Source organism: Meles meles, chromosome 14, assembly GCF_922984935.1.
Source record: "Meles meles chromosome 14, mMelMel3.1 paternal haplotype, whole genome shotgun sequence".
Lineage (NCBI taxonomy): Eukaryota > Metazoa > Chordata > Mammalia > Carnivora > Mustelidae > Meles > Meles meles.
The window spans coordinates 29,081,918-29,370,275 of record NC_060079.1 but is presented as its reverse complement, the minus strand read 5'-3'; the positions used below and the strand labels follow the sequence as shown (position 1 = coordinate 29,370,275).

The 288,358-nt window shown below is 40.8% G+C and overlaps 3 protein-coding genes and 1 long non-coding RNA gene across 12 annotated transcripts; 3 read left to right on the top strand and 1 right to left on the bottom strand.

Moving 5' to 3' along the window:
• The first annotated feature begins 10,262 nt into the window (after positions 1–10,262).
• On the top strand, positions 10,263–31,416 carry SERP2 (stress associated endoplasmic reticulum protein family member 2). The gene is made up of 4 exons (XM_045978416.1): positions 10,263–10,394; positions 10,616–10,733; positions 15,612–15,684; positions 30,976–31,416. The coding sequence occupies exons 2-4, from the start codon at positions 10,650–10,652 to the stop codon at positions 31,014–31,016; spliced, it is 198 nt and encodes a 65-aa protein (XP_045834372.1). The 5' UTR covers positions 10,263–10,394; positions 10,616–10,649; the 3' UTR covers positions 31,017–31,416.
• A 31,223-nt stretch (positions 31,417–62,639) lies between these two features.
• TSC22D1 (TSC22 domain family member 1) lies at positions 62,640–208,364 on the bottom strand. Of its 9 annotated transcripts, XM_045978380.1 has the most exons (4): positions 208,238–208,364; positions 204,770–207,801; positions 65,157–65,208; positions 62,640–64,021 (listed from the first exon to the last, which is right to left on the bottom strand). In XM_045978380.1, exons 2-4 carry the CDS (start codon positions 207,619–207,621, stop codon positions 63,764–63,766), a joined length of 3,162 nt encoding a protein of 1,053 aa, XP_045834336.1. In that variant the 5' UTR covers positions 207,622–207,801; positions 208,238–208,364; the 3' UTR covers positions 62,640–63,763. The 9 variants fall into 9 exon arrangements, 7 of the variants coding, with proteins under 7 accessions (XP_045834336.1, XP_045834342.1, XP_045834341.1 ...); XM_045978386.1 differs by lacking the exons at positions 204,770–207,801; positions 208,238–208,364 and adding an exon at positions 118,010–118,176; XM_045978385.1 differs by lacking the exons at positions 204,770–207,801; positions 208,238–208,364 and adding an exon at positions 66,311–66,387.
• Positions 207,817–210,646, top strand: LOC123956045 (translation initiation factor IF-2-like). The gene is made up of 3 exons (XM_046028312.1): positions 207,817–207,930; positions 208,026–208,764; positions 209,431–210,646. Exons 1-3 carry the CDS (start codon positions 207,817–207,819, stop codon positions 209,649–209,651), a joined length of 1,074 nt encoding a protein of 357 aa, XP_045884268.1. The 3' UTR covers positions 209,652–210,646.
• An 11,586-nt stretch (positions 210,647–222,232) lies between these two features.
• On the top strand, positions 222,233–227,058 carry LOC123925198. Its single transcript, XR_006814930.1, has 2 exons — positions 222,233–222,329; positions 226,915–227,058. It is a non-coding gene; the product is annotated as an uncharacterized LOC123925198 (long non-coding RNA).
• Positions 227,059–288,358: the final 61,300 nt, after the last annotated feature.

Here is a 288,358-nt window from a genome sequence, read left to right as displayed (position 1 = left end):
CCTTTCCAAGAAAGAAAAAGTGCATCCTAAGGAAAAAGACTAATAAAGAATTGGTAGTTGGTAGACAATAGGAGGAAAGAAATCTGCATTTCACAAGAGGACTTCTATGGGCATGAGACAGCACTTGGCCAATCTACTCTGCAGACATCTACCAAGGACCTCGTCATACATATATTTATACAGCAAGGCCCTGTTCAGCCAAAAGTTTTCCAAGTGGCCCAGTCCATCTTTCTCTGTCCTCCTGTCCCCTTCCTCCCCCTCCTAGACTATTCAGAGCCCTACCCGGTCATTTTCTTTCTTTTAAATTGGCAACCACCCACACTGGATAAACAAGATACACAGGACGTAGGGGGTGGTGAGGCGGAAGCACATTTCAGAGCCAGGAAAACAAACAGCCAATGAAGCAGAAGAAACCACAATTTGACTTAGACAAGTTCAGCTCTGGAAAGAAGTGTTAGACGAGTCAATTATTTCCAGATCCCTACAGGCCAGGGACAGAGAAGCCAACCATACCATTTGCCGGAGTGAGTTCCTATGGGGTGGAGTCCAAGTCAAAGGAATGGATGGAGAGAAACAAGAAGGGGAGTTAAGGTCCCTTTTCATTAAGTTGTCATGGAGAAAGCCAAGTCTGTAATAAAGCTTGTTAGGTACTGATTAGACGCTGTGGGTTTGGGCAGGGGAGGAAAAAGGATAAAATAGCAGTCGTGACATGACATCTTCTCGCCCTGACTCTCACTAGGGCAAAGCAGGAGGATGTGGACCATACCATGCAGAGGCCACAAAGCCACACGGCCACACACAGAGAGGTTCCCAGGAGCATCTCAGGAAGGTGAGAGAAGCAGCACGAGCAGAGAGATCCCAGGCAGGTGAACAGGCATTCCTAGCCATTGGGAGATACACCAGGACTGACCTTGCCCTTCCATGAGCTCTTCACGGAGCCATGAGCACAAAGGCAAATTAAAGCCATAAAAAAAAAAAAAAAAAATCAGTTGTGGTTTACTGTAGATAGAGTTGAGTAGGGTCCTACTTCTCGATTCACAGAGCTGCATCAGGAACTAGACAAATTGTTCTTTAAGTCCAACTTGCCCTTTAGGCAGAGAGCAATATAAACACACAGTTATATTGTGTGGACCCAAATGTGGGCAGCACATTCAGGCAATGCTATTTTTAACATAGGCCAACTTTGCTGATCTGAAGTCCGCTGCCTGCTGGTCAGTGCCTTTAAAACGTCGACTGTGCGGAATGCTGTGAACAGCGGTGCAGGAAAGGTAACCAGAGAAAGAGAACACAGATCATGCAAAATCGGACTGTGTGGATACACTCGCAGAATATCAATTATGACAAAAGATAATCCACGAAAGGGGCACCTAGGTATTGAGTGACCAGGGAAGACATTTAGGCGGAAAACAATTGTGGGACTTTTCCAGGAGAACCAGGCTTGCTGCTAAAATTGTGAACTTTCATTATTAAAGCAGAAACGCCAAGGTTAACTGCAGTTGATCTGAAACAAGCATATTTTTGTTCCTTCAGAACAAAGGAACAACAAAGCTCTCAGCCGATCCGTCACATTTTCTTCCTTCTGGACTTTGATCCTTTTGTAGCCAAACTCTGTTTATGGCTTATACTAAGGAATGATGACTGATGGTATTTAAATGAAGTAGTTTATTTCTACTACGTGCCTTACGTGTTATCTAATGAACAGAAATGAGCCCCAACCTCACCCCCACCCAACACACACTCATGCTCTAATTCTTTGGGTACAGTTTTTGGATATGAAAATGACCTCACAGGGCACCCATCATGATGAATTTTCCTTTTTTGACGTCTGCATTGCATATCTGTTAAGTGGGGAGTTGGACTCGATAATCTCCAAGGCCCTTTTCAACCCCAGCGTCCCACGAGTCTATGCAGCAGGTGGGATCGTGGGCTATGTAATGAGGACCTCTGACAAAGAGTGGAGAGGCGGGGCCACCCGAACCCCGACCCAATGCCACCACTGGTGTACCTGGGAGAACCCCACTGACAAAGTCACGGCCATCCCTGTGGCCAATGGGAGTGCTAGCGGTGCGGGTCGGGCATGTCTTGGGTTTTCTCAATTGTCTATAAAATGTTTGGCAAACAGGACTTCAGGACACATTCCTACCACCATCCACCATCCCCCTTCTGACCAAATTGTTGCCCCTAAGGCCCTCCCGGAGAGAGATTCTGTAGTGATCACCATCTGTGCGCTGGTTTCTCAGCTGTGAACCTGGAATAATAACATTGACATATCGCCCCATAGTGGTGTGGGGATTGACTAATAAGCCCTATAAAACACCTTGCAAACTGGACAATAGAACTCTTGGCCTGTCCATCCGGAGGAATTCACACCATCCCCTCAGCCTGACCCGAGGGTGATGCCGCAGCTCTTGTCACTCTCTGCTGGTGTTTTGTTACACTGGGACAAAGGGCTCTGGACTCAAAGGGCAGCTCAAACCACACACCCAGTATCTTGCTCAGAGGAATTCCTGCGAACCCGCTTAGCGCTGATGATGATTGCCAAATGCTCTGAATCACTTCCTTTCCTCCCCCAGACTGGCTTTTTCTTGATTTCTGCTCCTGGATGAAATGGGTGTGCACAGGGGTGTGGGAGAGAGACGTGCCTGTGGCTCTAGGCTTGCACTTCCAGGTGAGTCGGTGGTTCTAATGCTTCAGTGGAGACCCCAATAGGGATTCCCTGCAAAGCTTCCTCCTCCTTACCCCTCTTTCCTAATCCTGGTTCAGATTTCACTTTGATATTCAACAGCTTGAGGGCTGCCCCTGCCTGGCTTGCATTTCCACCCAGATGAAGCTGAGGACACCAGTGTGGCCCAGGGCCCTCCACAGACAAAATCAGGCAGGGCTGTGCTGGGATTAAAAGCTGCTATAGTTTCTGTGAAAATAGCTCTGTGCAAACATCTGGGCCTTCCGCAGATGGTTTACTAAACCTTACATTTCATTGCCAATGAGCTCTTTGCAAAATCCCTTTAAAGTATATCAGATGTGACAGGTTTCCAGAAGCTGGGATCCTGGGTTTAATGTGCTGACATTCAGAAGAGCCAACAGCATTCCTGATCATTCACAAAGCTCCTTTCAAGTGACTTTGGGATGCAGTTATTGAGAAGGCTGGACTTTTCTTTAAATCAGATAAAATAATAATAACAACAACAATTATAAAAAGGAATAAGTGAATTGGATGAGGAAAACATGAATGTTATTTAAAATGGTAATTTAGGGTGCCTGGATAGTTCAGTTGGTTAAGCGTCTGCCTTTGGCTTAGGTCATGATCCTAGGTTCCTGGGATCAAGTCCTATGTCGGGCTCCCTGCTCAGCAGGAAGCCTGCTTCTCCTTCTGCCTGCCTCTCCCCTTACCTGTGCTGTCTCTCTCTCTTCCCCTCTCTGTCAAATAAATATATAAAAATCTTTTAAAATAAATGCATAAAAATAAAAAACAAAATGGTAATTTAACTTTTAATTTAGATCAAAGAAAAGCAGCAAAGGCAATTAAATGAGGGCATTCATTGTTATCTCTCTAGGACACCAGGGTCACAACTTGGACTATGAACCTATTTTGTGCCTAACCTATTTTATGCAAGTTGACTTGCACTCTGAATGAATGAAATGCAAACTAGATAAAACACTAAATAGATATTTATTATAATTAATATCCAACCTCCCTCCGCCCAAATCCTCCCGGATTTCCACTTCTTTCCATTCTATATCCACTGAATACCTAATGTTTGCCATCTTGACAGTCCCTGGAAATAACATGAAGAACATCCATGGTCTATGTCACAAAGGAGCTAACAGTTTATGAAAAGCAAGCTCTGTGCAGTAACGATTGTTCATAAATGTAAGTCCTCGTTCTCTAAATTGTTTAGAGCATTACACTAAATATAAATGTCTCTCTACAGATAACTAAGCTTAGAAAACAGAACATTATCATTTTTTTAAAATTTAAGTCTTCTGATAATTTACCATGAGAAAGGTACACTCTTTAAATCCAGAAATGGTCAAGAATATTTCCTATCTGTCCATTTTCTCCTCTAGTCCCTATTGGGACTCACAGACCATGGAAAGAACTAACCTTGATTAAAGAGCCAGCAAAGCTCATTAGCTACTTACTGGGCAAATTCACGACCTTGGCCACATTAGCACAGCACACAATCTAACTAGTAAATATAAAGAAGCAACGCTACTTACTGGGATCATTTGCTCAATGCCATACAACTAAGAAATAATGGGCTGAACACAGTCATATGCATTATGGAAAGAGTATACATTCATCCAGCTTCTCTGGAGAGTAATTAAGCAGTTTCCATTACACATTTAGGCACAACTTTGGGTCCCGTAATTACACTTCTAGGAAGTTCTCCAACAAATATATGCAAGCGTATTTGCAAAAACACATATAGAAGACTGTTCAAAAACAAAACAAAACTAAACTAAACATAATCTAAGTATCCATTAATAAAAGGCTGGTCAGATCAATTATCATATCTCCATACCGTGCAATGTCATGCCACCATTTTAAATGAATACAATAGATCTAGATATAATGATGTACTTCAGCCTCCATGACACACTTTCAAGTGAAAAAAAACAAAAACAAGGTACAGATCATATTGAATAGCATGGTACTATTTGAGGTGTTTAAAGGGGGATTAAAAGGATTTTGTGAAGAGCTTAAATATATTATACATAAATAAGCATATATGTATGTGTATGTATAAAATGCATTATGCATACATGCTTGAATTTACAAAGAAAGACACAAAGTGGTTGCTTTGAACTTAGGTCAGGAATTAAAAAACCAACTCTTCTCTATATGCCTTTGCTATGGTAATACTTGAATTTTTTTTCAGATTTTAAAATAATTAAAAAGAAAAAAAATGACATGGAAAGATCGTCCACATGTCCTCTCAATTCAATGGCTTCTTGTGTTCATCCAGACTTACCACGTTCAGCAGCAGTATTTAAGTACCTGGAGAAGACTCCAAACTAACTGAAGACAGGGACTATTTGCTCATCATCTTGACCTTCCCTGGGCAAGTTACTTAACTTTTGTAAAAACTGTTGCCTTGATGGCGTTTGGAGATATATTGGTAGACAGATGACCATGGGTCCCGTGCTTTTAACATGGGTTGTATCATCTCATCTCCAAACAGTCATGTCTGATAAACATTACTGCTATTCCCATTTGGTAGATTAGAAAAGAGACAGATCACTAAAGTAGTTAAGTGAAGGGCCCGGGATTTGTCCGTTCCCAGGGTCCATGTAGTTATGGGCTTGTGTAAGAAGTGAGAAAGTGTAGGGAAAATACTTGGCAAGGTCTGGCTCTTCGGGAAGTGCATAGGAAATGTTAGATATTATCACTAACGTTGTTTCTTCCCTGCCAGGAAACTTTTCCAGCCATTAAAAACATGCACCCAATTGGACTGAAACAAGGTCGCTTTGTCCTGAAAGCGCTGTGGCCAGCCATCTTAGCAAGGGCACGGTCACGAGCAAGGCACAGCCAGCACCGGGGCTCGAACATGTGGAAGCAGTTCACATCTCTTCAGCTGGGAGTGGATTGCCATGGGAAGTCATTAGGGAAAGTACTGGATACAGGTTATGTGTTTTCCCCTTGGGATACGAGGGTTTGACAGCTATTAATAACAGATGTGGCCAGCCAATTACAGAGTGGAGATGGTTAATCACAACTTGCGTTTTGAAGGCTTAATCTGATCACCTCTGAGGTCAAGGAATTACACAGTTATCATAATGGCTAAAGTCTGTTTGTGCCACCACTCAGGGACCAAAGTTCAAGCCTTGGAGGTCCAAAGTGGAGTTTATCATGCATGTGTGTGCATGAAAGTGTGTATCTTTGTGTGTAATTTATTTTTTGTGCACATATAAGCTGCTCCAAACTTGGCCCTGTCACCCCAGCTCCCTCTTGAGTTTACCTGGTAGATGTTTCTCTTGGGAAAACGGGAAGCCAAGAGGCCTCGATACTGCCTTCAGTTCTGCTACTATTTACTTTGGGATTCCTAGGCTTTCGCTCATTTGTGAAATGAGGGCAGGCTCCCAATGTTTACTTCTTGGTCTCCTCCACACAACTGTGAGCTCCCTGAAGGCAGAAGCTCTTGTATCAATCACCGAATTCTCAGCGTCGAAAATAGTGCCTGGCATACAGTAGACACTCAATAAACACTGAACAAATGACTCTCTGGGTTTCCTTCCAGTGATGATGCGGCATGATTCCGTGAACCCATAATCTAGTGCATTGAGCGGATTCCAACGCGTGCAGCAGATAACGCTGGCTGTCAGCTCTCTTCTTATTTTCCCTCTGCCTACTGTTGAGACACCTTCGCGAACATTTGCACCGAATATAACACCTATAAAAGGAGATGATGTTGAGATCCGCCAAATTTTTCTCTTCTCTGGCAGTCCTGGAAATGATTTGGATGAAGAAGAAACTGGAAGTATTGATTTGGAGGGTTGGTGATCAGCTGGCTTTATTCAAGCAGGTGTGTCTGCCAGTGATCCCCATCCATAACTGAGACACTCCACAACACTTGTCACCAAGGCCTCTGGACTCAGTCCCCCTTGGTGAGAAAAGACCACAATGTCTGGAGGCTTCAGAAGGCATGACACTCAGTCTAGATTTGGAAGGGGAAATGACCAAGCAAGACCTGGTTTTTGGTCTGTTTTCATGTACATGAGTCAGGGTTCTTGGACGTCAACACCACAAACTGGTCACTGGAAGCAGAAGAGGAGTTTAAGAATTTCAGGTCCCACAAAGCAGATGGGCTCTGCCACCCCTCCACCACCATCTCTACCATCCCCCTGCATCCACCGCTGAATACTGCTGAATACTGCTTGCCTCTGCCCGCACAAGCGGGAACATCAATTTGTCCTTTTGTTTTTTTACTGCTTATTTAAAATTCCAAGTTCCAAAGGGAGCAGATGATTGACCAAGCTGGGTCACACCCCCAAGCCAAGTCCAGGCATACCTCAGAGATCCCGCACATTTGGTTCCAGACCCCACAATAGAATATCACAACAAAGCAAGTCAAATAAACTTTTTTCCCCAGTGCACATGAAAGTTATGTTTACACGATATTGTAGTCCATGAAGTATGCCACAGCATTCCATCTAAAAAAAAAAATGTATGGAACTTACTTTAAAAATACTTTATGGCTAAAAAATGCTAACCATCATGTGAGTTTTCAGTGAGCTGTACACAATGATTACAGAAAACCGTAACAGATAAAATAATGCAAAAGTCTGAGCATTACAAAAATTGCCAAGTTGCAACCCAGAGACATGAAATAAGCAAATGCCATTAGAAAAAAGGTACCCACAGACTTGCTCGATGCAGGGTGCCCACAAACCTTCAATTTGTAAGAAACATAATATCTGCAACACACAATAAAACAAGGTATGCCGGGGCGCCTGGGTGGCTCAGTGGGTTAAAGCCTCTGCCTCCGGCTCAGGTCATGATCTCAGGGTCCTGGGATCGAGGACAGGGAGCCCGCTTCCCTTCCTCTCTCTCTGCCTGCCTCTCTGCCTACTTGTGATCTCTCTGTCAAATAAATAAATAGAATCTTTAAAAAAAAAAAAAAAGGTATGCCGTATCTGTCCCACTGGGCTCCCACTGTGGAGAGGAAGGTCCTAACTCACACGGTGGGGGAGTCCCCCAAATAGAAAATGCATGCTGCATGCTGGCCAGCCACAGAAAATTGACAGGGGTCTAGTACGTCACAACTCAATCGTGTAGCATCCCTATATTTTGATAATCTGTCATTTGTAAAGATGGGTAAAACCCAGAATCTACAGTCACACACCCAGTACCCTCAGAGGGGCAGACTCATGACGAATGGATGTAGGGCTTGTTAGGATTCTTGCTCTCAAGGTTGAAAAAATGATCAGCCAAGATTAAATTTTAATCATTTAGCAGCTTCCTGCTACTTTACCGAGGGCAATTTTAGAGGTTGTGGTTGAGCATGCTACCAGTATGTTATAAAACTCCTACTCCCGACACAAATTAACTCAAGGGAACTTGCAATTCTTGATGGAGTTTCCATTCCTCCCCTAGGTCTTCCCACCTCCACAAAGCAAGAAGGTCCCAGGCCTCACTCTTTCTTAGCCCTATGGTTCCTCTGGAACTCCCCAGGGACATGGCTTCTGACCTTGGCCCCAGCTTCCCTGCTGAAGGGCCTCTGGGATGAGTCTGCTCAATGTCTAGCTTATGTCAGGCAGAAGGCTGAGTAGACGAAGGGACAGAATCCAAGGTGGAAGGGAAAATCTCTCTTAGCAAATAATGCTGATGCTCAAGACAATAAACAGGACCAAGATCTGTGTAAGGACAAGAAGAAATGCATCATAAGTGGATGTGATGACATTGTCAATAAAGTCAGAGAGCAGAGCAAGGCGCAGCAGAGTTCGTGATGTATGATTCTATTTGCTTTTCAAAAGGAGCTGTGCCGGCGTGTATGTGTATGAATAAAAAATACTGGAAGGGTAACCTAGGCCCCATGGGAATCAGTGAGAGAAGCAGAGAAAAACCTCTTGGTTTCACTGTATGTCCTCTTTCTGTTTGCACGTCAACGGGGAGTACACAGGCTATGTATAATTAAAATGAACAAATTTAAAATGATGTAAAAGCAAAGCTTAACAAGAGAAAGGAGAAAAATCAGTCACGATCAAGCTGGAATCAGGGGTCAAGAAAGACTTTTTTTCCCCAAATAGGGTGCTCACTTGAGCCTGTGGGAAGGCAGGCTTCTCTCTGCTAAGAACACATTTCTGCTGTCAGGCCCAAAAGGACAATCAAGTCTGGATCTTTTCCTTGCTGTTCCTCAGAGCCAGACCTCTATTCAAATCGGGCAGGAACCCACCTTCTATCTCCTCCCCAGGTATCTGGGCAAGACCTGAGACAGGTGACTCAGGGAAAGGCACTTTCTGGGCCTCACACCAAGGCAAGGCTCAGTACATGTCCGCAAGGAAGGGGTGGACTTCTCTCTTCTCCCCACCAAAAGAGTCCATCATTACTAAAAACACAAGTCTCTTTAATCATGGGCCTGCTTGGTTTGTCGTCCTGTAATAACGGTGGTGATGTTGGTGGAAACTAGTTCGGAAACTTAACTGACCTTTAGAGTAAAACAAGTAATGACCCAGACTTTATTAGATGATGCTAGGTAGGTTCTGTCTTCTTCTGGGTTACCACAAGCAGCCCCCACACTGTCAATATTAGAGTTCGAATTACAGCATACTGGAGGAGGGTGAGAATCAGTTTGATAAAGAACGCTTAAAAAGAAAGAAGGAGCCTCTCTAAATTCCTACTGACATCAGGAAATTCTATCCACACAGAACCCTACAGATGAGGGCAAGGGAAGGCCTGGGGTGTGGGAGCCAGAGGAAGTCTAATACCCCAGGTCTTCCCCACTGATTCCCACTGCCCCAGATCTCCCAGGTTGATGTTTCCCTTTGTCTTCTCAGCCCTTCTGAGCTACTAAGAACAAACTTCAAGTCATGCAGCACAAGGAAAAGTGAGGGACTGAACCCCTCTTCCCCCTGCCCTAGAAGAAGTGATCTGTAGGGTCCTGACACCAGCCGGTAAGATGCATACACTCCAGTCGTTATCTCTCTAGTGCAAGGAAAGGCCAGTTCACATCCCATCCCTCTGGACAAGGGTGGCTGCAGGAGGTTCAAACTGCCCCAGGCCGGTGTGGAGCCAAAGCAGGTCAAGGCCGCCCAACTTAAGGTAGTGAACGCCAAATCCGGCTGGGCTGCAGGCTGCGACCTTCCTCCACCTTTCCCTCAGATGTGTGGCTGGCAGTCCTGCACTTAATCCCCTCAGCTACCATGGCCAAGATGACCTACCCCAACTCCAGCTTCTGCAATACTTAAGAAAGGTCGGACACTGGGCTTCCCTGGAGAGGGCCCTTCCCCAGACACCTGAAGGGGAGTTTCTTCGGCCGGTCCCCCAAGAGCATGGGCCCAGCCTTGCCCTGGTTCTGCTTGTCTCTTGCCCCCCCCCCCCCCCCCCCCCGCCCCACACACACCCCGCCACCCTCCGCCAGCCGCTGCCTCCAGGGCAGCTCTCGGCCAGGGGTCAGCGGTGCGGGGGAGCCCGCCCGACCTGGCTTAGAGCGCGGCCACCCCAGTCTGGGCCCCGTTGGTTCCCCGGTCCCGGAGCCCCCGAGCAGTGGCGCCCCCGCCCCTATGAGCGCACAAGGCCGGGGACCGCCAGAACCCTGGGCCCCGCCGCGTTCGGCCGCTGGCTCCCGACCCGGCGGCAGGGGCCCGGGCCGAGCGGCTCCGCGTGCTGCGATCCGGCCGCCCAGTGCGGGGAGGACGCGCGGCAGCGCCAGCCTCGGGGCCGCGCTGGTTAGGTAGCAGGGGGGACCGGAAGGATGGCGAGGAAGTAGGAAAGGGTTTCCTGAGATGAAAGATTACTTCCGTCCGGGCTCTGGCCTCTCTCTGGAGCCGGCTCGTTGGGGGCAGGGGAGCGGGGTGCGCGGGGCTCGGGGGCCGCGCCTTGCCACCTGCAGCGCCCGCAACGGGCGGACGCGCGCGGCCCTGTCGGGGGGCTAACGCGGGGGGATTCTTGCAGGTAGGAGTCGAGAGCATTTCCTAGCGCCCAAGCCATGGTGGCCAAACAGCGGATCCGGATGGCCAACGAGAAGCACAGCAAAAACATCACCCAGAGGGGGAACGTAGCCAAAACCCTGGTAAGGCGGGGGCGGCGCCGACCCGGCCGAGCGGGGCAGGGCGGGCTGGGGCGGGGCGGGGCCGGCCGGGCGGGTGGCGGGCACCCGGCCCGGCCTCCCTGCTCCTCGCTCCCCGGCCCCGGCGCGCCTCTCCCGCAGGGTCCCGCAGCGTGGGCGCTGAGAGCGCGGCTCTGGGAGGCGAGGACCTCGCGGTGCTCTTGCGGGCGGCGAGGGCCGGGGTGGTGGTGGACCCCTTGGGGAGTGGCTGCTGGGATTACCACCGAGGCTTGCAAGAGCCTCCCCAGGAGAGAATGTGGCCTTTGTCTCTGGAGAAAAACGGAAAGTCACATCCTTAACGAATAGTTAAACCAACTGCGTGACACGAGGCCTGGAAGTAGGTGCTAGAACGTTTGGTGAATGAATGAATGAATGAATGAGTAAATGGAGGCCACTGATCATCACCTCCTTCCAGGCTTTGACCTCTGCCCTCCACCCTCAACAGACACCCACCACAATAAGGTTTTCTCTCCAGCCCCTTTGTAATGGGGCTGTATAAGTTGGAAGGGCTCAAAGTGAGAAATGAGGTTCAGCCCATGTTTCCCTCCACCCTCCTTTCTCTCCTTTGCCCCTTCCCTAGTGAGGCCTCTCACCACCAGAATGAAGTGTAAATGCAACATTATTCCATCTCACCCTGTGAGCTCTGGTGGGTCCTGATGATATGATCCAGAACTATGGAGAATAGACTAAAGGTTTTATCACTGGAGTCTAAAGTAAAAGCTGGGCCTTACACACAGGGGTTTTCTTTTAGCAAAGCAGAAGATCTTCAAGAGAAAATGCCAGGCCCATGATTTTGGATACTCAGAGGCATGCCTGGGATGAGTTGTTGGGCAGTGTTGGTCTCCAAGTCTATGAGCCAAGACGCCTGGAATCTATTATCCTAGACCCTTAAGCAAAGTCCAGCTGAAGCTTGGGGTTTGGCTGGAAAAGCTTGCAGACCTGATGAGGCAATTCCCTTTAGCCAAAGAAATGATGCTAGTTTGTAACTGAGCAAAAAGCCAGAGCTGCAATCATCACAGCAGAATTCCTACAAAACCAAGCAGTGCCATGGCAGAGAAACCTTAGAATCAAACTCAGCTCTGCCCAGAGCTTTATACAAAGCTCTAGACTTAAAGTTATGCTTGAAATTCTCTCTTTGGGTGTTAGATCGTTTAGGTGTGACTGAGCAGTAAAATGCAATTACACCATTGAATCAAAAACACTTTTCACCTGGATCTCTTTTTCCTATTTGTTTTTACTCAAAAAAACAAACCTTGCTGTCCCAATTGACCTTGAAAAACAAATTTTAATTGATGTTAAACCACTTAGGGTTTTATATCCCTAGGAGATCACTTTGTCCTAGATACCATACAGATTAGCTGATGTGTTGAAAAATCTCTGGTTCCATGGTTCTTTTTAATGAACTAAGAAACAAAGAATTAAGAAAGTTATTAACAAAGGTTGACAAGTATGGCCTGCAAAAGTAGCAATTCTGGAACTGGTTTGCAAAGCCAATGTATCCATTAGGCTTCGTAAACTCAACGACCGCTCCATTAGGCTTCGTAAACTCAACGACCGCCACCTCAAGCTTTTCAAGACCATTGGAAAGTGTTTGAGAACTGGGGGAAAGAGAAAGTTACTGTCTTCAAAAGAAGAAGATTTAAAATTGGGGGACAATGTTTAAATATCTAGAAAATGTACTTACCCCCCTTTCCACTGAAGTAAACTTTCAGAGCTACATTCAGATTTCTTTAATCTACGATGTGAATGAATTTTAATAGGTTCTGATAGACCATGGAGTGGGCCCTTCAAAAGTACCTGGCATCTGGGGTGGGGGTGTCCAAACGGCCCTATTACATGTGTAATGAAAGTTTTCTAAACCAAGCCACAATCTCTGTTTCTCTTCAGGTGGTTACAAGGGGGCTCTTTGGTTGCCTTTATTGTAAACAGACCAGCGTCCAAAAAGAAAAATGAAATTTTCTTTCAAAAGGAAATACTCTAAATCCTAAATCTCATTTTCCTAATTGCAGGTCAAACACAATTATTCTTTGAAAGAAGTAACTTGCAAGGGATAACCTGTTCAGGATGTGATTGGGGAACATGTGAACAGATTCTAACTGAAAATTCAGAATCATCATTCAGAAATAAATCCCTTCCGTTGTTTGCAGATGTTTCAGTATTTCCTTAGCTAATAGCTATGGCATGAATATTATTCTCCCAGTTAGCAGATAAATCCAAGAAACAAAGAAATAGAATAATCGTTTTGTGATTACACGGTAGCAACTTCTTCAGAACCAAGGGGGATGTAAATTTCAGAATTGGGAGTTACCCTGCCGGTGTATAAGCACAGGGAAAGCCAGCCCCTGACATTCCAAAGCCTCAGGAAGTTGCAAACTCCTGTTTGAAATGAACCATGTCATTTGCAGGATTCTACTGCTCTTCCTACCTTTCCCAGAGACAGATTGAGCCGTAGGTGCATTGCCCCAGTGGGATTGTGCTGGGTACTGCTTCCAAAAAAGAGGAACTTAAAGCTCTCAGAAAAAGGATATATTGCCGTTCTTGAGCTCTGCAAGTCCCCCAAATAATAGGGATTCACTGGAAAATGTCGTCCAACAGATTTTTATGTTGTGTAGTCCAAGCTCTGCATGTTGATAATTTGTGTTTTTCTGCAAAGGAATAATAATGGACTCCATTTGGTGTCCACGCTAGACCAGTCATTCACTGACAGGCTCCCGAATTCACTTGTTGGTTTTGCTGGAGTTAGAGTGGAATGAACTTTTTATACGGCATCGGTGGGATGACAGCAACAGAGCTGTGGTTTCTGGTCAACTGTGATAGATTGTTAGGGCGTTAGTGAAGATGGTGGGGAGGGGTAAGTGCCACAGTCCATTCAGGTAACTTCAGTTAATATCTTGATTATTTACTTGATACGCCCTTGATCTGGTGTTAAGGGCCAAAGAGTGATACAGTAACAGCTCTGGGTAGCGTTATGCAGCTGAATAAGACTGATTTTTGTCCTTGTGTGGTCAAGAGCAGCTGCCATTCCCTTGCAGCATGTTTCTTTCCTACAAGAACGGTGCTAGATACAAGCTTGTCAAGGACACAAACTGAGGAGTTTTCATCTTTTAGAGCCCACCAGCCATTAGCACTTTAACCTACACTTGTCTAGTAAGAGAGCTGCAGGGACAACCCTATCACCAGTTAGGAAGTATTTATAAAAAACGACAATAGCCTTCCTAGACCCTGTCTCTATTTTATTTGACCTACGAAATCATATTTAATGAAGTTCGTATGCTTATTCATTCTTCAAGGAACACTCCTTGAGTACCTACTATGTTTAAGTCCTGGGCCAGGCATTGCTGTGTGTTGCAACAGGGAAGAGACACGGTGGCTGCCCCCGTGAACTCACAGTCTGGTGGAGAGGCAGATAGTACACACATGATCACGAGAATAAACAGATACGCACTAGACACTGACAAGAAAAAGTGCATGGCGAGTGTAAGTGGTCAGTGAGCCCACTCGAGGTAGAGGACAGGAGGCTCTCAGAATGGAACAGGTAAGCTGGGAACCAAAGGACCGTCACCTTATCTATAATAAAATGAGTTCTCTAACTTTTACTGGTGATAGATTGTTTCTGGCTCACCCATGTGAGGAAACATTCGTGAATTACTCCATTTTTTTCACTCCTTCTCCCTTTTTATTTGAGAAATTCACCACTTTTTGGGATGCTTCTCCCCAAAGACAGCTTTTCCATTGACTGATTTGATTTTAAGAACCAAGCCCTACCTGCCAATAGACCGGGAGGGGTTGTGGTTGGTGGTTCTTTTTTTTTTTTTTTTAAAGATTTTATTTATTTATTTGACAGACAGAGATCACAAGTAGGCAGAGGGGCAGGCAGAGAGAGAGAGGAGGAAGCAGGCTCCCCACAGAGCAGAGAGCCCAATGTGGGGCTCGATCCCAGGACCCTGGGATCATGACCTGAGCCGAAGGCAGAGGCTTTAACCCACTGAGCCACCCAGGCGCCCCTGGTTGGTGGTTCTTATTATGTCTGTGCTGTTGGATGGAGGGGAGCACGAGCTATGCAGGGCTCTGGGTTCGTGTGGGCACCGTGGTGCCCTTCTGCTCCCCAGGAGCAGATTGTGGAGATTTCACCAATGAGAGAGCTTCGCTGAGGTTCGGGAGCTTTATTACAAAATGCGGCTTCCTTCGCATATCTACTCACGGTTGCTGGGGTGCTTCTGCCTTTCCAAGGATTTCCACGGCACCGACTTGCCAACTTTTTTTGGCATGTAGAAGGTTCTGAGAAAATGGCTGTTCTGTGACCTTACTTGGAATCCACAGATGCGGGGAATTAAAGATGACTCCGTTAATGGAAAACACCCAGGTTCTCTAATGGGGCAGACCTAACTCCCAGCCCTTGCTCAAGTTCCCAAACTTCGGGGTCCATTTCCCAACTCCAAATTGGAGATGATAATTTGCCTTGTACCACGTTGTGGGTGGTGGAAACAGGGGTTGTAGTTTGCCTGGGAGAGAGCCTGGCGTAGAGTGTGCCTTCCACACATGGAAGCGATTTGTCGTAGCATCATTTAAGGCTCCTGAATCACTCAGTTGTTTTGTGTATTTTTACCCCATCTGTCCCCAGAATACTGAGTTACAGGAGCATAAGTAAGGTCATGATGAATCTTTTCATACCTATCTGGACTCTTTACAGTTGAATTTCTTCATCTGTGTCTGCCTACTGGGCATTGAGATTGGATTTGTCTCACTCAATTTGAGTCGTCTCAGCCTTTAGTGGTGTCTGGTAATACCCCACAAATGTTTCCTGAATCAACGAACCTAACCTTCCTTTCCATTCCCTTTCAGAGGCCGCAAGAAGAGAAATACCCCGTGGGACCATGGCTGTTGGCACTGTTTGTTTTTGTTGTCTGTGGTTCAGGTATGGGTTTTTCGCTGACCTCACAGCCCATGTTCTGCTCTGTCCTTCAAAAACACACTTCACAAGTAAATAGACAAAAAAGCATATTGGCCTGGGATTCAAGTTAATCACTGACTGAAGCCTTCCTCTCAGTGGGGTTTGATTTGGTCTCTAGTCTAGCAGAGCAAATACGAGTAGAGACAGAATTGATATACTATCAAATCATAATCATAAAATGATTACACTGAGCCATTAAGTTGGCTATAAACACTGTAGAGTTCAGTTAAACCTTTGTGTGGAAGCATAGCCTAAAAAGGGCAGTTAGAACAGGAGCACCTGTCTGCCTGAGATAGATCCAGATTCCAGAGAAAGGGAGAGGCTTTCTCCTTAAGAGGAAATGCCACAGAGCTCGTGAATAGAACTGAGCCTTTGACCTGCGCCTTGATGTACAGTCCCCTTGTACTGGAAGGTGGTTAAGTTCAGAGAACTTTGCTTACACTCATGTGCAAACACACACACACACACACACACACACACACACACAGGAGAGGTTTGAACGAAGGATCATGCATTTGTTTCTAGCTGAATTCTATTATTGGGAGTCTTGTAATTCCTGGTCTCCATGGGTTGGGTCTGGAAAATAGTGCTAAGTGAGGAGAAGTAAGATCCCTTCTAACAAGGCAGGCCTTCGGAGGGTCCCAAGATCTTAAAGAAACAAAATTGTACCCCATTCCCAACGATATGACTCGAAGGGAATCCTTTACCCAACATGAGGGTCCCTCATCTTTAACAGAGGTTACCAACCTCTGCCAGAATACTTGTGAGGGTGGAGGGCTCACCTCTTCAAAAAGCCTGTCCCATTTCTGTATAGCTCTAGTTATTTAGAGACACCTCCCCTCTTTTGAGCTACACTGTGCTGTCTTCTCACCAGTTCAGGTGTGAACTCCTAAAACCACAAGGCATGGCCTCATTGTCTTCTGAACATCTCGAATCTTCAGATATTTTAAAGATGAGTTTAAAGTCTGCAAATGAAGTCCCCTACTTCTCCCAGGCTTGCCTCATAAGATGTGGTTTCTGGACCCTTCTTCTGGATACACGCCATGACTCTCTTACAGAGCTCATACAGAGCATTTGCAGCTGCGGAAGTGGGTCTAGAAATGGTGTGACTGCTACAGAGGCAGGAGAACTGTCACGGCCCTTGATCCCATCACTCCGCTTCTATCAATATGACCCGAGCTTTGGTTCATTTGCAACGGTCACAGCACATCCTAGACTCACATCGAGCTAATGACCCACCCAGCGCCACCAGGCTCTTCTTTACATAAATGTCCTGCAAGCTCAGAAACGCATCTCCACACACCTCCCCGCCCCGATCCAAGTTGTCCCTTATCCCCATCACACATTGCTTTATTGCACTCGTGGCCCTCATCAACATATGAAATTATTTCATCTGCTTACTTGTTATCCATTCTGCTACTGGGACATAAGCTCAGGGAAGGCAGTGTTTTTTTGTCCAGGAAATCATACGTTCTTGTAAGAATCTAGCACACAGTGTGTGCTCAGTGTGGTTGGATGGACTCATGGACATGTGGATGGTGCATGAAGCCAGATATGCCCCATACTGTAGATACCCAGCTGACTTCTCTGAGACCTCATACAGAGCTTCATGAGTATTTCTATTAAAGTTTTATTGTCGGTTGTCAGTTGTCTTTCTACAGAGTAGCCACCAAGTCTAGAAATATAGAAGAACAGATGTCATAAACGGCTTGCTGATCTTACAGTGTATGATTTGGTCAGTGACATTACACGATATGGTCAGTGACCACCTTCATCAGCAACGCGTAGTTCAGAGCAGTGTAGAAAACTGCGAGGAATTCGGCGCATTGATGCCACGTTTCCGTCAGCTGCCTGCCTATTCCTCTGGTACACATCACCTCCCATGATCCGTCTCTGAAGTTCACCCCAAAACGGAACAAACAAAACGTGCCGCACAAATATCAAGAAAAGCAAATCTATATAAAAAGGCAATCTCCATTTTCAGGCTTTATGGCCAGTCTGTACGTTGCTCAATCTTGAACCTTGAGCCTTTTATCTAATCCTCTTTCCTGGCCAGCTTTACAGTCTCTGAAAACATGCTATTCCTCCAAGTCACTGATAAAAGTGTAGACATGGCGAAGCCCACGCACACAGTTAGAGAAAACTCCCTTCAGGTTGACCTTGAGCCTCTGAGCAAAACTCGTGCAAACCGTCACCATGTGGTGGGGGTCCCCTGTGGGCCTGGCACGGTGCCAGGCTCTGGGAACATGGATGCCTCTGGGAGGCTGCAGGCACTGAGCGGGGATGGGGGGAGATAAGGAAGCCGTTTGTTGTACCTGGGGGCTGAGTGTTGTGATAGTGGAGTGCCCAGTGTGCTTGGCGGGCACGGATAAGGGACTGTCTCTGTCTGTGTGGACTGCTGTGACAAAACACCACGGGCTAGGTGGCTGGTAACGAGCAGAACGTAATGCTCACAGTCCAGGAGGTAGGAAGTCAGACCGGGGTGCCCGTGTGGCCGAGTGAGGGTCACTTCTCCTTGTATCTTCCTGTGGGAACCTCGTATGGCAAGAGGGTGAGGGAGCTCTGTGGGGTGTCTTTCATGACAGCACTGATCCCATTCACGAGGCCGCCCCCCTCATGACCCAGTCACCTGCTAAATCCCCTGGCTTTTACGCTGTCCCATTAGACATTAGGATTCCAACTTGTGAGTGCAGGAGAATGCACACAGCCAGACTACAGTGGGGACTTCTAAATCACCCCCCGCAGAGGGGAAAGTTTCCCAGAGGAGGGGCCATTTGTGCTGAGCACTGAAGGCAAAACAGCTTGAGACTGTATTGCCAGGCTCAAAAAGGGCCAAAGTCCAGTCGTAGGGATCCACGAGGCCAGTCATCCCGCAGCCGGGATTCTCAGGGACTAAACCCATCGAGAGCCAATACTGTTTTCTTTTTTGATGTCAAGATACACATTAACTGCTTCAGCCGTTAGCTAGCCTGTGGGGGGCGGGGGGAGGCGATTCAGTCAATAAAGCGATTTGGTCTATTTTTCTCAAACTCATGTTGGTTCTCAATACCCATCCTTTTTGAAGGGCTTAAAAACCTTCTCTAAATTACATTTTCATTACAGTCTTGCCAGGCTCTCGGTCTGTATAGCGGAACCATGTCTTTTCCTCCCCGGGTTAATTGGGACATCTGCCTACAACAATCTTCTGGAGTTCCCCCAGCCTCCATTCGCTTTTCCAGGGATTAAGTACATTGACTCTGTGATCCTTTCTGTGGGTGTGTGCAGGGGCCTGGGATGGGAGCCAGCAGGGCCCGGGGATGCGGATTTCAGGCTACTGAGAGGACACAGCCCCCGCCCACTCCCCTTCAGACCCCTGCTCTCCTAGTCAGGAGTTGGGTCACCTTACTTTCTCTGTGCTCCGTTAACATGCTACCATGATCCCTAAGTCAGGGGCCTCATCTCTTTTTAAATTGTAACTAGGAATCATCCACTACCGCCACCTTTTTTTTTTTTTTTTCTGCAAGCCTTAGCTCAAGCCGGGCACTGTTCTCACAGAAATGTGTCACTCCTCTCAACATGTCCTTGGTACCGTGCCCTTCCTTCTATCTCGGCACGTGCCCTTCGCTAGCCAAACATGTCATGAAAAGCACAATAACTCCTCCAGATCTATCCCTGTGGCCACCTCCCTGGGACGAGTCACGATTCCGTTCATCTTGCAGAACCTCCCGTCCCTCTTGAGTGTCTCCTTCCGCGGGTTCCAGGGCCGGCATGTTCTCTGGAGTGTGCAAAGGAGGGCGGTTTCTGCCCCAAGTCCAGCCAGTCAGCTCCTCTGCCTCGTGTCCTGAGCCGCCTCGGGGATGGGATCATTGCAGCTCCTGGTCACTGCTGTCTCTGAATCCATGTGGCTGGTGGGTCTGTTGCTGGTCAACGTTGCTGGTGTGTCTGTTTTTATGCAGGAAACTTACGGAATCTTCGAAGATTAATGAAGGTGTGGATCATGGATCTGATTCTCTTGAAAGACTCGCTCGCATTACCTCACTCTGTTAACCCATTTTTCTATTAACGATTGGTTGGGCAAAGTGTTCGTTTTAGAAACAGTGTCGGCGTACCTAGGATGGGTAAATATTCGGGTCCGGCGAATCATCAGGAATGCACATCTTCTCTGCTTTCTTAGCTAGATTGTGGGAAAGGATCCAGACTGGGGAAATGTTGGCATTGAAATATATGGTCTCTTATTGGCCACCCTTACTCCATTTTATGTGGAAATACAAGTTCCCAAACCTCCAGGAGGTTACCGGACCCCTTAACTATGGGGAGTCCTGACCCCTTGCTCTCGGCTTCTTTGCTGTGGCCTTCCTCATTCTCCACAAATGCCTTTCGTGCCTGCCATGCTGATAAGAGCAAGATAAGGAAAAGGAAGGGGTGGGGGAGAAGAATCAGTAAAGTGGGGAGGGTACAGAGTGCAGAGGCCCAGAGACCCCTGGCACGAACACGCACCCGGCAAACGCCCACCCCCTCACTAGGAAACCAGATAAGAGCACCAGACCTCCTGGGGCTACCCTGAGCCCAGGCCCCGGGTCGGAAACCCTAACACATTGTCCCACGGACCTGAGTTGGAGGAAGCTCTCTAAATACACCCCCTTCAGAGTAGGTAGATTTGCACTTTCCATGATTGCAAAAGGACTCTTGGGCAAGACACTTCTTTGAAACCTGACCAATTGGCGGTAACAGGCTGAGAGGTTAAGAGGCCTTGGAGAGGGGGGATAGTTCTGGAATGTGCCAGATGTAGGTTCAAAGCCGAGATTCGCTATCAGCTGGACAACCTTGGACACATGATTTACTGTCCCTATCGATTTCCTTTGTGATCAGAGAGGGATGCTAGTAGCCCTCCACCCATAGCAAGCTTGAACCCTGCAGCTTCCATCAGTGCCCTCGCGGAAGCCCTCGCGGAGAACAGCGGTGCTACAGTTAGGACTGGTTATGCCACCAGGGGGCTGGAGGGGGTGGTACTTGGCTTCTATTTGCCTTTGCGCCTTCCAGGCTCAGCCCCTCCCATCGGTCTTGATCTTTCACAAAGCAGCAGGCCCTCCCTCTCCACTCCAAGGATGAGTGTCAGCAATTTAAGTGATAACCCCCCGGGTCCATGAGACTCTCTTCTGATAATAAAGCCTCAGAATCTTTCAGACCTGCCCACACAGGAAAGAGGGAGGAAAGGGGAAGCCCCCCACATGCAGAAATCAATGAATAGGGGTTTGTACTTTAAGTTGCATATCAGAAATAAAATGTAAGTTGCATTTCTTTAACCCAACCTGAATGCACCACTGTTTTGCTCTACGAGTTTTTTTTGTGAGACACAAAAGCTTTGGGAACAGTGTGTTCTTTTGAGACACAGCATTCTCCAGGTTGGACTTCTCATGGACATCTCAGGCCGTTGGTAACTATTGTTATTCATATTATATACATTCTGTCAGAAATCTAAAACCCGTTTCTCAGCCGAATACCTGTTTTGAGTCTCCTCTGAGGGTGATTCCAAATAAGCCAGAAACTTTTCTCGTTTAAATCTTGGCCTGGAACTTGGTTTGGCTTGGGCCTTTCTCACTGGCAACATTTGTCTTTCCTTGATTTCCAAGGACCCCAGATGCACACTGAAGCCCAGAGGATTCAGGCTCCTCCCTCGCTTGGAGACTTCGCTGTGTTTTTCTCTCCCTGGTTTATAAAAACATTATCTTCCATTTCTACAGGCGGTGGGGCTCTTTCCAGATAAGGAGCTCATCCTGGCTGTCCTGGTCCCCAGTGGCCAAACCTGCCTCCTTGAGAACCATGTGATAGCTTCTGAGGAGTGCTTGTTGTTATCTGGAGGCTCGGAGACAAGCGTGACCCAGAATGTCTGTCTGAGGCGGCAGAGATGTAGTCACCCAGACAGGCCAACAGCTATCTCTGGGAGACACTTGCGGTCCTGACGTACTGTCCCAGAGCACTCATGAAGCTAGTCACCTCTGCCTGCGGCCCCCAGCCCAGGCCTCCGGGGTTTTCTTCTCCCCTCTGTCCTCAGCAACTTCAAGAGCCTGACGGGGAAGGCTTGAGAGGCCACAGCCGAGCTCTGGGAAAAGTATGCTGTGAGTGACCAGTCACATCCGCCCTAAACCGGGAGGTGACAGCAGGGTCCCGTGTTCATCTTTGCCATCCCTGGCCAAGGCTTTTGCTGACGTTCGGGCCACAGTGCTGACAGGACAACCCAACCATCTTTGGCATTTTCAGCTTTCCTCTTTGACTAGAATGCCTCCTGGATTCAATGAAATTAGGTCTTTTCCTTAACTTGTTGGCTGTTCAGACAATTTGGTTGGTGAGTCGGCGTATACACGTATCTTGTGATCCTGAGGCATTATTTACCTTTTCCGAGCCCCGGTGTGAAACTGGACATTGACAGCCGCAGTCTGAGGCGGCACTCTGCAACATGGCCTACCCTTCCGCATCCTTTCCCCTCACTGAGGTTTCCGGTGGATTCTTGGAGGCATCATCTCATTCCCATGATCCCTTGATTCCCAGAGGGGAAACTCTTATGTACCAGCCATGCCCCGGTTCCTCCCTCAGACTATTTCTCCCTCACGTATTCCTAATTTCAATTTTATTCCTCTCACTCTGCCCAAGCCTGATATTCGTTTCCTAATTAGAGATTATGAGAATTTTAATGGCTACGGAAGCCTGGGTATTCTCAAAACTGATGCGCTTATATCCCCCATCAGAGGGAAACCTCTCGGGGAATAGGATTAACCAAGGACTGCTATTTCCTTCGGACTTTTCTCTATTTCCCAGTTTTGTCCATGAGCATATATTACTTTTATAATCAGAAAAAATGAAGCGTATTTGAAGAAGAAAACATTTAGACTAGTGGTTTTTAGCCTTTAAAAAAAAAAGGAGCAGCTGAACTCTGTTCAAATGTTAGAGGGAAATAAATGAAAGAGTAGCTGTTCTGGTCGAAGTGGGACCTGTGTGTGTGTGTGTGTGTGTGTGTGTACGGGGTACCTCTTGTGTTGCTGGATATTCTGATTTTTCCACCCCAGGAAGGGAATAGACATCTGGACCCTGTTTGCGTGTCAGCTAGGAAACTGCTCTGGCCCAGAGCTGGCCTCTCATGACAGAGCTAATGCCTCTCAGGAGAGGGCCTGCTAGGTTGATCGGGCACGTGAACTGTGAGTCGCCGCACTGTGTGTGAGCAGAGACATTCCCTTTGTCTGTCACTTAACAGACTACACTCTCCTGAATGCTCCGGGGACTCTGCCTGCTGGGGGCTCAGGGGAGGAGGAGGTGAGAGCGTGTCAGAGACAGGGCCATTTTTCGGGACAGCCTCCTCAAAACAGATGTGAAGAAGTGCTTCCCTGAGATGTTCATGGCTGGGCCTGCACCCCTCCTGTTCCCCAAGCTTCGTGTCCCAGGTGGTCCAGCCATCTCCCTTGACATAAGGCCTCTCTGTTTCCGGAAGACCCAGCACCCCCACCCTCCCTAGAATGGGCGGCTTTTGTTAAGAACAGTGTGGAGGAGGGAAAGGACCAAGCTGTGTGTGTGCGGGCTCCAGGCCAGGCTCCCCGGATTTGAAACCTGGTTCTGCCACCTACAAGCCGTGTGGCCTTGTCCAACTTCCGCCCACGTAAGCCTTGTTTCTCCCATTCTTAAAAGACGTGGGGATGGTCTCTCACTCCTGGGACCTTAGGAGCTTGTTACTATTGTCATTATGTCGATGACCCTTGGTCACACTGTTTCCCCACCTCTCGGCCTCCCAGGCAAGGTTCTGACCAAGATTCTGAATGTTTACAGAGAAAGAGAGCATTTGGAGCTTTCCAGTGACCTTCTTGGGTTATGGTAAGAAAACTCGTATGGGGATAGACAGCTCTGAGGTCCTGAGGAAGCTGTGGCAGAGCCAGCTCCCCCTGGACAGGTGGGGGACAGGTTTGTCAGTCAGAGGTCAGTGGTGTCACCTCTGCTGGGACAGCTCGAGCCTCTTCTCTATTTCTAGAAAGAATCCTTTATAAACTAGTGGATGGGGGTGAGGAGGACCTCTTCGTACAGCTGTTTTGGCTACATTTCCTGAGTACTTATTACAACACAAGGCCTTCCATGTACCTTTTTCTTCTCGTCCCATAATCCCTACAAAAAGGCTATGGAGCTCATTTTTCCAGATCATGAAACTGAGGCTTATGGAGGAAATCAGCCCACATGCCACAGCTAAAGAATGAGGGAGCTGTTACCCAAACCTGAACTCTAAACCCACCCACTTCCTATTACCCTGCCTGCCTTCTCTCTCACCACTTCTCCCCAAGTACTACCAAGTGGAAGTTTTCCACCAACCTTAGAACTCTAGTCTACAACAGCATATTGAAAACAACTCCTGTTAAAACCTGTCCTACTCTCCCTGCCAGAGGTTCCAGACGCACAGCCATCCTGGGTCTGCTCCCAGATGGATAAAACCTTGACCCAGCCACGGGCTGCTTGCTGACTGGGCCACGGGTCACCCGATCACCTTACTCTTTTCTGGACCTTGCTCCAGGACAGACTTGAATTCACCATGTCTGCAGGTCGACCAGTAAACACCAGCCTTTCCTGGAGACCTCCAGAACGATCTCAAAACTGTGATGCCCAAAATGGTTGTCACATCCCCTGAGGCTGGCTAGCCAGCAGAAGGCTTGAGGGACTGAGCAGGCCTGGAGGAGCCCTTCTGTTTCGCCACCAGAGAAGGACCGAGGACATTCCTCTGCTCAGGAACTCCTGCCTCGGGACCTGAGATGGACACTCTGGAAAAGATGTCTCATCTGCCACTGGCTCCCACGAGGTGACCTGCGACCTCCCTCGTTCTGTGCCACTGTCTGCCCTGTGTCCCATGGAGCATTTGGGTCTGTGTATGGTCTGCCTCTCAGAAGAGCATTTCTGCTGTCTGCCATTTTAGTGGGGATAGAGGGCATCCCATTCTTTGCTAATAATATCGCTTCTTTCCATAGTGCCTTTATGCCCTCATGTATCCCAGGCACTTCTCTTTCTTCCCTCTTCTCCATCTCTGGAAAAGCTACTGGGAAAGCAATCGGGAATAGTATCCTACCTTTGACTCTCTTTGTGCTGAATCTTCTTAAGAGCTTAATGACCCACCTTTGCAATGTCTTACTTCTTGACCTTTCTTCTTGTCTCTCACAGAACCTGTCCTTTTTCTTGCCAGCTCTTTTTTTTTTTAATTTTTAAATGAAAAATAATCAGAATTATGTCATTTCTAGAGTTGTCTTATCCTCCTAAATGATATTCCTCTGGGCCATCTCAATCTCTCTTCTCAGTAACTCTTTTGATCTCACTTCTCATCAACCTTATTTTCAATAAAAGTGGCCTTCTGAAGTTTCCACTTGTCGGGAAGGCAGCTTTCAGGCAGTCTCCTCTTGTCTGGCTATCTGATGGTTTCCTGGGGGATCCCTTCCTGTCATCCCCATGTCCTTCTGGCACTCCCAATTACTGGGATAGGTCAGTCCCCAGGATAAGAGAGGGCTGGGATGACATAGTCCCAGGACTTAAGGAGTTTATGGTCTTTCATGATTTTCCTTCTCTTCCAAAGACTAAGGTCTTGCAATGATGGAATTTAAAAGTGGTCATTTGCTGTTGACTCTTGGTCCACAAAATAATTGTTTGGGGATTCTTTTTTTTAAGATTTTATTTATTTGACAGAGAGACACAGCCAGAGAGGAAACACAAGCAGGGAGAGTAGGAGAAGGAGAACAGGCTTCACGTGAAGCAGGGAGCCCGATGTGGGGCTCGATCCTGGGACCCTGGGATCATGACCTGAGCCAAAGGCAGACGCTTAACGACTGAGCCACCCAACACCCCAGGGATTTTTTTTTTCATTTATCATAAAATATCTTTATTCTGTCTTCATTTTTTTTACATTTTTTTTTCAGCGTAACAGTATTCATTGTTTTTGCACAACACCCAGTGCTCCATGCAATACGTGCCCTCCCCATTACCCACCACCTGTTCCCCCAACCTCCCACCCCCGGCCCTTCAAAACCTTCAGGTTGTTTTTCAGAGTCCATAGTCTCTTATGGTTTACCTCCGCTTCCAATTTTTTTTTTTTTTATAAACATATAATGTATTTTTATCCCCACACCCCAGGGATTTTTAATACATGTTTTCCTCCATGCTCTTTGCAATTATTCACCTTTTGTTCCTCCAATAAGTATTTACTGAGGAACTACTATGTGCCCAGAGCTGAGCTAGGCCCAGAGGTATAGTCAGGAGCAAAATCATCCAAGTCCCAGGGTTCCTGGTTGGCTGAGTTGGTTAGGCATCCATCTCTTGGTTTTGGCTCAGGTTGTGATCTCAGGATCGTGGTATTGAGCCCATGTAGGGCTCCACACTCAGCAGGAGTCTGCTTAGATATCCTCTTCCCTCTGCACCTACCTTCCTCACTCACATTCTCTTTCTCTCAAATAAATAACTACACCTTTTAAAAAAAATCAAGGCGCTTATAGCCTAAAGGGAAAGCAAGATGAGTTCATTAAGTAGTCATGCTGAAATATATGAAATTTCAGCCATGACAGTGTTTGAAGGAGAGGCATGTAAGACTGGGAAAGCATCTAACACAAAAGGTATCCTCTGGGCAAATGGTTCTCCAGGTGTGGTCCCTGGACCAGCAGCCTCAGCATCACCTGTGACTGACCTGGCTAGAAATACACATTCTCATTTCCCACTCTGGACCCACTGGATTAAAAACTCGGGGGGGGGGGGGTCCCGCTTCTGTTTTCACACATCCTCAGGAGACTATTGTACACACGCGGGTTTGAGATTTCTTGCTTCTGATGGTCAAAGAAGGCTTCCTGCAGAAATAATTTTTGGATTAGAAGGGGAAACCAGGCCATAGGGCAGGGCAGGAGAAATCTTTCAGACAGAAAAAAATGGCATTTGCAAAGGCCCTGTGGTGAGAGCAGAGGGCTTTTGAAAACACAAGGGATTACCCTGAGAGAGAAGAGTAATACAAGTTGTGCCCAAGCAGGTTGATAGGGCCGGGATACGCAGGTCATGGAAGCCTCATCAAGGATTGGGCAATAGGAAGCTTTGATGTACTTTAAACACAGGGATGACACAATCTTATTTGTTTTCATTTAAAGAATAATTCTAGCTCCAGTATGGAGCAAGGATTGAAGAGGAGCAAGAGTAGACCAGTTAGCATTGCAGGGGTCTGGGGGAAGATGGCAGTAACTTGCACTAGGGTAGTTTCCAGAGGCGCGGAGAGAAAGGTGCATAATTGCAAGATACTTAGGTTAAGTCCATGGATCTTTGGTGATCAGCTGGGGTGTTAAGGAGGAGTCTGGAATTTCGGGTTTACATACAAGATGGAAGATAACGATGTCAAGTCTATTGGTGGGAGGTGAACATGAGAAGGTTCTGTTGCATTTGAAGTGTCTTTGAGCCACCTATGTGTAGATCTCAATTAGATAGTGGGAGGTGTGGGTCTGGAGCTCTGAGAAGTCAGAGCTGGCAGTACAGTACATAGATGAGTCATCCGAAGCTAAGTGCCAAGTAAAATTGTGGGCCAGGGTGAGGTCGCCCAGGGAGAAAGAATGTAACGAACAGAAGAAAGCCAGAATGCTCATTGAGGAACATCATTATTCTCGTTTACTGGTCAGGTGGAGTAAGAATGACCCTTATGAAACCCATGGCACGCGAAGAGCCAGAGAAGGAAGAAAACTAGAAGCCAGGAGAATATAGGGTCACGGAGGCCAAGGGAAGAGAGGGGTGAAGGAGGGAATGGTCAACGATGGCGACTAGGGAAGTAAGACAAGAGGCAGGTGGAAAATGCCCTTTGGATTAAGTGAGGTGGAGGGAGATTTGTGGCTTTAGTAAGAAATATTTCAGTGGACTGAAGAGAGCAGAAGCTACACTTATGTGCACTGAGGTGGAGATTGAACGTCAGGAAAGGGAGTGAGTGTAGACAGCTTTCTCGAAAATGTGGTAGAGTGGAAGAGAGGACACCTGCTGTTGGCAGATGTGGAGTCAGGAGGGTTGTTCTGGTTTGTGTGATCATTGGGTGTCAATGATGCTTGCATTCGAAAGCCTAAGGATTTCATTGCGAGGGGGCTGGTTAAATAAGAGATGGGACTGTCTGAGTTTACTGACGATCAGGAAGCTAAACAGGCTGCAGAGGGCAGAGGCTCTGGGATTCTGCAGCTCCTGTTCCAGCCTGGATTTTTCTGAACCTCAGCGACCTGCCCAAGGCCAGATGCCCTGACCTGGAATGCCTGCCGTCCCTCCTTTTCTTGGCATCTCTCCTCCCTGCTGTCTGGCTTATCCACAGCCCCTTTGCTACAGCCTGCTCAGCTGTTTTCTCAGCTTTGTTCACCCACTGTTAAGTTATTAACTTGTCAGGGTCCAGACTCCCCACTTCCTTTCCCACTTTGAACCCACTGCTGGCTCCCTTCCTGTTCGCTCCCTCGCAAAGTCAGCACTTGGAAGCCCGGGGCTGCTCTGCGGGTCATTACTGGCAGCCACAGACAACTACAATTACCGTAATTGGTATAGAATGCCGAAGGCTTCTTAAAGACATTAATACAACTGAAAAAGGAATAATAAACACAGCCATCTCTCCATTATCTTAGAGGTGGAGGCAAATGGCGAGCTTAAGATAAACTTTATTCAACGTCATTTCTCCAAGCGGGTTCAATTTCAGAGTCACCTGTAACCCTATGAAGGACCATCAGATTCTCACATGTTAATGGATGGATTCAGTAGTCAGGAGTGATCTTTAATAAGTTCTTAAAGCAGATTTAGTCACTGGCAAGTTTTAATACAAGTGTTGAGACTCTGAAACTAGAAGATTTTGTTTGAGAATCTTTAGAGAAATTTGCAGCTGGTCCTTAAACAGAACTGGGTGGTTTTATCATTACCCAGCGCTTTTGAAGTCATGAATTAACTGAATGGGGCATGACGGACTTAAAGCACAGACTGTTTCCTATTCGTCGACCTACATTTCTTGTCTAAGGATAAAATTCAGGGAGAAATAACATTTTCAAGCATTTTAGGGTGGGCAGATTCTTTTGCTTAGGTCATGATATTTATTCCTTGCAATGCTTTGAGATCCGTATTACCTACAGGTGTACAAATAGAGGAATCAGGGCTCAGAACTATTTCGCAAAGCGGGCACCTCTAGAGAGCGGCAGGCAGTCCTGGGCACTCGAGCTCCCGGCTTCCTGCTCACCCATGGAGAAGAAGCAGTCGTTCCTGTAGGAACGGGAATATTAGCAACGACCCCCGTGCACCGAGTCCTTGATGTACTCGGAGACTTCGTCTGTGTCTTATCCTCTAATCCCTAGAACAGAACAGCAAGCACCACGGTCCTCGTTTTGCCCAAGAGGAAACAAACGCCAAAAGGTTAAATTATTCGTCTAGTCACACGGCTCTCCAGTGAAGACCTGGTGCCATCTGAGCCTAACATTCCACTGCACCCTTGCTTGTCAACATTCGGGATGTTTCACTGATCCCAAGAACAAAACATGAGGCATGGTAGATGCAAACTGATGTTGAACTGGAAGATGGAAGAATTTATTTAATGTTTTTTTAAATTAAATTTATTTAATTTTTATTCCCTGTCAGCCTTGGGAGGGGAGGATAGACCTGCCCGCTATGTCCGTAAGGTACTTTCCCACCCAGGTAGCAACTTCTCCCATCAAGACGCGTCCCCAAACCCAGAAGCACCCAAGCAAACCTCTGAGCACAACCAGAACTAAATATTGAAATCCCTCCTTCGCCGTATTTGGAGGAGAGCCCTTCCGACCTTCGCACAGAGCTGGCTCGCTTTAATTTTCCACGTAATTCTAACAGCCTCTGTGTTCCGCTGGGTCTGTAGCAACATCATAATGGAAGAGGGCCCACCGCAGGTTGGTACTGTGACACCAGAGAGGTGAGCAGAGATCGTCACAGTGAAACGAAGAAGGCAGAAGCAGAAATCAGAGTCCAGCGCACAGCCCAGGAAGGCCTCGCTCAGACTCCACGGCACTGTTCCAGTGAAGTCGGATCAATGACTCTTTTTCATTAGGGTCACACGGAGCATTTATGAAAAATTACCATTGTGTCATGTTTGGGGACAATCTAATTTAGGAGAATAGTGATAATGTGTGCAGGGTTTGGGTTTTTTTGTTTTGTTTTTTTAGGAAAAAAAAATGCATTCATGCTTTATCTCTCCTTCAAATCTAGCTGTCCAAGAAAGATTGCCCAAGGCCCTGTGTGCTCGGTCTTTGTACACCCGAAGCACAGTGTACACTCGGCCCACAGTGCTGCTCACTAACGTTAGATGATGAAATGCCAACGACTCGTTTCCTGAGGGCTCCAGAGAGCCAGTTTCCCTGCGGCCTCTCAGCTGCATTCCTGTGTATTCTGGGTTTAGAAAGGATTCAGGGAAAGGATACCCAGCTTCGTCTCAGGAAAAAAAAAATCCTGCCACACAGGGTAGCCACCGTGTCCTTCATTCCCGTTGGCCTCCTCAAGACTGACCGACATTGCCAGCTGGAGAGGGTGTAGAACGGAAGCTGGGCCTGACTTTCCTGGGACGCATGTGACGGCGAGAGCTAGCACCAGGCCGGGGGAGCTGAGGAAGCAGCTCTTAGCAAAATAGGCGAGGGTGCCTGGAGTCCTCTGCGGGCTTTCAGGCTCCCAGCCCCGCAGGATAAAACCAGTGTGGCCTACCTAGGATGGGAGCTCGCTGTCCTGCAGAACGTGTGCAGGCAGCCCCGAGTTCTTGCACTGAGGGCTCCAGGCAGCCAGGGCCCCCCCCCGTGCTTGGCACATCTGCTCCCAGCACCTGGCCGGCATTTCCAGCTCAGGGGCTGCTTGTTTTCCAGGTCGCTGCTGTTTTGAAAAGGCAGCCTCACTGACCTGTAAAATGGTGAAATGAGTGCAGTGCCCGTATGGAAAGCCCTGTCCCCCTCTTCCCAGAGGCCACCAAACCCTTCTAGGGAAGGGGGGGCCATAGCCCTCCATGCCTGAGGGAATTCTGGCCTTTGCTCCTGATGGAATTAGCAGGACTTATCCCTAAATCCCGGAGGCATCCACCAGCTGACCCAGCCAGGCTGCCTTTTTAAAGAAGTTCACTGACCTCTTGTTAACTTAACTCCTTGTTAGGAAACATCTAATCAGCTGTATGCTCCCACATCCAGGGCCAGGGGTCGTCGGCAGGAGCGGGGCTCGCTGTGGGCTGGGGTTTCCGGCTGCGTGCTGCCTGGTACCTGAGCTGTCTGTCTTGTTTTCCTCTTTCAGCTATCTTTCAGATCATTCAGAGCATAAGGATGGGCATGTGAGGAGGCCCGGGGCTTTGACACTGCCCCTCCCTCTGGAGGGCGGAGGACCACTTAAGCTTTTAGCCGGGTATCTGTGGGAAGCAAACAAGCCACACAGAATAGAAAAAAAGTCTCCCTCAGTTGTTCCCTGATCACTTCATCGTGGATGTCAGACCAAATTGCCTTCTCACAGGACATCTTGGTACATCCGTGTTCTGGAGCGGAAAGGACATTTTGCTTTTCTGTTGGTGAGATTGGGAGCTCCCAGGTGTCCACAGCAACACACTGTTTTCTGGTTTGGCCCCTGGTTTCACTGATGTATGCATGTGGTCTCTGAATGATCACCAGTTTACTTTCTATGGATACAACCTCTCCTCCACTGGGAATTGGTTTTACAAATAAATGTCTTTGTTCAAACTTATACCATGTGTGGGCTACCGTGAGAATACCAAAGTGAAGAAAATGCCAGCATAGCTCCAGGTGGGGTTGGGGGAATGTGGGTGGGGGGGGGCACTGGGCTAGAGGATTGGGACAGGGTCAGGAAGCTGTGTCTGGGGAACCAGAGCTAGATTTACCTTTAGGGCTTTTGCCCAGAATGAAGTCCCAGGCAGCTCTAATAACCTTGGATTTTCCACCCATTTTACTTTTTTAAATTTTTTGATCTTTTGGGGTTTTTTATGGGGTTTCTTTGTTCTTTTTTTTCAACACAGAAAAGGCACCTACAAAGTGTGTTAAGGTTCGATTAGCTGTTATCACCTCTTTGTCTGCCTGAGGACTTGGTGGGGAACAGATGTCTGAGGCCTCTTCATGAAAATCAGTCAACCCTTGCCCTAGTGAGGAGCACCGGCGGCCAGGAGTCCCGGAGTGAGTCCCACCTCACTCTGGGTGGCCAGCCCCAAGGCTGGGAGGGTGAGACCCAGGGCTGCTGGGTACAAACCTCCCTCACTGGCCAGCCTCCCTGCACCCTCTCAAAGTGTGGTCTGCCTCTAACTGACATCCCAGCATGAGCGGGGTGGAGGAGGAGTGGAGGACATCTCAAAATGCAGACTCTGGGGTTCCACCTCAATCTGCCAAATTTAAAGTGCTACAGGCGGAACTAAGACCAATGTTTTGTCAAGCTCCCTAGGTGAGGCGTAGGCACTCAAAATTTTGAGGCTCATGATCCTGAGAAAGCCCAGCTAAAGAGGGAGTGAGTTTTGTCCCCCTCCAAGCAGCAAAGGCAGCCCAAGCTTGCTCTTAAGCAGACCAATCCTGGCGGGGCAAGGGGGAGGGAGGTAGGGGCTAGTAGGTGTGCTTTTTTGTTCCACTTCCGATGAAGCCTAAGGAAGTCCTAGTGGCAGCCTCAGAGATCAGCAATGGGATTGGAGATGCTCACCCTGCAACTTGAAACAGGTCTGGGGTGTATTTTAAAATTCCATCTCTGCATTCTTGGCAGTTTTTTTCATTCCTGAATATTGTGAGAGCTTTAAACACAGAAGTGGCCGCAGTGGCCAGGACATCTGGGGGCGGGGTAGGGGGGTGGGTTTGGGTCCACTGGAGTCTTTCACCCCAGACCCTTCAGGGATATTCTTTAAGGCCTGCTTTTCCTCCCATCCTCCTCTCTTCCCGCTGAGAAGGGGGAAGGCTTTGGAGCAGGTTTGCTCCAAAATTAGCAACCCCAGGAAAGCCCCCGTGTGGTCCTCTCACCGCTTCCCCCCCAATCCCCTCCCAAGCCAGCAGAAGACACTTGTCACTACAAGGGTGCACACGAGATGCTCTGCGAGCTGGTCCCCCTCGTCCTGTTGGCACCGCTGCCCGTTCCCTTCTAGGTCACGGCGTAAGACCAGTGCACTGTGAAAGATCAGACCTCAGGGCTCCTGCCAAGAGAATGGAAGAAGAAAGTCCACTTGACGTCAGGTTTACCTGGTCTGTGCTCTCATCTGCGCCATCTCTAACTCCCACAGTGCCCAGACCTGATCTGAGTATGGCCTTGCTCAGCCTGCCCTGAGAACAGCATACCCACCAAACCACTGGCAAAGGCCGTGACTGGGCCCTGTCTTTGGGACACCTCCTTTATTGGATGGGGTCTTCCCCCAATACCAATTTGGTCTTTTCCATAGTAGTAGTAATCCATGAGAGCGATCATCTCTCTTTCAAGGAAAGGGAAACCGAGATTTAGCTAGATTGGGCTCCAGATAAACCCAGAGGTCCCCAGGTGACAGGCGTGGTGGGCTGAGTCAGCAGCTATGGGTAAAACTGCCTGAGATCGATCGATCTCCCCAGGCTATGCGATCATGCACAAATTGGTTTTCTATTACTTTCCAGGTAGCCTCCCGGAAGTACTTGTATATGACAGTCTGCCCTTCCTGGTGACTTCTTCTGTCACCCTTCTGAAAGAGGAGACAAGGGCTGCCCCAAGTAAATCAGGGTCATGGTTGATTTATGCTGTCCAGCCGAGACTTAGGGACATTTTGTGCCATGACACATAGTCAGAAGTACCTGGCAGCCCAAAGTACAACACACCCACCAAAACAGGTTTTCCAGAACCACACTTACCCCTAACATATGTCTCGTGCTCTTCCCAGCCCCCGCACCTTGGACTATTTAATTTCTCTAATACTGACTGCACCCTGCTCAATGGGTCTTATAACTCACGAATAGGTTCCAACCTACAGTTTGAAAATTGCTCCTGGGGCAGAAAATCAAGCCCTTTGCGGGAGACAGATGAGCAGGTCTCACAAGGTAAGAAAGTTTGCATCTCACTTTACATTCTGGGAGAGCCTGAGTCACACCAGTCACAGCCCATCAATACCTTCTATGGCCCATAAGCATTCTCCCTGGGTCTTTAGGGTCCTTCGGCAGATTCCACAAAAAGAACACTAAACCCTTTGAATTCACTGAAATAACGGGAAATAAACACTACATTCCCTTTGTCAACAATCACTTGCCATTCCTCACCATCGCTTGGGGTGGGGATGGCTATTTTTTGTTGTTTTTAATGTGCAGTTAGCCAGCATATAGTACATTATAAATTTTTGATGTAGTGTTCAGCGGATGGCTCTTTTTTTAAAGCTGGAATCTACCGCAGGTTCGGCTGAGACTCGAAGTCTCCAGGGAAGAAGGGCAGAAGCATATGTATTAGTTTTTAGTGTCTACATGATTCTGAAGCTGCCCACCCACCCATTAGCATTTGGAAAACAGTCACCGGTTTAAACTTCGACTTCATTAAAGTCAAAGCGAGGACTCAAAAGCAGTTCCCCCAAACCTAACCATGCAGCAAACCTACACAAGAGTTTTTCCTGCCGCCAACGAAGCATTTGGGCTTCTCTGCAGAGCTCAGTGACAATGAGACGTGATGTCTTATCTGGACCCAGGTCTTGTGTGTCCTTTGTCATCTCAAGTAGATCACAGAGAGGGGTACACGGTGGCTTCATACTTGACTCCGGGAGCTCTGTAGGAGGGAAGCCTGCGTGGTGGGAAGGCTAAGAGCTTCTTCCAGGACTCAACCTCCCAGGGCATACTTCGAGATCAAACACTGTCTCTGGGAAGGCCAGCGCACTGATGAAAGAGCTCGCTGGTCCAGAAGAGAAGGAAGCCGTGCTTTTCTGAAAGGCAGTTCTCACCCTCTGCAGATACAAGAATATTCTTGCTTAAGATCCGGATGCTGACGTGCTGGGGTAACAACTGGAAAGCCCAGTCCCTCAGTTGATGGGTGTTGACCTCTCTCACATGAGTCTGGCCGGAGCGAGCTGGCCAAGCTTTCCTTCACGGAGTGTCCCCGTAGTCCAGATTACGTTGCTGTCACTACCCAGGGTCACTGTGCCACCGAAAGCGAGGTGGTGTAGGGAGAGCGGTCTTCGCTGCCCTGGCCCAGAGGGGACCCTTCACTTCCGCTCACCACGACATTGGCCCCTGCGAGTCCCGTGGCCCAACCTGTCTGCAGGGAAGACAGGGAGACGGCAGCGTGCACACGGGTATTTGCAGAACCGTTTCGGCCATAACGCATCCTGTTTCTCGAGCATGTGGTGAGACTGTGAGACTCCATGTTCTGTTGAGGGCAGTTTTCTAGCCATCACTTTTCCTTTTTCTAAATTTCTAGATCTCACCGCACTCCTTAGGCCGTGAGGGCCTGTCTGTGCCTGGCTCACGGGTGGGAGCTCCAAGAAGGCTCGCTGTGTGCCTGGGCAGGTGACCTTGGCATTCATCCCCCAGCCCGGATATTTGTAAACATGGAAGGGGTTGCTATTGATAGTTATACCAGAAAGAAATAATTATACCAGAAAGAAAGCAGAGAAATGGCCCAAATTTTACCGCAAAGCATTCTTAAGCATTTTACAATCTCCACACATTTCTGGTTTTTTGAGTCTCCCCAAACAGTCGGTAGACTCCCAGTGAGCACCGACGGAAGACTTGCCATGTACAGATACCGCTCAGGGATTTGTTTTCCCCCACGTGGACTCCTCGTAAAACGCCCCTCAGGTAGGTGCCATTGTTATCCCTGACTCACCCAGGAGGAAACTGACACTCAGAAGGTTGGAAAAATGTGCCCAAGAGGATGCTGCTGGTGAAGAACGGAACTGGGATTCAGACCCAGATGGGCCCAGCACCCATGTCTGAGCTCTTTATCATGGCGCTGCCCTTCCCAGGGGCCTGATCCTAATGAACAAAGAGAACTGGTTCTGTTTGTTTCGTGTTAATTTCACGGCTATACATTCCAGACACAGACCAGTGCCTGGAGTTCAATGATTGTTCATGAAATGAATGATCGCAGGAGTCAGCAAATAGTAGTCTCTTGATGAATACACATACTCTTGGCAAGACTGGAGCAGTGGGAGATAGGACCGAATTGCAGAAATGGCCCAGGCCCGGAAGTCAGGCCCCTGGCTTCTTGCCCCGGCGTCTGCCCTTCACTTTGGCTCCCGACCTTGATGTCCACAGCCATACATCTGAAGATATCCTGCCCTCCCACATCACAGGGCTGTTGTGGGAAGCAAATGATATGATGTACGTAACATCGCTTTGAAAAAACTGTAAAATATATACAAATTACATATGTCGGTAATTACATCTATGCAGACAATTATGTATGTGATCATTGCTGGCAACCATATAATAATATAATAATGATTGCTACTCAGGACAGGTGGGGACTCCATAGGAAAAAAAAAGAAAGGAAGGACGGAAGGAAAAGAAAAAACAATTCACATTCAAAATCTTACCCCAACCGGGATGCTGTCTTCGAACAACACGCTCTCAGAGGCAAGAATGCCCAGACAGGAAAGTGTGGATGGGTAAACACAGTCTGTCCAGGTTAATGGAGAGAATTCAAAGTTCGTATAGTACTTCAGTGCTGTGGTGAGCTTTTTTTTTTTTTTTTTTTTTTTTTTTTTTTTTTTACTATGATTTATAGTCATTCCTGAAGGCAGAGTTTTGTTGGGACTGAGATGATCCGGGCTCTGGAGGACCATTGGCGTCTGTTAAGAGGCTGACCGACTGCGAGTTTCACTCTGATTGTATGTTATCTTCAAATGCCCTCACAGGTCAGTCCTGAAGGGAATGGACCCAGGACGTGCAGGACAAGTCACGCAGTGCTGGAGATTCAAAACCGCTGGGGAAGGCGTGTTGGGGGAGAAAAGCAAGAAGGAGAGGAAAGGAAGGAAAGCAGGAGTTGGGGGAGAGGAGGAAGAACCACACAGAGGGAGGGAGGGGACTCCCTGACACTTCAGTGATTTGCCATGTCACCCACTCGGATTCCCTGGACACGCTGTCCTTGGACCAGGCCCTAGGTCCCACGGGCTACACCTCCCACATGCCTCACTCAAGAGCCACAACCCAGAGGGACGTGTTCTCAGGAGGGACGCTAGAAAGCAGCCCAGTTCCCAGACCTGTGTTCTTTCTGTGTAAGGAAAGGGCTCATTTCTTCTCTGTTTCTCATCTGACGTCTTGTTTTGATAAGCATCTTCAGGCTGGATCAAGGCTGGTGGTGGCAGGGGACAGTGAGAACAGAACAGAGATACACTTCTGGGGGGAAGGAGAGACTGGGGTCGTCAGGGAGTAAGATACGGGGAAAGGGCCCTGGTTTCTGTTGACTGGGTATGTCTCCGGAGCTCAGGACACACAGAGAGCAGGGGGCTGGGGGAGACCACTCACCGCTTCCTGGGCTCTCAGGCTCCTTAAAGGCTCCAAGAGCACAAAGTCACGTTGTGGGGCCCACGGCATCTGGCATCCTCGCCCCCACCCCGGCATACTGCTCCTGGGGGCGCACTTGAACTGTCCTTCTGAGGAAGGCAAAGCTGCTGCCAGGCCACAAGACGACCTTCAGTATGACAGTGGCACAAAAGGCATCTATCTGTCTATCAAGCAGATATCCCTTAAACGGGTGTTTGCTGTCTCTTCCGGAAGGTGTTTTGGGAAAATAAAGGACTAGAGGTTGATGGCATTGTTCCACACTCTGTAACTGGGAAAATTCAGGCTTTTTACACAGTAGGAAAACACTCCATTTGTTCCCTGCCTAATACGGGGGAGATCCCAGCTGGGTGTTTCTTTGCTGCAAACAGGCAAAGGATGGGAAAGGAACAGGAGCATTCAGTTCCGTGAATTAAGGTCATTCACTGTCAGAAGTCACCAAACCTGTATTTCAAGGGACGTCTCTCCAGCTCTCAGTCTCCCGGGCTGGCCTGCAGCCCCGAAGGAACTGGGCTTAGCTCCAAACCCTTTCAACCTGAGTGAAACCCATAAGATGTCTCTCCGCATTTTCTACAGCCGGGGCTGCTACCTGAAATCATGGTGTGTTTGTGTTGGAAAAGATTCCTGCTGCTTTCCACCCTGGCCTGGGCTCCCCAGGGGGGCAAGGAGGGGAAAAGTCGCTGATGTAATAACCCAGCATGGGACGTGCCGCCATTTGCCTCCGGGGACAGGAAGAAGCCGGCACACAGCCTCCCTGCACAGCAATGCCACAGGGAGACTGGGCAGGGGAGCCGTTAGAACAGTCTTCAAAGTGAGGGCTCGCGCTCTTCCCTGGTAAGCCACCTTGACAACACATCCCCAGAGGGTGTCCAGGTGCCTCTTGGTGCCTCCATCTTTCTGTCTCAGGCTCTCACCAAGGAGCAGTTCCTGCTAGTCTCTGTCTAACAAGATTGCTTACTCCCTGCCCCAAACTTAGGGGTTCAAGAGCGTGGCCTCTGCGAGCTTCACGAGCCAAGCCCTGCTGGCTGGCCTCCAGCATCCCCCCGCTGTCCCCGGCCGGCTGCACGCTGTCCCCCTTCCCCAGGCCAAGCTCTTGCATCCTCTCACCAGAGAGGCCCGACCCCCTTTCCCCTCTGCCTGGAAGCTTCTTGGTGGTCTCCTCCTCCAGCAGAGAGGGTATGGGACAGATGCCAGCAATGACTTGGTCTGGTGATTTGCCTTTTGCTTGGGACTGAGATAGACAGGTGCGGTCCTTGCAGTCATCACCAGCTTGAGGCCCCAGGACGGCTCGGGGGACAGCGGCATTTCCCAGCCAGCCCTGCTGGGGAAGGAGCCCTCCTTTGGGCCTCTCCTTGGTCTCAACAGAGAGACAAGACCGCATTTTTTAAAAATGTTAACCCAAAAAGACCCCCTGTGAGGGCCTGGGTTAAAAATCAACATAGACATCGTGGGAGTCCCATGCGCCTTGTCCTTTCAGAGCCATCCCCAAGTGGCACAGGATTCAAGATACTGGCAGGGGCGGGACTTCTGCTAGTCTCTGTTGTCAGGGCCTGGAGGGACCAGGGACCCATCTTCATCCCGGGATCCAGGGGCTGTGTGGGATTCACCCTCAAATCGACACATCGAGGAAGTGGTTCCCTCCTGCCAGAGATGTGAGGAGACCCAGAGGGTGCATGGGCGTGCGAGGGCAGGTAGAGAGGGCTCAGGCTCACAGCGGAGACTTTTCCTATTAGGGGTGGGGGTGATACCTGGCCACCAAACCCCATTGTCTCTGTCCGTGGGACCAGCAGACTCCCAATGCACAGTGTGCCGAAGTACTTCAGGGAATCCAGAAAGTCATTTTCCCTTACACAATGGAGGCTGTGTTGTGTAAATTTAAAAATACAATATGGGGGAAAATACAATAGGGGAGGAAGGTGAGCATAGTCAGCTCTGTGGGAGAACAGCCAGGACGAGGGAGGTCTGCCCAGATTCCAGCTTTTGTTACATTGCTGGGGTTTCAAGGACTCGCTCGTCCCACCTCCCCCTTCCCTTCCTCTCTCTCTTCCCAGCCACCACCACTCTCCGGGCCTCTCTGCTGCTATAATAATAAACAGCGTCCGCAGGGCCCTCGCCTGGTGCCAGGTACGGTGCCAAGGGCTTTTCAGGACATTCAGCTCCCAAAACTCTCTGAGGAAGGTTCTGTTCCTTTACATCATAGTCTCCTTCTCTCTTGTTGCCTCTGTCTCTACTCGCACACACACACACACACACACACACACACACACACACACACACGCACACAGAGTACCCAGGGCTTCTCTGACACACATGCATTCACACACACACACCCCACAACTCAGGCCTCTCTCTGTCCCTCACGCGCAGCCGAGGCTCCCGTCCTTCTCTCCCTGGGGAGGAGCAGCTTCAGAGAATGAAGACCTACAGCAGTTTTGCTCTTGCTTGGGCATCGGGAGACCAGCGAAGCCCTGTGCAGGGGTTGCCTGGGGGTGTCTCGGCAGTGCTCAGACTCCCTAACTTGATTCAAGCTTTTGAGAAAGGAAAGCACACCTCCCTGCTTTAGGGAGCCCTGCTGACTCCACACTGGGCTGCCCAGCCTTGGCGGGGGTAGGGGGGGAATGGGGGGTTTCCAGGGTCAAGGCTGAATCTGCTGGCGGCGGGGGGGAGGGGGGGCTGCCCTCTCTTCTGAGGGAGGAGACAGGCGGAGAGCAAGGGGGAGGCTGACAGAAGACAATCTCCTTTCCTGGCAAAGGCCAGGTGGCAGCAGCACCAAATAAAGACTAGGGAGCCCGGATTCGGATCCCGGCCAGACCGCTAGCTGCACCGGGATGCCTGGCAGATCGCCAGCCCTCTGCGGTTTCCGATTCTCCCCCAGGGAATTGGATTATCTTCGTTTTTTATCTTAGGGGCAGCCCTTTCAAACACAGTCAGAGAAGCCCCATCTATAAAAACACACACACGCAGAGGCCAGGGGGTTTCAGCGTCTTTCTCTCAGCCACAGCCCTGGCCAGATTTGTTCCTTTCATCGACTGTCCAGAGAGCGGACTGTGAGCCTTCCCCGGTATCAGGGGGTGGGGTGTCAAACTTGGGTGTGTATTTTACCATAATTAAAAATAATTTTATCTCTCTCTTTAAAAATAATTTTTAAAAACTGCTGAGTCTTTGTGGCCAAAATTGGCAAGGATTGGCATAGGCTGGGGTGGCGAAGGGCAGAGAAGTCCACCTAGCCTGCTACGGTGCCAGGCCGTCGCCCTGCCCCTTCCCTGGGGCATAAGGAGTCCTCTTCGTGGTCTCGAGGTGTTGGCCTGTGCTCCTCCTCTCACCAGATGCTTTTCCCCTGGGTGTCTCCTTGGCTCAAATCACCGGGCTCTCTCCTCAGAGGTCACCACCTCAAAGAGCCCTCAGTCACATCACTAACTAAAATAGCGTTCCCACGTGCACACACACGCACACATGCACGCACACACTCACATGCTAGCCAGCCCCCACCTGAGCGGGAATCACCGCTTTCACAGGACGTACCACCATCCCCTATGCTGGTTTTCAGATACTCCTTTATTTGTTTCTTTTCTGATCCCCCTGCCAGAACGTAAGCTTCGTCAGGACAGAGACCCTGGTTTTTGGTTGCTCTCATCTCCCTCTCCTGTGCCGGGCACATTGTAGGCGCCGATAGGAATGTTTTGAAAGAATGACGATGATGTGTAAACAAGTGAATGACAGCTCCCTGGAGGGCTCAGCAAGCCTCCGCGTTGGAGCATCTGGTCACATGTCTGCCTGTCTGGAATTGTCTCTTTTGTATTTATCTCTCTCGAGAACCTGGCAGGGAGGTGATGTCTGTTGGAGGACGGGGGTTGAGGATTTGATTCCGAATCATAGCTAAAGAATATCTATTACTGTCTTCTACTCTTCTAACTTGGCTTTGCGGTTCAGATACCAGGCGAATGACAGATGGTGAGCTGGGAAGGGAGAGTCAATTTTAGAGAACATAGAACTCAGGGTTTAAAATAGAATCCTACAGTTTTTGAGGTGGAGAGGGCCACAGACTTGGGCTGGGCTTGAAGCAGGGAGACAATATCCAATGGCAAATGGGCTGTGTGGGCCTGGTGACTACCATCCCCCCAACCCTGAACCCCCCTCACACCCCACCCTACCCCCTCACATCCCACCCCCTCACCCCCCACACACCCCAGCTCCTACCTCCAACCCCCACCCTCACACAACCCACCCTCCATTCACAACCACCCCCTCACCCCCTCACAACCACCCCCTCACCCTCTCACACCCCATCCCTCACCACCACACACACCACTCCCTCACTCCCCCACACCCCACCCCCACACCCCACCCCACAGCCTCCCTCACCCCCCTCACCCCGCCCCCCCCATAGACAGGCCCAGGCTGCCCTCTGGGTCAAAGTCCATCCTATAACCAGGGAACTAGGAAATGCTTTTGCTGAGGAAGAGAAAAATCATCTTGTGGGAACAAGGACATGGAGGAGAGGCCCTGGGATCCCTGGTCAGGCCCGCAAGGCAAGCTATCGTCTCCAGGCTCGCTCAGGCCTGGTGGTCCCTCACACTGACCTTGATGAATCGGATGCTCAAAATGGCTCACAGACCTCGGTGTGTTTTAAGAGCTTCAATTTGCCCTCCCCCACCCCACCCCAGATCAGGCCAAACCTAAAAAACAGCCCACTTTGAGTAAGAATTGTACGGAAAACTGAAGATAGAATGGCGATTTTGTTCGACTTTTCGGAGGCCATGAGGCCAGCTCCCATCGGCTGCATCGTCACTGTTCTCACTGATGGTGCCTTAGATCTGCTGGACTGACAGACCGTCCAGAACGGAGGGAAGGCCGAGGGTCACCGGGCCAGTGCTTCTTCAGCGGGGGGTTGCGATGATTTTTCAGGTCATGAAATCAATTTAGCAGACCATCAGGAGAATTTGAACTTGAAACTGAACAGAATTAAATAGAGAATATCAGAGTGTGTTGCTATTCTCCTCATGGAAAAGTACGCACAGCTTCGTGAAACTTCTCGCTCGGATGTATATAAACATGAGTGTGTCTACTGCACTGCAATACAAGCCACGTTTCTTAATATGAGTCCTGGGCCGGAAAATAAAAAATAAAAAAAGAAAGAAAAAAAAATTGAGAGCTACCCACCCGGGTCCATTTTCTGTCCAGGGCTCAATACTCCTGTATCCAGCCAATGTTTAATCATTCCTTAATTCCCAAATTTATTAAGTGCCAGTGGTATGGAAGGCACTGTTCTGGCCCTGGGGAAACAAAGATGAATAGAGAACGCTGTGTTAGGCAGGGTCCTGGCAGGGACCAGGTGGCATGCTCTAATTGGGTAATACGAGGAGAGTTTAATAAAGGAGCTATTTATCTGGTGGGTAGGGTATAGGGAAGCATGAACAGATAGTGCAGCGCCCAGGGCTGTGAACTGCAGGGCGAGGCTGGAAGGGGCAAGGGAAGGGAGGTGTTCCCAGAATCCAGAGCCATGTGGAGAGGATTTTCTCCCAGGATGTGTCGCCAGCCAGTTCACGGTAACCCAGTAACCAGGCAGGGACGGAGCCAGAGGGATCAACATCTCAGCCCCACTCTCTGCTCTGTCCCTCATCTCCTGCAAATGAGCACACACAACCCCACCCCACCCCACCTCCCAGTCCCAGCCCACCAGGCCCAGGGCGCCACGATGCAGTCCATGAGGGAGAGCGGGCTAAAGGGGCAGGAGGATGAACATGGAGTTCAGACAGAAGATGACCCATACAAGCAAAATCCCCGCCCTCCAGAAACTTCTATCCCATGGATGTCTTAGTATATCATCCAAAAAACCCACAGCTACCCCAGGCTGGCAGACAGGTGTTCGTGAGGACCTCTGGAAGCACCTGGGAAGAAGCACTTGCGTCTTCAGGTGGATCAGGGAAGGCTCACAAGGGAGATGACACGATGGTTGTCTGCCCAGCACCCTTTCTTTGGGAACCACCTTCTCTGTCTCCCTCCCTGCAGGGAGGGTCCCAGACATGCTGCAGGGCCCACCCGAGTGAGCTTTCATCCCGCGGCTACAGTGACTGGCTCAGGGAAGCCACAGGCTTTAGCCCCACAGAATCCTCAGTGAAGATCTTCCCCCTATGGACAAAAATTGTCTCTTGCCTCTGAATTCAGGATGCTGGGAGGCTGTGAAATGGGAACTGATGGCTGGCGTCTCTCGCCTTTCCCCACTAAGGGTAAACATTCAACTTAGGGGGTGAAATGGAGGCAGGGCAGAGAGAGAGAATCTTTTTACTGGGAAAGAGTATCTGTTCAGTGCTTCTGAACACTGCCTTCTACTCGGGCATATCCTGCGTGTGCGATCGTTTTTCTTTTAAGTTAGTTGGAGTTGAGCTTCTGTCTTGTGGTCTGGTGCTGGGGAAGGGGCAGAAATTGGATGCAAGACTCCAACAGGAGGCTTGCATCAGATGCTGGATGGCTGAGCATTCACGAAGGGGTTAAGCAGGGAGTGACACAAACAGATGTGTGTGTTAGAAGCCTCACCCAGGAGCCGTGCAGAGCACAGGCGGAGCTGAGCAGGCCTGGAGGAAGGGGGCTGCGTGGGGTGAGCCGGTGAGCATCAGAACTCAGCTGGGGACATGGGGGAAGGAGAGCGGTGCTGGGATCCAGGAGGGAGTGAGGGAAATGGAAGAGTCTAGAATTAGTACCAAGGTTGCAGTTCGGGTGAGAAGGCGGGTGATAGCATAAATGGGAACTTACTTCCCACATCTCACAGCTTTGAGGGCCTTCTCCTTCCAGGTCACTGTCCCCTGAATGCATTCTGGGTTTATCCATCACATATGTGAGAGATGGGGCCCGGAATACAATGTCTTACTTCAGATGTGGTTTGGCCGGTGGAGGGAAGGATCATGGCACTCTTTTATGAAAGCAGCGCATCCATCTGGAGGATCTCCTTTGACATCGTTTCACAGCGATGACGAAATTGAAACACATTATTGTCTAAAACCGCTAAGTCACCTTTCACATAGGTGCCACATAATTTCTGTAATGGGGTGGTGAATATTTTTAAAAGTGAGTAATTCTCTTAACCCATCTGAAATGCTAGCCTATACCATTACGTTTAGCCTGTCTTCCCTACATCTGAAAACTATACCTCTCCAATTCTTTTCACCAAAATGAATTCAACAAGCAAGTGTAAAGTGAAGATTCTGGAATGGACACTAGGGGAAAGGCAAGAAAAGGACATGTTCTTACTGTTTTCAAGAAGCTTACAGTCTGATGACAGATGAGGTATTGACATATGATTCAAGATCTTTGGATCAATCTCTAGTTGTGAAATGCTGGTATGGAGTGTGGACTATGATTTTGAAGGTTCTGGATACATTTACCATGAGGTTGACCATAGCATCTTCCCAGGCCAACACGTCTGACTGTTTTCACCACGTCAACTTCTGATCGCCTCTTATCTGTATCTACATTACAGATCATTCAGATGAGTCACTGGCACTTCCTCTCTGGGAACTTTGCCCTAGAATGAGCCCCAGGAACGGAGTTGGGGGATGAGCCATGGCCGACCCACTGAGCCCCAGTGAAAGGAGAGAGCAGGGCAAATGGCTGGCCCAAGAAAGGGAGGGGTGTGGATTCCCCGTGCCACAGACTGTGTGGGGCTGGAGGGGATACGAGAGGCTGTCAGATGAAGGCACTTGGCTTTTATCCAAGGGCCAGAGGAAACCGCTGGAACATTTTAACCAGAAGCGATATGCTCAGACTTGTCTTATTTCCTTCTTTCTTTGGTAGCCTAGACGCCCAGAACTGAATTTGCAGCCCACTGCTACCAAGTAGAGGGCCATCCAGTGCAATCCAGAGACGAGTTTACGTCTCCTTCATTTTATTATCCCTTAGTCCCCCTGTGCTCACTCATGAACTTCCCTTGTACTCCCTGCATCTCTGCAAGCCCGCGCCCCAGGGAAAGGAACCAACCCGGCAGTGCAGTTATGCCTACAAGGCCACCTGAGTTAAACATTTGCATGCCCATTTCCTACGGAGTGAAAACTAAGCTTGGGAGAAATTCAGCAAATTGCCCTTGGTCTTAGCCTCATTTGGCTCCTTCTGGGAACTTGTTCAGTATCTCGAGTCCCCGACAGATGGCAAATACGAGGAGGCAGAGACCGCATCTGCTGTGGGAGTGGAGTGGGCGGGTGCCCACCTCGGGGCCCAGTGGCTCATGAGAGGGGAGGCCCTAGCCCCGGTCACCCACCATGGCCCAACCCTCCCCGCTGAGGCTGCAGGATTCCTGGGCCTGGGCACCATCCACTCACACTGTCTCCTCCTGCTTCGGCTCCCCACCTGCTGCCCACTTCCTTCACAACTGCCTCCCTCGGCCATCACATCTGTTCATATGGCTTCACTGCCCCCCACTTAAAACCGGGCGGGGGGCGTCCCAGGTAGCCTTGAGCCCGCGCTAACACACATGGGGCCCTTCTGTGCCCCAGACATGTTCTGAGCACAGTGCCCAGGCTATCCCTTTTCATCCTCACCTCTGCCACAACCCCTTAGGGCAGAGGAGCGAACTGAGGCCCTTGGAGGATAAGCGACTTGCCCAAGGTCACAGGTGGAGGGTCTCCTGGGGCCCCTAGCTTCCTGACTGCCGCAGGTCCCCTTTAGCAGGACAGGACTGTCTGTAAAGCTCAGCTCTGGCCCAAGGTCCCCTCTCCTGAGCTCCACATCCCAGCAAACAATGGCCTACTGGGGTCCTCCCCCCACCTACCCCTCACTGCTCCGGACCAACTCCAAACTGAAGCAGCTCCTCACTTCCAAACAGGCAGGTTGTCCGGCGTGGCTCCAGTCATGGCTGGCTCTCCCTCCCTTGGTTTCCTTAGCCACCACCTGCCACCTGTTCACTTTATTCCTAGATACGTTCAGGCCTGCTCCCTCCTCCCAGGGTCCCAGTCCCTGCTCATGGCGGCAGTTTCCCAAGTGGTCTGTGTGCCCAGTGCCAGCCAGGGACCCCTGCCAAACCCTCACCCCCAGCTGGTGGAGGGCCAGCACCGGACTTCTAAGGGCAAATCTGAGTTTCTTCCTGCCAACCTCAGCTCTCAGTGGCCCAAGCATGACCACGATGCTCTCTGTAGCCACACTGCTGGCCTCTGCTGGGGCAGGCAGCCTGGGCTTGGCTGCAAGACCCAGATCCCGGGCCAGACCATCTGGTGTCACCCATCTCTACTCTCACAGCCACTCTTCCTTCCTTGGAACGGCTTCCTCCTCGTCCATCATTGATCAGGAATGGTCATTTCCTCCTTTGCTCCAAGCCTGCCCCTTAGATGTAGGCTCATCCAGCACTTTTTCTGGGTTATAATGACGTACTTTCCCATCTCCCCTCCAGACAGCAGGAGCTATGGTGGGTCATCATAGCTCTGTAGCATAGAAGGGAGTCATGTCCAGAAGATCTCTTTAGATGTAAGTGGCTGGGGGCAGTGAGGAAGGAATGAGGAGCATAAAACTCTGCCCATCGGTGCCGCATATAAACCCTCAGCCCCGCCTGGGTCCCCGTGGGCCCCTGACACCCCGGACCAACTCCACCCTGTTCACACTCTCCCCAATGCCCCCCAGCCTCCGAGCCCCACCCCCACTGAGCCTCCCTCCCACCAGCCCAGGACGTGAGTCCCACCCCTCAGCCACCACATCCTCGCCCCAAGGGCCTCCCTTAACCAAACTGGGAAGAAGAGCTGGAATCCACCAATGGACCGTGTCCAGAGCACCTCCCCACCCCCACCCTCTGCCGTCCTGGAGGGAGCCACCCGACGTCTGCTCTCTCTGACGCGAGCGCTCGGCAAATATTTGGGGACCAAAGGCGTGTGCTATAAATATTCGCTACAGTGGACATGCAATCCATCTCCGAAAGAAAAAGCATGCAAAGCCAAAGCACGGTATCAGGCTTTCCAGACACTTGAAGTTCAATTTCAGAAACCTGTTTTAGTGAGACGTGTTCCTTGCCTGGAGTTGCCTGGGCCCCTGTCTCTTCTAGATGGTTGGGGGGGAAGGAGCCGCTGAGTCCCACGAGCCCCTCACCACCCCAATCCCTGCGTCCTAGCCCCAGTGGCAGCCTCGGCTGTAAGTGGCAGAGCCTGGGGTAGACTCTGTTGAACCACCAGGCCACCAGGCCGGCTGCGGCTGGGTGGCGGGGATGGGGGTGCTGGGGATGGAGCCCCGAAGGCAACGTCAAGATGCTGACTCCCCCCCCAGAGATTCTGGCTTTGGCTTCAGATGAGGAGACCAGCAAACACTTCAAACCTTTCCCTTGGGACACTTTCCTTTTCCTTTTTTTCTTCTTTTTTTTTAAATTGTCCTCATTGAAATCACACTCGCAAGAGAGACATTTGAAATGAACTTTAATTTTCTGGAGAAATGATTTTTTGGAAACAAGTTGATGGTCCTTCTGCGGGACACAAACTTACCAAACCTGTCCTCCGAAGTGAACGTATCTAGCTCAGCTACATCCTCCAGGCTCCCTGCAAGAATTTCAGAGCGCCAGAGGAGCAGGGGGAGGAAACAGCATGCGTGGGTGATCCCACCGTGCTCAGGCGACCGCCGTTCACACCTAGTGTGAGCGCTTCTAGTTATGGTCGGGGTCCACGTTGTTGCTTTCCCAGTCACTGCCCAACTGGGACACTCTTTGAGACCTGGCTGCATTTGGTTTTGTGCTCTTTGCAATATATCACGAATGAGTCCCTCTGGTCTGGTTTGCTTTTTGCTTTTTTTTTTTTTTTTTTTAAATTTTGCTGCTGTTCAAAACATCAACCAAAATTTTGTCCACACCCTTTACAAAAAGCTCATAATTACTAAGAAAAACTTGCAGCCTCAGGATTGCCGGCCCAAAGCCGATGTACACATTTCAGGTTTGGGATCCAGCGCTCTAAAGCGCCCTGCAGAAATGTCAAAACACACGCAGAATGAGTCTTTCCACACCCCTTCCTCAACATGTGTGCCCTTTCTAATTTGAAACACAGCCTGAAAACAAACAAATAAACAAATGAAACCCTTCGTCTGACTCCTGATAACTCAGAGACCTTAATGCAGCCCCCAGGGTCTCCCCAAGTTCTCGTCCTGAGGTGAGAAGGAGGCCTTCTCACCTTCTGAGGTGAGTGGAAGCCTGCTTGAACCCTCTCAAGTCTGGTGCCTTCTCCTCCGTACCCCACAGGATCCTGCATGCTTTGGTCCAGAAGCCGCCTCACCTGTGAAAGCATTGAGCCCACTGACTGTTCTGGAGACAAGCCATTTCCACCTGCATCCAGAGGGCCAAAATTATTCCCAAGCACTGGCCCTGTGCCTGCACTGACTGACCTCAGTGTGGTGGGGTCCAGGACCAGGTGCCCTGGCTCAGGCAAGCCCGTCCCCAGCAACCATGACCTTGGCGGTCGCAGCAGGTGCGCTATAGCTGAGGCGCGATGAACCACAGCTCGGGGCCAGGGAGAGAGGTCAGTGGCTGCATAAACTTGCATTCAGGAGACATGCCTCCTCATTTCGCCGGCCGCTGGTGATCATTTAGCAGTTTCTCCAGGAATAAATGCAGGGAACAAACCACCACCCATAGTGTTTATTACGAGTGGAAATCATAGATATTTTCAAATCTCTTACGGATGTCGCAGATGGTTCAAAATGCCATTAAGGTCGTCACTACTTGGAAATTACAAGAAGTAATAAGACCCGCTACTAGGTTTTAATTATTTAATGTTAATTAATAACATTATGAATGTTACTGTGTATGTATATGTATGAATGTATAATGAATAAGTGTTACATAGTACTTAACACTAATTTATTTTCTAAATATTCTGAGAATTATATTTTAATATAAAAGTTTTTATGACCCTGTATATTTATTTATTTTTAAAGGTTTTGTTTATTTATTTGACAGAGCAAGATCACAAGTAGGCAAAGAGGCAGGCAGAGAGAGAGGAGGAAGCAGGCTCCCTGCCAAGCAGAGAGTCCGATGTGGGGCTCGATCCCAGGACCCTGAGATCATGACCTGAGCCAAAGGCAGAGGCTTAACCCACTGAGCCACTCAGGCGCCCGACCTTGTATATTTAATTTTAGCATGTAAATCTTATTTTTAAAAATGAAAAGAATTGATCTATTCCCTGACAAAGATTGTAAAAAACAAAACAAAAACAAAAACTATGTTCTGAGAAGCGTTCACCATACCCCTAAGAGGTCCAGGGCAGAAAAAGGGATTATGAATCCAGAAGGAGGAAGCTAAGGTCTGGGTCCTGTTACCCACAGGAAACTAAACCCTCTGTTCCGTAATTCTGGAATTACAAAACATTGGGTGAAGGATAGAGACCCTTTTCCGCTCACTCATTCACTCAACAGACATTTATTTGGCACCTGTGAAGCGAGGTATACTAGAAAAACAACACCAAGACAGCCCTGGAAAGAGAACTGCAGGTGAGAGGATGGCAGGCAGGTGAGGGGACAGGCAGACGGAGAGGAGCCAAGGCTCAGAGAAAATGCAGATTCCAACTGCTCATTGCTGGGAAATCAGCGGAAAGGTGGAAATTCCATCAGAATAATTCCTGGCTCCCACGGGATAGCTCTTATCACCGTATGACTCCCCACACACCCTGTCAAAATCCTACCCATTCCTGGAGATGGTAACTCTGCTCCCCCTTCCAAGCTGGAGTTAATCCCTCCCTCCCTCAACACTCTCTCCTGGATTTTAGCACTGTCACTTTTTATTTGCATTATTTATGAGCCTGACTCGCCTCTGGGATCCGAGCCCTCCAGCCCTCGGGTGGTTCCTGGCCACTTGGGATGAGGTGAGCCCAGAGGCCTGGTTTTGAGCTCTGCCTCCTCCAGTTCTTAGCTGAGGGATTTGCACTGACCAAAATCAAAAAGTGATTTCCCGGACGGACGGTGGCTCAGTGGGTTAAGCGTCTCAGCCTGACCCTTCACCTTCAGCTCGGGTCTTGATCTCAGGGTCCTGGGATCGAGTACTCCATCGGGCTCCCTGCTTAGCAGGGAGCCTGCTTCTCCCTCTGGTTGCTGCTCGCCTTGCTTGTGCTCTCTCTCTGAAAAATAAATTAATAAATCTTCCCCCAAAAATGTGATTTCCAAGGAGGAGCACTCACCCTTTAACCTAAGGGCAGCTTCTGCACAGTGTGCTCTCTGGCCTGGCGTCTGCCCCTCAGCCCAGAAGTCCTCTTCCGCCCTGTCTGCCTCATCTTTTAGAAGTCCAGTGCGCTATCCAGTGCGCTACAGAGCCACCTCGCCTGCCTCATCTTTTAAGACTCGGTCCAGTTGCTTCCTCTTGGAAGCTTTTCCTGACATTCTTCATCCACCGGCTCCAGCACCCCAGGCAGAAATGACTCTGCCCCCGCTTGATGCCCCACTGATTCCAGCTTACTTCACTCCAACAGCTATCTCTGTCCCCTCCCTGTCTAGAAGCTCCTTCAAGGCAGGGATGGGTCATGGTCATCTCTGCGGCCCCAGCCTCTAAGAGGCAATGCATCCTCGCTGAATGAAGAATGAAGAAGTGAGTGGAGGAATGAGTGAATGAGTGCCCCCCCCCCCGTCTCCCCACGTCCCCCCACCACTTCTCTTTCCCTGCTGGTCACTTTTAGTTCCAGGGCATCGTGGCCGCTAAGTCTGTGACCACGGAGAAGTGAGTTCATGTCCCCTCTGTATGAGGAGGAAGGAGCAAAACCTGTTTAGGGAACGGTGCACCTCCCAGGTCCTCAGTAATGCGACTCTATTGCTCACCTTGTAGGAGTCAGTACTGCCAGGATGGAAGGACCTTCTGAGGCTGTGCCCGCCGTCCCCAATCCCCGCTCCAGACTGGTGTCCCAACCCTCGTGTCTAGCTGGTCACATAGTCAGTCCTCTGGATCCTATAGCTTTTTGTCTTTAAATCCCACACCCCCTCCTTTTCCCTAAACCAGTGCTGATGGGATTCTCCCAAGGTGTGGTCCTGGTTACCGCCCCAGGGACGGACTCCCCAAACGAGTCCGCCAGGGGCCACCGGATCTGGGGGCAGGGGCTTTGGCGGAGAGCACCAGGGCACCGCGAGGTCCCGTTTTGCTGTCAGAATCAACCAATGTCGATCACTTCCCCCTCACACATCTGCTGTGTGCTTGTCTTTGGTGCTTCTCCCTCAGCCCCTCTCCACTTGCAGCTGGGGGTCCCCAGCTCCCTCCCCAGCCTCAGCCTCTCCTCCTGCACTCGCCTTTTCCTGAGGAGTTTTCACCACCCCCCTCACGGGAATGGCTCAACTCACTTCTCTCACCTGTGTTAGTCAAAGCCGGCCAACTGCTCCAACAAACTCTCCCCGCATGTCTAGGGCTTAGTTGTAGGTCAAGTTCACTCTCCACTTCCTTCATAGTTCCTTCGAGTTGGGAGAGAGTATGGGGAGGAGGTGCCCCGCTCCACACAGTCACTAGAAGAGCCTGGCCCCTCGGTGTGCAGCCCTGCCCTCTGTCCCCTCCCCGCCCCTCAGAGCCCTTCCACTCAGCTCAGCGGAGGTGGGGGTTGCCCATAGGGCACAAGGCCCGGGGCGAAGCCTGCAGCATGTGCACCTGTCAGCTCTGCTCACAGCCCAGGGCCCAGGGAGGTCGGGGAGCTGGTGCGGCCGTGCTCTGGAGGAAGGGAAAGGCACAGGCCAGCTCTCTCCCCTGGGCTCTGGAGCTGCAGGCATCCAGCCACTTGTTAGGAGAGATCCCTACGTGGGTATCTGACTGGTTCCTCACCCCACATATTCAAAATGGAACTTGTGGGAGCTCCCCAACAGGTCCTGCCTTTCTAGTCCTGTCCGGGTCTGCCCCGTCCACACACCCAGTCACCTGAGCTGGAAGGATCCCAGAATTCCCCACTTTACCCCGTCAAGTCTTCTTTCTCGATGTTTCTTAGACTCCTCTCTCACGCCTGATCTATTTCAACAGGTCCCTCATGGATTCCTCTGTAGACCCCTACCACCGTGGAGATTATGGCTGGTCATTTTCCCCTCTGGTCTCAGCCATGATAGCCCACTGAATATGCCATGGAATGCGTCCTTCATGTACGGTGTTAGTAATGCTTTCACACACTAACAGACTCAATTTGAAACTATAGGATGTCGACTCTGGTTATTTCTTTAGTTGTCCTGTACAACTTCAGGAATTCTAAGGCCTCAAGAAAGGCCTTCAAGGCCTTCTGAAATTGAAAGGAGGCCACAGTAACTCCTGTGAAGAGGGGAAAAATAAACAGAATCCCGATCTGCTGACAAGGAAACAGAGAAAGGACGTGTGTAAATGAGGGGTTCTCTACTTCACAAGCCACAGAAAACCCAACTTAGACGAGCTCCAGAGAAAAGGACAATGAGGGCAGATCTGCCTTCGGTCACGGAGCTCCACATCCCAGCCCAGCTTTCTTTAATGGAGCCACATAATGACGCCTGCGGGAGCCGCAGGCTCTCTTCTCACAGCCGTGCCCTTTTAAGAGTTTCACTTTCGGGGCGCCTGGGTGGCTCAGTGGGTTAAAGCCTCTGCCTTCGGCTCAGGTCATGATCCCAGGGTCCTGGGATCGAGCCCCACATGGGGCTTTCTGCTCTGCGGGGAGCCTGCTTCCTCCTCTCTCTCTGCCTGCCTCTCTGCCTAGTTATGATTTCTCTCTGTCAAATAAATAAAATTAAAAAAAAAAAAAAGAGTTTCACTTTCAAGATGCTGATCCCAGCAGGGAGAGCCAGAAAGGCTGGGATGAGTTTCGGAGCCCTTTGTAGGCTAACGCTCACGCTGACGGGACCAGGTTGGGTCACCGTGGCCATCGGAGGGGCAGACGGCGAGCGGGGCCACTTCTGGACCCACATCAGGGCTTCCCAAAGGAAGGAAGGAAGACAAGTGAATGCTGGGCAGCTAACAGCAAGCGGCATCACAACACTTCTTCCCAAGCAAGCATGGAAGGAGACAAAGAATGTCCCCTCTGAAGCGGTGTCTCCTCCGTCCCTCAGTGACCCACTTCCCAGACAGCATTAATTCTTTCTTCCCTATGTTTCGTGACACTTCAGTGTATAATGTTTTTGAAGGAGATAGTCTTTGGCATTATAATAATTCCTAATGTATCTGTCTTTGCCACTGGATTGAGCCCCTTGAAAGCAGAAGCAAAGTGTTTTCATTGTTGTACCCACGGAGCCCAGGTGGACTCCCTAAGCTTGGCATATTGTGGGTGCTCAATAAACAAGGTGGCTCTTGTCAATGAATGACCAGTAGCATCCTCTGCAGGAACATTTCATCCTCCAGCGCTGGCTTGGCTGGGTCATGGGCTGTAATACTGTAGCAGGAAGTGTATCTGTCTCCTCTATGCCATGGATCCACTGGCCGCCATGCTGGACAGGAGAAGGGGAGCTACTTGCCTTTAGGCTGTACAACCACCTATGGATCATCTGACTCAATCCATACCTACTCTTACCTTTGGGGTGTCTTAAAGGACCTAGAATTCCAATGGGCCCTGCTAGCCAAGCGGATTGATGGACAGGGAAGAGTTTGGGGGAAAGGGTGTTTTCTCTTGCTGTTTTCTGGAGGGGAATGGGATTCACACACCCGGACCCATACGGCCACATGCCCCTCACCCTCTTTAAGACAAACACTGAGGGATGGACAGAATGCCAGACACACTCCAGTGGATAGGGCTGCTTGGCTTTGGGAGTGGCCAAAATGGTGGCCAAGACCACAGACCTTGGTGTCAGACACACCTGATTTGCATTCCGCCCCTCAGGCCTTTCCACTTGACTTGGTAAGTTACTTATTCTCTCTGTAATACAGGAGCACACAGTCAGCGCTCAAGCAATAAGTAACTAATAAAATCCATGAATGTGTTCCATTTTCCTCTCCCCAGAAGGAGATGTCAGGTCTTGAGGCTGCGGCCAAGCTCAACCCCTTCACTCCTGTGAAGGAAAGAGCCTTACTGCTCATTTTCAACAGCGTGTTATCAACATAAAATAAAACCCGAGAGATAATAAATCATGTTCTTGTTGTTTTCTTCTTTGAGGACCTATTGAGGTGCATAAGTAACGGGTCGGGGAGGCGCGCTGGCAACCCACGGCATGGGGTCCTCACAGGTGCATCGGGCCAGGAGTCCAGCCGGGCTCACCCCCACAGCAGCTGCCACTCAGCCACAGCTGATTATTGTCATGTAGGAAGTAGACGGACTCGAGGTGGACAGAACTTGGAATGATATCCCTGTTTCGGAAGGGATGTCGCTGATGCGCTTTGTTTTGTCTTTCAAAGGTTGTGTAGGCGAATCAGAGATCCAGCTCTGGTCCCTAGACTTGCTTGGGCCAGCCCAGTGTCACCACACTGGGACCTCTATCTAGCGGACTCCTTGCCTGTGTTGCTTCTCAAAATGAGTTCCACCTTACACGCTCACCAGGCCGGTTCTCACTGCATAGAAGTATTTCTCAAAACTCTTAGGAAGATAATGTACTCGTATCACATGGGAAGGCAATTGCTCTCAATAACTAGATCAAAAATTATTTTTACTCACATGCTGCTTTGCAGGTCCTTCAAAGTCAACCTTGAGATTTACCTCTTTCTGGAACCCCTCTGTGATACATTCTCATCTACTTACTGCTTCTTGGTCCTTGTATGCCCATTGTTTTTTCTTCCTTTGTTTGTTTGTTCTTAGTTTTTATTTTGTTGCACTAGTGTTTTTTAAAATTTTAGTTCTAGTATAATTAATATGAGGTGTTATGTTAGTTTCAGGTGTACAATATAGTGATTCAGCAATTCTATACATTACTCCGTGCTCATGATGATATGTGTGTTCTTAATCCCCTCTACCTGCTTCATCTGTCCCCCTTTAGTAACCATTGGTTCTCTGTTTAAGAGTCTGGTTTTTCATTTGTCTCTTTTTTCTTTGTTTGCTTTGTTTCTTAAGTTCAACATATGAGTGAAGTTGTATAGTGTTTGTCTTTTTCTGATGGACTTTTTTCCCTTAAGATTATACTCTTTAGATCCATCCAGTAGTTGCAAATTACAAGATCTCATTCTTTTTTTATGGCTGAGTAATATTCTGTTACATACATACACCGTATTTTATTTATCCATTCATCAATTGATGGACACTAGGGCTACTTGCATATCTTGACTAGTATAAACAATGCTGCTAGGAACACAGGGATGCATATATCTTTTTGAATTAGTGTTTTTGTACTCTTTGTGTAAATATCCAGTAGTGGAATCACTGGATCATATGATAATTCTATTCTTAATATTTTGAGGGAACTCCACCTTATTTTCCACCGTGGCTGAACAAGGTTGCAATCCCACCAACACTGCATAAGTGTTCCTTTTTCTCCACATCCTTGCTAACACTTGTTGTTTCTTGTGTTTTTGTTTTTGTTTTTAATTTTAGCTATTCTGACAGGTGTGAGGTGATATCTCATTGTGGTTTTGATTTGCATTTCCCCGATGAGTGATATTGAGCATCTTTTCATGTGTCTGCTGGCCATCTGTATGTCTTCTTTGGAGAAATGTCTGTTCATGTCTTCTGCCCATTTTTTAAAAAATATTTTATTTATTTACTTGAGAGAGAGAGAGCAATGAGTGACAGAAAGATGGAGAGGCAGACTTCCCACTGAGCAAGGAGCCTGGGATCATGACCTAAGTCAAAGGCAGATGGTTAACTGACTAAGCCGCCCAGGCCCCTTATCTTCTGCCCATTTTTAATTGGATTATTTGGTTTTTAGTTGTTGAGTTGTGTACGTACTTTATATATTTTGGATATTAACTCTTTATCAGATATACCATTAACAAATATCTTCTCCCATTCAGTAGGTTGTCTTTAAATTCTGTTAGTTGTTCCCTTTGCTGTGCAGAAGCTTTTTATTTTGGTGTAGTCCCAATAGTTTATTTTTGCTTTCATAGTTTCTTTGCCTCAAGAGACATATCTAGAAAGATGTTCCTATGGACGATGTCAAAGAAGGTATTGCCTGTTTTCTCTTCTAGGATTTTTATGGCTCCAGGTCTCCCATGTAGCTGTTTAATCCATTTTGAGTTTATTAGTGCGTGTGGTGTAAAGAAGTGGTCCAGTTTCATTCTTTGGCATGTAACTATCCAATTTCCCCACCATTCATTGAAGAGATTTTCTCTCATTGCATATTTGCCTCCTTTGTTGACAATTAGTTGACCATATAATTGTTGTAGTGGTTTTTTTTTTCTGGGCTCTCTCTTCTGTTCCATTGATCCATGTCCCTTTTTGTGCAAGTACCATACTGTTTTGAATCCTCCAGCTTTGAGGAAGATCCTGAAATCTAGGACTGTGATACCCAGCTTTATTCTTTTTCAAGATTGCTCTGGAGATCCAAGGTCGTATGTGCTTCCATACAAATTTTAGGATTATTTGTTCTAGTTCTGTTGCCCACTGCTTTGTAATACTGCACCAGGCAGTCCTTGTGTTTGGGAACCGGCAAAGGTAATGAACTAGAATACGTATCTGAAACATAATAGAAATGTATTTATTGCCCTCTTGTAACAGTCTTGAGTAGCTCCAGGTTAGAGAGGGGGGAGGCAGGAAAGGGGCTTGGCTCCACTCAGTCACTCAGGGTCCCAGGCTATTAAAGCTGTCCCATCTCCAACCAGTTGGCTGAAAGGGAAAAAGCATGGAGGATTGCCCAAGGGGAAATTTTTATGAATCAGGCCTGGAAATGACAAACCAGCATTTCTGTTCACCTTCTCAATATTGGCTGGGATTCCATCAGGTGGGCTCACCCAGCTGCAAGGGAATCTGGGAAATGCTGTCTGCGAGTCTAGAAAAGGAAGAGGTGTTTTGTTTTGTTTTGTTTTGGTAAACACCTACCAATCTCTGCCATAACCTCTCCCTTTGGATATAAATATACATATCATCTTCTTGTCCTCACACAATACATTCACCCTCCCAAGGGGCAGCAGCTCCAAATCCCATCCAGCTCAAACTCCAAGATCTCTGGGTAAGACACAGGTTTGGATGTGCCTCCTAAAGTCCTAAAAAATGTCTCTATAGACATTGCACAATGGGGGAGCCAGGGCATAAGATTGACCATAAAACCCCCATTGGAAACATACCCAGTCCTTATCAGTTATGATATCCTACTGGTCAAGCATTGAGAAGATGCCCTTTGCCCTGGCAGTGGGAGTAGTTCCCTAATTAGACCCTGTTTCTATCCTCTGGGAAAAGAAGTCTCAGGCCCATCCTTCTCCAAAGTTCCAGTCTCCTTCCTCTGGGAGGTTTCCTTGTCCAGTATCCTCCATGGCCACCTGTGAAGTGGGCGCTGGGGAGAAGGCTCTCCTTGAGCACTTTACAGCTTTAGACATTCATGTCATCCACTTCTAGCTCCCGCGGGTCCCAGGGCCTGAAGGTTATTTGAAGGTTTCAAGGGTGTTTTGTTGTAGTTGTCGTTGGTTAAGCTTGGGCTAGCTTATGTCTCCCTTGGCAATAAAAGTCCCTCAAAACCTTGGTGGGCTTCTGCCCTATTTGTACCTCAGCAAGACCTAGAATATTTGTTCTGGACAAGGTTGCATTACGTAATAGTGCTCTGTCTGGCCCACCTCTATCAGTGGACAGCTCATGTGAGACCAAAGGGGTCTATTGGGAGTGCGGACCGTCTGAAAGGGTGAAACAGTTTGTTTAACTGAAGAGTCTTTCGATGGGCTCTAGAAGCGTATTTAATGTTGTCAATGTCCGGGGCCTCAGGTCTTCTCCTTAGAGGTCAGCAAAAGGGGAAGGAACACAGCAGATTGCTAGGAATGATTTTCTTAAGGCCAAGTCTGAAAGTGTTGGGTCCCTTCAGCTTTCGGTCCATCGATTGAAGCAGGGTCCCCTGGTCACACCTCAGTAACTTCAAGAGGATGGGGGATGTAATTGAGCTGCATGTCCAAGTAGAAGAGGAAACGGGATCTGGGCCAACCAACTTGTCCCCGTTTGCCTGGGACTTTCTTGGCAAGAGTACCGGAAGTCCCACTTCCCGGAAACCCCTAAAGGCCCTGGGAAACCAGTCCAGCTGATCACCCTAAGGTCTCCCTCACATCTTCTCTCTCCTTATGGAGAGAAACTAGGTCTCCTGTTTGTGTGCTGTCCTCGTCTGCAGTGACTACAGATGAGGGCATGCACTCAATGTACTTGAGACAACAGGAAGATTATTATTATTTTTTTAAAGATGTTATTTATTTGAGAGAGAGCGAGCCAGGGGAGGTGCAGAGAAGCAGACTCCCCACTGAGCGAGAGCCCGATGTGGGACTCTATCCCAGGACCCTGGGATCATGACCTGAGCCGAAGGCAGATGCTTCACCGACTGAATCACCCAGATGTCCTGGAAAGATTATTTCAATCAAAATATGGGCCATTCCTGGAAATTTGGAGCATGTGTGGTGTAACCTTGCAGCGCACACAACTGCCAAACACTGTCTTTGTCCCCAAATGAGTCAGTTCTAATATGTAGTTATTATTGAGGGAGTTATGCTACCATGAGCAAATGCCACCAATTTAACAAGAGTTCTTAAAAATATGTTTGCCAAAAGTTTGATCTGAGAAAGAATACGGAAAGAATTCTTCAGGCATTCTATTGCACAAGGCAAATTTCACCAGAAAACAAAGTACCTCATTTATTTTAAAAGAAGCTAGTGGGCTGTCCTTGAAGGCAAGGACTGCGGCTCACTCACTGTACTATCTCTGGCCTTTGGAAGGTCTTCAGTGAATGGTCTCTGAAGCAGTTTACGCAGAGCTTACCAGAAAGCCTCTGTTCAGTGTCTCTAATCAGAAAGAGGTTTTTTTTGTTTTGCTTTGCGCTGAAGGATGAGCTGCTGTTGGGGACGGGAGTCTGGCTCTTGAGACAAACACAGAAAGGGAGTGGAAACTCGCATGGGCCACATCAGCATAGTAGGCGGGCTTTCGTTTGGTGTACTGTGTCCGAAAATCAGGAAATTTCAGACAGAGCCTGGACTTCTGGATCTTGAAAAATTGGAAGACCTGACAACACAGTGTCTGTGTCCCAACGGAGCAACAGGTGGACGGCGCTAAGGAGCAGCCATCCCCATCAGAGGGAGCACGGACTCTCCAAATGCCACCATCACTATCACGTCCCACTGTCTCCCCCTCACTGCAGTCAAGAAACTTCTATCACATCCTATAGACATCTAAAACACCTGGATTTAAAGCATAGATGTACATTATTACAGCAACTTTGCCCATTTTAAAATTGTCACTGAACCTTCCATAGTTATTGATAAAACCTGATTGCTAATCCCAGTGACTTTGAGCCTGGCATTCCATAGCACTGTTTTATACAGGGTTTTATTCCATAGGAAAATTAATATGTATTCTATCTATATCTCCCACCTGTAATTGTGCATTTACTTCCATCAATATTTTTATTATTTTTTAAAGATTTTATTTGACAGAGAGAGACAGAGAGAGAGAAAGGGAACACACGCGGGGGGGGGGGGGGGGAGGGAGAAGCAGGCTTCCTGTGGAGCAGGGAGCCTGATGTAGGTGGGGCTCAATTGCAGGACCCTGGGATCATGACCTGAGCCGAAGGCAGACGTTTAATAACTGAGCTACTCAGGCACCCCAACAATATTATTTTCAAACATGAATAATTCTCAACTAATCCCTTTTCTAACTCACAGAAATGAAACTTGAGGTATTATTTCTGAGATAAAGAAGAAGAAATGGTGCATTTCTGTCCATATTCCAAATGGCCTTTTTAAATTTTTATTTTTAAGTAATCACACCCAACAAGGGCTTGGACCCACAACCCCAAGATCAAGAGTCGCACGCCCCACTGACTGAGCCAGCCAGGCACCCCTAAATGCCATTTTTCATGTGTGTCTTTGTAATAAAATTTTAACAGCCACTACTATTATTAAATGCTAAGTCAGAAGCTATTAGAAAATAAAACTGCCACAGCTTTATTCCTACAAAAAATACAAAATTAAAACATAAAAACAACAGAACGAGTGGCTCAGAAATAACAAAGGCTGGCATTCCTTGGGTACTTGCTCTGATTCCATCTCTGTGCTTACTTTCCAGCATTATCCTTACAAAAACCCTGTGGAGAGAACCTGTCCCATATTGAGCATGAGGTAACAGAGAAAAGCAATTAAAATCTCCTGCCCAAGGTCAGTTAGCTAGTAACCAGTGGAGTTACAATTAAAACCAAATTAATTCTAGCTTATGAAGTTAAATGAACAAATAAAAACAGCGGGCTCTACTGCCACCCCCCCCCTCCAAAGTTAGAATAAAGGAGTCATCTCAAAAAGCAGAGAGTTGTAGCATCTTAGGGCAGACCTGAATCTTTGCGACCTAATCCAACTCATTTTATGGATGCGAAAGCGGGTCTGAGAGGTTCCATCTCATGTCCACAGGCTGGTGACTACGAGGCCGGCCTGGCAGCCGTGAGTGTCCACACTCAGCCCAGGGTCGTTCTCCCCGTGCCCGCACAGGAATCTTACTGCACAACCTGCTTCCAAGTGCCAACACTGTGCACACGTCTCCAGCTGAGGCCACGTCAGCTAATGGGAGTTAACGTCTTCTTCTCTGCCTCCATTTCTAACCCTTGCGCCATTATTGCTGCTGGAATGGATTTGCGGGTGGCGGCTACAAGCAGTCGTGTTGTCAGACTCCTTCCTAGCAGCTGCCACTACTTCCTGTACATACAGCAAGGTCAGAGTCATGTTTCTTAAAATTCATGTTCATTTTCGATTTCCATTATAATGAACTTTTATGCGTTTCATGTGTACATTTAAAATTGATTCTGCCATGGCATATTCATCACATGGTGACAAATTTGTCTTTAATAGAATGACTGAGTGATAAACATTGTTAATTTGAAACAGAAAGCAGTCATTAAAAATCATGTAAAATTCCTTCTGTGTCTCCTTCACTGAACAACGGTCTCTCCTGCTGCAAATGATGTCATCAACACCCAGGGCTGTGCAACACTCCAGTCCTCTTAAAAATCTTGCTTGCTCCACCGAACATGACTGTGATATAATCAATTAAATAATAACCCACAGGCCAACAAAAGCCTGTAAGCAAGTAGGAAAATGCCTTTTTAAATTACCTTAAACATCCCAAAATGTCAATCACTTAAAACATGTTTAGTAATTACTAAAATAAACATGAATGGAAAAACATCTTTTAATAATCCATGATTTCACATACAATATTCAGCTCTCAAATTGTCATGGGAGTCTCACATTTTTAATTGGAAGTCCAAAATTTCATTAAGTAATGGAGAAGGAAGTTCTCCATTATCTTAATGATACAGTGACATGAAATTTCCAAAATTTTCAACAGTTACCACCTTTGGTGTTGAGGATCTTCAATAAAAAGCAAATGACGAAATGGCTACAGATTTCAATTCATTATGATTTTCTTTTTAAAGAAAATGTAATTACTATGTCAGCGTCCCTTTATTTAAGCCAAAGTCATATAACCCTCAAAGTAAAATGACAAAGGCTTTTTTAAGTCCTCTCCAAATCCCCCATCCATCGTCATGGCAATTGCCACCAGCCTGTGGCAGTCCGTAGTTTACTGCTTCAACGAGAGCTCTGTGTCCCCAGACCCATCATGTTGAGCTCTGTAACACATGCTCACTGTCCACTTCTCAGGAAGCCCCGATGTTCCATTCACCTATCAATCTACCAGCTCTACAGCAGACGTTAAGGCCTCGTCCTGCTACGTTTTAAGTAAGCCTTGAAGCTCACAAATGCCCTAACTCCCACTGGGTGGAGGGGGTGTTGCTGAGGCCTTTGGGCATATTAGAGCTGATAAACCCACCCTGTTCACACTGCTTGCTGATATGGCCCCCAGAACATGTCAGGCTCACATCTCAGACGCGAATTTGCCTTAGGATTCCAACATGCTTTAAATTTTGACCTATTTTAGTCATAAGGAATCAACTGGGATGGACTGACCCTCTTGCTCATCTGGTCCCACCTCAAATACAGTAGAGGAAACACTTGGAATCATCTTCTTTTGCTTGGACATTTCGAGGAGCGAGAAACTCAACCCGTGCTATGAACAACATCCCAATCCAGGGTGACAGAGTTTCTAAAGTGGAAATCAGTTTAACTTCCATCTTTTGATTCCAGAGCTGCTGATTGGGATTATACACAGAAATAAGGCTCATGCCCCTCCCAGCTAATAAACATTTGAAAACCAAGGCTTCCATAGACTTCTAGAACTTCAAAGTCACAGAACTGATTCCTCCTTCAGCGCCCACAGAGGCCCTGAGAGGTGAAGCCACTTGTCCAGATGATACTGGGTTAAAGAAATAAGCTCTTGTCTCCTTCACTATGTCTCTCTTCCCCTTACTGGCTTGAAATAATGCACCGTCTATCTGTAATCCAAACCACTAGCACCCCTACTTTGTCCAACCTTCACACTCCCCTTCAAGATTTTGCCAAACTGTTTGAACTTTACCTGGTAATAGTCGCAAAGTAACTGCAGTAATGTTAACACTCTAACATGAAAAGACTTGTTTATCAACATTTTATATGCTTTATTGAAAGTTGACATGTGCAACAGTTAAATACAGTGACACCTTACAACTGCGTAGAGAACATGCACAGAAACGTATGCATAGAACTACTATACAGGTAATATGCAGAAACCCCTACTGCAAAATTCATTTCATTAGCTAGAACGGATCATTTTTCAAAGTATTCAACCAGCTCAATCAAAAGACTTCAGTGAACAGGAATTTACTTCAAGATATTGAGCAACTAGAAGATTTCAGATTACACAAAGTGACCGACGGTGCCAAATTCTTAAAATTTCTTTAGGTGTGGTTTTCTTCTTGTAGCATTTTTTTTAATGTAGATCTCTATATAAAAGACAATCCACACCTCTTCAGACAGCCAATGAAACATCTAAATTTCAATCTGTACAACCTAAATAGTAGTTACAGTCCTCTATTGTACAAAATAGTTACACTACATACACAAATATACAATAAGCAAAACAACCTTCATGTAAGAGCGCCTAGGTCCCAGCTACCTGTCACCGTTTTAGTCACTAAGAGTTTTACGTCATCCACTGTTTCAGAAAGAGGCACAGGACTATTGTTTTTATGGATTTTTGGTGACAGTCGTCAATTGGTTCAATGAACTACGTTTCCCCTCATCTTAGGTGAGACTATGCGTCAGTCTTTACTCTGACCTCCCTTTTAAGGTCCTCCTGGGGGAGAAGAGGAGAGAGGAAAGTCCAGTGGAGCCCCACTGCTTCAGACCCCATGGAGTACACTACGTGCAAGCAGGAGAGAATGCTCGGGAGCGGGGATGGGGAGCAGGGAAGGGGTGGAAAGGCACACAGCTCCTCGGCATGAATGAAACCACTTCTCACGTATCTGCCAAGCTGCATGAGGTCCCAGTATATCCATGCTAATTCTCTGATTAACCTTTAATTCGCCCAACTAAGAAATTTCTTCAAGCCAAAAGCATATGAGTGTTTAATACTGGAAAAAAGAGACAATGGCATATACGTCAGTCTCACTTCTCTTTCGCAGCGAGCAATGAAATGGGTGACTGTGGAGGCGGATTCCCCCTAGTACATCTTCTCTGGTCTGTTCAGTTCAGACGGCAGCAGCCAGTTCTGCGGGGGCATAGGAGGCTATGCGGTGGGTCCTGAGCCCTGGGACGCTGGCTGGGCGGGGGGCTGTGTGGTCCCCTGTGGCTGTGTGGTGGCAGGGGGGGAGCCAGTCTGCAGCTGGGCCTGAAACTGGGCAAGCTGCTCAGGACTGGCCAGTGTCTTCAGCAGATTGTTTTCCTGCTCCAGCTGGGAATTTTTCTCTATTAGTTCTTTGATTTGCTCTTTGAGGACCTCCACTTCCTCTCTAACCGCATACATCAAATGGCTTTTCACCAGATCCTGAAAGGCAGAGGGAAAGAGAGGTTTAACTTAGTATTTCCCAGACTCTGAATTTTTAAAGCATCATTTTGCATGATTCTCCAGGACTATTAACATAACCTGCCTTTATCTTATTTAACCCACCCTTGGAGCCATCTACTGAATACAAGCACAAGTGTATGAAATACTTTAAGTTTAATGTATAAGGGGATCAGGCTTTTTCAAAGCCTGTGCATTTTTCTGCGGCCCTTAGCCAGGGATGCATACACTCGCGTTTTCCTACTCCAGACGGCAAAATGCACTGGGCTTCTGGAAGGCGGGGCAGCAGCCTGGCCGCCTGGATGTCCAGGCCCGCAGCAACGGTAGCCGCTTCCCGCCCCCAAGTCCCTCCCTCCGCCCCCCGGACCGCCTCCCTCAGCACCGGCTGCAGCCAGTTCCTACAGTGCATGTTGCCGCATTTTCCTCCCTCCACCCCCCTCCCCCCTTTCGTGATTAAGCTGACATCACAGAAACCTGGGCAGACGTCGCAGCCAATGGGATCTCGAGATATTTATAGCTCCGAATTAAAGGTTCGGAGTTTGCCTAGCAACAGTGGGCAGAGAATCCCGTGAGAAGAGCCACAGGCGCTGCTCCAATAACAAAGAAAGCCAAGGCGGAAATAAAAAATCGGAGAAATCCAGGCAGAGGCTGAGAAAGGCAAAACTTTTCTCCGATTCTTCTTCATCATGCAGTAGCCTACAGCACTGGGGATCTGTCTGTACAAGGTCTAGAGAGCCCCTGAGATCCCCACTCTGTACCCCCCTCCTGTAAACCTCAAGATTGCTAGTAAAGCCACATCGCTAGAGATGTGCCCGCGACCGACGGACATGCAGGGCAGAGCTTCCCTCGCAATTCCCGAGCAAAAAGGGGACACCTCTGCAAAAATCCCCACGTCGTGAGAAACCCGTCGGGAAGAGACATTTAATACCCTCGGGGTCCCGGGCTCTCCCGCAGCAGCCTTGGGATGTGGCTACATGCCGGCCGAGAGGAGACAGTGCCGGCATTTCTCAATGTACGAAGAGCAGTCATCCTAACTATGGATGCACTGATTCCATCCCGATCTCGCTTTTTGTACTGTGCCCACATGTAGTACAAATGATTTTTAATCAGTACATACCATAGCTTGCTCGATTTTGTTGTCAATAGCTACCACACTTGCACCAGAGGAGCTGGAAGAGAGGGGGGGAAAACCGGTAAGTGGAATTTTTATAACATCCAAGACAAAAAGGACTCCCCAATTCCGTGATGTTACTAGCAGCATTTTTTGAACATTCGACAACGCCATGTAATAGATCACCCTCCAGAAAACACCAGCCACTCTCTTACTAACGAATATCCAGACATTTCCCTATTTTAGTAAGCCACAAAAGGCTAAATTACATAATGTGGTAAAAGCCTGCTCCCCGGCCAGACCTGGGAAAAGGAGGCTATTCTAAACATTTGAAAAAGCAACATCCATGTCACCGTAGTCTCCCGGCAATGGACAAAGGAATTTGCCTGGCTATTTTTTCACCTGCATTATTAGAAGTATCTCACGAGTAAATTTAAAGAAACTATCCCAGTCGACATTTACCTATTGTCAAGTCTCACAGAGGCGTTTTCAGTCCCCAGCAAGGATGACAAGAAAGAAATTGAAAAATGTCTCAGTTGGTAAACTCCTAGATCCATCGCCACTGGTCTACACCATTGGGATTTCATGCAATTGCAGCCAAAAACACCCTCGCGGAAAAAAAAAAAAAAAAAAGGAATACCAGCAGCCTTGTTTGAGCTAGATTAAAAAAAAAAAAAAAATCTTCTAGCTTTCTGCAGCCCAGGAAGAAGCGGAAAACAGGAGCCCTAATTTAAAGAAACCCGGCTTCTGGGGCTTGGCGATCCGGGGAAGATGCTGCTCCCACTGTTGTGCAAAGATGCCTCCCAGGACAACAGCCAGGATCCACTAAGGCTATGGACCAGGACGCCGGCTTGCCGCAGAATATATGGAGGCGAGAGCCACGCCGATTGGCCAGCACCCTATTGGAACCTCCCCTTCTCCCTTCTCCGCCCTCCTCAAGCTTCCCCGCTCTCCCGACTCCCAGCCCCCCCACCCCCATCCCCCCCAACCCCAGCCTCTCGATAGGATCCCGCTCTTTGGGTGGGCTGACCCAGGCCGCGGTAGACCCGCGGAGCTGCGGAGCCACCAAGGCCTCCACAGCCTTGGGCAACCGGACCACTGCTTCTGCAGAATATGTCAAGGGTCCCTGAAAATACAATTGGGGCCCCGCACGTGCTTACGTTTAAGGGAGTCAGACCCCGTCCCAGGAGCTGCCTGTCCCCGCGGCTTCTGAACGGAGAAAGCTTCCTATTTGCAACCAGAACCGTCTGAGCTACTGGGCATGCCCAGTCCCACAGCTAAGACTTGGAGGAGCTCGAGTGTCTCGATTTCAATTATCTAGTTCTTACAGGCAACAGTAATGGGAGGATTTTATGGGCAGGTTAATTTATAAGGATAATAACCGTACTATAATAACACTTTTTAAAGAGGTAGTGAATTTTGGAGGGAAAAATCACATTTGCTTTCTGAGAAATACTACCTTTTCATGGATCTATTACTTGTAGAAACAAAACAAAAAACATTACATATTCTTTGGTAGGCATATATCTATTGAAGCAAAAAGGTACCCATCAGACGAAGAAATCAAGTATTTTAAGGCCCTAAGCCTTAAAATAACATCTCCCTCCTTCCATTTATACCTAGAAAACTCAATCCACAGCCTGAGTCCTATATCAATCTATTTTCAGTAAGTCCCTAAAGCATGTTTTTGAAAGTCGCAATTCCTGTAAGTCTCAACTCTGTGAGTCTTCTTACATTGGAAGGACAGAAGTATTATAAAGTATGTATTCCATGCTGATGGCCATACTGACCAAGTAGAATTCCCTTCCCCAAACGAAAATCAAGAGATCTGGGTGTAAAAATGACTAACCCATTGCTTATTTCCTCTATTAATTTAAAATATTTGCAAGGACACATCAATTGAGGCTACAACTTAATATACTAAAAATCCAAGGCTTTAAATTTGCTTATTATAAATTCTATGGTTTGCAAGTCAATAGTTAAGAAAGCAAACTTAACCACTACAATACTGCCCTCTAATGGCACATGCCTATAAAACCACAAACAAGAAACTACACATAGTAAATAAAGACTTCTCTAATTTATAGGCACAAATAATTTCAATATAAAATTTGACCACAGAATATGATATATGTAAATACTCTACTTACACACACACACACACACACACAGTCTTTTCTCTCTCAAACAGGCATTCTCTCTCAATTTCACACCCTTCAATCCTCAGCATCCTTTAATTTAGGACATTTTAATTACCATCAGAGCCTTTCAGACATCCTTTTAAGTTGACCCAGTACTGCCAGGGAGCATATGGTTCTAGAAATGGTCTAAAGGAATTAGGGGCCAAATCTGGCAAATGATAGATGATGACAAGGACAAACAATTCTCTTTTGGGCTGAAAACCCAAGTGTCACTAAAAATAAAGCAGTAACATTCTTTTTTATTGTAAGGGTCATAATATTTTCCAAATTTTAAGACTTTGCTTTTGAATAAAAATGTTTGTTAGCATATTTGTGATTTACAAAACTTGATGTATATACTATCTCAGATGAAGGAAATGTAGTTGAGGAAGGCACCCATTTTCAGTAAAAAGAAACAGAGTAAGTGGAAGCTTAAAAAATCAGTAATTCGGCAACCAAGGACATGATCCCTCTGTCTGTGAGTGCTAGACAGAGTTATTTACTACACAATAGTTTCTATGTTTTGAAAGTTAAAGTTACCACAAACTGTGGTAGTTAAATCCATTTACATATTTTACCTGAACTGCACATGACAAATTATTAAACATCATCTTAAACTATAAAAAAAAGGGAGCTTAAAAAATAAGACTCTTAAGGTCATACGAAGGAATGAATTTAAAATTCCCAGCTGAAGTTTAGGATTACCGAATTAACTGAATTTTATTTATTCATGATGTTCTTGAACACAGACAGAAAGAAACAGGCTGGTTGTGCTTCCATTTCACTTGTTTCAACAGATCACAACTGGGTTAAGCTACAGAAGCCAATATAAGCCATCACAGTCTGTTTAACCCAAATGTCTGCAGAGGGACATGCTGGTCACCTCCAGGACTTGGCTATTTTAATAAAATTACAAGATATGTCTTGTATGTACATCCTTGACCACTGTGTATAGATTTCTGGAGAATTTGCAGGGCTAGAGGATATAAACCCCTCCACCAATTATTTGAAATATATTGTTTTTGTATACATAAATGTGCTAGATTCCTTTCAAACTAGATTTTTTATATGCAGACTGGAAGACAATTTGAAAAACTGTAGACTGGAAGACAATTTGAAAAAGAAGGTAAGTTAATTGGAAGAAAGCTCCATGGAGGGGACAATCAAGGGTCAGAAATATTTGAGGCACAAAGTCACTAGAATTACTCTCAAAGATACTTCTCTTTGTAAGATGACGCATCTGTGAGTCTGGGGCCTACTCAGGGCTCAACAAAGACTAGCTGATAGGACAGGGAAAACTGTGCAGCCCTAAAGGCATGGATGAAAACAGCCATCGTGAGGCATTGGGCAGAGACCAAGTCTCACTCCAGTGGAGAATCTGGAGCATAGGAAACAGCCTGAACATTAGAGGTTGGTGTGGTTTTGTTTTGTTTTGTTTTTTTCCTGTTTTGTTTTGTTTTGCCTAAGGGCGTTTTACTTGGATTCCAGTTCCATGCCCTCTGCATGCTGGTAGCATGCATGCTAGGATATCAGAAAAGGAGCAGGGGAAGGCCCTGTGTTCCTTAATTCAGCAATGAGTGCTTTTCTTCCAAACTTCATCTGTCTTGGCCAATATAGGTACAGTTGGGGATCCACCACTCAAATAGGATAACCTGTTTCTCCCTCTGTCTAAAGTCCTTGCAAATCTAAAGTGACTGCCAGGGAGGACACTAAAACATATCATCCCATGTCTGACCAAATCTTGTGTCCAGGAACTGTCAGCTCACTTGCCCCTTCCTAATTTATCCTCTCCAGGTCCTGGAAGTAGTGAAACTACAGGACTTCCAATTAAAAGTGAATTGCAGATAAACAACAAATGTTTTGTGTTGGGTCCCATATACTGTTGGAAAAAGAAATAATTCCAAAGAAATCAAAACAAAAGTCAGCCATATTTGAAATATCCTTGATTTCCACAGAAAAGTTGGAAGATAAAGATGAGAAAAAAAACGGGGCACCTGGGTGGGTCAGTGGGTTAAAGCCTCTGCATTCGGCTCGGGTCATGATCTCAGGGTCCTGGGATTGAGCCCCACATCGGGCTCTCTGCTCGACAGGGAGCCTGCTTCCTCCTCTCTCTCCACCTGCCTCTCTGCCTACTTGTGATCTCCGTCTGTCAAATAAATAATCTTAAAAAAAAAAAAAAAGATGAGAAAAATCTTCCAAAAAGTAGAATAAAAGAAAAAGAGATGATTGAGAAATAAAAGAAACTAAAAGGATAAATCTGGGAGGTCCAATATCAGAATGAGATGATTATGAGATGATTCCAAAACCAGAGAACAAAGAAATAATTTAAGAATTTCTCCTGAACTGAGGGACACAAGCCTCCAGACTAACCGAGATGACCAAATGGCCACCACAATAAATGAAAAAAGCCCTGGGATGCCTGGGTGGCTCAGTTGGTTAAGTGTCTGCCTTTGGCTCAGGTCATGATCCCAGCATCCTGGGATCAAGTCCCCCATCAAGCTCCCTGCTCAGCGGAGAGCCTGCTTCTCCCTCTGCCTGCTGCTGCTCCTGCTTATGATCTCTCTCTCTCTCTCTGACAAATAAATGAAATCATAAAAAAAAAAAAAAAGGAAAAGAAAAAAGTCCTACACCAAAGCACATCAGCATGAAAGTAAAGATTACTTGGGACAGAGAAAATCTTAAAAGCTTCCAAACAGAAAAAACAAGTTATAAACAGGAATAAATAATCAGAATGGTTTTTGCTGGCTGCCAGACAGCAATGCAGAAAATTCTGAGAGAAAACATTCCCATTTCTCATTCTCATTTGGCCAAATTATCATTGATTGGCCAAAAAATCATTTTAAGTGTAAAAGTAGAACAAAAACATTTTCGGACACCAAAATGGAGGAAAAAAATCAAGCAAAAGGATGAAGTAAAAAATGCTGTATATTTGAAAAGGAAGGAAAAGAGAGAAAGGGTACAGGAAACATGAACTAGGCACTCAAATGCTAGAGAGAAGGGAGGGAATCAACAGAACGATGAGGAAGGACATCTCAAGATGACAGCTGCTAAGCAAGCCTAAGCAGCAGCTGATCTGTAAGGGGCAGAAAGATGGGAGCCATGGGGAGGGAGTCCTCGGGTGGGAGGGGCTAAGCACAGAACTGATCCAATCCGGCTGAGCATTTGCAGGCGGGGGAGGGGAGCCACAGACAGGTGTCTCACAGATCTAATGGAGCAACCGGAAAAATTCAAAGACTTTTACACAAAACAAAGCAAGGAAAAAACTAGTATGCTTATCAATAAAATTTACATAACTCTATTAATTTTGAATTTTTTTTTTATTGGCTTAACTTTAAAAAGTTAACTGCTTTGGGAAGGTGGAGGGGAAAAAAACCTGAGCCATAAGAATGGTTTATGCTAAACCTGAGTCTATGATAGTTTGATTATAAAATACCCAAAATTATACAAGCAAGGAAATAACAGTATAAATACATAGACATAGGTAGGTAAATATGAGAAAACAATAATTTTTGGCTGCCTCTGAGGAATAGACAGGGGGCTTAAAAAAAAGGAATTTATATTTATATATACTCCTATAGATACATACATATATTTTTTTCTATTCACTCTGTGTGATCTTTAGGAATGTAGAAGTATTTTCTTAAAGTAAAAGAAAGAGAATGGGATGTGCAGAAGATTCCTCTGCTCCCAGGCTGCTGCTGAGTACTTATCAGCACGAGCATGTGAGCAAACTACCAACGATGGGAAAAAGGCACCCCAAAGAATCAGGCAGGGACAATTTTTGGAAATCACACAGGGTCAGGAATAGTTGGTGGTACTACCAGCCAGAGTAAAAACAAAACAAATCAAAAAACAACTTGTAAACATGGGGCACCAGATATTCAGAAGGATACTGCCAAAGTCGTGGGGAAAAATAAGTTCTAGACTAAAGGGTATTTTGGTCTTGCGCAATGCAGTTTTAAAGGAAGGCCTGAAGATCAAACTGTTTCCAAGTAACTTAATTTTGTCCTAAAACAAAGCTCCAGGATATTAAATAAAATACAGTTAGCATCCAATAATTCAGTGTCTGGCATCCAATGAAAAGTAGCAGGCATACAAACGCAGGAAAAATAACTCATAACAAGGAAGAATATCAATTAGAATGACCCAGATACAGCCAAGATGATATAATTTGTAGACAATGACATTAAAACAATTATTATAACCATATTTTATATGTTCAAGAAGGTAGAGGAAAAATTAGCATATAAAGTTGAGGTATGGAAGGTATAAAGAAATTAGATTTCTGAAGATGAAAAATATAACGTTTGAGAAGAAAAATACACTGCATGGATTAATAGTAAATTAGGGCAGAAGAAATATTAGCGATATGTTAGCGATAAAAAGTAGCCAAAATAAAACACAGGGAGGGGGAAAAAAAGAACAAAACAAGAAAAGAGAATCATTGAACTGTGGGCAATTTCAAACAACCAAATATATCTTAGTGAAGTCCCTAAAGAAGAGAAGAGGGAAGGAGAAAGGAAAATATTTGAAGAAATAATGGCAATTTGCCCCAAGTTTTATTAAAATAATAAATCCACAGATCTAAGAAACTAAGCCTCAAGCAAGAGAATTGTGGAGAAAACATCAATAAGGGTGTATGTCATAATTAGATAGCTTAAAACCAGCGATAATGAGAAAATTTAAGAGCAGCCCAAGAAAAGAACTAGATTATACACAAAGCAAAACAAAGATAAAGAATGTAGCTGACCTGTGGGCTGGAAACAGCTAGATAGAAGACAGTGTGGCAATATCTTTAAAGTGCTAAAAGAAAAATTTCAAAGACCTGCCAACCTACAATTCTAGGCCCAGTGAAAATACCTGTCAAAAATAAAGGTGAAATTTGTTCTTTTACAGACATACAAAAGCTGGGAGGATTCATCAAAGGCAGACCTGCACTAGAAGAAATTTTAAAGTTCGCTCTTTGGACCGAAGGAAAATGATACCAGATGGAAATCTAAATCTACACAAAAGAATGAAGAATATCAGAAATGGTAACTATGTGGTTAAATACAAAAAACTGTCCTCTATCTCTTTTAAGAGACAAATAAGTGACTGTTTATTATTGACTCAGAGATATGAGAAACAAAGTTGGTTACCAGAGAGGGAAGGGGTTGTGGGGGTGGGTCAAAATAGATGAATGGGATTAAGAGGTACAAACTTCCAGTTATAAAATAAATAAGTCATGTGGATATAAGGTGCAGCATAGGGAATATAGTCAATATTACTGTAGTAACTTTGTTGGTGACAGATGGTTAGTAGACTTTCACAATGTATAAAAGTATCAAATCACTATGCTCCTCACCTGAAACGAACAGAATTTTGTATGTCAACTGTCCTTTAATTAAAACTAAAATTAGAAAAAGATGATTAACTGTTTAGGGCAGAAATAATAACCATGTATGGGGGGAGGCAACAACACATGTAGAAGTAAAATGTAGGACAAGAAGAGAACACAGGGGGTGCCTGGGTGGTTCAATCGGTTAAGTGTCTGCCTTTGGCTCAGGTCATGATCTCAGGGTCCAGGGATCAAGCCCTGCATCGCGCTCCCTGCTCAGCGGGGAATCTGCTTCTCCCTCTCCCTCTGCTGCTTCCCCTGCTTATGTATGCTCTCTCTTGGTCAAATATATAAATCTTTAAAAAAAAAAAAAAACACAGGCCAGGAGGAGAGAATGGGCATACTGCTCTAAGATTCTTACATTACTTGAAAAGACTATTATGTGTACTGCAAACTCTAAAGCAACGACTGAAATAACTAGAAAGACACATGGCTAATCAGCTAATAAAGAAGATAAAGTGGAATTCTAAGAAAATATACAATCTAAAATAAGAGAAGGGGGATGAAGAACAGAATAAAAAACAAATACCGTAATAGTAAACTTAAACCAAGTACAGCAATAATAAATGGTTCCACTTAAATACCTTTATTAAAAGGTAGAGGTAGTCAGACTGAATTTTTAAAAAAAAAAAAAAAGGACAATTATATGTTGCCTATAAGAAACATACTTTAAGTACAAAGGCACAAATAGGTAAAATAAGAGGATGAAAGAAGATACTGTATGTTAACAATAATCAAAAGAATGCTGAAGTGGCCATATTATTCAGAGTGCACTGAAGAGCAAAAGTCATGTCATAATGAATAAAGGGTCAATTCATCAAGAGGTCATAAAAATCCTAAATGTTTATACAGTGACAACAGAGCTTTAAAACACGTGCAGCAAAAATTGATAGAACTGTAAGGAGTTTTCAATATCTTCTCTCAATAACTGAAAGAAAATATAAACAAAATAAGTAAAGATATAGAACACTTGAATAACACTGCCAACCACGTGACCTAATTTATTTTTGCAGTATATTCCACCCAATAACAAGTGAATATACATTCTTTTCAAGCACATGTGGAATTTTTTCCAAGATAGAGCATATTCTGAGCCATAAATCAAGTTTTAGTTAATTTAAAAGGATTCTCATCATATAAAGTAAATTCTCTGAGCACAATGGAATTAAATAGAAATCAACTACAGAAAATCATCTGGAAAATCTCCAAATATTTGGAAATAAAGTAACACATATCTACGTAACTCATGGGTCAAAAGAATAATCAAAAGGAAAATAAGGAAATATTTTGAACTGAATGAAAATAAAAACATGGCACATCAAATTTATTTCAATAAATTTAATAACTTAAATGAAATGGACCAATTCCTAGAAAGACACTAACTATGGAAACTCACTTGAGGAAAAACAGGTAACATAAATAGCACTATGTCTATTTTAAAAATTAGTTTGTAGCTTAAAATCTTCCGAAACACACACACACACACACACACACACACACACACACACAAAAAACCCTAGGCACAGATAGATTCACTGGTGAATCCTACTAAACATTTAAGGAAGAAATAATGCCAATTCTATATAAACCCTTTCAGAAAACTGAAGAGGAGAAAACACTTCCCAGCTTACTCTATGAGATAAGCATTTTCCTCATACTAAAATCAAAGACATCATAAAAGAAAAAAGAAAAGAAAAACTACAAGCCAATAAACATAGATATAAAAATTCTTAACAAAATTTAAGCAAATTGATCCCTTCCTGATCAAAACTCTTCAAAGTGTAGGGATAGAGGGCACATACACCTCAATATCATCAAAGCCTAGAGGGCACATACACCTCAATATCATCAAAGCCATCTATGAAAAACCCATCGCAAATATCATTCTCAATGGAGAAAAACTGAAAGCTTTTCCGCTAAGGTCAGAAACACAGCAGGGATGTCCATTATCACCACTGCTATTCAACATAGTACTAGAAGTCCTAGCCTCAGCAATCAGACAACAAAAGGAAATTAAAGGCATCCAAATCGGCAAAGAAGAAGTCAAACTATCACTCTTCACAGATGATGTGATACTATATGTGGAAAACCCAAAAGATTCCACTCCAAAACTGCTAGAACTTGTACAGGAATTCAGTAAAGTGTCAGGATATAAAATCAATGCACAGAAATCAGTTGCATTTCTCTACCCCAAAAACAAAACAGAAGAAAGAGAAATTAAGGAGTCAATCCCATTTACAATTGTACCCAAAACTATAAGATACCTAGGAATAAACCTAACCAAAGAGGCTAAGAATCTATACACAGAAAACTATAAAGTACTCATGAAAGAAATTGAGGAAGACACAAAGAAATGGAAAAATGTTCCATGCTCATGGATTGGAAGAATAAATATTGTGAAAATGTCCATGCTACCTAAAGCAATCTACACATTTAATGCAATCCCTATCAAAATACCATCCATTTTTTTCAAAGAAATGGAACAAATAATCCTAAAATTTATATGGAATGAGAAAAGAACTCAAATAGCCAAAGGAATATTGAAAAAGAAAGCCAAAGTTGGTGGCATCACAATTCCGGATTTCAAGCTCTATTACAAAGCAGTCATCATCAAGACAGCATGGTACTGGCACAAAAAGAGACACATAGATCAATGGAACAGAATAGAGAGCCCAGAAATGGACCCTCAACTCTATGGTCAACTAATCTTCGACAAAGCAGGAAAGAATGTCCAATGGAAAAAAGCCTCTTCAATAAATGGTGTTGGGAAAATTGGACAGCCACATGCAGAAAAAGGAAATTGGACCATTTCCTTACACCACACACGAAAATAGACTCAAAATGGATGAAGGACCTCAATGTGAGAAAGGAATCCATCAAAATCCTTGAGAACACAGGCAGCAACCTCTTCGACCTCAGCCGCAGCGTCTTCCTAGGAACATCGCCAAAGGCAAGGGAAGCAAGGGCAAAAATGAACTATTGGGATTTCATCAAGATCAAAAGCTTTTGCACAGCAAAGGAAACAGTTAACAAAACCAAAAGACAATTGACAGAATGGGAGAAGATATTTGCAAATGACATATCAGATAAAGGGCTAGCGTCCAAAATCTATAAAGAACTTAGCAAGCTCAATACCCAAAGAATAAATAATCCAATCAAGAAATGGGCAGAAGACATGAACAGACATTTCTGCAAAGAAGACATCTAGATGGCCAACAGACACATGAAAAAGTGCTCCACATCACTCGGCATCAGGGAAATACAAATCAAAACCACAATGAGATATCACCTCATACCAGTCAGAATGGCTAAAATTAACAAGTCAGGAAATGACAGATGCTGGCGAGGATGCGGAGAAAGCAGAAATCCTCCTACACTGTCGGTGGGAATGCAAGCTGGTGCAGCCACTCTGGAAAACAGCATGGAGGTTCCTCAAAATGTTGAAAATAGAACTACCCTATGACCCACCAATCGCACTACTGGGGTATTTACCCTAAAGATACAAACGTAGTGATCCGAAGGGGCACGTGCACCCGAATGTTTATAGCAGCAATGTCTACAATAGCCAAACTATGGAAAGAACCTAGATGCCCATCAACAGATGAATGGATAAAGAAGATGTGGTATATATACACAATGGAATACTATGCAGCCATCAAAAGAAATGAAATCTTGCCATTTGCAATGACATGGATGGAACTAGAGGGTATCATGCTTAGCAAAGTAAGTCAATCGGAGAAAGACAACTATCATATGATCTCCCTGATATGAGGAAGTGGAGATGCAACATGGGGGGGTTAAGGGGGTAAGAGAAGAATAAATGAAACAAGATGGGATTGGGAGGGAGACAAACCATAAGTGACTCTTAATTTCACAAAACAAACTGAGGGTTGCTGGGGGGAGGGGGGTTGGGAGAGAGGGTGCGGTTATGGACACTGGGGAGGGTATGTGCTATGGTAGGTGCTGTGAAGTGTGTAAAGCTGGCGATTCACAGACATGTACCCCTGGGAATAAAAATACATCATATGTTTATAAAAAAAAATTAATTAAAAAAATTTTTAAGCAAATTGAATCCAACAAGACATACAAAGGATAATAAATTACATCTGATCAAATGGCATTTATCCTGAGAATGCAAGGTAAACATATGAAAATCAATGTGATTCACCATATCAATAGACCAAAGAAAAATTATAGGATCATCTCAATAGAAACAGAAAAAGCAACTAACAAAATTCAACATCCATTCATGAAAAAACTTTCAGCAAAACAGGAACTAAAGGAATTTTCCTCAACCTGATACAGGGCATCTATAAAACACATTCAGCTTACATCTATTACTTCTATCCAACCTGATATTGAACTAATAGCCAGGCAATAAGGCAAAAATAAATAAATACATAAGTACATAAGTAGCATCCAGATTGGAAAGAAATAAATATATCTGTATTCACAGATCACTGTCTATGTACAAATCCCAAAGCACCCACGAATAAATTACTAGAACTAACAAGAAGCATATTTACAAGGGTCACAGAATAGAAGTTCAATATAGAAAAATCAATTGTAGTTCTCTATGTTGGCACCAAAAAAAATTGAAATTTTACAAAGTTCCATTTATAATAACATAAAAAAACACATGAAATAGGTATAAATCTAACAAAATATATACAAGATATTTATGCTGAAAACTATAAAACATTATAAAAGGAACAAAGAGAACCAAATAAAGTGGCAAGACATATCATGTTCATCAATGACTGAAAGACTCAATATCATTCTGTCAATTCCTCTTCCCCTTAAATAAAGTATAGAAGCAGTGTGGTCCCAATCAAAATTCCAGGTAGACCTTTTGTAGAAAATGACAAATTGATTCTAAATTTACATGTAGGGACACCTGGATGGCTCAGTCAGTTACGCATTTATGCATTATGCAGTTATGCAATCAGTTATGGGATCGAGTCCCTCATTGGGCTCCTTGCTCAGCAGGGAGTCTGCTTCTCCCTCTGTCGCTCCCCCTGCTTGTGCTTGTTCTGATAAATAAAGTCTTTTTTAAAAATAACACGTAAAGGCAAAGAAACTGGAATAACCAAAACAATTTTAAAAGACCAAAGCTGAAGGACTTGTACTACCTTACCACAAAACTTTCTGTAAAGTTACTCTAATCAAGATCGTACAGTATTGGTGAAACAACAGATGTATGGGGCAATAGAACAGAAGATAGGGGTCAGAAGTTAACCCCATACATATGTAACAAATTGATTCTCAACAGAGATGTGAAGTTGATTCAATACAGAAAGACAATCTCTTCCAATAGCGTTAAAACAACTAGATAGCCACATAAAAGTAAAATCAAACCAAAAAGCCCAGCTTGATCCATTACTCCCATTGTATGAAACATTAACTTAAAATGGACCATAGACCTAGGGGTGCCTGAGTGGCTCAGTCAGTTCAGCGACTGCCTTCGGCTCAGGTCATAGTTTCAGAGTCCCAGGATCAAGCCCCGAGTTGGGCTCCTGGTCAGTGAGGAGCGTACTTCTTCCTTTCCCTCTGCCCTCTGCTCCACTCATGTTCTCTCTTGCTTGCTCTGCTCTCTTTCTCAAATAAATAATCTTTTAAAAAAGGAAAAAAAAAAAAAAAAGGACCATAGACTGATATGTAAAATCCCAAAGCATAAAACTTCTGTAAGAAAACATAGGAGGTATCTTTGGGACACTGAATCGGTAAAGATTTCTTAGATATAACACCAAAAGTACACACCATGATAGAAAAAGAAAAAAAAAACAACCAATAAACTGGACTTTATCAAAAGGAATTATTTGTTTTTTGAAAGGCATTGCTGTAAAAATGTAAAGACAAACTACAGACTGAAATTAAATACTGCCAAGTCACATATCTGATATAAAGGAACCTATAGCCAGAATATATAAAGAACTCTCGAAACTCAATAGCAAGAAAACAAACAACCCACTTAAAAAAAATAGACAAGAGATGCTTCATCAACGAAGATGTATGAATGGTAAACAGGCACATGGAAAAAATGCTATACATCATTAATCATTACAGAAACACAAATCAAAACCATGAGATACCCGCTCCATGCCTATTAGAATGGCTACATTAAAAAAAAAAAAATTAAACCTACAAATGCCAACTGTTGACAAGAATGCAGTGATTGAAATGCTCATATACTGAGGGTGGGAATGCAAAATCTTACAACTGTGCAAAACAGTTCAGCAGTTACTTATAAAGTTAAACATACTTTCCATAAAACCCAATAATCCCAATCCAAGTTTTTAAGGGAAAGAAAAATTTATGTTCTCACAAAAATCTGCAAATGAATGTTTTGAGTGGTTTTATTATAATCATTCAAAACTGGAAGCAACCCAAATGTCGCTCAAGGGGTTATACAAAGCATGGTGCATCCATATAACAGAACACTATTCAGCAATGAAATGAAATTAACTACTCACAGTGGAATGAAAATACCTCACCAAAGAATCTCAAATATGTTATAGTAAGTAAAAGTAGCCAGATTCAAAAGGCTGCTAAATATATGATTCTATTTATATAATGTTCTAGAAAAGGCAAAACTATAGGGCCAGAAAACAGATCACAGATTGAGAAAGCTAGGGGGTAAAAGAGGGGAGGTTTTTGTGGGTAAAAGAATTGTTTCTGGATGGTGATGGCAGTACACCCACTGTGTTTGTCCAAACTTCTAGAACTATATGCTACACAAAGGGAAACTTTACGTAAATTATCCTCAAAAATGAAAGAAAAAAGTGGCTGTCACCTAGGTAGCACACTGGGAAGAATGGGGGCGGGGGGAAGAAACTGCTTAAACTGTTTGTATTCGTTCTATTTGATCTTTATACACATACATATATTTCCTATTGTAGTAAAAAACATAAAATTTACCAACTTAACCACTTCTAACTGTGCAGTTCAGTAGTGCTAAATATATTCACATCATTGTGAAACAGTAGTTTTCATCTTGCACATCTACAACTATATTAAACAACTCTTCTTTATCCTCTCCCTCCAGCCCCAGTAACACCATTCTACTTTCTGGTTCTATGAATTTGACTTCTTTACAATCATATATATATGTATGTATACATACATATATATGTGTATATATGTATTTTTATTAAAATATTCTAAAATAAAAGCAAAAAAAGATATAATCCAAGGATTTGAACACTTCCACTGAAGAGACACAAAATGCCTATTTTATAACTAATTTCTCTAAAATCATATGAAATATATTATTGGGTTTAAATTTTAAACTATAATTTTACCTTGTTCTTAAAGCTATAATTTTGTTGGTGATTAATCTATATGAGTTCTAATTCAGATGCACTGATACTATTCCTAAATCCCACAGAGTTACATATGCTATACATTTCTACAATCCCATAGTGTTAAAAGACTTTTTAAAAATAAATACTGGGGGACCTGGGTGGCACAATCCGTTAAGCATCCAACTCTTGGTTTCAGCTCAGGTCATGATCTTGGGGTCCTGGCACTGAGCCCTTCCTCGAGCTCCATACTCAGTTATGTGAAGTCTGCTTGAGAATTCTCCCGCCCCTCCCCGCCCCCGCCACTTCCTCTGCCCTTCCCACTTGTGTTCTCTCTCACACTCTCTCTCAAATAAATCTTAAAAATAAAAAATACTTTTTAAGTGTGAGAACATCAAAAACCCTTAAAAAAGGCTAATAAAATTTAAATATAATCTTTTATATTTATTTATATATTTTAAATATATTTTTATATATTGGGGGACCAATAATATTGGAATATGTGACTTTTGATCTTAAGGTTGTGAGCTTGAGCCCTAATGTTGGGTGTAGAAATTACTTAGAAAAATAAAATCTTTTAAAGAAAAATTAAAAAATCATGAGGCACCAGAGTGTCTCAGAGGTTAAGTGACCAACTCTTGATTTCAGCTTAGGTCATGATCTCAGGCTTGTAAAATTGAGCCCCTTGTCAAGCTCTGTGCTCAGCAGAGTCTGAGATTCTCTCTCTGCATCTGCCCCTCCCTCCCGCCCACCCCTCAACGAGCATGCTCGCTAGCGCTCGCTCTCTCTCTCTCAAATAAATAAATCTTTGGGATGCCTGGGTGACTCAGTCAGTTAAGCATCTGCCTCTGGCTCAGTCATAATTCCAGGGTCCTAGGATGGAGTCCCTTATCGGGCTCCTTACTCAGCAGGGAGCCTGCTTCTCCCTCTCCTGCTCCCCCTGCTTGTACTCTCTTTCTTCTTTCTCTCTCTTTGTCAAAGAAAAAATAAGATCTTTTTAAAAAATTAAATAACTAAAAAAATATATATATTATATATTATGTATTATAATTATATATTATATATTAAATAACTAAAAATTATATAACTTAAAATAAAAAATTTTTAAAAATCAATGTCATTAAAAAATAATCTTTTAGTTATATACATATATACACTGTATAAGACCCTCTACAAACATATTTTCTGTATTTTTCTGTATATTCTCTCTAAATATTTATGATAACTTTCAAATTATTGTTACAATTCTAGAAATAATTCTCAGTCTTCCATGCACATACCTCTATTTCCTTGCCTTATTTAACATAACTACAAATTCCAAAAGAATGCTCATATCCTAAAAAGACTCAATGTCTTTAAGCAATAGGATTCAAATGGGCAGCATTCTTTTTTCTTTTTTATCTCTGGGACAATGAGGTCCTCAAAGCCAAATTTCTTAATAAATTATCACTTTTCCTAATAGTGGTAGATTACGAAAATCAGGAGACACAAGGAAAAAGGGCATCTCAGATTTAGAAGCCAAATGATATACTATATAAAACATCTGAAGAAGTAAAAAGTTGTTCTGATTACAATTTTCTATTTCAAGAACCTCATGCACGTCTCCTATCAAAAACGAATACCATTTCTATTTTACTTTTGCACAGCTATGGAAAACAGATACTTCAAGCTCTTCTTTTATTTTTTAAAAATAACTAGCTACTTTAAGCCACATTTTCATGTTAAATTCCAGAAGATATCCACAATCAGCAGTATAGAAAGAAGGGCTAGTAGGAACTGGATTAACCATTATTCTCTGCATACAGAAACACTTTGGGCCCTTAGAGTCAGTCCTTTGGTGATGCTAAAACAATCAGACAAAATTCAACTGAACAGTTCTATTTACAACAGAAACTCAAGGTATTACACGGCTACTGAATTTCTAATACACTACAGACTTCAGTAAGCATTAACAAATTGGAAAGGTGACTCTGTACACTGGAGTATTCTAGAGCTGAAATGGACCTTAGAGATGGTATACTTCTAATTTCCTTTTTCTGTAGGTTTAGAAATGAAACCTCAAAGACATGGTCAGTTTTGTCCAGAGTTTATCTATTTAATTGTAGGATGAGGCATAAACCAACTTTTGATTCAAGATATTGTCTTCTAGATATGTAGGCCAGGAATTCTGAATTCATATATACTTTCATATTTATATATATATTTATTTATTGATATATTATATGTAATATTTATTCATATATATACACATTCTATACATTACACAGTTCATATATATGTTCATGTACATATATATGTTCACACACACACACACACACACACACACACACAGGAATATGAGAGCTGGAATTGTATAGAGATGGCAAACCCCGACTACTGGGTTTCCAGGCCTTCCCCTGAGTAAATATTGGGCTCTTCATGAGAGCCGGACCTCTGAAGCTCTGTTTGTATTATATTATGATACTGGAGAAGCTGACAGGCTTCTGCCAGCTTCTGTCAGAGTACCACAGTCTGTAAAGATGCTCCCCAGTCCCTGGAAAAGCTCCTGGCCACGAGGTGGGGTCATCAGACACACTGACTGACAGCCTACTAACAGGCACATTACATAGTGAGCACACCTAAGAATGATTTTTGAACTGTGCTTTCCTAAAGCCCTGGTAGTTCCATGGAGAATCCTCAAGAGCAGCAAGGGCCAAGGTGAGCCCAGCCGGACCGGAGGGAATGAAGCAGGCTGCGTTCCCCAGGCCTGTGGCCAGCGACAAGAGGAGAAAGTGGTCTTCACAGCGCGTCACTCTGAAAACAGATCTTTACTCTTAGTGGCCTCACCTGGGATCTCCTTCCCATTTCTCACCCAGAACAAGATTCTGACATTAGCATATTTTCCTGTTCACAATTAAGTAAGACAATATAATAAAAATAATAAGTACCGAGTGAACTACAACGGTCAGGGAAGTGGGAAATGTATAATTTGTAATGATTTATAATTTTTTGCAACAGATAGTTATATAAAAAACAATAAAAATTTGTGATTTACAATGATTTACAAATGTACAAGTATTTCAACTTGTTGCCAACTACAGTGAAAGAAGTGGCCACTATGATATATCTTAGCTAAGATACAAGCTAGAATAAAATAATTTTCTATATATTAGCTCTTCAGGTATGCCTTCATTTTTTCATATTTACTCAGCACTAAGCACCCATGAGAGGCGAGAAACTTCATGTTTGGCACTAAAATTATAAGATGAGTAAGTCATAGTCCCTGCTTTCAGTGACCAGGGGGATCGTTGGTGGCAGGGAGAAGGCATGTGATAGCTGTTATCATTTGGGTCTATAAAAAGAATGGTGGTTAGCAGAAGGAACCCAGAGACGTTTCAGAGAGCGGAAGACTGCCTCTGGGCCTTGAAACACAAGTTGGAGTCGTACAGTCAGACCACAAGGTACAAAGAAAATGAGAACACTCCATGTAAAGGGCACGGCCAGGTAAAACCGGGGTCATAAAGCAGCAGGCTGAGTGTGGCACCTATCAGCTGAGTGTGGTGAGGGAGTAGGAAGCTGGGGGTTAGTGGTGGGAGGTGCAGAGAGAAGCAGAAAGTTAACAAGCTAAAGAAAGACAGGGGCCTTACAGGCCACAAGATGGAGACTAGCCTTCAGTCCGAGGGCGTGGGGGTCCACACAAAAGGGTTTCAGTGGGCAAGTGATGCGACGGCAAGGCCCCCCAGACCAAAGCATCCAAGGTGAAAGGAGATGGGACTTGCTGGGAAAGAACGGAAATCGTGAGGGCCAGACCCACTAGGGCAGACAGAGAGAAGAGGGGATGAATGCAAAAGGTATTTGGGAGATGGAATGGACAGGACAGGCGGGCGGGAGGTAAGTGAGGCTGGAGGAGTCCCAGGCTTTTGGATTATGTGAATGGGTGAAAGGTGATGACATTCACCAGGGTGACGACTGTGGCTGGACACTGGTCCTGGAAAATGACACTACAGGCAGTGGACAATATGGCTTTGGAATTTCAGTGAGACCAGGCTGAGAAAAACATTTGGAAGCTGTGTGGGCAGGGGGCAGTAAGGAGCCGTGGGAGTGGATGAGATTACCTCAGGAATGGATATGGGGAAGATGGTGGTGCTGAAAGGCTATACAACACTGGGACAGCCATTTGATTGGACAGCCAAATTTATATATATAAATTTATATAAAGACATTATAGATATATATAATTAAATAATTACATATAATTATATAATTTATATCAAGACACCTGGGTTTTCTGTGGGCCTAGTGGATGGACACTACAGAAGATAATGAGCTTCAGCCATGTGGTAAGACCCTTGTCTGGGAGACCAGGAAGCAAGAGGATGAAGGTGGTTTGATGGTCGAAGAGCTGGGAGTGAAGATATCAGGTCAGTTCTCCAAAGAACCACCAAACGTGTCTCATGAGGGAGCTTGCATGTGAATGGCTGCCTCACAGGAAGAGCCAACAGTCAGTCAGAGGTAGACAGAAAAGCAGCTGCAGCCTCCATAGAGAAGCAGGACCTGGCAACAGCCGGTACAGAGGCTTCTGCCTCTCTGAGCTCACTATCCCCCAAAGCTGGGGCACTACTTACTGAGGAGAGAAGGGAAGCATGTGAAAACCAAACACCCCACCCCGCAAAGGTGCTATGACCCAAGCAATTTTTTTTTTCCTTTTGAGGGTGAGAGTACACAGAGAAGAGAATTCTGATTCTGACATGAGAGTCAAGTTTCCAAAGGTGAAGAACTGAGTTTTTAAAAACTGTAACTACTGGGGAACCTGGGTGGCTCAGTCAGTCAAGTGGCTGACTCTTGATTTCAGCTCAGGTCAGGATCTCAGGATCGTGAGATTAAGGCCCATGTCCAGCTCCACACTGGGTGTGGAACCTGCTTGAAATTCTCCCTCTCCATCTCCCTCTGCCCCTCCCTCTCTCTCTCTCTAAAAAAGTAACTTTTAAAAAACTGTCACTGCTTAACTAACTAACACTTACTGAGAAGTGATGGAAATACATTAAGATGCTGATACGGAAGTCTGCTACCAATGTGAAAGAGAGTTCAACAGACACAATTAGTAGCAGTCATTTGAAGAAAGAAAACCAAACTACACGTTTGTTCTCCCCGGTAACTGAGACACCTCAGTAAATAATTATGGAGCGAGATCCAGAAGAATACAGCATAAAGCTATCAGTGAAGGGGCAACTGGAAGATGAGGTCCTATCTGAAGGGACTGGCAAGAACTAAGTGAGCTATGCCGGGAGAACCCTTACCTGTGGGGCCTGTTGGGGTCATCACAGGTCCATATCATGCCCACAGATCACAAACACGATAGCCATGAAGGCTGACCAAGGAGAGCACTGCAAGGTCTGAGGTAAGGACATCCATCTTCTCCCTTTCCCCAGCCCCACACCAAGGGAGTTTGCTCAGGGAAGGGGGGGAGTGGCAGATAGATATGGGAATGGACCAGGAACCCCATTCTCTAATCCAAACTGCTAGAGACACAAGCTTAGCCTGGCTTGACAGAAGTGGACAGCTTTGAAGCAAATATGATATAAAGTCATTAAATAATAAAACTATGTCTTAAGAATCCAAAGTTCCTTAAACAGTAAGTCAGAAAACTAACTTCAGTTGGAGAACTAAAGTGAGGTACTGTGAAGCAGCCCCATTAAAACAGAAAAAGGAGGAGCTTGCGAAGGGCAAAGATGGTACAATTAGTAGAAAGCTGAAACCACCACATAGTCATACCCTGGAAAATTGAGACTTCTCAATCAGCTAGTTGTATGTGTATTTTCTTTCTTTCTTTTTTTTTTTTTAAGAGAGCCCGATGCGGGACTCGATCCCAGGACCCTGAGATCATGACCTGAGCTGAAGGCAGCGGCTTAACCCACTGAGCCACCCAGGCACCCTGTATGTGTATTTTCTTATTTAATCCTTACAATAACTGAGATAGTAGGTACCCTTATTTTCTTCATTTAAAGAAAAAATAAAAACACTGAGGCTTAGAGTGGCCAAACAATTTGCCCAAGGTAATATTATTCTTAAACAAATTCCAGTCAGTGGAGGCTGGTATACACGAGTCCTCTACCACACAGAACCAAAAGGTAGGCAGTTCCTAGACACCTCAGAAATGCATGGTTAATTTAGTAAAAAAAGCCTGTCCTTAAAGTTGTAAACATTACTCATAGTAATTATTGTTAGACAGTTTAGGATAATTTATATTTTAAATATACTGATTTGTCAGACTGTTAGACTTATGTTTCTAATAAAAAGAAATAGTCTTCATAGGCTTTAACAGTTTTGTAATTGGTTTGAAAGCAAAGTAAAAACACAGAATGACTCCTCTAATTTAGTCTAATGTGGAAAATTCTATTACAAAATTTAAATACTACATATATTTTCAAAATTCAGTGATATTATTTTGAATAAAACAAGATGTTTTGCAAAAGTCATTAAAATGGTGTCAGTGACAAAGTGTAATTCCCATGATTCCCATAATTCCCATCCAAGTCTGGATAATTCTGCATAAATTACATAAAACTAAATATTTCCAAAAGACAGAGCAAAAACAGAGTTATTTAAAACCAATTTTTGCCCTTAATAAATGGAGGGGGTACCAATTAGGTTAATATTAACGAATTTTTAAAAACCAAATATCTAATTAAAATAACTAGGCTAAACAAATAATTGACCTGTTTGAACACTTCAGTATACTTGGAATAGAAAAGATTTTTTTCAGAAGTATTTAAAGCATAAAAAATACATGTAAGACTCAACCGATACCAAAAGACTGACATTATTCCCTGCATATTCTCCAATCACAATGCTTTGAAACTGGAGCTCAATCACAAGGAAAAGTTCAGAAGGAACTCAAACACCTGGAAGCTAAAGACCACCTTGCTTAAGAATGCTTGGATCAACCAGGAGATCAAAGACGAACTTAAACAATTCATGGAAACCAATGAGAATGAAGACACCTCGGTCCAAAACCTATGGGATACAGCAAAGGCGGTTCTAAGGGGGAAATACATAGCCATCCAAGCCTCCCTCAAAAACATTGAAAAATCCAGAATACACCAGCTGTCTCTACACCTTAAAGAACTGGAGAATCAACAACAAATCAAACCAACTCCACATGCAAGAAGGGAAATAATCAAGATTAGAGCAGAGATCAATGAGGTAGAAACAAGAGATACAGTAGAACGTATCAATGAAACTAGAAGCTGGTTTTTTGAAAGAATCAATAAGATCGATAAACCATTGGCCACACTAATCCAAAAGAAAAGAGAGAAAGCCCAAATTAATAAAATTATGAATGAAAAGGGAGAGATCACAACTAACACCAAGGAAATAGAAACAATCATCAGAAATTATTACCAACAGTTATATGCCAATAAGCTAAGCAACCTAGATGAAATGGATGCATTCCTGGAAAGCTACAAACTCCCAAAATTGAACCAGGAAGAAATTGACAACCTGAATAGACCGATATCTAGTAATGAGATTGAAGCAGTGATCAAAAACCTCCCAAAAAACAAGAGCCCAGGACCTGACGGATTCCCTGGGGAATTCTACCAAACTTTCAAAGAAGAAATAACACCAATTCTCCTGAAGCTGTTCCAAAAAATTGAAGCAGAAGGACAACTTCCAGACTCTTTTTATGAAGCCAGCATTACCCTGATCCCCAAACCAGGCAAAGACCCTACCAAAAAGGAGAATTTCAGACCAATATCACTGATGAATATGGATGCAAAGATTCTCAACAAGATCCTAGCAAACAGGAGCCAGCAGCCCATTAAAAAGATTATCCACCATGACCAGGTGGGATTCATCCCTGGGTTGCAAGGTTGGTTCAACATTCGCAAATCAATCAGTGTGATAGAACACATCAATAAGAGAAGAGAGAAGAACCACATGGTCCTCTCAATTGATGCAGAAAAAGCATTTGACAAAATCCAGCATCCGTTCCTGATGAAAACGCTTCAAAGTATAGGGATAGAGGGAACATTCCTGAACTTCATAAAATCTATCTATGAAAGACCCACAGCAAATATCATCTTCAATGGGAAAAAGCTTGCAGCCTTCCCGTTGAGATCAGGAACACGACAAGGATGCCCACTCTCACCACTCTTGTTCAACATAGTATTAGAAGTTCTAGCAACGGCAATCAGACAACAAAGAGAAATAAAAGGTATCCAAATTGGCAAGGAAGAAGTCAAACTCTCTCTCTTCGCAGATGACATGATTCTTTATATGGAAAACCCCAAAGACTCCACCCCCAAACTACTAGAACTCATACAGCAATTCAGTAACGTGGCAGGATACAAAGTCAATGTACAGAAATCAGTGGCTTTCTTATACACCAACAATGAAAATACAGAAAGGGAAATTAGAGAATCGATTCCATTTACTATAGCACCAAGAACCATAAGATACCTGGGCATAAACCTAACCAAAGAAGTAAAGGACCTGTACTCGAGGAACTACAAAACACTCATGAAAGAAATTGAAGAAGACACAAAAAGATGGAAGACTGTTCCATGCTCTTGGATTGGAAGAATAAACATTGTTAAAATGTCTATACTGCCTAGAGCAATCTATACTTTTAATGCCATTCCGATCAAAATTCCACCGATATTTTTCAAAGAGCTGGAGCAAATAATCCTAAAATTTGTATGGAGCCAGAAGAGACCCCGAATTGCTAAGGAAATGTTGAAAAACAAAAACAAATCTGGCGGCATCACGTTACCCAATTTCAAGCTTTACTACAAAGCTGTGATCACCAAGACAGCGTGGTACTGGCATAAAAACAGACACATAGACCAGTGGAACAGAGTGGAGAGCCCAGATATGGACCCTCAACTCTATGGTCAAATAATCTTCGACAAAACAGGAAAAAATATTCAATGGAAAAAAGACAGTCTCTTCAATAAATGGTGCTGGGAAAACTGGACAGCGATATGTAGAAGAATGAAACTCGACCATTCTCTTACACCGCACACAAAGATAAACTCGAAATGGATAAAAGACTTCAACGTGAGACAGGAATCTATCAGAATCCTAGAGGAGAACATAGGCACTAACCTCTTCGATATCAGCCACAGCAACTTCTTTAAAGATATGTCTCCAAAGGCCAAGGAAACAAAAGCAAAAATGAACTTTTGGGACTTCATCAAGATCAAAAGCTTCTGCACAGCAAAGGAAACAGTCAACAAAACAAAGAGGCAACCCACAGAATGGGAGAAGATATTTGCAAATGACAGTACAGACAAAAGGTTGATATCCAGGATCTATAAGAACTTCTCAAACTCAACACACACAAAACAGATAATCATATCAAAAAATGGGCAGAAGATATGAACAGACACTTCTCCAATGAAGACATACAAATGGCTATCAGACACATGAAAAAATGTTCATCATCACTAGCCATCAGGGAGATTCAAATTAAAACAACATTGAGATACCACCTAACACCAGTTAGAATGGCCAAAATTAGCAAGACAGGAAACAACGTGTGTTGGAGAGGATGTGGAGAAAGGGGAACCCTCTTACACTGTTGGTGGGAATGCAAGTTAGTGCAGCCACTTTGGAGAACAGTGTGGAGATTCCTGAAGAAATTAAAAATAGAGCTTCCCTATGACCCTGCAATTGCACTGCTGGGTATTTACCCCAAAGATACAGATGTAGTGAAAAGAAGGGCCATTTGTACCCCAATGTTTATTGCAGCAATGGCTACGATCGCCAAACTGTGGAAAGAACCAAGATGCCCTTCAACGGATGAATGGATAAGGAAGATGTGGTCCATATACACAATGGAGTATTATGCCTCCATCAGAAAGGACGAATACCCAACTTTTGTAGCAACATGGACGGGACTGGAAGAAATTATGCTGAGCGAAATAAGTCAAGCAGAGAGAGTCAAGTATCATATGGTCTCACTTATTTGTGGAGCATAACAAATAACATGGAGGACATGGGGAGATGGAGAGGAGAGGGAGTTGAGGGAAACTGGAAGGGGAGATGAACCATGAGAGACTATGGACTCTGAAAAACAACCAGAGGGTTATGAAGGGGCGGCAGGGGGGTGGGGGAGGTGGGAGGTTGAGGAACCAGGTGGTGGGTAATAGGGAGGGCACGTACTGCATGGAGCACTGGGTGTGATGCCAAAACAATGAACACTGTTATGCTGTAAATAAACAAATAAAAATAAATATAAAAAAAAATAATTAAAAAAAAAGAGTACATATGAATTGAAGAAAAGGAAAGCAAAATAAACACCTAATTTATGTGTTGAAAAAAAAATACATGTAACACGTATGAAGCATAACAGTAGAATAAACACCCACAAACCCACTACCAAACTAAGGTCGTGACCAATGCCACTGAAACTCCTGTGTGTTCCTACTGCCCCAGCCCCACTCAGAGTGCAACACTTCCCGGACCTGAAAGTGTTCAAAGTGTCATTCCCATTTAGTTCCTAGGTTTACCATCTGCCTCCTTGCACTGGAAGGTTGGCGAGGGGAGGGACTTACTGTTTTATTGACCAGCATGTCCCAAGTACCTAGATCAGAACCTAGTATATAATGAGTGCTCAATATGGTGTTATTGAATGAAATGAATGGTAATAACAATCACAACGATGATGATAATAGCAAATACTTAATCACACTTAGAGGACTCTTCATTTCCTAGTCATTCCCTAGTTTGCTGTCTTGTCCTCTTTCCCAGAGTGGAGAATGTTTACTAAAATCGGAATCTCAGGGCACCTGGGTGGCTCAGTGGATTAAAGCCTGTGCCTTAGGCTCAGGTCATGATCTCAGGGTCCTGGGATCCAGCCCCAAATCGGGCTCTCTGCTCAGCAGGGAGCTTGCTTCCCTTCCTCTCTCTGACTGCCTCTCTGCCTACTTGTGATCTCTGTCAAATAAATAAATAAATCTTTAAAAAAAATAAAAAATAAAAAAATAAAATCAGAATCTCCATACACACTGCATTTAAGAAGTCCTGCTGTGAGCTTAATAGCAATACAGTAACAGGTCTTATATTCTACTTTGTATTCCCCTAGTTTCTTCAAAGATTAGTTTGGGGCATTTTTTAACTCTCAATAAAAATTCAACCTTTTCCGTGTGTAAGTATAACTGAATGATGCCCTCTGTAGACTCATCGGCCTACACAATTCAAGCACAAGATAGGCAATGATAGCTCTTTTCTGAGTCTTGGTTTGGATAGTTTCATGAAACCATGAGTATTTACTGAGAATTTACTTTCTTCCACAACAAAGCTGTTTAAAACTACTTCTGAGTAAATGTGGTGGATAAAAGATGCACATTTTATCTATTTCCACCAACATACCACTAAGGAAATAGAGAATACAGTTTAAACACACAAGGGTAGAAAAAAATAGGACAGATGTCAATTTCAACAGTCTGGGCAACTAGAAAAAAAAAAAAGATCGCTTAATTCATTCAGCTGGAAATGAAGCAAGCATTAAAAGAAGTCTAGAAGATAGCTGATATGAATTAAAGAACTCAATACTCTAAACCACATGCTTCTCAAAGTACACCATGCAAGTGAGATGAGAATCTATGAAACACAGACCTTATCCCACCCCAGTCTTACACAGCTGAACAACTGAGCAAAGGTAACCATCCTCTAAAATAACTAACACTCAGAAAAAAGGAACCTGGAGAAAACGGGGCGGAGGGAGGGGGTTGGGGAGTGCAGGGAAATGAGGAAACTTTAAAGATCCTAAAAGGCATGGATCTAATGATAGCAGGAAAACAGGATACCAAAAAGAGCTCTTGGAAGTTGAAAAACGGGTATCAGTGAGAAGACAGTGAAAATTCACTAAAATAAACAGAAAGCAAAATTGAAGAAGTATCTCGGAACTAAAACAAAATACCAAAGAAAGAAAAAGGAAAAGAAAGAATAGCAGTTTAGAAGGGCTTACACCTGAATGACAGGAATTTCAGAAACAGAACAGAGAATACGGAGGGGAGGGAAGTATCATAAAATAATTCAAGAAAATTTCCTAAAACTACAGATCATGCTTTTCTTTTTTTAATTAGAAGAGCCTATCAAGTACAATTTTTTCTGCTTTAAAGCTTGTTGGGAAAACACGAATTTGCTCCAAAACAATTTATATATATATTAAAGAAATACTTGAGTAATGCACACTCAATTCTTGCTTATGCTTGTGTCTTTAAGAAAAACGAGGTGGGAGCTGGAAGCTGCACCAGCTGAACCAAGTTGCCTGGGAAAACACAAACACACACACTCATATGTGTGTATTTCAGATGTGTACCACTAAGTTGGTCCACCACATTTGCTGTGCTACAAGGCTATTATTTTGCAAATGTTAACCTTTCTATATAAAAAAAGCACTCATTCAACATCCAAAACATGTCTAATATCATTCTGCTTCAGAAACCTCAGCAGTGCATGCAAAAGAAAAGCTTTTAAGTAGTGAGGAGAAGGTAGAACGAGGGTGTTTTCAAAGGAAAGAACATGCAATTTCTCTAAAGCAAGAGGCATAAAAGAATCCATGCTGCGGACCACCAAAGATAACCCACAACAATAAAGGAAACTTCTATAGCTAGAGCAAACTCAACTGCTGTGAAGTCAGTAAGAATAAGCTCTAAAGAAACAGAAGAAATGGGAAGACTGTTGAGTAAAGAGACTGAAGAGGAATAAACAGGAACAAGAAAGAAATAAACAGGAACAACCTTCCTCCCAATCAAAGAGAAAGCACTATCTATATACCAAGATTTTAACTGGAAATCTCCAAATCTTGCAGAAGCTGCTTCTTTTAGTGCCAGTAGTGGCTGCCTTGGTAGTTTCAAACACCTTTATAATTTATAAAGACCTCAGCTGTCGGGAGAGGCGAAGAGCGCAGATGAGAGAAGTGCAGAATTTCCAGGAATGGTATGGAAGTGAAGTGAAGAAAGAGGCTCTATATTGGATCAAATTTTCAATTTTGATGACACAGGTTATCTATCTTTTTAAATGTATACATTTGATCTAGGTCTCCCCAAGCTGTCTTGTTTATTGGTGGACTTGGAAAATCACATTTCTGCTCTGTGAATTTCAAGGTCTCCTTATTTTAAAATAGAAAAAGATCTGGGATCTACTTTCACTTTTTAAATAGATTAGTGAAGGTTTTGATTATTTCCAAGTCACTATTTCTGTCACTTTTACTCTCCTAATGTATCTCACTAAGATTCTGGTATCAGCAAAAATTCTCCACATTCTTTTAATAGCAAAATTCTATATGGCCTAAGAGAGGTAACGCCAAAATGATTCTAGCTTTCTCTCTCTCTCTCTTTTTTTTTAAGATTTTATTTTTTATTTGACAGAGAGAGAGAGCACAGGTGGACAGAGTGGTAAGTAGAGGGAGAGGGAGAAGCAGGCTCTCTGCTGAGCAGCGAGCCTAATGAGGGGCTTGATCCCAGGACCTGGGGATCATGACCTGAGTCGAAGGCAGTTGCTTAACGACGGAGCCATCTAGGTACCCCTCCATTTACTTTTTATAGGAGAACATTTCTTGAAAATAGCCTAATATAAACAGTATTGTTACAGATTATATACAAAAGAAAATGTTTCAGCTTTGAGAATCACCTCATATGACTCGATTTATTTTCCCCTAACCATATAATAATAATAATCCTAAGAACAAATCATAATAGTCATCACAAGAACCAATGAAGATTTCATTTTTTTGGTAAAAAGGCAACTCAAGTTTTCTTTAATCTCTGTGATATGATGAATTAGTTTACAGAGTGTTTCTTAATATTTTTGTTTGTATGTTTAAAGAGAATCCCCTCTTTTTCCCTCACCAATCTATTTAATGTCCCAAACTATGTGACAGTTCTGGTAGCCTCCTTCAAAAAAGCTGTTTTTACCAACTTACAGTCTCTTCTCAAGGAAAAGCTAAGGAGGGGAACTCCCCTCCAGCTTCTGTCTTCTTTTCCCGTGACTGTGGTATGCCTGTTCCTCCAGCAAGAAATCAAGTGATTTCCTACCCAGAAAGGAAGGGGAAGACAGTCGTTCTTTCCCACGATAGCTTCCTGCCACAAATACCTACTGCATATCATTCCACAAGTATTTTGTGCCTGGCACTGGGCTAGTCACTGGGCTTCCTTTGGAGAGAAAAGCACCCCTCTTCTAAAAAGCTGGCAGAAATTTGTAAACGATGTTTTTCCTTAGCAGCAGGAGTGGTATAACTCATCATCCAGTTTTACCACAGAGCACTAGAAGGGAGAAATGTTTTTAGATAAAAACTGCATTCTTGCTACAGATTAGACTTCAAAGAGAAAAATAAAAGGCAAGACAAAATTTTAAACAGAATGTAACTAGGAAAACTGAACAACTATGCACAAGGCAATGCACTAAGCCCTCTACATATTCTCTCATTTAATAGCTCACCTCTGCGTATACAGATGAGGAAACGGAGACAAGCCAAGTTAATGTGACCACTGCTGTTAAATGACAGACCTGGAATCTGAACTCAAGTCTGTCTGGTTCAAAAAACCAATTTCTTTCCACTGTACTTAAATTATTTCTCTAGTGACCACCTGTGCTAAGCACTGTGATAGCTCCATAGTCCAGGAAGGGGGGTAGATTTGCAAGCAACAATTAAAGTGCAAAGTAATAAGGAGGATATCTTAGGTGTTCCAAGTACCAAAGAGAGCACAGGCGGAGGTAAACAAGAAGGTCGGGTGGGGTGGGGGTAGTATTTTAAGTGTTGGGTAGTCAGGAAAGGTTTCAAAAAGGAATTTTCTCCTAAATTTCATCTTCATGAATAATCTTTTTTTTTTTTAAGATTTTATTTATTTATTTGACAGAGAGAGATCACAAGTAGGCAGAGAGGCAAGCAGGGGGAGAAGGGGAAGCAGGCTCCCTGCTGAGCAGAGAGCCCAATGTGGGGCTCGATCCCAGGACCCTGGGATCATGACCTGAGCTGAAGGCAGATGCTTCACACACTGAGCCACCCAGGCACCCCTTCATGAATAATCTTAAAATCATTAGACAAAAAAAAAAAAAAAAGAGAGAGAGAGAGAGAGAGAGAGAGATTAGTTCAAGGAAAATGGAGGGCATGTCCAAAACAGGCAGAAAGGCAAAGCATCCTTGTGGAAGATCCCCAAAAAGTAGATCTGAAAAAATTACAGAATGGTGGAAAATGGAGGCAGGAATATTCAGAGATCTTCCAAGTACCCAAAATCTCAAAACACTCCTAAAGAATCTGAAAATTCACCCACAACACATGAGCGCCAGGCAATCAGAATAAATGCTGGTTATATACATTATATGTTAATTTAAAAAAATAGATGCTGGTTGTAAACAGCCAATTCTACCCTTTTAGTGCAAACCAGCCAAATACCAACCCTGCCTCTAGGAAATGAGAGCAAACAGTGAAGGCATTGCTACAGAGGAGTATTCTGGGTTTCAGAAAGCATGAAGATACAGCAGGAAGGCTGAAAGGAAGAAGGACAAAAGCAGAGACTAGGAAGAAATTCTGGTAAACCATTAACCTGTTAAGGCAGTTGGGGAGTGATTTTAAAGGAAGCCAAGTTATCAAAATATAATCATTACTTCAAATGATTCTAGCACTATAAGAAGTATATATATTACACAGAAACCATTATACAACAAAAATAATGCAGTTTGGTGACTCCTAGATTGCTAACCTACATATTCATGACTGTTACTTCAGCAAAATAACAATTGCTATCATTTAACTAAGCACCTTGTTTTGTTCAAGTCATAAAATGTCAAACATCTATTTCACATACAAAGTTTTAGAAAGGCACTGAATAAGAGAAAATATTGCTCTGTAAACTCAACATCACAATGGCCTCCTTTAATCTCTTTTATAGAAAATAAGAGCAGACTTTGAGCAACAAAAGAAAGTAGTAATGATGTGTTTCTAGCAAGCCTTTGGAGTCCTTCTCTGTGATCATTTTATAGCAATGTTCAAGATACACTCTGGCCAATACTACTTTTAGTTAGATGGGTCATCTCCTCCAACAAACCATTTACAAGCCTGCAAATGCAATGAGCACAAGTATGACATAAAAATCCAAATAAAAATAAATCTTACACAATATAAAGATACATAAATGGAATTTAAAAGTCTATTATAAGATATACTAGAAGCTATCCTACTTTTGGTATTTATCTGGGTGCTTAAAGAACTTGATATAGACTCTATTTCCACATTTAAGAAAAAAAAAAAAAAGGATGTAAAGAAGTTAGAGAGAGCCCCAAAAGGACAAAAAATAACTTAAAAAGTTCTAAAACTAGAGTGGAAGAGAGTAAGAAACCAAGGCAATATAATGCAATGCAATATAATGTCCATTAACATGGTAAATGTGTCTGGAAATTTCAGAAGCTCTGTTATCTGTGAAAAGCAAAGCTTATGTATAATATACATAATGCATAAAAAGTTAATGTATAGTTATAAACAAGATTTTAGATGTATGCTGTATTTATTAAAAGCTTAAGAAGTTAAAAAATAATTGCAATCATGTCATTCTTTTCAATAAAAGAGATCCAATTAATAATTTCAGACCTTCTCACATCCTGGGTCACAAATCAGGTCTCAAATGGTACCAAAAGAATAGGATCATTCTCTGCATATTTTCAGACCACAATGCTCTAAAAGCTAGAACTCGATCGCAAGAAGAAATGTGGAAAGAACCCAAATACATGGAGGATAAAGAGCATTCTTCTAAAGAATGAATGGGTCAACCAAGAAATTAAAGAAGAATTGAAAAAATTCATGGAAACAAATGATAATGAAAACACAATGGTTCAAAATCTGTGGGACACAGCAAAGGCAGTCCTGAGAGGATAATATATAGCGATACAAGCCTTTCTCAAGAAATAAGGTCTCAAATACACAACCTAACCCTACATCTAAAGGAGCTGGAGAAAGAACAACAAAGAAAGCCTAAACTCAGCAGGAGAAGAGAAATAATAAAGATCAAAGCAGAAATCAATGAAAATAGAAACCAAAACAAACAAACAAACAAACAAACAAACAAAAAAACATAGAACAAATCAATGAAACTAGGAGCTGGTTCTTTGAAAGAATTAATAAGATTGATAAACCCCTGGCCAGACTTATCAAAAAGAAAAGAGAAAGGACCCAAATACATAAAATCATGAATGAAAGAGGAGAGATCACAACAAATACCAAAGAAATACAAACAACTCTAAGAACATATTATGAGCAACTATACGCCAGCAAATTTGACAATCTGGAAGAAATGGATGAATTCCTAGAGACATATAAACTCCCACAACTGAACCAGGAAGAAACAGAAAACCTGAAAAGACCCATAACCAGTAAGGAGATTGAAGCAGTCATCAAAAATCTCCCAACAAACAAGAGCCCAGGGCCAAATGGCTTCCCAGGGGAATTCTACCAAGCATTTAAAGAAGAATTAATGCCTATTCTCCTGAAACTTCCAAAAAATAGAAATGGAAGGAAACTTCCAAACTCATTTTATGAGCCCAGCATTACCTTGATCCCAAAACCAGACACAGATCCCATCAAAAAAAGAGAATTACGGACCAATATCCTTGATGAACACAGATGCGAAAATTCTCACCAAAATACTAGCCAATAGGATCCAACAGCACGTTAAAAGGATTATTCACCACGACCAAGTGGGATTTATTCCCGGGCTGCAAGGTTGGTTCAACATCCGCAAATCAATCAATGTGATACAATACATTAATAAAAGAAAGAACAAGAACCATATGATCCTCTCAATAGATGCTGAAAAAGCATTTGACAAAGTACAGCATTCTTTCTTGATCAAAACTCTTCAAAGTGTAGGGATAAAGGGTACATACCTCAATATCATCAAAGCCATCTATGAAAAACCCACAGCGAATATCATTCTCAATGGAGAAAAACTGAAAGCTTTTCCACTAAGGTCAGAAACACAGCAGGGATGTCCATTATCACCACTGCTATTCAACATAGTACTAGAAGTCCTAGCCTCAGCAATCAGACAACAAAAAGAAATTAAAGGCATCCAAATTGGCAAAGAAGAAGTCAAACTATCACTCTTTGCAGATGATATGATACTTTAGGTGGAAAACCCAAAAGACACCACTCCAAATCTGCTAGAACTTGTACAGGAATTCAGTAAAGTGTCAGGATATAAAATCAATGCACAGAAATCAGTTGCATTTCTATACACAAACAGCAAGACAGAAGAAAGAGAAATTAAGGAGTCAATCCCATTTACAATTGCACCCAAAACCATAAGATACCTAGGAATAAACCTATCGAAAGAGGCAAAAATCTGTACTCAGAAAACTATAAAGTACTCATGAAAGAAACTGAGAAAGACACAAAGAAATGGAAAAATGTTGCATGCTCATGGATTGGAAGAACAAATATAGTGAAAATGTCTATGCTACCTAAAGCAATCTACACATTTAATGCAATCCCTATCAAAATACCATCCATTATTTTCAAAGAAATGGAACAAATAATCCTAAAATTTATATGCAACCAGAAAAGACCTCGAATAGTCAGAGGAATGTTGAAAAAGAAAGCCAAAGTTGGTGGCATCACAATTCCAGACTTCAAGCTCTATTACAAAGCTACACTCATCAAAACAGTATGGTACTAACACAAAAACAGATGCATAGATCAATGGAACAGAATAGAGAGCCCAGAAATAGACCCTCAACTCTATGGTCAAATCTTCGACAAAGCAGGAAAGAATGTCCAACGGAATAAGGACAGTCTCTTCAACAAACGGTGTTGGGAAAATTGGACAGCCACATGCAGAAAAATAAAACTGGACCATTTCCTTACACCACACATGAAAACAGACTCAAAATGGATGAAGGACCTCAAAGTGAGAAAGGAATCCATCAAAATCCTTGAGGAGAACACAGGCAGCAACCTTTTCGACCTCAGCTGCAGCAAAGGCAAGGGAAGCAAGGGCAAAAATGAACTATTGGGACTTCATCAAGATCAAAAGTTTTTGCACAGCAAAGGAAACAGTTAACAAAACCAAAAGACAATTTGGTCTAAACAGTTAACAAATTTTGGTCTAAACAGTTAACAAAACCAAAAGACAGAATGGGAGAAGATATTTGCAAACGACATATCAGATAAAGGACTAGTATCCAAAATCTAGAAAGAACTTATCAAACTCAACACCCAATGAATAAATAATCCAATCAAGAAATGGGCAGAGGACATGAACAGACATTTCTGCAAAGAAGACATCCAGATGGCCAACAGACACATGAAAAAGTGCTCCACATCACTCGGCATCAGGGAAATACAAATCAAAACCACAGTGAGATACCACCTCACGCCAGTCAGAAGGGCTAAAATTAACAAGTCAGGAAATGACAGATGCTGGCAAGGATGCGGAGAAAGCGGAAATCCTCCTACACTGTTGGTGGGAATGCAAGCTGGTACAATCACTCTGGAAAACAGCACGGAGGTTCCTCAAAAAGTTGAAAATACAGCTATCCTATGACCCACCAATCGCACGACTGGGTATTTACCCTAAAGATACAAACATAGTAATCCGAAGGGGCACGTGCTCCCAAATGTTTATAGCAGCGTGTCTACAATAGCCAAACTATGGAAAGAAGCTTGATGTCCATCAATAGATGAATGGATAAAGAAAATGTGATATATATATACAAAGGAATACTACGCAGCAATCAAAAGAAATGAAACCTTGCCATTTGTGACGACATGGATGGAACTAGAGGGTATTACGCTGAGCGAAATAATTCAATGAGAGAAAGACAATTATCATGTGATCTCCCTGATATAAGGAAGTTGAGAGGCAACATGAGGGGTTTGGCGAATAGGAAAAGAATAAATGAAACAAGATGGGATTGGAGGGAGACAAACCATAAGAGACTCTTCATCTCACAAAACATACTGAGGGTTGCCGGAGGGAGGTGGGTAAGGAGAGGGTGGTTGGGTTATGGACACTGGGGAAGGTATGTACTATGGTGACTGCTGTGAAATGTGTAAAGCGGGTGACTCACAGACCTATACCCCTGAGGCTAATAATACATTATATGTTAATAAAAATATAAAAAAAATTTTTAAGAACTAAATAAACAAGAAAAAAAATAATAATACTTTCAGACCTTCCCCTGACCAATCCTAAAACTGAAGGTGGTCATATAAGAAAATATTGCACATAAATTTCTCAAGTGTTTAACCACAGGGATCAAGTTTACTTGACAAAACTGACTTCACAATCTGTGTATAAGTCTCAGGGAAGAAGTATAAGTGGATATAAAAACTATGGGATCTGGGGCACCTGGGTGGCTCAGTGGGTTAAAGCCTCTGCCTTCAGCTCAGGTCATGATCCCAGGGTCGTGGGATGGAGCCCCGCATCAGGCTCTCTGCTCAGCAGGGAGCCTGCTTCCCCCTCTCTCTCTGCCTGCCTCTCTGCCTACTTGTGATCTCTGTCCATCAAATAAATAAATAAAATCTTAAAAAAAAAAAAACAACAACAACTATGGGATCTCCTAAAATTACATAATTTCAGTTTTAAAGTCCATAAAAATTTCTTTGAAAAGTGGTAATGATCTAACATCTATTACTCAAACTCAACTCATCTGACATATTCACAAACTTCTGACATACCTATATTAATCTTCAGTCTATCCAGAATTATAAAAACAATAGTTCTAGCTAAACTGCAGCTCAGAAACTGGTTGTACTTCAGACTCTAAATAAAAGTTAAGATGACTTAACAGTCCTTGAATTAGAACACCGTACACTTAAAGTCAGACATGGGTCAACGAGAATAAATTCAGATTAACTACTGAATTTCACCAGGAAGTTTATAGAAAGAAAACTGTTCTCTCTTCCAAAATGGCCTTCAAAAGATATGTCTAAATCCTTAAATGTGTGGAATGTGATTAGAGGATTTCATGAAAAAAATCATATTTGCAAATATATATTGATTTGCTCTTAAGATGTAATAAAGAAAAAGTTTAAAAGAATCCTTACCTGAAATCCAATCATAGTAATTGTCAGAGAACAATGCCATGTACAGTAGATTAAATCATGAGAGAAAAAAAATAAAAATCAATCATTTTCTGTATTGCTTACTATACTCATAATTGAGCTATTCTATATGTATGTACATAGCTTACATTTTCATTTATTCAAGAACACACTGGCAAATTTAAAATGCTTAGCTATGTACACAGAGAGTACTCAATGCATGCTAAATTGCATTTTAGAAGAAATTAAGTATAACTATTTTACAATCATGTTTAGATACAAAAGAAACTATGGAGTTATAGTCAATAAAAAATAATAGAAACTAAGCAACAAAGAGAATACTTATATAATGTTAAATCAACAAAAAGATATAGACTATGCATAACCTATGATGACATCTATAAACATGAATGTCTATGTGTGGTAGCCAGCCTTCAAGATGGCTCCCAGTAATCCACCTGTCTTGATTTTCATATTCTTGTAAAGTTCTTTCCCATACCGAATAGTGCTGACCTGAGAATACTACTGCACAAATGATGGTGTATGATTTCGAACACTAAGTAACAAGGATTCTGCCTTACTCTCTCTTTGATCATTCTCTCTGGGAGAAGCCAGCTGCCATGTCATGAAGACCCTCATGCAGCTCTAGGGAGAGTTCCACACAGCAAGGGACTCACGGGCATACTGTCAAGAGCCAACATCACTTGCCGACCATATGAGCAAGCCATCTTAGAAGTGGATCCTCTAGCCCAGTGTCAGGTCTTCAGATGTAGCCCCAGCTGGCATCCTGACTATAAGGTCATGACAGACCCCGAGCCAGGGTCTCTAAGGGTCGCTAAGAGCCAGGGTCACTAAGCTTCTCTCAAATTCCGGACCCTTAGAAATGGAGTAAGATGATGTTTATTGTTGTTTTAAGCCACTCAATTTTAAGATAATTTGTTACAATAAAGAACTAATAGAACATATACTTCAAAAGGCCATGTAGTAATGATAATAATAATAATGATAGTATTAGAATACGACTAAGGAAAGGATCGGGGGTTATTTCCTCCTTTACTTCCTAAACTTTCTGTAAGATTAGGTCACTTTCATTGTTCCATTTTTTAAAAAGCATACTCAATGCTCCTATCTCTAGTTGCTCCCACCACTTTTGTTAGAAAAGTTCTGAGTTGGGGCGCCTGGGTGGCTCAGTGGTTTAAGCCTCTGCCTTTGGCTCGGGTCATGATCTCAGGGTCCTGGGATCGAGCCCCACATCGGGCTCTCTGCTCAGTGGGGAGCCTGTTTCTCCCTCTCTCTCTGCCTGCCTCTCTGCCTACTTGTGACCTCTCTGTCAAATAAATAAAATATTAAAAAAAGAAAAGAAAAGTTCTGAGTCATTCATTCATTCAGCAAATGTTTGCTAGGACCAGTATTCAGAACAATCCCAGTCTCACCTCAGGGAGCTTATATTCTAGAGGGAAAGAAGGCCTAAGTCATGTCACAAATTAGTCCAGGATTACAAATTGTGATATATAGTCCACTTTGCTATAACATGCATGTGTTTCTGGAAGGCAAATTAATTCAGGAGTGATCAGCAAGTGGAAAGTGATGTCAGGATAACACAAAAGTTTTGTTGATTCAAAACTTTTTCCTACCAAGAGGAGCCAGAACAGCGAATTGCAACCTTTAACAAGAAAGGAAAAAGCTCTCAACTCTGTTGCTATAGCAGCAGCAAGAGACCTTTCATTTGTATTTAACAAGACTTAAAAGCAAGTGCTTCAACCCGCAGTCCCCCCCACCAGCTCTGCGCAGCTTTCAGCTCATGCCAGCTTAGCTGCCTCCTACCAGCCTCACCACAGTCCCAACTGGCTTGGAGCTCCATTTCCCTCTGCCTTATCTTAGCACCTGCCGCCTCTGCTCTAATTAAAATATTGCTGGCATTTCACTCTACTTTTTGTGCATGTATTTTTAATATTTACCATGAGAACTTCCAGCTATATTGAGCTGGTACCAATTTTTTTGTTCTCTCACTGCTCTGGTTACAAAGCTGCCTAAGTATGGAACGGTTAGCCCCAGCTCTGTTTTCTCCACACACTGTCTTACTTTTTGCATGCAATTTTGTAAAATGAGGTTTTGAGGAACATATGTATCATGGTGTAGAAGAAATGTCTGCATTATTAAGGAAAACTTCACAGTTCTAGGACAGCATATAACATAGGACCTTGACCTAATATGAGAATGGCGTATGGAAAGGTCTAAAGCACAAAGACAGGGGTACACAAAGAGCCTTGCAATAGCTTTCCCTTTATCAGCCTCAAATACTTTGCCAGGCCAGGGATGCTCTATTATTCACCTCTGATGCCTGAAGCACTCCTTTGTCTGACCTTTGGTGAGGAAGGTGATGACACTGGGTCTAATTCAGCATTTCTCAGCCCGACTGAACCTTAGAGTCAAGACGAAAGCTCTTCACAAACACAGACACTCGGTCCCATCTTGACTTAATTGATCTGAGACCTAAGCATTGGTACAGTTTAAAAGTTCCCCAGGTGGGGGGCACCTGGGTGGCTCGGTGGGTTGAAATCTCTGCCTTCAGCTCAGGTCATGGTCCCAGGGTCCTGGGATCGAGCCCCGAGTCGGGCTCTCAGCTCAGCGGGAAGCCTGCTTCCCCTCTCTCTCTGCCTACTTGTGATCTCTGTCTGTCAAATAAATTCAATAAATACAATCTCAAAAAAAAAAAAAAAGTTCCCCAGGTGATTTCAATATGAAGCCAGGGCTAAGAACACGAAACTAGAGGAAGGCACCAGCAATAATCAAAGAAGAGGAGATCAGGTCTTATAAAGAATTAAAAAAAAAAAGCCCACAGAAAACAAAAACCTGAAATTATCTATGCATTTAAAAACTTTGCAGTTGTCGAACCATAAGAGACTATGGACTCTGAAAAACAACCTGAGGGTTTTGAAGGGTCAGGGGTGGGAGGTTGGGGGAACAGGTGGTGGGTAATGGGGAGGGCACGTTTTGCATGGAGCACTGGGTGTTGTGCAAAAAGAATGAATACTGTTACGCTGAAAAAATAAATAAAATGGAAAAAAAAAACTTTGCAGTTGTAACTGTAAATAAGACTGTATATTCATTATCCCCAATAAATTTTACAGGGATATTTCTGAGGGCACAGGTAGGGCTGGAAACAATCAGAGCTGGAGTGTGAGGTCTAAGACCAAAAGAGCACTGATCTCAGCTTCTGGGAGAGTCAGCATGTGGGGCTGGAACCTAAGAGCTAGGAGCCTCAGTTCCACTGGAGGGACAAAGTGGAGAAAAAGGGGGTGGGGGAGGCTTGGAGGAATTTCCAGAGGAATTTAGGTACACTATTCAAAAGGAGTTCCTGATGGAGCATCCTGAAATACTAGCACATACTATTTAAAAACATGGCCATCTTTGGAACATCAAAATAAAGGATAAAAATGGTTAGAGTAGTTTAAACAGTCCTATTATAGGGAGGTAGAAAAAAGCAGGTTGCAATGAGTTTTTACACATTTAGTGATCAGAGTCACGGAAAGGGATATTTTAAAAATACAGATTCCTAAGCCCAATGTCAAAGGTATGGACTGCAATCTCCAGAGGTAGGAAATGATTAATGAATAGGAATAACAGCTACTACCATTTATTCAGCATTTCTGATGTGCCAGACAATCGTCTATGCACTTTTATATTTTACCTGATTTAGTTCCTGGAAGGACCCTAAGAGTTAACTGGGACACAGATTAAGTAGCTTGCTCATGATAAAGGGAGATCCAGGTTTCAAACCTGCAGACCACATACAGTCTGTGCTCTTAACCATGACATTCTGCAGCCTTTGGAATACCCTCCCCCATCCCCAATAAACCAAGTGATTCTGAGATTAATAGTATCTGAGGACCACTACACCATAATCTTTCAAAGTTAGCCATATCATTCTTCGAAATCAGGCTCAAAATCAATAGTATCTTCCACTGTTGAGCTTTACATCAAGTAGCATTATCTCCTTTATAATGAAGAGTTTGAAATATGCTAAATGTACAGAAATAGTTTTCCTGTAGATGGACGAGCTTATGTCTAAGACTTCTGTCTCTGACAAAAATAGAAATTTTATATAACACTTTTTTCTTAAACATTTAGCAATTTGCTATGTCCTATCAGTTATTCCCTGATAATATTTCTGCCTTTTCTCTATTCCCACTGCCACCCCCTAATCCAGACCCATATAAGACTTCCAGATTATCACCATATCACTTGGTCAATCTGGTCCCAATCTCTATCCAGCCAGATCCAAACAAATTCATCCTGTACACTGCTTCCAGATTAATTTCTTACAATTTTCCTATTTTTTTTTTTTTTTTTTTTTTGCCAGTTGCCTGTTCTGTCAAGTCCTTTAATGATTAGACAGTACCTATAGGATAAAATCCCACTCTTCAGCTTGGCGTTCCAAGTCTGTAACTAACTGCCCCTTAACCAACTCTAACTTCTTTCTTAAAAAATTCAACTACAATGCATTTTTTAACCCAAAATTCCTTCACCAAAGCAAGAACTAAATATATCTTAAAACTACATTTAGAATGAGAAAATGCTTAAACTGTGGGCTAATTCTTTAAATCATTGCAAGGAGAGTCTCGCTATCTCAGAGTTAAATGTTCAAACTTGGTACCATCTCAGGTGAGCTACTTGTTAATACTTATATGTTTCGCAGAGCATGGAAGAAAAGAGGATGTTAACACAGCTGAGGTCTTGCACCTGACCTTTCAGGTAATCTCAAGGCTACTTTAGTTTCAGAGTGTACAATTACACAAAAACTGTCCTAATGCAACAGGTTGGGTTTAGCCTGTTCTTATAAAGTACGAATCTTTTATAAAATCCACAAAAACAATTTGTAAATCTTGAATAAGATTATTTTTACTAAAAAACATAGAGTATCTTGCCAGGAAGAAAACATATACATTCTAAAATTACAAGTTAGGAAAATTTATACATCTATTGAAGTCATGAAACTTATACCACTTCATCTACTAGAAGTAAAAAAAAAAAAAAAGTTGTTACTACCAAGGAGAACTGAGAAGAAAGGATCAAGTGTCTATGCTCTTATATCCATTTCAGATGGAACTACTTCATCAGTCATTCTGTGGCATCTCTGGAGCACTTGTGAGAGGTCTCCAGTTACCCCAGAAGGGCTGAGTGAAAGATGAAGGCAAAACTCAACCCTCTGTGAGCTGATGATCACTATAGAGAGCAGAAAAATGGCAGGCAGGTAGATGAACATTTGCCAAAGCCAGAGAAACATGGGGCTGCTGCTGGAGACCAAGTCCTCTTCCTTTCCCCTTAATCGGTAGAGCTCAACTACTGTTTTCCTGCTGCTTATGTGAGGTCGAATTGATTTGTTCTGATACTCGGTCTAATGAACTCTATACATAGTATCTTAAAAGATTTTTAAAATATGCAAATAATTAATGAAGGAAAGAAATCCAGAAAACCTCTTGATAGTCCAGTTTTTTGCAACAGATATACAGAACAACTCTAAACCTGGAAGTATATGGAAGGGGAGGGAGAAGCTGTGGCCAAAAGCGGCATCTAGAAATAAACTGAGAAGTCCAAGAGACTGAAGATTTTACCCAATGCTTATTGTATCACCAATATAGACACAGATTGCCTTGGAAAAGCTCTTCAATGACTAGATCAGAAAAACAGTCACCAGGGAAATGCACTCACACCCAGACATATCTTTTGTAATCAATATTATCTCATTCATACAAATTATGCACAATTCAGGGTCTAAAATATTATAATAAGATTTCTTGAAGTTGTTATACAAGTAGTTACATCAGTTTCTAATGTTCTACATAACTGCTCTACAGAATCCTGTTCCTCACTGTCTAGAGGGCCCACTGATGACAAAGTTTTAAGGCCCCATAGTTTATCTTCCTTCCCTCCAACAACCCATCAAAAAAAGCCCTGGGAGGGGCGCCTGGGTGGCTCAGTGGGTTAAAGCCTCTGCCTTCGGCTCAGGTCATGATCTCAGGGTCCTGGGATCGAGCCCTGCATCAGGCTCTCTGCTCGGCAGGGAGCCTGCCTCCCCCACTCCCTCTCTGCCTGCCTCTCTGCCTGCTTGTGATCTCTGTCGGTCAAATAAATAAAATCTTTAAAAAAAAAAAAAATGCCCAGGGAGAAGGCAATGTCTGCCTTCATTTGCTATTTAATCTTGCACAAAACAATCATGCTAGAGTCTGGCTCTTGATATTCACTTCACTTTAATAGGAAAAAAATGTTGATAAGCCAAAGGGGGGCTGACGTCAGGCGCAGCTTTTTTTTTTTTTTCTTAAAGATTTTATTTATTTACTAGACAGTCAGAGATCACAAGTAGGCGGAGAGGCAGGCAGAGAGAAAGAGGGGAAGCAGGCTCCTCACTGAGCAGAGAGCCCAATGTGGGGCTCGATCCCAAGACCCGGGGATCATGACCCGAGCCGAAGACAGAGGCTTTAATCCACTGAGCCACCCAGGTGCCCCAGGTACAGCTTTTAAGAGCACAAAACGCAGTCTCTGCTGGGACCAGTCCTCATTCCCTCCACACCACCTTCACCTATCACTTCATCTTAACACAATCCAGTAACTGGTATTCAAATGGCTCCCTGATCAACGGCAACTTAGCCTCATCTTCTGCTTACAAATTCAGGAAAGCATGGAAGGTAGTTTAGCAAGTTTTCCACCAGAAAAGTTAAAAATTTAAAAGTTCTGGTATATAAAATGCTTAACAGTTAATCACATGGAAAACTTCTGACATTAGATAACCAAGCCTTTGCTGTACATCAAAGCAAAAAGAATCTACAAAAATACAATTCTGCCACCTTGTGGTTCCTATTCAAAAGTATTTCACTACTTCGTATTTTAAAACAAAATTTGATTTTTTTAAAAAAGTGCTTATTTCAAAAAATATCAAAGTAATATAGCATTTATTGATGTTAATGTTCCCTGAAATTTATAGGAATTTATCAAATTGCCTATGTTTGACTTAAAGAAATTGTTTCTAAGGTCAAAGCTAAATTCTCTCTTAAAGGATAGAAATGTAGCTGTGAGCACTTGGAACACTCAGTAAATTTTTTGTAGCAATTATGGATCACGCTTTTCTTTCTGTAGTTCAATAACTGTCATGTTATATAAACAGAACTGCAAAACTTTTACTGCCCACGATATAGCTCTGCTTGATCAACTTTAAACTATGAAGACTATATGTAAATTTCCCTTATACTTTACTATGTATATTTCATAATTCTTAAACTGTTCAGACTCAACAAATGTAAATAAAGAATTGTTTCTTAACATGTTGACATAAATAAGGTTAGTTTTAAAATAGTATATAAAAATATAGGACCACTGTCATTTTCAGAGAACCATCTATAACAATTAATTCCTTTTAGAAAACCAAGTCTCTTTTGATGTATAAAGGATTGAAAATTTATTGTGACAATGTGAATACCAATTACAAAAAAAATGATGACAATAATATGACACTGAATCATATGAAATTCTATGTATGTAGGTCAAAAACCTGAATCTTGAGAGTACCTATAACTCTGTGCTTTGTACTTTACCTGATCTATTGTATTTAATAATCCTCCTGTTAACCTTGTGAAGGAGGTACTCTTATTATCCCCAGCTTATCAATAAAGACACTGAGGCTCAGAGGACAGATAACCTGTACTAACCACCATATCCAACAGAATAGAGATTTATATAGATAAAAATAGAATAGCTCCTAAAATGTTTCTGAAAAGATAACCAGATCTTTTGGCTAAATTGCTTTTCTGTTAAGGATGACTTTAAGCAGCATTTACACTGTTAAAACTTTCAGGAAAGAGCACAGGGCAACAACTGCCATTTTTGTATCTAATATCATTTGAATTTACTTCTTTGACAAATGCTGGTTATCTTTTATCTCACAACCTTCTCTTTTTTCATATAAAGCAGAATTTTTACCATGCATGCTGGTATGAATCCCTCAGATATTCATAACCATTAACATATCTGATTTTTCTCTCAATTCTCATCCATTCATCCATTTAAAAGTTACCTCTTTTTGTTCTTATTTGACAAAAACATGAAAACTCATAATCTTTACCCTCAAAATTTTATATTTTAGTAGGAGAGACACAAACAGATGATCTACTGCCAAGTATTTCAAAAGAAGTATGTAAAGAGTGTAAAAGAATTTGGGAAGAAAGGCAGCTAAACTTTGTTTCGAGGTACCTATTTTTGCCCATTCCTTCCATCTTTAAAATCATTCCCCAGAGAAGCTCCACTACAAATACATTTAGCTTTGCTATATAAAGTCTTGTACTACACGGAGTTGAGACTGGCATTAATAAAGGTACAAAACAAAAAATTTTTTATCAAGGATGGTGACACTATCAATTATTAAGCAAATAAATATTTCCACCATCTTTAATCTTTTCTCTCCACAGAAAATAATCTACTAAGTGGCTACAGGAGAAACAAGGATATCAGTATTACCTATAAGTTCCATAAGAAAACGCAAGAAACAAAGATTTGTAAGTTCACTCGCTTTAAATTCCATTTTTGTAACAAATCACCACCTTTTAATGCTCTCTCAAAGCCCTTCCTTTACTCCATTTCCCCCTTTTAGCTTTCCTGATAAAATGAATAGCTCTTCTTAATTTTCTCCATGCATGTCCCTAAAATTGGACATAAACTTCTCTAGATAACCTTCTTCACTCAGACCAGGTCTATGATCAGATTAAACTGCCAATATAAAAAAATATAAAAAAAAAAAACTCAGGGTTGCCATAAATCGTGATCTGCAACACAGTCGGACCACTGCTCTTCGAGCAGGGACCCCACAAGTGGCAGATCCAGGAGGAGCCCCCCTTCCTCCAGCGGGAGGAGTGGGCAGGAACGCACTGCAGGAATCTACTGGGTTTGGAGATTCCAAATGGGGCCAGAGATAGAAACACTTGGTCACAGGCTGGTTTAACAAGGAGTGAGACCGGAGACCAGGGAGACAGGAGTGATTGACTGCTACTCTCTGAGGGCTCACTGAAGAGGGGGATCCCTGAGCTCTCGGTTCCTCCAGGGCCAGAGATTGAGAGGATGCCATTTTCATTCTCATCCTCCAAAGCTGTAGAGAAAGCTTTCATGGAACAAAAGCTCCTGAGAGCAAACCCAAGCAGATTACTTAGCTCAGCCCCTTGGCAAGGGTGGTACAACTCCACCCAGGGCAAAGACATTTGAGAATCACTGCAATAGCCACCTCCCCTAGAAGATCTGCAAGAAGATCCAGCCAAGACCAAGTTTACCGATCAATGAGAACTGTAAAACTCCGGCACTAGGAAAATACTGCACATAGATTTCATGGCTTTTTCCCATGATTCCTTAGTCTTTCAAAGCTAATTTTTAAAATTTTCTTTCTTTTAACTAACATCCTATTTTAGTCAACATCTTATCTTGTCAATACCTTTTTTAAATATTTTTTAATTTTCATTTTTACAGTCATATTCTAGCTCTTCATTTTATTTTACCTTATTTTTTGTATGTATTTAAGTTTTTCTTTCTTTAAAATTTTGAGATAGTTTTTTCTAACAGATCAAAATATACCCTAAATCTAGTGCATGGCTTTGTTCTAGTCTCCCACCTGATCACATTCTCTCCTTTTTAAAATTTTTTTCTTTCTAAAGAATAAATAAATTTTTTCTTTTTCAACTAACTTCTTATCATTTCCTTTTTTAGAATCTTTTTTAGTTTTCATCTTTACAGTTATACTCCATCCTTCATATTTACCCTTATTGGTGTATGTATGTTGTTGTATGTATGTATGTGCATATATACATATGTATATATATGTGTGTATGTGTGTGTGTGTGTATATATATATCTATATATTTTTTTCTTTCTTTAAAATTTTAGGAGGCAGTTTCTTCTAACAGACCAAAATACACCCAAAATTAAGTGTGTAGCTCTGTTCTATTCACTAGCCTGATCATACCTTTTTTAAATTTTTTCCTTTCTTTTCCTCCCAGTTTTGGGTCTCTTCTGATTTGTTTAGCGTATATTTTTCTGGGGCTGTTGTTACCCTTTTAGCATTTTGTTCTCTCATTCATCTATTCTTCTCTGGACAAAATGACAAAACAAAACACTTACCTCTAAAAAAGAACAGGAGGCAGTACTAATGCTAAGGACCTAATAATATGGACATTAGTAAGATGTCGGAACTAGAGTTTAGAATGACGATTATAAAGATACTAGCTGGGCTTGAAAAAAGCACAGAAGATACTGGAGAATCCCAATCTGGAAAAATAAAAGAACTAAAATCTAACCAAGTTGAAATAAAAAAAGCTATTAATGAAGTGCACTCAAAAATGGAGACTCTTACTGCTAGGATAAATGAGGCAAAAGAGAGAATCAGTAATATAGAAGACCAAATGAATTAGTGATATAGAAGACCAAATAATGGAGAAAAAAGAAGCTGAGAAAAAGAAAGCTAAACAACTAATGGATCATGAGGGGAGAATTCAAGAGATGAGTGATACCAAAAGACAAAACTATTAGAATAATTGGGATCCCAGAAGAAGAAGGAGAGAGGGGACAGAAGGTATATTGGAGCAAATTATAGCAGAGAACTTTCCTAATTTGGGGAGGGAAACAGGTATCAAAATCCAGAAGCCTCAGAGAAACCCCCTCAAAATCAATGAAAATAGGTCAACACCCTGTCTTCTAATAATAAAACTTACAAGTCTCAGAGATGAAGAGAAAATCCTGAAAGCAGCTCGGCACAAGAGGTCTGCAACCTACAACAGTAAAAATATTAGACTGGCAGCAGACCTATCCACAGAGATCTGGCAAGCCAGAAAGGACTGGTATATATTCAGAGCACTAAACGAGAAAAATATGCCAAGAATACTATATCCAGCTAGGCTATCATTGAAAATAGAAGGAAAAATAAAAAGCTTCCAGGACAAACAAAAACTAAACAAATTTGCAAACATCAAACCAGTCCTAAAGCAAATATTGAAAGGGGTCCTCTAAGCAAAGAGAGAGCCTAAAAGTAACACAGACCAGAAAGGAACAGAGACAATATACAGTAGCAATCACCTTACAGGCAACACAATGGCACTAAATTCATATCTTTCAATAGTTACCCTGAATGTATATGGGCTAAATGCCTCAATCAAAAGACACAGGGTATCAGAATGGATAAAAAACAAGACCCACTAACAAGACCCATCAATATGCTGTCTACAAGAGACTCATATTTGACCTGAAGACACCTCCAGATTTAAAGTGAGGGGGTGGAAAACCACTTACCATGCTCATGGACATCAAAAGAAAGCTGGGGTGGCAATCCTTATTATCAGACAAATTAGATTTTAAACCAAAGACTATAATAAGTGATGAGGAAGGACACTATACCATACTCAAAGGGTCTGTCCAACAAAAAGATCTAACAATTTTAAATATCTATGCCCCTAACATGGGAGCAGCCAATTATATAAACCAATTAATAACAAAATCAAAGAAACATATTGACAATAATACAATAATAGTAGGCAACTTTAACACTACCCTCACTGAAAAGGACAGATCATCTAAGCAAAAGATCAATAAGGAAATAAAGGCTTTAAATGACACACTAGACCAGATGGACATCACAGATATATTCAGAACATTCCACCCCAAAGGAACAGAATACACATTCTTCTCTAGTGCACAAGGAACATTCTCCAGAATAGATCCTATCCTGGGTCACAAATCAGGTCTCAACTGGTACCAAAAGACTGGGATCATCCCCTGCATATTTTCAGATCACAATGCTTTGAAACTAAAACTCAACCACAAGAGGAAAGTTGGAAAGAACTCAAATACATGAAGGCTAAAGAGTATCCTACTAGAGAATGAATGGGTTAACTAGTAAATTAAAGAAGAATTGAAAAAATTCATGGAAATAAATGAAAATGAAAACACAACTGTTCAAAATCTTTGGGATGCAGCAAAGGTGGTCCTAAGAGGATAGTATATAGCAATACAAGCCTTTCTCAAGAAACAAGAAAGGTCTCAAATACACAACCTAACCCTACATCTAAAGGACGGAGAAAGAACAGCAAATAAAACCTAACCCAGCAGGAGAAGAGAAATAATAAAGATCAGAGCAGAAATCAATGAAATAGAAGCCAAAAGAACACTAGAAGAGATCAACGAAACTAGGAGCTGGTTCTTTGAATTAATAATAAGACTGTAAACCCCTGTCCAGACTTATCAAAAAGAAAAGAGAAAGGACGCAAATTAATAAAATCATGAATGAAAGAGGAGAGATCATAACCAATATCAAAGAAACACAAACAACTAAAGAACATATTATGAGCAACTATATGTCAGAGAATTAGACAATCTGGAAGAAATGGATGCATTCCTAGAGAAGTATAAACTACAAAACTTAAACAGGAAAAAAACAGAAAACCTGAAAAGACCCATAACCAGTAAGGAGATTGAAGCAGTCATCAAAAATCTCCCAACAAACAAGAGCCCAGGGCCAGACGGCTTCCCAGGGGAATTCTACCAAGCATTTAAAGAAGAATTAATACCTATTCTCCTAAAACTGGTCCCAAAAATAGAAATGGAAGGAAAGCTTCCACACTCATTTCATTAGGCCAGCATTACCTTGATCCCAAAACCAGACAAAGACCCCATCAAAAAGGAGAAGTACAGACCAGTATCCCTGATGAATGCAAAAATTCTCACCAAATAGTAGCCAATAGGATCGAACAGTATATTAAAGGGATTATTCACCACAACCAAGGGGGATTTATTCCTGTGCTGCACAGTTGGTTCCACATCCACAAATCAATCAATGTAATACCGTACATTAATAAAAGAAAGAACAAGAACCATATGATACTCTCAATAGATGCAGAAAAAGCATTTGACAAAGTACAGCATCCTTTCTTGTCAAAACTCTTCACAGTGTAGGGATAGAGGGTACACACTTCAATATCATAAAAGTCATCTATGAAAAACCCACAGCAAATATCTTTCTCAATAGTGAAAAACTGAGAGCTTTTCCCTTAAGGTCAGGAACACAGCAGGGACGTCCATTATCACCATCAACACAGTGTGCTATCAACACAGTACTAGAAGTCCTAGCCTCAGCAATCAGGCAACAGAAAGAAAGAAAAGGCATCCAAATCAGCAAAGTCAAATTCTCGGACTTCACAGATGATCTGATACTTCATGTGGAAAACCCAAAAGACCACTCCAAAACTGAACTCATAAGGAATTCAGTAAAGTGTCAGGATATAAAATCAATGACCCCAAAATCAGTTGCATTTCTATGTACCAACAACAAGGCAGAAGAAAGAGAAATTAAGGAGTTGATCCCATTCACTATTGCACCCAAAGCCACAAGATGCCTAGGAATAAATCTAACCAAAGAAAACTAAAGAATACTCATGAAAGAAATTGAGGAAGACACAAAGAAATGGAAAAATGTTCCATGCTCATGGACATCCTAGAGCAATCTACATATCAATCCCTATCAAAATACCATCAACTTCTTTCAAAGAAATGGAATAATCCTAAAATTTATATGCAACCAGAAAGGATTCCAAATTGCCAGAGGAATGTTGAAAAAGAAAACCAAAGCTGGCAGCATCACAATTCCAGACTTCAAGCTCTATTACAAAGCTGCAATCATCAAAACAAATCAAATCATCAAAATGGTACTGGCACAAAAACAGACACATAGATCAATGGAACAGAATAGAGAGCCCAAAAATGGACCCTCAACTCTATGGTCAACTAATCTTCAACAAAGCAGGAAAGAATGTCCAGTGGAAAAAAAGACAGTCTCTTCAACAAATGGTGTTGGGAAAATTGTACAGCCACATGCAGAAGAATGAAACCGGACCATTTCCTTACACCATACACAAAAATAAACTCAAAATGGATGAAAGACCTCAATGTGAGACAGGAATCCATCAAAATCCTTGAGAAGAACACAGGCAGCAACCTCTTCAACCTCAGCTACAGCAACCTCTTAGAAACATCACCAAAGGTAACAGAAGTAAAGGCAAAAATGAACTATTGGGACTTCATCAAGATCAAAAGCTTCTGCACAGCAAAGGAAACAGTCAACAAAACCAAAAGACAACTGACAGAATGAGAGATGATATCTGCAAATAACATATCAGATAAAGGGTTAGAATCCAAAATCTAGAAAGAACTTCTCAAACTCAACACCCAAAGAACAAATAATCCAATCAAGAAATGGGCAGAAGACATAAACAGACATTTCTGCAAAGACATCCAAATGGCCAACAGATACATGAAAATGTACTCCACCTCACTCGGCATCAGGGAAATACAAATCAAAACCACAGTGAGATACCACCTCATACCAGTCAGAATGGCTAAAATTAACCAGTCAGGAAACAACAGGTGTTGGCGAGGATGCAGAGAAAGGGGAACCCTCCTCCACTGCTGGTAGGAATACAAGTTGGTGCAGGTACTCTGGAAAAAAGTAAGGGGGTTCCTCAAAAAGTTGAAAACAGAGCTACCCTACAACCCAGCAATTGCACTACTGGGTATTTATCCTAAAGATACAAATGTAGTGATCTGAAGGGCCACATGAACCCCAATGTTTACAGCAGCAAAATCCACAATAGCCAAACTATGGAAAGAGCCTAGATGTCCATCAACAGCAGAAGGGATAAAGAAGATATGGTATGTGTATATTTATACGCACACACACACAATGGAATATTATGCAGCCATCAAAAAAATCTTGCTATCTGCAATGACATGGATGGAACTCGAGGCTATTATGCTAAGCAAAATAAGTCAGTCAGAGAAAGATAATTATCATATTCACTGATATGAGGAATTTGATAAACAAGACAGAGGATCATAGGGGTATGGAGGGAAAAATGAAACAAGATGAAACCAGAGAGAGAGACAAACCATAAGACTCTTGGTCTCAGGAAACAAATTGAGGGTTGCTGGAGGGGAGGGGAGGGGAGGGATAAGGTGGCTGGGTGATGGACACTGGGGAGGGTAAGTGCTATGGTGAGTGCTGTAAATTGTGTAAGACTGTTGAATCGCAGACCTGTACCCCTGAAATAATGCATTACATGTTAAATAAATAAATAAATAAATATTGCCAATAAAATATTATATTAGTTTTATTAAAGAGATTTCTAGTTAAATCTTCAATGTATATTGCTTTATGATGAAAATTATTTCTGCTAATTCATTTGACAAATATTTACTGAGCATACTTTAAATGTGCTAAATATATACTAAAAAAATAAACACAGGAGCTAAAAGACTGGGACCTATTCTCACTAGCTATATGCTTCCTTAAGTAGCTATCTCTTGAGCTCAATTTCTTCACTTGTAAAATAAGGATAAAAATATTTGCCTTACCTTCCCTCACAAGTTATTCCAAGGATCCAAATGAGACAATACATGTAAAGGCACTTATATTAGAGTATTTGGTTACTTTTAAAGCCAATCATCAGGGAGGCAAGTCATATCCCAAAACAGGTAGGCAAATAAGCTTGCTTAATACTATAACTGAGGTGAAATGTATCCTACATATCCAAAATATTTTCAATTAACCATTCATTTCAGTGGGATATTATTTGTGAATCATAAGTTCTATTTGGTTTAACTAAAGTGTGTCTTTTTAAAATCATCATAAGCCAGCTCTAAAAAAATTACATTTTAAATAATAATTCCTTATTATTTGTCAACAACTAAAATCTAAATTATTTCAACATTTTCTTAAAAAAACAATCTTTCCATCTGCATTTATATTGTTATAAAAATAAATATTATTTGACCATTAGTAATCAGATAGTAAATGATTTCTTAGTCTACTTGGTGCTCTGAAATCATGTGACAACCTTATTAGAAAGTTCGCAAACATTTCCAGAATCCATTAATCAAAATAAATTAGAACTAATAAATGAATTAGTTTTTCATTAAATACAATTAGAAAAATTTGCCATCCTATGCAAGGGATAATTTAGGCAAAAAGCTTATTTCTCCTTTAAGATTCAAGAATTTATCATAAATTTTCATTTATGATAAACAGAAGATTTCCCATTTGCAATGTCAGCTCTAATGAATATCTTTTCTTCAAACTGTTAATATTTGTGAACCTACAGATTTAATTATAAGACTTAAAAGTGTATTTGTCCATTATCCTTTTGAGCCACCTCCCTTTAAAATGAACTTTAATCTATATCTTTTCATACTAAGCTAACTGCAAAATTCCTACACCTATTTGCTCGAATTTTAAGCCAGTTAGCAGCTCATTTTGAAATTTAAATGGTTTTAAAAATGTAATTCTAAGTTAATTTTTAATTTGAAAAATTAACACCAACTTCTCTTAAGTATTTTACATTGATGTAGAAATACAGGAGTGGATGGGTAATTTTTCCAAATTCAAATCAGTGTAAGTTATAGAAACAGTAGATAAGAACACCACAAACATATATACATATATAAATATACATATATCTCTATATACATACTAAACATTAACCTAGAATTTGTCAGCTCTAAAAAGCATTCACAAAAATTTTGAACATTTCATAAGAACCACGCAACTACCGCTTCACAAATAAATTTAAAGTCTATTTTGAAAACATCCCGAAGTACATTCATTCTCAAGCATGAATAAACGAAGGCAATATCTTGGGGCCGAAACGCTCCATGTTAAATTCCGGAAGATCTACAATGTTAAGTCAACTCACAATGGGTGAACCAAATTACAGAGTTGCTCCACAACGGAATTCTTAAAAATCATTCCCTAAAACAGGACTCCATACAACTCCTCTCATCAACACCCAAAGGGGGAAAAAATTCCTCCTTTCACAAACTTCAAGTAATCTTCCAAGTGGTTTCAAAAACAGCTTTTATAATGTCCCGACTAAGAAGGAAAAACAAAAATGACGGAACTAAACCTGATTTCAGCCTCTAGGACGAGGACTGAGGAGCCAACTGCCTTTCGAGGGAATAAACACCTTCCAGGACGCCAGCGGGGCCAAAAACTACAGGGAAGTCCTCACGGCAGGTCCGTCACTAGGCTACAGAAAAGGCTTCTGGATACGCACACCACCTCCGTGCACGCCACCGTCGTTTTCCAGGCGCCTCTCTTCCCACTCGGGCCAACTGACACTCCTGCGGACCCAGCGCAGCAGGAAGGAGTCCCCAGCTCCCAGGGCCCCCCCAAGGCAGTTTCCACTTAAAGGGGCAGTGACCCAATTTATTGACGGTCGATTCACTGCTTCGGAGAGAACAAAAATACTATCAAGAGAGTGATAAAACCTAGGTGACTAGGATTTAAAAGGCTGTAGGGGGGCACCTGGGTGGCTCAGTGGATTAAGCCGCTGCCTTCGGCTCAGGTCATGATCTCAGAGTCCTGGGATCGAGCCCCGCATCAGGCTCTCTGCTCCTTGGGGAGCCTGCTTCCTCCTCCTCTCTCTCTGCCTGCCTCTCTGCCTACTTGTGATCTCTGTCTGTCAAATAAATAAAAAAAAAAAAAAAAAAAAAAAAAAAAAAAATAAAAGGCTGTAGGAATTTTTTTTTTTCTTCAGGTTTTCTGAGCATGTAACAAATCGATAGCATATGGCCTCCGTTGATCATTTCACCTTGATCCAAAAGTCAGAAGTATCTAGCAGGGGATTTTTCAACTTTCGAAACATGTTTGTATGTGGGAGAAAAAACAAAAACAAAACAATGGGGATTCGGGGAGTGGAAGGAAGGGAAAGGATAAAGGAAGGGCTGAAGACAGGAAAGGAGGGAGAGAGGATGGTGAAGTGAGGGAGGCTGGAAAACATCAAGCAGAAAAGCAAAGCAAAACCGAAGCAAGCAGAGAGCCAGGTCTCTGAGAGAAATGGAGAAACCAGCGGCGGGACAGCTCTCCCATTCCCAGGAGGCCTCAGACTTATGGTACTTCCTGCAATTTGTGTCAAGGATATTCTACTCCGGTCCTACAAATACGCCATTTTACTGGAGCAGAGGTGAGAAACACACAGTTCTCCGTTTGTTTTTCTCCTCAACAGTCTACAGTGCTACTGCAGAAGGTAGGAAAAGGCTGATAAAACAACCAAAAGTAAAAGGAACTGACATCTGTAAAAGCAAAATGATATAAATTATGAAACAGAAAATGTATATAAGTAAATGTACAAGTCGGACCTTTTAAGACGAGATTAAACCTTAGAAATTAAAGAAAAATGTGTGATAGAAAAATATAATACAAGAGTATTATAATATATAATACAGAAAGAGACATCTTTTCTGAGATTAAAAATGAACAGTAACAAATACAGTACATATCAAAACTTAGACCCAGTGAGTCCTCCCTGTCAAATGCTCTCATAGATCTAAAGATCCTGGCTTAGTAGAATTTAATTACCCATTTGATTAAAGGTAGGACAGCCTGCCTCCCTTATTACACTGGGGGAACGTGCGCTTTTTTCACTGTTGTATCTCTACGGCGTAACAACTGTCTGGAAGTCAGATGTGTTTAAAAGAGAAAAAAGGGTGAACCATGGAGAATACAGCAAATATTTTGTTCTTACTTTAAAATAAAGTCCTATGTAAGAGGTAAAATAATTTTACCAGATTCCTTGTGAAAACTGGGACAAAACTTAAAAATTTGAACTACTTTGAATTGCTTAAGGCTTAAATAGTTAAAACACAACATTCTTTTGGAGATGCCAGAAGATTCCAGAAGGCCTAAGTGTGAAGGTATATGAAAATTTACTTTCAAATGTTTCTGCAGAAAAAAATATATATACAGAATATTACCACTGTTGAACTCGACACATTATTCTGAGTACTTTACATATATAGTATCTCATGTAATCCCCACAATAATTTTATTTTATCATTTATCACCAGGAAGACCCAGACACAGAGACACTAAGCAACATGCCCAGGTTCTAGGCATAAGTGAGTGACTTTCTGAGTCAGGCTTGGAATCTGGTCACCTGATGCTACAAGAAACAAATACGACAGCTCAAATTTTGAAAAAGTAAAATAATGGGGTATAAGAATTCTTTCACATTTTTAAAAATTTTTTTTAATTTTATTTATTTATTTATTTTATTTTATTTAAAATTTTATTTATTTATTTGACAGACAGAGATCACAAGTAGGCAGAGAGGCAGGCAGAGAGAGAAGGGGAAGCAGGCTCCCCGCTAAGCAGAGAGCCTGATGCGGGGCTTGATCCCAGGACCCTGAGATCATGACCTGAGCCGAAGGCAGAGACTTAACCCACTGAGCCACCCAGGGGCCCCGAATAATTTCCCATTTTTAGTGATAGCAATTCTTTATGTAATTAATATAAGGTACTGATAGAAATTGTATAACACATTCTAAAATATAAGTTAGCATCGAACCCCTTATAGAAAACTCATGTTTACTTTGTTTCCCACACTCCACCACAGTACCTAGTCCTTCCTGCTGTGCACACTTTCCAGCAAGAGAGCCCAGTATGCATGCACAGACACTAATAATCTTGATAAACAGACAGGGGCTCTAGCAGTGAACTAACAGCAAGAAGATTCATGAATATATGCTATGGGTGTAGAAAAATTGGGGGGCAGGCCCTCCATCACCAAGATTAAAGCTCCAAAGCTGTAGCAATCAAACAGTATGGTACTGGCGCCAAAATAGACACATAGATGAATGAAATAGAATAGAAAGCCCAGAAATAAACCCACAACTATATGGTCAATTAATCTTCAACAAAGCAGGAAAGATCGTCCACTGGAAAAAGTCTCTCCAACAATGGGCACTGAGAATACTGGACAGCAACATGTGAAAGAATGAAACTGGACCACTTTCTTAACACCATACAGAAAAATAAATTCCAAAGGCATTAAACACCTAAATGTGAGACCTGAAATCATAAAAATCCTAGAGAACACAGGCAATTACCTCTTTCACATCGGCTGTAGCAGCTTCTTTCTAGATGTCTCCTGAGGCAAGGGAAACAAAAGCAAAAATAAACTACTGGACTACATCAAACTAAAAAGCTTCTGCACAGTGAAGGAAACAATCAATAAAACTAAAAGGCAGCCTACAGAATGGGAGAAGATATTTGCAACTGACATCCAATAAAGGGTTAGTATCCAAAATATATAAAGAGCTTAAAAAACTTAGCACCTAAAAAATGAATAATCCAATTAAAAAATGGACAGAAGACACAAATAGAAATTTTTCCAAAGAAGACATATTGATGACCAACAGACACATGAAAAGATGCTCAACATCACTGATAATCAGGGAAACACAAATCAAAACTACTATGAGGTATCACCTCACACCTGTCAGAATCACTAAAATCAAAAACCCAAGAAACAACAGGTATTGGTGAGGATGTGGAGAAAGGGGAACCCTCTGACACTGTGGTGGGAGTGCAAACTGGTGCAGCCACTCTGGAGAACAGTATGGAGGTTCCTCAAAAAGTTAAAAATAAAACTATCCTACAATGCAGCAACTGCACTACTAGATATTTGCTCAACGAATACAAAAATACTAATTCAAAGGAATACATGCATCCCTATGTTTATAGCAGCATTATTTATAATAACCAAAGTATGGAACAGTTCAAGTGTCCATCAATTGATGAGTGGATAATGAAGATGTGATATATACACACATATGTAATGGAATATTACTCAGCCATGAAAAAGAATGAAATCGTGCCATTTGCAATGACATGGGTGGAGCTAGAGATTATTATGCTACGCAAAATAAGTCAGAGAGAGACAAATACCATATGGTTTCACTCATATGTGAATTTAAGAAACAAAATAAATAAGCAAAGGGGCAAAATAAGAAAGAGAGAGAGATAAACCAAGAAACACTCTTATCTATAGAGAACAAACTGATGGTTACCAGAGGGGAGGTGGGTGGGCAGATGGGTAAAACAGATGATGGGGATTAAGGAGTGTATTTATTGTGATGAGCAGAGGGTGATGTATGGAAGAGCTAAATTACTGTACTGTACATTTGAAACTAATAGAACACTGTTAACTAATGTATTAAAATAAAAGCTTAAAAAAATTAATTCCTCTTGCTCTGCCCCACATGGCTCCATAAGTGATAAAAAGGATATAGCAGTAGATGAACCATAAGTGAATGGGAAATACATCCAGTTATCTAGAATCAGCAACCCTAACCTTCAGGACGTAGTCCAGAAACTCAAATACTAACTGAAAAGGAGATCAGCTCTGAAAAGCATTTAAGACTTGAGACGGTTAGCAAGTCATTGGTAATATCTGCAAAAGAACAATTTCAGAAGCATGAGTGGCAACGTGATGAGGCCACACCCCAGCAGCACAGGTGAACGGGGAGTGAGGAAGGCAGAGGACGGGGGGGGGGGGGGGGGGGGGGGGTTGTTGGCGGCTTACCCAAGAGTCAAAACCTAAACGTAACAAGAGAGGGCATAATCCTGATGAAGCAAGTCCCAGAGGACACAGGAGAGAATTTGGTGTTTATAATTATACGCAGAAATTCATATTAGTACGTGAACAGAACACTAGTTTTAGTTAGCATAACCGATGCAGACTTTCCCGGGTTCATTCACCTATTTGCCAGCATCTCCCGTGATCACGAACGACATTCAGCGTTGATTATTTCCCTCTCATTCTCACTTTGCAGGCTGAATACGCTCACAGCCTCGTTCCATTAAGCTGGTAGATAATGTGTAATCAATAAATATTTCTAATAATCCACGAGTGGATTTTATCTTCTGCATATCCTCCTAGAATGACTTGAATGTTCTATAACCACCATAGCAATAATAATGACAACAGCAGCAACAATAATAGAGTTGGTAAGGGACTGGTAAGCTAGACCCAGTACAGAAAGCATCCCTCCTCTGAGCTCCTAAAAAACATTTTCCAAATAATTTACTTTAAAAATTGCCTACAAATATTATTGCATTATTCAAATTAATTTTTAAAACCTTTCAAATATTTATATCCCATCTCAATTATACTTGAGGTGGTCACAATTTCTTTGTATCCTTCTCAAACTCCAACCAGTCTTTCAAATACAAAAAGTGCTTAATATTTTACTTTAGTATGGGTAACAAAACTACAGAAGTATGAACATGTCTGCAAACTTAGAGTAAGTTGTTACTGAAAGAGAATTACCAGTTATGTTCTGTGAGTCCACTAAAATGTTAAGAACGATGGCTTTATAAATATACTCTATCATTTAATCCTCAAAACAACCCATTTTTGAGATGAAGAAACAGAGCTTTGGGTTTAAAAAGTTGCTGCACATTACACTGCTAGTAACTGACGGATCCAGGACCCAAGAGGCCTGTTCTTTTCACTTCGCCTCTACTCTAAATGATGGGCAGAAACAACATTTTGAACGTTTATATTCTTTTTGATTTTTAAAGATTTTATTTATTTATTTGACAGAGAGAGAGAGAGATCACAAGTAGGCAGAGAGGCAGGTAGAGAGAGAGGGCGAATGATGCAGGGCTCGATCCTAGAACCCTGAGATCACAACCTGAGCCGAAGGCAGAGGCTTGAGACTTAACCCACTGAGCCACCCAGGCGCCCCTGAACGTTTATATTCTTAAGCTACATATTTTATTCCTAAATTCTAGGTTTCAAAAAAGGGATTAGTTACTAAGATTAAAATATATTTATTGAAACATTATATTCACTTTGATTATATAAGCAATAATAAAAGTGGTAATAATGACAATAATTAGCAGCTAACATTCATGAAGTGTTTATTATGTGCCAGAAGCTATGCTAAGTGCTTTAATGCTATTCTGTTTATGCTTCACATACTCCTAAAAGGTAGGTATTACTATTATGATTCCTGCCTACAGATGAGAAAATAGGCTCAGAGAGGTTAGGGTTTATGGTCTCAAGATCACAAATGGAACAAGTGATAAAGCCAACATTTAAATGCAGGGAGTCTAAATTTGAGGCTTAAGTAGTACCTTATATAAGCCTATTTTTGCAATATCCTTTCCATTAACAAATTGAACTCCCAAGAAAGTAATCATATTATTTAGACGAAGACTTTCCTCTAAATTACCAACACACTTAATACTGCACCATGCAGATTTGGACCTTCAATTAATTCAGTAACAAGCAACATATTGAGAGAAATAGTTTTCCATAGCCTTTCAACTACAAATGGAACATTCAGTTTAAATCCCTATTTTAGGGGCGTCTGGGTGGCTCAGTGGGTTAAGCCGCTGCCTTCGGCTCAGGTCATGATCTCAGGGTCCTGGGATCGAGTCCCACATCGGGCTCTCTGCTCAGCAGGGGCCTGCTTCCCTCTCTCTCTCTCTGCCTGCCTCTCTGCCTATGTGTGATCTCTCTCTCTCGCTGTCAAATAAATAAATAAAATCTTTTAAAAAAATAAAAATAAAAAAAATAAATCATCCACCAGGCTTTTTGTAACAATAGTAACTCAATCATCAAATTTTAAAACAAAAGTGCCACATGGAAAGCTAGCATAATTAGCTAGCCTTATTTTTAAAATCTCAAATTGTCAATATTGTAGGAAATTTGCCACTCTTGCTTTGACAAGAATTATGAGGCAAAAATCTCCAAAAACTGGCCAACCATGAACATACACAGGATATCATCTGAGTATACCAAAACATGCAGATTCTACAAAGTGGTCAACTAAGTGAGACCATCCCGAGAAATATGCAGGACTTAGAAACATACAGGCACTGGGAAAAAGCCAAATATACACCAAGAAGTGATTATTCTTACTCAACAGTAGATGGCGCTAACACATCATATCCAGTTTAAAAACAGCCGTCCATACTCTCCTAAAATATTTTTACCTACACAACCCTAGCTATCTTAAATTAAGTAAAATTTTATTTATTTAATAATCTGTATAATTTGACCTCTAAACTAATTTTTTAAAAACCTAAACACATAGGCATCTTCTACACAAATCTGGACCGTTTTTCTGAAAAAAATGTATTACTTAAATACAAAATAAAAAGTCACAAAATGAAAAAGAATATGAATAGGTAAAAAGAAACTGAAGAGAATTACTACCTGAATGTTTTGAGGTTTGAGTAGCTTGTGAGCTTGAAATTTTTTCTACAGCCAAATATAGTAATGTTCAAACATCCCTCTAAAGTTTCTAGTATGTACAATAGTGGAATTTCCATTTCTTTCTATACAATCCTTTAAGAGTATGCAGAATATATTTATTTTCTATGGACAAGCCAGGGAATACAGTCCTTCCCCCTTCCCAAAGTAGTCCCCATTTTATACATTATAAATAATAGTGATTCCCAACCCAGATGTAAATAATCTCTCTGAATGTGGGGCTTTAAAGTACGTATTAGGTTTTTTTAAATTAGTCTGGAAGAGGAAAAATACGCAGTTATTTATTATGACTTGTCATGTTAGTCTAGGACAGGAGCTGGGTACAGGAAGGCTGGTAGTGATAAGGTTTATTAAAAGTAGAAGTGACACGCACGATAAACATATTTAATAATTGCGGCATAAGACAACCATCTCAAATCCTACAAGTAAATCTAATTATAGGTCTTTAAAGCTACACAGAATAAATAGTGCAACGATATTGTTAGTTGGGAGGGGGGCTTTTTTGCACATCTAACATTAAGCTACACAGGTGGTTATTCAGCCCACTTGCTGATCTGTATAAAGAGGACTGATTTACTCTAGGACATCTTAACTTAAATGACACTAGAATTGTAGAATATACACGAGCATTTGTGTTTTGACGCTTAGCTCTAACACTTAAAGGTGCTATAACACCCTGAGAAAGCCACTTAACTATCAAATTCAATTTTTTCCCTTTATACAATAGAAGGTATAATTATAGTTAAGAACTAAAAGAAGAAGATATTTAGGGTATATAGTATGAATGATAGTTAAAGATTCAATGAATAATGGACTCCATTCCCTCCTTTTGCCATATTATAAAAGTAATAAGAAGCAGGCAGAAATAACAGTATAAATCCAGTTAAGCCAATGTAAATCAACACGACAGTTAAAAAAAAAGATTTTAAAAGACAAATACAAACAGAATACCCTCTTAGCACCAAGACTAATAAAGTCGGAGTTTTTGAAAAACGAGTGCTTAGTATAAGCAAACAAAACTCAAGGCCATAAACAGTAACAGGCACTATAAATAGTGACTCTATCCACAAACCCAAGGGCAATTACCACACATGTGTATGGTAAGTTCATCTAATCATATTTCCACTTTTAAATGTATAGCAATTCTACCAGTAACCTAATACAAATTTTGTACAATGTTAAAAGACTTCTTAGTAAGATTATTTTCATTAAGCCTGCACATAATAAATATTAGAATCCTGATTATATTTTTCACTAGAAAGGCATTTCAAAAATGTTCTGCTTTTTCAGGAAAAAAACAATGACCAGGCTGACTTTCAACCTATAACTGGGGTATCCAGACTTTTCAAGAACTAGAGTAAAATAAAGGCAAGTTCAGAAAAGCAGAAAATAAGTTAACCACCATTTAACATTCATCAATGGAACTTCCAAAAAGTATTCTTTAGGAAAAAGGAAAATGTTCCATTCAGACGGTCTGAGTTACAAGAAAGAGAGTAAATAAAGAAGCAGATAAATATGTAATTAAAGCTAAACACTGTCTATAGAAAATAATGTCAAATTTGTGAATTATTTAAAAATGAAGTTAAAATTATGGACAACAATATGTAAATTGTGGGGCGTAGGGAAGGTGACAATTAGTGTTAAGATGTGGTAAGGAGGGTGCCTGGGTGGCTCAGTTGGTTGAGTGTCTGCCTTTGGCTTGGGTCATGATCCTGGGGTCCTGGGTTCAAGTCCACATGAGGCTCCCTGCTCTCTCATAAATGAATGAATGAATGAGTGAATGAATAAATAAGTATCCTTTTAAAAAATAAAATATGGTAAGGATTTTGTACTTTTTCTAGAAATGATGATTTTAAGATATTGATTAACCTTAAATTTTGTTAAGTTGATTAAAAGAACATAAGAAGAATATATAGGTTCCAAATAAGAAAAGGGGATAAAATAGGAATGCCCCTCCTCTGACCCAAATCCTGTTACACATTATTTACAAGAGACATCCTAAAATAAAAGGACATGAAAATGCTAAAAGACAGAAAATGGGAAAAAAGATATCATTAGCAATACCAACTGAAGACAGGTAGAATAACCTTGTTAAAATAAGACAAAAGAGAACCAGGTAAAAGGCATTGCTAGGGTCAAAGAGACTCATGACCTAACAGCTTCAATACACCAGCAATTCTAAACTTGTATGCACTTAATACATATAAATAAATACAGCAAATTTTGATAGAACTATAAGGGAGAAAGTGTTAATCACCTTTCTTTAATATTGTTGGGTCAAGCTGATAAAATGAGTTAGCTACTATAGATCTAAACAAATTTAAAACCTTAATGGACATGAAGAGAATACTCAACTTTAAAGTTAAAGAACAGACACGCTCTACAATCATACATGAAACAACTAAAGTGTTCATGTGCCAAACCATAAAAGAAGAGTAATCAATTTCCAAGAATCAGTATCATATAACCAAGTTAGCAGATCACTATGCAATTCATTAATACAGAATTCACTAAAAAATGATAAAATGTAAAAACACCTATATTTGATGACTTCAAAACACACATTCAAATAATTTGTGGGTCAAAAACAAAATCAAAATGGAAACTTAAAACACCGTAAAATAAAAAGAAAATGCAGACTTGTAAGACATGCTGCCAAAGTAATAACGTGGAAGGAATTTTAGAGCCTTAAATGCTTACAACATTACAGAAGAAAATTTGAAAATTGGTGAGCTAAAATTTCAACTTAATATGACAGGATTGGAACTAGAATGAACCTACAAATGCAAAGAGAAGGAGATAATAAATATAAAAGCAAAAGTTAATGAAATTCAAAACAAGAAAAAAAACTCAAAGCTAAATTTGGCTTTTGAAAAGACAAATAAAATAGGTAGAATCCTGAAAAGATTAATGAAGACAATGGGATGCAATATAAACAATATCCAGAAAGGGAGATCAGAAAAAATTAAAATAATACAGAATACTATTAACCTTAAGGCAACACTTAGAAACACCAGATCTAGGTTTTACATGTAAAGTTCTACCTAACAGCTAAGTAACAGAAGATAACACTCATAAAAATGCTTATAGAGATCTTATATAGATAGATAGGGACATAGAGATATACGTATATAGTCTGAAAGACAAATTCTCTCATGCTCTTTTATGAACAGTGCAAGAATCCATAAAAGCAAACTGACAAAAATAAAATAAATCTAGTTATAAACAAAAAAGCATCAAAACCACCTTAAGTTATCCTAGCAATATAAGAGTGTTTTACCATCAGAAAAATCTTTAAATTTTACTTATCATCTTAACAGATTAAAGGGGAAAAAAATCACCTCAAGAAATATTAAAAAAAAGTTTAACAAAATTCAATATAAATTACTAACTGATAATGAAACTTAGTAAACTAAAAATATAAAAAAATTTCTCTTCCCACATGAAAGACATTTGCCAAAACCTACAGAACACAGCCTTCTTAGCGGTGAAATGTCAGAAGCATGTTTCAAAATTAGGAACAAGATAAATACACCCAGTATTAGCACCCTCCTGGAATTCTAGTCCTGCATTGTCTAATACGGTGGCCACTAGCCACAAGTGGCTATGAGCACTTGAAATATGACTAGTACAAATTGACATGTACTGTAAATGAGAAATGCATACCAGCTTGTGAAGATTTAGTACCAGGAAAAGGTAAAAAAAGGTAAAATATCTCATTAATAATTTTTATACTGATAAACATGCTGAAATAACAATATTGGGTTAAATAAAATAAAGTATATTATTAAAATCAGCCTCATTTGTGTCTTTGTATTTAATAATGACTCTAAAAAATTTTAAATTACATGTTTCTCATGTTTCTACTAAACAAAAACATAGACAAAACAAATATTGACTAAAAAGAAGAAACAAAGCTATCACTAATCTCAGATAATGACTGTCTACACAGAAAAACTATATACAGAAAATTTTAAAGATTTTATTTATTTATTTATTTATTTATTTATTTAGAGAAAGTGTACACAATTGAGGGGGAGGGAAGGAGATGGAGAGAGCAGACTCCCAATCTTAGCACAGAGCCGCCACAGGGCTCTATCTCAGGACCCTGATCATGACCTGAGCTGAAACCAAGAGCTGGATGTTTAACCAAATGACCCACAATATACAGAGAATTTTAGAATCAGTAATAAGTTTTGGCAAGGTGGCTAATATTTCTAAACATATCAACATGTAGAAAACATAATTTTCTTTTTCTTTTTTAAATTTTATTTAGGGTACCTGAGTGGCTCAGGTCATGATCCCAGGGTCCTGGGATAGAGTCCCACCATCAGGCTTCCTGCTCAGCAGAGAGCCTGCCTCTCCCTCTGCCTGTCGCTCTCCCTGCCTGGGCTCTCTGTCAAATAAATAAATAAAACATTTTTTTTAAATATAAATTATTTATTTATTTATTTGAGAGGGAGAGCACAAGTGGGCAGCAGAGGGAAAGGGAGAATCAGACTCCCCACTGAGCAAGAAGCCCAACGTGGGGCTCAATCCCAGGACCCTGGGATCATGCATGACCTGAGCCAAAGGCAGACACTTTGACTGAGCCACTCAGGAACCCCAAAAATACATTAAAAGGATTATACACTATGATCAAGCGGGATTTATTCCAGAGATGCCAGGATGGTTGATTTCCACAAATCAAAGTGATACACCACATTTAAGAAAATAAAGCATAAAAACTATGTTATATCCATTGATGCAGAAAAAGCATTGACAAGATTCAACACCCATTTATGATTAAAAACTCTCAACAAAGTGGGTATCAAAAGAACATACCTTAGCATATTAAAGGCCCACAGCTAACATCATACTCAACAATGAAAAACTGAGAGCTTTTCCTCCAAGATCAGGAAGAAGACAAGGATGCCCACTCTAGCCACTTTTATTCTACATAATATTGGAAGTCCTAGCCAGAACAATAAGTCAAGAAAAAGAAATCCAAATAAGAAAGGAAGAAGTAGGGGCGCCTGAGTGGCTCAGTGGGTTAAGCCTCTCTGCCTTCGGCTCAGGTCAAGATGTCAGGGTCCTGGGGTCAAGCCCTGCATCGGGCTCTCTGTTTGGCAAGTAGCCCGCTTCCCCCTCTCTCTCTGCCTGCCTCTTTGCCTACTTGTGATCTCTCTCTGTCAAATAAATAAATAAAATCTTTTTTTAAAAAAAGGAAGAAGTATTCCATTGTGTATATATACCACATCTTCTTTATCCATTCATCTGTTGATGGACATCTAGGTTCTTTCCATAGTCTGGCTATTGTAGACATTGCTGCTATAAACATTCGGGTACACGTGCCCCTTCGGATCACTATGTTTGTATCTTTAGGGTAAATACCCAGTAGTGCAATTGCTGGGTCACAGGGTAGTTCCATCAAAAGAAATGAAACCTTGCCATTTGCGACGACGTGGATGGAACTAGAGCGTATCATGCTTAGTGAAATAAGTCAATCGGAGAAAGACAACTATCATATGATCTCCCTGATATGAGGACATGGAGAAGCAACATGGGGGGGTAGGGGGATAGGAGAAGAGTAAATGAAACAAGATGGGATTGGGAGGGAGACAAACCATAAATGACTCTTAATCTCACAAAACAAACTGGGGGTTACTGGGGGGAGGAGGGATTGGGAGAGGGGGAGCGGGCTATGGACATTGGGGAGGGGAGGCGAACCATAAGAGACTATGGACTCTGAAAAACAACCTGAGGGTTTTGAAGGGTCAGCGGTGGGAGGTTGGGGCAACCTGAGGGTTTTGAAGGGTCAGGGGTGGGAGGTTGGGGGAACAGGTGGTGGGTAATGGGGAGGGCACGTTTTGCATGGAGCACTGAGTGTTGTGCAAAAAGAATGAATACTGTTACGCTGAAAAAATAAATAAAATGGAAAAAAAAAAGGAAGAAGTAAAATTATCACTATTTTAGATGACATTATATTTTATACAGTAAATCCTAAAGAGGACATCAAAAAACTGTTAAAACTAATCTACAAATTCAGTGAAGTTGGAGAATATAAAATCAATCTATGAAAATCTGTTAAATTTCTATACAAAATAACAAACTATCAAAAAGAGAAAAATACATATATATCAAAAAGAATAAAATACCTAGGAATAAATTTAACCAGGAGGTCAAAGACCTGTACACTTAAAACTATAAGACATTGATGAAAGAAATTGAAGACAACACAAATAAATGAGAAGATAATCAGGCCCATGGGTTAGAAAAATTATTGCTAAAATGTCCATACTACTCAAAGCAATCTATAGATTCAATGCAATACCTATCAAAATTACAATGACATTTTTTTCACAGAAATAGAACGCAAGTCCTAAAATTTTTATGGACCCACAAAAGACCCAGAATAGCTAAAGCAATCTTGAGAACAAAAAAGGTGGAAAAAAAATATGCTTCCTGATTTCAAACTATATTACAAAGCTATAGTGATCAAAACAATTATAGTGAGTAAATTGCAACATATGACATTGGCATAAAAAGAGACATACAGATCAGTGAAACAGAACAGAGAGCCGAAATGGGTGAAAGGGAATGGGAGACACAGGCTTCCATTATAGAATGAATCATGGGAATGAAAGGCACAGTGTAAGGAATACAGTCAATGATATTGTAATAGCATTGTATGGTGACAGATAGTGGCTACACTTGTGGTGAGCATAGCATAAAGTACAAACTTGTGAAATCACTCTGTTATACACCTGAAACTACTATAATATTGTGTGTAAACTACACTCAGATTTTTTTTAATTTAACTAAAAATAAAACAAAAGTGACAAATAAAAAAACAGAGACTCCCAGAAATGAACCATGCATATATGGTCAATTAATTTACAACAAAGGAGCCAAGAATATACAATGGGAAAAGGACAGTCTCTGGACTGGAAAACTGGACAGGCACATGCAAAAGAATGAAACTGGACTACTATTTTACACCAGACACAAAAAGTAACTCAAAATGAATTAGACTTGAAGGTAAAACCTGAAACTATGAAACTCCGGGAAGAAAACACAGACAGTAAACTCCTTAATGTTGGTCTTGGTGATGATCTTCTGGATTTGACACCAGAAGCAAGAGCATTGAAAACAATAAACACAAGTGGGACTCAGCAAACCACAAAGGAAACTTTGATCAAGAAAATGAAAAGGCAGGGGCACCTGGGTGGATCAGTGGGTTAAAACCTCTGCCTTTGGCTCAGGTCATGATCTTAGGGTTCTGGGATCGAGCCCCACATCGGGCTCTCTCCTCAGCAGGGAGCCTGCTTCCTCCTCTCTCTCTCTCTGCCTGCCTCTCTGCCTACTTGTGATCTGTCTGTCAAATAAATATATAAAATCTTAAAAAAAAAAAGAAAGAAAGAAAGAAAAAGGCAACATATAGAATGGGAAAAAATATTTGCAAATCATGTATCTGATAGGGAGTTAACATCCAAAATATATAAAGAACTCATACAACTCAAGAGCAAAAAACCAAATGATCCAATCCAAAAATGGGCAGAGGATCTAAACAGACATTTTTTAAAGACATACAGATGGCCCACAAGTGCATGAAAAGATGCTCAACATCACTAATGACCATGAAAATTCAATCAAAAGCACAATGAGATATCACCTCACACATGTTAGAATGGCTATTATCAAAAAGACAAAAAAAGACAAGAAATAGCAAGTGTTGTTCAGGATGTAGAGAAAGGGAATCCTTGTGTACTGTTGGTAGAAATGTAAATCGATACAGCCAATATGGAAAGCAGTATGGAGATTCCTCAAAAAATTAAAACTAGAACTACCATATGATCCACCAATTTCATTGCTCGGTATTTATCTGAAGAAAATGGAAATACCAACTTGAAAAGATATCTGCACATCCATGTTCATTACAGCATTGTTCATGACAGCCAAAATATGGAAGGAACCTATCTATGCATCTGCTGGTGGATAAACAGGTAAAGAAAATGTGATTTGTTTTCATACACACACACACACACACACACACACACACACACACACACACACACTCAGCCATTTAAAAAAAGAAAGGAAATTCTGCCAACTGCAATAAAATGAATGAAACTTGCAGTCATTATACTAAGTGAAATAAGCCAGAGAGATAAAAACAAATACTGCATGATCTCACTTAATGTGTAATCTAACAAAAAAAATGAAATAAAAACAACTAAACTGATAGATTTAAAAAAAAAAAAAGATTAGTGGTAACCAGAGTCTGGCAGGGAGAGGAGAAAGCATTAGATGGGTGAAGGAGGTCAAAAAGTATAAACTTCCAGTTATAAAATAAGTAAGTCCTGGGGATATAATGTACAGCATGATAACTGTAGTTAATAATATTATATATTTGAAAATTTTCTAAGAGAGTAAATTGTAGAAGTCCTCATCATAGGAAAAAACACTGTAATTATATGTGGTGATGGGTGTTAACTAGACTTATTATAGTGATTATTTTGTACTATATACATATATCAAATCATTATGTTATACACTTAAATTAAAATAACATTATATGTCAATGAGATCCTAACAACAAAAAAAAATTTTTAGCACTACAAAGCATCACAAAGAAGAGACAGGATGGTTTTCTCAAATATTATGCTAAGCCATTAGCTGCCCCTTCAGGGAAAAAAATTATTCCTGATCCCTATTTCACACCATAGGAAAAAAATCAAATCAGATGGACTGTAGCTCTAAATGTGAAAGGTAAAACAATTTCTAGAAAATAACAGGAATATCTTGGAATGGGCAAAAATTTCTTAAACAAGACACAAAAGCATTAACTATAAAAGATTAACAAGATAAAGTACATCAAAATTGGAATTTATGTTCATTAAAAAAGATGAATAAAAGAATGGAAAGATAATCACACTGTGAGAGGCGATATTTGTAACCTATCAAAGAGCTCATTTCAGGAACATTTAAAGAACTCCTAAAACCAATAAGAAAAAGTCAACCCAATAGAAAAGTGGGCAAGAAACATGAACAAGCATTTTACAAAATAATACATCCAAATAACCTATGTTCAATCTCAGTAGTAATAAGGGAAATGCAATATAAAACCACAATGAGGTATACTACACATCCACCAAGATGGCTAAAATTAGAAAGACTGACAAGTGGGTTTAAACATCTAAGTGATGGGTGGGAGGTCTGGGTGGCTCAGTGAGTTAAACGTCGGGCTCTTGATTTCCACTGAGGTCAAGTCTAAGGGCTTAAGTTCTCTCTCTCCTTCTCCCTCTGCTTATCTCCTTCTTCTCCCTCTCTTAAAAAAAAAATCTCAGTGTTGGGTAGGATGTGGGAATATCTACTAAAGATAAACATACACAAACCAACCAGCAGTCTTTTTTTTTAAGCAGTCTTATTTCTAGGAATATACTCAACAGAAATGCAAACATATGTGCATCAAAAGACTTACACAAGAATAGTCACAGCTACATTATTCATAAGAGTCTCCAAAGTGGAAACAACCCAAATGTCTATCAATAGAAAAATATAATGTTCTACATGAAATACTATATAGCTATGAAACTGAACAAACTCCTATTAAACTCAACAACATGAATAAATCTCAAAAATACTGAGCAAAAGAAAAAAAAGAATATAAAATATACATTTTCATTTATACAAAGTTCGGAATGAACAAAAGTGATACTGTTATAAGTCTGTAGAATAAGGTACCTTTAGGGAAAGGAACAAGAGTAGTAATTAAGAGGTAGTTTGAGAGGGGATTCTAGAATGCTAGGAATGTTCTGATTTTTTTTAAAAATCTGGATAAAGGTTACATATCCATTATTTTGTGGTAATTCATCAAGTGACTTACCAACTTTCTCACAATCTGAAGGACTGATAAGGTGCCTGCCTTTCCTTTACCTGACTCAGACTCTCTCAGGGTCGGAGAAGTGTCTGAGCATGGGTCATGCCTTGAGAACACCGAAAGGCAAATGAATCCCCCACTGTCATCTGAAGGTAGAGATTTGCAGAAAACTGGACAGAGAGATTCTTTGGAAAATTAATACATTGAAAAGCTATCATATAAACCAGGGAATTCAGAATGCCTAAGTGTATGCCCAGAGGAGGATGTAAGAAGACCCTAAACTTTCACCCCTGGCTGACTTGAGGCTCAGTACAAGCAGGAAGAGAAGGTTAAGGGAGAACTGTAAATAGCCTTGCTTAAGCATGAAGGAGTGTCCCAACAGAGTCAATATGCAAAGACTGAGGAAACTGGGGTTCTCTGGGGGGGAAAGGTGGGGTGGGGAGTTCCAGGTATTCAAGGAAATCTCTTCCAAAACACTAGCTGACCACAAGCTAAAGAAACAAATGCTTCAGAGATCACCAAGGGCAAAGATCCCAAGATAAACCCATACAACTATGGCCAGTTGATTTCAAAAGGGGTGCCAAGACCACTCAACAGGAAAAGAGTAGTCCCTTCAACAAACGGTGTTGGCACCAGTGGACATCGACATGCAAAAGAAGGACCCAGACTCCTTCTCGCACAATATACAAACTCACAAGAGACCAACGATCAAGATATAAGAGCCAAAACTACAAAATCCTTAGAGCAAAACACAATGTAAATTTTCATGACCTTGGGGTTTCACAGATACAACCCCAAAAGCATAAGCAACAGAAGAAGATAAACTGGACTTCATCAAAATTATAAATTTTATGAATCAAAGGGCATTATCAAGAAAACGAAAAGGGAACCTACAGCCTGAAGAAAATATTTGCAAAACATATATCTGATAATGGTCTAGATATAGCTTATGGACTTCTTGGGTATATACCTAAAAGCGGAATTAAGAAGATACACAAATGGGGCACCTGAGTGGTTCAGTTGGTTCGGAGTCCGCCTTCAGCTCAGGTCATATTCTCAGCCCCGCATCAGTCTCCCTGCTCAGTGGGGAGTCTGCTTCTCCTTTTCCCTCTGTCCCTACCCCTGCTTGTTCTCTCTCTTGCTCTCAAATAAACAAAATCTTTAAAAAAAAAATTCACGGGGCGCCTGGGTGGCTCAGTGGTTTAAGCCGCTGCCTTCGGCTCAGGTCATGATCTCAGGGTCCTGGGATCGAGTCCCGCATCGGGCTCTCTGCTCGGCAGGGAGTCTGCTTTTCTCTCACTCTCTCTGCCTGCCTCTCTATCTACTTGTGATCTCTCTCTGTCAAATAAAGAAATAAAATTAAAAAATAAAAAAATAAAAAAATAAAAAATAAATAAAATTAAAAAAAATAAAAAAAAATTCACAAATAGCTAACAAGCACATCAAAGATGCTTAACATCATTAATCATTAAGCATTAGGGAAATACAAATCAAAACCGCAATAAGATACCACCTCATACCCAGTAGGATGGCTATAATTAAAAACACAGAAAACAAGTATTGGTGAGGATGTGGAGAAATCAGAACCCTCCTACATTGCTTGTGGGAACGTAAAATGGTACAGCCTCTGGGGAACACAGTTTGGTGGTTTCTCAAAAACGTTAAACACGGAATTGCCGTATGATCCAGGAATTCCACTCTTACGAATGTGTCCCAAAGCACAGAAACCGGTAACTCAATGTTTGTACCCAAATATTCATAGCAGCACTCTTCACAAAAGGTGGAAACAACTCAAATGTCCATTAACAGATGAATTAGCAAAATGTACTCAATACACACGCATGGAACATTATTCAGCCGTAAACATGAAGCAAGCTGGGAATCGTTATGCTAAGTAAAAGAAGTCAGACAAAAGAGGTTGGTTACATGTGGTATGTTGCCATGCGTAGGAAATACTCAGAATAGTAAATCCAGAGAAACAGAAAGCAGATTGGTGGTTGGTTGCCAGGGGCTGGGGCAAGGCCAAATGAGGAGTTACTACATAATGGGTATGGAGTTTTCTTTTAGAGTGATGAAAATGTTTTGGAATGTGATAAAAGTGGTGGTTACACAACACTGTGAATGTACTAAATACCACTGAATTGGACCCGTTAAAACGGATAATTTATGTCTGTTTATGTTAAAATGAATTCACCTCAATTTAAAATCAAAACAAAATAAAACCTGTGACCTGAATTAGAGAGTCAAAACTACACTCAATTCCATTTTTTTCCATCACCTCTCACAATCCCATATGGCAATGAGTCAAAGCAGGTTCTGCCTCCATATCAGAGTATGACTCTCTCCTCCTCCTTTTCCTCCTTTTCCACTGTTCCTGCCTTAGTTCAGGTCTGTCACTTCTTACCTGCTAATTACAACAGTGTCCCAGATAATCTAGTTGCCAACAATATTGTTCCCCATTAACCTGTTCACTGAATTGGTGCCAGATCTGTCCTTCCAAAATGCACATCTAATCAATTTTTCTGCTCAAAATCCTTCCATGTCTCCATATGGCTTTTAAGACAAAGTGAAGTACCTTATCCTAGCACAAAAAAGTCCTGTTGAGTCCCCTCCTACCTCTGGTCTCATCGCCTGTCATTCATTCCCTGTCTCTCCTCCAATTACATATAGGACATACTCTTCTACTTCAAAGACCTATATTGTTTAAGGGCTCTGTACCTCTAACTGGGAAATACTTTTCCAAGTGAGTAACTTCTCTCAAAGATTCAACTAAATGTCTCATCCTCTAGAAAGGGTTATTCCCCAGCTCCCAACTGACTACTTTCACATAAAAGAAGCACTTATCAAAGAACTTACCACACTGTAGTGTAATTGGCTTACTTCCCTATAGACTAGATAATCCCCTAGTAGATCCTGACAGCAGGGGCCATGATTTCACCATATTTACACCTCAAGTACCTCTCTCAGCAAATGTTCAATTCAGCCATTTGCTCAAATCAGACATAAAATAATTCATAGATCTGCTCAACCTTTTGATACTTGATCATTATTAGGTCTTCATGGCTGGCCAATATCTGAGAGAATAATTAGCAACTTGTTTGTGCAATATTTCTGTTAAGTAATCCATCCTCAAACTAATTAAACAAGAGTTTCCTGATTAATGCATTTAATGCATGAAAGAATATTTTCTAATCCTTCTTATTAAAAACTTACTCTAAGTCAATTTAAAGAAATGTAAATTTTCTTTTTTTATTAAGTAAAGACTATAGACAAGGTAAAAATCCCTTAGTTTTGAGATGAAAACCTATATATAAAAATTTAGCTAACTGTTCTCTCCCTCACTGGAAATACACAATCAACCTTGGCCTTCTGCTCACTCCTATACCACTTCCTGTCAATTCCCTTAGTCACACTGCCCTGAGTTCTTAGGCTCACCAAAGCATTTGGTTTGGTTGATATTAGATAATGTGCTAGAAACCAGATTCTTTCAGAGTATTTTCAGAGAAAATTGAAATTTGAAAGAATTGTTCAATTGTTCCTGCTGAAAACACCTGATATCAGAGAAAGCGTTGATGATCCAAATTTGAATAGACCCAGGTAAACCCAGGTAAGTGGGAATATATCTCTAGACTGCCTTGATGATTCTGAAATATCTAAAATTTATAAATACTTCCTATAAAATAGTACCTGAATGACAAACTGTAGTCATGTGTTTTTCATTGTTCACAGGGTAATTTTTACTGTTTTAATCCAGTCTAATTCTGCCCACATAATAACATCTATAGATTCCCAACACCTAAAAAAGTGAAGCACCATTATTAACTTACTTATTTTTCTTATAGTCAAGACTGATTTTTCCTAGGGCTATTTCTGCTGACCCAAAGCATGTTCTCCATTTTCATTAAGTTTATAAATTCACAGAAAAGACCTCGGGCAAATATTTTCTCAGTGCCAACAATCCTTGCACTTTGCCTAATTAACTCATTTGTTTTAGGTCTTACAGGGCTGGAATCTGCAATTACTATTTCCATCTCTACACTGGCTGCTAGAAAGTGCTCAGTGAATTTATGGCCCACTCCTAGACTTCCTTAGCAGAGTCTGGGTATTATTCTCATTCTGGGCTCCATCTTACCCATCTCAACCTCTCTCCTTTGCCACAATATATATTTAATTTTATTTTTTCTCACTGGATATATTTTTGTAAGCTATCTTGAACCTCTTCTGGAATATATCCTTAAAAAAACCACATATATGCACTTAATTATTAGCCAGTCTTCTTCTGGGCTCCCAAATGTTACAGAAGCCAAACATAATCAGACTTATTCCACAGCTGTTCAACAATCCTTATGTTCATTCTTGGTTGAAGACATATCCATTCCTCACATAAACCACTATATATATTTTTTTCATTCTCTTAGAGCCATTGTAATTTATCTCACTATCAACAAGTCACATCTCTATCTAAATTTCAGAGATGATGGAGCCAATCGATTAAATTCCTTCACTCCTCCCCACGGCCCATCTTAAAATTTCTAAAATATAATCTCAAGCAAAAGAAAGAAAAGTCTTCCATCTGGGTTCTTAATGCTAAAACTTTGTCAATTTTTTTTCCATGGATTTGCTTTATCTCACATAGTTAATGGTATCCACTCGGCTGGCTCCTTCCTTCACTGCAGACATTTTATAAAGAACATTTGACTCTCTGCCACTGTCATTTTTTGGGCACTGCCAGAGGTTTCTGAGGTGCAACTAGAACAGAGAGGGATTTGGAATTAGAAACTGGAAGGTGGTGAACCAACAGTAGGTGGCATGGAAAATTTAAGGGTAAAGAAAAATGGATAAAACCCTGAGAGGCAACAGGGAACAATTGGGCAAGTGGTTGATATCAGGAAATGTCACCATGCATCAGCAGCTGCCCCAACAGGGCACTGTCAATGGCACACATCAGAAAGACTCAGTGTCTGAGTCCCAGGGACTTAACAAGGCTTAGACTTATCAAAGCAAGCACTCCACAAAGAGAAATAAAATGTTCCAGGCTCCTGAATTAGAGTGTGAGGTGGGGAACCAGTGATTGGAACAAAACAATATACCAATTATAAATACTGAACAATCATCAGATTTGCACTGTCTCTCCTGCTGAATCCCCTGGTATTGAAATGGAACCCTATAAATCCTCCCTATAGTCTGACTTGGTCCCAGAGGCTGAGTTGGGGAAGGGGTGAGTGTACTAGTGGGAGTCAAGTGGAACAGATGACAGAAAATGATCACCCACATGACATGCAGGATAATAGGAACTCTAAATGTAGGAGGACGATTTGGGCGTCTACTGTAGTAAAAACAACAACAAACAACTCCTTAGTAAGCGTATAAACTGTATCAAAGGCATATACATTTACAAATACATCCTGAAACTGTGAGAGAGAACGAGTACTAACACATGCACTGGGGGGTGACGCTTCACTGAGATGGCTCTCTCCCAATATTACCAATGATCCTTATACTCGGCAGCCAATTTTTAGTATTTCACCTACCTAAAATTGTGCTTGCATGGCACTATAGACCAAATGAAGTAAATGTCTCTCTCCAACTTGCCTTTAGAGGCAACAGCTACACAAAACTGTAACCATAAAAAGAGAGATGTGTCAATTTACCTTTTTGGTACATGGTTAATGTCCATTCGCAATCTCTTGCTCACTAAGAATTGTTATGTCTCTCTCATTGTCAATATAGTTGTAAATTTGTATGACTTTGATACAGATATAAGAAGTTTTTTTTTTTGTTTTTTGGGTTTTTTGTTTTGTTTTTTTGTTGTTGTTGTTGTTTTATGTGGAACCATTACTTTCAAATGTTCCATACTTTTCTGATTCCCGACTAAGTTGCAGATTTTCCAGGTCCCATCTTGGTCCTAGAGATACAAAGTAACTGTATACCTATTTGAGATGGAAAACCCTCTCAGATAAACTTTAACTTCTCTCTGCCTGAAAAACTCTTTACCACACTTGTTCAGAGCCCAACAATAACAGCTAACACTTTGCAAGCCCTGCCCTACATGATTTATTATATGTTAACTCATTCAGTCCTCAGTCAGGGTTCTTAACTGGAACCACTGCAGACAGAAAATTATCTTAGTGGCTGTTTTCACAAATCTCCCAAGGATGGTTCATAACTAGGGCCATTCCAGACACACAAAAGAGAAGTCATTACTTCAAATAGATGCCTTAGGTCATAAGGGCTGAGTTTTCTCAAGAAACCCCAGTTAAGAAAGGCCACAGGTCAACAACCCTAGTAGGTAAGTTATATTAGCATCCGCATTTGACATTTGAAGAAACAGACAGAAATGGAGTTACTTGATCAAGTTCACAGAGCTAGTAAGTGGGAGAACCAGGATTCAAATCCAGGGTGTCCAGCTCCAGAGTCCTTACTACTTCACTAAGTCCAACCCTGTTGCTCTGAATCCATTTAGCTCACCCTCCATGTGTAGACCATGCCTATGAACTTATCCTTAAGGATTCACTTTTTTGTAGCTATTTTGTATGCACATATTTTCTTCAAAACAAAACTGCAAGCTATTTTAGATAAGGACCACAACATGGGGCACCTGGGTGGCTCAGTGGGTTAAGCCTCTGCCTTCAGTTCAGGTCATGATCTCAGGGTCCTGGAATCAAGCCCCGCATCAGATTCTCTGCTTAGCGGGGAGCCTGCTTCCCCTTCTCTCTCTGCCTGCCTCTCTGCCTACTTATGATCTCTCTGTCAGATAAATAAATAAAATTAAATAAAAAAAAAATAAGGACCACAACAAACTTTCCTTGTATTCCCATAGCACTAAGCGCACAAACACACACACACAGTTGATCACTGCAATTGATAACAGGCATAAGAAATTAAGAAACAGAGTGAATTTGGGTGAGACCAAATTACTTGATATAAGCCTGGCTGGAGCCAAAACCTATAGTCATCAATCATTACAGACACACTAATATGTGCATATGGAACATAATAAAGTTTGCAGATTAATATATGGACAAGACTGACATAGCATAGACATATCTACAATCAACAATTTTCAACTCTTTATATAATTATGAAGGTTGCTGTTTCAGCAATTCTATTCCTCTTGATAGTTTCTATTCCCAGGCAGATACCCTCAAGTACACAGAAAACAGCAGGGGGCAGAGAGGTGATCTAGTTAACATAAAATCTCTAGTAATCTGCTGGGGCTCTCTTTTGGAATATACAAACCTAAATTAAAGTTCAACATGGCAGAAGAGAAAGGAAAATAAATTATTTCCACCACAACTGAAGGATACCATACATAGGAAAACTTGAATTATCATATTACCATTGCTAATAAATTTGTAAATCATCTACTTGCCCAAGAATTTCCTTCAATTTGGGGGCTGAGGGGAGGAGGGGTGTGTGACCCAGAATATAAAAACCTTCCAGTATTTTCAACTCTAAAGGAGAGAGAATAGAGACGTTCACGGCACCCCCTCCCAGTGTTTCTACCTGAAGGTTATAAAGACAAATGAAACAGAAACAAAGGTAAGACTTGGCAAGTGGATGAGCAGGTCATTCTACAGCTGGTGAATATTTCATTACAATTACTTGATACCTTTCTTCCTTTTACTTAAACACTGATCCATTACAAAACCTAATTTTATAGATCCTTGAACATATTTTATTTTGACTAGCAATACTTAGAATACCTTAATATTTTAAATATTTTAAATAAATTCATGACAAAATCAGGAGACATTAATTAAACAGTATATTTACATAAAAAGATGGAAATTTCATTCTTAACTCTTTGTTAAGTATGCAAGGTAATCTACCTAAGACTTTATTACAAGCAATAATTACTCAGTGGGAACTTGAACTTCTAGTAGTTCTTTGTCCAATGCTTCAAAGTCCCTATAAGCCTACAGAAGAAAATACTACTTCACTTGATATCACCAAATAGAATAAAATATTAAAGTCTGAAAAATACTTTTACTTTCTTAGGGCACTTAGCCAGGCTTCTTTTTACTGGTAAAGATTTCACTTTTCTCCTTGTGAAGCCAGAAAAGTTAAGCCCATATTTAATAGATAGTTCTTCCCTTTTTCCCATCAAAAGCAAACATCACTCTACATTTCACCCGTCTAATTTTAGAGCTATGTTTAAGTGCCTATTAAAAGTCTCAAGCAGTTTGATAAAACTAAATTAAATGTCTACTCAAAAGATAATGTTTACCATTTCTTTAAAACCATATAAATTAAACCACCTGATGGAATGTTAAATATTTAAGCTTAAAACATCATTACCACAATTCCAATGTATTAAAATTTAACATACAAGACCAACAGCAAACATTAGTCCTAGACCTCTCTTATTCAATCCAAGAAGTTACTCCAAAACCCTATTCAGTATTATGTTACAAAAGCCAAATGTAAATATAAGTTAAAAATCCCAGAATGGAGACCAAAACCAGTACTCTTGAAAGAAAACTACACATAACTGATTCTACTCTGGGAGGCTTTCACTTGGAAGGTTGTCTCTATTGCATGCAAACTGTTGCCCAATATAATTCTTCAGTTTTGTGGGTTTTTTTTTTAATTTTGTAAGGTTTTTTTTAATTTAAAACACCAAAGCTTATGTTTTAAGTACTTAAGTGTTCAAAGGTTTGCTATTTCATCATCTTCACATAATTTTGTTTAAAATATATATTTTAAAACTACATAGTTTTTTTTTCCCCCCAAACCATATAATTAGACAAGGAAACCGTATACTCTGCTATTAAATTATCCTGGAAAAACTCTGTGACCTCACTTTATGGCTGCTGAAACTACTCTGTACAAGTTTGAACAGCCTTATTTCAAAACCAAAAGTAGCTGTTATTGGACAACTGGATTTCTCAATAAATTTCAATTTCACTCAGTAAATAATTACTGAATATCTACTAAACATAAGGTACCATGAGAGATTCTGTAAGTCATTCCAAGTGAGAAATCAAGAATTTTCCACCTTTAAGCTTATGGTATAGGATAAATATTTTCTTAACAGCAATGATAACAGCAAACATCTATACAGTACTGGGCACTATGTTAAACATGTATTAACTTACTTATTCAGCAGCCCTGGAAGCTGGTTACTATTACTGCTCACAAGTCACAAATGGGAAAAATGAGGGTCAGAGAAGTCAGGTAATCAGCTCAAAGTGCAAGAGCTGTAACAGATGGAACTGGGTGTGAATTCAGGCAGTGCAACTCCAGAGCCCTTCCTTATAACCACTCTGGCCCTGCTGACCTGAAGAAATGTTTAATGTAGGGCGTGGGTGGGAGGCAAAAAAACTGCCACCAAAAAAAAAAAAAAAGTCTTGAGTTTCCAAAAGCAGATCACGTCTAATCAGGCAGAACTTAAAATGTGGTCCAAGGACAGGTAAGTTTCAGGGGGGAAAATGAAGTGGGACTTCTAGGTAAAGAGGGTATGGAAGAAAGAGCAAGGGGCTATGTTGAAATAGTATTATTAAAAGTATGAGTCAGTAGTTGGCTAGAACAAGAGGAAGCCACTAAAGATTTCTGAACTGAGAGGGAATATCTGCACTAACTGCATGACTGGGAAGGAGGAGGGTAGGCTTGGATGGTGGGTGGTCCATCCATGTGGTGTCTCCCACAAATAGTCCAAAGAAGCAGTAGTCACCTGGGCTGTGGTGGTGATAATGGGAATGGAAGGCAAAAAGGGGGAGGGGGGGGGAAGCAAGACCAGAATCAGAGAATAAGAGATAAGAGAATCAGAGATAAACCCAGTGTCTGCTTGGTCCAGGCAGGGAGACTTGGGGACAAGCATGTGGGAGGCATACAAAAGTGGATGCCAAGGTGACTAATCTTTGGAGCCTTGATGACAGGAACACCAGGGCACTCATGCATAGAAGCTATGCACTTAGGAGGAATTCAAACAAAATCTGAGGCCATTAGTCAGCTCCACTGGCAATGGGAAAGGACCCAAGGTTGAAGATAAGGACTCGGGGTCCTCTGCAGACTGTAGAGTTCAAGAACTGGCAAATTCTTCAGCAGGAAGTTGACAGAAAGAAGCAGAACAAAGGAGATGACTTATATACCCACACCTAGCTCGAGGGAAGGAAGGTAAATAGCAAGAAAGGAGACAAAAACAGCAGAAATAGACCCCTGGAGCAGTGCACTGTCACAGTCAGCAAGGAGCCCGAGAGCAAGCTCAGCCAGTCTAAGAAGGAAAGGAATCAGCATACATGTTGTCCCAAAGAACTAAGGACCTGAATTCCTTTCAACATTTTACATTCCAAATAAATGTATTATTTCTAAAATCTTACAAAGCCTAATCATGTACATACTGAATGTTATTCCCTAAAGTCAACAAAGAAAATGAACCTAAAGTCTACGAAATATTACAGAACTGGAACTCCTCACCCTGGAGAAGGTAATAGGAGGCACCCAGTAGAGGAAGCCACAGCATAAACAACGAGGAGGGCTCCCTGCAATGACAATTGTTCTCAATGCTAGGCAATTTACCATACTATTTCATATTAAAACTCTACTGTGGCATGAAAGAGAAGATTCACAGGACTTCACAGAAGTTTCACACTTGTCTCAAATCTCTCCTACTTTGACTCTCCAATTTCCCCCTGCCTTTGCCTTCCCTGTCCCCAAGATCTCTGTCCTCAGAGCCTTAGGATTCAGCACGGCAAATGCTGATCAGAGAGGGAGGTAGGTGGTACAATCAAAGCACAGAAGAGGAGACTTTCCCCAGGCTTAGGGAATCAGAGGCAGCTTCTCAGAGCAGTGACACAACCTTTAACTTGGGACACAAAAATAATAAATGCCAAAAATGTGCATAAAACTCTCAAATTTCATGTACACCCTCAAGTTGTAACAGATTTGGGAAGGAATTAAACTAAAAGCATGATGGTGACAAAACAGTGCTAGCATTTAAAAGAAGCTGACAGATGTTTTGCTTTTTATTTTGGTACTATTGACTGTACTTCCTGTTCTTCATATATAAGAGGCATACGAGCATCTTCTTGAATTCATTATGTCCTTTATAATTAAAGCACATTTAACCTCACAGAGCTGTTCAAAGATAGTTGACAGTGGGTTCTGGAGACTCACATGCTAACTATATTTAGCCTGGGGTTAGTTAGCTTAGTTACAGTATGATATTAATGACCCCATCACTCTGAAGCTCCTATGCTCTGGTAAGTTTCACTTTTCTGTGGAAGGAAAACTGGCCAGTTATCTTCAGTTGTGCTGCAGATGGTCACAATGTGGATTTAGTCACAAAGAGAGAGAGAGAGAATATCCACGTAACAGTGCCATCCAGATAACGGAAACAGCTTTCCAACACATCACCCCACTTCTACTCTTTTTCCTCTATAATCCAGTTCTCCCCCAACTGCCCCGATGAGCTTTTACAAAACATTTATTAGACTGTATTGCCCCCTTCACCCCATGTCCAATTACGATCCTTTACTAGAGTTCTCATCACAGGGCCATAGGAACTGAACTACCACCAGGCCCTACCGTATCTGACCCCGGCTCACCTCTGAGCTCCTGTCTCATACCTCTGTCCACCTGCCGGCTCGTACCCAGCCACCCTGGCCTCCCTTCTGTTCCTTGAACAAGTCACGCTCCTCCCACTACATTGCATTCGTACTCCCTGTGCCCTCTGCCAGCATGTAGGGATAGACACACAGCCCCCACCCTCGTGGGTAAAAATTTCTGAGTGACATATCCAGTCAAAAGAAAGAACAACCAACCATATAGATATTGCATGAGGCCCTGCGCGATATGTGCGAAGTAACGGATGCACGACGGTCTCCATAGAACGCCGTACTAAGCTTAGGGAAAACTGGCACGTATGCTAATAAGCCGTACCTTTCCATGAGGGACCTTAAATTATTAGTAACAACCCAAAAGCCAACAAACACTGAAATCTCAGGTATTGCATTCAGTGTGCTTCTACGCCTAGACAAACCAACGAATCTTCACAAAACTACCACAGAAATAGTGACCAAAATAAGAATACTAATGTAAGAATAAGAATAAGGTAAGAACTCTCCAAGCAACACCGGTAAATTTCGATGCCAATGGTGTTGTGCCGCAGAACTAATCAAAATGATCAAGAGGGTCAGGTGGCAGTGGAGACGGTTGCCTAATGAAGTGAACGCATTCAGTGCCACTGAACTGTACCCTTAAAACTGGTTACGACGGCAAATGTTATGTGATGGGTAGTTTACCGCAGTCTCAAAGGGGGGCGGGGCAAGAAGGAGGAAAATTTAAAATACACTTTTAAGACTAAAACCTAGACCTCCTTGTTGTGAAAAGCATACAAGCTAAGGACATGATCTAAACTTATTAAATCATGTAAGATATAGTAAGAACGTGCAACTGTTCACTAAATTGGTTACTAGAACTAAAGGGGGAAGAAAGAAAAGGGACCATCAAAAGAAGAAATACAATTAGTTTTAACATGTTTATCTTCATTAAAACCCAAAGATTCACATTAAAATCAGACACTCTTTCCACCCATGAAATCAGAAAATTAGGAAAAGATAATGATGCGAGTACTCGCATATATCATTAGTGCAAATAGTCAAGAACTTTTTCTTCTTCTGAAAAGCAGTTGCCAGTATTTATTACGAGTCTCAGAAATGTTTGTACTCTTTTGCCCAGTAATTTCACATCTGTGAAATAACCTAAGGAAACACTCCTCAATGCATAAAAACATCAATGTACAAATATGAATGTTCATTTAAGCTCTATTTGTAAGAACGAAAAAAAATGAAATGTCTGGCAATGAAAATAAGTAAATTCTGACTCATCCACATGTTTTTATATAGCAGGTAAAAATATTCCTGAAGAACCTGTGATAATGTGGGGAAATGCGATGTTAAAAAATTATGGGAAGTTGTATATACCAGGTATAACTTCAAATATTTTCAAATATGAATAAAAATCTGTTTAGGATTTTTTGCTGCTTTTCTATAGGTGAATTTATGTCACTCTTAAGGTTGGGGGACAAATAAGGTTAACTTGGCAACACATTAGTTCAAATTTATACCTGGGAGGAGAGAATAAAGGAAATTGTGAATTCTGTAAAACATCCACCCAGCTACCCTATTTTCCACATTAAGTTCCTGGTACCCTAGGATCAGGAGCTATGTCAGACTTCTTGATCTCTAACATCTAGCACATAACTAATTGACAGATAGTAGTTGCTCAGTTTGACTAAGAATACCTACCCTTTTAAATGACAGAGTACAAAAATGTACATACACACACACACACACACAATTATTATTTTTCAACCATCAGTCAGTCAAGCCAAAAATCTGGGATTCTATGTAGTATTTGATTGACTAAAAAATAAATGCTACCAACAATAAGTGCCTTTTTTTTCTAAATTCTAAAGATTTTTTTTTAATTTGTTCATTTGACAGACAGAGATCACAAGTAGGCAGAGAGGCAAGCAGAGAGAGAGGAAGGGAAGCAGACTCCCTGCTGAGCAGAGAGCCAGATGCAGGGCTCAATCCCAGGACCCTGAGATCATGACCTGCGCCGACAGCGAAGGCTTTAACCCACTGAGCCACCCAGATGCCCCTTTTCTAAATTCTAGAGAAAGTGGTAGAAATGGTTTCACGATGAAGACAGGTTTTAATTTGACTGCTGAAGGACTGATCAGGTTTGGCTAGGTGAAGAAGCTGGATAGCAGTTCAAGGGAGAAACAGCCCAACCAATGGCCATAATGAGAGTCTCTGCATCCCCTAAATGCTAAGGTTCCCAAAAGTTCTTCCTTCAGCTCTCTGCTCTTCCTTTGCACACACTTCCTGAATCATCACCTCTCCTCTCATATCCTTGTTTTATCAGCATGAGGATAACAGCTTCCCAGTCGGTATCCTCAATTTCAGAATTGTATCCCAGTCCTGAGGCTCAAATGTGAATGCTCACTGGCCACCTCCATTTGGAGATTTGTGTCAAACTCAATATGCTTAAAAGTCATTTAGTCTTCCATCTGAGAACCTGTTCCTCCTGTATTTCCCATTTCTGTGAAACAGAATCACTCTCCACCTAGAAAAACAAGTTATTCTTAATTTATCCCTTGCCTACACCCACATCCATCAATTAACAAGACAGGAATTCCTAAGCCTATCTTAAATCAGTCTCTTCATTCCTATCTCTAAAGCCTCTGCCCTAGTTCAGATCCACATTAGCTCCTGCCTACGTCCTGAAATTGCCTCCTACATGATTATCTTGCCTCCAGTCCTGTCTCATGGATCCACTTCAGAGATCAGCTTAGAAGTTACCTGTTGGGCTGGTCTTGCCTGCTCCTCCACACCACGTTAGATTAAGCTGTGACCCCTCACACCATGATCCCCTACCTCTCCTCTCCTAACAGGTCTGAAATGTTCTATAATGGCTGTCTTTCTTATCAAGTCAGCTCCTGCACGAGAAGAGACTGTCTCTCCTACACCATTCTGCTTAGTTAAAATGATTTAGTGTGCAGGGTCTAGTAAGTGACTGTTAAATAACGACTGCCTGGGCCCTGTATCTTCAAACGTGAACCTATACACTTTTTCAAATGTATGTGGGTGCTTTTTGTGATTGATACTGTATCAACTTTAATCTAACTGCAAGAAATGATACGTTTTTGTCATGTCTTTTCTTAATTACCATATACAAAAATCACAAATATCTGTGAATTTTTTTGGCATTAGGAAAAGGTTTGCATACTTGAAAATATGAAGATAAATAGATTAGGAAAAAAGAAGCCTAACAAGATAGAGTGAAATATTTAACAAGAGAAAGCACTCCTGAAATAATGTGGACTAGAATAGAGATCAGCTTATAAAACCTCCTGGTTCTTTTTATTATTATTCAGAATTTGCAGAAACCATTGGAAATCCTAATAGCTAACAAAGGAGACATATCCAACTATAAATCACTATCAGCAGTGCCGGTCAGTGCTATACTGAACCAGAGTAGAATATCCTATCTCTTCCAACTAAGTTTGCCCTCGAGTTAACTACTTAAGGTCTTCGGGGGAAGAGAATTCAGAAGACTAGTTTCATAAGTAGGCATGAACGACCTCAGACACCAATTAAAAATAATTTTGATAGATGAACCCAGACGATAACCTACACTAAACTCTAGCAAATGTAGTAGAAAAGCTTGGGAAGAATTCCTTTCAACTTGTGGGGACCTAGAGATAATTAAAAGTTTGGTAACTCAACTAAGAATGGAACTAAAAATAGAAAATGTTACCTTTTCTATTACTCATTTTTTCATTTATCACCTCAGATTCAAAACATTAAAGGATAGGGGCGCCTGGGTGGCTCAGTGGGTTAAAGCCTCTGCCTTTGGCTCAGGTCATGATCCCAGGGTCCTGGGATCGAGCCCCACATCGGGCTCTCTGCTCCGCAGGGAGCCTGCTTCCTCCTCTCTCTCTGCCTGCCTCTGCCTAGTTGTGATTTCTCTCTGTCAAATAAATAAAATATTAAAAAAAATTCCAAAACATTAAAGGATATTCTAATTAAACCCATTCTGAGTATGCTCTGATCATCTGGAGAAAATACATTCATTAAATGTTATCAGAACAACAGGAGCTACCTGCAGAAAGGTAAAGTCGGATCTACTCAGTGAACCAAAATAAACTCCAAAGAGGTGGAAAATTCATATATAGAAAAAAATGAAACCAACAACTAAAGAAAATATAACTTCCTTATACCTTGGGAGGAGTAGAGAGGTCTTTCTGACTCAAAATTTTAGTCATAAAAGGAAACTTGGATGAATTTGATTCCATATAAATAAAAAACCTCTGCATGGCAATATACACACACACAGACACATACAAAATCCAAAAACAAATGTCAAACTGGGAAAAATACTGGCTACTCCCTCTTATCACAAAGCTTAACAACAAAACTCAATAGAAATGGGCAAAAAATATGAACTGGTAATACATGGAAATAAAAATAAACATGAAAAGCTTAAAGTTAATCATAAGAAATATGCAAATAAAAACTACTCTGAGATACAATTTTCACCTAACAGATGGACAAAAATCCAGAAATTCATTAGCATACTCTAATGACAAGCCAGTAAGGAAACAGTACTCTCAACCATTGTTAATGGGACCAATAAATTGATACAAACCTCATGTATGGCAATGTGACAATATTCCTCAAAATTACAAATATTCTTTGACACTACAAGACTACTCTTGGGAATTTAAGTTATGAATAAACTTACAAAGATAGGAAATGACATATGTACAAGGTGACTCATCACAGTAACAGCAAAAGACAACAACCAAATATACATTAATTTGAGACTGGGTAAGTAAAAGATGGTATATAAATATAATGCAGAATTATGCAATTGTTAAAAAAAGAATGAGGAAATAGTCTATTTACTATGTGAAAAAAGGAAGGGACAAAACAGTGTTTGTGGTGCGCTACCTTTTGCATAAAATAAGTGAAAAAATAAAAAATATATTCTGAATTGCTTGAATATATAAAATGTCTGAAAGAACAATTAAGAATTTAATTATGCCTGCCCAGAGCTGGGTTAGGAAGGTAGATACTACTGGGTGAATTTGGAACAGAGGTTAACAGCAATACTTTGCAATATATACTAGTTATAAATCTATTAAAAATTTTGAAAATAGCTTTTGGCAACTGCAACGCTAGAAAGATTCCAGCCAGGCAAAGGACATCAGATTTCATCGTCCTCCTCATCTTTGACCTTTCTCTGAAAGCTCCTCAATAAAATAGTTGATTAAAAAAAAATTTTTTTTTAAGTAAACAAAACCTCTTCACTTTAAATAAGCACTAATTTCACAGAGGAGAAAAATAAGGATATCAATATGAATAAAACCCACATACTTCAACATATACTATTTCTGAGAGTAGATACTTTTCCTGCATGTTCAGTTGGCCACTGTATAGTACATAATTAGTCTTTGGTGCAGTGTTCAACAATTCATTAGTTAAGTGTAACATCCAGTGGGCATCACAGCACGTGCCCTCCTCCATACAGGGTGATGGGTATTGAGGGGATAAACACTTTTCATGCAGCCCTCCATAGTGCTTTGAAAGTTAATGGCTGAAACCAAAAGTGAAGCTGATTTTAATATAAACATAATCCCATTTCCAGCAAGTAGTTTCTAAATGATTTGGCTAGCTGTGTTATCCCTAGAGTAATGCATTACTTTGCCTGCAGAACATCAGCATCCACACCTACTAAAAAAAGAGTTTTCTTGTTGAATAACCCAACATGCGCTTGGGACTCTGAGGGCACTAGAAATTGATGCTGAATGAAGAGGGGCACCCCCTCTCTTCCCATTTCCTCTGCACGATGGGTGACCTCTCTCTTAATTCTGACAACTCTACTTAAAAACAAACAAACCCAACTGTCTTAATAGTCTTAGTCACTTTTTTTTTTAACTTTTTTTTTTTAAGATTTTATTTATTTATTTGAGAGCGAGAAAGCAAGAGAAGGGGGAAGGGCAGGTGGACGGAGAAGCAGACTCCATGCTGAGCAGGGAGCCAGACGCCGGGCTGGATCCTGAGACTCCAGGATCATGACCTTAGTCAACGGCAGTTGCTTAACCAACTGAGCCACCCAGGCGCCCCCAGTCTTAGTCTCTTAATAAAAGTTCCTGAAGACTTGGATTTGGGCTCCAAATGGTACCTAATCGCAGCTAATGGAAACTAGCTGTATCATAGCCAGTCGACAGAAAAACCCAGGACATCCCAACACATCAAACACACCTAGGCCAACTTCAAAACACACCCAGTAACTGCACTATGCCAGTAATGAAACATTCTTCCTTAGTTATAATGAGAAAAATTAATATTACAAATGAAATACTATTTGACTTATGTTTGGTAAATGAAGTCAAATGTAGAAAGGGACACTTTAAAAACACCCCATCAAAAATCCACTAAGTAGAAAAGATGAAATCCAGGCACTTGAAATTTCTCCTCTCAAAGACAGGATTTTAAAAGTCAAGTTTTATCTCTATAATTCCCCTTCCCTCTCCCTCCTATTTCCGGAAACAACAACACAGTTAACAACAGGAGCTTCTCAAAGGCAAACATAAGACATTTCAGCAAAAGCAGGTTGTTACTACTAAAATGAAGAAAGGGGTAGCAGTCGTCTCCCCAGACCTATCCAGTCATTAGTCACCCCCTCTTCCTGCCACCTCCTGATCCCTTAGTTCTAGAACACACCACCAACTCTAAAAAAAGCAATCTAGAATTACAGCTGCCTGATCTACCATGTACCCTCTGGTGAGGGATCAAGAAAGTGTTTATACACACATATATACAAATGTGTGTGTGCACATTTTGTGGGTATACACAAATACATGTATACATACAATATATAAATATAATTTGATCCAGACTCTGTGTGAGTATACATATAAAATATACACACACATATACCCTTTTTGATCATCAGAGGTAACAACTGAAATGGAAGCTAATCTTCAAACTTCTTTATTCATCCTGTGCTACAGCCCATTTCAGGAACTAATGTTTATTTTCTTACACAGTGTGTACTTATCTATAACCATTACATCTAAAATACAGGACAGCAATGTAACATCACTGTTAAAAACAAGAATTTTAAAAAATTAAATTATTTCCTCCTAAAATATTAGTAAAAGTTGGAGGAAAGATAAGTGAGCATAAATTAGGAAATTTCCCAGAAGAAATTATTAGCCCCTACAATTTCTAAGACATACCAAGTAACAGAAAGTAATCATTAAATTTTCAAATTTAAACTGTATGGGGACATTATTCCTTTACCTATCAAAACCTGAGCATTTTAAAGTATTTTCCAGCTTAATGCTATTATTTTCCATAACTGTCTACAAATTAAATGTCAAGAATATGTTTGCATGTTCAAAGGTTTCAATGAAAAAGAAGTTAAAAGTCCCCAGAAAAAAACTAATATGTTGCTTCAAAGTAGAGGTAAACAAATTATATATGTTAATTCACAAAGAGTATTTCTTTTTTTTTTTTTTTCTAAGATTTATTTATTTGACAGAGATTACAAGTAGGCAGAGAGGCAGGCAGAGAGAGAGAGAGAGAGAGGAGGAAGCAGGCTCCCAGCCAAGCAGAGAGCCCGATGCGGGGCTTGATCCCAGGACCCTGGGATCATGACCTGAGCCGAATGCAGAGGCTTTAACCCGCTGAGCCACCCAGGCGCCCCAAGAGTATTTCTAATGAACAAATTGTCTCATCCCCCAGAAAAGGGCTAAGTTAAAAACAGATTGTTTATACAGTCCTAATTATAGTACTTAACTATCAAAGTATCATGGATATAGGTTATTACTGTAATCAAACTTTGCTTTAATATTTATAATATCAAAGATTGTATGGTGGTTTAATCCAGAAAGCTCAATATACCCTTGGAAATAAAAAAAAAAGTTGAGGGAATTAAACTGATGGAAAAATTGTGAGCTGTTATGTAAGGCTGGAATTTTAAATAACATCTAAATTACTTTAATTTTCAAGGACTATGAAAGAAAAAAATTTAACCATACTCTAAACCAGTAAATTTCAAAATAGGCTATAAAAGACAATCTATTTGGTGCAGGAAAAAAAATAGCTTATAAAAGTTTTTTTTTAAGCTTGAGAAGAAAGACACTGCACTCTGCTGGTATTTAACATTCAAACTGATACTGCATACTTAGTCTATCCCTGGCTAAGATGGTCTCCATCTGCTATAGTGTTCAAGATGTGTTCCAGTTAAGGCTTCCTCAGAGACAGTGCCACAAAGGTTTTAGGAAGTTCAGTAGCCACTCTTTCTTGTTATTTTCCATGTCTTAAATTCTACTGCAGTTTATGGGCATCTGATTAAATGAGTTATTTTATATTGTTTTAACCAAAATAACCCACACCAAATAGAGAAACGGCTTCAAAATATTCCTGCAAAGGAATACAGAATTAGGATATTAATAACGTAAACACAAGCACATAAACGGAAAATGGTAGAGTTGCACATTGTTCCTAGCACGAGCACCCTATTAGCCACATCAGTTGGTCATGCTAATCAGATGTATGAAAAAACAACCTGCAAAACTACCAAGAATTCATTACGAAATATAGATTTGTGTCTACTACCAAGACCAACAATCACAATCCCAAATATATATTGTGCTGATAATTTATGAGAATATGAAGCCATCACTATTAACATCTAAAACTTAAACATCCAGAACATAAAGGCAAACATCTGTATTTCTTAAAGACCTCTTTAAAGCTACGCAATACTCAATGCAATCCTTCCAACATCTTACAACACCCACTAAATAGTACTAAGTTCTATTACATGGGGAAGACTTACTGTTCCTCCTACGGTAAAAACGGATAAATGATTTTTTTTAAAACCCAGCATGGTGACAAATTAAAACACAATGCTTAATCAGTAAGTACTGTCAAAAGAATTATAGGAAAAATAGCTTAATATATGAAGAAAGAAGTATTAGAGCAAATTACATAGTAGGAAAGGTTGGGGTGAAGATAAAAGAAGACACGTATCTTACGTGTCTCTGCCTATGGTCCTTGCTAGACTCTACTTCCAAAATAAACATTCTGTGTGTATATCTGAAGAATTCAAGATAAGTTTTACTGGAGAACATGAAATCTCCACAGCAAATTTCTTCCTTAATAAATCATGTGTGCAACTTCTAATGGAACAGCTACCCTACCTAGGGAATGGATTCTCAGATAAATTCACAGAAAAAACAACTCAGAAAAATCACTCAGCCAGTCATTCAGTTACCAGCAAGCAACTGCAGCAAAGAAGTTGAAATAAGAAATGTGCAGAAAATGTTCCAGGCTATCATCAATGTGGTTAATTTCTTTTATTTTTTTAAGCCTTTAAAAATAGAAGAATCATTAGGATACTTAATGAGATAGAGAGAAGTTAAAAATTATTTTCCCCTCTACAGTTCTCTAGTTATCTATTGTAAAGAACTTAGGGAGTTGTTAAACTTGAAAGAGGGGCATGCGCTTTTCTTTTACAGAAAGACATTCAAAATTTGCTGATCTTTTCTGTGATGACAAAGCAGAATCTCAACACAATAAACACAATGAACTTGTACATTCAACGTAAAAGGAAGGTTATTAACAGTTCATGAGAGAGTGACTGCTTTTCTCGGGTACTTCCTATGATAAAGGAGTTTTAAAGATGGACGTTTTAGAACATAATTTGTACTGAAATGTTGAGAACACTCTTAAAAAAAAAGCCCTCTCATATCTGCACTCAAAATATGTACTTATATTAGGGATGAGCTTTAAAAAAAACAAGATTTATTAAGGTGAGCAATAAAAAAAACCAATTCATCTAACAAATTTAGTCCTTTCCCTATCAAGAAGCCAAAATTAAATACAAAATAAGATAATGACCCAAAGTATAGCCAATAAATAGTACTCAATTTTTCACTGAAAAATTGTAAGGTTAGAATGTATATATAAGTATCGTCCTTCATTGTAGAATCTCATGTCAAAATTACATTTCCAAGAATGTAGAAGAGGTGATGAATCTTTTAGATAACCGATTCTCCATTACAGGTAATCTGACATTTTTAGTGGACTCAGTGAAAAAGGCAACCTAATTTGCCAAGATTGATATTGGCAATATTGATCTATTAAGAAACTACACTACGGGGGCACCTGGGTGGCTCAGTGGGTTAAAGCCTCTGCCTTCGGCTCAGGTCATGATCCCAGAGTCCTGGGATAAAGCCCCGCATTGGGCTCTCTGCTCCGCGGGGAGCCTGCTTCCTCCTCTCTCTCTCTGCCTGCCTCTCTGACTACTTGTGATCTCTGTCTGTCAAATACATAAAAAATCTTTAAAAAAAAAAAAAAACTACATTACGGTAAAGGGAATTAATACATTTAAACGAAGGTTTGGAATTTAGACTACTTAATCAGAAAATGTGCATAAAATGGGTCCTCATTCAGATTGTCCTATAACCACCACCAGCACAAATAGTTCAGTGGATAAAGGTGACTTCTAAAAGGTGATTATTGGTTTTCGTTCTTAATGTACCGAATTTTGCAGCTAAAATGCCAAGGCTCTGGTTATATGAAAAGTGGAAGTGGAGCTGCTAATTAAAATTTTTAAAAATCTGATAGCCATTACAAAATTATTTTTAATGACTTTCCAAAGACAACAGTGAAAAACGTAAGAATTCATGATTATTAAGTCACATTTTCTGTGAAAAGTCTTATTAGAAAACATAAAAAATGCCACCAACTTGGAAAAAAAAAGACTACATACTTAAAATGTTTGAATAAAAGTTAACCTAGGAAAAAGTTACTAAGTCCTTAAAATTAAAACTTTACAAATTTTAGGAAGTAATTGGTAAGCTCTTATACACAGACATATTTTAGTCGGTGTGATAATAGTGACTAATTTTAACGGTTCAATAAATATGAAAATTCTTATCTGCTTTCAAAGACTACTGCAAATTTAATTAGGAAAATAAAGAAATGCAGTTCTATCTTTAGCAAAGGAACATGTTCATATGTTTTTAAGATGCTGGAGATAATTAGTTCCCTGTTAATTCAAACATATACATTTTCTCCAAATAAGCTTATCATAATAAACTTATCATCAGTACCTCGGCAAGAAGATACTACACTTCAGTGTACCCTTGACCTCTACAAAAGGACAGGTCCTGCCAGTCTGACTGGATGGGAAAACTTTGTTGTCCAGCAATATACTTTGGCAGCATCCAATTTTGAGAATAAAAATGTACACTAAGCTCAAAGCTGCCACAAAGCTGTTCTAAAGAATGTTAGGCTATTCAGGCAAGAAAAACAAAAGGAGCTATAATGTACATTACTTCAAAACAATGACTCACAGTTAATGAGTATTTTAAGTGATTGCAAAAGGCTGAAGTGATTAGTTTATTCCAACTACCAAATGCCAGGCTGCCAGGAGGGTTTATTATTCAGAACCTAGGAAAATAGGATCTAAAATTACAAAAAGGTTTTCTGATACATTTTTGAAACTTTCCTTTGAGAAACATCCAATATTAAATGGCAAACTGAGTCTTTTCATGCTAAACTTCTTTAATATGAAAAATAAACTGGGTCAAGGCAAAATTTTAATCTGTTATAGAAATGACCTTTTCAACCCCCTATGGGAATGGTGCAGAGAATGTCCTAAAATGAGGAATGAAAACGGAAATGCTGACTGTGGGTAATCTTCCTATAAAAAAACAAAAGCATGAGGAAAAAAAGAAAGGATAAATTAATGAAGAGCTAGACAATGATTCACTACACCTCACCCTAAATTTTAAAATTCTTTGTGATGTTCTTAAACTAAAATTATCACTAAGTATCCCTTCCCAGATACCATTACAAGTCAGAATCACTTGAGAGTTCAGAAAGTCATCAAACCTACACTTAAAGCCAAATCAAAACTAACTTGAATATTTATCTGCAAAGTAAGAAACAAATCTAGTGTTTCTGTTTTGGAAGGCCTGAGTCCTGGAACCATTATTAAGGGGCCAATTATTTTCACAAAGTATCAGAATCTACAAATAGACTCCAGAATTTTTTTCTTAAATAACATTTCTTTTACCATCATAGAAACGGAGGGGGCTGGGGAAAAAAAAGTTACACAGTTCAGGTTAATTCAGCTTTTATAAAAAACTCTTTCAATATTGTGAGCTTATTTTTCACAGGATTACTTTATTACTTAGCAAAAGAAAAATAAAACTGGCATCGTAAGAATCACGGAAATGATGGATATAAGCCAGTTACTGTGTGCTAAGTACTGGCAAATGATAAAAGCAAACAAGATCCCTGGCCTCTTGGGGCTTTTTAGCTAGAGGGAAAATGGAAAACCACAACTACAGGCAATGATATAGCATGTTCGTGGCACTGTGAGACCAGAAGGATGCTCACCTAACCTAACGAAGAACATCAGAGGTGTTCCTGAGGAAAGGAAATGACCACCGAGCCGAGACCAGGAAGGATGTTGGGGGGATGGGAGGGAGAAAACCACATGGCTAAAGGTGCAACTGGAGAGAAAAACAGGGACTTGGTCATTTGGGGTTTCACAAATTGTAGTATTTAAGGACTTTGTCTCTATCCTGCCCATGGATCTTAAGAGCAATAGGAAGCCAACTGAGTATTTTAATTAAAGGAATATAACATTACATTCGGGTCTTGAGAAACATCACTCTGGCTGCATTGTGGAGACTGAATTTGGTTAGTGCGAGGGTCTATGGAAGGGTACCAACTAGAACTGTCGTAGCTCACATTAGGAAATAATTAACTGAGCCAAGGTGGTGAAAACAGAGAAACGGGTTATTGAGATATTTTAGACACAAAAATAAGCAAGACTGGATGATGGATTGGGGTAATACTCACTGGAATGAGGAATGGTAAAGGAAGCCCAGATTTAAGAGCAGGGGCAAGTTCATAAATTCATAAAATACGTTTGAAGTGCTCTTGGAGCACACAGAGAGATGCCAAGTAGGTATTTGATCTATAAAGTCAAGTGTTATTAAACTTGAATCCTCATTATCAGGGCACTGAATCTGCACTATGCACCCAGACACGCAATGAAATGACATCATGACCAATGATGCAACCTTAGAAGTCCCAACATATAAAATAAAACCTCGCTAGAGTAAGAATAGTCCGCAAATGAGATTAAGAACCACCAAAAAGCTACAAGGAAATCAGATGTAAAGACCCACGGAACCAAAAATCTGAAGAGAACGACATCAAACATGTTGAACACAGCTGACAAGGTTAAGAGCACTGTCCATTTGATTTGGTGACGAGATCACTGGTAACCTCAATAGTATAATTTTGATGATGTTATTAAGAGGTAGAAACAAGACTGGAGTGGGCTGAAGGGAGCAGTGCTGGAAGAAGTAAATGGAGAGTGTTCTAAGTTTGTGTTTGAGTTTCGGTATGGAGATGAGGAGGGGGGCACTAGAGAGAGTTACTTTTTTTTTTTTTAACTGGAGAGACTTTAGCGTGTTTATAGGCATATGAGAGGGAACGAGGTGACAGGAGGAAGGTATATATGAAAAGAAAGAAGGGATAATAAGATGTTAGGACATCTAAGGAAGCAGAGGTGGTATAATGGAGCACACAGGGGAGAAGAAAGGAGCGGTACAAAGGCGGCACGATTTAGGTCGGCCATGGGAAGAATGAAGTCTTTTCTCTGTAAAGTAGGGAGTGAGGAACCTGTGGAGAGACCTGCCTGTTACTCAATGTAAGTATATCCTAAAGTAATATTATTTTACTTCTATGAGGCCTTTATAACAGAAGTGCTTTCCTTTACTGCAGCACCAGGCACATAGTATATGTGCTATATATGTATTTGCCCAGTTTATCCTCAGAACAATGCTATACGCTTGTTAGCTCCTTCACAGATGGGGAAACTAAGGCACAAGAAAGTGAAATGATCTGCCCGAGGTAAATGGCAGCACTGGGTATTCAAAATCAAACCCTGTCTGAAGAGCCAGTGCCCAATTAGTATGCCATCAGGCCTCTTGGTGGCTTGAGACGGCCCCCACCCTGGTGTACCTCCACTGTCCCCACAGAATGATGGGTTCTCCCAACACTGAAGATCCTAAGTCAGGGATTGCTAGGATGAGAGTTATATTGACCCCCATGGTAGCCAATAATAAAAATATAAATTAATGGCTAAGAAGCCTTGGGAATAAGACTTCATAAACTGACTTTTGTAATCACTGGTTCACACTAGTGAGAAAGAATCCCAAAGGTTTCTTTTCTAATCTTTCAGCTCTTATTTTCTGGGACCACAACTGTCCAATAGCACCAATGTGGCACTGCAATTCATCTACGTATGTGTGGATCTCCTTCACTAGATCTGGGCACTTCAAAGGTTGCCCGAGTCGTTCTTCTCCAGTAATATACGTGTTCAGTGCCTACTATGGGGCAGCTACTGTGCCGGTGGCTAAAAACACTCTAAGTAAGACAACCATGATCTCTGGTCGCAGGAAGTTAGGCAACGAACAAACAATATAAGCTTTTAAATCGAGAAAAATGCTAGGAAGAAATCAAGAGAACAGAGAATGAAAGGCCAGATATAGAACTGGATGATTACTATACTAACTAGAGAAGGCATCATCGAAAACATTTAAGCTGAGACCTAAAAGCGGGGAAAGAGGCATTCCATTATTATGAATCCCCTAAGGTAGAGAATAAATAATTCAAACAATTCAGAGACTCAATAAGCCCAAAGTTGTCGTAGAAGCAAGGGTAAAACTGAGGAAAAGTCAGGGCAAGATCATTTAGGGCCTAACAGGCCATGAAAAAGAATTTGGATTTTATTGTTTTTACCAAAGGAAGCAATTTGTATTAAGCAGAAAACAGACATGATCTTATTTATGCCTTAAAAGTGTACAAAGTCAGGGGCACCTGGGTGGCTCAGTCAGTTAACCATCTGCTTTAAGTTCAGGTCATGATCCCAGGATCCTGGGACCAAGTCTGGCATTGGGCTCCCTGCTCAGGGAAGAGCCTGTTTCTGCCTCTTGCTCTGCCTGCCTCTCCCCCTGCTTGTGCTGCCTGTCAAATAAATTAATCTTAAATAAAAAAAAAAACTGTAGTAAGTCATAGTCTGTGAAGAATGTAGAGTTCAAGAGATAGAGCAAGAAGACCAGTAAAGGCCATTACTGTTCACCTAAGAGGGGATGGCAACTTGGAGGAGAGATTGAAAGATGGAAACAGTAAGATGTACAAGTTTGAGAGAGACTTAGGAGGTAAGTCTGAGCTTTGAAAAAGAAGCAAGAGCAATTCAAAGGAGAAAAGACAGTCTTTTTAAAAATGGTATTAAAACAACTGGACATCCACATGCAAAAAAAAAGTTATTTCAAAAACCATTAATTCAAAACTGATCATAGATCTAAATATAAAACTCAAAACTGTAAAACCTCTGTAAGACAACACAGAAGACCTAGGCAACCATGGATCTGGCAAGAAGTTTTTAGATAGAGCACCAAAAGCATGATCCGCCATAGGAAAAACTGATGAAGTAGATTCCATTAAAATTTAAAACTGCTGCTTTGCAAGAGACACTGTTAAGAGAATGGAAACAAGCCACAGACAAGAGAAGATATTTGGAAAACACTTATCTGGTAAAGGACTGGTATCTAAAATACATAAGTACTCTTACAACACCCTAATAAGAAAAACTAATTTTTTAAATGGGCAAAAGATCTAATCAGGCATCTGGCCAAAGACAACATAGAAATGGACAAGAAGCTTATGAAAAGATCCTTGATAGCATATCACCAGGGAGCTACAAGTTAAAACAACCAAACCACCACACACCTATGAGAGGAGCTACAATCCAAAACACCAACACAAAACACCAAGGAAGATGTGGAGCAACAGGAACTCTCACTGCTGGCGAGAACACAAAATGGTTCAGCCACTGTGGAAGGCAATTTGGCGGTTTCTCACAAAGCTAAGCACAGGCTTACCATAAGACCCAACAATCACACTAACTAGGTATTTTTCTAAATGAGCTGAAAATGTCCACAAAAAACTTTGCACATAAATGCTCAAAAAACTTTATCCATAAGTGCCCAAAACAAGAAGTAACCAAGATGTACTTCAATAGATCAATAAAACTGGGGTAGACCTAGACAGTGATAAAAAGAAATACGTTATGATGTCACAAAGAGATGAGAAGGAATATTAACCGCATATTGCAAAATGAAAGAAGCCACTGGAAAAGACTACATACAGCACAATTCCAACTATATGACATTTTGGAGAAGGCAAAATACCAGCACAGAAAAAGATCAGTAGTTGCCAGGGATTGGGATAATGAAGGATGAAAAGTTGGAACAAGAAGGATTTTTAAGGACAGTGAAACTCTCCTTTAAAATACCCTAGGGGCGCCTGGGTGGCTCAGTGGGTTGAGCCGCTGCCTTCGGCTCAGGTCGTGATCTCAGGGTCCTGGGATCGAGTCCCGCATCGGGCTCTCTGCTCAGCAGGGAGCCTGCTTCCCTCTCTCTCTCTCTCTCTGCCTGCCTCTCTGCCTACTTGTGATCTCTGTCAAATAAATAAATAAAATCTTTAAAAAAATAAAATAAAATACCCTAATGGTGGATATGGGACATTATGCATTTAGCAAAACCCAAAGAACTGCTTGACACAATGAGAGAATCCTAATGTAAACTGTGGACTTTAATATATCAAAACTGGTTCAGCTTCAACAAATGTACAAAATAAATGCCAAGATGTTAGTAGGAAAAGAGGGAAGGGGAATCAATATAGAAACTCTGTACCATTTGGTCAATTTTCCTGTAAACTTAAAACCGCTATAAATAATGTACCTGGCTAGCTCGGCCAGTAGAGCATGTGACTCTTGACTCCAGGGTTGTGAGTCTGAGCCCCACGTGTGGCATAGCCTTTACTTAAAATTAAAAAAAAAAAAAAAAATTAAAAACCCACTGTAAAATAAAGTACATTTTAAAAAGTCCAAAAGCAAACAACTGAATTAATGAATAATGAAGATACTGTATGTGGGAGATGAGGAAGAGATCGCTCCATGGTTTTTCACATAATGAGATAAACAGTGGTGCTCCACTGAGATATGGGAGACTAAGAGAAAAATAATCCAGGATCAAACACTTTACTTTAATTATCCAAGTGAGTATCAAGACTGGAGCTTTGAGGAAGGACTGGGGACAGATTTGGGCAGAGTTAACAAAAGTATTAAGCCATGGTAATGGATAAGCTCATCTAAGGGGACACCTGTTTGGCTCAGTCAGAAAAGCGTGCAACTCTTGATCTTGGGGTTGAGTTCAAGTCCCATGTTGGATATAGAGACCAAATAAATAAATAAAGTGTAAAGGGAGAAGAGGTTAAAAGAAAAGCTCAAGGACTGAGCACTGAACTACTTTCCGAAGTTGGATGAAAGAATGAGAGGAGCGACAGGAACTAAAAAGTAAAGGCAGGAAGGAAAACCAAAAGCATATGCTGTTACGGAAGTTAAGAAAAGGGCATTTCGAAAGGTAGAAGTGTTCAACTACACTGAATTCTGTTAAAAGATCAAATAAAAAGGCACAGGTAAGTGTCTAATGGATTTGGCAACAACGAGGACCTGGGTGACTTTGACAAGAGCAATCCTAGTGGTATTACATGCAAAAGCCAGATAGGAATAGACTGAAAAATAAATAAAACTTGAGAAACTATAACTTACTTACTTACTGAGTAGACAGTAAGAGTGAACAGAGACCGCCGAAGTTAGAGGGTGGGGAAAGAATCAAAGTTCCTTTACTTAAGATGATACAGGACTAAAATAACGATACACTAAGGATCCAAAAGAGAGGGAGATTTGCTCATAAAAAGATAAAGTACTGGGCGCCTGGGTGGCTCAGTGGTTTAAGCCTCTGCCTTCAGCTCAGGTCATGATCTCAGGGTCTGGGATTGAGTCCCGCATCGGGCTCTCTGCTCGGCAGGGAGCCTGCTTCCCTCTCACTCTCTCTGCCTGCCTATCTGCCTACTTGTGATCTCTCTCTGTCAAATAAATAAATAAAATCTTTTAAAAAAAAAAAAAGATAAAGTACTAAAGACACAAAGTCCTTGACAAGATACAAAAGATACATTCAGGATCTGGAGGACAACGATAATAGCAAAAGATTTTGCAAAGAGGTGTACAAGGGTAGAAGCATCTTCATTATCACCAAAGCTTGGGAGATGCATGAAATTTAGTAGGCAGATGATCAATAGGATTAAATGAACCAAATTAAATAAATGTAATACAGCTTAGAAGTCTCCATTACCTGTGAAAAGACACAAACCAATTTGAAGTCAAATTCGAATATTTAAAAATGCTCAGTGACTTCCAGTTTCCAGTCCAACAAGTAAAAGCTGTGCTTTCAGAGCACACAAGAAAAGAGCGAAACTGAAAATCAATATCTCCTCTTCAATCCATCAGAGAACCAAGGTTACAGGACCAACCTCCAGCTCCAAAAGTGAGGTACCAGGCAAATACAAGTATCAGCAGCTTACCAGGAAAAATCACTACTGGAGCCCGCTGGGTAGAAAAATGTAAAAGGAACTGAGAGTCAGAGACAGAGAGCTCATAAGCTTGACAGATTAAAAATTCCTAGGAAATCAACCTTATGAAGTCTCTTACATTTCCATAAATTTTATCCCCAGAAGCCCCACCAGATTTGCAGGGTATTGAACAGAGAAAAAACCCCTCTACTCCTGGAGGCAAGAGAAGGAAATATACCCAAAGCATATGGTTCTCTTTAACAAAGGGCTTCCACAAGGAATATTACTGTACCAAAGCATAACAAAATGGAGAAAGGGAAGTATCCAAATCAGGCCCTTTCTAGCCTTCAGGTCTCATATGGGGAAAGCAGGGCACTTGAGAAGGTGAAAGCCAACAGCAGAGTCTGCTAAAAGACTGAGACCTAATGATAGGACCACAAAGCACTTCCCCTATCCCCACACCTTACCCACTACATCAATAAGGAACTAGCGAAAGAATGGCAAGGCTCGGATTCTGTTTATAAAGAAGTCTCTAAGGAATCCCAAAGAAAACAGATTGGCCCCCCACAAAAAGCACATAGAGGTAATTTCAGCCTCTGACACACACAGATAGAACAAACAGTAAACAGACCAACACCTAGCCAGATCAACATAAAACCTCACTATAGACCTATTTGCCCAAGTTCCTTTTCCAATACAGCATGTCTAGCATTTAACAAAAAATAGTAAAGCACCCTAAAAGATTAAAAAACAAGAACAAAAACACATGCACACACAAAATCTGAGTATCCAAGCAAGCATCAGAACCAGATTCAGATATGGCAGATAGTTTGAACTACTAGACCAAAAATTTCAGATAACTACTAATACACTAAAAGCTCTAATGGAAAAAGGGGATAATATTCAAAAACGGATGGGAAATATAACTCTAAGAAAGAATCAAAAAGAAATGTAAGGACTCAAAATCGAAGTCAGAAATGAAGACTGTACTTAATGGGCTCATAAGTAGGCTGCACATAGTCTAAGAATCGGTGAACTAAAATGACATGTCAACAGAAACTTCCTAAACAGAAAAAAGAAGGGAAAAAAGGAATATCCAAAAGCTACAGGACAATTTTAAAAGAGGTAACATATGCACAATGGGAATACCAGGAGGAGAAGAGAAAAAGGAACTAGAGAAATACTTGAAAAACTAATGCCTGAGAATTTTCCAAAATTTATGAAACCCTAGAGCACAGATCCAGGAAGCTCAGAGAATATGACACAGGATAAATCCAAAATATCTACACTTAGGCATATCACATTCAAACTGTAGAAAATCAAAGACAAAGGAAAAATCTTGAAAGAAGCCACAGGTAGGAGTGGGGAGAAGAAGAAATGTGACCTATAGAGGAATAAGGATAACAATTACATCAGATATTTCTTCAAAAATCATACAAGCAAGAAGACAGAATGAATAAAGTGTTAAAAGAAAAAACAAAAAACAACAACAAAAAAAACAAGCCTACCAATCTAGAATTTTGTATACAGCAAAGGTATCCTTGCAAATAAAAGAAGAAAAAGAAATTTTCTCACACAAAAATGGAGGGAATTTGTCAGTGGACCTGCCTTGAAAGAAATGCTAAAATAAGTTCTCCAGAGAAAAGAAAGTTTACGTAGGTCATGGGTCTAAATAATTTCCTTTTGGAAGAGCATCAGAGAAGTAATTTCAAAAGGCAAAACAAAATTTTTTAAAACTTTTCAAACTTTTTATAAAAATTGATGTTAACACAGTTTGTTCAAAATGAAAGCTACAATATTTTGGTTGATTAGAGCTTAAGGAAAAGTGAAATAAAGGACAGCAATGTTGTTAGCGATAGGAGTGAAAAAGCAGAAATACTCTATTATCAAGATACTTGCACTATCCATGAAGCGGTATGTATTATTTAAAGGTAGATTAGTTATAAATGTATACTGCAAACTCTAAGGCAACAACTAAAAAAAAGTTTTAGAAGTATGCTAAGAGAGCAAATGGAATTATATGCAATACTCAAGATCAGAAAAAATAAAGGAGGGGAAGGCAAAATATATTTTAAAAAAACAAAGACAATGAAAAGTTACAAACAACATTATTAATCCAACTATATCAACAATTGCTTTAAATGTAAATGGCTGAAATAGATCAATTAAAAGACAAAGCCTACCAAGCAGATAAAAAAACAAGACCTACTTTAAAGATACATGTAGATAAAAGGGGTCTATAAGAAACCCACTTTAATTATAAAGATATATGTAGATTAAAGTAAAAGGATAAAGAAATTATACAACAATAACAGTAATCAAAATAGAGCTAGAACAGCTTCATTAATTTCAGGAAATGCAAACTTCATCACAAGTAAAAGTTACCAGGGATAAAGAGAGTCATTACCTAATGAAAGGATCAATTTTCCATGAAGACATCACAAGTCTTAATATACACTGGCCTAACAATAGCACATCAAAATATATGAGGCAAAAAACTGATAGAACTAAAATAAGAAATTGATTAATCAATCTATTATACTTGGCGTGCCTGTGTGGCTCAGTAGTTTAAAGCCTCTGCCTTCGGTTCAGGTCATGATCCCAGGGTCCTGGGATGGAGCCCCGCATCAGGCTCTCTGCTCAGCAGGGAGCCTGCTTCCTCCTCTCTCTCTGCCCGCCTCTCTGCCTACTTGAGATCTCTGTCTGTCAAATAAATAAACAAAATCTTAAAAAAAAAAAATCTTAAAAAAAAAAATCTATTTATTACACTTAAAGACTTCAACACTGTTCTATCCCTATCAGTACCTGAGAGATCCAGCAGGCAGAAAAAATACAGAGTTGAACTGAACAGTACCAATCAACTGGACTTAAGTGACACCCAAAGAAAACTTCATCCAACAACAAACTATGCCTTCTCAAGCTCACACTGAACACTCACCATGATAAAGGGCCATAAAACACATCATAAAAAAAATTTAAAAGAATAGAAGTAACACTAAGTATGCTCTCAAGCCATGGTGGAATTTAAACAAAGTCAATAACAAATAACAAGTATTTACAGGTAGATGGAAATCCCAAAATACCTGGAGAACATATTTCAAGATAACACACTAGTGTAAAAAAATAAATTAAAAATTCTCAAGAGATATTTTAAAATATTTCAAACTATAAGATGAAAATACAACTTACCAAAATACTGGAATAGTACAAAAAAACAATGCTTAGAAAGAAGAGCAATATAAACATAAGGCAAGTTAAAGAAATAAAAATTAGAACAGAAATCAATGAAACTGAAAACTGTAAAATAGGGGGGGGAACTAAACCAAAATCTGACTGTTTTGTCAATGAAACTGATAAATCTCTGGCCACGCTAACAATTAAAAGGAAACAAGGAACAACTAATACTACAAATCAAAGAGGGGTCATTGTAGCCGGTCCCTTGGACTATAAAAGGCTAATAAGGAGTATTATGAACAACTCTATCAACACAAATTTAAAAACTTAGATGAAATGAACCAATTCCCTAAAAGATACAATCTGCCAAAACTTACACAAGAAGAAACAAACTGAATAAGGTTATCTGTATTAAGAAACTGAATCAATAATTAATAACCTTCATAAACAGAAAGCACCAAGCGGGGCGCCTGGGTGGCTCAGTGGGTTAAAGCCTCTGCCTTTCGCTCAGGTCATGATCCCAGGGTCCGGGATCGAGCCCCGCATCGGGCTCCTTGGCGGGGAGCCTGCTTCCTCCTCTCTCTCTCTCTGCCTGCCTCTCTACTTGTGATCTCTATCTGTCAAATAAATAAATAAAATCTTAAAAAAAAAAAAAAAAGAAAGAAAGCACCAAGCGCAGGTGGCTTCACTGGTGAATTCTACCAAATATTTAATGAGATGATACCAACTTCCTGCGATCTCTTTCAGAAAGTAGGAACAAGCTGAACAATTCCTCATTCATTCTGAGGCAAATCTAATATCAAAATCAGACCAAGACATTACAAGAAAGGAAAATTAAAGATCAGTATCTCTCATTAACATTGATAAAAAAATATTCAGCAAGACCCAAAGAACTGTATGACTCAAGAATAAACCCTAATGATGTCTATCAACATTAGTTCATTAAGAGCAACCAATGTGCCACACAAAAGCAAGAGGTTAATAAGGTAAACTATGGGAGGAAAACAGGTTATATGTTACGGGAGGGGAAACAGGGTCTCTGTACTTTCTGGTCAATTTCCCGATAAAACTAAAAATTAGTTTTTTAAAAAGAGTCAACTTAAAAATACATACTAAGTAAAATACCCCTCTTATCTACTTTAAACACCGATGTTCTATAAAAAATGTTCCTGAGAACATGCGTTCTTTCTGGTAAAGATGTTTGGCAATCAATGGTGCAATAGAATTCTTTCCACTTAGATCTTTCAAATGCCATCTTTGTTGCTTATGATTATGTGCCCTTGGGCAGATTCTGAAACCTCTGGGCTTCTGCATCTTTGTGCGTAAACTGAAAAAAAAAAATTACCTTTCCTTTCTCACAGATCAGTTGGATTAAATTGGGTAAATATACATAAAGCAGCTGGCCAAAGCTGCATAGAGCAGGCACGTGTGTGTTCTCTTCTCCCTCATGTGCCCTAGAATTCTAACTCAGGTAGGGTAACATACCCAATTTCAAACCAGTATTTCTCAAACAAAGGTCAACGTGTACCCTGTGAGGTACATGCAACCATTAAACAAACACCTTGTGCCTTACAGGAGCTCAATTTAAAAATCTGGGTGAAAAAAGCTAAATAACTGATAATTTAAAATGCTGTTATGCTAAAACATTGCTCTAGCAGAGTATCCCACTACATTTCAAGAGGCACCATAAGACTATGCCTTCATGAGAACTCAGGCCACATTCTTAGATTTCCAGGGTGGCTACTTCACCATCTTCTGCTGCTTGGGATATATCCCAAACCTTTCCACTGAAGCAGCTTTTTGTTTCTAATTTTAATTATGTTACTAAACCAAAGTTGGTTTTCTTCTCTTTGTCAGTCACGTGTCAACAGTTTAGCTCCAATGGGCCTGGTTACCCTTAAATTAGCAAGGACAACCTGAAAAATAACATTTCACAGTATACAAGTCATTTAAAATGGAACTGATAGTTAATCTGAGTCAGAACTAAGCAAGCAAAAAATGGAAGACCATGTTTTCTAAACTGTGACTTCTCAAGGTCTTAGGTATTAGTTTTTTCTTTCCCACTGAACTGTACATATTTGCCTATACATAAAGACTACTAATCTTTAGATATGAAATATTTTGCATATCACTATGGAACTTAAAATTACGCACCTTACTGGATATGTAAGGATAAACAAAGGGACATGAGTGCTCTAGGGCCCAACAGGCTGAACAAACCTGTACTGTGTTGTCACACCTTAAGAACAACAATAAACAGAAGCATGTTCAGAGAAGATCTAAAAAACCTTTAAGGATTTCAAAACTATGTTACATGAATAAAGGCAGTAAGATGGAGGTGCTTCATCTATTTAGAAATAAAAACAACTACAAAACGGGCTTGAAATTTATACAGTATTACAGTCACCTTAAAACATCTGGAGGCTGGCATAGTTGAAGGAAATCAGATTTGCTTCATGTTGTCCAGAACTAGGAACAACACGAGGAGGCAGCAGAGTACAGATCCCTGAGCTCGCAGTCAAGAGACTCGGGTCCTACAACTGTATACCTATTGTGTGGTATCAGAAATACAGGAGATATTCCTGGATAGTCATTCCTTTGTATATAAAACAAAGGTGCTAAACTAGAGGTCTACAGTAATTTTCAAATAAAATATGACATGGAAGCAAACCCTGGATCAACTTCCACCATTAGGGCATCCTGAACATGAAATCATCTGCCTCATGAAGTAGTGAGTTCTCGCTCGGGTTCACATATCAACATTATCATTTGCTCTACCATAAAGGTGAAAGTGGAACAAATATAGCCAACTATTTTAACTAAACACCAAATGTCCACAAGCTAGTGTTCTTATAAGAATTAAAAGACAGGATGGAAGATTATTGTGGTTTCTATGTTACCATCTATTGAATAGACTATACTAGTATTTCTAGGGGAAAAAAAAAAAACCTAAATCATTTTTCTAGATCATTTGTATTGAATATTGCATTTTCCTTTGATTCTAGATATACTAAATAGTATATACTAACACTTCACTGTGAACCTACTTAATATTCCTCTGAGAATAACAGCGTAACATTTTTCTCTAAATGATCTTATATACTACCTGACATAAGAATTATGTAACAAATTCCCCCAAGTTACAGCATAAATGAATGCTTTTAAAACTCAAATTAGTTTCTCAAGCCAAGATAAACATTATTCAGTACAACTGTTTTCTAGGTTCTAGATATCACGTAACTAAAACAGGCAAAATGAAGCCAGGCAATAATCTCATGGAACATACACTCAACTTTCCATACAAATTACAATATTTTAATAGTGCTCAGAGCTTAAGAAATCCTGAATTGAAAATGGATGATGAACACTAAGAGAGCACAGGTAAAAGATGCCCTGAAATACAGGAGGCTTAAGTACACCAAAGGTACAATGTCTGTGGATATATGTACCTAAATGCACTCCAAAGTCCTACAAAAACATATTTGTGGTTCATCCTTTTTTCTGGGAGAGATTTTTAGGAAAAATTACTTTCCTAATTCTACACCTGTCTGAAAATCTAAGGATATCTGTTGTAGTTGACTTTACCATCAGACATTACATTTAAAACATTTCACATTTTTCTACCTATGCCAGACCTTACCTCTTGAGTAGAGATCCCTTTGATCATAATTCCTGAAAACTCCGAAGCATACTTTGAAGTTCCCTAACATTTACTGCAGTAATCTAATTACCTTAGAGGATACTAGTGGAAAAGAATTTCAGAGCACCTATATGCTCATGTTTGAAAACAAAAATCTTTCACATTTTAGGACTATATTAATATGCAATCTTTTTAATGGGAAATAAAAATACCTGAATAGAAAGCAAGCAATTGCTTAGGACATCTAAGCACTGACATTTTGCTCAGTTGTTTCAATATGGCAAAGTAAAATAAGATCTGAGCTCGTATTTACAATAAACTGTAAGTTCAGTATTTTTGTCAGCCACATTGCTTATGTGACATTCACTTTTTTTAAACAAAAGCTATTTTGTCTCCTCACTAAAGAACAAAACCAAAATTTTATACTAAAGTTAATCCAGTGAATGATGGTGAACAATAAGCCTATGTTCTCATACCTCAAAGATATAAAGGTAAGCCATTTTAACATTCTGTAATGTTTTTATTTTGAAGACAGTGTAGGGAAGAGTCCACATAATGAAAATTAAAGTGTTTAAAACTCTCATTTCACCATTATCTTTACAGTATGTTTGAAGTTTCTGGTACAGAATTTTTATTTTAAACCCCCCACACCCCACTCTTTTATGCATATATAGTTAAGGCTTATAATTTTTTGAATTCAAGTAAAAAAATATAACCTTCCATTGGAATACATCTGTGAAATCTTTTAATGGCTTTAATTCTAAAAACAAAATTTTATCCACAGAATCTTAAATCCTTTTCCAAACTTACCAGAGTAATAAAGCCAAGAATTTTAGCTTCCTTTTACAACCCCCCCCCCAAACACAGTAACTATTCTAAAATCATAATTTCCTTTTTCTTTATTTTTTCAGAGTGATTCTTTGGGGAGCCAAACGGTTTCATTTTAATCCACAAGTTGTCATTAATTCAACTTTTATTTCTTGCCTAGGACCCCATCACAATGGTTTTAATTTTTGGAGTCCACTTCTTACTAATGTTTTCTTCGAATCGAAAGAGAAACCCCTCTTGCTTCTAGCAGACTATGCATAGAAAAGGTAAATTGTTCCAGTGGCTTCAATTAAAGTTTATGTAGCTATAAAGAATCATAAAAAACAAGTTTCATCCTTTTCCATGTTGTCTTGATAAGGTTAAAAGCAAGAGTCAAGTCAAGATTTCTCCTTCTATGATTATCTGTTCAAACAGAACATTAAAATATAAAACATTTTTCTTCTCTTGTTAACAGCTCTTGTGAACTGGGTAGTTCTCTAATCAGCCAATATTTCCAAATGTTCTTTTTCTGGGTCGAGGATTTTTCTTTTATATGCTATTTTGTAAGGAGTTATATTTTGATCAGTCTCACTTTAAAAGATTTGACCATGTTATTCCTGATATTTACAATATTTCCTTGAGTTTTAATGGTTTGCAAAATGAACACACCAAAACAGCATCTAAAGGGAAAAAAAAAAAAGAAAGAAAGAAAGAAACCCACTTCTGGAAACAAAGATGAAGCTAATCAGGAAAATGGAAAAAAAGACTAAATAGATCACCTATTTCAATACATTTGGCACTGGGTGACCCAATAGAGAATCATTTTAATTTAACAGTTGGTTGAAAATTTTTTTTCAAAAAAGATCAACATACACAATAATAGGATATATATTCAGAAATACTTAGAGGAAGACACATAAAATTAAAATACACTTAAAAATAGTTGTTTTCATTGTCTATTCCTGAAACAAAAATAAGCCATTTATCAGTAAGTGCATTTTTTTCATGGAGAAAATATTTATTAGTTTTCAAATGATCACATAATACAAATATTACACAATTAGTCATTCTAGAAAAAAAATTAGCTTATACTAATAATCATAAAATAAACACTGAAAAATATAGGTTGCATAGTGACACGAAATATAAAAAAATCTGAAAGGAAAATATATCAAAATAAAAGTTTAAATAAACAAATCAGTTCACATTAATATACAAAAATGTTCACTTTTAAATAACTTTTAGTGGCATGAGGTGAATGGAAATGCACTTACATTTCTTTTGCACACTTTAAGGAACAGAGCTAAAATTTAATCAAAGCATGAGGTTAAGAGATTAAATCACTTTTCATCTTTAAAGCTGAAACAAAAGGCTAATAATCGCACAGGCCATAAACTGGTTGGTACTGTGGTTCAGAGTTCAACTTAATTTCCAAACAAATTTCACTTTCATTTCCCCTGAGTCTTTCTAAAATGGTTGGTATGTTTTAATTTACGTGTTTGTAAAGACTGTCTTATTCATATTTAACAATAACATATCAAGCATAAAAAGCTATAATCATTCGTGGGAATTCAGAGCTCCCTATGGAAATTTTAGTTCAAATTGTTCTTTTAAACTTTTAAGTACTATACAAAAATTTATAATTAATGAGGAAAAAAACAGGTCTCATGGAAAGAAAGAATAAAGGCCGGGTTATAACTTAGTATATGTGGTTCCTAAGACCATCAAGATCCCTAAAACATTTTAGATGCTTCCTAACTCTACAATTTCTTTTCCTAAAAAGTATACTAAATAAAACAAACTGGCAGCATCAGGTAACTTTTAGAAACTTCTTTAATAGCTTTTGACTGACCAGTTAATAGGTACCAAAGAGAAAAACAGAAATATTTTGATAACTCCTTCCATTTGGGGAACGATTTTGCAACACTTATTCACATGTAGAGGCTTATTCTAATACTACTAATTGCCTTTGCTCAATAAAATACTTCTTCATTTCAGTATCACTCAAACTTTAGTATGCCTTCAATGCAGAACAATACCTCAAATTTAATAGGTATTTACTATTTTAGAAGACTGACCAAGCTACTGTGATCTCAAAAGATGTCTCTTTTACTTCATGCTAGAATCTTTGTTGATTTAACAAATAAGAATTAAGGCTCAAGACCAGAGAAAAGATAAGCTAAAAGACTGTATCCTAATACTAAAAGTAATTTGGGAATCATTAAGAAGTTCACCTTTAATTTACTAGTTCTTTTCAGTGTCAGGCAACAAAAAACAGTTTCAGAAGTTTTTGGGATCTCCTATAATACTTAAAAAAAAGGAGGGGGGGTTGCCTGCATCATTAAGGTGATTTTTCAATCCCACAAATCTTTTAAGTGAAACAGAGAGCTGCTTTTAAAAGAAAGGAGTCTCTCATACTTCCTCTATTTCAGTCTTCTGAATAGAAAGGAATATCTGCATGGCCATGTAAAACTCCAATCTCAAAAAATTATTTCATTATTGAGCCTTTCCATTTCCAGACCAAGAGTACACCAGAGTAAATCTTAAAGTTTATAAATGACAAGATCAGGTGGCTCTCTCATCCTTGTGTCTTCTAGATATATTGCATGGCTCCGTTCACCACTGCCTTCCAAACTGCAGGTGCTGCATGTGTGACAGATATCATCCATGAAGGCTCTGCTAGAAGAGTTCCTTTTGCTGAAGAAGTATGATGTTTACCAGTTGAAAGAAATCTGGGCAATTAAGAGAACAAATAAACCAGTCTCCCATTATCAAGATACCTGGAGTCACAGAAGGAATCCACCAAGGAAAAATGAAAACTTGCCAAAGACACCAAAGTTCATGTTCTACCCACTGTAGATGATAAGAACCTCCTGGAATCAGATCCTACCCCTGGCATCAAAGAAACTAAGAGAAATCCATCTTAATGCCATGGGAAACATCTAGGACAAGGCTCTTTGCCACAAATAACATTATTCCTAGGGACTGGAAAACTACTTATGAGTATATATTTAATATAGCTTTCAGGGATAATACATCCTGAAACTTATAATCATTCACATTTATCTTATTAAAGAATGAAGCCTCAATTTGACAGTTAAACCATAATGGTACTATCATCATATCTTCTAAAAGATCTAATTAATATGAAATCCTAAAGTTTGAGGTAGGAAAAAGACCAAAAAGTTCTAACACATAGGATAACACCTGGACATCAGACCGTGTAAATTAGGAGAGTTCAGATGTCCAGCTTGCCCAAAGATGAAATACAAAAACTTCTTAATTACTGCAATATAAAAGAACATTTAGAAGTCCACTAATACCATTCAAGGTTAAAATGGGCAAATATTCCTTCTTAAAATTCCTGTGGACTACACAGGCAGTCACCAAATCTAGTGCCCCCAAATCATCCACTGCTTTAATTATCTGGAGAGAAAATTAAATAAATTGTAGGTCTCTTTTTTGAATGGGCACTAGTAAGCATTCTTAGAAAAAACAAACAGCTTGCAGCCCCACTTGGTTCTTATCTGAACCCAAGGAGTATACCAATAGAATTAAATGGGCAATGGAAGGACACTCCAATCTATAAATAAACCCAAGTAAATAATGGAAAGCACCCACTTGTTTATTATCCTTTCCCACTCTCTCCAGAAGCTGGATATTCTGCCTCCAAGGGTTCAGTGGAGAAAGTGGACCCCTGACGTCAAAAGCTCTCCGTGGTCTTGGCTGTATCTGTGGTTCTAGGATCACTCCTTGCACCTCTGGTAGGAGAGAAGCACTGAAATAGAGAGCTGAATATAGATTTAAGAAAAAATTCTTATTAAGAAATTACATTCTCTGGTCATTTGAGTTCGTAATGACTTATCCTCAGGACAAAAAGGAGCTACCTTTGGGCATACTTTAGTGCCTTCTTAATTTGAATTTTAGAAATCTGTCACCACAAATGATTAATTCTTCAGTAACTATTAAGAAGGGACCTATCTTGGTGTAAGCCATAACATACTCTGTGACAAACCACCCAACTTCGAGTGGAAGACCGAATCAAAAATGATTAAATTATGACTAGAAACAAGAGCAAAGCTGTCTTAAAGGGACAGGGGAAAGGCACTCGACCTCAGATATATCAAAGGAGGAGTCCCAGTTAGTTCTTCTGTCAAAGAGAAGAAGATGGATTGAAAAGGAGAAACAGAGTAATCAAGCATATTAACAGAACTACTACTAAACTTTGGGAACTGTCTAAGAAGCTGAATTTGTTCTCATTTTTAAGTCTTCAGTAATTTAAAGAATTAATCAGACTACAGTCCCATATTACAGCAATACAAAGCTAAGCCTAAATTTTATCAAGTTACGACTACTGTCTGATAAAGATTTATTCTTCAAGCACTCATATTTAAAAGTGGGAGGGTAGAATAGTGGACATAGGTAATACAATGTAAAAATCTTTTTTAAATGTATGATCATTTGGTTTTGGGTCAAGAAGGACCAGGAAATAAATCATTAAGGGCTACAATGCAGAAATTAAAGCAGTAAGACATACCCAAATAATAGATGATGATAAAGATACTGGAAAATAGTTCATTTTATTATAGGAATAAAGTAAATAAGAGAAGGAAGTTCAAAGCACATAGCATCTGATCAAGGAAAAAGCTGAAAGGAGAATAAGATAGGCAGATATGTATTTAAAGTTATAGGGACTGCAGAATAAATTTTAATAGTGGAAAACAGATCAATTATACTTTGTGGTACAGAGTGATACATCCCTATTAAATTTCAGGTCTTATCCTAAATAGAAAGGTGCTGCACATTTCTGTTGTATAGAACATAGTCACACTATACTATTTCATGGACATGTTATATATGGGGATAAATTAAGAAAAAAAAGCTATCAAATAATTTCTCTCACACCAACTCATTATCAGAAGGGTTCCTTACCTGTTAGTGGAACGAGGATTGTGCTCTCTTGTTCTCTATCAATCAACCAACAAAGGTTATAGTCTCAGCACTAAGAAGGTAGCAACCAACCAAAGTTAGTGTTTTAAGGCCTTCACTTCCTCCTGGCTCTGCCAGCCAGTTTGGAAATATACCAACAGCTGAAAAGGAATTGTTATGCCATTACCTAACAACATTTAGACTCAAATTTTTTTAAAGCCTGAAGAAGAAAGACAATCTAACCCTTCTGCTTTAGGAATATACTCAATTCTGTACAAGTGAGAAATAAAAACAGTTTGGACTAAGAAAAGAACACCTATGAAATTAACCACCAAATCTGTGATTTCCAAAATGTAAAGAAGGGGGAAAAGAAATCTAAAAGACGTCAAGGGGGTGAAAACTGCCACCTAGCAAGAGGTATCAAATAAGTAACTACAGAAGTACTCCACGAGACTGCGTGGCAGCTGATTTTTTACTTTAAGTTTCCAATAGATTTTAAGTCCTAAAGTCTGTTAGTTTTGAAGACTACCCTTTTTGAACAATAGCTTACAACAGTATTTTACAGTGTAACCACACTGAGGAGGTATATGAGGGATGATGAGAGGAAAAGAGTACAAATTAGAAAAAGATCTGAATACTAAATTATCACAAGAACTGTACTCTAGGTATTTTCAAGAGTCAAAAAAAAAAAAATTTTTTTTTTAAATCCCAAATAGATTAACAAAGAATTCCACAACTGGAGTTCTTAAGGGGTGGCTTTTTAACAGATGAGAAAGGCTTAGAATTAGTACATCAGAGCTAGCTTATTTATGTATTCACTGCACCTACAGTATCTTAGGCATACCTACAAAACCCCCCATGACTTTGCTCTCGTGGTTCCAGTTACCCTGTTCAACCACGATCCGGAAGCAGCTGATCCTCTGACACTTCGTCAGGTCAACAGCAGCCTAACTCTATGTCACAATGCATATGCCATTCAACTCACTTCATCTCATCGCTAAGCACCTCATCATCTCACATCATTACAAATGGAGGGGTAAGTACATATAATAAGATTTTGAAAGAGAAACCACATTTTCATAACTTATACTTCCATATATTATCACTGTTCTATTTTATTATTGTTATCTCTTGCTGTATCTAATTTATAAATTAAACTTTACCAGAGGTATGTTATATACAGGCAAAGACACAGTACAAACAGGGCTCAGTATAACCTGATGTTTCAGATATCCACTGGGAGTCTTGGAATGTAACCCATATAGATAAGGAGGGACTACTGTATATTGTGCTAACAAGGTGCTATTCAAGGATTTTTTTAATTATTAAAAAAATCACCCTTTAGTCTTTTCTAATCAACTTCCTTGGCAAAACATTCTTTTTCAGGTTTAATATCTTAATATAAACCATAAGATTAAAGATTTCCAAATCGATGAGATCTAAGTAAACCTTAACTACTTTAAGATACAGTTTGAAAAAATAAATTCAGAGACCATAAAGCTATGATTTTCCAAATTTCCCAGCTCTCCTTCATTTCTTGAATACTATCAGTAGTAACAGTACATCTGATGAAAAAAAGGGAGCATTCCATTTGGGAAGAGGAAATACAACTAGTAAATTGTTTTTTAAGTTACAGGCTCACTTCATTTTGAAAATGAAGAACAACTAAGAAATCATAGCTTGCTCTGATTAACAGTAGGCTAAGTTTATAATTTCTTCTACAGTAGAAGCTCTAAACCCTTGATTTATTTACCATACCCCACGGGGTTCATAACTTAAAAATACAAACACGTTAAAAAGAAAAACAAATGTTCTTAGGATAGGTTATAGGGCTAGAGAAGTATATCCACTCATTAATTTCTCCCAAGTGAGATGACTTTCAGGAAATAACATCTTTACTTTGCCTGATATACTAAAACTTGTGGATTCAACAGATTCATACTCAAAAACTGAATAGACAGATTTCCTTAAATAGAAATTATTTTGAATCACTGAAGAGAGCCAGTATCTCTCTTGCTTCAGGACTTAATTATTTATGAAGAACTGTGGATTTGATAATATATCATTTATAAAGAAAAATGTAAAGGCACTTTCAAAATGAGATAATTATTCAAACAAGAATGAGCAGCCTTTGTGAGACTACTATTGATAAAGGCTCTTAATAATGACACAGTAGGACCTCACTTAATTCTATTTTAATAGGCAGCATTCTCCTATGTGATGTTTAAAGAGATGAAAAGAATTAGCACACCACTAGAGAACTTTTATTTCAACCACTAGAGAATAAATTCCAAAACAAAGCTAACAAAATCAACAGTGTTAAAATGCCATGAAGGAACTCAAATGGATGTTAGGAGGTCTATTAATCCACTACACCTCAATACAATCATTTGAATATTACCAATAATATTTAAATTTTTAAAGACTCTTACTGAAAATCCAGTTATATTCAAATCAGAAATAAATCTAAGTATTTTATATTTAAATATCACTACAACAAATTCTCCCAAAATGTGCAAACTAGACTATTTGCAATATTTCTTCTCAACACTAAATTTATATTAAATGGGCATATACTGCTTATTAGTTTTAAGCATTTCTAATACTGAAGAGAAAAAGGTAAGCCCAATCATTTTTTTTTTTTTAAGATTTTATTTATTTATTTGACAGAGAGAGAGAGATCACATGTAGGCAGAGAGGCAGGCAGAGAGAGAGGAGGAAGCAGGCTCCCTGCGGAACAGAGAGCCTGATGCGGGGCTCGATCCCAGGACCCTGAGATCATGACCTGAGCCGAAGGCAGCAGCTTAATCCACTGAGCCACTCAGGCGCCCCATAAGCCCAATCATTTTTTTTTTTTTAAAGATTTTATTTATTTATGGGACAGACAGAGATCACAGGTAGGCAGAGAGGCAGAGAGAGAGGAAGGGAAGCAGGCTCCCTGCCGAGCAGAGAGCCGGATGCGGTGCTCGATCCCAGGACCCTGGGATCATGACCTGAGCCGAAGGCAGAGGCTTTAACCCACTGAGCCACCCAGGCGCCCCTAGCCCAATCATTTTTAAGCAATGAAATAAAGCAGTATGTTTCTATAAAGACTAATTCTATTCCCTTGTATTATAGTTGACTAAAATTGAACTTGCTAACTTACAGATTTATAAATTACCTATAAAACAAAACATTCCAGGCTAAATTGGACACATGATAGAACATATTCTTCTTACTCATCTTTTATCACTCATTCTTACTGGTTCTAAGGCAAGTCTATAAAGAAAAAGAATTTCTCACAAACCCCTCCAGGTGCCCAGAACAGTCCCAGCTGCATGGCAGTAAGAAGAAAATCAAAGAACAACCGTAACAGAAACCTTGAGTCTCTACTTCCAGATAGAGATATTTAGTGCAGTGAGTTAAGTCAGTAAATGTTTTACAAGTGAATGAGGTCTACTGATCAAGAAACAAAAAGTAAGAAAAGAATAATTTTTGTGAAGTGGCTAATATCTAAAGAAGACACTAAAAAGTTCAACTTTCTAATCTTAAAGAAAATAAAAATTATCTAAAGTTATTACTTTCATGTGTCTCTTGAGGGTCATCAGTTTTCAGGATTAATTTTCCAATATGGTTGGCAGAACCTCATATCCTAGGATGATACAAATTTTAGCTAAATTATAACACCTATTATAGATTCTCTAATGTTCTTTTCCAGATTCAAAATTAGTAAGAAAACAAACCAGATATTGCTAGAACATCCAACTTTAAATATTAAGTTTGAAAAAGTGAGATCTTGCCAAAAGCAAAGGAATGAACAGACAAAACCAGCTACCTTAGAATTAGTTAGCCACAGTATTGTATTGACTCTGAAGGAAAGGATTACTTCTAATCCATAATTCTGTATATACTGTCCAGTAGATACACTTCAAAAACAAGAAAATAAGGCAGACTGAAACCTTAAGGAATGCATAGCATTATGAGAGTAGACACTTATGGAAAGTAATTTCCTAAAAGAGAAAAAAATTGTGATGAGAATGAAAACCCTGATTATTAGACTGCTTCAAGAACTACCAAATTTCAAGATTTACCACTATATTTTCTCTTCACCCTTTGGAAAAGATACTATCCAAAAATGTTATTGGGATTCAAGTTACTCCACTAGGTTTAAAAATCAGGTATTTGTTAACAGATACACAAGAGACAAACAATGTGTCTTCATGATTCACTGATTAAGGTATACAATAAAGTACAACAGATAAAGAAACAATGCACAAGGCATTTTTTTAAAATAGTCAATCCACTACAGAATAAAAGATAAAAGGCAATCATAGAAATATATGTCATATAAAAAAGGCAACTTCAAGGTCAAGAAGATTAAACACAAAAACATTTAAATTTGCCATTGCCTCCTCTGAATGAAAAAGACCCTTCGATTTGACAAGAAAACCTTAGTAGAAGCCTATTTTAAGAAAACGCTCTAAATTGCTCTCATAAATTCCTTTCATAATTAACCCAGCCCATTACTTTCACCTCTTTTTCACCTCTTTATTTTGCTACTGTGCAATATTTGGTTTTGTTCTTATAATGGCCAGCATATACTAAAGTATATACAAGGTACTGGGGAAAAAAAAAAAGGATCATCTTTCTATCTCATTTTTTATTCCAGAATCTTGGGTTGTACTACATCCCTAATGAGTGCATTTAGAAACAGATAAAAAGACTATAGAAAGAAAAACAGTGACGTTTTATGAATTATGCTGCCTTTATATTAATTCCTTCAAGACACTTCTCCATCTATAACAAGAAATACATCAACAACAAAAAGATGTTACAGAATTAAATTCAAAAGTTTCTGATCAAGCAAGATTCATTAATGGATGCTAACATTAATGGAAACTGATGAGAATATGAGAAATTGAAAATATAAGAAACAATATATTTACAGTGTCTCAAAATATCTCCCCACTTCCTATTTCTAAGGAGAAAAAGAGTAATTTTAAGAGTATAAAAACTTGGCAGACACTTCCTTAACCAAATGATCAAGATAATGTCACCAGTAACGGAACAAATCAATAATACCACCTACCTCCTGATATAATGCACTGATAAGGACATAACATTATTTCTGTGGAATCCTTGCCAAAAATGCATTATCCCAATCTGACCATGAGAAACATCAGACACACAAATTAAGGGACATTCTAACTAGCTAGTACCCTTCAAAAGTGTCAAAGTCGTGAAAGGCAAAGAGAGAAGCATCCCAGATTGAAGGAGACTAAGGAGACTGGACAATTAAGGACAAGAGTATGAGATTCTAGATTAGATCTTGGACTGGAAAAAAGGTGATTTAGTGAATAAAAAGTGGTCAAAATCAAATAAAGTTTACAGATTGGTTAGTATGAACTTCTGATTTCTACATTTGTTCTATGGTTATATAAAATACAACCATTAAGGAAAACTGGGTGAATTATATGAAAATTCTGTGAACTAATTTGCAACTTTTTTGGTTAAGTCTAAAATTATTTTAAAATAAAGTAAAAAACAAGTTCTGAATAAGGTACCATATTTGACACATGTATGGAATGTCCACTAAGAAATATAAATCTACACTTTGTACTATGAAAAGTTTATACCAATCTAATCCTAGTGGAAATGCCAGCATTATGTCATGTTCTGTACTAGTAGCAGAAAATTAATCAGATGGTGACAGTCTTGCTTAAGTGTTTTAATTTCTTTGGTAAATTATTCTAATCCTAAATTAGAATAGGATTCTATTTTAGAATAGAATTCTTCTGAAGAAAGTATGTGAGAGATCAAAAGAGAAAATCTTTCACCCACAAACAGAAAAACTAAGTTATATTTATGTTAAATAACTAGTTGTAGAAATTAACTTTGCACTACAGCAAACATATGATAGAACAGGTGGATTAAAAAACCAAAAGGAGGGCGCCTGGGTGGCTCAGTGGGTTAAAGCCTCTGTCTTCGGCTCAGGTCATGATCTCAGGGTCCTGGGATCCAGCCCCACATTGGGCTCTCTGCTCATCAGGGAGTCTGCTTCCCCCTCTCTCTCTGCCTACTTGTGATCTCTGTCTGTCAAATAAATAAATAAAATCTTTTAAAATAAATAAATAAATAATAAAAATAAAAAGCCAAAAGGTCTTCCAATTTAAATTGATAATTTAAATTATCATATATGTTTTTATTGCCATATTATAAAAATGGAAGGAATAAAATATTCTCATTTTTTCTTTAAAAATGTCTATAGGAAACAAAGTTTAGTGCCCTAAATGTTCCACTAGCATTTTTTTTCCACTAAAAATCAAATGATGAAGCTCCCCAATATTTTTTTAATTTAATTAAGTAATCTCTATACCCAATGTGGGGCTCAAACTCAACCTCAAAATCAAGAATCACAAGCTCTTCCCCCTGGGCCAGCCAAATAATTTACTTTCACTTGTAAAATCAGTTAAAAATATTTATGACCTTTTTTTTTTCATTTATTGAGCTTAGTATATAGCAAGTAATATATTATTATGCGTTTTATATATACTACCTCATTCAATCCTCACAACAACTCTGACATATACAATATTAAAATAAAGTTTTACTGATAAGGAAACTAAGGGAAAAAGTAATGAAATAACTACCCTAAGATCATATACCTAGCAGCTGCAGAATAGAAAATTCAAAACCAGTTTCCAGGACCCAGAGTTTTAATGAATTTTATACTTTTTAAGTCATATTATTTTCATTAACTTTTTTTTTCAAATATTAGTATATGACAAACTGCTAAAATAAACACTGTTTTAAGGAGAATTCTGAAATTCTTCCCTTCAATTTCATTTAAACCTGGATCTGTTGAAAGCTACTTGCTTTGTCATTTCTATCAACCAACGGAAGTTTGACAAGGCAATAAAACTTAGAAATAAAGTACAGCAAAACTCTGTATCAGCAAAATAATTTAGAAACAGATGTTTCTATTGAACCTGAGAAGACTGTATCTAAAAGTAAATTGAAATGGTAATCAGAAATCTCTCTTACCTTTTAAAAGTGTCTACAAAAAAGCAAGACACAGAAAGCTTTTTTAAATTTGAATTTCCAGTTTACCTATCCATAGTGACTTGCCTAACAATTAAATCTATAGGATAGTCTTTTAAATGCATAAAAATTTCACAAAGAGTTTAATGAGTTTAATTATTTAATGTAATTTAACATCAAATCTACAACAGAAGTCATCATTTCTGTTATGAGCATGATTAAAATAATATTCTAGCAATACAAATTAGACTTTATTCTACTTCCCAGACATTTTATAGTCACAATCCATGTCTTGAAAAGGAAAATATTGCCAAAAATAGTAAAAAGGGATGAAGGGAAAAGAATATCACCACCTGTTAAGTTAATAATTTAAGAATATATTTGCTGTAATCTAAGAAATACGATTTGATATGAGAGATACATGAAGTTTATTAATCACTGTATAGGCTAGCAGCACAATTTTGTAAAAGCCACAACAGACCTTGGATTAAACCCTTGAAAGTGCCATTACTACTAAATTCTCAATTCATCAAGTGAGACAACTTCACATATGGATGTATCCCCATTAAGAAATGATATTCCTGTATATTCCTTCACATGTTTTAATAAGTCACTCGTTTAAATTTTATTCAGGTGTAATACCAGAGTACAGTACTTCTCTTTTCCACTCTTCCTTCAAAACTGGGGTCAAATTTCTGAAACCATCAAATGCAGCTAGTTTTAAAAATTTTGACTTCCCAGTTTTACAAAGACATTCCCGAAAGAGCCAAAAATTCCTTCCCTGATCTACCAATATATCTTCAGAAACATCTCCAATAACCATTCTTTTCACCCCTTTGATAAATCTTTCAGTCCCCGAAAGACTTCAATTTTCACCTCAGAAGTTGACATCCCCATTTGTATTTTCTTAATCCATTTCTCAAATCCGTGTAACAAAGGGAATGGATAAATGGGAGAGGATAACCTTCAGCTGGCTCCTTTACTTTGTTAGCAATATCAAGCTTTAACTCTAAAACATAAGAAACACAAAGTTAGTAAAAAGTTCTATGTTAATGGTAATCAAAGCATAGAACAAACTGATCAGCTTCCCTATCTCTGAATGTTTACAGTGTTAACTAACTAGTTCTTTCTATCCTATTTACAGATTTCCCCTAGGAATACACTAACTCATATGAAGTCTATCCCTAAGGTCTGTAAACCATTCACAATGACAAAGCCAATTAAATGAGGCTGCAAATATGTCAGGGCTGTAGTTCTCAAAATATGTTCTTAATCTTCTGCCAGATGGCTCACTTGGTATATATATTCATATGACAACAATTTTACTTTTATTTCTAATATAAATCAAATACTTATAAAAACCAGGGTGGTATAGCAGGAAAGGAACTGTTATGGTGGAATAATAATTGTAGAGATGGGATCCAGTTGAAGTCTGCCACCATCACTTAACTACAGGACCCAAGGCATTGCTCATGTATAAAATGAAGGAGATTAACATTTTCCAAAGTGTGTTATGAAGAACTCATTCTACAGGACATTAATAAATGTTAGATGATCAAAAAGGCTGGGAAGGTTAGTGGTCACTAAATAAAACTGTCTCTCTTCTGCAGAATTTCTCAGTCTTTAACACATTAAAATGCAATGTTAACCTCCAAGATGTCTATGACAAAAAGCATTTCCGGGGCGCCTGGGTGGCTCAGTAGTTCAAGGACTGCCTTCGGCTAAGGTCATGAATCCCAGGGTTCTGGGATCAAGCCCCGAACAAGGCTCCCTGCTCAGCGGGAAGTCTGCTTCTCCCTCTCCCACTCCCCCTGCTTGAGTTCCCTCTCTCGCTGTCTCTCTCTCTCTCAATCTCTGTCAAATAAATAAATAAATAAAATCCTTAAAAAAAAAATCCTTACAAAAAAAAAGCATTCCCCAAGACTCCTGGGCTCTAGAAATTTTTTTTCTTTTTTGGCTTGAAGAAGTGGTATATCAAAAACACTAGTTTTGAAACTTTTATACTAGATTTCAAAATCCAGTTCAATGATCTTGATATCTAAAAACCAGGTATTGACTCATTTATCTTATTAAAAACAAACTGATTAATTTCATTCATTCTAAGGAGATAGTGTTCACTAAGTCCCATATGGGAGGGAGTATGGAACAGATGGTCTTTAGGGCACTATGCCCATCTAAAACAATCTTTATAATGAAAAAGTAAAAATCACTTGATTAGGGTAATCATTCTATTTTGGAATATTAACAAACAGCCAAAAGACACTATATTCCTTGTAAGTAGCCCCATCCCCATTAAGAAAGAGAGGAAGGTGTGCTTTCTTAACAACTTTTGTTTCTGTAAATTTAAGAATTTTGAAGCAGTTCTCAAATAGTTGTAACACAGTCCCAGCAGCCCAGGACTCAGAAGAATTAATCCCTGATGCCTCCATTATAAGTAATAAATCCCCTTTGCTCATATGCATCTAGAATGGTGACACCAGATACATGCCATTCTTAGGAGGACTGAGAGAGAGAGAGTAGTCACTCTTTTCCTACAGGGATTAATTCTCTTACGGATCCCCAGGCAAGAAAGGCTATACCAAAAATGTCTCAAAGGTGCAGAATCACTGGTTTGGAAGGCTATCGTATGGAGAAAGTCTCCGACTATGTAGGCAAGCTTTTAATTGTAGTTTACAGTGCTTCTGAAAGGAATCATTTTTACTTGCACAATAATAAAAGCAGATACTATGTACAACAACTACTAAGAACTGAGCTAGGTGCTTGACATCCTTTATCCCCTTAAATCCTCCCAACAACAGTGCAAGGGTAGCTATTACTCCCACTTCACAGGTAAGAAAACTGGGTTTACGCTGACATTTACAAAGGTCACACAGTAAGAGACAGCATAAAGAAGATTAGCTACCAGATCTGATGCCAAAGCTAATGCTCATTCAACCCTACCTCACTGTCTACTATGCTCCTTAATCCACAGCCTAGATTAATCAACTTATTTGAATCAAAAGGCTGTCATGCACATCATATACAGAGCAACTAAGCATAACATAAGCTAATTTGGATAATTTAGAAAATATATCAAGATCTTATGACGCTTTTTCAGAGTACCAGACAAAACTCTTGGAAGACCAAAAGCACTTCTTTTCTTTGCATCCTTAGTACCTTTGTTCAGCGCTAGCATACACAACAAGCATTCAAATATTTCTTAAGTAAATAAATCATCACAATACCAGGAAAGATTAGAAATACTATAAAAAGCTTCAAAGGCTAATAGACAACTGCTTAAACTAGCTTAGGTAGTTTTTCTAAAATATTTTATACTGCTAGATTTAGAGATGCAGGCAAAAAAACTGTTTAATAAGTTATCAATTATCATCAGTTCCTCCTCTTTCCCTTCTATATACAGTAATCGTCTTCTAGACCTTTCTGCTACCTTACTCATTTGTTGAGTCTCTGACTCAGACCACTACATGGCATTTAGGTCACATATTTATAAGCTCAAATACAGTACAACTTGAGTTTTGTTAGGCCAGTGTATCTACTTGTTAAAAGTTTTTGTTTTTGCATATTGGATCCATTTCTTAATAAGAAAATTTAATAAGATATTGGTAGATCCTCATGAGCTAAAAATACAAATACAACTAGAAACTAAACCTTTAAACAAAAGGAAAAAACCCAAAGTGGGTCCGTTTCAGCTTTCTATTTCACAAAAGACAACCTCACTTTTAAACATTGTCCCTTCAGGGGCACCTGGGTGGCTCAGTCAGTTAAGCATCTGCCTTCAGCTCAGGTCCAGATTTTGGAATCCTGGATCTCAGGATCCTGGGACCAACTCTCCCCCGCCCACCCCAATCAGGCTCCCTGCTCAGTGGGAAGCCTGCTTCTCCCTCTCCATCTGCTGCTTAGCCCCCTGTTAGCCCTCTCTCACTTGCACTCTCTCTCTCTCAAATAAATAAGTAAAATCTTAAAAAAAAAAAAAAAAAATTCTCCATTGTGATTGCCTACATGGATGGGGAGAATGGCAAATTTAGGCTGTCAAAAGCATACGAATAAGTAAAATGTCTAGAAATGCAATCAAATTGTACAAGATATGAAAATTATTGGCTTTCAGTAGCTTTTGGCTATTTCATAGTAGTGGAAAGTGGAATTATGGAAAAACTGAGTAAGATTCATACTATATTATTAGTCAGTGATAAATTAAGTTACTATATCCATTAAGATCTTTACTATTAACTACAAGATTTTAGGAAGTTCCAATTGTTTCTTTATATAATTCAATGTTTATAAATCAGGAAACACACAGTGAAAAATGAAACAAAGCAGCTCTACTGTAAAAACTTTGAATTAAAAGAATACCTAAGGCCAAGGGCACCTGGGTGGCTCAGATGGTTAAGCATCTGCCTTCAGCTCAGGTCATGACCCTAACATCCTAGGATGGAGCCCCACATTGGGCTCTCTGCTCAGTAGGAAGCCTGCTTCTCCCCTCCCTCTACTGTTTCCCCTGCTTGTGCTCTCTCGCTCTCTCAGATAGATAGATAGATAGATAGATAAAATAGACTAGAATAGAAGACCTAAGGCAATTGTCTCAAAAAATAAACTCCTTCTAAGATAACAAGCAAAAAGACAATGTAAATCCTGTTCTTCAACTTACTATAAAAGTATTCACATAAATTAGCATTTTATTCTTCCAATAATAAGCATGAAATGCAAACCAAATGCTATAACCATTCAAAATTAAAAGACTGAGTCATAAAATGTGCTATTATGATTCAACTGATTAAAGTGAGTTTTCTACTTTAAGAAGTATCTTACTGTAGCTTGATCATGTTAAGCATTAAAAAATATGTATCCTAAGTATCAATCGCTTATAGTAAAAGCTCACTAAATGAGACCAGCAGAAGGCTACTAACTTGACTTACTGAAAGGTTCATGTCATAAAATCATTTCTACATTCATTTCGTCTTAAAAATTGGATTCCACTTAAGCAAATTGTCCAAATTTAAAGTTTATTCTTTAGCAAAAATTTGGAAAATTTAATCATTTGGGGTAGAAATGTTTTTAAAATTAAGAGTTAATCAGGAGGGGTGCCTGGGTGGCTCGGTGGGTTAAGCCTCTGCCTTCGGCTCAGGTCATGATCTCAGGGTCCTGGGATCCAGCCCTGCATCAGGTTCTCTGCTCAGCAGGGAGCCTGCTTCCCCCTCTCTCTGCCCACCTCTCTGCTTACTTGTGATTTCTCTCTCTGTGTGTCAAATAAATAAATAAAATCTTAAAAAAAAAAAAAAGAGTTAATTAGGAGAAAACAATTTAAGAAAAAATAACAACTAAGACTGAAAGCATCACCCTTAGGAACATCACTCACTGTACAACTCTATAATGAGAATCCAGTGAAATCTACAGGGCTAAATGCCTCCATCCTCATAGGCTAAAGACTGCTTTTGACAGCTGTCAGCTGCCACCTCGTATGGCTCATCAGTGGGCCAGGACAATCTCTAGAATCGTTAAGAGTACAAGCTTTGGGTCAAATCACCTAGTGGAATACTCACTCCATCACCTAGTACTATGTGACCAAGTTATTTAACTTGATAATATTTACCTAAATAATATATCTGCCAATAATACAGTAAAAGAAAAAGAAATTTTAGAATCATCTCTCTGTCATCATATAATCCTCGGGTCCCCTATAAATTCATCATTCATTTTATATAAATTTACCAAAAAAAAAAAAAGCTAAAAAGATCGATAATTCAAACATTCCATTATGTTCCTTCAATAAGCATTAAATATACTTATTCCTAAAAGGACTGGGGTTCAGTATTATGGCTAATTATTATGGGATTCAAGAATGAAAGCAGGAAACATTTTAAGATATCGAATTTGGACTTTACCTATCTCCCCATTTTGGATCAATCCCTCCTCCCTGGAACCTGAAAACAACCAAAATTCCTAATAACAAAATATAACAGTTGTACAAACATATAAATCCTGCTGTCATTTCAGAGAACAACTAGTAAATAATGTTTGGTAGATCCCCGAAGAAGAAAATAACACAATGAAGCTGAAGCTTCACTGTCAGACGAAACTTTATTCCAAAATTCTACAGTAACAGGGAGCATGAACTGAAGAGAAGACATGGCTCCAAGCTTAAGTCTGAAAGGGAAGTAAACTACAGTAATAAAGCCTAAAAAGAGGAAGAAAAGGAGAAAGCCAGATATTTGATGGGTTATCAGCACCTGACTAGTGGACAGCACTACGGTCAAAACCCATATTTTTTCAATCCACCTCACACCACCTTGCACGCAAAGCAATACACTTGGAGAAACAAAAATCAAGCAAAAAATAACTTATAAGCAGCATTTTTCTAAAATAAATTTGCTACTATAAGTTTTATTGACTATCATCTTTAAAAAGTAATTTCTAAAACATGAGTTTTTCCCCCAAGCAGAAAGAGAATCCTCATCATTGTTGAAAATACCACAATAAAATGCAATCAAGAAAATAAAATTAATTTACTATGAAGTATAAACAAAAACTTCCTTAGCATGTAAGTGGGTTAGGTTTATCTATTTCATTTTTTTTTTAAGATTGTATTTATTTATTTATTTGACAGAGAGAGAGAGATCATAAGTAGGCAGACGGCAGGCAGAGAGAGGGGGAAGCAGGCTCCCCACTCAGCAGAGAGCCTGATGCAGGGCTTGATCCCAGGACCCTGAGATCATAACCTGAGCCGAAAGCAAAGGCCTAACCCACTGGGCCACCGAGGCGCCCCAGGTTTATCTATTTCATAATCTCACTTTCAACTAGTGAATCATTCACTGTATCACATCTCTTTGGGGTAATCTTAAAATTTCTAATTCCTAGTTTGCTTTCAGGCTATATGCTACTACTTGCCTAATGTCACCCCTGCCTTAGAATCCCATTTCTTTTCTTTCCCCTCCCTCATCTGCTTTAACGTGATAAAGATGGCAAACATAACACTTAAAAAGTCTTAAAAAATAACCTAAAATAGCCCTGGGGGAAGAGGGTGGTACCCACATGGCTTTATTTTGTGATAGCAATTTCAAGCAGTTTGGAGGCCTTCACATTCCAGAGGTTGTATCCAAAAGATTAAATTACCAGTGTTCAACCTCTGGATTAGTAGAGTGTTACCATATGTGGACTGGGTCCTTGCCTCCTTAGCTTTCCTAACGAGGCCAAGGTCACTGACTCAAACCATTATCTCAGACTTTAACCACAAAGACAATATGCCTCCATTTCCACCACTGAAAGCAAAAGGAATACTGAGTTCCTCATACCCTATTAGGGAAGGAAGCAACTAGACATCCGAAATAAAGTCAGCAGTTCCCTAAAACCCAACACTGCGACCAGGCCACTACACAGCACAAAAACTAAAAAGGGCCCTCCATTTCATGTCCAATTAAGTCAAGACTCCTCAATCCTGTCTTCAATGCTTTTCAAAGTTAGCCTTATCTTCCATATTCCTGTATACAGACACCATCACCTACCAACTTAGACTATGTCCTATGCTCTTTTCCATAAATACTCCCTGTACCTTGAACCTTCTTGGTGTAAGTTTTCTCTACTAAAATAACTTCTCTCAAATGCCACCTCTTCAAAGGCATGTGATCTGATCTTTACCTTCTGACTCTCAATACTGCTTTATTAATATCTCTCATGACACACAGCCTACCTTTGTCACCCTTTTCCCATTTACTGCACTTCTATCCCAAGTCATTCCCTAAAATGTTTCAAGCAGCCTACAAAGGTAGGTATAAATACTACAAAATAAATTATAAATAGGTGGAAAAAACTGAAACAAAGGACCAAAAATAGGAGAGTAGTATTTGGAACCTGTTACATCTATTATCTTTGTGTGTGTTTGTGTGTGTGTGTATGCATACACACACACACGTATGTATATCTGTATGTATAGATACACACTTATTCTTGATTTTAAGTAGGCTCTCCTTAAGGACAGAGATCATGCTATGCAAATACTTACTAAATCATATCCTTTCAAATACATAGGAAATCTAAAAATTTCAAAATATCCTTTTAAAAATTATATTGCTTTATATGTATATCCACACATATATGAATGTATTCTCAAAATTTAAAATGGCAAGTGAAGTGAAAAAAAAGGGCACCAACATAAAATTTACTTTTGTGGCACTTTAAATGTCAATAAAATAATCAAATTACTCACATTTAGTGTCAATGACAGCACTAAAGCTTTTTACATTTTAAATAACTATATATACCATTTCCCTTGTGGTAGAGACCTGAGAGTTGCTCAGTGGGGGATAGGAAGAAATTATTCCTCCTCTTTCCACTGCCTGGAAGACTGGCAAGTGAATGAATGAAAAGAAAGGAGGGAAAGGTCTCTATGATCACTAGTGTAAAGAACCAATCCTAAAATATTAGTTCACACTTGGATTTCTTTTCACTACTAAATATATTTGGGACACATCTGCTTTGGATTAGACACAGATGAATCCTGTGAAAACAAACTGCAAAAATCCTACTTGAAGGTTATTACCACTTACCCCTCACACTTTTAAAACTTATAGCTATAGATAATAGCCTTTCCAAAAAATTAGGCTATTTTTGTCTGTTGATTTTTCAAAATGAGAAGAGAAATATATTGCTTTGAGGGAAGGCAGGCTGGGAAAGTGAATATAGTAGTTTTCTAAACTAAGAAATGTCCTAACCAAAGGACTTCTATACTGAATCACTTTACAAAAAATCACTATCCCTCTAATTTATCTCCTTCATTCATTAAAAAGTAACAGAGAAAACATAATTCCCTGACTGGTTCTTTCTGCTTCCAGGTGTACCCCCATTCCAATCCAAACTATGGATTCATTTGATACTAATCTTCCTTGAATGTGACTTAACCAACAAGTGTTGAGCACCAGATCACTCCTGAATTCAACCTATCACAGCCTAAGACAAACTTAACTCTATTTAGTCCAACTGTTCCCCTACTGATACCCTGAATGCATTTCTTATTTTTCCCCTTTTTGTTAGTACTCTCTTACCTGAAACAATCTTCAACCCAAAACTTTCAAAAAGTCCATTCAAAACACTGCATCCCTGACCTACCAAAGGTCAACTCCATCCCATCTGTGAACTTTGAATGTAATTTCCTCTATCATTTTCAAGACCAGAGTTCCGTTAGTCTGAGAAACATTTTGTAGCACTATTTGAGAATTCACTTAGCCTTTCTGAACTTGTTCCTTCATCTATAAAATAAGAGTTGAGTGAGATCTCAAAATTTCCAGCTCTAAATTTCTGATTTCTCCTTTTTGTATTTCATGTCATTTAAAACTGTTATTTAGCTCTAATTATTGTCATGTAATTTCACCATGTGTACCTTGTATATACTCCTTAAGGACAAAAACCATGTTTGATTATATCTTTGCCTACACCATTACTATGTAATAATTTACACCTAGTAGGTACTCAATAAATGTATCCATTTGATAGGCTGCTGAAGGGGAGACAGAAGGAATTTAAGATAACAGGTACAGCAGTATATCTAGGAAGAACTGAAACTTACTCCTGTATATCAGAACAGCTATGCACATAATGTTAACAGAATGCAGAGTTTCTGGCTGTAATGATATCCCTATCTGGATATTTATGGGGTTTTTCTTCTGCCACATGTCTGAATGCACTCATTCAATAATATTTCAAAACATACTATGAGCTAGGCACTGTTGCATGCAGTGAGAATACAGAGGTAAACTCAACGGATAAGGTCCTTGTTCTCATGGAGCTTATATTCTTGAGTACAAGAATAAGAGTACCACTCCCACTCAAACTTCCCAGATCAAGATAAGAGATATCTGCAGTTCCTAGTGCCTTCCAATACAGAGAAGCTGACTGAGAAAACAACTCTCAATACCACTGTCAGAACAACTCAGTTCTGACCATATGCTAACAGAGGCCAACAGAGCTCAAGGGTCCTTAAGAGTACAAACTCTGGAACCCAAACTGCCTAGATCTAAATCCTAGCTCCAATTTACTAGCGATGTGACCTTGAATAAGTTACTTGGTTTTTTTTCCCAAGTCAATCATTCTATGCCTCAGTTTCATCTCCTGCAAGATGGGGGTAATAATGGTACTTAAAACTCATATAAGATTTTCTGAGAATTACATGAGTTGATAGACATAAAGTGCTTAGAACAATCCTACAGCTAAGTACTATAATTTTGAACTCTCCTACAACTACTACTACTACTCTTACTGTTAAATTGTTATAGAGTCTATGAACAAGCTAAAAACAGTACGTAACACCCAGTAGTAACTCAATATTTAATCAGTGACGAATAAATGAACAAGACTGTTTTCTTCCTCTGCGAATATGGAACAAAAGCATCCTATCAACTTTAAGACTGCTAGGACTCAAGGGGATATAATCTATTTCAAAGTACTTTGTTAAAAACAAACTCCCCAAAGTCACACAAGAGTAAGATTTCATTACTATTACCAGTAGAAATGTATCATAGCCATATCACAGCAAAAATCTACTGCTAGATATTAAATTGCATGTTTATACCTTCAAAGCATTCCTAACTAGTCAATATGCTGTTTATTACCATGTGAATTAATGTATACTAAGAAAGCCTAATACTGAAGAAATTAGATAACTAGACAAGCAGGGAGAGAATGAAGTCTCATCACAATGAGCAATTTTATAATCAATCCAATCACAACTTACTCAAAAAAGGTATACTCGGACATGTACCCAAGGTATCAAAAAGTTCCCTAACCTGAGTGGTGAGCTGATAGTATAAAAATAATCTAGAGTCCTGGGAAAACAAGCTGCTATCACATCTGTCTTAACCTCATGCTGCTCAGAGTAACCCTTTACTCTACAGCTTCCTGGATGGGGAAGGGCAATACCATCCACACCATGGTAGATCCATACACACGAGGATTTAAAGTTAATCCTTAATAAAAATCAAACATAGTAAATCTTCTCCCCAGTCAACACAAATACGGTTTTCAGCCAAGCAACCAGGTTTTAATATGGAGAGGTCCCTCTCCTAACGGATGACCACTGCACTACAACATCAGACTGTACATTTTTCCTTCTGTTTTTAATTACCCAACCTTAAAACACCTCATCTCTTAACACTTTTTTATGCCCATTTAATACCCACTCACAGGTAATCAATTAATTTAGCTAATTTTGATCACTGCCAAACCTTTTTCATCTGCCTTTAATTATTAATCCATAACTTACCTGTTCAATAACAAGTAACCATAAGTAAAATAGATCAGTTAGGAATTTTAAACGTAATTAACTTACTAAACGTAATTAACTTACTAAACTGTTTAATAGGGAAAACTCTCAATACAAACAACATTTTTACAAGTTAAATGTTTATATTTTCAACAGCTGAAACTGTACCAAAGGACTACCAAGACAATAGTTGGATGGATACTATTTAAGCTTCATTATATATTGAGATGAACAAGTCAAAAGTTGATAAAGAATACTGATATACTAATTTTCAAATAAATAGGGGGTTTTGGTCTTAACCAAGTTGGAGAACTTTTATTGGCATAAACAAAAGTAAATAGAAAGCAAGCAGAAAAACACAAAACAAAATGCTTGTTACAAGCAACAACTAAGATTGCTCTTTTGGCTCATAAACACAGCAAAAAATAATCAATTCTGATTCACCTCTATTAAAGGAGGAAACAGTGATATCACATGGTCATCTATAAAGAACTTATTTACCTTCCAAATATACCATAACAATGATTTTTAAAAGACAAGTTGTCCTTATGCCACTTGGCTTCATTTATTCACTAAGCAGATTTTTACTAAATATCTGTTTGTTAAGCACTGAAATACACTTTGGATATTTTTGGATATATTTGGATATGTAGTAGCAAATCAAGCATCCCTGTCTATAAAGCTTAAAATCATCAGATAATCTCTCTCTCTCTCTCTCCCACACACACACACACACCAAACTGTAATAAACATTATAAAAGAACATTATTAACAAAGAACCAGAGTTTAGATTGCTATGTCACAGAAGGCCTATCAAAAGTGACCGTTAGTACACCTGTGATGAGCCCCAAGTAGTGCACAGAATTGCTGAATCGCTATATTGTACACCTGAAATTAATACACTGAAATAAAAAAAAATTTTTTTATAAAAACATGTCAGTTAAACTTTGAGGAGGACTAGAGGACAGGGGATGCTTAGGCTGAAGAACAGCGTGTGCTTGACCCTAGAGGAAGAAGAAAGAATGAATGGCAACTTGAGGAACTGAAAGAAGGCAGCTGGAAGAAGCAGAGGGGAAAGTGCACTACATGACTCCAGAGGTAAACAAAGGCAAAAAGTAGTTACTTTCAGTGCCCCTTCATCAAGATATTTAAAATGATGAGGACCATAGGGGAAGGGACGGAAAACAGAAGGGGAAGTCATCAGAGAGGGAGAAAAACCATGAGAGACTCAACTCCAAGAAACAAACTGAGGGTTGCTGGAGGGGAGGTAGGTGCGGGAAGGGGTAGTTGTGTGATGGGCATTCAGGAGGGCATGCGATGTGATGAGCACTGGGTGTTACACGCAACTGATAACTTAATGAACACTACACCTGAAACTAATGATGTACTATTAGTTGGCTAATTGAATTTAGATTAAAAAAATAAATAAAATAAAAAGTACTTTCAAAGAGATGGGAAGGCTTTAAAGGGTGTTGGGCAAGTGAGAGTTCTGAACAGATTTTTATTTTAAGAATATCATTCTGACTACAAGATATAATACTGGAGAAACACAAGAATGTATGCAAGAGGCTAGTGAGGAAGCTACTGTAGTACTTTAAGAGTTAAATACATTAGACTAGAGTTGGGGCAATGGGGGGGGCAGCAGGTGAATTCAGAATATATTTTGTAGGTTAAGGTCAGGATGTACACAGTGAGAAAAAGGGGAGGTTATCAGGAATGACGCTTACGTTTCTGAAGTGAAGAACTAGTAAGAAATCATATTAAAAAGAAGGTAACAAAATAGAAAAAAATTTGAGAGGTTATTTAATGAAGAGAAACTTTGTGCTCTGTTGAGACTATGAGAATGCAAGTGGAGATGCTTTATGAAGGCAGATAACAGTATCACCCTAAAGCTAAAAGAAGTGTGGGCTAGTGGTGTGCATTCAGAAAACTGATAGCATACAGACTGTATTTAAAGCTACAGAGCAGATGATCACTTAGGGAAAAGGCAATAAAAGGACTCAGAAATCCAAAGAAACTCCAACACGGAGTCAGACAGAATAGATGAATCTGAGAGACACTGAAAAAAGGAGCCAGAAAGGTGAGAAGAAACTAAAAAGGAGACCCCTGAAAGCAAAAGAGTGTTTCAAGAAGAAGGAAAAATAAAAGTCAACTAGGTTCAATAATGCTGAAAGGTAAGATTTCCACATCAAACTGGTGAGGAAGAAATAATGGGGGGGAAGGACATGTGAATATATGTGAAGCTAGAAAACAAAGTCAACCTAGAATTTAAAATTAACTATAAATAGTTCTTTAAAATAATGTAAACATGTAATTCATGTAATTTCTTTTAATGACCCATTAAAGCATATTCCTACCATGACACGCTCAATGCTAACAACACAGTGACGTGGCAAAAACCAACCACCAGAGTTTCAACGTTGCAGCATGCTTCTAATATTGCAGCAGCAGAAGAGGTCATGCTTTGCATAGTTCGTAATTTTAAATTCAACTTCCTAAACAAGAACCAAAATCTAACTGTTGCCTCACAATTCTGAAGCCAATGCTACAAAGACTGAATTTAAATTAGAAAATTAAAAGTTTTCCTGAAAAAATAATTTTCATACAACTTTGAAAAGAAAAAATATTAAACTTAATTCCCTTATCATTTGCATGTCTACTGCACTCCAGGTACATCAGTTGTGATGCCTTTAACCACTTTTGTCTCACCGAGGGCTTCAGGCAAACAGCAGTATGCTCTATCGTAATTCTACTTTTGCACAAATACACAAATCAAAGAAGCCTGCCTTTTTTCAGGTTTTCAGCTACTCTTATTTATAGGCGTTAGGCTTCCTTCTTGTTTTCATTAGTAGAAATACCAAAAGACTTTTAATTGGAAAAATAATTTTTAATATTAGCTGTTGTGCTATGTGTGTAACCAGAGACAACCCCACCTAACAAACTATGCTTCAGTTTATTCACCAGTAAGACAGAATAAACTTAACTCACAGGGTTGTTGAGCTGGTTTAATGTGATAATAAATATTAACTGAATCTAATCCTAACATTTCTAATCACTTCTATGAACTGAAATACCGAGTTACATATTCTTATTTCTACTGGATATAAGCCAAGCAATTCCACTCTTAAAATTTATGTACTTATTACAGATCAAACCTTGGAGCAATGCCTTTATTTAAATTAGCATCATTCTTTACATTTAATAGTGCAGTGTTGTTAAGATGGGTATATAATGATAGTAAACACAATTTATACTCCTTTTCTAAAAACCCACTAAACTTACCCCAAAAATGAATTTTTTAAGCTATAAAGACATAAACCCACAAAAATTGAGAGAATGGGTGAAAAGACAATAGCAACAAAAATTTGGAAGCTGGAAAGCAGATGGTTGAGTGACAAATGACTTAGCAAACACTAGAAAATCAAATCTTTAGCAAACAGTGGAGAAAGCCAAGAACAAACCCAATTTAAACTGTAAAATCCCCAAAAGACTCAGCAATTGGCAGTACCACATACATCTGAAGTGGGATATGGGGGAGAGAGGGAGCTAAAATAAGGAAGATTGTTTAAAAGTGTTTTTAAGAAGTAACCAGCTCCACTGATCCTTACTGTCCTTCCCCAATCCCAACAAAAACCTGAAAATATATTGTCTGGAAAATACAAAACACCGTATTCAAGATTGAGAAAATCAGGTACAGCTGCAGGCAGTAAAACATACTAAAACAGGGTGACTGGGTGAAGAAATATATATGGGGATGCTAAGACTCCCCCAAGACCTTTTACCCAAGTTCTCTCCTGTCCCCCACAACCTTCACCTCCAAGCAAGAAAGAGCCTTCTACGGGGAATCTAACCAGCTCAAAGGAAAGACGTGAAGACACTGACATCAAAAAAGTCCTCCAACCAAACATCTGAGCCTGGTTACTATACAGTAAAGGCTAACAAATATCACTGAGGATTTCTAATTATCATTTTACTTCCCTATTCACAACACAACCACCAACCATCTAAGGTAAGGCTACAGAACATGAAAGATAAAGACCAAAGCAAATTCAAACTAAGAAAACAAACCTGGGAGACACTGATCACACAAGGAGAAGAAATCTTTAAAAAGTAATAATAATAACGTTTATATATTCAGACAGCTAAAAGAAAATATTTTTGCTATTAGAGCAAGATACTATTTCAAAGGAGCAAAGTCAAAAAACAAAAGCTGTGGAAAATTAAATATATGATAACATATGAAAACTCAATAGAAGTAGAGCAAAAAGAAAATGAGATGGAAAATACAAGAAAATTAGAAAAGAAATCAAGAAGGTCCATTATCCCAATAAGAAGAGTTTGAGAAAGAAACAGAAAATGGAAAGAAGTAATCAAGACCTCGTTCAAGAAAAAGTCCCAGAATTAAAAGATGTTTCCAGACTAAAAGAGCACACCTAGTACTCAGCAACATGGATGAAAAGAGACCTACACAAGGATCCATGACTGTAAAATTTCCAAACACTGGAAACAGATACAATCTCAAAAGCTTTCAGAGAGTTAGAGAGAGAGGAAGAGAGAAAAGGGTAAACAAGGCAGAAAAAAAGGAAACACACACACAGGTCACATACAATATTTGAGAAATCAGAATGACTTCAGACTTCTCAAAAGCAATATGGAAGCTAGAAAACAATGGAGCAAAATTATAAAATAATACAATTTTACAGGTAGTATTCTTAACCTAACCAAATAATCAAATGAATTTCAGGGTAAATGGAAACCACTTTTTTAAGATTTTATTTTTAAGTAATCTCTACACCCAACACGCAACTCAAACTCACAACCCTGAGATCAAGAGTTGTATGCTCTACAGACTGAGCCAGTTAGGTGCCCCCTTAAACAATTTTAAAACATCAAGTAAGCCAAGAATGAACATGACATGGATCACTGCAAAATGGAAATCCAACCACAGGAAAAAGTGAAAGGAATCCCACAATAATGGTTGTGTACCAAGTCTAGAAGACAGTCCAGAATGGAAGCAAGAGGGACAGGAGAGACTGCCTCAGGAAGATAAAATTGGTAATAATACCTGAACGTTTCAAGTGACATTTGACAAAAAGTTGAATTAGTGATAATTACAGCAAGAACTAACCCAGGGGTGGAGCAGAGACATTGAACTTCAGCCAGATCACCCTATGGTAAAGCCAACAGTCAACAAGTCACACTGAGACTAGATAAGCTCTTTCCTCTCCTAACATACAGATGTGCAGATGACCAAGAATTACCAGACATCTGAGGAAAGGCTCTATCACAAAAGGCAAAGCAAAAATAGGAAGAAAGGCATACAAAATTGGGAGAAAGGCAATTTGGAGGAAACAGATGAAAACCGGGGGGGGGGGGGGGGAGCTAACATTTCTATAGGCTAAGTAGTATATAGAAATATATATACTATATATTCTAGTACACTATATGCATTAGATAGTTGGGGTAGAGTGGAGGGAGGCAGGCAAGTACAGCACATTGTACAGGACAAGAAAAGTGGTATTTTACAAGAATACTGAATCATCCAAAGTGATGGAATCATAGCTATTAAGAAGGGTACCAGGAAGTAAAGGAGATCAGCTGAGTAGGTGATAACGAAGTTAAATCTTCATTTTCCATCCAGGAAGTTAATAAAACCGAAACAAACGCAGAGTATTTTATTTAACACAGACTATACAGAGCATGTGAGTTAGACACAGTTCTAGGGGCTTTCCAAATTCATTTTCTGTGACAATCCTATGAGGTAGGTACTAATATCCCCATTTTTTAAATGAGCCAAATAAGGAGGCATAGAGAGGGTAAGTAGCCCAATATGACATAAAACAGTTGACAGAGGAAGATTCAAACCTAAACAGTAAAAACCCAGAGCCCATGCTCCTAACCATCTAGCCATTTTGCCTATCCAGTAGCAATATAAGCATGTTGTTTACAAACTAGGAGGTAAACAGGAGAATCATCTAAAAGAGGTTAAAGTGACTGCTTTTGGGAAAGGAAAAATGGAAAGGGAGACATAGGAAGCTTTTGTTTGTTTCAATAACCATGTAAATTACTTGACCCTTTAAACTCTGCAGGTACAACCTAAGTAAAAATTAAAGCCTATAATCTAGTATTTATAGTTAAAATATTTTATCTAATGGTACTATCCTCAGAAGCAGGCAAATGAGTATTACTCCTATTTCATAGATTAGAAGACTTTCATTCTTCTTTAATAAAAATTTGAGAGCCCACTGCATAACAGGTATGTATTTAGAAAACAGGTATCAATTCACCTCAACGATGAGGTTAAAGAAGTGCAAAAAATCAAGTCTTTTTCTTCTTTTCAATTTATTACACAAAGTATATGATCCTGCATCTCTAAAAGTTGTGCTTATGATGAGACAATATAAATTTTAAATAGTGACATATTGAAATTATAATGTACCCCCCTTCCTCCCGTGAGAGAAATTGGTGACCAAACCCCAGAAGATGCACGTGAAACGGAAGCTGTCATGGGAAGAAAAGGTAAGAAGAATTTTTTTAATCATTATCATTTTTTTCTCTAGTAGATAGTCTCAAATTCCCTTCCAAAGGCAAATTTAAAACATTTCTTTTTCGTTAGGGATAAAAGAATAATTTGCAGTAAAACACCATAAAGAAAATAATATACATGTTTATCCTATTGGCCTTTATAGTTATTTTAGGGATGACACATTTTGATTTTTCAACATTTAAAGAACACCTACAAAACAAAAATTTTCTGGCTTTGATGACTTAACTTTGATGTTAACTAACAAAGGTTCAAATATGTAGTAAATTCAAAACAGGTAGAGTCAACTCAGGTTACTTTACACCAATACTTAATCATACTTCAGTATCTTTTTGTCCCTTTATTTCCAAACCTTTCTACACAGCTTGCCCCTAATTAATCCTCACTTCACTTACTATATGGAAAAAATTAATTTTGTACTAAATATCTTAAACTGGCCTCTATCCCTACAATTAAAAACCTAGTTCTAAGTAGCAACATCTGACTTCAATTGTCTGGAAAAGCAAGTTGTGGAAAGCTCTATCATGCCCTACCACCAGGGGAATAAAAAAGGAGAAAGTCATGCCAGGAGACCACAAATGGTAATTAACAAAAATCATGGCAGTTTTCAATTCAAAATGTGTGGTTTTCATTTGTGTACTTCATCTATCTTTTACTTCTCTGAATTTAGCATCTACATAATATACCCGATTTTCAGGGGTTTTACACAATCATGCCCCTTAGATATAGAAAACATTAATATTCGGGACAAATAATTCTTTAAAATTATAGCGACTATTAGCAATTAGCATATGAAACAAATAAAGCTTATCATTAATTATAATAGGACTACTAAGGAAACTACCTCTTAGAAGAGGTCTAACTCTTACGTTCAGTTTCGTATACATGATACAGAATACATTTGGTTAGGTTAACAAGGTTTTAATTACATGACTCCTGGAAAAATTTTTAAAAAATAAAAATCTTGAAAGACAAGATTTTAAATTATTTCAATTAACAATGCCTTTACCTTTCATCTTTTAAGGAACTAAAAAATATATATATCATGAAAACCTCACTGCAATATTTGGCCTTTGTTCTTTTTCTAAGACTGCAATTCTTTGGAAATACCCTCAATTTCTCCCAAGTGAAAACCACAAGTACACATTTAGAATATAAATTTCCAATTGGGTCTGATGAAAGTTCAATCACAAAAATCTACAACTAACACTAAAATAATTAAATGTCTTTAGAGTTTATTCAAAGTTCGATGGTTAAAATGAACAACCTTTGTCATTAATTCCTATGATACTCTTTTGATCAAGGTTAGTCACAGACCAGCAAATCTGTGAGAGGAACATTCTTTAAAAATCAACTTTAAAGCAATGTAGACTCATTAGAGATTTCACAACTTTTCTAGGCAGTCAGCTTAAAAGACACAATTTGATTCAATGGCATGTTTGGAGCATTACTTCCAGTTCAATTATAAAAAACACTGGATTAATACTGTATTTTTGGCTTTAGGTATTTTTTTGGCAAAGAAGGGAACAGGTGGAATACATTATCTGGAGAACAAAGTCTTATTTTCAAGCCTCTGTAAATTCAACCCTCTAAGACTTTCCTTACTTTTTAAAATGGCTACCACCTTGATCTACCATACAAAAGGAAAAACGTACAGGATACTACTTTCAAAGATAAACTTGGTAATTTTGACAATGTATACCCTCCTCCCCCACAAAATACTTTTTAAGATTCCCATTCCTGTTCTGGTCAGTTAAAATGACCATTAAATAAGTACACAAAAGTTGGTCAATTACAGTATAAGGGCAACCTATATAACCCAGACTAGGTCATCTTCTTCCTATAATGTCTGACTAGGAAAAGCAGGTAACATTATCTTTCACAGACTAAGATCAAACACAGTAGAAGTGAAAAGGATTGTCCAATCTAGTAAAGGAGAAACCACCGTGGGAACCACAATCCCCCCTTCAAGAGATGATCATAAGGATTTCAGAAATTCAAATGACTAGATTTACTATTATATGGGTTAGCAAAAATTTTGTTTGTAATAAATCCCTTTAAAAAGCATTTCATAAGTAACGAAAACCACTTGGTGCCCCCAGACCTATACTTTCTGCTCAATAACTAGTCTGTTACATATTACTTGCACCCACCACTTGCTATCCACTCTGAAACCATTCCACCACTCTTGCTCTAGAAAACTTACCACGAAAACGCATTTTCACACACAAAAATGAAAAAATAGGTAATGCTTTTGACAAATGTTGTGCAGATACATAGCTACTAAACAGATTAACTTTGAATCTGTTGAATGTCTGCAGAAACACGGCATGATCTTACCTCTCATCCTCGCCATCCACCAGGGGTGTCGTCAGCGGTAGCACCTTCAACGGGAAAAGAGAAGCAGAGGCTGCTAGGCTGCTGCTACTCCCATCTGAGACTGCTGACATTCCCCCACTGTCACCACTGATAGTCTGAGGTAAGCCAACTAAGGAGGGTTCCGCTGGGCGCCTGGCATCTTCAATTTGGCTTCCAATTGCCTGAGCTAATGATTGTGCGGAGAACTGAGTAGAACTTAGTGGGATCTGTTGTGCCAAAGGCAGATTTATATTAGTTGCTATCAAGGGAGGTTGGCTAACACTTTGAACCAAACTGCCATTTTGAGTGGCAGGGGTTTGTGCTATATTCTGTGGTGGAACCAAGTTTGTTGGGGCAGAAGGCATTCCAGAAGGACCGGTTGAACTAACCTGATTTGTAACAGAAATACTACTAGCAGAGGGCAAAGGGCTAACTGCAGGCAACGGCTGCGAAACTTGAGCTACTGATTCTACTCCTTGAGGCTGGGGAGGCACAGTTAACAAGGTACTTTGGGGTGCAAGGACCAACTGTTGAGGAAGGCTTGAAGCACTAGTTTGAACTCCCTGATGAATAATCGCAGTTGGAGCAGGTGGGACTATCTGTGAAGATGGAGGAGCACCTTGCGGAATAACTGAAGGTGTGACTTGGGTAGAGGGTCCCTGCACTGCAGTAGGTATGCTCACTTGTTGACCAATATTTGCAATCTGACTGCCAGGAGGTACAACAGATACGGCCGCCTGAGCCTGGCCAACAGGCTGGCCAGATGCCCCTGCAGGTTGTGCTTGGATTGCTGCGGGCTGCACTGGCAGCTGGATACTCTGTGGCTGGGCCGTAGGGATCGCTGCTGTTCCTGCTCCCACTCCTGCAGCGCCGGGCTGTCCCGAGGACACGGCTGTTTGGAGAATCGGTGGCTGCTGTACGTACTCTGAAGCGGGATTCTGTGTCACTGCTTTGCCATGGCTTGGGACCATCTGCGTAGAAACAGCCGGTTGCTGCTGTCCATACTGTAACTGTTGGGGTGGGGCCCCTGGAAGGGGAGCCTGCACTGGAGGAGCCGTATGAGGATATGGCAGTTGGGGTTGAGCCAAACTGGAAATGGAAGGCTGCTGACCTAAAGCTGAAGTTACACCAACCACGCTAACAGGTGGTGGCTGGATACCAGTGGCAGCACTGAGCGTGGCTTGCAGAGGTACTGGCTGAAGACCTTGCTTTTGAGGATAGCTCAGTTCTTGAGGCTGTAATTGTACTTGCGTGATCTGCGACTGAGAGATACTTGGAGGACCAGAGCTGCTGAAATCCATCTGCTGAAGAGCCATACCTTGAAGAGTCGGCGGCTGCGGCTGCACCACCACAGTCGGGGCTCCCATCTCTCCACTTCCCACACTCTCTGTGTAGTGACTCAGTGTGCTGACACTACTGCTCACTGAGCTCCCACTAGTGCTCTCCCTCTCAGAAGTCACTTCTGCTGGGTTTTGCTTTACCGTTTCCACCACTTTATTCATCACCACACCTTCTGCAGCAGGTGCAGCACTGTCTTTCTCATAGAACTCGGTGCAAGTCCATCTACCTTTTTTAAAGGGTTCGGAACTAGAATCTAACTTCACAACTCTGAACCTGGACGTGTTAACTGTTGGCTGTTGCTGCTGACTTGAAACAGATCCCACAGTCATCCCTGCAGCTGCGTTAGGGGCACTGTTGACAACAGCGGAGGAAGAAATAGTACCATTGCCCATGCCACTCAAGATATTCACATTAACACCGCTGCTAACTCCAGGCCCCACGCTCACACTAGCAGCACTAGGAATATTGCTTGCATTTACACTAGCATTACTAAGCATGCTGCTTGTCACACTAGGATTAAAACTACCCACAGCAGTAATGTTAACAGTATTCATTGTATTCGTGCCAGTAACAGAACTTATACCTATACTGCCGGTAGTACTTGGAGCACGGATATTAGTCATTACAGACGCAGGTGAGCCACCCGATGAGACAGCAGAAGTTGGTGCAGCTGGCATAACACTGTCAGAGCTTCCCGTGGCAGAGAGTTTTCTGGATACTGGACTCGAGGGTGGCCCTCCGGGAACGGATGTACTGGCCACACCAGCATGGGATGGATGATGGTGCCCATGGTGTACGTGGTGCCCGTGATGAATGTGATGGTGGTGATGGAGGTGGTGTGGATGAGCATTCCCATTGATCACAACATTCTGTTGGGGAAGGTGAGGCAAATGAGGCTGCGGAAGGTGGGGTTGGTTGGGAGAAACTGCCCCAGGTGTCTCAGCTTCCTGGAAGTTATTCAGAGTCTCTTCTGAGGAGCTGCGTTCAGGCTCCCCCAAGTCAGTAGCCCTGGAAAGTGACACATCAAGGATCTCGGAAGAAGACAGATCTTCCGTGTGAGATTCGTCCAGATCATCATAGCTCTCAGTGTCCTCTGCTATACTGTTGTTAGAGCTGATACTGGCAGAGATCTGAGCCGGGGTAACGCTCGTTATCTGGAAGCCACTTTTCTTTTTCATCTGAGTTCCGCCCGGCGCAAGAGGCTGTGCCTGCAGCTGAGCCTGCGAAAGGAGGTTCAGGCTTTGTGGAGGCGGAGGCTGTGGTCCCGACGTAGAAGATGCTGCAGGAGGTGGCGGCTGGAGCAGCGACGGAGGCGGAAAATCCTCGGAAGATGTGGCACTACTACCAACGCCGGTACCTGCTGCATTGAGAGCAGAGGCGCTGCCACTACCGCTGCCCCTTCTAGGGAACATTGCCGGGTGCGCCATCTTCCTAGCACTAATGTCTGCAGCGGCCGCGGCCGCGGCGGCGGTGGACTCAGGCGGCTGGTGCATTGTGTCGGGTACCGGGGGGCGGAGGAGGCGAGTGCAATTTCCTTCTGCACCGTAATCTTTGTATTCAAGACGCTGGGGAAGAAAACGGGACCCGACGCTCCACCCGGCGCGGTTCCTCCTTCTCCTCCTCCTCCTCCTCCTCAGCCGAAGGCGCCGGCCGCTCCTGCCTTCGAGGGCGAGCTTCGGGAAGGGAGGATGAACGAGGGTGAACAGAGCGGCCAGGGACCCGAAGGGGGGACCCCTTCAGTCCTTCGCCATTCACTTTCCCCTCTAGTCTCACACCCCCCTTTATATTCCGCTTCACGTGGGGTGCGGGGCAGGAGGGAGGGGGAGACAAGGCAAGGGAGAGACAAGGGGAAGGGGTGGGAAAACCGAGAAATGCCCACCTTCTCCGGACAACTCAGAAGCCACCTCAACCCCTCCTCCCGCCGCGGCGGCGGCGGCCGCTGCAAAGCCCTCCCGGTCGCTCTGCACGAAGGCAGCGCGGAGCGAGTGTCGCCTTCCCCTCGCCACCCCCAGCGCCGCCGCCGCCGGCGAGCCCCGAGCTCAGTGTCGCTCAAACCTCCCCTCCCGGCCCCGCTGTCCCCGCTTGGCCCTCCCCCCACACCCCTCGGACCCTTTCAAACCCCCTGGGCTCGCGGCGGCTGTTCCGTGAGCAAACGCTGGCCGCGGCTGGGGCCGGGGCGGCGAGGCTCGGAGCGGGGCGGCGGCGGCGGGGCGCCCGGTACGGTGAGCCCAGCAACGAGGCGCGGGCGGGCGCGCAGAGACGCCGGGTCCTCGCGGAGCACGGCCGGGGCGCGGCGGCGGCAGTGGCAGCGGGAGCCCAGGGACCGCTCCATCACTGGCAGCCATGGAGCCCGAGCATTTTCCTCCCTCAGGGCAGGCGCCTCGGCTCGGCACACGTCCTCGGGGAGGAAGGGGCCGGCGCCCGAGCCTCCCCGGAGGGCGGCGGGATGTGCGCTAGCGCAGAGGGGTGCGAGCCGCTCCTGTCCTCTTCCTCCGCAGCCGGCTCGTCCTCACCCTGTGCTCCCGCGGCCCGGGCGGGAGGGGGCCGCAGGCAGCGGCGGCTCCTTCTCGGCGGCGTTGGTGGCCAGACGGGCTGGTGCAAGCGACTGCAGCCGACGCCGTTCAAAGGAACGAGAGGTGGGGTTGGTCGGTGTCGGCAAACGGGGCGGGTGAGTGGGTGGGTGCCGAGGGAGGGCGGCGGGCGGAGAGGGGGCTGTGATGGTTGTTACTAGCGCTCTTCTCCAGCTCCACCGTATCCCCCGGTCTCTCGCGGCATCGGGAGAGGAGGGACCAGCGCCCGGGCGCAGGAGGAGGAGGGGCGACCGCCGGCGAAAGGAGGCGGTGGCGGTGGCGGGGGGGGGAGGGGGCAAGCAAAGGAGAAGGAGGGAAGATGGCGTCTGCGCATGCGCTCCGGCGCCGCAGACATAAAGCCGGGTCCCGCGGAGAAGGAGGTGGCCGGGCTTCGGGCCTTGCCGAGCGCTGGGTGTCCCGACGGAAATTGCCGAAGGCTCGCGGAGGCGCCGACGCTGGGGATAGTGGGGGTGGGGAATTTCGGCCGGGGGAGCGAATCCGGGTCTGAGTTTCGGCCCGAGTGGGGGTGGGGCAGGTGCGGGGCGCGCGCAGGTTAGGTGTGTCCGCTCTGTTCTCACACTCGGCCGGTGCGCGCGCGCGGGCACGCCGCAGGGGTGGGGGCGCTGTGGGGAGGGGCCCGCGGAGGCTGCCGGAGCCCCGGGTTTCGGGTGTACGCGCCCTGGGTGGTGTCCCCCCCGCCTGCGGAATGGGTAATGAGGCTTTTCTCCGCAGCAACAGCATCACGAGTTTCAGTTCCCAGGAGCCCGCCGCAGCTGCCGCCACCGCCAGGACACGACATGAGTCAGGCTTTCTTCCTTGGCGCGTGGCGGAGCCCTCCTCCCCTTCGCCGCACCTGGGCTCGCCCCCGGCCCGCGTCGCCCGCGCCCCCTAGGCGGAGGCCCCTTCGCCGGGAGCTGCGCGGTCTTCGCGAGGCCAGAGTGTCTTCAAGATAGGTGCTGCCTTTTGTGCCTTGCAGTTGTGGCTGCCATGCGGTCCCCTCGCCCTTCGACGGGCAGGGGTGAGCTAGCCAGGCAGCTGTTGCAGCTGTTTGCTATTAATTGCTTAAGTTCCTCCGGGGTAGGCTCTTTAGAGAGGGCGTGCTTGCACACCATCCCTACCTGGAGCGAAGAAGGAGCCTAGCCCTGTAAACTAATTGACCTCAACAGGTGGAGCTTATCTCCAGCGGAGATGTCTTTTCGTTTAATTGTCCAGGCTATAGCCTCCACAGATTTGACTGAAAAGACACATCTTGGTGGCAACACGGGTGCAGTGACAAATGAAGACCACCTCTTGGAGTTAGAAAAGAAAAAGAGCCATCTGCAATTCCAGTTTAAAGAAAAAAGAAAAAAAATCTGCATGGTCTGAGCATAGTTCTACAGAAGCAGTGTTAGGTTTGGAGGCAGTTTACTAGAAGTTGCTTCCCTAGCATTACCCGGCAAAACATTCTAGCTCTGAGCTAGAATGTACTACGAAGCGAGAATGTGCTTCTCGCCCAGGAATTAAACAACAAACTATAATGGAAAATCCTAGAGAGAATTTTTTATTTTTTTTTAACTTAGGTTGTTGGGGGACTAAACTTTTATGGTTAGACATCTAATTTAGGAAATCTCACAAATTTACAGATCTATAATCCTATTTCAGGAGCTTGTTTAAGCATAAAGAGCTGTAGTCTCTTGCATAGTTTGATAGACATCTAGTTGTCAATTCAGTGCATTACCCTTAAGTTTCTCTAAACGATTGTCTTCGTTCCCTCCCTCGGCGTGTCACTGTTCTATTACTGAATAGGCATGCACCCTTCATATCCCGTGTGTATCCTGTATCAAAATTATGATACATTGTTGCTTTTTCTGTGGTCTTTCCCACTGAAAGGAGGGACTACCTTTTTTACTTTAAATTGCTTAATGTGGAGCTCTGTGCTAGGTACAAAGTAGGTGCACACAATATTGAAAATGGTGTGATAATAAAAATGAACTACATTTGAAAAGATCGTATTTGTGTTACGATATTCATGAACATGTAAATGACTGTATTTTTACATACCATGCCATTGGTATATTTTACAATAATAATTTTTTTTAATACCCAACAGTTCTTGTTGCAGGTGAAAAGGGGAATTAATGGTGGCCATCCATTGTTGAAATGCAAATCCGACCTGCTATTTCAATAGTTTGTGAATGGAAATTAGAAACTATCCTAGCCAATTGAACCTGCAATGGAATGTAGATAGACAAAATGTGTTCCTTTGGACTATTGTGAAAGAAAATGCTCTTGATCTCTCAATGTTGCATTAGGTCCAAGTTTAAAATTACCCCAAACAAGAACAGCTCAACACCCCCTTGGACCCTAAATACCTTCTGTGATTGTGCTGATATGCTTAGAAGCAGAAGAAACATAATAAAGTCTTACCTGAAGTTGACAGAATGAGTTGAGATAGCCCTATAAAAGCAGATACTCATTCCTTTTTATTTATTTATTTATTTATTAGATTTTATTTGACAGAGATCACCAGTAGGCAGAGAGAGTGGGGGGAAGCAGGCTCCCTACTAGGGAGAGAGCCCGATGCAGGGCTCCATTCCAGGACCCTGAGATCAGGACCCATTTAACCCACTGAGCCACCCAGGCGCCCCAAAAGCAGATACTTGTTCTGACCAGTAGTAAAGGATATTGTTTGGGGCTGTTTTGATTTGGGGGAGGGGAGACGCAGGCCATGGCCTTTTCAAATGCATTTCATTTTTGTCTGCTAAATCACTTTCAAATTCCCGTTTAGGCTGAATCAAGCCCCACTAGGCTATAAGGAACAAACTCTGCAATTAAGAAAACCTGAGTTTCAAAAACCTCTCTATATCTCTCAGTTGCCAGCATTTCTGGGACCAGGAATACCTGAATACAAGCACATTTAAACAAGCAAAAATTCATTCAAAATTCAATGAGTATAGTTTAGCTTATAATTGGTTTTGCAGCATTTGTTAAGTTTTCAATACAAGTATGTTTCTGGTCAGTGAAACAATTTTATATCCTCAAGGGAGATATGCTTATAAAATAAAAGTTTGAATTCAGAAATTTTAATTTATGGTTCAGAGAACACACTGACACGCATTAGCTCATTTGAAGGAGAAAACATTATCATTCTCGGTTTTTTTTTAAGATTTTATTTATTTATTTGACAGATCACAAGTAGGCAGAGAGGCAGGCAGAGAGAGAGGAGGAAGCAGGCTCCCTGATGTAGGGACTTGATCCCAGGACCCCTGGATTGTGACCTGGGCTGAAGGCAGAGGCTTTAACCCACTGAGCCACCCAGGCGCCCTATCATTCTTGTTTTAAAAAGTGATCACAGAGAGATTAAATACGTTGTCCAAAGTTTATACCTATATCTGGGTAATTGGGTCCTCTTAATTTCAGATTCTGTGCCTCTGTGTTGAGAGATTTTTTTCCTAAAAATGCAGCCTGAATTCTAGGAACTAGCATTTTCCAAAACTCTCTTGGAAATTAATGAGTGTTTTCTTAATGCTTTTGAATGCCAGGAAAGATATGCCGCACACACACTAATTACATACAGCTTTTCTTCTACATGAAGACGATAAAAGACCTTTTCCCTGTTTGACCATATATAAATGTTACAGGTACCTCTATAGCCAGTCTTTTCTGACTTATGAATGTTTAATTTGGAGAATTTTCTCACAACTTAAAAAAATCATTTCTAACTTTGCTACAGAACCGGGAAGTGACATTGCAAAAAGAAATAATTTGTTAATTTAGGTTTTTTTTAAGTCTAAAATCAAATAGTACTCCAAATTTCCCCAGATGAGAGCTAATATTTGTTTAATGCCTCCTCTATACCACACATTGTTCTACATGCTTTAAGTGTTTTATCTCAATTCTCACAACTGTATAAAGTAGGGGCTATAATTATCCCATTTTACAAATGAGTAAAGTGAGGTGCCCAGAGATTGAGTTCTCACAACTTGGCAAGTGGTAGGGCTGAGATGCAAATCAAGCTGTACTGTAACCACCCCTCACAGCTGCCTCCAGACATATTGTTAAATCAGGCTCCTGCTAATTCCAGCTCCCAAGTTAAATTTCTACAGAATTCTCATGTTTTGATTTTTCTAACAAGGTATCTCCAAAGAATCTGGGAGCACCATTTTCTCCCGATGTAGAGACATTCTAAGAAAGAGTATACATTTTACAGACTCTACTGTGGCCATGCGGAAATTAAATGAACAGAACAAGGATTTGATAAGTTGGATGATTTTCACTGATCAAAAGTAGATGTCGAATGCTTGAAAAAAGGCATTAATCACCCATAATTGAAGAATGCTGTCTATACAGGACAAGATAAATGTTTTCCCATTTTAACAATTAGTGTTTATTGAACATGAGCCCCTGCAGAATAGAGATAATAGTAACCTAGCCTTTGCAATATGTTTTAAGGAACAATTTGTATTTGTACATCTTCTTGAATACTTAAAGTTATAGAAATAAATACATTTATGATTTTTGTTTGTATCAAATATCTAATAAGTCCTCTGTCCTTCTACTATGCATGAACCAAAACCAGGTGAAGAAGTACAACAAATCACAGCAGCCAGTGTTTCTTTGTATTTAAAGATTAGGTTCGGAACAGTTAGGTGTATCTCAAGTCTCAAAGCTCAGGGGAAAAGGAATGGCTGTTGAAGTCATTCCAAAGTATGAAATTTTCCTTTGGTCATTCATTTTCTCCCTCTGCTCTGACTTTATCTTTTAGAAGAAAATTGAGAAAGTAGTTTTTAGTTAACAAACTTAAATTGACATCTCCAGTTAATTTTATTGTAGAAAAACAGGAAATCATTATTAGTCTTAAAGGCCAAAATCATTTCATGTTTTAATACCTTTAAGAAACGAAGAAAAGTCTTAAAGGCACACAAGATAATTGGAATCAGAAGCATAAGATAAAATCCCTTAATGTTATGACCACATAATGTTACAGGCAATAGTACTACTTCTGCATAGAAGACATTTACAAACTCTTTCTATAGGAATGATAAAATTGGAATGATTTAAAGAGAAGAGGTTAGAATTTCAAAGAAAAGTATGAGATGAAACTTAGGAGGAAAAAGCCCAACATGGTTGGTTTGTTTTATTACATGTTCTACACACTTGTCAAACTCAAGAAAATTAAGTATATATGTGACACAGCCTAACTGAGGTAAATATAAAATTAATTGCAAAGATGCCAACTAAGCTTTCCATCAAAAAATGGAAGAGAAGGTCCAGGTGCTATTTTGCTCTAGTTATTAATAGATAGGAATGGGATCACATGATAATGCCAACTCAGTGGTATATCTTTGATGCTTAAAAGAGTATCTGAACATACTCCTCATTCAAGTCATAACCAGGATCACAAAAATGTTGTTAAATTATACCCCTATCAATTCATATTTGAATAAAATGCGATAATAGTCTGTACTAATCCAACATTGATCCAAAATTATATGATAAAAACAAGAGTTTAGAAAGGAGTAGTTCCAATAAAAAGCATCTTGAGAAAGAGCTAAATTTTCTTTATTCTGCCAGGCATATGATAGGCACTCAACAAAGACTCATAAAGAATTTCTTAAATCACGCATTATGTAATAATGTCAACATAATTTATCACATAAACTTTATTACTAGATTGTTCACAAGATATCGCTGAAGAACATTAAGTTCAGAAATTATGGCATTAGGAAACGAGCTCATTATCAAAATTTTGGTCAAGGGCATTCAATGGTATTAAATTTCCTTCTCTGTTCTTTACTTGATCTCTGTAAAATTCTCCTTGTCCAACCTAAGCCGGTAACAACTTGCTGACTACTCTTTTTCATGGAACATCATGCCCAAAGCTGCTTTTTTTTTTCTTTTTTTTTTTTTTTTTTTTTTTTGTGGTAAACAGTAAAGTCCAGTGAAAACAGTAAGAAGATATGAGCTGAATCTCTATCTCCTTTTCTGATAGCTTCGCATTTGTTTAAGGACAGGGCATCATGTTAAATACCGATGAGACCTGGAATCTTAAGCCTTTGTGGATTCTGGAAATGTACTCTTTCCATCCTAGTTTAAGGATATGAAGGATTCATGGGCTTCTTCCAGGCAGATGAGCTCCAGAGCTATTTTCTAAGAATTTACTTGGCGTGGCTAGTCACAGACCTCCTACAAAGCCTACAATGAATAGAGTGATTTCAGATAAAACGATCCATTGTTTAAAGCTTGACTTAGTTAATAAGTCTAAAAAATTTACTTTCTATTAGTCAAAACTTCTGTTTTGAAGTGTTAATATCAAATGAGGGTTTGTTATTATTTTTTCATTTCTATATCTTTCTTTTATTCATGATTGTGGAGGGTAATAGGACATGCCACCACATGCTGCTTTGATATATTGATATTTTGAGCTGAACTGTAGGCACTTAAAAAGCAAATGCAGGACTTTCTCTGAACTTCCTTTATCTACCTGAAGACATATTCTCCAAAGGGAACCCAGATGTCATACATGCCCCCCCCCCCCAGAGTTTCCTCAACCAAAGAACGCTGACTCTTGTCATGAGGAAGAAACTTCAAGTTGACACCACGCTCAAACTTTGTCACAGACTATCATACCTTACATCTATTCTTCTAATGGCCCATTCATCTTTCCTAAAACTCACCCATGCTCCCTAAGAGGTCTATACCTCCCCTACCCTTTTCCTATTAAGGTAGCATGTAATCCTGAATTCTAAAGACACCTCGGAGAGTTACTCATTTTTCCTGAGTGTATCCTGTGTATACATGAAGTATACATGGTAATAAACTTCTGTTTGTTTTCCTCTTGTTAATCTGCCTTTTATTACAAGGGTCTCAACGAAGAATTCTGAGGGTAGAGAGAGAATTCTTTTTCTTCCCCTACAATTGTCAGAATAATAAACACTGCCTTCTCTTATAAAATTAAGGTTAGCATGAAGGAACCACTTTGCTGATCATTATGGATATATTTTTAAGTACATAATATTTACTTAGCACAGTATACAAGTGGTTAGTCAATTCTTTTTTAATGGTAATGATTCTGTACCTGAAAAATATTCCTAGCAAATACATGGTAGCTGCCTGAAAATAGGACTTCTTTTTGCTGTACCTTTTTGTAGAAGAACAGGAAGATTCTGAGCCCAGAGCGTTTCAGATCCTCAGAGGAGGCAAATCGCCATTTCCACCCAGCTCTGCATCATTAAAATGTCCAAAGAAAATTGTCTTTGGCACTGTTTCCAATGACTCGGTTCTAATAAGACATTAACTTAGCATTCATCTTATTACTAGTTGTACCAGATGAGTCACTCATTTAAGACTCAGGCCTTCACATATTTTCTAATGCCTTTGATCTATAAGACGACATTTTTTTGAATGCTGCATAGATTTTACAGTGAAGTCATTTGCCATCCTCCCTCTTGCCTTCCCATTCACCTCTCCACCTTCCTCCTGCCCCAGTCTCAATCCCCTCACCATACCTCCGAAATTGAGCTTCACGCTGATGGCACCCCAAAATAGTATAATACTTCATTTTCTTCTTTGTGATAATTGTGCAGCAGTAGCCACCTAATATAGCACCACTTGCTTTTCTGTCCATCCTAAGGACATGATGAGTTGTATTTCGTGAATAATACTCCTGCAAAAACAGACAACAAAAACAAATAAAAGCGTATTGACTAATTAAAAGAAAGAACATTCAACATTTCACAAATGCGTACTAACCACCAGGCTGATCTCATCTGATTGCAGATTTTTTTTCACTTCATTATGTTACAATATGGTTTTTCTCCTCTGAAAAGTACTTAAAGTAGAATTAACTAAAAGCATATAATTTGTTACTGCAATATTGGTAAGAACTAGAAGATAGGAAATGAGGGTTTGTTCTCCTTAGAAGAACTAAGGACAGGAAAGAGAAGACCGATTCAACTTCAGTGTAATTAATTGAATATCTACTGTGTGCTGTTTAGCAGATGAAATTGCCTATGCGGTGGTCTTTTATATATCCATGAAAGCACAAAAGGAGACACTACCCCTTACCCTTACCCCCAGCTTAAAGATATATTTGCCTAACCTTATCGTAAACAAAGGGCAAATGGAAAGGAGCTGGAGAACAATTTGGTTCGTTTCAACAAAGACATTCTTCCTCCAGGTTAAAAGTAACCAGAGACTTCCAAATCATTGCAAACACTTCCTCATCCCCCAACTACATAGGCACAATATGGATCTTTGGAAATTAGATAAGAATAATTTCAATGTGGGGCCCCTGACTGGCTCAGTTGGTAGAGCAAGGGACTCTTGATCTCAGGGTTGTGAATTTGAGCCCCATGTTGGGTGTAGAGACTACTTAAATAAATAAATCTTTTTTTAAAAAAAAAAAGAATAATTCTAAAGTAAAATAATAGCAGCATTGTAGTTTAGAAACTGTGGTGTCTCTTTGATACATACATCTGCCAGTAAATGAGCATCTGGTAATGTCCAGTACAGATGGAAAAAACTTCAATTATAGCTCCTTATTTTGATAATTCATTCTGAGTAAGTATGTAAGTATTGTTACTTGTCTTAATTTTTTGTTGCTGTGTTTTTGCTTTTGTCTTTTTTTTTTTAATGGCAGATATTTGGGGTTAGAGAAGCCTTTATGTTCTAGCAATATTACTAAGGTGACCAGGAAAATACACCAAATGTAACAGAAAGCAGGGCTAGTAACAACACACTAAAAAATTCTTTGAGACTGCTTGTTCCCTGATAAACACCATGATAGCAAACAGCCCTGCATAGAATAAAACTGAGTCCCTATGTATTTAACATTCACCAATTCTATTCCATGGCAGCCTATTATCCCTTCAGAGACAGATGGAATATTCCTAAGGAGAAAGACTAAAAAGTAGGTTTTATGTTTAAAAATAAGTAACAGTAATAAGTCATCAGCTCCACCTTTAAAGGATTAAAGCGAAGTTTTGTTTGTTTGTTTTTTTAAACCTAAGCTTGAACTCTGTTTTCAACAGGGAAACTAGGGAACATTTTAAAAGTTTAAAGTTGCTTGTTATGTTCAGGAAAGGCTCTCATTCCATTGACTTGGCGGTGGCTGTATTGGGCCAGAAGGGCCTGAAGTCTCTTGCACAGATTGAATTGCATTTTGATCAGTATTTTAGGTACAACCTCCACCTCGTTATTTGCATGTGAATTTCCCAAGGGCACTTTGCATTCCTAGGCCATCTTGAACCTCTCAATCAACACCAGTGGGGCCCCCCATCCCCAAGCTACATTGTGTGCAAAAGGATGTGAAATCATTAGAAATTTGGTCTAGACCAAAAGAAAAAAAATAGTTTAGGCAGCAAGTCCAAGGGAGAAAAATCAATTAAAGTATTATACTTTATCCACTATTTTGGAAGAATTCCACCATTGCTTTCTTCTAATAGCAAAGATAGTAAGAATTGGTTGCTTTTGTTTCAATGAGGTCTCTCTGCCCACAAACGTGGCAGACTTGTCTAAATTGTAGCTCATTTTTAATGTGGAACTGAAAAGTCTGCTTGTGCCTGCAAACCTTGTAACAGAACATTCTGGAATGATTATAATCGTATTTCAGTAAACTGTATTACACTTATACCACCAGCAGAAATGTGCAATAATTAGGTCATGAAAGAATAATAGATTCACTAGTAGAGCAAGTACTTAGTTAGGGGTACTGTGGTAATATCCAGAAAAGCTGCATAGGGATAGAATTTATTTTATTTTATTTTATTTCATTTTATTTTTTTAAGTAGGTTCCATGCCCAACATAGGGCCTGAACTCATGACCCTGAGATTAAGAGTCCTGTGTTCAACAGACTGAGCCAGTCAAGTGCCCCTAAACTTTGAATTATTACAGAACTCTCAAGTGTCTGTGGTAGACTGGAGAGCAGCTAGAAGTCTCTGGAAGATTAAGCAGATCCACTCTCTTACCAAATCCCTTTGCATTTAAAAGATCCATTTCTTGGGGCATCTGGCTGGCTCACTCAGTAGAGCAGGAGACTTTTGATCTTGGCGTCGTGAGATCGAGTCCCACATTAGGCACAGAGATTACTTAAATAAGTAAAATAAAGGATCCATCTCTATCTCTGACTTGGCTCCTTTATTTTTATTTATTTTGGGGGGAGGGCGAGGGAGGCAGGCACACCTTCAGGCAAAAAGGAACATATAGAACCTGGACTCCTGAACACCATTTTATATCATTACTGTCTTCTCCTGAGGCCTAAGCTAGTTTCCTAATGATAATGACCCTGATATACAGCTCAAGTGACATATACAGTCAGAATTATACTATGAAGAATCTGCCATCAGGGGCACCTGGGTGGCTCAGTGGGTTAAGCCTCTGCCTTCGGCTCAGGTCATGATCTCAGGGTCCTGGGATCGAGCCCCACGTCGGGCTCTCTGCTCAGCAGGGAGCCTGCTTTTCTTCCTCTCTCTCTCTGCCTGCCTCTCTGCCTACTTGTGATCTCTGTCTATCAAATGAATAAATAAAAATCTTTAAAAAGAATAAAAAAATTAAAAAAATTTTTAAAAAGAATCTGCCATCAAATGTACATTAGGGCCTTATTTCCTGTAACATTAGGGGTTTCTACTATTCAAACGATGTAATTCAAGTGAAAAATAGAAACCTATTGCTACAACATTGTCGATTATTCAGCAAGAATTTACTAAGAAGTACTATAGATTGCATATATCAAATATCCCGTATGTCTTAGACTGAGTTCCTCCAAAATGAGAGACAAGGCTTGCATGAAGTTAGGGGTTTTTTTTTGAAAAAAAAAAAAAATAGGGCCAGGATGCAGGAATATCAACTGAGAGGAGAGGGGGTCGAACTGGGAACAAGGAAAAACCAATACAAGGATGTGTTACTGAGTTGGCTATCACCAAGGAGCCTTAAGCATGCTTTCGAGGAGACAAAAAGGGTTAACATTGATCTACCAATTTTCATTCTCCATTGGTCAAGGATGGTTCTATGAACATCAAATCCATGGCCCATCGCCCAATTTTTATACATGCTCATGAGTACAGATCCAGTTCTAATGGTACTCCATCCCAGTGGGTCAGGGAGGGAACTATCCTATCACACTCACACAAAGCCATTCAAGGCTGGTATGGAATTAAGTTGTTGAGTAAGAGGTGGGTCCCAGAGGACTTAGCAGAGGCCTCCAATTAGTACAGTGTTTCAGAACTGATTGCTGTGATTGGAATTAGCATACAATTTTCTAATTCTGATCAAATATCTTTTTTTAATTGAAGTGTAGTTGACATATGATATTATATTAACTCTGGTGTGCCATATAGTGATTGAACAATTATATACAATACAAAATGCTCCTCACGATAAGTGTAGTTAACCTCTGTCATCATATAAAGTTATTACATCCCTATGCTGTTATTTGTTTTATAACTGGAATTTTGTACCTGTTAATCGGGCATATAACTCAAAAATGCCGAGTCTGTTTCTTTGTGTTTGTTTTGTTCTTTAGATTCCATGTATAAGTGAAATCATATGGCATTTGTCTTTCTCTGACTTATTTCACTTAGCAGAATACCCATGGTCCATCCATGTTGTAGTGAATGGCAAGATTTTGTTCTTTTTATGGCTGAGTAATGTTCCGTTGCATGAATATATAACATATCTTTTTACCTGTTCACCTATGGATGGACACTTAGGTTACCTCCATACCTTGGTTATTGTAAATAGTACTCCAATAAACATAGGAGTGCATATACACTTTTGAATGAGTGTTTTTGTTTTCTTCAGATAAATACTCAAAAGTGGAATTACTGGATCATATGGTATTTTTATTTTTATTTTGTTGAGGAACCTTCATACTGCTCTCCATAATGACTGCACCAATTCACAATTCCACCAACAATGCACAAGGGTTCCCTTTTGTCCATATCCTCACCAACACTTGTTATTTCTTATCTTTTTGATACTAACCATCCTGACTAGTGGCAGGTGATATTTCATTGTGCAAATATCTTTTAATGAATATATTATAGAATCATTTAGACTTACCAAAATAACCTCACTAACACTTCTGCAAACACAATGGAATCTCACTAATTTGATGCATTAACCATCATGATTCCTGGACTGAGAGTAAATTTGCATTGGTATTACCTATTTTTTTTTAAAAGGATATGCTTAGAAATTAAGCACATAAGCCTGACTCCAAAGAGCATTTTAAGATTTTTTTTTTTTTTTTTTTTGACAGAGAGAGATCACAAGTAGACAGAGAGGCAGACAGAGAGGCAGGCAGAGAGAGAGAGAGAGAGAAAGGGAAGCAGGCTCCCTGCTGAGCAGAGAACCCGATGTGGGACTCGATCCCAGGACCTGAGATCATGACCTGAGCCAAAGGCAGCGGCTTAACCCACTGAGCCACCCAGGCGCCCCTCCAAAGAGCATTTTAAAATATTTATCTTCATCATCACTTCTATACATATAATTATCTATTGGCAGTTACCTCTAAAACTAGTCATAGTAAACACTCAGTTATCAATTGCTGGAAGAATGAAAAATTTAAATTGTAGTTGCAAAGCAGCTTAATCCATTACTTAAGCAATGGGTCTTCTCTGAGCCACTACTAGTCTGATTCTAGTAATTGTGTGTATTTTTAATTTATAAAAGTATGTTTTAAAGAATTAGTAGATAAATCAGATGTTTCTTTACATCTAAATGCCTCTAGGAAGTTTTAGTTAATGACGTGTCTCCTGCAAAAAATAAGGGAAATCTAAGGATAGAAACACAAGATTCTACTGGCTAGTCACAAGTAATTCTAGTGAGCTTCCCATACCTTTGATGTCACTTCAAATTGAGATTGTGAGTTCTATCTGGCTAAAGTCTTAAACTAGTCTTTTTAAACAACTGAAATATTCATATACCATAAAATTCAGCTGTTTTAAGTATAGAATTCAATGAATTTTGGTATATTCACAAGGCTGTACAACCATTAATTACTGCTAGGACATTTCCATCACCCCAAGAAGAAATTTCATTCCCATTTACACTCATTCGTTATTCCCACTCCCAACCCTAGGCACCACTATTCTACTTTCTGTCTCTATATATTTGCCTTCTTTTGGACATTTTATATCTTCAGCATAATGCCTTTAAGGGTCATCCATGCTGTTAACCTGTATCTTTTACAACCAACAATATATGGTGGTTCTGTATGTTGTCTACCAATCATCTTATTTCAGTGTCAAGGTAAAATTTATGTTATGTACAATATTAAATTAAGCCATTTAAAGAATTAAAGAATCACATACATTAAGCCTAAATGGACATTCCTAATAAGAATCTTTTTTATACAACTTTTCTTACTTGCCACTTATAAAATAATAGGCTTAACATTTAAAATACTGCAAATAGAAAACTACATATTAGGATGTAAAGACAACTCTTTATTTAAATTTCTTAGCCTCTCTGTGAGGTTGAAAGCTTTTTCTTAAATATTTAAGTCATTAATTCATGTTCTGTGAATGAACTAATCTGTTTACTCTTTCTATGCAGGTTTGCCCACTCTTTCTATAAATGATGATGATGATGATGATGATGATGATGATGATGATGATGAACTCATTTCCCTTTTCCAGTTATATTGCTGGTAAATACTGTCCCCCATTTTGAAATTTGCCTTCTAGGGGTGCCTGGGCGGCTCAGTCAGTTAAGCCACTGCCTTTGGCTCAGGTCATGATCCCAGGGTCCTGGAATCGAGTACCGCATCGGGCTCCTTGCACGGCAGTGAGTCTGCTTCTCTCTCTGCCTCTACTTGCCACTCTGCCTGCTTGTGCTTGTGCTCTCTCTCTCTCTGACAAATAAATAAATAAATAAAATCTTTAAAAAAAAGAAATTTGCGGGGCGCCTGGGTGGCTCAGCGGGTTAAAGCCTCTGCCTTCAGCTCAGGTCATGATCCCAGGGTCCTGGGATCGAGCACCGCATCGGGCTCTCTGCTTAGCGGGGAGCCTGCTTCCTCCTCTCTCTCTCTCTGCCTACTTGTGATCTCTATCTGTCAAATAAATAAATCTTTAAAAAAAAAAAAAAGAAATTTGCCTTTTAGTTTTGTTTATTGTTTTTTTGTGGGGGTTTTTTTGGCATACAGAAGTGTTACCTTTTTAAGTAGTCAAATTTGTCTGTTTTTATCTTTATCATTTCTTCTATTATCTTTTTGCTTAGGAAGTGCTTCTGTGAAGAAAACTAAAGCAGGGTTAGGGGACATGGCACAGTAGGGTGTCAGTACACACAGGGTGGTCTGAATAGGCCTCACTGATAAGATGACATTTCAGCAGAGTCCTAAAGGAAGAGAAAGAAAAGCCACATAAGTTATAGAGAAACACATTTCAAGTGTTGAATTTTTTTTTTTAAAGATTGCATTTATTTATTTGACAGGCAGAGATCACAAGCAGGTAGAGAGGCAGGCAGAGAGAGAGGAGGAAGCAGGCTCCCTGCTCAGCAGAGAGCCTGATGCTGGGCTGGATCCGAGGACCCTGAGATCATGACCTGAGCCAAAGGCAGAGGCTTTAACCCACTGAGCCACCCAGGCGCCCCTCAAGTGTTGAATTTTAACAACATTTTTCTGCATCTATTGATCCTTTTACCGCTTAATACAGTGGATTAGAATGATAGATATTGGAATAAACCTACTTGCTCATGATGTGTTTTTGTTGTTGTTATTTGGGTTGGGGGGTTAAGATCTATTTTTATTTTTACTTTAATAAGAAACTAAAGATCAGGGTGCCTGGGTGGCTCAGTGGGTTAAAGCCTCTGCCTTTGGCTCAGGTCATGATCCCAGGGTCCTGGGATTGAGCCCTGCATTGGGATCTCTGCTCAGTGGGGAGCCTGCTTTCTCCTCTCTCTCTGCCTACTTGTGATCTCTGTCTGTCAAATAAATAAATAAAATCTTAAAAAAAAAAAGAAAGAAAAGAAAAAAGAAACTAAAGAACAGAAGAGTAATTTACCAAAGTTACATAGATAAGTGGTAGAAGTAGGATTGGAACCCAGGCCATTTCACTCCAGTGTCTAAGTATTATCTGCTGTGCCATAATCATTTTTCTTAATCCACTATGCCATAATCACATAATCTCATGCCAGTGAGATGGTAAAAACACATAACATTAAATTTGCCTTCTCAGCCATTTTTAAGGGTTCATATTTAAGGGTTCATTTTATGGTTCAGTAGTGTTAAGGATATTCACATTGTCGTGCAGCAGATCTTTAGAACATGTTCATCTTGCAAAACTGAAACTCTATACCCAGTAAACCCTAATTCTCTTCTTCCCAGCTCTTGGCAACCACCTTTCTATTCTCTATTTGATTTTGACTACTTTAGACATTTCAAATATGTTGAATCATACAGTATTCTTTTGTGACTGGCTTATTTTGCTTAGCATAACATCCTCAAGATTCATCAACGTTGTAGTGTGTGTGACAAGATTTCCCTCCTTTTTTTCATTTTAAGGCTGCATAATATTCCCTTACCAGTCTATTCTACATTTTCTTTATTCACTCATCTGTTGATCGGTATTGGAGTTGATTCCTCCTCTTGACTATTGTGAATAGTGCTACAGTGAACATGGGTGTGCAAATGTCTCTTTAATAAGATCTTTGAATTCTTTTGGACATATACCTAGAAGTGAGATAGCTCGATCATACAGTAATTGTATTTTTAATTTTTTTAAGAAATGTTTTCCATAATGTCTGTACCATTAATCACACTGTATTTGTAATACGGTATTGAGTATGATTTGTTAGTACTTAATTTAGAAATTTTGCACCTAAATTTATAAGTGAGCTTAGCCCATCAATTGCCATCAATTGCCAATTTCCATAAATTGCTTTGTCTGGATTCTTTCCAAAAATGAGGTTTGGTTTTGTTAATAATCTATATTTTTATTATTTTTCTATTTTCTTACTTTCCATTATTAATTTCATTATTTTCTTTTCCAACTTTGTTTTTTCCTAGCTTTTTGAGATGCACATGTAACTCAATTATTTTCAATCTTATATTTTAAATTCATTTAAATACATGTATTTCATTCTAATACTAATTACCATTACCGTCCTAATTACCATTCTAATTATAATTTCCACTGTGAATTCCTCTTGAACCCATGAGTTATTGAGAGAATATTTGATTTATTTTAGTTTGTGACCCTGAATTCCATTGTACAGATAAAGAAACTAAAGTCAAGAAAAATTAAATGTCTTGCTCAAAATTATATAGCTAATGCATGGGCTGAAATTAAGTCTCCTTATTACCACTCCATTTTACCTTTCTAATTCTAAATTCATATTCTTACCCTATCAGAAAGTTTCCTAAAATTAAACTAATATTGTCATTAATTTATATTATACTGAGAATCCAATTTTTACCAGCCTTATACATTTTAAAAGTAGTTATCTACACCTTTCTCTGAATATATTGGACATTGTCTCTTTGATTTTCTTATATAGCTAGGATTTATTAATTTCTAGCCATATCATTTGACAGAGTGCTTTAGCACATATTAGGTTCTCAATAAAAAATTTATTGAGGGAATTTTTGTTTAATGAATGTTTAAAAATATTATTAGTGCCACCTATGAGCTTTATTAAACATCAAATGACAAGTACTAAGATGAAGGAAACTCTCTAGCTTATCGTAGCACAAATTCAGGTGATTAATGATAAAGATGAAATGAACAAGAAACCAGAATCACTGTTGAAATGAGCTACAACTCCATGGTCAAAAAAAGTGGGGGTGGGAGGGACTGAAATATATGGAAAAATAAAAACAAAATATAAAGAACAACAACCAAGTTTCATTTAATATCCTATAAGAAGTAAGATTTTATTATCTCCACTGTATAAAGGGGGGAAGGGAATCCCAGACAGTCTGAGTCACTTGCCCTGGCGACACAGCTAGAAGTGACAATGCCTGGATTGGAAGGCAGCTTCTGTCTGAGCCCCAGCCCATTATCTTTGCAATAAGCCATAGTCTTCTCCAGGGCCCTGTCCTCCCAGCTCTCGCCCATCCCTGGGCTGTAACTGGGAAGAGGGAGATAGCTCAGAAACAAAGGAGGGAGGGACTGGTGGTATCAGAACAATCTCCAGTGAACACAAACTACTTTGCTAGAGGTCAAATACTGCCCCATTTTTTTCTTGTCCTTGAGAATAATCTTTGGCATGGATGGGGAGGAATTCGAAGTTCTGCTTTTAACATTCTGTCTACCTCTTTTTCTAACTTCTCACTAAAGCTCACAAAGGGAATCTAATGTCAGAACCTGCAATGCCACGTTAAGAATATTATTCTTACAATTAAGGAGCTCCTTTTCTCATGTTTCCTCTAGGCTTCTTTTAAAAATGTAGGCGTTTCCAGGACATCTGGGTGGCTCAGTCAGTTAAGCAGCTGACTTCATATGGGGTTATGATCCCAGGGTTGTGGGATTGAGTCCTGCATGGGGCTCCTTGCTCAGCAGGGAGCCTGCTTCTCCCTCTCTCTCTGCTTCTGCCTGCGCTCTGCCTGCTTATGCTCTCTCTAACAAATAATTTTTTAAAAAATCTTTAAAATGTAGGCATTTCCCTTGTATTATTTAATAAATTTTTAATTAATTAATGTTATCAATATAATTCGATGCTGCACAATAGCAATTGTTTTTTTGGTGTTTAAATATTATATATTATGCCTTTACTAACAAGCGTCTTTTCATTATTTTATACATTTATCAAAACAGCTTCATTCCTTATGTACTAGTTCCTAATCTCTTCCTTGAACACCCTCCTCCATAATGTTTAGGATCTGCAAATTGCTAATTAGAACAATCATTCCTCCATGTTCATCTTTTAGGTTGTTTCCTTTTTCCTCCTTCAGTATTGTGGTTTCTCCTTGATCTCTATAATCATTATTTTTTATATCATAGATGGTGTGTGGCAATTACAAAGAATGTTTTTTATAACATGGAGAAATGCTCACATACACAGTTAAAAAAAAAGTAAAGTAGATTCAAAATTGCATATATAGTGTGACCCCCAACTAAATGAACACTTCTATGTTTTATTTAGATAAAATTTTTAAATTTTATCTAACTTTTAAAACTTTTAAATTATACCAATATATGGACAGTGGTCACTCTGGGGGGTGAGATTATAAGCAATTTTTTAAAATCCTGTGTACTTTTCATGTTTTCTACAATGGGTATGTATTATTTTGCCAGACCTGGGTCAGAGCCCAAAGCCGGAACCGAAGCCAAAGGGACACTCTTGCTGAGGATCCATGCTGTTGCCAAGGGCTGTCCATCCATAGGAAGACTTCCCGTGACAGCCCTGTCCTGAGGCAGCTGGTTCTGGTGGGCAGCTGGTAGGTATGTGTAGTATGCATGGGGGTGGGAGCGTGTGGCAGGAAGGAGAAATCCAAGGGAGAGGTCTGACAGTCTGATTTCTCTGGGGAGAGACCAGAGCTCTCTTAGTCTGTGGTTAAAAGCAAAACTCACTTGGACTAGAATGGAAATAAAGTCTGGATCCAGACAAAAGTGAGTATCTAGTATCTATATTGTATAATTCACTCTCCAGCTGGGGGTTCATTTCCCTGAACTAAGATATTTGAGCAAGTAGTCTTTTAATTCAGATTAATAGTGTAATATTTAGTATATTTTCCAGCATCCCTTTGTCTCCATTTTCTCAAATCAGAAAGGGCCTAATAATAATATTCTCCTCCTATCTCATTAAACTGTCATGAAGATGTAGAAATAAATACCTCCTATTTACTTTGCCACTTAGAATGCAGCTCTTTACCACAAATTATGTTGCCTTTCTAGGTTAGCAAGCTGTGGTGGGGGAAGGGTGCCCAGCCTTTTCTTTCCCTTTTAACTCTCTAGACTTCATTCCATTATTCTTCTTTCTGGGAAATGAGACAGAAGAACTGAAGTCCTGTCATCTTAAAAGGTTTGCTTAATGACCATCCCATGTGCATACACAGTCTCAGCCGAGAAGCATGACAGCTGCAACGATCTAGGCCCACAAGACGGACTTCATTTATCAAATATTAAAGAGTCATTTCATAGAATGGCTTTTCCAGTCGCTTTTCAATAGAACTGAAGCCCGAGCAATTATAAGAAAAGCAAAGAAGCCTGAGGTGTTTTACCGAAGGGGTCAGTCTTATAACCATTTGGGAGACCTGACATAATAACCTATGTGATTTTTTCTTTCCCCAAGCTGAATTTTCACACAGAGCAAAAAAATACACCATTTCCCATGGCAAATAAACATAAAAAGAAGATATTTTCAGGGGGCTATTTTCTAAGAGTTAATATCCAGAGCTCAGGTCTCTTCTATGGACCATATTCCTTCATTTCCTGCCTCAGGCTTCCCATGAGTTGTTAGGTAAATAGACTGAACAACGCCTAATATTGAGATGATAGAGTTCTGATAATATATCATTTTTACGTGATCCCCTTTATCCTGTCTAAACTGACAGTTTCATTTGGTACAACATAGGACTCCACACAACAGTTGCCAGAATATAATATTAATGTAAGATACTTATAAGGTAGAGAGATTAGGACTGATAGTTAAGGTCTACACTATATACTCTGGGTCCTTTTCATTTGTACTCATGGCATCTGCTCTTTGCACATGGCTAACAACACCACGCCTGTCACGTGCATGGCCTGAGGAGAGAGCAATAGATCTGAGCTACTAAAGCGAGGTGGGACTGTGTTCTGACCATCAGGCTAAGACCTAATAAAACCATCATCCCTAGGATTAGGACTGAATTCTAATTCAGCCTTCTATCTTGAATGGCTCACCCACCAACACAGAATTGGTGTTAAGTGGGCTGCTCTGAAAGTCTGGCCTGCTCACCAGAAATTGGCAGCAAGCCATTCTCTATGGAGATGTTTGTTTGATGTTTAAAACATGCAAACTTAGCATCTTTGGTAAAATAGAACAATAACCGTTTCTTATTCAACACAAACGATGATCCTTTTATGACCCAAAAAAAAGTCAATAAGAAACTCAGTTTGAAACCAGACTTTTTTCCAGTATGAATAAGAGTTCAATTATTTTCTCACTTAAGCTTTGGGAGTGCTTCTCTCTTTTTGGACAGTTTTGTATCTCCTTTCCAGTACAGATGTCTATTGCCTTCAAGGCTTTCACAGAGAATTTAATCCCTGGCAGTGAAAAGAAAGAATCCCATGGGGCAAGTCAGAGTGGAGGGAGGAGGGACTAGCCAAGTTGAAGGAGGTTGATTTGAATGGAAAAATCCTTTAGTCATGCCAAAGATGTGAAATTATCAAAGACACAAAGATCTTGTAAAGTAAAAACTAAGGTAAATCTCTGCCTTTCAGGAAACACATCCTTCTTCAGTAACCTAAATTGAAATGTCAATCCTGCAATAGGCTATCCTTGGAAAAGAATATTACTCTCACCTTTTGGAAACCCTCTGCTACTTTATAGAGTGAGTATATTTGCTCCTAGAGATCTAAGATGATGGAACACTAATTTTTACTTTGTTTCAGATTTGAACTAGGTTTGTCCCCAGTACCTAGTGTTTGGGGAACTGAAAATAGATTCTCAATGGATCTCATCCCAGATCTTAATTTCAGCATTTATTTCCACCTCCCTTCTTCCTTGACTGTATCAGCTCCTCTTCTTTGATTGCAAACCTCAGTAGCTGCCTCTGGTAAACTTAAGCAAGAAAGGAATTTATTGGGAAAATTGGGGAAGCTCCGAGAATTGAGAAGAGGAAGCTGAAGACCCAGTGGTGGAAAGGACAGACCCAAACAGCTCAGGAGTCTCCACAGCATGAACTTATCAACAGCTGCTTCTGAAACAAAGGATTCTGATTCCAGGAAGAGAGCATTTAACTGGTTTAGCCAGGTTTAACTCTTCCTTACTCAGAGGCTGGGGGAAGGCAGGGTCTCCAAATAACAGTCGGAACCAGATGGTATCCAAAAGTGAGGAGGGAATTACCAAAAAGTAAATGGGGATGCTATTACTGGAAGAATGAGGACTGAAAGCTGAGTAGCTAAAGGAAGTAAACCCAAAACAACAACAAAACAAATGGATGCCATTCTCTTCCCCTCTCCACTTCACTGTTTTGTATGTTTTCTATTCTTTTGTGTATGTTTCCCTCTCTTCTTTTTTCCTCTGTCTTTTCTGCCTTTCTTGCCTTTTCCTTAGCCTTCAAAGTTTATCTGATACTGTGGCTGAAATTTTTGTCTTGTTTCTGCTTTTCCTAGAGCTCCTAATATCAAAATCGTATCACCTAAACAACTGATCCTTGTGGGCGATTGGTGTTAGTGGCATAGGGAAATATCCACATTGCCTGATTTTTGAAGACCTGTTCCTGAATCTATCCTTTTTAAGACAACAATTCCTTCAACTGCCTACCATTATGCCTATAATCTAATTGTTATAACTGAATTCCTTTAGTTAAAGCAAGGAGACTTTCAGGAATTTGTCACTAAAAGGATAATAATCTATTTACTGTTTCCATCTTATCATGAAATCAGTCAACCAGTTATCAGAGGAAGCCAGGGAATAGCCCACCTGGCTGACAGAACTGTGCCAAAGTAAAATGAGACTTTACAAAGGACACAAAGTTTATAGGTCAGACCTCAGATCCACCTCTTTCTGGCTTTATGACTTAGTTTAATTATTTATCTTCTTCAAGTTTCATTTACCTCATCTGTGAAAGGAGATATAATTCTTACCACATTTGGCTATTCTGAAGAATCAATAAAATTATATTTGCAAAATACTTATTGTACTATTTGGCAGATAATAGGTGTGTGGTAAAGGTTAAATTTCTCCTTCTTCCAAGAAATATGTAATGAACATTTACCATGCCCCACACCACGCTAGATGCTAGGCACAGGAGCAAAACAGACATGCTTCCTACCATTTGGAGGTTACCTTCTAGTGGTAAGGAAGCACTTTAAGCAAAATCCAATATAGAAAGTATTGGTACCAAGAAACACATTAGAGGTTCACAGACAATGGCTGCTATAGACTCAATGTTTGTGTCCTCCCCAAATTAATATATTGAAACCTAATCCCCAATGGTATTTGGATAGTATTTGGAGGTGGGACATTTAGGAGGTGATTAGGTCATGAAGGTGGACCCTTCATGAATGAGATTAGTGCCATTATAAAAGAGCCCCCAGAGACATCTGTTACCCTTTCTCCTACAGAAGGACATAGCAAAGAGATGGCTATCTATGAAGCAGAAAACAGATCCTCATCAAACACTGAATCTTCTGTATCTGGATCTTGGCCTTCCTAGCCTCCAAACTAGCTATAACTTTGTTGTTTATAAGCCATCAAGTCTGTTATTTTGTTAGAGCAGCCCACATGGACTAAGACAGTGACACTCACACCACATAAATTAACCACAGATATGGACCACAGTAGACCAGAGTAAACTCACTGAAAATATATGATTGACAACTGTGTGTGTTCAGGGGAAATTTTCCCATCTCTCATTTTGCCAAAAAATGATTTTATTAAGGAAATAGTATTTTTAGGTTTGCATAAGAAAAAGATAAGTTGTTTTACTTGGTGGAGAAGTTTCAGTTGTAGGAAATTCAGTTTGTAGGGAAAATCTTTGGAGGATTGAAATCGTGTATTTTAATGATGTAAGCATTGAAAGAATTAGTATCTGAGCAGTAGTTGAGGTGATCAAGATCAAGAAAAAGAGACAATTCAAGAAACTTTAGGGGAAAATGTGCTTAATGTTTGTAGCAGAGATTGCTAATTGCATACCAGTATCTTATTTTCCCTTTATTACTAAAAGTACCTCAAATTTTTAGCTTAGCCCACTGCTTTGCAGCTAAAAGTCTACATTTGTGAGTTGCTCTTGTAGGTAGGTAAAGCCACATGACTGACTAGGTGATCAGAAGAAAGCAGAGATATTATGTCTTCTGAAAATTCTGCTAAAATGGAGGGGTACTCTTTTACTTCCCTCTTCCTTTTCGCAGCTACTATCAGGAACTTTAGCACCATCTTAGGCCATAGATGAACCTTGGGAATGGAAACCGTGTGGAATAAGGCAACAAGATTTAAAAAAGCCTGGGTTCCTGATACTTGCTGCCTTCATAATACCCTTGCACTGCCTATCTCCAGACTTCTTCCATGTAAGTGGGAAATAAACTGTCTAGTTCAAGCCACTATTTGGGGCTTTATTTTTTAGCATATATTCAAATTTAATCATAACTGATATATTGCTTAGATAATATGCTACATGCTATGGGAATTATAAAACAGACATATCACATGGCCTTTCTACTTTAGAAATGTACACTGAGTCGATCATTAGATTTTTGGAAAGTTATTTGAGAGTTGGAAACAATAAAGTTGGAGAGGTAGCCTCGATCCAGATGGCATAGGACCTTCTGGACCACTGTAAATATATTGGACTTTTATGTTATTTATGGAGAGTTTCAGAGTCATCATTTGACTTATGTTTTTAAAGGAACAGTTTTTCACTTCTGGCCTGGTAGACTAGGTAATTGAACAAACACTCCACTGAGAACAATAATAAAAGCAAAACCTTGGACAAAATGTTAGGGGGAAAAAAAAACCAACCTTGAAGGCACTAGAGAACCAACAAGTTAATTAAGAATTACAAGGCCAAGTTCCAGGAGAAAACAAATCACAGATATAAGCTTGACAGTTATGGAACTTTTCTTATAGAGCCTTTACCAATTCTGGAAGAAGTGGCTGAGAAATTAAGAAATGAGCATTTTTGACAGGCTTGTAAAACCGAGGCAAAAAAAAATTAAATCACAAAGGGGTGGGGAATAAACATAGTAAACAATTTAGGCTTTAGGTGGATAGTTCAGTAGGCTATATTATAGAAGTAAAGGTGACCTAGGAGTCAACTGACTTTCACAGGGACTGAATACCTGCTTCAAATCAGCTTAATCATGAGATTGGATTGCTAGAGCCCCTTGCTGCCTATAGAAACAAATTTCTGTAAAAACATACCACACCCCAAATAGCCAAATACACAAAGGGAGACATGAGGGAATCCTAGAAAACAAGAGAAAATAGAAATAGACCCCCTGAGGCTCCATCCAGCACAAACCTAAAAATAGCTGTATTTACTATGTCAGAATAATAAAGACTGAGATTTTAGAAGAGAACCGAAAACCTAAAAATGAGCCCCCCAAATTTATATCTGAAAAGTGCAATAATTAACTAAAATTAAGAATTCAATGGAAAAGATTAATAACAGATTAGACAAAGCTAAAAGGAGATTTAGTGAACTGGAAGATGGAGCAGAAGAAAATATCCAGAATGTAAAGAGAGAAACATGTGGAAAATACAGAACAGAGGATAAGAGACATAGAGCTTACAGTGAGAAGGTCCAAAATACATACAATTGGAGCGCCTATAGGAACGCGGGAAAGAGAATGGGGCAGAAGCCATATTTGAAGAGACAATGGCTAAGAATTTTTCAAAATTTATGAAAGACATTAAGCCCCATATTCAAGGATCTCTATGAACCCAGGCAGAATAAATAAAAGAATTCCATTCCTAGATTCATCATAGTAAAGCCAAAGACAAGGAAAAAAAAATCTTAAAATCATCTGGGAAAAAAAGGAGCAACAAATTTCAAAGCAACAACAAACTGATAGCTAACTTCTTCATAGACTTATGGAAGCCAGAAGAAAATGGATAATTAATTTAAAATGCTGAAAGAAAATAACTGTCAACCTAGGATTACACATCCAATGAAAATATCCTTCAAAAATGAAACTGAAATAAATATCCAGACAAGCAAATATCAGTAAAATTCATATTAACAGATTCATAGTAAAGAAAATACAAAGGATATTTTTTTAGGCAGAAAGAAATTGATCACAGAGAGAAGCCCAGAAATGCAAGACAGAATAAAGAGGAATGAGAAGAGTAAATATGTGAGTAAGCATAAATAAATATTGACTATAAAATAACAATAATTTATTGTGGAGTTTTCAATAAATTTGAAATTAAAATACAATACCCTATAAGTAAGGAGAGAGCAAATAGAGTTTCAAGATTCTACAGCTCTTACATTTCTGGTAAGAGGGTAAAATATCAACTAATAGTATCTTAGACTTTAGCAAGTTAATACTATAATCTCTGCAGCAAAAGAATAATAAAAGAACGTATAACTAATGGAGGAAATTGGAATATTGACAATAATAAAATCAACCCAAAAGATGACAGGAAATGAGAGAAAAGAGAACATAGAGAAGGAGAAACAAATAGAAAGCAAACATTATGATGGTAGATATAAACCAAAACATATCAATAATTATACTAAATGTAAGTGAAATAAATGTTCTAATTAAAATACAAAAATTGTCAAACTGGGTAAGAAAACAGAATTCAGTTGCATGCTACTTAGAAGAAGCACATCAAGATATAAGGATATGGAAAAGTTGAGAGTAAGAGGAGGAAACACAGTATGCTATGCAATTATTTTCAAGGAATCATTCTAGCTGTCTTGAGGGTAATAAGAATGGTGGATAAGAAAGGCAACTTGACAGGAACATGAGATTTATGTCAAGTGGGAAGTAACAGAGATCAAGGTATTATAATAGCTCAGATGTATGATGAGGTGCACTTAGGGGTACTAAAGTACTATAGAAAGACTACAAATGTAGAAGGAAAGAATGGATTCCTAAAAATGCTGGGTCCAAGAATTAATATCTCCCCTACCATATTTCTCCCTTTGTTACCTATATGCTATTATTAAGGTCACACTAAGGACAAAAGAGTCCGGACAAAAAGACAGAGTCTCCCAAGACAAAGGGCCCCAGAGGATGTAAGAAACCCTAGGTGAGAGGCCACCCTTCACCTATTCAAATTTGCCATAGACCACATTCATTGTAGTGCTGTTCTTGCCATGCTACTCTAAAAAGTCAAATTTTAACCCAAGGATATTCTTTCTGAAAGACCTGTACTTTTAAGCTTCAGCAATAGTGGCTGAAGATCAAGATCAAGATCCTTGAAATAACTGGATTATTCTTTAATACCCATTGTTCCTAGTTCCAACAACATGAATATTAATACCCACGGTGAATGTTTAGCTCCCAGTTGCCAGCACAGAATGGAAAGTATATAGTCATTAATAAGATAGTCATCAGTTGGCAGAAGAGCAAGAGGAATAAAGAAGTTCTTTATATATTCTGTTCATTTTCTGGCCACATTATTAGGAATGTCAAATTGACTAGCTGATGACATCTTTATTAGCTCATTCCTTCTAGAATCATATGTGATACACGCATAGATGTTTTAAGCATTATTCTGTAGTGATGCTGCTTGCTTATCCTTCCATTCTGAACACCAGTATCTTAGTTGCAAAGTTATTTAGGGTAGGTTAATTCAGATGCCTCTCAACTAAACAACATATAAAGGAATTCTTGAGTTAGGACTTGAGAAAGAGCTATGAGTTGAGAAGAGAACCCAAATTATAGAATGAACAAGGCTTGACTAACTTAAGTATAAATAAACATTAAGGAAACCATAATAAAAATATACCCTGCAAGAGTTTTGTTGAAATACCCAATATATCTCATTAATCATTTCAATTAGAGAATTCTTGGTTAATAAATAACAGAAAACCCTGATTTAAACTGGCTTGGGAGCTTCCCTCTACTTGATGGAGTGCTGCCCGATTTCATGAGCTGATTAATAAAGCCAATCAGATTTTCAATAAATAAATAAGCTGGCTTAAGCATAAGGAAACATTATTTCATTTGAATGGAAGTCTGAAGTAGGGGAGGATTCAAGATGGGTTTATCAATAATTCAACAATGTCATCAAATTCTAAAGTTCTTTCCATTCACCCACTCTGTCATTTTCAGCAGACGTTACCTCATTGGGTCACAAGCCCCTTTCCTAAGCCAGTTATTGGCAAGGTGAATGGAATCACCGCAGTTAGCCCGGATCGATCATCTGGCGTGTGGGAAGGATAGTGAGCAGTCCACTGTAATGGACTGGGCCAGGGCCCTACTGACGGAGGAGGCTGTTTCTCACCTCATCTTGTCCATGTCCTATGCTTCTTCTGCCCCTCAACTCTGTCACTCCTGCTCCTCTGTCCACTCCAATCTGGGCCATGCTAAAGTGTTTTCGTTCCAATGTGATGCCTATAAAACATTCTCGTTCATTTAATTTCCTCGTCTTCAATTATTAAACGTACAGATTTTACGACCAACTGGCGGTTGCCAAAGGGGAGGTAGGTGAACAGAGCAAGGGGATTAAGACTACATTTATTGTGATGAACACTGGGCAATGTATAGCATTGTTAAATCATTACATTGTACATCTGAAATTAATGTAACACCGTAAGTTATTTATTACTTCAATTAAAAAATACAGGTTTTATATGAGAGGATATTCATCAGTCTCATGTCTGTACCTCGTTGCTTCTGTTCCTATAATCTGTTAAGATTTGCACAGAATTGTACCTCAAGGAAGGGGAACTTTTTGGCCTTCTCTTTAAAAACAGGCCTATGCCATCTGCCTTTAAAAATAAAATTCTCTTTGCTTTACTGTGGAAGAAAGGATAGGTGCCTTCTCAAGGATATTTCATTATCTCCAAAAATATGTTCCCTGTGTTGTTTATTATTATTACTATTATTATTATTATTATTATTATTATTTTGGTATACCACTTGCAAATGTACTCTTTGGCCTCAGTAAATACAGCTACAACTAACCAGTAGCTGCCTCATAGAGGTTGTGTTGTTTAACTGTTTTATGTCCACTTATGTGCGGATTTTAAAGACAAAGTGGTTATATTTCTTATATAAGCTTATATATTCTTATATAATCTTATATGATTATAATTTATTGTCTTAATAAATTATAATCATATAAGATTATCAAATTATATGACTTGAAGGCAGGTAGGCCAAACTATACTTATTTTTCATTTAATTATGAATAAAGTTTTCTTAGAAATAGAAAAATAATCATTTTGGGGATGCCTGGGTGGCTCAGTTGGTTAAGTGTCTGCCTTCTGCCCATCTGGGAGTCCGCTTCTCCCTCTGCCTGCTGCTCCCTCTGCTTGCATGCTCTCTTTCTCTCCAACAAAGAAATAAAATATTTTATAAAATAATCATTTTTTTTACTTTAATAATAAAAATAATTTTTATCTCAGCAAATAAGCTAAAAATGGACAGTTTTCTGAAATTTTGTATTTTACTTTATATATGATGCTGCATCTATAAGAAATTAATGAGAATTTTTTCTCATGTTATTAATGTAGAATATAATGCCTCTCAACCTCCTCAAGGAAACAGATTTCCCCCAAAATGCTTCATAGTGTGAACTGAGGTCTGAAGACAGGCAGAAAAACTTCTAAATTCAGAATAGGTCAGGAGAGTTTCTTTTTTATTGTCCCTTTCCATTTCTACTGCCTGTGGTCATTATTCCTGTTCCATTGTCCCCTTCTGGAAAGCAGAAAAAACACTGCTTCCCCATAGGCCCTCAGGGAGACTAGGTTTAATTAAAGTCTGAAAAACACATTTGAAAACGAGGACTATTAAACCAGAAATAATTTGTGAAATGTTTGACCCCAATCTGCATATGACCAGTAGTTGAAAGAGAGAAGAAAAAAGTAGAATAAGAAAAAGAAAGAAATCGGGGAAATATTAAACCTAATGGTCAGTTATCAAGTGCCATCAAGGGTGGGATTCCCTGAGCACCACTTGGTGGGAAGGGATGTGAGCCTCTGTTGACCATTCACTAGCTGTTGTTCTGGAAAATCCAAATTAAACATCGTTATAGACGTACAGGGTCATCACATATAATTGAGTGAGTCCTGCATAGACCAGCAATAAAATCATCCTGAAAAAAAGATTTGCACTCATGTCACGTGCATGTGCAAGGCAGCATTCCATGCCACTCAGCCACTTGAGGGAGACTAAGGAGGTAGTCATCTCCCATTGTGGGCCATGTCTCTGGAAAGGTCTATGTCTTCTTGTTCTCCTCTATCTGAGATGCTACACGCCATTTCTTGGAAATTTGTTTCTTGTGCCATTGTCTATTTTTGTTTTCTCTTTGATTTTCTAATTGTTTTCCACTCTGCACAGAAGTTAAGCCTCAGAATTAATTTATCAAGCATGATATCCATTAGTGGGATTACCACTTGAGAACTGCCCAGTTTCTCAGTATATTCATCAATCTGTTAATTGAAGAGTTGGCAACCATTGTACTTGAAGTCACTGTAGTATTGAACCCAAGGAAGATGCCATTATCAGATGAAATTTTCCAACCACAGAGGCTGATATTCAGTGTTACTTTCATGTTGGTTATTGGTTGCCAGTGCATACTGAGGGTCCTGGAAATTTGGTTTATGGGTCCTATTTAGGATTTGACCTTTTTTTTTAAGACTTTTTTTTTTTTAAAGATTTTATTTATTTATTTATTTGGCAGACAGAGATCACAAGTAGGCAGAGAGGCAAGCAGAGAGAGAGGAAGGAAGCAGGCTCCCCGCTGAGCAGAGAGCCCGATGTGGGGTTCGATCCCAGGACCCTGAGATCATGACCTGAGCTGAAGGCAGAGGCCTTAACCCACTGAGCCACCCAGGCGCCCCTTTTAAAGACTTTTTAAAAAAAGTTATTTCTTTTAGAGACAGAGACAGAGAGAGAGAGAGAGCGGGGAGGGGGAGGAGCAGAGGGAAAGGGACAAAGAGACCCCCTCACTGAGCGTGAGCCTGACATACGGCTCGATCCCATAACCCCTGAGATTATGACCTGAGCCAAAGTCAAGAGTCAAATGTTTAACTGACTGAGCCACGCAGGCACCCCTGGATTTGACCTTATGAACAGTCACAACCTGTAGCTGGCAATTTCTCATTGGCAATATATCCTTGTCTGCTATCCAGGACTTAGTTTAAATTGACAAAGATATTAATAAGCAAGAAAGTAATTAGAAGTAAAGGGCCATCATGGGCTAATACACAGTTTAGAAGAAATTATCTAAAACGGAGATTGCCCTGTGTTCTAATTGTTCCTGAAGTGTCCTGAAGTTGAAGTTGAAACTAAAGTGAAAGTTTAGAAGTCCTTTGCTCTACTAAATATCTTCTACTTTATCCTATTTTAAAGCCAAGGGAATTGGGGATTTCAAAACTCAACCTGAGGGTTTTTACTTTTCTGTTTTACATTAAAATGCTCTCATCTCTTCCTTTACTATTGATACCTAGAAAACAGATACAGCTCACATGAAACAGCCCTTTGTGAATTATTTACCCTGTGAGGAAAGAGAATATTTCTAGTCTACACAGATGTACACCTTATAGCAACTGATTTTGTACCATATGCCTTAGGGACATTCATAAAGTGTCAGCAAATGTCAACAAAACATCCATGGTAAGGATAATAAATGACAAAATGCTGTTGCGCTTGTATAAGATTCTGGAGGGTCTATCTGAATTCACCTTAGAATGATGGTTAGAAGAAAGATGATATTATCCCTCCTCTTTAGATCTGCAAAAGAAATCTTATAAGATGATTTATAAAGTTTTGAAATCTTGTGAGCATTTTAGGGAAGCAAGAGCCATTAACATTATTCCCATATTACTATTTACTTCCCATAAACACCAGAGACCAAAAGTCTCTAAGAGGGTAGATAAGAACCAAGAAAGTACCATAGGGCACAGATGTCACTAGAGATAGGTTAGTGAGTCTCATAAAAACGCAATTTTGATTTCTGTCCAAGGAACCCTTCTAACTATGACTGTGAATTCGAAAATAATTATGAAGTCGACAGAGGAGTATTAATTGTCCAAGTTAATTAGCTGAATTTTCTCTGGTTTAACCCTTATTTTTCAGGCTAGAACATGTTTATCTTTATATCCTAATGAAGTTTCTGTAATGAAATCACTGCCTCTAACAAATTACTTACAAAATCGAAGACTTTATTCTAAAAAACAACAAGCACATGGCTCCTGGGTTTTCCCCACTTAAACTGTGCCACACAAAAGGGAAAAGAGTATCCCCTGGTTTACAAAATACATTGTTCCCGTTCCCCAGGAAAAAAACGAAGCTGGAACCACGCAGTGTCAGGAGCAGCGAGAATCTCCGTGTGTAAGTGAGACACAAAATTCTGGCTTTCTTTTGCACTTGCAATACTGACTTATCTCACAAGATCCCTACCCTGCTGGTCTCCCTGGCTCAATCAAATGTGGTTCTTTCCACTTGTTCAGATATAGTGGCATAAGCTTAAGGCCTGGAAGTGCCAAACAGGAACCATGGCAACCTCGAGCGATGACAAGATTAACACATCTTGAGCAAAAATGGAACTCCTCCTTTCGGCTTTTAGCCCCTAGAGGAAATATTTACATCTTGGATTTCGATCCTATGAATGCAAATATTGTCTAGTTATTTACAGGGTGTAACACATTGCATTTCCATTGTTATCTCAACCAAAATAGGTCGGTGACAAGGAAAACAAACAGTTGCAGGAAGGCAGGCAAGAGCTCTGTTCATTTCAGGAAGGACAAGATGGCCTGGCCCAAGCTTCTAGTTTGTCTAGAAGAGGAGTAACACGGGAGGTCAGAAAAGGAGATGGGAGAGATAATGGAGAGCCTTGAATGTCAGCCTGATCAAGGCAAAAAACATTAGCAAGAGTTTATACAACACTGGGGGTGGGGGGTGCATCAGTTATAATGCCGAGACTTGACATGGGTTCTTTTCTTCATTCTTCACCCTGAGGGCTGTGGATCAGTCGCTTTGCACCGTTACCATGAGAACTATTATCCCCTTCCACAGAGTTTGGAGAACTTAGATAATGTGCCCAAGGTTACATAGCTGGGACGTGGCCAAGCTGGTTTTAGAATCCAGGTCACTCTGACTCCCTAAGGTGAGCTCTTGGACCGCCAAGAGTTTGGGTTTTATCCAACAGGTTTGGGAGTCTAAAAAGAAGTTGTCAAAATTGTGTATGCCAGAAGGATCTAACAATTCGGCAAAACTTATCACGAAAAACAACTATCTTCTCTTCTTGTCCCCACCATTTTTTTTCCCCCTCCCAGAGACAATTTTAACTCTGATTCTTTCTCTTTTTAAATTCACCTCCAGGGGCATCTAGGTGGCCCAGCCTGTTAAGAGGCTGCCTTCTGGTCAGGTCATGATCTCAGAGTCCTGGGATCAAGCCCCATCTGGGGCTCCCTGCTCAGTGGGGAGTCTGCTTCTCTCTCTCCCTCTGCTGCTCCCCCAGCTTGTGTTATCTCTCTGTCAAATAAATGTTAAGAACGAACGAAAGAAAATAAATAAAATTTTCAAAAAACCCGAATTCACCTCTAAATCTTTAAATAACATTACTGGACTGCAACTAAAGGATCTACTTTTTCTTGATTGTTTTTAGTATCATCTATTATCCATTTTTATTATGCAAGTAAGGATTTAGCTGTGTCCTACACTTCCCTGCCGGCATCACACACATACATCCTCCATGCGAACACATGATTTCATTAAGCTGCAGAATTACCTTGTTTTCACTAGGTAAATACTATTTATAATCAAACCAAGTGGTACTAACTGATATTACTTCTTTTCCTGTCTTCAATGACCTTTTGCTTTTCCTGGATCTAATATATTTATTTATTTATTTATTTAATATTTTATTTATTTGACAGAGAGAAATCACAACTAGGCAGAGAGGCAGGCAGAGAGAGAGGAGGAAGCAGGTTCCCCGCGGAGCAGAGAGCCCGATGTGGGACTCGATCCCAGGACCCTGAGATCATGACCTGAGCCGAAGGCAGAGGCTTTAACCCACTGAGCCACCCAGGCGCCCCCTAATATATTTATTTTTAATTGTTTAGTTTTGTGCGCCCAAACAGTCCCCAAAAGGTGTAACTCTCTTAATACATTCAAACACGCTAGATGCGACCATCAATTTCATACTCTTGGAAACAACTTGTCTCAGGATCCTCTGACCTTATTTCATTTGGACTGACTACTCTCTCCATCCCGGATGTGTCCTAGGATCTCCCCTCATCCTGCCTAGTATTCTCTTCGCCTGTCTCTTTCTCTCTCTCTTTTAAAGATTTTATTTATTTATTTGTCAGAGAGAGTGCACACGAGCAGGGGGAATCGCAGGCAGAGGGAGAAGCAGATTTCCCGCTGAGCAGGGAGCCCAGTGCAGGATTCCATTCCAGAACCCTGGGATCATGACCTGAGCCGAAGGCAGATGCTTAACTGACTGAGCCACCCAGGTGTCCCTGCCTATGTCTTTAGTTAGAGTCCCGGATTCCCAAATCTCCCCTCCTCTTCTTCGTTTACTCCTTTTCCCGGAGAAGTAAGTCCTTTACAACTTGCTGAGAAAAAGTGGTTAGGAAGTGAACTTTAGAAAACTTTTATTTACAAAAACTTCATTTTCTACCATTACATTTGCTAGGTTTGGTTGGAAATAGAATTCAGGGTAAAAAAATATCATGTCCTCAGAGTTTTGAAGGCATTGTTTTATTGCCCTCTGCCTATGCCCTTGAGAAGCCTGAAATCAGTCTGATTCTTGATCATTTGTATGTAACTCTATCTGTCCCACTCACACAAAGCTTTACTCTTTTATCTTTGATTCCTTAAATTTCATGATGAAATTACTTGGTGTGGATATTCATCTGCTGGATTGGGAACTTGGTAAAGGTTTTCAATCTGGAAACTCATAACCTTTAATGCTCAGAAATGTTTGAATTATTTCTTTGGTAATTTTCCCCTCCTCCATTTTCTGTTTTCCTTCTGGAAATCTTATTTAGACTTGATCCTCCTAAAATGACCTCTTTTTCCCCCTTGTCAATCTTCCATCTCTTGTCATTTAGTTTTACTTTCTTAGAGATTGCTTCAACTTTATCTTGTAACCCTCTTACTGAGTTTTCAATTTATGTTATAATTTTGATAATTTCAAGGAGCTCCTTTTTGTCCTCTGAAGCCTTTCCCCCTCCCAATAGTTTTTCTTGTTACATGGTCACATTACTGTCTTTTGTCTCCCCGAGAATCTTAATGATAGTTTTTTTGTTGTTTCTTTCTCCCTAAACTGTTTTTGTTTCCTCTAAAGGACTTTCTTCAGATGTCTACTGATTCTTGATTAACTGTTCTTTCTTTAGCATGGAGTGTTTAAACAATCTTTTTATTTTTATTTTATTACTATTTTTCTTAAGTAATCTCCCACCCAACATGGGTGGTATTGGGGCAATACCGTTGAGCAGTTTCACTGGGGAGTACAAGGGCTAAATTTTATGTGTCACCTTGGCTAGGCTTGGCTTGGCCCAGTTGTTTGGTCAAATACTACTCTAGACATTGCTATGAAGTCATTTCATAGATGCGATTGTCATCTACCATCAGTTGACTTTACAGGACATTATCCTGAATAATGTGGGTGGACCTCATCTAATGGATAAGAGGCATAAAGAGCAAAAAGCTTCCCAGAGAAAAGTAATTCTGCCTCCAGACTATAACAAAGAAATCCTGCCTCAGTTTCCAATCTATTGGCTTGTCCTACAGATTTTAGAATCAAGATCATGACATCAACTCTTGCCTGAGTGGCCAGCCTACTGGATTGTCCCGTGAATTTAGCATTTTCTGGCCCCCTACAATTGCATGAGCCAATTCCTTAAAATAAATCTCTTAATATAAATATACATATATCCTATTGATTCTGTTTCTATGGAGATCCCTGACTGGCACAGGGAGCCTCTGTTGTCTGTATATTTAGGCTTTGCCTTTTGGGCTAATCACATCTCTTTAAAAAGACTCTTATGGTCTCTTGACTAAAATGGCAGCCTGACTACGAGTCGGATGAGAAGCTGTAGGATTTTTCTTAGTCCTCTGATTTCATTGTAGTACCCCAAACTTAAACTATAACAAAACTCTGATTTGTCTTCTCCCAAGAATAAAAACCCCTTTCCTGAAAAATTATGACCTTCATACGGAGGAAGAGAAGACATTATCACCTGAATCTCTGAGTCCGTCCATTTCCCATGTTAACTTAGAAGTTCTTGATTATAGATTCTATATTTTAGAAGTTATTACCTATCAATTAATAAAAAGGTTTGATGAGTTTTGGCAGAATTTCTGTCCCATTTTGGCTGCTGTAAGAAAATAGCACCCATTTCCCTCGTTCTCAGCCCTCACTGTCACAAAAATAGCACCCATCGGTTGTCCCCCAAAACCTCTTCATTACTTCTCCTAAATTCATAGAGGTCTCTCAGTCATTCTGTCCCAAGCTCAACAATACATGGATTCTTCTTTCTTCCCTTTTATCAGTTGGTCAACAAATTCCGTCCTTTCCCTTTTTTAAAGGTTTCGCTCTTTCTTTTCATTCTCTTTGCCACAATCGTATTTTAGACCTTTGATTTTTCTCCCTCTTGGAGTCTCCTGTGCTCTCTTGACTCCATGACTTACATTTCTGACCCTCTGGTTTTTCCTGCACTTTACAGATGATCTTAGCTTCTCAAAATAATGTTTTTCCATGCTGCTCTCCTTTGCAAATACTTCCATATTAATTTCTATTTTAAAATGATGAGTGGAGCACACATTTACTTCAATTTCTTTCCTAAGCCCCTCGAAAAGGATAGCAAAAGTTTAAAAATAAATACATGTAAAAGAGGCACACATCCGTGAGGACAAACATCGTCAACATTTTGAAAACTGTAAAGCAGATGGGTGAGTGGTGACTGTAGATTTGTGAAAAGCGAATCCCAAACCAGCAGGGAGAGAAGTCTGGAAGTGACCTGATTTATACCAGGTCATCTCGGAAATGCTTAGGGATTGGAACTGCAGGAACTCTGGACATTGATGGTAAACATGCAGCTGAAAATGAGTGGGTTGCTTGAAAGCCTGCATAAGAACCCCAAGGACTCGGATCCCCTCCTCTACTGCTGATTTTTCCCTCTCTTTTCTACACGGCAGCGGCAAAAGGTACAAGGCTTCCCACTTTAAAACATGGCTGGTGATGGCAATAAGCATTACTCTTGTTAGAGTTTGGCAAGGGGTTTTGTAATATCAGGAAGATATTCTGCTTTGAGAGAACCAGTCACTGGGGCAGAGAAGAAGAAGAAGAAAAAGTTCTATAGTCACAGAGCAAAGAACGGTAGTCCCTTAGCCTTCCTGCTGGCAAGAGCTGGTTCCAAGGGTCACGGTCAGGCATGTGGGAGGAGGGGAATAACGTACTGAGGAAGTACACTGAGTCGGTTCTCAAGAGCCAGAACTCCAGCCTGTCGTGGGTTTCACTTACACCTGTAAGGACTTTAGCACCTGGAGTTGGTTGTATTAAATCCCCATGGGAGCTACTCTAGGGTGTCTAGCAGGATTTCTGCAAGATGCCTCCTTGGCTTCCATTGCAATCTTACTTTTTTGGCTCTTGCATCTCTGTCTGGCCTTGTTCCAGTAAATAGGCCATCCTGGTCTGACACACCTCACCTTCCCAGCTACTGTCTTTAAAGCTCGCCAACTGAAAAGTAAAAAAACAAAAAAACAAAAAAACTTGCCAACTGCCCGTTCTGAGGTAGCCCCAACTTGCCCCCCTCCTCTTTGTGCCTCTTCACCATTTTTGGACACATGGGTATGGGAGTGTTGACAATACTAACTCCATCTTTGGCCTTCCATCTTGTTCATGTCCACCAAATGACCTCCCTTGGGGCTACGCATTCTAGGCCCCTTGGAGATTAATGTATGCCCTGACCTAAAGGAAGGCTTGCTCTCATCTCATTTCCCTCTGGTGCACAGATGGCCCCACTTTATTTTTATTTTTTTTTTAAGATTTTATTTATTTATTTGACAGAGAGAGAGATCACAAGTAGGCAGAGAGGTAGGCAGAGAGGCAGGCAGAGAGAGAGGAGGAAGCAGGCTCCCTGCGGAGCAGAGAGCCCGATGCGGGGCTCGATCCCAGGACCCTGAGATCATGACCTGAGCCGAAGGCAGCGGCTTAATCCACTGAGCCACCCAGGTGCCCCAGATGGCCCCACTTTAGACAGCTACCTTTGACCTCACCACACTGACCTCTGACCTCTCTCCTCAGTCTATAAAATCTGTGGATTAAGGTCCAGACTTTGAGGAAAATAGCTGTATAACACTTGGATTGTTGTCCACCTGATCCTTGCTGTAAGTTAACCTGAATAAAACTCTATAAATGGTATGGAGTAGCTTGTTTCTTTTTCTGTCTCAGTCTGAAAGATACTTTACCGTCCCTCCTCCACCTTCCTAACAATGGGCCACAACAGAAGTCCACTTAGGTGAGGGGGAGTCAAGGAGGGACTCCCTGTTTTCAGCAAAGTGAGCAGTGTTTGAGGAGCATTGAAAAGCTGTCAATTAACCAAAAGTGGCAGGCAGGAAGTGAGACAGATTTTAAATATTACTAAGTAGTGTAAGCATTCAGGCAAAGTCTGACAACTAAATTTATGGTGGGCTCTAATTAATAGGTTCTGCATTTATCATCTGGGGATAGGACTGGAGAAAGCAGGCAGGATGATCCACAAAATCCCATATATATGAAAAAAGTTAAATGAAAAAAATCACCTAAATGTTAATGATGGTTATCTCAAGGATGGGATTTCAGATGATTTTGTTGTTGTTGTTTTTCACTTTCTTCTTTATACTTTTATGTATTCTTTAAATATTTTAAATAGGCAAATATTAGGGACACCTGGGTAGCTCAGTCAGTCAAGTACCTGCCTTTGACTCAGGTCGTGACCCCAGAGTCCTGGGATGGAGTCTCTGCTGAGTGGGGAGCCTGTTTCTCCCTCTGCCTGCAGCTCCCCCTGCTTGTGTGCTCGCTCTCTCTCTGGCAAATAAATAAATAAAATCTTTTTTAAAAAAAATAGGCAAATACTGTGTATAATTAGGAAAACAAGCTGCTTCAATTGAGAGACCAAAAAAAAGAGTTTCTTAATAGGGAAAGAGGAAAAAAAAGGAATACAGGACTTGCAGGAGGCACAATGAGTAGTACTTCAAGGCATCAGTGATGCAAAAAAAAAAAAAAGAAAAGGAAAATGGGGGTAAAGGTAAGATTGGATTACACTGTATAGACAATCAAATATCAGCAAAGAGAATTGGTGGACTGAAAACTTTGGGAGACTGTCTATCCCAGTCAGGGCAGTCAGTAGGCTACACGACATGTTTATGTTATCTAAAAAAAAAAAAGAATTACTTCAACCACTACTCAACCCCTTGGTCTGACATGTTTGTGCAGTGCATGACCTCCACAACCATACCAGATGGTCCTGATTCCAGTGAGGAAAACAGGAAGCCCGGCAAAATGACGATAGAGATATGGAAAATTAGCTCAATATGATGATGTTCAAAGAATTAAAACGAAGTTCAGTTAAGTGCCTTGAGCTCAGGCTTCTCCCTCTCCCTGCCTGCTGCTACTCCTGTTTGTACTCTCTCTCTGTCAAATAAATAAGTAAAATCTTTAAAAAATTAAATAAAATTAAAAAATAAAATGGCTTAGTCTTGGGGCACCTGGCTGTTTCAGTCAGAATGGCTGGTTCACCCAGGTCCTATGCCTCAGATGAGAGGGCTGGAAGAGTTGGCAGCTGGCCAGTATCACACTCTCTACACAAGTGGTTCACGTAGTTGCATTTCTTACGTGACTGCTCTTTTACTCCAGAGAGGTGGACCCAAGAGGGAGCATGCCCACCAGTATAAAGGGAAGCTCTAAGACTTAAATGTCACATGGTGCCACTTTTTTGGGTAGTTGTTATTATTATTATTTTTAATTTTATTTATTAATTTTTGAGAGAGAGAGAGGGAGAGAGAACACAGGAGCAGGAGTAGAGGCAGAGGGAGAGGGAGAAGCAGGCTCCCCACTGAGCAGGGAGCCCAATGCAGGACTCCATCCCAGGATCCTGGGATCATGACCTGAGCTGAAGGCAGAGGCTTAACCCACCCAGCCACCCAGGCACCCCAGATAATTGTGTTTTGTAAGAAATATACGTGGCCATTCAGATGACCAAAAAAAGATTTCTCATATATATTTGGTCTTTGTTTATGGTTCCTGACTCACAGCTCTTAAAGTCCTTCGAATTTCCTGTGATAAGAGAGAGCCAGGTGTCTTTTGTTATGTTAATGAAGTGACTTTTGGAAAGCCTTTATATAAGCTAAGGACAGGGTGGGTTGCCCATAGAACCAACTCATGTGATCAGTGATTAGAGGGTCAATCTCACCCACAGTCCTACCCCTGGGGTGGGTGTTAAGAGTTGCTGGAGATTGAATCCATCAATGGCCAACTATTTAACCAATCATACCTGTGTAATGAGGGCTCCACAAAAACACGAAGGATGAAATTCAGAGAGCTTCCAGGTTGGTGAACACATGGAGATTTGGGGAGAATGGAGAGGGCATGGAAGCTCCACATCCCTTCCCACATACCTTGCCCTCTGCATCTCTTCCATCTGGCTGTTCCTGAGTCCTATCCTTTTGTAATAAACTGGTCATCTGGTAGGTAAAATGTTTCTTTGTGTTTTGTGTTTTGTGAACCGCACTAGCAAATTAATCAGACCTGAGGAAAGGGCCATAGGAGCTTCTGATCTATGGCCAGTTAGTCAGAATCACTGGTGACAACCTGGGCTTTGACTCTCATCTGCATGGGATGGCGGCAGTCTTGGAGGACTGAGCCCTTGACCTGTGGACTCTGCTGCTGTCTCCAAGTAGATGGTATAAAAACTGAGTTGAATTCTCAAACACCCTACTGGTGTCTGAAAATTGCCTGCGGCTGTGTTGGAAAGACCCTCTCCCCTACCTCCACCCCCATGCTGGAATTGGGTCCAGGAACCCAAAGTAGGACCGTAATGCTCTGTAAAAATTAGGACTGCTTTTAGCTGCAAGTAAGAGAACACCTAGTTAAAAGTGGCTCAAATGAATGGGTGTTTCTTGTTTTCTTTCTTTCTTTTTTTTTTTAAGATTTTATTTATTTATTTGACAGAGAGATCACAAGTAGGCAGAGAGGCAGACAGAGAGAAGGGGGAAGCAGGCTCCCCCTCCATCCCAGGACCCTGAGATCATGACCTGAGATGAGGGCAGAGGCTTTAACCCACTGAGCCACCCAGGTGCCCCTGTTTCTTGTTTTCTATGTAGGAAGTCTGGTGGTGGTTCAGGGCTTGGCTCAGCACCCCAACGACAACAAAGCCTCCGTCTGTAGTTTTCTTGGTTCTTCACTGATCTCATCACAGTTGTAAGATGCCTGTGGCATCTCCAGTTATCACATCCACATTCAAAACAAGCAGGAAGAGAAAGGGACACGTGGTATAGTCAAGTCAATTTCCTTTTATAAGGAAGGAAAAAGACTTTACAGAATTTCTACCCACCTCGAGTTCTACTTAGAACTCATTGGCCAAATCTGGAGTACATTGCCAAACTAGCTAAAAGAGAGGATAGAAAAGCTGAAAAAACATTGTCATGTGTGTGTGGAAAAATCTTGATCCATTGCTCTGCCTGGGGACATTATTGTCCTGAATAAAACTGGAATTCTATCAGCAAAGAAGAGGTTGGGTAAGCAAGCAAGAATTTGCTTTATCTTCTGGAGTGGAGGCATCGGTCACATACCTAACCTGTCCAATGGGAGAGGAAGAAGTTCTAAAGTCTGTATTGCTCCTCAGAGTCATCCCACTAATAAACAATTATTGAGTCAGACCATTTTCCTGCATGGTGCTAGACGCTAGATTCTGGGAGAAACAGCTGTCAGTTCCTAGCAGAACCAAAATAGTGCCTGTATACAGTGCCTAGCAAAGTGCAAATATTTGTTTCATAATGCGTGATCAAAACAACTCTGCTATAATTATATAAAGCAATGAAAAAACCTTATAGTATGAACGGAGTATTTCCCCCTTTTACGTTTAAGAAATAACTCTGCATTCTCTATCACAGTCTATCACATGCCAGAATCTAGAGCAGCCACATCTAGCAGAACTTTCTGCAAAGACAAAAATGTGTCCTATATTTTGTGCTGTCCAATATGGTAGCCACTAACTACATGCAGCTTTTGAGCACATGAAATGTAACAAGTGCAATGGAGAAACTGTATTTTAAACTTTTATTTAATTTTTAATTAATAAAATTCAAAATGGGGTGCCTGGGTGGCTCAATGGTTTAAGCCTCTGCCTTCGGCTCAGGTCATGATCTCAGGGTCCTGGGATCGAGCCCCGCATCGGGCTCTCTGCTCAGTAGGGAGCCTGTTTCTCCCTCTCTTTCTGCCTGCCTCTCTGCCTACTTGTGATCTCTGTCAAATAAATAAATAAAATATTAAAAATAAATAAATAAATAAAATTTAAATTTAGGGGTGCCTGGGTGGCTCAGTGGGTTAAAGCCTCTGCCTTCGGCTTGGGTCATGATCCCAGGGTCCTGGGATCAAGCCCCACATTGGGCTCTTTGCTTGGCGGGGGGCCTGCTTCCCCCCCACCCTCTGCCTGTCTCTCTGCCTACTTGTGATCTCTGTCTGTCAAATAAATAAATAAATAAATAAATCTTTTAAAAAATTAAAAAAATAAAACTTATAAGAAAATTAAAAGATAAAATAAAATTTAAATTTAAGTAGCCACATGTGCCTAGTGGCTACTTGCTACTGAATCGGACCGTGCAATTTAAAGGGCTTGAGTGTTATTAGTTCTGTAAGTAAAATAAGTAATATTAGTAAAAAGAATCTGATGTGAATCCATTTCCTTCACTTGCATTGTTAGTGGGACAAACTGAGATCACCTTAATTCTTTCCACTAATATTCTCAACATACATGCATGATTGCTTTTCTTTTTTTTTTTTTTTAAAGATTTTATTTATTCATTTGACAGAGAGAGAGAGATCACAAGTAGACAGAGAGGCAGGCAGAGAGAGAGGAAGGGAAGCAGGCTCCCTGCGGAGCAGAGAGCCCGACGCAGGGCTCGATCCTAGGACCCTGAGATCATGACCTGAGCCGAAGGCAGTGGCCTAAACCACTGAGCCACCCAGGCGCCCGCATGATTGCTTTTCAAATGAAATTATTTTATCCAACCTTTCAAGCTGAGAATTAATTACTTACAGATGACAAAAGTAGGTAACTAAGATCTGATAAGAAACATGAATCTGGCTTATGCATTTTTCACTTATATGAAATGGTAATTGTTTTTGTATGATTATATCTGGATTCCAATACAGCTGTTAGTCCCTGTGTGGGAAAGATTATCTTCCATTTGCACTAAACATACACACCAATTCCCCATCAACATTGCTAAGTTCCTCCTGAATGATGCTCTCACCATCTACATTTGGTACTAAGTACTTTACTTGGTAAAATTTATTGACCAGCCATCTAAATATTGTTTGTTTTTTTCCTTCTAAATGTAGGGATACTTCATCTCCCCAATTTTCAATCATAAGCTTCCTGCAGGCAAGGTACATTTAGATTTTGATGGAAAAAAAACATGGACTTAGAGTCAGGTTATGGAAATTTGGACAATCTTTTTTGAGCCTCAGATTTTTTTCATCTGTGAAATAAGAATAATAAACACTGATTTCATGGAGTTCTTGTGGGCATGAAATAGTGCATGTGAAGTTCTTGGTGAATGCCAAAGCACCATGACACCCCTCCACACTCTATTTCTTTGTGTCTTTCACAGCCAAACCACAGGAAAAGCTAACTGAATGTTCATTGACTGAGTGATGAATGGATACAGAAGACAGAAAAATGATAGTTTTCAATGATTTTTTTTTAAACCAGCAAGTATCTGAGGTGGCCAGGTCCACTCATATGCACAGGTCCTGTGGTTTCTTTGCCAATTTCATGGTCTCTATCACCGACAAGATGATCACAAACCTGGATGAGCTCCTAAAGGGTGTGTCTGGTAGATTACCCACAAGCAGCAGAAGACCTGCCTTCCTTAAGTGGTTTAAGCAGTAACATACGTACGGCGTCCATCACTAGGACTCTATAGAGGGGGCAGGCCCAGCTTAGCTTACCACAGTGGCACTGGGATGGTCAATGTCTCCTCCCCTGACCCCCAGGGATCACAGCAGCTCTAGGCCTCATGTGCAGGTATCAAGAAACCTCTTGTGCAACTTTTTTATTTTTAAACTAAAGAGGAAAAGATTTTCCAGAGTGTCTGCAGCAGACTTAACCTCAGGTAAGGATTGGGTCAAGGCACCAATGCCTACGCTTGTTACTGGCAGAGAGAAGACTATTGTGATTGCCTCTGATTGATGTTTCAGGCCCTAGAGCTGCAGAGCAAACACCAGAAGGGGTATGGGGTGAGACTGGCTCTTGGGTAGACAATGCATAGTGTCTACCACAGAGTGACACCCATTGTTCTTTGCTAGCCATGCTGAACCTTGACCTTATACTGATGGGGCTCCATCAGACATGGGAAACAGCTCTTACCTTTATCCAGGCCCATGGGTGTAATGGGCAGAGGAGAAGAGTTTGTACATCTTACCTCTTAGCTTCCATTGTGTTTCCTGGGAGGAAGGAGTTTTTGGCTTTAAGTCACCTTTCCAGCTTTTCTGGGTCTAGGCAAAGAAAAGATGGAAGAGGGGAAGTTGGGGATGACTTGAGAACGAAGACACCTTATGATCATCACTGTCACCTTTGTCATCATCCTCATTGTTGCTAGCATCATCGGGGGCACTTATGAGATTCCACTTGTGAAGACACTACTCCCTGCTGGGCAGAATCACCTGGATCAATGTGGCCTACACCTTTGTTCTAAAGGTGCGCATGTAACAGAGGACTTCTGCACGAAGGACCCACCCCCATGGGTATTCAAGAGGCTGTAGGGGTCTAGGCATACCTATAGGGCAAGCTGCGAGTTCTGCTGAGTCCCACCCACATCCCACTCCATGAGGTGGGATCCTTTCCTTTCTCTCACACAGAGGAGGACACATATGTGGCTCATGATACCAGAGCGGAAAGCTACTGCTTTGGGATTTACAACCCAAAAGAATTAATAAAACAGATAAAAATTCTGGCAACATGCAGAGAGTAAGATTTTTTTTTTTTAAGTGAATGGAACCATTGAGCAGTTGCATTATGAGCTGGTCACAAACAGGTGTCTATGAGGGAGAAAGAATGGACAAACGTACAGTACCTTTTGGAATCTGAAAATGTCACTTCTCAAATAATTCCAGAAATGCCTATTTGTGAATATGTACTTCATGTTCTTAGACTGATGGATAATCTTTGGCATCAGTGATGAAGTCTCTCCACAAACTGCTGGGTGTGTATTTATATTAAAATCAACAAAATTCATTTCCCTACCACCACTGTACCTTACTCTTCTTATTTCTTATTTTAAGTACAAGTTAGCTGGGGGAGAGGGCAGAAAAGATTTTTCTTACCGAAAAGAAAAGATTCTTCTTACTGAAGAAAAAATTTGTCATAGTGGCCCTATGAAAATGTCATATTTATCCATTTAAAAATTATTTGCCTAAATATAGAATAACATTCATGGGTTTGATGCAATGCTCTTTGCACTGTATGCAATTAATAAATTCTTAAAATTGTAAATAATAAAATTAAAGCAAGTTTCTCATTGGGAGTTCATCAGTATTGTTACAATAACTGTATTTGATATAACTACGTATTACCGGATTTTTTCCCAACGTGTCTTCACTCCCAGCTATACACACTGTACCACAAACAAAATGGGGAATAGGACTTCCTTAAAAATTGGAATGAAAACAGAAAATCTATGCAATATGGAGGAAAAACCTCATAAATAAAATTATTTTTATTCAGCTTGATTTTCTTTTTCCTATGCTGTGGGTCAAACAAGAGGCTGTTACCAGGTAGAGACTGAAACCCTTCATTTATGTTCATGGAAGAAGAGTGGAGAGTGGAAGATTGAGAGTCTCTCTTAGGACAGGAAGAGCATGCCCTTCATGGCTACCCTCGCCGCTGTCATTCTGTGGTTCACCCTGCTCCTCAGTGCGCAGAGGGAGCCATCAGCCTTACGGGTGGTGGTAACGTCTCTGAACTCTGAAAGCTTTACCTCTCCTGTAACACCCCAACACCTGGGTAACACACAGTATGAGTGACGCTGACGGGACCCAACATGCACCACAGTGGCAGAGATTATTTCAAGCTAAAAACATCTGAGCAAACAGCTGCCACAGAAAAAAACCTTATTGGGGCGCCTAGGTGGCTCAGTTGGTTAAGCGTCCAACTCTTGATTTCAGCTCGGGTCATGATCTCAACACTGTGAGATCCAGCCCTGCACTGGGCTCCTGGCTTAGCGTGGAGTCTGCTGGAGATTCTCTCTCTCCCTCCCCCCTCCTCCCTTCCTGTTCATGCTCTCTTGCTCTCTCTCTCAAAAAAAAAAAAAAAAAAAAAAAAAGAGAGAGAGAGAGAGAATCCTTAACTAAAGCAGGACCTCCCAAAAAACACAGCCTGTAAATCCCCTCTCCAGATTCACAGAAAGAAAGCAGTCTAACATTATCGCCTAGATGAGTAATTGCTTAACAAACTTTATCTGAAACTGTCATACTTTCCATCTGTTTTCCCGAGAAGCCCCTTCTCCCCGTTCCCTTCTTCTCATTTGGTATGTAAGCCCCAATCTCTTGCTGTTCTGGAAGCCATTTGATCCACTGGCTCCTGTGAATGTAAAGAAACTTCTCTTTTCTCTTGATAATCAGAAAAGTTTTTCCTCCGGGCAACATGACCTCACTTAACCCTTACAACAACGCTGTTGTATCTCCATTTGCTGGGTGAGAAAACTGAGCCTCGGAAAGATTCAGAAATTTTTCCTAGGGTCACACAGCACTTAAATGGCAGAGATGGAGTTTAAATGCTTGATTTGAAAAAGGAAAAACTCTGCCCATTTTTCCAGTCTGCTAAGTACCCAGTGATGGCGTCTTGGAACAGCCAGGTGAGTGGTTTGATTTCCCGCTTTCCCTTTGATGTTTGCAGCCGTGAGGGCAGAGCTGCAGAACCCAGTTGAAGGCAGTTGGGTCCAAGACAACTCAGTGAGAGGTTTCAGAAGGAGCTCATCTGAAGTATAAGTACCTGTGGTCAGACTGCAAAGTGAGAAGGAAGGGAGAAGAAAGAGGCCACACATTAAGTATGGTCATGCACCAGCTTTGAGGCCCAGAGATCCTCCTGAGAAATTGTTCTTGAACCCACGGTTGGCAACCTTATTCTCACCATGACTCCCAATGCTTGGGCACCAAACTCTGAGAAGAGGAGCTGTGAAGTGATTTCCTATTCTTCCTGGGCCCATTAGTAACCCTCTCCGTCCTCGGTCTCTCCCCCAGAGAAACTCATTGGAACGGACAGGAGTGAGAAAGATGTGATCTCAAGAATAACCATTCATGGGCTCCCATGCATTTCCTAATAATAATGGTTGCTGTTACTAGAACTTGAAGTTGATTGGTAGTATTGTGTTGTGACACATAATCTGCAACTGATCCGCTTACCCCAGGCTGTCTCAGCTAACAGGATTAGAGAGAACCAGTAGTTTGGTCCACCAGGAAAGTGCCTGTTTGTGCTGGGACTGATCAGTACTCTAAAAAAAGAACAAGTGGCCATGTAGTGTGGCCGCCATGCCTCCTCTCCTCACCTTATCTGTGTTTCTCAGGTCTGATCTCTCCCGGCTTCCAACTCTTGCTCCTTCCCCCCTTGGCACACAAAGATGAACACCAGCATGGAGAAGCACTACCGTGCATAGAGCCCTTACCTGCTTTGCTAGTTTTGAATATGGAGGAAAAATTACAGCCCCAAAATGGAGTTATCAAACTACCAATGTATACCTGTGAAACAACGATCAGATTTCAGTAATTAGGAGGGAAACTTGGGAAAGTCTTAAATTGAACGACAGCTTCTGTGGCCCTTGGGGCTGCCTCTGCACAGGCAGTTAATCATCTGCCTGAACAATCAAATCAATAGCTGTGACCTTTCCTTCAGCCATCTTTCTCCTGCTGTTTCTCTGCTCCTCCTACAGTCAAAAGCAAGATAATGGGATCATTTCCTTTAGAAAATAACCATGAATATGAATCCAGTTCATAAATGATTTGTTATTAAAATGGATCCCCTAGGGAAATTATGTTTAGATATCAAAATTATAAAGCTGATATTTGGCATTATTTATGGTTTACAGCATCTTCACATGTGTCTGTCGATCTGATATATTATAGTTTCTATTACATTGTCTCATAGAGAATGCTGAATAAATTTCTTCTGGAAGGAGCGAAGTGTTCATTTCTGTATCCTGGATGCGCTGAGACGGGAAGGGTAAGTTAGCTGATTAAATTTTCACAAGTCAGTTCACTGAGCAAAATATCTAGTATCCTCCAGAGCACATTAGAGTAATATCTCTATTGACCTACCCTGAAATTAAAATACTCAAACTTGGGTGACTTTCTAAACTTCTTTGATATCCTTGAAAACCAAAATAGACTCTGTTAGATAGTTGTTTCTCAGAGCCATCAAGAATTCATTATACCTGCAAAGAGGCCCACACTGTTGGCCTTCTCAAGTTTCTCTTCGAAGAAACAATAAACAATCCCTCCCTGAAGAGAGGTAAGAATGAGTTTGCCTCTCAAGTTCAAAGGAGATGGGAAGTGTGAGGTGAGGTCAGGGAGCACTATGGCAAAGTCCGTGACTGAACTTGAAACCCATCCAACAGATATGTGTCATTGTTGACTGCACTTAAAAGGCAGACATCCCAAGCCTACAGGTCCTCAAATTTCAGGGAAATTGAAGCACTTGCCTCATTTGCCTTTAGCAATTGGCTGTTTAAATAGCAGCATGAAACTCTCCTATGACTAAACCTTTCTTGGCCAGGAACAACCATGGCTGAGTGGATAATCCTCTATTGAAACAGGGGCTGGTCATCTATTCTGTGATTTTCCAGGTGCTTTCCTCAAGAAAACTTTCCTTCCATCAGGGAACGAATTCCGTAGCACTTGGGGTTCACCTCTAAGCATGCAGGGTTAAGTGTTGGACATGCTGAGCTCAATGTTTTGGAGACTGGGGTAGACATGGGAAGCAGCAGTTGAGAGTATGGGACTGAAATTCAAAGACAAGTTAAGACTGAAAATGTAGACCGGAGCTTTGTGCTAACGACAGAGAGGTGTATCACTACCATATACACTGCTCAGGTCTCCCATCCAGAGAACCTGCTGGGATGAGCATAGTTGGCAGAGAGCCTTCTGCTCCTTCACGGTTGCCCACTGCAGCCCTCCCTGAGCCCCACCTCCCCGGGCCGCTCCTGCCCCTGGTGACAGCACAGGACACCCAGGGGGTTCCTCCAGCACAGACTTTCTCAGCACCGCGCTGCAATCCGAGGCTCTCCCTACCTGATCCTCCTCTGTCCTCACTCTCCTTTCACAAATGCACGATTGGCACGAGGGTCCCAAGGCACTCCCTCTCTCCTGTATTCGATCCATGCGTTTCTCCCAAGTAAGTCTCTCCCACATCCTGTTCTGCTTTGGTGTCTGCTTCTTCGTCTGAACCAACCCAGGTGTCATCCATATGTAGGTAGGCTATCATTAAAACCTGGAAGTAAATTAGATTTATCTGGGAAAACATACAGGTGAGATCAAGATAAATGAAGTGTTAAAATTAACCAAAAGGGTTGCGGGGAAAGCTAACATTTAGGTGCTGAAAGGAGGGGCTTCTGGAACTTGGTTCCCTGGGATGGACTCAGGCTCCGGCCATTACTAGTGTATCATTCTGGGCAGATGGCTTAGTGCTTCTCTTCTCTTTCTTCCTTCCTTCCTTTCTTTTTTTCTCTCTTCCTTCTTTCTTTCTTTCCAAGATTTTATTTATTTATTTGACAGAGACAGAGAGAGACAGCGAGAGCAGAAACACAAGCAGGGAGAGTGGGAGAGGGAAAGCAATCTCCACCCCACCAGCCCCTGAACAGGGAGCCCAGTGCAGGGCTTGATCCCAGGACCATATGATCATGACCAGAGCCAAAGGCCAATGCTTAATGACTGAGCCACCCAGGTGCCCCTGGCTTAGTGCTTCTAAGCCTCACATTTTTTGTGAGTAAAAGGGGAGATACTAGTACTCATTAAAGTTTGTCGTGAAGACCAAACTGCAATAATTTATGTGAAATGCACAGAAAACTACCCACACTGAGATGTCCATCATTGGGCGTAATGAACAAGGAGCCCCTGGAGTCGCTGGGAGTGACCAGGGCAGAAAGAAGAGGACCAGCATAGTAGACCACAATGCCACGGGAGTAGCAGTTTCCAGAAGGAAAGCAGTTTCAAAAGTCATGAAGAGCTTTGAAGAATAAAGTGAAATAAAATTCAATAAGCTTGGAAATGAATGATAACTTTGGGAAGAGGTATCTCAGTGGCATAAGGATGGCAAGCCAGAGGATAGCGGCTTGAGAAGTGAATGGCGGGTGAGAGAGTGAGCAATCTTTAGTCCTTCCAGAAACTTGGAAGGAAAGAAGAGGGGGCCGGGTTCAGAGTGGGGTTCATGAGCCCAGGTGGAGGAGAGTCAGGCTTCTTTATACACCAAAAGTAAAGTACCCGAGGACAGGAGGAGAAAGAAGTTTTGGGAGGCAAGAAATCCTTCACTGAGAAGGAATGGACTCCAGAAAAACAGAATGACAAGTTACTCTGGTCAGCAGGAAAGATGGTGATGCTCTGAGACCATCTAAGCAAAGATGAGAACAGGCTGAGAGTTCAGGGGACAGGAACGTGAAGGTGTTCCCAAGCGATGACCTCTGTTTCCTTCTGAAGGAGTCCCCCAAGTTACATCTATTAAAAGATGAAGAAGGTGGGGGTGGAGTGGTGGGGGAGGCAACTTGAAGAAGGTGGGAAAATTTCATTCATATGTTTGTCCTGGTGTGCCTGGGTGGCACAGCGAGTGAAGCATCCGGCCCTTAGTTTCAGCCCAGGTCATGACTCAGCGTCCTGGGATCAAGCCTTTCATCGGGTTCCACTCTCAGCTTGGAGTCTGCTTGAGATTCTCTCTCCCTCTCCCTTTGTCCCTCCCATTCATCCTCTTGCATGCGTGTGCTCTCTCTCTCAAATAAATAAATAAATCTTCTATATATATATATATATATATATATACACTTTGTTGTTGTTGTTTGTCCCTTCTCCCCTACAGTAACAGGAAACCTCATTTACCAAATACCTCCCATGTGTGGGCTGGGAACTTCCACATAGCTGCTGTCCTTAATTTCATGTCCATTTCACAGATGAGGAAAACTGAGGCCCAAGGAGATCGAGACAGGGGTCTAAGACACACAATTTCTAGCAGTGTGCTTAGTACATACGTGTTGACTAAATGGACTGCACAGACCATGTTCCTTCAGATTTCTAGCTGGTGGCAGACTTGTGTGATATTTTTGCCAACAGTCTTTTTGCTATTGAGAGTATGTACATCATTAAGTCATGGATCAGTCATAACCTTAAAAAATGTCACAGTAATGAAAAATGCAAAAAGTGGCCGGACAAGGAAATGCCAATGCTACTTTATTTACCCCCATACAGAAAAGCTACTTAAAAGATTATGACTGATCGAGAAATGAGATTTGGTTGGACAAAAGCATTTGAAACTCCAGTGGCTAACATTTCCATCAAGGACCTCCCAGAGAGTCAGAATCGATGTGTGGATTGTTTTAGTTTTGTTAATAATATGTGGATGGAAATGCCTGCCAACACATTTCACCGGAGATTTGGAATATGCTTTCCAAGTCTACAGCTGAAGGGCAGCCACCAATGTCAATGTGTGCCCATTGGCATCCCCCAGTTCATCTGGATGAACAGGAACCAAGCAACTGTGTCTTCAAGAACCCTGTGTATCCTTGATACTTCAGAGTCAAAGCCCAACTTGTGTTCTTCTTATAACTATAAAAGTCAAAAAGAGGATGGTTCCAACAATCTTTGGAGGTAAGGAATAGATCACTAAATTCTAAGTTCCTTATGGACAGAGATGGGGTCTTACTTAAATTTCTGATACTGGTTTTAGAGGATTAACACAACGCTTGGCACACAACGTGTGCTAAATAAATTCTTACTGGGTTATGTTGAAGTGCATCAACCCTGCAGACAACAGACCAGGCAGAGATGGATGAACCATTTAAATCTGTTTCCTCTGTCTTCTAGAGCAGAGCACAGAACTGTTACACAAAGGTCCTGTGTCCATGAACACTCTCATTCATTACTGGGGTTCAAAATGAATTATTAATCCCTGAAAATAATCCACAGCCAAGGTCGTCTGTCACCGTAGCCAGAGGAGAAAGAGTAATCTTCCTCAATGGTATCCGTTTTTTTTTCCTCTTTAAGTCTTTTTTTTTTTTGCAACTCTTTGGAGCTATGGTTCTAATTCTCATTCTATCCCTGATTTACAGTTTGACCTCAAAATGAGTCACTTAATCTCAGCTAATAGCTTAAGTTTCCTCTTCAATGAGAGCCAAAGGGGCCTGGCTACATAGTTAGCCAATATCTAGCCTCAGAAATTGGATGTGTTTTTCGGTGCCGTCCATCATCTCTGTAAGGCTAGTGGAAATGAGTCATAAATACAAAGCCCCATTCGAACTCCCTCAACCCCTCCCAAACTAGCCCTTGGAGGTTGCTCAGTCACTGTGTCATGTGGTAAGGGGAGAAAGGTAGGGAAGCGGGGATGGTTGCCCCAAACCCAAAAGAGAAGATGCCCCGGCCACGGAGGGCAGCAAGGAGGAAGAGCTGCTCACCGCAGCGACAGTGACCTGATCAACAACTCGCCACCTTGAAAAAGGAATAAACTAGCCTCTGCTTTTGGAAAATAAAGGAAAAAGACACCTCAGGTGCCCATGTTTAAAGTGAAATAAGATCCAAGTTTACTCGATATGTCAATTTTGTTGTAATTATTCACATTTTTCCAGGATTGGCCACTTGCTTTCTTTAAACAGTAAGTACTCCGGAAAGACTTCCAGTGAACTTTGAAGGTTAGGTTTACGTCCCATACTCAGTAGCATTCTGAAAGAAATGAACGTGCACCTTGTCGCAGAGGGTCATGGGCTCTGAAAGAGCCGAAGCAGAGGCTGCAACTTTCTCTAGGCGCTCTCCTGCTGCCCGAACCTGTGTTTCCCTGGGAAGAAACAGATGTACAGAGCTGAAAGCCCACGTCCCTGTAGGAAAGATCTAGAAGTGCCCTGGGTGGATGACTCATCTCTGCTGCAATAGAGCTTGGAAGCCCTTCACCCAAAGGGTGTGAGCAGTTGCGGTGGCCGCAGTCGCATGGCATGTGGTGTTCTCCTAGAAGTTGTTGTGCTGGCCAATCCAATGCCTGGAAACACTGCCTCGCTAAACTCCTTTCTAGCACGGGGGCATGCTGATTAAAGGAGGCAGCCCTTGAATTTAGCTGCTGCTTCTCTCTCTCTTTTTAAAAAAAGATTTATTTACTGATTTGAGAGAGAGAGGGAGACATAGAGCAGGAGCAGAGGGAGAGAGAGAATCTCAAGCAGGCTCCTCACTGAGCTTGGAGCCCTGTGCGGGGCTCGATCTCATGACCCTGACATCATGACCTGAACTCAGACAAGAATCAGATGCTTCACTGACTGAGCCATGCAGGCGCCCTGTGGCCACTTCTTTTACTTCGTGGCAAGCCCACATGCTGGCCCCTACAGACACCAGGAAGCTGCTTTTGGTCCCCACCCACATTTCTACTCAGCACACAACACCACCTGTGCTCTTACTGGGTGACAGCAAGAACGGAAGGACCCTTCAGTCACATAAGAAAACCTCTAAAGCGTCACCTGCAATGACTGTAAATCTTATACACAATATCCCCAAGCAACTGAGGAGATGGGCTTCCCGCAGAATCTCTGTGATCATGGTAGTTTATGAATGAGTTCTCCTGTATTTACATGCTTCATGATTGACCACGGAACTCAGTAAATATTCAATACGATGAAACATGAAATTGGAAGTAATGGCTTGTACATGGATAGGACAGAAACTGCTATTTCTCAGTGCTTAGTGAGAAAAATGTAACTATGAAAGAGTCGATTTGGAAACAACTACATACTCTTTAAAAGAACAATCTGAGCAGTAACAAAATATTCCAACTGAATCATACCTAGTATTGGAAGCAGGATGTCCTCAGTGGTCCCCTAACCCAAGCACAGATTCCATAAGTAGCAAGATGACTGAGATCTTTAACCCATTCATTTGTCAAGGTCTATTGCAAAGGAGGTCTTCTCGGCCTCAGGCACAGGTGCATCCGGTAAGTCACCACTTTCACTGATTTCTAGTTCACATTCTTTCTGCGTGTCATCATGCAAAAATCAGCAAATAGAATATTTTATATTTTTCTTTCTTTTATAGACAAAAGGTAGCACATTATGTACATTTTTTTAAAAAAGATTTTATTTATTTATTTGACGGAAAGAAAGCTCAAGCAGGGGGAGTAGCAGTCAGAGGGAGAAGCATATTCTCCACCGAGCAAGGAGCCCTATGTAGGACTCGATCCCAGGACCGTGAAATCATATGACTTTAGGTAAAGACAGACACTTAACTGACTGAGCCACCCAGGCTCCCACAGAACACAAGTTTTGGCCACATACTTTGGTAAATACCTTCTTAGATGGTAACTTCGATGCAGGATTCTGGAAAGTTGATGGCAGCCCGAGAGCGTTACCTTACATGAACCTGGTGTTTCAGCCCGACTGGCAAGTCTGATGGCTTTCCATTAGGCCTCAGACTTGACTCCCTTGTGTACAGTACCCCCTCTCTGTGGGAACCCCTCTCTCTGCTGTTCTCCTACACAAAGCCCACCCTTTGAAAAACAAAAACAAAAAACTCCAGTTCACATCACCACTGACCCATAGACACTCAGAGGGCTGGCCCTCGCTCTGAGTTCTGTCGCTCACGTGGGCACCACATTTCCCTGCCTGCACGGTGACCCCCATATCATGGAGATCATCTTTTAAACTTTTGCCTTGATGGGGTGCCTATGCTTTGTCAGTAGAGCATGGGACTCCTGATCCAGGGTCATGAGTTCAAGCCCCGCATTGGGTATGGAGCCTACTTAAACTTTTACCTTGATAGCTGATTTTTTCAGGTTTGATCCATGCCTCTGAATCTCAGTGGTGAGCTCCTTGATGACAGGAACAGTATCCCTTCTTTACCTACCTCATAATTTCTAACAAATGCATCCTGTCTTACACACAGCGACACCCCTCTGTCTTCTCCCTACTGACTGCATGGACTATGCCATTTATTTCCACTCATTTTGAATCCCGTCACAGTGGAAGGCATTCCCTGCTCACCCAGCCAAGTGTGATTTTCTTCAGTTTCTGAAGGATCAGCACTCATTATCCACCACAGAAAACACTAATGTACTCTGACATAAAGTGTCATCTGGAACTATGGCTTATGTCCTATTAGTAATCAACTCTTTGTGTACTTCTATCTTTGAACCTTAACAAGATTATAAGCACTGTTACGAGTTCAATTGTGTCCATCCTCCCCCATTCATATGTTGAAGTCCTAATCCCAGTGCCTCTGAGAGTGACTTCATTTGGAACTAGATTGGTTGCAGATGAAATTGGTTAAAATGGGGTCATCTTGGAGTAGGATGGATTTATAATCCAATATAACTAGTATCTTTGTAAAAAGGAGGGGATCTAGACAGACATGAACACCGCATGGAGATTGGAGTTATTTTGCCACAAGTCAAGGACTGCCAAAGATTGGCGGCAACCTGCCAGAAGCTAGAGAGAGGCATGGAACATTCTCCTCCACATATTCAGAAGGGGCCAACCCTGCCAACAGCCTGATCTTGAGCTTCTGGCTTCCAGAACTGTGAGACAATCAACGGCTATTGCTCAAGCTGCTCACTCAGTCTGTGACACTTAGCAACAGCACCCTGAGCACACGAACCCGAGCACCTTAGGGACTATCTGGGAGCCCCATAGAGGAGGATTCCAATCACAGACCCAGCACTTGTTTTTGTTTTGTTCTTTTTTAAAGATTTTATTTATTTATTTGACAGAGAGACAGAAATTGCAACAGAGAGCAAGAGTAGGGAGGAGAGGGAGAAACAGACTCTCCATTGAGCGGGGAGCCCACCGTGGGGCTCAATCCCAAGACCCTGGGATCATGACCTGAGTCGAAGGCAGATGCTGACAGACTGAGCCACCCAGGTGCCCCCATCACTTGTTTCTTATGTCATTTCTGATAATTAATTCTTTTTTTCTGTGCCTCAACTTTCTCCTCTGTAATGCGGAAATAATAATATCTACTTTGGAAAGTTGCTTGAGAGGTTAAAGATAATACATTAACAGACCAAGCTCAGTGCCTGACACAGTGAAAGTGCTAACACGTGTTAGGTCCTACAATGCTAAATCTCTTATCTTACAAATGGAGAGCTGGGATCTAGACACCCACAGCGCTGTCTAAACCCACATAGGTGAGTGGCAAGAAGCATGCTAGAAAACTTCAAATACATTTGCTTCATCTCCTATGTACACTATGTCCTAACTTTCATTTATGAGAACAGTTAGCCTGGTGACATTCATTTGATGGTAGTTGTGTCTGATTTCTGCTAGGCTGCATGCAGTGAGGGCCTTGAATTCGAGGAGTGGAAACCTTCATGGTTTTTCTATCCTAGATACTCTGTACACTGCTATCAAGTGATGCTTGGATTAATTTTAAACCCATATTCCTCCAAATGCAGGATCATCATCCTATGTACCTTGCTTAATACCTTCACTCTGGTTGCAACGTGATTCCCTTTTATTTTGAGATAACTGAATGTGAAGCCTGCCACAGAATGACCAGTTTCTTCCCAAGTTAACTAGAAGAAGCACGGACCATCCCTGCCCCATCATTTTAATTCTTCTGGTGACAGAAATGAAAAGTGAGGATGTCTATTAAACCACAATTTTCTTACATAATTGATAATCAATGACTGTGTTTTTTATGTATCAGTATGCTGCTGATCACACTATCTGTCTCTCCACATGTTGGGACACCCATCCGGAGCTGGACCGGTGGGGCCCAAGGAAGTTCAAGGGCTTCTAAAGGGGTTGAGATCCTGTTTCGAAGGTTGATTGGATCCTGGTAAGACGACCACCGTGAAATCGAAGGCCAGCAAAAAAGAAGGAAAAGAAAAGGAGTGCAGAGGTGAGCGAAGCCCGGGATCACAACAGATTTTTCCGTTCGCTTCCATCATGCTATGACAGCTCGCATCAGAGAAATTTCCTATTTCAAAATTGCAAAGGTTATGGAAATATCTTCTCTTGAAGCAGAACTTGGAAGACCTCATTTCTGGGATAAAGCCATCAAAGAAATCAAACTAGAATCAACATTTGACAGGTTAGTTTCATTTTTTTTTTTTTTCTGAGGCCCTAATCCCCCTTCTCCTAGCAACCTTTCCTATATGGCAGATCCATACACTATTTTGAAACTGAAGGGATGGGGCAAGAAATCTTCAAAGAAAAGAAGGGGGAGGTGCTCCTCAGCCTCAGAGTCTGCCAGCTGCTCTCAACATTTCCTCAAGGACAGTTAGCAGCTCCCAGGAGCGCCTGGAACTGGGCAGAGAGGTATGATCTCTTTCATCAGCTGGCAATTTCAAAAGCACCTGCCTCCATCTCCAGGCTTCAAGAGTGGTCACATCCTCCAATCCTTCCTTGATTTCTATAACCCCATGATAAAGACCATTGTTGACGAGAGCACAGAATATATGATGCCTTGCCTCCTGCCTGTTTTCTGTTTTCAGTTTCAAAATGGGTATTGATGGACTGACTCTCTGCATTCCTGAATGCCAGATGGTAAGGCTTGGGGAGAGAGTGAAGGAAGGAACAAGGGAGAGTCTTTTGGCCACAGAAAACCTTTATTCTTCTCCAGCAGAAGTTCTAGGCTTGACTTCCATCAACTTCAGGGGCCTGCAAGGGCTTTAAGGGATTTCTGAACCCCTTGAAGTCCTATGTAATACGGTGTATATGTGCATAGAGGCATTTGTGACTTACTTTCACTAATGGAATAGAATATGCAAATAACTAAGGCACAAATAAGAACTAATCCTGTGGCCGTATGTAGTATGAAATGAAGTTGGGAGGGATTGGAGAACTGAGGAGTCCCTTTGGTTTGCTTGAGAAATAATGAGGATATGAACTTGTATGGCCACCAAGAAGAAGGAGAGAATGGATATGAGGAGCGTGGATAAATTACATGACCTGGGGTGCCTGGGTGGCTCAGTGGGTTAAAGCCTCTGCCTTCGGCTCAGGTCGTGGTCCTGGGATTGAGCTCTGCATCCGGCTCTCTGCTCAGCAGGGAGCCTGCTTCCCCCGCTGCCCTCCACCCTCTGCCTGCCTCTCTGCCTACTTGTGATCTCTGTCTGTCAAATAAATAAATACAATCTTTAAAAAAAAATTACATGACCTGGAAATTGACTTGTTTCATTCATTCATTCATCCATTCATTCATTTGCATCTTCTCACTTTGGCTCATCTCTTTTACTGCATCAGGTGAATGTTAGACGTCATTGGCAAAAGATGAGGAGAGTTTCTGCCCTCACAAAGTTCTCTGATCAGCCCTGAGTAGCTCCTTTAATTGAATAACTCAAACATTAGTTGTACCCCTTGCATACATTCTCGCATCTCTCCCCAAAACCACTAACTCTGCAGCCTTTCAAATTCTGCTTCCTGGACTGTTCCCAAGCCTCCCAGTTTCTGATCACATCTTGTTTTCTTGACTACGATTCCACCTCACTCCAGGTCTTGTCTCTGTGTTCACTTCTTAGATTCATTTCCTACTTCCTGGTTTGGGTTAGGTCGACTTCATGTGCTTGGGGTAAATACTTACCTGGTCCCACCAATTCCTGTGGTCTTGGCAACCAGGCACGGTCCTCGTGATTGCTTCCCTTCCCTGCAAGGAGCTTAGGCCAGACACTCAGAGCCATAAAGACGGGTGGGTATAAGCTAACAAGGATGTGGGCACCTGGGTGGCTCAGTCAGTTACCTGTCTGCCTCTTAGATCTCAGCTCAGGTCTAAATCTCAGGGTTGTGAGTTCAACCCCACCTGGAGCTCCACACTAGGTGTAGAGCCTACTTAGAAAAAATAGGGGGCACCTGGGTGACACGGTCAGTTAAGCATCAGACTCTTTGTTTCAACTTAGATCCTGATCTCAGGGTCATGAGATCGAGCGCCTTGTGGGGATCTGTGCTCAGTGCAGAGTCTGCTTGGGTTTCTCTTTCCCTCTCCCTCTGCCTTTCCCCACCCTCTATCTCTCTAATATAAATCTTTAAAATAATTTTTTAGAATTAAAACAAACAAACAAGGATGCAGTGTTGTCATGCTATCCTTGTGGGTCAAATAATACCCTCCTGGGAGCACCGAGGTGGGAGGAGACTCCGATGAGTTCAACAGAATTCAGCATTTTTAAAAAAATATTTTATTTATTTATTTGACAGAGAGAGAGGTCACAAGCCCGCAGAGAGGTAGGCAGCGAGAGAGGGAGAAACAGGCTCCCCACTGAGCAGAGAGCCTGATGCGAGGCTCGATCCCAGGACCCTGAGATCATGACCTGAGCTGAAGGCAGAGGCTTAAACCACTGAGCCACCCAGGTGTCCCCAACAGAATTCAGTATTAATAGGATGCCCTTCTTAGAAGACCATCCACTGGGTTAAGCCAGTAAGAATTCCTCCAAATGAGTAAACAACCAACTGTCAGAATCATCAAGTATTAGAGCAGCAGGGGGCTTTAGAGATCATCAGATTCAGCGTTGTCGTTTTTTTACTGAGAAGGAAACTGAGGCACATGAGTTTAAGACCCCTAGCGAGATGCGATGCATTTCTGACACCCAGTGCATTTTTCCAAACAGTGCACTGCCTGGCCATGTTTCAGTTACAATAGAAAGAAGAAGATGTGTGTCATTTTGTTTCTAAAGCCGTCAGGAGGGAACATGTCTTGAACATATTCCCTGTGTGATCTATAAGAGTCCTAGACACTGATATGCTTCCTTAAGGATTCCAGAGGAAATAATAACGAGGCCAAGGAGGAAAATGAAAGTGGGTTTGAGAAGATGTGAAGCAGGCGAGGTAGCCTGGGATGTGCCTGTTCTATTGAATAAGTCAGACGGAGATGGGCTTGCACAGGAATCCTGAAAGATGAAGTCTCAATTCCCACTGGCGAGAGAATCTAATAATCTAGACCATTCCTACTGAAACTGTGGTCTGGGAGCAGCCGCAGCAGAACATCTGGAAGCCCGCTTGAAATGCTGCTTCTGGGCCTCCCCCCACCAGACCCACTGGATCAGAATCGGCACTCTAACAAGACCCCAGGGATTGACATGCACAGTTAAAGCTCGAGAGGCAAACAAAGCACTGCTGACTTCGGCTTTTTCCCTGACTCGTTTCAATTACATCGAATGTTGGACAGCAGAAATTGAAAAGTAGGACAAATGAAATTTGCATGGGTACGTGGGTGAGGGTATATAAGAAAGTACAAGAGAGAGTCAATGCAAGATCCCAGTAAGAGGTACACTTCTTAAAGGAGGTATGTACCTTTAAGCAACTCTTTCCCTCTGAGCTTTAATTAATTGTTTTGCATTAGTACACTACATTGCAAAAGGGCCCATGTTTGCAATTAGGTGGCTCTGACAGATGGGGCAGTGATTAGGTGCTCCTGCCCAAGAGACAGGAAAGTTACCCGAGCCCAAGGGTATATTTCTCCCCTACAAGATGTGAACCCCCCCTTTTTAAAAGAACACAATAGTGTACTTTGCTTCCTGATGAAATTCCTGGCAAAGAGTTCAAATCTTTTTTTAAAAATCATCTTAAAGAATAAATGTAAAAACGGGGCAGTGAACACACAGAAGTTGGATGTCAGCTGCCATCATTCAGGTTTGTATGTTTCATGGGTAATTTACACTTTTCCAGATTTGAGGCAGGAAACGGAGACAGGAGTTCCAATCCTGGATGTCCCTCTGTAAACCCGCACAGTTTAAAGCTTCTAAATCCCAATTAGGCAGCTTGAACCAACTGAGATGCCACAAATGCAACCTAGTGGCTTTTCCCATGGGAAGTCAGAGAAGTGGAAAATATTTCAAGCAATTTAGGCATGCTTGCATAACCCTTTTGTGGAAATTCCTGCACTAACAATTTGCAATTAAAGTGAAAGTGAGTAAAAATAGAATGACCTCTCATTTCAACAATGACTATATTTTGTAGACTCTGCTCTATAAACGTGCTTTACGTCTGACCCATACACAATGACAAAGAAACCCAAAATCACAGCTTTCGCAGTCTGGAGCATATACCAGGAGGCAGGTTCCTGGTGTAGCATTAATGACAGTCTTCAGCTAAGAGAGAAGACATGCCTACGTAAAGTGAAAGCCAATCAATAGCCAAGCGGGGCCAGAAAAACACATTTCAAGTCCAAATTAGGGTTGTAAATTCATATTAAAATCATATTGTAAACAGATACAGTCTCCCAGTCAGCCTGATGGCTGAAATTCCCATGCTTTTGGGTCACTCCCCTGTTTACCATTTGTTGCTTGCTGTCTGGGATTAGAAATTAATTTTTCTCAATCCAACAAAAGCCTCCTTAGAAAAGTCACTCAGCAATACGGGAAAATATAACATATTAGACAAGAGAATACATCTATTTCTATACTTAATGCTGTGATTTATTTGTGCTATTTCCTTCCCATAGCTTGGGTAACTCAGCATTCCATATTAACAGGACAAAGTTGGGAGAACCATTCTGCTAATATCATGAGGCCATGATTCTTTCCACCACTTCTGAGACGCCATCATATAGTTATAAGTTTCCTCTGAAATTTTATAAACTCTATGATTAATGTGTAGAGTGTTTATGTCATTTGATGACTAAAAATATCCATGCAAAGATAATTTCTGGGATTGAATCATCTACAAATGCTAAACAATTCAGGCAGAGCTGAGCTGTTTGGCAGAGGAGAAAACCTGTGAGTAAAAATTAGTGGATCAGTTGACAAAATGAAATAACAAACAAAACAGAGGCCATGTCCCACTCAGCCTGGGTCCAGGGGGCTTTTGGCAAGGGGCGGGCGTAAGAGAACAAACCGGAGCCTGATGGCGAAGGATATGGAAGGCTTGCCTAAGGATTTTGGCAAAGGCGGTTGAGCAGGGTGGCAGTGTGAATTCTCTAAAGATAGCTGGCCCCAGAGTGCAGGTGGTAAGGAGGGAGGCCAGTCTGGAGGTTACTGGAATTAGATAAAATCATGATAAAATCAGATAAAATCATGAGAGGGGGTGCCTGGGTGGCTCAGTGGGTTAAGCCTCTGCCTTCAGCTCAGGTCATGATCTCAGGGCCCTGGGAGAGAGCCCTGCATGGGGCTCTCTGCTCAGCAGGGAGCCTGCTTCCCTTTATCTCTCTGCTTGCCTCTCTGCCTACTTGTGATTTCTGTCTGTCAAATAAATACATAAAATCTTTTTTAAAAAATCACGAGAGTTTGAACTAAACACAGTGAAAAGATGGGGAAGAAGTGAAATGGATAAAATGTGGAGATGGATGAAATTTGTAGTTGGAGGAATTGGTGATGGTGGGTTGGTGGTAATTGAATTTTCTGCCTTGAGCAGAGGTGGGTGGGTTTCCCATTCACAGAGTTTGGGGACACAGGAAGAAGAAAGGGGACCAGAGAATGCTGGACGTGTGTAGTTTGAAGGCCCAGTGGGTCTGGAGTTAGGGAAGGCCAGACTCTGTCCTGGGGATTTGGGTATTACTAGCGAATGGCTAATGAGCCTGCTCAGGCAAGAAAGGTTAACAACATCAAACGGGACCCTCAGAGCAGGGATGTAGGAAGAGGCAGAGAGAGATGGGGGTTGGAAGGAAATCAGTTACAAGAGGAGAGACGTCAAGAGACAGTCCACAGAAGGCCGCACTTCAGAGAGAACAGGAAACCAGCTCAACACTTAGAGGAATGGACTTTGACCTTTGAAGAGTTTCGGTCCTAAGGAATGAGCTGATAAATCACAACCTGTATAACCAAGGTTTGAGACGTTATGTCATGAAGCAGAGGGTGGGGTGGTGCACTCACTCCAACAAAGCAGAAACTATGGAGATAGACCTTGTTGGGGAATCCAGGTTGCATGGGAATGGAAGGTGCTGGGCGGAGGACAGCTGTCGCCATAGCACAGTTGCACAGACCAGCATGTTGTCTGTGGGAAGAGAGCTCCATGCACTTCCTCAGCTCGGGGAGTCACCTGGTGGAGAGTGGGGATGGAGGACAGGCTGGAGGCACCCCGGGGCAGGGGGAAGGTGTTAGAGTCAGTTTTCTACAGTCAGCGGGAAGTTAGCCCTGATAAAAGCTACCATTTCTTAAGTTGTTGTTGTTGTTGCTAATGTGGTTTCATATCTGTAATCTCATTGGATCTTCAGAACAACTTTGCAAGGTACAAGTTCAAAAAATGAGGAGCAGCCTCCAGGTCTAGGGGAGAAAGTCAGGCCTGAAACAAGTGAGACCATGGGACCCCCCAACCCCAGGACAGGGAAGAGTTGATGTTCTGAGGGAGACTGTGGCTTAAGGAAGGAGGACCTGAGGAACAAAGGAGCTATGGCAGCAACTGTTTCCCAGGGACATGGGGCCCCAGGTCTGGTCAACAGCAGTGACAGGTGGGGAGCAACTTGGGAATGGCCATTGAAGGGTGGTGTGTTCAATTCAGGGATGGTGGAAGTTGAACATGCCAGTGAAGAGAGAGAGGGGGAGGAATTGGAGATGAGTGATAAATCAAGCCTCTAGACCACAGGGAGATGAAACAGCCCTGGAAAGAATTAAGGAGGGTGCTTCCTCTGAGACGGGAAGGAGGGAAAGTTCGGTAAAGACATCATCAATTTTGACAACAGAGGGGACAAGCTGAAGAGGTGTAGACCAAAGAGCTTCCATTTTCTTATTGAAGAAGGAAGATACAGCATTTTTGGAGGGTAGGTGATAAGGTTGTAGAAGATTTAAGGAAAAATGATAAAAATGCAAACCAAAGCATCAGGGAATGGGAAAATCAGTTGTGTGACCAGAGATCCAGCACATGCAAAAGCAGCCACTGGGAGATAAGTCAATTCCAAGCCCTAGGATTTGGTTACATACAACTCCTGGTACTTTACCACATGTACACAGAAACACACTCCGAAATGCCACACACAGGACACAGTCACCTGCTGTGACTCATCAAAAGAGGTGTTTAGAGACCCATCATTTCCTTCTTCCATAAACTGACACCTCTTTGATGCTCTGAAGAGCAAGTGTATATTTTTGCCACTGTATGTATTTAAGCCGTCATCCATTTTTGGGTCATTTTTAAGTATCTTGACATTTTACTCCCTTTTTTTTTTCGTATTTTTATTTAAATTCTGGTCAGTTAATATGTAGTGTAGTATTAGTTTCAAGAGTAGAATTTAGTCATTCATCACTTACATATAACACCCAGTTCTCATTCCAAAAAGTGCCCTCCTTAATGCCCATCATCCATCTAGCCATCCCCTCCCCTGACGCTTCCCTCTTTGTTTCTCCCTTCCCATATGTTCATCTGTTTTCTTCCTTAAATTCCACATCTGAGTGAAATCATATGGTATTTGTCTTTCTCTGACTTATTTCATTCAGCATAATACACTCTAGCTGCATTCATGTTGTTGCAAATGGCAAAATTTCATTCTTCGTGATGCCTGAGTAATATTCCATTGTGTGTGTGTGTGTATGTATGTGTATATATATATATATATATATATATATATATATATATATATCCTATATCTTTTTAAAAAGATTTTATTTATTGATTTATTTATTTGAGAGAGTGATAGAGAGAAAGAGAGCATATGCAAGCTGGGGAAGGGACAGAAGGAGGAGAGAATCTTCAGCAGGCTCCATGCTGAGTGGGAGCCCAATGAGGGCTCAATCCCACCACCGTGAGATCATGATGTGAGCCCAAATCAAAAGTCAATGCTTAACCAACTGAGCCACCCAGGTGCTCGGACACAATTTCTTTATACATTCATCAGTGAATGGACATCTGGACTTTTCCCACAGTTTGGCTATTGTTGACAATGCTACTGTAAACATCAAGATGCATATACCCTTTAAAATCTGTATTTTTGTATTCTTTGGGTAAATACCTAGTAGTGCAATTGCTGGATGATAGGGTAGCTCCATCTTTAACTTTTTGAGGAACCTCCATACTATTTTCCAGAGTGGCTGCACCAGTTTGCATTCCCACCAACAGTGTAAGAGGGTTTCCTTTTCTCCTCATCCTCACCAATATCTATTGTTTCTTACATTGTTAATGTTAGCCATTCTGACAGGTGTGAGGTGATATCTAATTGTGGTTTTGATTTCCCTGATGCCAAGTGATGTTGAGCATCTTTTCATGTGTCTATTGTCCATCTGGATGTATTCTCTGAAAAGGTGTCTATTCATGTCTTTTGCCCACTTCTTAACTGGATTATTTGGTTTTGGAGTGTTAAGTTTGATAAGATCTTTATAGATTTTGGAGACTAGCCCTTTATCAGATATGTCATTTGTAAATATCTTCTCCCATTCCATAGACTACATTTTAGTTTTGTTGACTATTTCAGTTGCTATACAGAAGATTTTTATCTTGATGAAATCCCAGTAGTTCATTTTTACTTTTGTTTCCCTTGCCTTCAAAGATGTGTCTAATAAGAAGTTTCTGCAGCCAAAGGAGGTTGCTGCCTATGTTTTCTGCTAAAATTTTGATGGGTTCCTGTCTCACATTTAGGTCTTTCATCTATTTTGAGTCTATTTTTTTTAAAGATTTTATTTATTTACTTGACAGACAGAGATCACAAGTAGGCAGAGAGGCAGGCAGAGAAAGAGAGGAGGAAGCAGGCTCCCTGCTGAGCAGAGAGCCTGATGCGGGGCTCCATCCCAGGACCCTGGGATCATGACCTGAGCCAAAGGCAGAGGCTTTAACCCACTGAGCCACCCAGACGCCCCTATTTTGAGTCTATTTTTGTGTATGGGGTAAGAAGGTGGTCCAGTTTCATTCTTCTGCATTTGGCTGTCCAGTTTTTTTCCCAACACCATTTGTTGAAGAGACTTTCTTTTTTCCATTGGACATTCTTTCCTGCTTGTCAAAGATTAGTTGGCCATAGAGTTGTAGGTCTATTTCTGGGTTTTCTATTTTGTTCCATTGGCCTATGTGTCTGTTTTTGTTGACTGTCTTGATGACTGCAGTTTTGTAGATACCACCCTTTCTAAGTTTCTTTCAACTTTTTAATATCTGGTTCATATTCTTTGCAAACGATTTGCTAATAAAATGATTTTTGTTCAGAAGAAGTGCTCCTATTTTCACCAGGGTCACCACCATAAGCATTTATCAAACGGGGCCATTTGTATTGTCCAAGTAAAGCAGAAAGGTTGAGTTCTTCCAGTCTAGTCTTATTATGTCAGAAAGCTGGGATAAAATCTGATTTTTAATTCATAGTTTTTCTTTCTTTCCACAGAAACTATAGCCTTTATCCTCTGAAAGTATTTGGTAAAAGACTCTATGGGGGCTGCCTTCAAGGAAAACTGAGGGACAGATTCAGCTTCTCTTCAGTTTCTTATTTCCTTGTTCCGTGCCATTCCCTTGCAATTCGGTCACTGCTCCTTCCCCAGACACTTGAGGTATTCCAAGCTGTTCTGGAGTAGGTTCCCTCAGGGCAACATCTCACTGATCATACTTGGGGGTGGGGCCAATCCTAATAAAGACTGATAATGTATGCAGACTCCATCCCACCTACACTTTTCCAGTTTAAGGGGTTTTCCAGTTTAAGACTCTCTGTCTTATCCAGGAGCCCCAAGTACTGAACCCTTTGCATTCCAAGTCCTATTTTTAAATTCTTTCCCCTATCTTCTTTAAAACTTCTGGAAGAATAACTCATTAAGGGTGCCTGGGTGGCTCAGTGGGTTAAGCCTCTGCCTTTGGTTCAGGTCATGATCTCAGGGTCCTGGGATCGAGTCCCGCATCAGGCTCTCTGCTCCGCAGGGAGCCTGCTTCCTCCTCTCTCTCTCTGCCTGCCTCTCTGCCTACTTGTGATCTCTCTGTCAAATAAATAAATAAAATCTGTTAAAAAAAAAAAGAAGAACTCATTAAAATAGGTCTCAAAAAGATGTTGTTGTATACTTAAATATGTATGAATAGACTTTCTCCTTCTCTTGAAATTACAATTTTTTGTGATTAGACTCTGGCACTTCAGTAACATAGATCCTAGCACAGAGGTGAGAAGATTCAAAATATCGTTAAATATGTCTTATCCTGTTTGAGGCTGATGTCTGAGGCCAGGAATTATGATATAGAATACCAGCATCCTGTATGGCAGCACATTAAGTACAAATAAATGAAGAAATCTATTTACCCGTGAGCCTGACATCATAACAGCAGCCATCTTAGTTCTGCAAAAAGGTAAGAAAAGCAGAACTCCTAGCAAAACTGGAAAAACAAAGGACTCTACACACAGATAAATGCACAGGAGCAAGTGAACTCTTCTTTAGAAATAGTTACTAGAAAACTTAATGCTTATAAACAGAATTTGAAATTAAGGACAAAGTCAAGAATCCATTACCAGCTCAGAACAAATATATCAAAGATGTGAAGTTTAATGCTAAGAGCTACTGGATCATATCAAAGTGTCAAAATAAAGAAGAGGTGGAGAAATCGAAGACTGAGCAAGTGCTGGAATCTTTGCAGTGTTCTTTCTTAGCTGCTTAATGAAGATGGGCTCCCCCCGGGGAAGGAAGGGGGGGGAATCCTGCTACACTGAGGTCTCCAGTGGGACATGGACCCATTGGGAACAGCAGCCTGCTGTGATAAAATGAGGGAAAGACAAAGGAGACAGGAGACAGGAGCTCTGTCGCATTATCATGTTTCTGGAAGCTCTCCTTTTAAAAGCTCCAAACATGCTCTAAGTAAGAGAAAGAGAATCTTTCCTGCTAAATTCTGCAGTCCTCATGGACTCAGGGGGATGGACCCACAAGAGTGCCTCTGAGACTTTGTTGACGACACTATGACTTTTTTACCTAAGGACAGTTTCATGTATTCTTAGAATGAACTTTAGGTAGTGGGGTTCTTTTATGTTCTACTTTTCATATTAATCAGAAATTGTTGGACCAAGGTTCCTTTCAGAAATTTCATGTATCTCTCATATTTCTTACGCCACCACAATTGCTGCCAACAGAGAGATAGCATTTAAAAAAATGAACAATATTCTGTTTTTCAGTTAAAGGGAAGTTTGGAGATTAAAAATAATAATAATAATTGGTTGGGTAATGCATTGTCTATTCCCAAACTTCTCCCTTGTTTACATTACTGGGGGCTGGGGAAGGAGAGGTCACACGATGTGATTTTGGCCAATGACACATCAGTAGGAGTCTGCTGGGGGTTTCTGAAAAATGTTTGGCTCTCTTGGTTGAATTGATGGATAAGGAGGATGACACCCTTACCCTCCTTCTTCTTCCCTTAAATGCAGATCTGACACCTATAAAGAGGCAGCCATCTTGTGATGATGAAAAAAAAAAGACCAGGAGAATAGCCAAGATAGTGACCCTGATATCACTAAGCTGGTGGACCTACTAGGCCATCCACCTCCAAGAGTCTTGCTGTGTGATGAAAGTAACCCACCATCTGCTAAAACCATAGTGAATTGGATTCTCAGTCACTCACAGCCATCTGCATTTATAACTGATACAGGATGATTTTCATATGTTTCACAGAAGGAAGATAGTTTTGTCCTGAGTTTCTTCCAATAATATACAGCATTTAATTAAAAATCAAAATACTTCCTAACCATAAATATCAATCTGTGAACAGGCTTATATAATGGCACATTAAAGCGATCTGGCAGTCAATGAAATCCAACCCAAAAGGAAAATAAAATCACTCAATTCACTTCTAACTTTATTGATTTACCACTAAGAATTATAAGTAATTCAGGGTTTCTAGAGTTTGATTTATTGATTCTTTGGCTATTAATCATATAGAAGCTTCATACCAACTCTTGGTATGAAAAATTCCTATAATTTTTGAGTCTGACAAAACTTTGCTTTCTTTCAGATTGAAATAAGACTCTTGTAATCTGTTTATCTTTTAATAAGTCTTTGCTCCATTTTGTAGAAGTCAAAAATGCCATAGTTCCAAGCAAAACACAGGATTAAGGCAACTCTCCCTAAGATAGGGCAAAAGATGCAAAGTTTGCCTTCCCAAAGGTGCATCCTAGAAGAAAGTCAACAGGCCTTAGACTCAGTCTTCTCCAGGGTGGACCAGAAGCCAACATGGTGCACAGATCCTGGAAGCTTGTGAGAAATGCAGTTTCAGGGGCTCCTGAGCAGAGCAGTCGGTTCAGCAGGCGGCTCTTGGTTTCCACTGTGGTCGTGATCTCAGGGTTGTGAAATCAAGTCCAGTTTTGGGCTCCCTGCTCAGCGTGGAGTTGCCTTGGGATTCTCTCTCCCTTCTATCCCTCCTGCTTATTCTCTCTCTCACTGTCAAATAAATAAATAAATCATGAAAGAAAGAAAGAAGGAAGGAGGGAGGAAAGGAAGGAAGGAAGGTGAAAGGCAGGCAATTTCAAGCCCCACTTCAAATCTACTAAGTCAGAATTTGGACTGAGCAAATCTACAGGGATGTATGTGCCCTTTAAAGTGTGAAAAGCATGGTTGCAGAGCTCCTCAGCCCTCTTTTTGTCAGACCATCTGGGAAAGGTAGACAAGGCCCCTCGGCATCTAGGGCAAGAGCCAATGGGCCATGGGTCAGTCCTTCCACAGATGGGGGCAAATGGTGACACGTAAAGAGGAAAAGAAGAGCATGAAGCCTAGCTTTGGGGCTTGGGGATGACCTTTCCATCTGAACTCTGTGAGGCTGTTATTCCATCTCGTAAAGGTCAACCTGATAGAAAAGCATTCTGCAAGGCAACATTTCTTAAGATATGGGCTGCATATATTTTCTTAGGGTCAGGGATTTTTTTTTTAATATTACATTTTAATTTCAACGGTAATCTTAAAAAAAAGAATTAGGATGATTGGAATCACATAGAACTCTGAGTATATCCATGCAATACTTGTACTCCCAATGAGGATGCGATGTGGACAAAAGTTTTGCCGGAGTTTGAAAAGAGGAAAGTGCTGAGAGAGTTGATTCACTAATCCCACGGCCAAAGTTTTACATTCAAAAGAATCTGCTCTATTGCAGTCAGGATGTATCCCTCTTGTAAGCAGATCCCATCAGTCTATGTACCAACTTGCAAAAATTTATTAGCAGCAAGCATAATAGCAAATATACAGGGAAGCATTTTTCTGTTCTTCATTCAAGCAGTAATTGGATTTGTTATTCATTCTATGTACGTTCCAATTACACTGTGGTGTTAACTTTATCTTAAAGAGAACAAGACAGTTTTGCAGACCTATTTTTAAATTTGGATTTAAATTCCTGACTTTCTCACTGACAGTTTTGTTTATGAATAAGATTTTTTTGAACCGAAAGAACAACACCTTGAAAATGTTAATGCTGTCTTGAAAAGTATACTTAGGTGAATATGGATAAGAGGTAATATTATCGAAGTCACAACAGTATTAAAAATCACAAAAAGGAAACCAAAAAATATATAAAATCAATTATGAGGCTGTGCTTGAAGTTTACCAGCAACCAGCATTCTTCATCATATTAAAATGGTTGATTTGTGTATTTCAGTTTTGTAGGCTTGCTTGTATTTAATAAGCAAATTTGTTTTGGCTTTGTAGTTGTATAATAACTATATATTTAAGGAGCTTATGTCTTATTTTATGACTTTATGTATATAAGTAACATAATACAAATAAGTCAATAATGGAGGTTTATGATAACTCGTTTCTTTTAATAGGGAAGTTTTCATTATTTAAATCTGAGAAACATCCTCATAAGAGGGCTATTTATCTGATCCTGCCCACACTGGGGACTAGAATCTAGACTGAACAGGTCTACACTTTCCATCTGGTCTATATATCCACCTGGAATGGGCCTTCAGAGGGTTCTTTGATGGGGCATTTTACTAAGGTAACAAAATGCATCAGCTAAAATAGCTGAACTCACACTGCCAAATAAGAACTGTTAGTTCATTTATATTCTGTCTCCTTCCCCAAAGAATTTAGGTAGTTTTCAAATGTAAATAAAACATTGCAAGATAAAAGAAATAAAAGAAAAGTCCCGTGGGTGAGAGAAGTAAATCAAAGGAGGACAAGGGTGTGAGAGCCGGAGAGAGCCTGAGGGAGGTTAGTGCACCCACGCAAGCTCTGAGGTCCCAGTGTCACACCGAGAATGACTTGTTTCGATCCAGTGTTCTCCATAGGATACCTATGAACCACGCCAGCCCTATTCATCCACATACACTGAGCCTGTTTCACAGAGCCTGGAACTCTGGAGCTCTTGAATTAATGAATGAAGGGGGTGGGTCACAACAGGAAAGGGAGAAACAATGAGTTATAAGGACAGAAATAAATCAGTTGTTCAACAGAGGCCTAAGTATTTATGAAATTGGGAGGGATAATTTTCCCCATGGGAGTCTGTAGGTGTATATTTTCCTATGCTGTTGACTTAGGCATAAACATATTTTGGGGATCAAATACAAAAAACTAGAAAATAATTATACCACATCCCAACTTATATCCACACACTGAAACCTGGGGAGCCCTATCATTACCTGAAGAAGATTCCAAACAATTAATTTGGCCAGGGCAATCATTGTTGTCAAGTGTGTTCCTACTGGAATGAATTTAGGTGGTGATCAATGAAAGGGTCATAGATTATACAAATTGAAACACACTTTCTTCCCCCATACTTAAAGATGGGCTTTTCTCTGTCTACCCTACCACATATCTCTTATCCCACACCACAGAGGATGGGAATTTACATAGCACCAACCCATCTACAAGATGGCTTCGTATGTCCCATGTAGTCATACGCTTAGTGAACAATATGGCAGAACAGTTACAAAGGGTTTCCAAATGCCCCTTTGCCATTTCATGAGGTTTTAATGGGTCTGTCAACCATACTTGTGGCATTTCCGGGATGGCCGTGGGATAATAGCATGTCTAATCAAGGTCTTTCTTTGGGCTTGGTATATGGATACTAGGAGAAAAAAACTTACTTTCTTTGTTTCAGTTGTTAATTTGGAATGCTGATGCCTCGGATTGTTGGAAATCATCTATAAAGGTTAATTTTATGTGTCAACTTGATTGAACCACGGTACCCAGATTTTTGTTCAAATATTCTGGAAGTTTCTGTGAGGAAGATTTAGATGATATTAACATTTAAATAAGTGGACTTCAGTAAAGCAGATTGACCTCCATGATGTGGGTGGGACTCATCTAATTATTTGAAGGTCTGAATAGTTAAAATACTGATGTACTCCCCAAAAGAGGAAATTCTGCAGCCTGATGGCCTTTGGACTTGAACTGTAACATTGGCTCTTCCCTGGTTCTCTACCCTGTCTTCCTATCCTGCAGAGTTTGGACATACCAGCATCCACAATTGTATGAGTCAATTCCTTTAAAAATTTTTTTTTCCTTTTTTTTAAATTTAAATTTTACTTAGTGAACATATTGCAATATTGGTTTCTGGAATAGAATTCAGTGATTCATCACTTATATACAACACCCAATGCTCATCGCAACAAGTACCCTCCTTAATACTCATCAACCATCAAGCCCATCCCCCACCCTCCTCCCTCCATCACTCCTCATTATTATTATCATTGTTAAAATGTTTTTTTAACATCGAGAGTCTCTTATGGCTTGCTTCCTGCTCTCCTTTTTTTCCTTTCCCTCTTCCTATACATTCATCTGTTTTCTTTCTTAAATTCCACATTCGAGTGAGATCATATGGTATTTCTCTTTCTCTGACTGACTTCTAAAACACACTAGCTCCATCCATGTTGTTGCCAATGGCAAGTATTCATTTTTTAATGGCTGAGTAATATTCCATTGTATATATATACACCACATTTTCTTTCTTCTTTTTTTTTTTTGAAGATTTATTTACTTATTTTAGAGAGAACATGCACAAGTGGGAAGGGCAGAGGGAGAGGGAGACAGAATCTCAAGCAGACTCAGTGCTGAGTGTGGAACCTGGCACAGGGTTTGATCTCAAGACCCTGAGATCACAACCTGAGACATAAACCAAGAGTTGGACACTTAACTGACTGAGCCACCCAGGTGCCCCATATCTTTTTTATCCACTCATCAGTGGATGGACATTTGGGCTCTCTCCATAGTTTGGCTATGACACATTGGGAGGCATGTACCCCTTCAAATTTGTATTTTTATATTCTTTGGATAAATACCTAGTAGTGCAATTGCTGGGCCATAGGGTAGTTCCATTTTTTAACTTTTAAGGAACCTCCATGCTGTTCTCCAGAGTGTGGCTGCACCAGTGCAAGAGGGGTCCCCTTTCTCGACATCTTCTCCAACACCTGTTCCTTCTTGTGTCATTAATTTTAGCCATTCTGACAGGTGTAAAGATACACATATACATGAACATATACATGTTCTTTTTCTGTAAAGAAAAATACACCATCATCTTTCCTATGTGTTGAAGAAGGAACATTGGTAGTAGCAAAAGATGAGGCCAACAGAGAAAGAGAATGAGAGAGGGAGAGATATCAAATGATACTCAGGTCTCTGGGCTCCCTATCTGGACTTGAAGTTTTACATGAGCCAATAAATGTCCTTTATTTAGGGAGACTTGGGTTCCTGTTATCTGAAAATCAAATCTTAACTAATACAAATTTTATTTCTTTTCTCCCTCTTCTCCTTCTTCAAATTCAGTGGCAAGGGATACATGTACTGATTATTTTCATTTAGAATAACTATCACTGAGAGTTGCATCCAAATTGCAGTCCCAAGCCCCTTGTCATACGTTCAGCCTATGTTGACACGGAACGATACTTTCTTACATTGGCCGTGCATATTAAACATTCAAAAAGATCTCCACGTGTATTTTGTTATGAGATTTCAGAGTTTACTTTTTAATGGCCTTGACCTATATAAAACAATGCTATCCAAAACCTCCACTAGCTAAAGTTGTTCATGAGTAGTCATAACCTCAATTTTAACTACTTCATAAAGTCCATTTTATTTGTGCTTTAGCAGGCCCAGCTGAGAAAGTCAGTTTCCCAAAGGTTTGGAAAATCACAGTGAAAGTGAGGTTCAGAATCCTGTTTACATGTTGAGTTTTAGAACTAGCAATAGTTGTTTTCCTTCAATAGTTTAGTTTCTTGTTTTGTGCTAGGAAGAGATCTCAGCACTTTTCTTCCATGGTTGTTCATTTGTTATTAGGAATGGATTTATTTTCCCCGTTGCTATGTTCCTGGTCCTGCCCTTAAGAAGAACAGATTGCCCTGTATAATATTTCAAGCCACTTGTGTTCATTAATGATGTAGATAATCTTAACATTCGTCAGTTTTGAAGGAGAGCATGCTTTCCAGAGACCCTTGCTTTCCCTTAGGAATAAAAAAAAGAAACGTTTTCAAATTGCTTATGCTAGTTTTAGAAACAAACCCTCAAAGACAGCAAAACAGAACCACCAGAATTACTCTGCCTTTGTACAGAGAAGAAAAAAGAGGAATGTATCATATGGTTGTATTCAAAAAGAAGAGAGTCAAACTCGGAAAAACTTCTTGGTTCCCTTTCAACTTAACATTTCCCGTTTCTTATATACAATTATAATGCAATTAATTCTGACTTAATTAGCATTGGCTGTAAGATTAATTGGCTATCCCAAAGCACAACATATTAATGGTTATGATAGAGCAACAAAGAGTTTTGCCAGGCTTTCTGTATTGCAAATTGTTAAGAAAAATTCCAATGATCAGTTCTAGGAGTTGTTTTGCCATGCTCTAAAATAACATCGTGTAACAAAACTTGCTGGGAAGGTTACACTAATATTTTGAACACAGATCCATCAAGGTTGATCTTGGATTTTAGAAATCTGCCTTATTTGGGTGTATTTTGTTTCTAATCTGAAATTTATGCCACTCTGACCCATTTTTTCTAAGAATTTAGATAGAGACACTCGGATTGTGTCTATCCATGGTAGAGAATCGGGAGGAAACAGAGTATTTTGTGAAGTATGTTTCTACAGAGCAGGAAATGGCCGCACAGTTCAAATTCTTATAATCAGTGTCATAGGAAGGCAACGACCACGTCGTTCACCCTCATTCACCCACCTTTTCTCATCTCATCCCTCTCTTGCTTGCCTGTCCATTTGTTTGCTCAGTCCTACGTGTTAATCAGCTTTCTTCAAAGTACGCAGAACGCTGTCTCAGGTCGAACTAGAAGAGCTCGTGAGAATAATGTTTACATCATCATTTAATGTCTTTTTTGCCCTAGATCGATTCTCTGCACTCTGAGCATCAAAGTTGCTACTTAGAGTTGAGCAATTTCTGCAGTGGCACCTTTCCCACTGTAATGTAGAGCGATGGGTATCCAGGCTGCTCATGATGCCATGTTTTAGATGTCATGCCACACATGCTATCGTGCGCTTTTTATTCCTTGCTCAAAGTGTGAAACCATTTTGCATGAAGAGTCAACGTTGTGACGCCATTTTGCAGATGGAAGAACTGAAATCTGGCCTGAAACTTTGTCAACATCTGAGTTCTACACAGAGATATTTTGCAGACAGCCACAAAAGGAATAAAATAACACACACGCTTCATTAACATTAGTGAAAGTTTCTGGATATCGGTGAAAATGAAAAGTCGATGATATTCTCATTGAAGAATTTTGTTAACTCGGCAGTGGGGCTTTTCCAAACCATTGTGGGTGGCCAGAATGACTGCTCATTCAAAGCCAAATGCCACCCTGGAATGCCTCAGCAGAGCAGAGAGAAGAAATGCAAAGTTTAATTAAAAAGAGCTCCTCAAGAGCTAGAAGATCAACTCTGTTGTTTAATTAAATTGTAGACATTTTGGAGAACTGAATATTTAAGTGATCTTATTTCTCAGACACCCTTTGTCTGATCTTGGACTCTCCCCACAAAGGCCAAAGCCAGCCTGAGAGTGGATGTCGTTTTTCTCCCCAGGGAGACTATTCAGTATTTTCTAGTCTCACTTGCTATTCCTCTTCCAGGTCTTGAGGAGTGTGTGTGTGGGGAGATGGTTTCCTCCCCATTCTCCTCAGTGGGGCTTCTCCCTAGACCTTTGGCACATCTGGGAATGGCCCCAGGATCCAGCTTTAAAAAGGCCACAGGAGTCAACGTGGGCACCACTGGAACCTGGATGATTCCAGAGATGTGGAGAGGAGAATGGTATGATTTGTGAATTCTTGCTTTTAGTAGGTTTCCTCTCTGAACCACTGCAACACCGAGGCAGGCAGACTCTAAAAGCTAGGATATCCCTCTGGATTGAACAGAGACCCGAGGACTCTTTCTATCCTCTGAGAGCCAGACTATGAGGTCTGGTGATGACTTTCCTGTTATCTTGACTCTCCACTCTTGTCAGTGGGAAAGGGCCCTTGTCAGGCCATTCCTAGGCCAGCTGAGGATGGGGAGCGGGCTCCCAAGCAGTTATCTGCAGTCTTCTGTTTTTCCATTAGTCTATCTCTGGAATCAGATGTACTCTACAAGCCTGAAACCCAACGATTTTTTATTATCTGGTTCTCCACTGACCTGCCCCCATATCCCTTTTGTTTAAGTAACTGGTCCTCATAGTCAAGACTGTCCATAGATAGAAGTGGAGAAGGTGGTTTGAGGTCTACTAAAAGGCTCAGTTATCTGAAGTACATTTCCTCTTGTAGGCCTGCCCCAATACTTACATGCTTGAAATAATGCTTGGGAATAAGGAGGGACAAAATTCCTCAAGGCACCCAAGGTAAAGTTCAAATGCTTGACCAGAAAGAAGAAACATATTAGCACTGTTACTGCCCACCAACATTTTACCAGGGTTTGGTCCTCTCTATCAGGCTGTGGTGTGGTTGAGTGAGAGTGACTCAGGAGCTCATCTAGACCATGAGTTTTCCAAAGGTGTAAGGTGAGACTCGGCATTTAACTGACACACTCAAGACCTGTGGTGGCATAGAATCAGAACCCAGGCCTTCTACACCCTGTCCTGAAGTCCTTCCCATATCTGTATCTTATGACTTGGGAAAGTTGGGCACAGCTGCAAGAGACCAGAATGTGGTATTAGCCACGTGACAAGGAAGGGACAGCACAAGGACATGCTCCATTACAGGTAATGGGAAGAGTAGGGGATGAAGCAGGAACTCCCACTGGTACCTAATAAGGACTGGATTGTTCCCTCAACTCCCACACGCTCTGTGTCTAGTGGTGAAGGATGTAGGGCTGAGAAGTTGGTAGCATGAATCTCTAGGCACAGCCCTGAGGGAATGAAAAGCTTTACTACACATCGGGGAAAGAGATTTGGGAAAGGTGGTCAACGTGTGAAACCCTTGGAGAAGTCAGACTCGGGAGATCCAGACTCAGGAGGGCTTGACAAAGTAAGTCTAGAAGTACCTTAAAAAAAAAAAAAAAGATATGAAAGAGCTACAGGTGAATTTTTCTTCCACATTTTTGTCTAGAATAGGGCCTAGAAGAGTCATATGGTAAAGATGTGGGCCGGTGAACTCGGGACCCAAAAAAAAGCCATAATGGACACAAAATTGAGTGCAGTCCCACCCTGATGTCTAACACCTTGATACTGCAAAGCCAACTGTGATCCATTTTCTCATGCGGGTATGTGAGATTTTTCACACTCTTCCTGTGAAACAGGTCAGTAGTATGGATGGATCTCAATTTATAGACAGAAGAAAAGGGAAAAAAGAGCAAAGTGGTCAAACAGCATGCCCAAGAACATGACATGCTTACAGGCCAACCACAGTCTGCACATCACAAACATCAAGTCCTTAAATCTAGGACCCGGTCATGGCTACACTGCAGTTTCAGGTGGAGCCCATACTGTTTCCCCAGTGTTATTTGTATTACAAAATTCGGTTTTTAAAGTACTCTGTGACATCTGCCCTAAGGCATGTTTTATGATTCTAAGGACTTCTTTCTTTCCCAGTATTTCTTTAAACATCCCTACCACCTTCCCGTCTCCCTTGCTGTGCTCTTCATTCAACTTTGCCAACTTCTTCCTTTTCTCCCAGACCTCTAAATGCTGGCCGTGTTCTCTCCCCTGGTGATCTCCTCCAGCCCCATGACTTCACATGTCAACTGTATAACCAGGACCCAGCATTTAAGTCCTTGTGCCCTTTCCAGGCTCCACAGTCATACCCAACTCATACCCAGTTAGCTCCATGTGGATGGCGGGGAGGCATTTCAAGCGGAACCTGCTTAAAAGAGAACTCTTGGTTCCACAGCCACCTCACCCCGCACTCCCAGACCTACTCCTCCCAGACCCTTGCTATACTGACAAGCAGCACCGCTCTTCACCCACTTGCTATAAACCTAAAGTCTTTTGTCTTTTTTCTTCTTGCACATGTGCGTCTAGTCTGTCATCGAAGCGTCCATTCGACCTCCAAAATACATCACCGATCGGGACCTCTCCGGCTGACCTTTTCACCATCTCTGGGATGCCACTCTTAACCTTAACAATCTTTTCCCCATATAGCAGCTGCAGGGACCTCAGGCTTAAATCAGATCATGTTGCCTGCCTACTCAAAATGGCTATCAGTAGAGCAGGTGGCCCTTGATCTTGGGGTGGTGAGTTCAAGCCCAGCACTGGGCTTAGAGCTTACTTAAAACAAACCAAACCAAAAGAAAACAAAAAAAAACCCCTCAGTCGAAAGCCTCTACTAACTTCCCACTGCCCGTAACGTAAGCACTCAACTCTTGACTGGGGCATCTCCAGCCCCGATGATCTGGCTCCTCCTACCCTGTCAAACTCCACTACCAAACTGTTACTTCACTCTTGCCTCCTGGCTCTCCTCTAACACGTGACTTCTCAACCTTTTCCATGCCGTGGATCCCTTCGGCAATCTGGGAAACCCCACGGATTGCCTCTCTGAAGCAAGTTTTTAAATTCATAAAGTAAAATGCCCGAGATTACAAAGGATACAGCCGCCCTGTATTCTGAATCACCAGAATATTAAAAATCAAATCTGTGATAGAGTAATACATGTGCTTCTTTGTCAACATGTTGAATGATAGGATCTAGCTGCTCTAACATCCATCATAATTTTAAAGTGATGGTGAGCATAAATGACATTTGCAGATATCTGCAACAACTTAAATGTGGTAGGAAAGCATCTGTGATTCTTTGGGTGACAGAGTCACCCTAAATTTGCTACTGCGCAGCAGCTTGTTTGCCCATATTTATTAGTGGAAGAAACGCTAAATTTCAGCTAGAAGTTAGTGAAAAGAGGGATGCAATTTTTTTTTCCCATTCTACTTCAGGGGCCTCTGATTCTGTCCATGGACACAAAGTTAATAACTCCTCTTCAATACATCAAGCTCATTCCCATCTCCAGACCTGTGTACTCGCTATTGCCTCACCTGGAATGCTCTCGCTCTGGATCTATGCAAAGCTCCCTCGCACCTCACTCAAACTTCTGTGCAAAGCCTGCTTTCCCAGAGGATCCTTCCTTCCCTCAGTCCCTACCTGAAACAGCACCCTTAGCACCCCCCACCCAATCACATTCCTTCCCCTTGTTCTGCTTCATTTCCCAACCTTCCTTATCACCTTCAAAGTCATATTGCTTATGTGCTGGTGTACCTGTTGACTGGCTCCCAGTCTTGGTCTCCAAGGTCTCCAGCATCTAGAATGGGCCTGCTACAAGAAAGCATGTAGCAGTTATCTGTGGGATGAATAAATGGCTGTAAGGGATGAATATGATTTAGACTTTCAGACACATGAAAGGAAGAGATAGCTTGTTCTAATTCCAATAAAAAGGGACAGGTTTTCATATTTTTTTTTTCAAAAATGGGATTTCCAATAGGGGAACTATATTCCATGTTTTGTAGTCTTTTAAATATGGTTCCTGACACAGCGTGGGCACGTGCCTGCTTCCCTACCAGAGGATTGGCTGTTCAGCCACCAGAAGGCTGGCAAACCTGTACTGCAAGGAGCCATAGCTTGGTTTGACTACTTCAATTAAGTATAGCAAATTCCTTCTAATAAACTTTTTTTTTTAAATAAAGTTTTCTTTTAAACTTGCTCTTAGCATTTTGTATTGGGCTGATCCTGAGAAGGGAATATCGTTGAGTTGGCATTATTCTTGACTCAAAGACAATAACATTACAGAGCAATCATAATGGTTTATCTCATTATATGGAGGCAACTTAATTCTTTATTGCAGGGAGTAGTTTAATATTGAGGCCTTGAGGGACTTCCTGGTGATAACTCATTAGCTATTAAAAATATGAGTCTTGATATTACTCAGCCATAGGGGGAAAAAAGAGGACTTTTTAGTTTATTCTTGCCTACTGGCTTTCTACTTTACTCTTGCCACCACATGGATGGACCTAGGGGATATTATGCTAACAGAAGTAAGTCAAATAGAGAAAGACAAGTACCATATGATTTCACTTAGATGTGGAATCTGAAAGACAAGCAAAAGAACAAACAAAAGACAAAAACAGACCTGAAATACAGAGAACAAACTGGTGGTTGCCAGAGGGGAGGCGGGTGGGGAGATGGGCGAAATAGATAAAGGGGATTAAGAGGTACAAACTTCTAGTTATAAAATACATAAGTCTTGGACATGGAGCGTACAGTCCAGGGAATATGGTCAAGAATGTTGTAACAATATTGCTGGTGAGAGATGGTGATTACCTTAAATAGCGTTGAGCATGTGGAATGTGTAGAATTGTCCAATTTACCATG

What these genes read in the sequence shown, in the direction of transcription:
- TSC22D1 (XM_045978380.1), bottom strand. Translation starts at nt 207,621, where the DNA reads ATGCACCAGCCGCCTGAGTCCACCGCCGCCGCGGCCGCGGCCGCTGCA. An exon ending in GTGGATGGCGAGGATGAGAG is followed by an intron (nt 65,209 to 204,769) that starts GTAAGATCATGC and finishes CCTCTCTTCCAG; the next exon opens with CTCCTCTGGTGCAAGTGTGG. An exon ending in ACAAAATCGAGCAAGCTATG is followed by an intron (nt 64,022 to 65,156) that starts GTATGTACTGAT and finishes TCTGCCTTTCAG; the next exon opens with GATCTGGTGAAAAGCCATTT.
- SERP2 (XM_045978416.1), top strand. Translation starts at nt 10,650, where the DNA reads ATGGTGGCCAAACAGCGGATCCGGATGGCCAACGAGAAGCACAGCAAA. An exon ending in GGAACGTAGCCAAAACCCTG is followed by an intron (nt 10,734 to 15,611) that starts GTAAGGCGGGGG and finishes ATTCCCTTTCAG; the next exon opens with AGGCCGCAAGAAGAGAAATA. An exon ending in TTTTGTTGTCTGTGGTTCAG is followed by an intron (nt 15,685 to 30,975) that starts GTATGGGTTTTT and finishes TTCCTCTTTCAG; the next exon opens with CTATCTTTCAGATCATTCAG.
- LOC123956045 (XM_046028312.1), top strand. Translation starts at nt 207,817, where the DNA reads ATGAACGAGGGTGAACAGAGCGGCCAGGGACCCGAAGGGGGGACCCCT. An exon ending in TATATTCCGCTTCACGTGGG is followed by an intron (nt 207,931 to 208,025) that starts GTGCGGGGCAGG and finishes CGGACAACTCAG; the next exon opens with AAGCCACCTCAACCCCTCCT. An exon ending in GCCGTTCAAAGGAACGAGAG is followed by an intron (nt 208,765 to 209,430) that starts GTGGGGTTGGTC and finishes TTTTCTCCGCAG; the next exon opens with CAACAGCATCACGAGTTTCA.